This window comes from Zosterops lateralis, assembly GCF_965231275.1.
Source record: "Zosterops lateralis genome assembly, chromosome: 2".
In the NCBI taxonomy this organism is placed as follows: domain Eukaryota; kingdom Metazoa; phylum Chordata; class Aves; order Passeriformes; family Zosteropidae; genus Zosterops; species Zosterops lateralis.
The window spans coordinates 86,336,871-86,619,025 of NC_139763.1; the positions used below are offsets into that span (position 1 = coordinate 86,336,871).

Here is a 282,155-nt window from a genome sequence, read left to right on the forward strand (position 1 = left end):
CAAGAAAAGCGAGGAATGTCGAAGGCCTATGGTCCCTGAGAGAAGCCCAGGGCGACGGGAGAGTTGCTGAAGGTCCCTGAGAATCATCCCCAGACCGCGCTGCTGCTGAGGTGGTCCCAGAGATCAGTAGGATCCCTTACTCCTCCCACGGGGATCCTTTGTGTCCCAACACGGGATCCCTCTCGCGGCCACGGAGCATCCTTCTCCCACTCGCGGGGATCCCACCCCCACACGCCGCGTTAGGAGCCGACACCCCATAGGAGGAACTACATTTCCCAGGGCCGCTTGCGTCCGGGCGGCGGAAAAGGTGGGCTGAGTGGCGCATTCTGTTCCGATTGGCTGGCCGGGGGCACTCCGAGCGGCCATTGGCTGGGCGGGCGGTCAGGTGGGGCGGCGGGCGGTCGGCCGCCTCACGTGGGGCCGTGTGGGAGCGGCGCGGGAGCCGGGAACGGGCACCGGGAACGGGCCAGGGGTCGGGGGGAGCGGCCCCGCCAGGCCTGACCATGCTGGGCGCCCAGCGCGGGTGGCGGGCCCTCCGCCGCTGCTCCTCCCTGCCGCGGGCCGTGCGGCTGCGGGTGCGCCAGGCGCTGGGGGCGCGGGAGCCGGCGGAGGCGGTCAGAGTGCAGGTGTGTGCCCGGGGCCTGCCCGGCGGTGGCCCGGCCGCAGCCTGGGCGGACGGCGGGGCCTGCGGGACCTGGCCCACGGCCGTGCTGCGGGGAGGGAAACGCGGGAGCCCTGCAGAGCGTTTTGCTGAGCTCCCAGGTCTGCTCTGCGGTGGTGCAGAGCCTCTCGGTGTGTTCTCTCCCCCTGTGCGGGCTCAGCTCACTGCTGTCGCGGCCAGAGAAGCTTTGGAGTCCCTCGGCAGGTGCAGGGATGGGTTGTACTGAATGTCCTCCTACCTGTCCTGTTCCGGAGAGCGAGCCTGTGTGCTGTTGTTTTTAAAGCTTTTTCATAGGTCTTGAGCCACGGACATCCCAGTTTAGAGCCGTGTCAGTAGAACCATCGATAACACTTCCAGTGACGTTTGTATTTGGCTCCTCTTGTGAACTAAGATAGCCTAGTGAGCACTTTAGTTATGGAGCACTTCTCCTTGGCATCGGATTGTGTGTTCCCGTGTATTTTGGTGTTTCCAGCTGGCAGAGGGGTGGTTGCACACACGGAGTCCCTGTTTCAATGTAGAACTGTGCAGTTTTCAGTATTTCTGGATGAATGCGAAAGGGACTGGGGTACTTGGTGACAGTTTTAAACAAAACTGAAAGGGGATAGATTTAGATTTATAAGAAAGAAATTTCTCACTGTGGGGATGATGAGGCACTGGCACAGGTTGCCTAGAGAAGATCTAGCTGCCCCATCCCTGGAGGTGTTCAAGGCCAGGATGGGACTTGGAGAAACGTCGTGTAATGGAAGGTGTCCCTGCCCATGGCAGTGGAGTTAGAACTGCATAACCTTTAAAGTTCCTTCCAGTTCAGGCCTTTCTGTAAATCTACTGACCCAAAACCTGGTTTGTAGCATGATAGTGTTCCTGCTCACACATAGGTGAAGCCTGATAGGGTAAGAAGCTCGTCCAGTGCAGGTTCTTTTCAGATGTAGTTTGATGAACAATGCAAGCTAGAATAAACTGATGCTAGAATTTGCAGTACTGTCATTCATCCCCCTTTCCTGTCCTCCAGACCCTTGCTGCTTTGCTCTTGTCCTCTGCTGGCAAAATGTGGGGGTTTTGTATAAAAATTGGCTAGGAATCTGATCTGACTCAAATCCAGCCTTATTATGGCCAGGTTGTTGGAATGTGCAGTCTAGTCGTTACAGCCAGGATTGTCACTTTTATTGTACATTCATTCTGGTAAGGTGTGAAGTGGTCAAAACATTGCTGCTGCAGCCTCTGCTGCTCCAATACAACCCTCTGGGTATGCTCTTACTTCCTCTTGCATGATGCAAGATTCCTACTCTTATTTAATAGGTCCCAGAACAGCTTGATGAGGTGGCAAAAAAAGCTCTTGAGAATGTGTTTTTGCTCTTTTTTTTTTGGTGTGTTTTGTTAAGAAGTGTTTGGGGAAGGAAGCTGAGAAAAACATCTGCCATTATACATTAAATGTGCATCCAGTATAACGTACATGGTGTGTTCTGGGGGTTTGCTGGGATACAGAGGATAAGCACAACAGCTGCAGGCATGTTAGTGCATTAAATACCTTTTACTTTAACCATACAAATATGAGGGTGCTCAGATGATCTTGTTTCTTGCATTAGTTCTTCCTTCGAGTGGAACACTCTGCAGGGGTGGTTTGCCCTGTCTGACTCACTAGGTTCATGTCTTTAAAATCTTCCATGGTTCTTACATGGAACATGGAAAGCATGTTATACAAGCCTGTGTAATGCTTTGCCTGTGTTGGTAGTCGTTCTTAAAACTATAACATGCTCTACATCTGGTGCTGTTTAATTCTTGGTTTGTTCTGTCTGAGTGACAGAAGTAGATGGATTTGCACTGGTTTGCCTGGTACAAAATCCCTAAAGCACTTGCACAGTTTGAAGTCATTGGGACTATTTGGTCCCTTCCAGTTAAGAAAAAGATGAAACTCATTGGAAAAAAGGCAGTTTGGTAGTTTGATCAGCACTGGTTTTGGTTGTTCTCTACAATCTTGTTAGAAGGTGAGCTGGAAGGCCCCCAGCAGATAATTTTGCTTTAAAGGTCAGCTTTGTCTCAACTCTGGTGAGCTGAGGAGCAACTATGGGAGTTACATTTTGGATGCTATTACTATTGCTTGCTGTCTTGGTACTGACTTAACACTTCCCTTTAAAAAGTATCTGAAATTTGTATGTCATTAAAAAGCTCAAATTAAGACATAAGCCTGCTCTGTACATGGTCAGTTCTACTGTTTTGCTGTTACAAAGCATTTTTAACAATTCTTTTCATGAAACAAGACAAAGTATTTCTAATTTTTTTCTGTATATCTTCTTTTTTTTCCCATGGTCTCAGTGAAGCAGTCTTGATTTTGAGATGAAAGGAGAAACATCCAAGGCAATAATTTTTATTTTTGTTTTGCATGAGTAGGTTGTTTTTCATGGGCTATTGGCTGCATTGTTTTAGCAGTCCAGCAGTTTAGGACACATAAACCACTAGTGAACAGATTTGAAGATTTGAAAGATTGTACCCCTGTAGAAAGGTTCCAACAACAAAACCGATACTGAAAACCATCAGAATTTTCTAGAGTGTATTGTGATGAAGAATGGTGCATTACTGGTCTCTCCTGTTTTAGTAAGAAGAGTTTGGAAGGGACATCACTGGTAGGAATATGTACTTTGCCAAAAGTACATATTTACGACTTTACATCTTCAGAGCAGTTTGTTGCTTTCTGTATTCTCAGCTCCCCAAAGATGCAGGTATATCTTGTTAATCCTTGCTGTTCTCAAGAAGAGACTCTGCCTCAGAAGTGAGGCTCTTCTGAGCCTCAGAAGAATGTTCCTGCCTAAGGATTTGTTTCTCTCTGCTTTGAATTCAAAAGAAAAAATGACACTAACTTTTTTTCTCTTTTTTTTTGTTTTTTTTTTATTATTTTTTTTACCTCTAAAGAAACAGTTAGTTTGATTTCAGTAAGAACTGAAATTGACCTGAAGTGGTGTGTCCAGCTCAGCTGGAAGAAGAGCATGAGCACACAGCGTTCCTGCCAAAAAATAACAAATCTCTTTTTCTTTTACCTCTAGGGCTGGGTCCGATCTGTCCGATCCCAGAAGGAAGTTTTGTTCCTGCACATAAATGATGGGAGTTCTCTGGAAAGCCTCCAGGTGGTTGCTGATCCCAGCCTGGAAAAGAAGTAGGTCCATTTGAAATTACTGGAGAAATGTATGTGCTGAGCAGTGCTTGGAGGGGTCTGCTTAGGCTTCTTTCCCTGTGCCAGGGACTTGCTAACCATGTTTATCCCAACCAAGAGCCTCTTCTAATAAAAACCTGTCACTTTTCTCCCCACTTGTCCAACATTCCTGCGTTGCCCTAGATTGTTCTATAGCTTTGTGAATCTCTTCCCATTCCCACCTCTGCATTTAACGATTTTTCATTTCATCAGTTAAGCTCTATGGCTACAGCATCTCTTGTGAACTTAACTAGTCCAGCTAAATTAACAGAAATCTCTCTTCTGAGTGTAGTTGTATCAGCACCTAAGTTAAGCTGTTGTTTTTTCTTGCTTTCTTAGAGACCTGACTTTTGGAAGTGCAGTGGAAGTGCAAGGGAAGCTTGTCAAAAGTCCTCATAGGATGCAAAACATGGAGCTGAAAGCTGAAACCATTCATGTGGTGGGACCTTGTGATATTTGGGTATGTCACTGTAGCAGGAGGGGTAGAACTTCTGGAAATCAATTTTTAAAGGTCCAAGTATCCAGCAAAGCATGCTTGAAACTGTATTTTCTTTAAGTCTGGGTGATCCTGCAGACTTTGTTGGCAGTGTCTGTAGGGTGCATCAAAGGAGAAACATGAGATCACATGAAAGCTCATTTCTGGGGCAGAGCTATTTCTTCATGGAAAATGTGCACAGGCTGACAGTTTAGAGTTTGCCTTTGTACCACCCTGGAGCACTTAGCTGTGCAAGTGGTTTACCTGGTAAGTTTGGCTTGGATATCAATTGGAGAAACAGTGGAACTGGCAAGATGTTCCAGGTTGTGCAGCTGGAAGAACCATATCTGCCAGTGGCACATTCAGAACCAGCTTGCTCTTGCAAGGGGAACGGCTGGGTTTCAATGGGGCTCAACGTCCAAAAGGTGGAGCATTTTAGAGTGCTAATACCTCTTGTGTTCATGGCTCTTGCTCTGCTGCAAGCATTGTAAGATACTCAAAATAACCAGAAGCGATAGGCAAAACCATCTAGTTCTTCTGTGCTCTGTAATGGTGATTGAGTTTTAGCAGGGGGAGATGGCATTCCATGAATAACAATGAAACTGCATGGACTCCCAAGTTCTCGTCCTCTTACTTTGATTTCCTTGTTGTTTTCAGTCATTTCCCCTGAAGATGAAGGAGAGGCACCCACTGGAGTATGTCCGACAGTTCCCTCACCTGCGATGCAGGAACAACACCCTGGGCGCCCTCCTGCGAATCCGCAGTGAAGCCACTGCAGGCATCCACTCCTTCTTCCAGGTAGTCCCTGCTGTACTGAGCCTCAGGTGTAGAACACTCCACCCAGGCTGGCTTTAGGGGAGCAGGTTAGGAGGGAAGGAGCATGACATCTTGCCTGCAGGGTATGGATTTTTCACACAGTGGTTTTCTTTCCAGGCCTGGGCCTGACTGGGCCTTGGCCAGACTGTTGCTTATGCTCAGGTTAGTGCATCTGTGGGCTGTCAGTGTCCTTCCACCCATTTCCTGTTATTTATCCCTTTCACAGAGTTGCAGGGCAATTGCCTGAAAGTGTGTGGTCCGTGGAACACAACATAATATGGACTTGCTTAACCCATCCTCTGCAGTGACCTTACGGTCCTTGGGCAGAGACCTCCTCCCACATGGAAAAATCTGTGATACGGGAACACAGAGAAACTGACTCAGAGCTTCGTGTTATTCTCAGTTCTTGCCTCTTACTGCAATACAAGTCTGTGTGGATGCTGTTGGCTGACATTAGGAGGCTCCTGTTCTGATGTGTTTGAAAGTGATGAGTAGGAGCCACCTGTGTTTTCTGAATGTGTCACTCTTAAGCTGTGGGCACAGCACAGATTTTGTGCAGGCAGAGGGGGCAGTGAATTGGCTCTGATGCCAGATGTCACATAGAGACCATGTGTGACTAGAAAAAGAAAGGTAGCAAGTCCTCTAGCACACTTGAGCCTTTCTTTAAAGCTCTTCCTGGAAATGAACATGTTTTAGTTTAGATAAGCTGGCTTTAGACAGAGTAGATCATATTCAGAGCATTCCGATGACAAAATTCATATGTAATAATTAATGTGGCCTAAAGAACAGGTTAGAAATGTTGAGATGAATTTCTGATCCCACGTTTGCTGGTCTTTGTTTGCCTGCAGTGGTAAAAATGGTTTGCTTGCTCTAAGAACTGTCTGTGTGGAATTTCATGGCATTTGGATGGGTTTTATTTGGGTGCCAGGAGGTGTTTTGTGGGTTTTTTTAAGAGAAATCCCGTACTAGGTAAAGCTGTTGATTTCAGGGTTGTGCCTGCTCCTAAGACAGAAGGCAGCTCTGTTGGGAATCAGTCTGTGCCGGTGTGGAGCCACTAGATGGCATTGCCTACAACGGTTTGTGCTTCCACACCTGGGCACGGAAGGCAGCCGAGGTACAAAACTGTCTTATTCAGGCTTTGCTTCTCCAAATCAACTCCTGCTCAGGCTCTGACATGCCTTCCTCTTTACGGTGCTCAAGAGAAGAGCTCCCTTAAAAAATAGAATCTATCATCAATTTAGCTGCAGCAGGTACACTAAAGTTATTTTTAAAGGAATAAGGAGGATTTGGTCCCAGACCTGGTATTTATAAATGCTTGTGTGAGGACTTTCCTAGCACCAGGAATGTCTGTGATTTTATTCCATTCCTTGTGGAAGGAAGTCTTAAAATTGCCACTTGCATCATCCCAAGAATATTGCAATTTCCAACTTGACAATGTCAGAGCATACCATAGCTACAAAGTATAACTTGAGCGTTTTCACTAGGCAAAGCTGTAAGGAGCTTAATGGTGGAAGAAGATAAGGGGAGCTGTTTGAATACACAAAATTATCGAGACTCACTGTAACTTTAAAAACCTCTCTTTTTTAGCCTGTTCATTTCCAGGAATGAATAACTAGTGCCAAGTGCCTTTGATTTGGATGTTGAAAGCTAAAATGTCCTCTTTAAATCTTCTCCTGAGAATTGTGGTCCACGTGGGATAGGAACATTATTCTTAGGCACAGTAAGATAGTTGTATTGTGAAGGGCAACTTCAATTCTGCACATTAAGTTCCAGGTTTGTGAGAGCCAGTAATGCAACTTGAATTATTTTAGAAGCTTTTATAAGGGCAATTATCCAGGAGGTTTTTAGGGGATTCTCTTCTTTCAGATCTGTGCAGTTTGCATTACTTTCCAAAGCATGCAAGGGATCTTCTGTGTGAAATGTGTGTCTTTACAGCAACTGCTGTATGAGGAATTTAGGCATTTTTCAAACATCCCTTGTAGAGCTGGGAGGCCATGTAACCAGCAGGGCTCTGAATATACAGGGGACTGTGTCAGAGGCCTGCATTTTGTACAGGTAGACTGAAACTTCCTTCTCCAGACAAAGCAAGTAGTTCTGGATCCAAAACTTCCTTCTGTGCCATAACTGATCCCAGTGAGGAGCCAGGGTCTTTGCACCTGTAACCAAGGTAGCCTAGAGCTGACTGCAAGGACTTTGCTCCCTCTTGGTTTGTTGCTGTACTCCCACAAAATGCATTGCATGTCCATATGAGGTTTTTGTTCCAAATTAATTTTAGTTTGATTCTTAGAGTGGGCAGTTAATACTATTCCTGTCTTCTTAGCCCCTTAACAAGCTGGTGATAAGGACCAGGACCTCTCATGTGACTGAATTCTATTATTCTGGTAAAAGCTGTGAAGCTAAGATGTATCCATCCACTGAATATCGGGTTGCAGCTGTTTTAAAAGCTTATGGCTGCACTGCAGAGAAATCCAGAGAACAGGAGCTCTTTCTTCATTCACCCTTACTGGTTTCAGAGGCTTCTGCTGGATTTATGAACTATTACATGAATGTGTAATTCTGCAGGTACCTAGAACATAGTCAAGCCAGGGTATAACCCTCTCCCTTAAAATCAGTTTGACTTCAGTATCTTAGAAGATGCAGTGTAGGACTAACACTTTATTGGTGGTTGGGTGTTTTTAAGGTCTCTTTCATCCAGTGTGTGATTTCTGTCATCCAACGCATTTGATTTCTTCTCTTAATGCAGCACACAAAGAGTGTCCTTTGCCTAACCACTGCCTTCCAAAGAGCTGAAAGCATCTAAGTGGTGAGGTCATAGGGGTGAATTTGATCGAAAGTGTCCAAAAATATAAAAATGCTGGAGGAAGTGAGAAGAAAGGGGAATGATGTGGAAACAGGCCATTGCAAAAAAAACCCTCATAATAATGACATAAATCTCTTTTGGTTATGAAACCTGGAGGAAAATGCACAGGTAGTAAATACTGATTTGTAAATCATGGCAGCATTTAGTTTGTTATCTGTCCCTGTAAGGCAGAAGCTGCCCAAAACACTGCATTGTGCTGTCCTGGCTGGGGCCTGGTTACGTGTGCTGGTTGATGTCATCCTTCAGGGTGACGTTTGGTATCTTCAGCTCGGTATCTTTGCTGTTCTCTCTGTTCCAGGATAATGGATATGTGCACATTCATACCCCCATAATTACATCCAATGATTGTGAAGGTGCTGGAGAACTCTTTCAAATTGAGGTAAGTTGAGTTGCACAAAGTTTGTTTCGGTTTTGTTGTTGTTGTTTCTTTTTTTTGCAAAGCAATTCTTGAGTTATTAAAGGTTAGAGGAAATGTTTATCTTTATAAAATCCTTTTATGTATTTCTGTGATTTTTTTTTTAATGTAGTAATCCTTTGCTTCAATTAATAATTTAGACAGTCAAACAGATACATTATCTTTTATTTTATTGCTATTTAGTGTATTAATCAGTACCTTTTGTACTTATGAGGTTATTTTTTCCCTGGTGCTGTGGAAAAATTTACAAAGAGTAATGGAGGGAGGTGAACATCTTAGTAAATGGAGTGATGTGATCATAAGAGCCCAAGAGATGGGATGGGTCATTCAGAACAAACTACTACATTCAAATATTTCTTAGCTTTGAAACAAAGAATATAATTAACCATGAGAGAATCCTTAAAAAAAAAAGGTCAGCAATGCCTGAAACTCCTTTTCACCAGTGTGTACATACAGGTTCCTCCCTACAAACAACTCCTGTTGTGTGTGAGAATTCTCCACCAATATTGTCAAGCCCCTCCCCATAACCACCAAATTACTACCACAATCTATCATTATAAGGGTACTTCACATCATGGGTCAGAACCTCCTGTGAAACTGAAACACAGCCATAACCACTAAGATCTCCTCCACAGATTTCTCATGATTCCTGACCCCACAGTCATTAATCATACAGAATTCCATCTGCGTTTTCTACTTCTGTATCTGAAATTTACTCTTCTGTCTCAAACAACGCCGCCCATTGCCACTTAATGTGTATTGGCTCCAGCTTTGCTGGTGATTCATTTGTAAGCAAAAGAAAGATGGTTGAGGTGGCAGTTACTTGCTGTGGGATTGTGTCTTCCACTCTGCACAGCCTTGTGACAAAAAAAAGCTTCTGTCTACTTGTTCTCCAGGATCTCAAGGTCTAACCTGTGCTACTAGTGGTTCCCTTCCAGACCAGTACATGTGGCTCAGCTTTTTTGCTTGTTGGGACAATAGGGCTGATTAGCTAAACTAAATTGTTCCTGTTTAATTGAGACGCCTTAATGCTACCCAAGGTTCACTCCAGGCTGTTGCATGCAAATTAAGACATGAAAACAAGTGACACTTAATGATGGAAACATTATGCAGTTTGCAGCTGTACAGTGTATTGCGTCTTCGGTACAAATTGTATCCACTTGAAAGCTGTAGAGGATGCAGGACTACAGCGTAGGTGGCTGGTAGTGACAGAAGCCCTGATGCAAATGTTGAATGAGGTGCTAAATTGTGAGGCTGAAACTTGTATAAACTGGATCTTATCTAAATGCATAGTTCAAGGCAGATATTTTACTCCTCTCCAGTGGGATTGCTGAGGTATGAATAATACCTGTCTTGGAGAAATGTAACTAGGACTATGCTTGAAGGATGTGCCATAAGTGCCAAGTCAGACCCCATTAGCCTGTGCTTCCCCATAAAGGAAGGGTTTCACAAACCCACTTGCTGCTGGGAAGAGGGAAGTTCTCCCTGATTTCCTGTTTCTTCTTTGAGTACAGCTTCATTGTCTGACCTCGTTTAGGACTTAGTTTTGTTTCTGCAAAGCCTTGTTCACAATTGGTCCTGGCTAGCAGAGATCTAAGACCGCCTGCTATCTGCTGGTATCACTTCACTCACTGTAGCAGTGACACTGTTTTTTGACAGTGAAAACGTGGGGAAAATTAAGCCTGCCTTGGGCTGTGTGTGTGATGCTGTCAGACACAAAATAAGAGTGACAGAAGGGTGTCAGACATAATAAGGGTGTGGTATTTGCAGCAAAGCCCAGAACCTTCATGTGCTTTTAACCAAAGCAACTATCAAGGCATTCTAGTCTGCTGTATTCAGTCACTTTTTAAACTAGCCTTTGATTCACTGTTTGAACAGGACAAGGGAGGATATAAATCCATGTTCCTCTTATATTTGAGGAGGAGCTAAGATTTCTGGTGAAGGGAATTGATGAAAACAACCTTCAAATTAGATTCTTCAGGTTCAAAACATATTTTAATCCTGTTCCTTAAGTTTTAAGACCTATGTTCTAGCTGCAACCAGAATTGGTGTCCTATTGCTCCTGAATTTGTAGTAGTTACAATACATCTACTGTTAACAGGTTGGGGTTTTTCTATTTTTTGGGTTTGGGTGGGTTTTTTAGCTCCTTTGGACAGTGTATAGAACTAATAGTCTCACCAGTTTAGCTGACCTGCTGCAGGTGGAGTAAGTTGAAAACTTTAGTTGAATAGCCTTTAGGACCCCAGTAGAGGCTGCTTTTGCACCCACTGAACTATTGCCTTCAAATAGCTGTTTTCTCTTACTGGCACAATTTTAATCCCCTGACTAATGTCTGATGGCTGCTCAGGCCTGTGCATTCTTTTGAAGTGAGGGAAAGTGAAGAGAGTGGGAATATGTTTTTACATGTGAATTGAAGAGATGGGGAAAAATGTATCTGAAGTTAGAATGAAAAGGCTTTTTGAAATATGGTCTTTGATTCCTAAAGCTCTTAATCCTGTAGGATTTCTATTTGTTTATATGTTCAGCTTCCTCATTATCTTTGTTTGGTTTTGGATGTACTGATTAGTCTGCACATCTTTAGTTGGGATGCTCTCATGTTAGGACGTGGGATGGGGGAGAATTCATATTCCCTCTCTGCTGGGCAAATCAACTAAATGTTTTTAAAATGAAGAACTGTAACAGTGAAAAGAGTGCAGTAAGCAGAGGACATTTTAAAGAATAAGTAAGTCACAAGATGGTAGCAACTCCAGAGAAGTCTTCCACACATGGAAAGCGTAGGTTTGAGGAGAAACTGCCAGAAGTGCGAGGATGACTAGGCAGACCCTAACCCACCTGGAGAACATCAGCAGCACCAGCTTGTGACTTTCTGCACTGTTAAGTGTCTTCCTGTGGTGGGAACATGTAGGGGAAGAACAAACAAGCATCTTGTTTGTTCTTCTTTCTTTAAAGTAAATTATGTTGAAAATACTAGAAGAGCTTTGACTGTTGAAAGCAATGTTTTAGTATCACCCAAAGCAGGTTGAGGTAATGCTTGAAATAGGGAGAATGCGGATCAGCAGGGGCAGATAACTCTTATTCTTATTTTAATCTGAAAATAATTCCCCTATACCAGCAGTTTTAGCCATTCCACTTTAGCACAGATTCTTTCCTTTCTTTTTTTATTCCTTTTTTTTTTCTTTTTCTCTTTTATTTCTTCTGAAGTCTAAAATTCTTAGCAGCTTTATATGTTGCAAGGAACTTTACCCAGTCCTCTTCTGTGGCTGCATCCTAGGAAATCTGCCTTACTTTTGTCCTTGTGACCCAGCTGTGTGTCTGTTCCCTGCTATTTTCAGTAGCCTCCCACTCTGTCTGCAGTGTTGAAGATTCCCTGCTTTCTGAGTCTTTTGCTCTCTTTTCCACTTTGCTCCCTGGAAAATTTTCTTTGTATGGCCATTCTCAGTTGCTGTGGAGAAGGTGGAGGCTTCTCTGTGCTCTCTAAGAGCCTGTCTGGCCCAGGACACTCCAGCTGGTTCAATATGGATCTCCACAGCCACTTTCCCTGTTGCCCAGCTGCAGCCTTTTAAGAGAACTCAGCCTGCAGTGACTTCCAAAGCATAACAGCTGTATCATGCATTCACAGCTCCTTAAAGTTGATCTTGCATACAGTTTTTATTGCCTGTGGCTTAATTCCTTCCTGGGACCATGCAGAGTGATGTGCTGCAGGAGTGCTGCACCCTACCTGACAGCTGCAGCAGAGGTAAAATGTGCTCAGTGTGAGGCTTCTCTCTTCCCACACACACACCTCATGGCACCTGGATGGTGTTTGGCTGAACCCAGGGTCTGGTTCAGGCCATTTCATTACTTGAAAGGATATTTAACCTGAAGAACCATCCAGGTATAGTTCTTGTCTAAAATGCATCTGGAGATAGTACAGTGTTGGGCTTTAGGGTTTTTTTTCCCCCTTGCTCACAGGAGTGAATGTCAAAGTTTTTGGGTTCCTGAAGGTGCAAGTTTATGGCTTTGCCAGCTGTGTCACCAGCAATATGTGCCTGCTGCTGAGGATGCAGAAACTGACTACTACCATCCATTTGGTAGTATCCTTGTCAAGACCAAAGAAAGCTGAGATCTGCTGGGGGAGAATCACAGTTAAATGCAACAATACTGGTGTCTGTAAGGTGTTTTCCCTTTTAGAGATTGTGATGGTCTGGGAGGCAGCCAGTTCCTTGGAGACTGGTACTTCAGAGATGTGCTCTGCAGGGCTCAGGGTAAGCTGGACCTGAGCTGAGGGATGGCTTGCTTTTTCATGTTCTAGCTCTCCCAGTTTCTGCTCCTTTCTACCTGATTCATATCCGCCTGTCCAGTCCGTATTTATGAGATGTTATGCATTCCAGTACATATTTATGAGATGTGTGTCTCAGCAGAACCAGCTGCTATTCCTTACAGCAAGTCCAGCTGATCAGAATTAGGACTGGAACTGCAAAGAGAACTTCATGGAAATTCAGGATTTTGCAGGGGTTGTCTAAAAAGGAAAATCCAATCCTGTTTATAATGGGGTGTCACAGAGGGCAAATCTGGATTAAAGATGTGTTTCTGGGAAGCTGCAGCAGCGTGGTGGTGTGGGCCTGGGCTAGAGCTACAGCAATGATTTCTATGAGCTTTTCAAGTCTTCTCTGATCCCTTCATGCTTTTGGCTTGCATAGAATGTAAGACAGAATCAAACAGTTTGTACTCTCCTAAAGCTAATTGCCTCAAGGAGAAGTTAATACAAGACTGACATCAAAGGGAATAATTTTAAATTAAATCATTAGACATTTGAGGAGATGGAGAACAAAACAGGTACTAAATCCAGTTGTTCTTGTATTTAGGAGAATAAAAAGCCTTTTAAGTCAACGTCAAATACTAGTGTGTTTATAGCACATTTACTCTGAGACACCAAGATGTTTCATACAGATTCCCTCTCCTTTTCCCCCCATTGTAATTTAGGTAGCTTTTGACTCTGGGATGGAAAGAGCTTGAAAGGAAACCCATAGTTCCCCTCCTAATCTTCTATCAAGTCCGTGGTTTAGGCTTGGGAATTGGGAGAAGCATCCATCTAGTTTAAGTAAAAGCACCACAGTGTTGTTGCTTTGTTTTGCTAGTCATGGGCATGAAAACTGATCTCTGTCAGCAGTGGAGGGATAGTGTCCCCTACCATTTGCTTGTCTTGTACCAGTGGCTGTGGTTTCATATACTAAAGAAGCCATCTTGATCTGGGACACAGGTGGTTGGAAATACTGGTCTGTGCTCTAACGTGTAAAGTGGAGGAATCACTGATACTTGTACCTGTGAAATGTGCAGCTGCTAATTATGGAATCTCCCCTTGCTGAAAGTGTCCCTTCTGAACAAAAAGGGAGGCATTTAATTTCTCCTGCATAGAAAAGTTTTCTGCGTGAGCTGTGTTGCAGCTCACAATACCCATTGTATCAAGTATTGTGCCTTAGGATGAGAGAGAGCAAGTGAGCAGCTGTGCAGAGGGGAGGAGATCAGATGGTGAAGGGGGCAATAGAATTTTATCTAAATATTGCTGTGTTTACTCTTCACCTGCTGTCAGAAGCCATTTGGGAGGTGCGCACAATGCAGACATACATCTTGGGATCTCTCAGTGACCTCTTCAACAATCTGCAGATTTCCAGAAGCCCAGTTGAGTTGTTGATTGTCTCACTTTCTCCAGTCATTTACTGTATTTCTATTTTCCTTATGCCTCTCTGAGATCACATCTGATTTGGAGAATGAAAAATGACACAAAGTCATTATAAATAAACCAGGCCCCAGCTCCTGGAGACAGCTGTATCCTGTTTGTGGATTTGGTGGGAAGCATTGAGATTTTGTGGCTGATTTCTTGTTCTTTTCTTGCTTCCAGTTTTTCTCTTTCTCATTGTTTAGAAGTTGCATCCTACAGGATTAGGTAGGATTTTTCACTAGTGAAACAAGGAATGTCACTGAACTAATCTTGCAGGGAAAGAGAAATCAGAAACCTTGGCTCTTCTCTTTAGTGTTCTGGCCATGGTTCTGGGGCTGCAGCATGTGAATGCCTGATGTTTATTAATATCCTTATTGTTTTTGAGCTCTGAGTTTATTTGATGAAAACAGTAGGGGCCTGCTTCTGCACCCTTGGAGTTTGGTGTTTGGTTTTTTTAGAATCGCAAAACCTCTGAAACAAAGGAAGCAGTCCTGGGGTTACAGCCACAAATTGTCATATTTTCATTGATCTCTGTGGAACAAGGCAAGCTTGCTCTTTTCTTCAGTGTGATGCTGTGAAGAGATAAAACTGCCTTGTGATCTGAGCTTTTTGGAAGTCACTGTTTTATCTTTGTGATGAGCAGCAGAGCTTTTGGAGAACAAAAGCAACACCTTCATGCTTATTGAGAAAAATGGCACATTGTAGACTTTCAAAGGCTGGTGAACAAGGCTCCCTGTGACAGAGCAAGCTGGGGAATGGGCTAGCTGGAGGCAGTGGCCTACTTAGCTGAACTAGCAACACTTAGCATGACTTCTAGGAGCTACACCTTGAAAAGTGGGTATTTCAAACTTACTTCCGGAGAAAGTCTTTGTTTGGAAGTGAATGTAGATCAGCCAGACCTCTGATTAGCTTTGAAGTTCCGTTCTGTTTTTCTCCTGAACCTTTGGCTCCTCCAAAGTTTAGGGATGACATTGAAATATACAAGATGTTAAAACACAATATCATTTATCTTCATGTTTCTTTAAAAGTCATGGAGTTGTGACCTCTAGCAATCATCTAATCCATCTCACTGTGCTCAAACAGGGTCAGCTGGAGCAAGTTGCCCAGTTACTCTGCTGCTGAGTTTTTTATATCTCCCCAGATAGAGACTACAGCCTCTCTGGACAACCTGTTCTAGTGCTTGACACCCACAGTAAATATTAAAGGTTATTCTTGTTTTCAAATGATTTTTTGTGTGTCTTTTTTAAAATCTGTGCCTATTGTCTCTTGGCACTTCTTTTTTTTTTTTTTTTTGTTTTAGGTTTTTCACAGTGGAACACTGAACTTGCTAAATTTTCTATTACTTGTAGATTTTTATGCTTAAACTATCTGGTGACCTGAAAAAAACATGCAAAAGCTGAAATGAAACATAGTTTATTTTTCACTGCCTATATAATATGTAAGCTGTGATGTCTCCAAGTTAATATTGTTTCAGTTATGATATTTTTGAAGACTGAATAACAAATGTTAAGAGGATATTGCATTGCCTTTTTTTTTTTATTACTGTTTGCCTTTTTCTAGTGGAAATAAATTCATTTCCCCTTGAAAAGAAAATAACACGGTTTTTAAAGTTTTTTTCTGAAAGTCAGTGAGACTGACACAGAAAACACTCCTCAATTTTCTCATCAGGCTTGAAATTGAATTTTGAAGGCAATGCTGTATGAAGCTTCAGACTACAAATGATAGAGATTTTTCTCTTCCTCCTCTCTGTTCATCTTGGTAGGAAAGTGAAAATCAATGCTTTGAAAAGTGGGAAAATAAGCCAGGTGCTGTGTTTTTTATTTAAACACCAATGGTCTGACTTGTTGCTTGTTGTTACAGACACCAAGAGAGGCAAAGGAGTCTGCAGAAATGACCCATTTCTTCAATGTGCCTGCCTTCCTGACGGTTTCTGGCCAGCTCCATTTGGAAGTAATGGCAGGGTGAGCAAAATTAGAAGCTTTGTCTTTGTCTGTGGGATATTCCCAACTGGTAATTTTGGTACCCATTAGGTGTCTGCCATGGTTATCTGCCAGAATTGGACTGAGTGGCAGTGGCTGGATGATGGGCACGGTGAGAGGCCAGCCTAGACAGAGGGCTGGAGCACCTCTTGTATGGGCACAGGCTGAGAGAGCTGGGCTTGTTCAGCCTGGAGAAGAGGAGGCTTCGGGGAGACCTTAAAGCACTTTCCAGTACTTAAGGGGCTACAGGAGAACTGAGGAGGGATTTGGACAAGGGCATGGAGTGACAGGGCAAGAAGGGATGGCTTCAGATTGAAAGAGGAAAGGTTTAAATTAGATATTAGGAAGAAATTCTTTACGTGAGGGTGGGGCACAAATTTACCGGAGAAGCTGTGGATGCCCCATCCCTAGAGGTGTTCAAGGCCAGGTTGGATGGGGCTCTGAGCAACCTGGGGTAGAAGATGTCCCTGCCCATAGCTGGGGAGTTAGAGCAGCATTGTCTTTAGGGTCAATTCCAAAACCATTCAATGATTCTATGCTCTGGAGGGTCTCATAGCATCTAGAGAGTTAATGCTGTGTGATGTATCAGTGCAGTGCTTTTGCATCTAGAAGAGCTTCATATATTTTTGAAGACTGAAGGGATTCAATACCACTTGCACTGCAGGTCTCAAAAACTCAATGTACTTAAATAAAAATAAAAGGAGCAGGTTCCCAGAACAGCTATTCTCCATTATGAATAAACAGATCTAAATTTAGATGGCCCTGGATGCCTTCAAAAATGCCTATAAGAACAACACACTACCATAAAATAAGAACATGAAGCTGTAATGTACTGCATTCTGAAGAGGACTGATTTTTTAATTTATCTATCCTTAGAGAGCAAGGTGCATCTGAGTGATATCACTGGAAAAGTATTTACTAGACAGGTAATCTGCTGAGTTTAGCTTTCTGCTCTATCTTAGAGCAGGCTGTGTACCATTTAAGGGATACAGCCTGATGTAGTAGAGTGAGATTGTATTTCAGGTTGATCATTAGAATCCATGTTCTTTCTTTGGACTTATTTGAATTGTGGAATTACGTCTTTCAGTAAAGGTCACAATGCATGACAGTCAATTAAGTCTAACACAAACTCAAAGTCTAATACAAACTCATGTCATCCCATCTTCCAGGGACCAAAATCTCCCCCCTTAGTTAAACAAACCTCTTTCTCATTAACTTTCCCCAGCTAATATCTGAGATGACGCCAGTCTTTGGCTGCCAAGTGACCTGTGCTTTGGCCGCAGCAGACAGGGCACCAGGATGAGAAACATCCTGTCTGTCAAGAATGTCTAGCTTGGGTATTTCAGCATATCACAGACACTGAGCTGGTCTGAGAAGTGACTGTGTCTCTCAGGGAGAACAAACCAGGCAGAAAAGAGATTTCTGAAAAAATTTATATGTTTTGATTTGTATGCAAAAATTGCCCTTTGAACAATTTCACTGCAGCTATTTATCAGCAGCCAATTAAACTGTGTAACAGTGGTTAATTAAAAAAACTCCAGCACTGATTCTCAACATTGCATATGAGGCATGGGCAGCAAATACCATTAGAAATACAGGTCAGAACTCTCAGATGAAAAGGCCAATCTTTCAAGTTCACATTTTCCAAAGCTAGGATTTTATCCCTCCTGTTTTGAGAAGGTTTCCACTCCACAGTAACTGATCACTTTAAAAGTGTTCAGTTAAAGTCACTGTAAGTTCTTGATGAACCCCCTTGGCACGTGGCAAACAACTGCAGTGCTACCTGCCTGGGATCTGGTCTCTGCCAGGCTCTATCAGCAGTCCAGCTGGCCAGCAGTGATTTGGCTCAAGTACCATGTCTGAGGAGAATCCACATCGCAACTGCTCAGAAAAATGTGCCTTCAAATAAGGGTTATTGTGCTGATTTCATGCCAGCTATTCATAACTTAGTATACTAATTTAATTAATTTATTGGGAAAGTTCAGTGTAGGTGAAGACCAAACCCATTATGAAAGAGAGCTCTCTTTGATAGACTTGACACTTTCACCCTTAGTCTTAGAGTCATAAAAAGTGAGTCTTTCACCTCTAAAATGGAAATACTCGGGTCTTCCCAATAAACAAATCAAATAAAATAGTAATGGTTTATCTGTTTCAGATTTGGTTCCGTGAAATTTACCCTTTGTCTTAGCCAGACTAAATTTTTCATGTTTATAAATAACCTAGTCTTCAAAAATTAGCTTTAGCTTAAATATAATGTGGAGTATTGCAGTCTTAAGGCTCTCAAGAACGCTTTGTTCCTGAGAATTTGTAGGAGAAGACTGAGATAGAAATGCTGAGGAGAACCTTCCCCATCCAGTCTTGACCCATATTCTCTTAGGACTTGGGAGGGAGACAGATCCTGCAGAAGTCAATAAGAAAGCAGAGGTGGAGCAGGATAGGTATGAGAGGCAGGTAGAAATTTGTCCTTGGGGGATGTATGTAGAAGGGGAACAAAGGATCAAGTAAGCGGTCGTCTAATTTGGGGGTTAGCTTTTAGCATTTCAGAGCTCATGAGCAACCTCCAAGCTGTGGTTGGAAAAGGCTGGAAAGGGAGGTATGGAGAAGACTTAGCAGATGAGTCTGGAATCACATCTTCTGTGTCCTTGCAGAGAGTTCATCTGCAGACCACAGGATATCACCTGAATGCCCTTGCTTGTGTGTTGTCCAGGGCTCTGTTTCATGGCAGGGTTGCTTGGGATGCTATTCCTGATCACAGGAGAGAGCAGTGAGCCATTTATAGTTGTTTTTTTCTTTGAGGAAAAGTGGGAAGAGAGATGTTCCTGTGTTTATTGACGGTCTGCTGTGCTATGTGTGCTTGTTATTAAAGGCAAGGTCAGAGGAGTTCATCTTGTCTCTCAGTGAAACACAAACGGCCTACTTGGCACAACTTCTCATTTCATTGTGCCTCATCTTAGCAGTGACGGCATCTAGGTTGTCTGCTCAGTGTGTCTGAATCATTGTCAGCTGCTGTAAATCTATGGGCTTTTTAAGGTCTCCAGAAAAGTCTTTATTCAGTAGCACAGCTCTCCCCTTCAGTCTCCTCAGTCTCCGATGAGTCAGTAACCAGTGTGTGTGGTAGATGTGTTAGGGCTGTCTGTGTCCTGATATCTGGTTTTAAATGTCATTGGTTTATTGTGAAGTCCATGTGGTATTTCCTTTTCCCCTGATCCTCTGGTGGGGACAAAGGCCCCTTTGGGGACCTGAACCAGGCTGGAGGGTCTGTGACAGCTGAAGATGATTCAGAGGCTCAATGGAGACAGCCAAAGCCAATTGTTGTCAAGAAATACAGCTCACTAGCTGCAGGTTTTTTTCTTCTCCTTTCCCACAGGCTGTACCTGCTCCTGTCTTTTCAGCTCCTCTTGTTAATAGTTTAACATCAGTGGTTTTCCATTGTGCCACATTTCATCCCAGGCACTGTCTGTTCTGCCTTTTGCATGAGCTTAAATAAAATTGCTTTTCCTAAAACCTCTGGGAGCTATCCCCTCCCTAAATGGCAGCATAAGTTATCTCGTCATTCCTTGCCCTCCTTGCCTATCCCTAGCCCTGTTCCTTTTCTCTCTTATCAGACCTTCACTGGCTTTCTCCTCTCTTGTTCATCTCACATTCTCTTGAAGTTCCCTGCAAATGGTTTGAGGGGCAACCTAATAGCAGCCTGTTAGGGCCTGCAAGGAGGTTCTCCAAAGACAGGCCCACTCCTTACCGTGGTGAATGACAGGAGGACAAGAGACAATGGGGGTAAATTGAGAGAAGTGAAGTTCTCAGTGGACATAGGGAGGAAAATAATGGAGAAATCAGTCAAGCATTGAAAAAGATAGAGAAAAACTGTGTGCTCTTCAACAGAGAGGCAGCTAGGGGGAGCCTTGAGCTGGTCTGGCCTCCTTGCTGACCCTGCTTTGAACAGAAGACTGCGCCAATGCCTCCTGAGGTCCCTTCCAGCCCAAGTAATTTTCTTCTTCTAAGTCTTTTCTTGCCTTTGTTCTCCTTGTACTTGCTACCTATTTCAGGCAGAATACCAACTTGGTGAATTATTTCTCTAGCTCAATTTCAGTTCAACATCCCCAGGACTTGTGTTTTCTTGCTAATTTAAAATCTCAGCCTTTCATTCTGACTTCTGCCTGCTAACACCTACTTATCAAACTTGGTTTAGATGCAGCATAATTAATCCCTCTCTCCTCAAGCACATCCCCTTGACTGCTAAACAATCATGTATTCTGCTGCTCTTCTGCCTAATCCAGATATTCTCTGCAATCCTGCAACTGGTTTTGCAGGTTGCAGAGAGGGCCTAAAAAGTATTTCAGTCATCCAGACTATTTTGGCTGTGTCTGCCTGAGTTTGTAGAGAGTTGATCTCAGTGAATTTCCTGTTGTTTGCAGGAGGTACTAAAATCACACTGATTTCAGTTTTAAAATGCCAGTACTTCAGTGTTTTTCAAAGTATGGAGGATGGAGAATGAGAGAGAGAGCTGTCATTTTGATGTTCAAGAAAACACTGCAGAGCTCAAAAGAGGTGTTTGAGGCTGCCTTCCATAAAAGAGGCTTCATTCTCAGCAGTCTGGCAACACACACTCTTAAAATTTGATTCCAAAATGACTTGCTAATGATGAAACGGATTGCATTGTCTTTAAACAAATATTTGCTCTACACTGTACAGTTTTAAATGCTTCTGAATGCAGCTGCAGGAATGATGTCCAGTTGTATAACATTCCTGTTGCTAAGAAGTAACAAAAATAAGTGTAATTATTTATCTTGGATGTCTGAAAAAAATTTCTTACATTTCTTGCACAACATTTGTTTGAGTCTGAGTCATAATGCAGAGTCTTATAATTAGTGCACTAACTTCCATTAATTAGGCTGACACTTAATTGGATCTATAAAAAGCAACCGTGGCATGTCTGGTTTTAATCAATTACTGCATACTTCAGTCTGGTTCATGACTGCTGCAGTGATTGTTAATGACTTCGTATTACTGGGAGGCCAAATACATGAACTCTGTAGGTGCAACAGTGAGTCCAGAGTGGCTAGTTGGAGCTTTACAGTCCACATGGTTATCCTGTTAGTCTTTTTTTCCTCTCCACCTTTTTGAGAGGGTAAGCAGGTAATCTGCTTGCAAGCATGGTAAGTGTGTGCTGAGGATAGTTGCAGTTCAGCTGTGTTCTGGGATCCTCACATGAAAGGCTGAATGCAATTCCACCAGTCTTGGACTATGTCTTCTTTGTGTTACATCCTTGCTGTAACAATCAAGTGCATGTAGCAAGAAAATAATGAGTTTTATGCTCATCTGGTGAAAGGTGTCCTCAGCTGAAATTCTTGATCCTCATTTTACAAATAAGCTAAGTTGAACCGGTGTGTTTCTGTCCTGAATCCAGTGCATAGTCCCTTTTCCTTCTCTGAATAGCTAGTCATCCCTATTCCAGTCAGTGGTAGGTGCTGTAGGATCTGTGTCAGGAGAACCCAGCATCCATGTGTGTGTAGGGTCTTGCCAGCTCCACTTCATCTGTGTCCCAGACAACACTGTGAGAGCTGCAGGGGTTTAAGAAGCTGTGGCTTTGTGAGTGACAGTAAGCCTGTCACACACAGCCCTCTGCCCACATGTTCCTATGCCACAGTAGCCACATTCATGGTGACTTCTGCAAGCTTATTTTACTTTGTGACTGAGGCAAGCAAGAAACCTGCAGGCAGCTCAGCTGACCATCAGTGGCAAAACAACGCCATGGCAAACATGGTAGCTTATGAGAGCATGAACCTGTGTCCAAGCTGCAGCTCCTGCTTCTCAAGGAAACTCTGTACCTCAAGAAACGTGTCCAGGATGAGATGTGAAGTCAGGCTGCTTCATCCCTATTTGATTCCACAGCTTTCCTTAAAATAGATGCACAAATCCATTAGCACATGCCATGAAATTCTTCGATTTCCTGTCATTGTACTAAAGTGGAATAGAATATAGATACATGTTGTAGTCAGCTGAAACATGTTGCATTTAATATGGATTTTAGTAATTTTTTTGAATACAGTTGCTTACTTTGTTTAGGCTTTGGAGGTTTTAAATAGTTACACCCAAACTTTGGAATGTGGCCTAAACCATGACTCTCTTTGTTTAGTAATGCACCCACTGATGCTTTTTCATGTTGTGATTGATACTTACAGAGTTCATAAAACCAATGTTCATCTGAAAAATGAAAAAATTAAAATTAAGTATCCTCTTCCTGGCTGTTATAATGCAGTTTCTAAAGAACATGAGTTTTTTCCACTTTGAAAGAAAAAGGATTTAACCCAGTTGTTCCCCCCCAACATGTTGGTAATGTATTTTAATGCCTTAGAGTAGGAGTCAATGGGATGATTAAGTTTGAAAAAGATCTTAGCTACCTGCTTTATTTAAATCTTTGAAACGTTTTTTATCGTTCTTTTGTAGAATATCTCTGTTAGCTAGAGCATGGGAAATGATTATTTGAATAAATCATCAGCTACTCCGGTGGCTTTCATGAACCCAGCTTGAGTTTTCATTGCTAATCGGTCATTTTATTGACTTTAATTAGAAACAATAACATCAAAACTAGGACAAAGCAAGACTCCTCTGACAATGAAGTACAACACTGTTGCATAAAAGGGTGGAGGACCCAGGCTGATGAGGTCTTTGAGCCTGGAGCAGACGACTTGTATGGCTCTGAGTAACCCTTACGTCCTTTGTCTTGGTTTTCCCCTATTCTCCTGCCATCTGCAGACTAACAATCCAGTGTCTAGCTCTGCTGTGAAGTTTAATAAACAAACTTCTGGGTACTTTGCCAGATAGTTCGGGTATATGGGTCACTTTGTTTTTAATTACTCAAGTGTGCCTGGATCACATTCAAGCAGAGGGAGACGACCTGGGAAGGATTCTTGTCCCATCTTCTGTTTTGTGCTGCTGAAGCCAGAGCAGAGGCTGTGGCAAGGGGAGGGCAGGTCCTGGAGCATGGCAGGAGTGTGCTGTGCACATGCGACCTCGTGGGCATCGTGCATCCCTGCCCCTTGGAGGTTGCAGTGAGAGAAGCTGCTGCATTGCTTCAGTCTGACTGGCTGCAGAGGGAAGTTGGCACTTCCCAGTCCCTGTCTGGGAACTTAGACAGCTTTCTTTTTTTTTCTTTTGTTTTTTTTTAATTTATGCATTTATTTTTGGCTGCTTACAAAAGGAAGTACAGTCCCATCTCGTTGCAGCATGAGCTGAAACCTCCGCACACCAGCTCTGCTGCCCAGGCCTGAGCCTCACATAATGCTACAAAAGTCCTTGTCAAGATGCAGCTTTTCTCATCTGCATTTCCCCAGAGGGCAAGCAGAAATGGCCTATGAGGAGTCTTTCAAAACTCATTTTTCTGCATAAAATTCAGTCCCTTTTGCTGCCTTTTCAACAGAATGTGCATTTTCATTGGGCAGAATCCAAACCACCAGACAATAGTAATGGGAGTATTATTTTTACACTGGAGTTAAAACCCAGATATTTCTGTCCAACTCTGACAAGTATTTTTTGACACAGTCTACCCAGCTCAAGGATTTAAAATATTCTGCCTCTTCTCCACACCGCTGGGTATCTGTACCATGCTGTCATCATTAGGAGCCCTGGGCTTCCAGCTCCTCCAGAAGTTAGACCCAGCAAACATTGGGCTGATATTTTCAATAGTTGTCTGTGTGTGTGGTTTTGTGCACAGGGTCAGAACATCTTTCAACAGACAAATTTCAGCATCCCTGAACAATCCCATTCATGTTCAGGGCAAGCACTATAGCAAACTGGTGCATCCTGGCAGCTGAGCAAAGTCACCTGCTTATTTCAGTGGAGGTCCTCCATGCTCAAAATGAATATAATCATTCCAGAACAGAGTGGAATTAAATCAAATGTTTCAGTTTATTAACTTCTTCCCTTCCTGAGAGAAAGGACAATGAGTAGATAAAGCTAAACTCCTGGGCTTTAGGGTCACTTTGCTGAGGGTCTCTCCTCCTCTTACTGACATCATGTGTTGTTTTGTATTTGAGTTAGAAGTTATTGATTCTAGATTTTTTCTTGCAATCTAGATTTTAGTGTATGTATGGCAGGGAGGGGTTGGTGGATTATGGTGCAGGGGAACACACTATTGAAGGGTTACATGCTGTGTCCATTTAGCATGGCCAAAGATGAGATTTGGCACAAGTCACTGTTCAGCTGATCTTGTCCCTGCAGATCTTGCCAGAGTAATCAATATATTTATGTTTATATAGACGTGTGTTGTATTTTGGGGTGACAGCAAGGGCACAATGAAAATTAATTGTTCCCCCTCTGCCATGTTGGTAATGTATTTTTATGGCTTACACAGAAATCACTGGGGTGATGAAGTTTTGAAAAACATCTTTACTCCCTGTGTGTACTGGTGTGGTTTAGTGCTTAGCCCTGAGTCACAGGAACCAGCTTCTGCCTGCAGCTGTGTCACTACTGTGTGGTGTGACCTTGGCATTGGTTGTAAGCTGACTGTGCAGGGATTCCATCTTCTTGATTAATAGCCTTGTTCAGAGTTATATGCCCTTGGTTCAACAGCACAAATAAGTCTTTATTACCTAGGTAGCAGCGTGGTGTCCTGGCTCAGAAAAGGAGCACAATCCATTCCTGGCTTGGGAACCATCAGCACAATTAATTCTATTTGGATTGCACTGTAAAAGTTGCCAGCAAGGCAGAGACACTGAGGCCTACAAACATAGCATGAGTTTAATTAAAAGAATGATTTGAAGCAGCTTTGGGTACAGATACTTATTACTTCTCTATTGGTTCCTCTCGCTTCCTCTGTAATGAAATGTCAATGAACTCAAACGCAATGAGCTTTCATTCTGCGTGGCAGAAAGCTCCCAAAGGTGGCTGCTTCTGGAGACTGTTTTAGTAGTGTGTGAAATAAAGGTGAAAGGGGGGAAATTTCTCCCTTCCTGACTGTTCATAGGGTGGAGAATACCAGTGTAGCCTATGCAACAGTGAGCCTCCACTGTCCATGCAGAGGATGGCTGTGCCCCAGCAACACTTCCAGGTACTGCTTTGGTGTCCAAAGGGACACCTGGGAGCCTGCAGCTAAAAGCGGCTTCACTGGGGTGAGCAAGCTCAGCGTTTAGCAGGATGGGCCCTGGCTTTTGATGCATCTCAGTGTGTTGGAAGGAGTGCTGTGGATATTCTCTTGGCCTCCACATTAAGCTCTCAGATTTTCCCAGAGAACTGGGCAGAGCAAAATACAGTCACAGAAAGGGAGCAATTAATTAAGCGGCTCTGTGCCTTCTTGTGGTGTCGACCCCGGCAGTGCCTGTGAACTGCATAAATGCACTCGGGCTTGCTGTCCAGAGCTCTGATCTGGGCAAAGCTGTCTGCAAAAGGATTCGTTTCAAAGACTCTCTTGTATTCTTTGGTAGCACGTACAAGGACAGTGTTACAGACATTACTGCTCTGCCTGTAATGGCTAAGGAAAAAGGCTCAACAGATTAGTGGGCTTTTTTTTCCCTCTCCTGTGTGTATGCTTTTGTTGGAGATGAGGAATTAGCGCTACTGATTTTTTTTTAAAGACTCTTGAGTGCCCACAACCCAAACTGACCTAGGCACTTTTGGAGACTTAGACAGAATTTTCAAGTTATTTTTAAATGCTGGAGGACTTGCAGAGGTCTGGGAATGTTAAATGATTGATTATTTGCATCACAGAGCATAGGAGTCGCAGCCCTGCACTGAGGCTCCATTGTGCTAGGTGCTGAATGCACACAGAACAAAATGACTGGTTTCCTCTCAGTACCATGAAATCAGAGCAGAGTCAACTCCCATCCCTCTTTTCTGATATATCTGTACATGCTCAGTGTGATACAGCAGTGTATCAAATCACAGATATCTTTTTATAGCAGATGAAGTACAAATAAAAGCTTGATTTGTATAGTGGGCATTTGCTTAATATCTTGAATGGCAGGGCACAGTAAACAGTATATAAATGCCTGGATGGAAAACAATTGTTCACTCACAGAGCTGATAACAGTGACTATATGTATTTTTAGCTGTATTTCTCTGTTATGTCCAGGCCTCTGGTCAGTGCTACATTGCTGTTACCAGATGACTTGCATTTGCTGTGCTCCTTTGATCGCTTTGCCAGCATGACATCTGGCTAGTTTCCCTTTGCCAGAGTCCCAGGATCCTAGTGGAGTTCTCACAGTTACTTGTATCTGTCTTTTTCCTTTACAGCTAGCCTGAGAAATGACTGATTCCTCCCCTCCCTGCAGATGGGGAAGGGGGCTAGGGGGTGAGTGTTGTTTTTCGATTTTTCAAGGGTCAGACAAGTTTAGCCCAGTGATGTGAGGTTCTATGGGCTATCAAAAAGCCCTTACCCTGACTGTCACCTTGAGATAGTCCATAGAGTTGCAGTGCTAATGGTTTGTTTTGTAAACATAGGTGGTTTTCTGTGTACAAGTGCCTAGAGCTGAGGAAAGACAGAAATTGGTTCCTGTGGGAGTTCTGCACTTGCCCTCCCCAAAAGCTGTCTTGGGCACAGAGAGGCTTTATTCTTGCAATACAAAATTGATCTCTGACTATGAAGTGTTTGACCACGGCTGACATCTTAGAGCAATAAGAGGGTGGGGTGGTTTTTTTATATTATTTTTGATTGCTTTTAGGTATCTTGCAGTCAGGAAGCCCCTTGAAAGATAAGTGACTAGTCATCATGCTTGGGCTGCTGATCAATAGGAAATAAGTGCAGTTCCAAGTGCTCTTAGTAGCCTGCTGGAGACTGTCCTGCCACAGAAACTGAAGTGTCAGTGCTTGTGCATGGACAGCTGCTGAGAAATGTCTCTCCCTGAAGCCAGGCTATTGCTCTGTAGGAAGGGATCTCATGCTAGCCAGCTAGTGTCACACTTTAGTTTTCAATGTTGCTTTGGAGCCTTCATGTCAGTGAGAAATTAGAGACTTGCACATCTGCAGACCTGAATGAGTACTTCACCAACTGTAAGCTTTTTACAATATTTTCATCTTGTGTCTGATCCTGGCTCAATCACAAACTCAACTAGTGACTAAATTCATTTATTTAGGAAAAATTCTTTCTTTAACTGAAGGGCCTCAAATATTTTAGCAAAAGCCTGAAATGTGGGGGCAAGTAGAGCAAGAACCTGCCTCTAACTCCTGTTTCCCACTGCAGGCCAACCTCCACAATCTGACAAACAAAAGCTTTTGACCAGTTCTGCCTTAAAGATAAAATGATTTTGACTGTGTGACTCACTGTTTTGTATTTGTTGTTTGTATTGCTATAGCAGTTGAGGCTCTTAAACTTTGGACCCAAGACCTTGTTGTACCAGGTGCTGTTAGGAGCATGGGAAAAAAAAAAAAAAAAAACCAGCAAAAAGGCTATGTGAGTAAGAACATGAATTTCTGTATAACCCAAGACAACAGGTGGCTACAGATGGGGGAATCACAAGGAACTGATGATATAATAGTGAATGACCTGCACAGTGAGTAATAGTCTTGGTTACATCACTTATCTAAACATTGCTGAGGTTTTGTAGATGCTACAGCAAAGGGCAATTTGAAGGAGGATGACGGAGTGACAGAAGTTTACAGTAACATCTCAGCAAGTGAGAAAGGCAGCAGAAGGAAAAGTGGCATGCTGAAAATGGTGCCTAAAGGAAGATGTTTCCTGCAAAATCTAGTTAGTTGGTTGTAAATGCTGTGGTCATATATGAGAGAGTGCAGGTAAAAGAGCAAAGTGGAGACAGAAAGTGTTTTTTGGAGAAGGGTAAATAGAGCCATGGGGAAAAGAAACCTACAGGCAGGCTATGTATTCAGAGTCTTGACCTCAAACTTTCTTCTGGCATGTTTGCTACTAGCAACTCAAGGAAAAAGAAAGTGCTCTTTCTTTGGATCATAACCTTTAACCAACATGTGACAGGAGGGAACAGATGAGTGAAGCAGAATGTGTGTGTTCCTTTATTTGTAGCACAGATGTCTCCATAAGGGGCAAAGGAAAAATGCTGCTTTTTGTAGTGTTGTTTATTTAAACTTCAGTTTAACAAAATTAGCCTGTTCAGAAACTTCAGTGAACATCATTTTTAAGTTGAAAGCTTGCAGAGCAAGATGTCAGCCCCAGCAATTAGGACGCATCCTTTCATGAGTGTCAAACTGTGCTTAATCTCTACTGATCGGGTTCTTTTTCTCCTGCACTCTGTCTGCAGCTAAAAATAACATCAAATTAAAGATGTACCAAAGATAGCAGCTGCCCAGTTCGTGGTTTTTCTGAAGCAGCTTGCTCTCTTCCCCAGTCATGGTTTTCTTCCCATGCAGCATGAGAGGAAACACAGACGTCATGGCATGTATTTGCAAGGCTCTTACTGGCTTGAGGGTGTCCAGGAGCTCAAGTGCTCCTAGATCACAATGTAAAAGGGATTGCTTGCAGTGCAGCTTCCCACATAAAATCAAAACTTTTAAAGGCATGTTGGTGTTTGATAGGAAGGTTTCTCATGAAGGAAGTGGAAACACAGCATGACATGACTGCAGAACAAGAGAGGATGTATTTAAATAGGCTTCCCAGAAGGTGGCTGGAGAAATGGCTTCATAATAGGAAATGCATTGGTTGCTTCAGCATTTAACGCTCTCCCAGATGTGTTCTATGCAGTAGGGACCGCTTTCAGCTGAACCATTTCTAGCTGTGTGGAAGAGCCCAGTTCTTTGGCTCTCTGAGCAATGAACTTCAGTCTTACCAGTAGAGGGGGACTGCACGCCATACACTTCCCATCCTGCTGGGCTTCACTGGCCACCCCTCAGTGCCCACCAGCCCAGCAACTCCAGCAGCACAGCCCACTCTGCTCTGTTCAGCACTGGGGTCTCACAGCACCTGTGAAGGTCAGGCATTGCAGCCAAAGAAATGTAAAGGCACATGGATGAGGCCAGCATGATTGGTATAGTATCTGCATGCTTCTCTAGTTATGTGGTTCTGCAGAATGCTGGGTTTTATTCCCACACAGTTACAAAAAATGTCCTGAGCATGACTCGTGTTCAGAGAAAGCTGAAAAGTGTGTGTGTGCAATGTCTCTCAGTCACAAGATGTGAATAACCCTTCTCCATGCCTGGATAAAGGAACGTAACAGCAGCTTATTCAGCAGTGCCATTAAACTGCTGAAAGATGAAATGGAAGCATGATTGTTTCTAGGTGCTGGGAGAAAAGTGAGGAGGTCTTTAGGTATAACAGACCCAGTTGTGTGCTGGACCTGACCTGCCTGTTCCCTGCTGCCTTGCAGGGCTTTTACTCACGTGTTCACCTTTGGCCCGACGTTCCGAGCGGAAAACTCTCAGAGTCGCCGGCACCTGGCAGAGTTCTACATGGTGGAGGCTGAGCTGTCCTTCACTGAAAGCCTTCAGGACATCATGCAGGTGGGCACTCCAGATGTCTAAGCAGAACTGGTACCTGACTTTCTTCCTCCTCCCTGAGCTGTGCTCCTTGCCCTCAGCTGAGGTCACAGCACCTCTCACCCTGTGTGAGCCAAGTCAAGGTTGCACAGGTATTTCCCAAGGAGGAGGGTTTGCTCAGCAGAGATGAGGCCATAGAGGGGGATTTGGAAGGGAGGATAAAAGTGCACACAGCCCTTATCTGAATGGGAAGCTCCACAGTAGTTGTATTGCCAGGGAATGTAAACGTGCTTGACTAGTGGTAATGAGTGGCACTCTCCCTTTCAAAATGTTTAGCACCTTTCCACTGAGTGAGCAGTGTTTCAGCAGTGTATCTCTTGGTGTGCTCTGTAAAGGCCTCCTTGAAATCTGCATTGAAATCTGAAGAAGAAACAACAGTTTCTGGCATACACTGTGGCTTTAGCAGAAGACTGGAGGAAATCCTTAGTCAGCTGGCTTTTGATTTGCCAGGATTGACCTCTCAGTTACAGTTTAACCATGTGATGGATGCCTCTACACCTTACTAGTCTCACCATAAGCCACTTATACCCAGTAGGACTTGTGAGTAAACATACACACACACTCTCATTTATCAGATAAGCTCTGTGGAAAGTGATTGGAAAATAAAGAAAAATACTTGAAGGACTGGCTGCAGATTTATAAAATAACATCCAGGTGGTGGTTTCTTCAGCATGGGTCATAAACAGTGCTGAATCAGCATGGCCTGAGAGCAGAACTGACGTGCTCTGTATGCTGCTTGTGCATCTAGGCTGTCTGGATGGCCCTGGGCTGTGTGGACTAACCCATTGGGAGTCTGTGCTCCATCATGAATAGCATCCTGTTCTTTCTTTTGTCTCTCTTTTCTCCACGGCTTTGTATATTCGTAGAGCACAGCCTGTATATAAGTACACACCTTAATTCCTGAGCCCCCTGTTTCTCTAGGTAATCAGGAGTCAAGTGAAATCTTCACTATTTTTATCTAGTATAATAATCAGGGTCTTCTGTTAAGTGGTGTTTGAGCCCTTCAACACAGAATCAACATACCTTGTGCAGAAAACCCTAATTTCCAGGCTTTTGAAGTATAGACAGCCAGTTCAGACAATGCAGAAAATTAGACTTGAAAACTGTTCTGGAATTTGTATGGCTTTTATTTGTAGGGAAAGGAGGAACTTTCCCTCTCAATTTTGCCTTTGTTGTTGCTAAATATTTTGTGAAGTCTCAGTTTGTGCTCTCTTTTAAGCCTTCCTTCTGTCCCAAAGTCTTTGACAAGCACCTTTCCCTATAACAAAAAGTCTCCTAGCAGCCATTATTTTGCATTTTTCATAGTGAGTTTGTATTGCAACAGGTTTAATTTTGTGGTGTTCTTACTTGGGGAAGTGGAGTTCCCATTTGGTTTATTTTTAAATCATTGGGCAATCTCTCTTACAACAAAGCAAACAAAAAAACCCAATCAACAGAAAGCCCTGCTAGTTGCTCTAAAGCCTAAGTGTCTCTCCTGGTATAACTGACTTAAATTCAGCATTCTCTTATGTATCTGCCCATCGGGTATTTTGTCGGTTTGTTGTCATCTGCAAGTTCTTTATTTGGTGCAGAAAGCCTTCAGGGCTCTTGGCCAGAGTTATTATCTGAACTTTGTCCTCACATAAGGAGCTGGATTGTTAAAAATTTATTTTTAAAATTGCTATTCAACATTTGGACTAAGTATCTCTCACTCGAGCAAGTTACTGTGCTGGGAATGCTCAGCTTCTTCAGGGACATCTTGAACTATTTGCTTATATACCATTAAAGAGCCTTGCTACAAAGATGTGCATGTTTACCATTCACTGGTGAGGCTTGAGATCTTTCAGCCAAAGCTCCAAAAGAAACAAAGTTTACATTATGAAATAAAAGGGAAAAAGGAGATTTAATAACCAAGCTACATGTATTTGGGAACAAAGAGCCTGAAGTCTTAGAGCAGCGGCTTTTTTTCCTCCACTGTAATTGCACAGAGTAGGGCTCAGTTATTCCTAAATTAGTAGCACAGTTCTTGTGAAGTCTCATGTGTCTTAATCATGCAATCTAAATTTCTGTTCTGTGCCAAAATGTGTTTTAGTGCTATAAAGAGGCTTCAACTCTCACAGTACTGGTTTCACAATACTTTCTGTGGAAAGTCCCATGTGCTCAATGCAGTACTTTATGCTGCATGGCTGGGTGATAGTATTTCTGCTTTAGTGTACAGGGTACATGTAAGGGTATCTGAGGAGAGACCTCTTTTCATAAGTCAAGAAATTGGGCCAGGTTGCCCCAAGCCACTTTCCCTCCAAAATGGATGAGAAAGAGAAAGATGTAGAAAAAGGTCAGGTAGACAGTAGGAGAGGTCCAGTTGTGGAATTGCCTGGACTCCCTAGAGCCATCAGCCCACCCAGTACCTGAACTAGTGGTCTGAAGGCTCCAGTTTCATTTGTCCTCTGAGATGCCTGTTATCACTCTCTCCCTTCAATGCTGTGTGATATAGTTGTATTTGTAGGCCATTATCTTCAATTTTTCATTTCACTATATCAGCAGTGTAGTATATTTAAAGGATCCCACTTCACTCATGACACTAATGGAGTTTTGAAGAGGCCATATGATACAGTCATTATTGAATTTCATCAAAAGCACATACAAAGCCATGCTAAAAAAGACATTATTTAGTCTATAAAGTTAGGAAATGCAAGAAGGAACTTTTCCTGAGGGCATTGTCAGGAGTTTATGCATAGTGTTAATCTTCCTTAACAAGATTACATCCTAGCACTACTGTCTCTTTAAGGGCTGGAGAATATGTCTCTTTAAGATGGAGTATACAATTTAACACTCAGTATTTGAGCTGTGTCCTGAGGGCAGGAGTATTGTCTTCCACTAGTTATGTACTTTATCAAAATTAATTTGCTGTCATTACAGCCTAGTGACATGGAGCATTATTACCTCCATTTTACAGAAGGGAGTTCAGGCATGAAATGAAATCAGTAGCACCGATTCTGGGTGTCAGCTTTAGAGAGCTTGGATCTAAAACATGTATGTGATTTGATTTCCAGACTAGTTTGCACTCAGCATTCTGTCTTTAGTACCTAGGCTGAGGCACTTGGGCAGGTCTGACTGCAGTCTTGAGAGAGCAAACACTGGTAATCACATGGGAAAGGTTTGTTCTAAGAGTTTTGCACAACACTCTTTAGGGCCATTGGGGTATTTGCAGGACTGTAAGTTCCTTGTCTGAAGTGGCATCCAGCTGCCATAGCTCAGGCTTGTTCTCTTCCCTAACTTTTATCAGCATTCAGCTTCAATAGCCAGTGGAGTAGTGGTCTGGCAGACAAGTCTCCTTCCTTGCACAGCATCTCACCAAAATGGGGCCCGAGCTGTTGGTTGTGCTGCTGAGAGAGGAGATTTTATGACCAAGATCAGAAATTACATAATAAAGATGATTATTTGAGCCTTTCTTGGAGTGCAACAGCACCTTCAATTGCTGCTGCTGACTTCTACTGCTGTTTTATTGATGACTTGCTCTGTTTCAACTCTGGTCATAATTTTAGTCAGGAAGAGGATAAGTTGCAGTATCAAAAGATCCAGGATAAAATTAAGCAATACCCTTGGGAGCTGCTCCTAATCAAAATTGAACTTTTAACCATTAAACAAGAGAGCAATATTGGGGACTGCCAATGTTGATACTGTTGAAGTTTCAAATGGGAAAATCAAAAGAGAAAGGCTAAAAGGGTTGAGGGAAGGGAGAAAGCTTTAACCTCTGTCCTCTTTGCCTGGCCCCCTACCAGCACAGTTTCCACATCACTATTACTATTGTGAAACAACCATGTTATCGGGCTTTTGGGACATTTGGAGTCCCACCTCTGAGATGAGCTACTTGCTGTGATTCCAGTGCCCTTTTCCCTGTGTAAATCTCCTGTCAAACATGTTTCTTTAAGAATATGTTCAAACCAATCACTTCACCTTATCTCAAACTCATGTGTTCCCTTAAACCAGCAAGCCAGTGATTACACCTCTCCACTCATTTTCCTATAGCCTACTTTGCAGTTCTTCATTATACTATCTGCTTAGACATAAATTCTCAGTTTGAGAGATTTTTTCCCTCCTTTTCTTTTTTTTCATCAACTGTTTGTACCTAGTACTTGTTTGGAATAAATAAGAGCAGTGAGGAGGCCAGTGTATGACCCACGTGTCTGTCTTTTTTGCCAGGATAAAACCTCAGTCTCAAACCTGGAAATATTTCTCAGATTGTTTTTCCCATACCACCCACATCTTTTTTCCACAAGAGGAAGCTGCTTATGTTGAATGCTGTGGGAACCTAATTGTTACTTTATCGCACAGTGAAGAAAAAAAGTGCTAATTAAACAACATGCTTTTCCGAAACCAGATGATACTTTCATTTTCTAGAAAGAGGAAGCTTAATGTAAAATCCCTTCGTCTCTGCCTGGTGAAACCAGATGAATTGCTAAGAAGTTTTCTAATTTCATTTGCATAAGCCTTTTTCTAGCTACTTTGAAGAAAGTTCAAAGCTGACTGTTTGGTTATTTGCCACTCAGCAGCAGGAATGCTAGCTTTTCATTTCCTCTGTGTTTGAGTACCAGGAGGCGTAAAACTGTTCATCTGCATATGATAATGCTGTTCCCTTATTTGCATCTTCCCTTTTTTTAAAAGGAGAGCCCAGGTTGATGCAGGAGTCTTGAGTCTGAGTTTGGCTCCAGAGGAATCCAAATGGACTGTTTCACCAGCTTCACTAGACTTGTGGGATGCAGAGGTTGTTCACCTCAGCACAAAGCAGTGTTTCAGCAGCTTGGGGCAGGTGTGAAGGATGTTCATCTAAACACAAATTTGAACAATGTGCCTGAAATCTCATCTCGGCTATGTCAGTAAGCCCAGCTGCTTTGTTTCTGTGCCTTGTGTTCCTCTTACCCTGGAAGATCTGGTTCCTTGGTAAGGCATAGACTTACTGCATCTTCTGGAAATCTGCTGGCTGCGCAACAGGTTCATCTTTCCACAGTCACAGGCTTTGTGGTGTCTAGGGGCTGCTGCTCACCTAGATATCATTAGTGGAAACTTCACTTCTCTCAGCTCTGTAATTAATGAACCAGTTGTTACACTTGAAAAAAATAAACAAACAAACAAAAACCAAACCACAACCAACCAGGAATGTGCCAGAACTTTGAGATGTGCTTTGTTAGGAAAACCTTATCCCATCCTAGGCTGAGGTGACATGCAGCCCCAGCTGCATTGCTCTGTTTTTACAAAGAAACCGAGAATAGGAGGGTGATTTTGAAGAAGAGGTGGGATGATCATAAGTTGATACCCTAATTGTCAACTACCTGCTTTGTGCTGGTGTAAGACTACATGGAGCCATGGGAATTCTTAGTCTGCACAACAACAAGTGTCTTGGATGGTCTGCTTTGCTTAACCAAAAGAGAAAATGACTCTTAAAACAGGTTGATGAAAATGCAGCAGCATCCCATGGGGGGGCTTTTAATGGCATTTTAATTTCTTAATGAGTGAAGCCCGTTTTACTGGATAAGTATATCCAAATTGGATGATAATGTCATTTAGTTAATCCACATTAGTTTAGGGAAATGGAACCACATCTTTTTAGTTTCTCAAACATCCCTGCATTGATGTGTCCTCTGCTTTAGCTCTCTACTCATCTTGTATGTGTTCACTTTGCCCTTACTGCACACAGTCTCTCTAGCTGAGATCTGTTTTGACAGACTTGCTCTACACACTACATGTTTATTCTCTTTCCTTCAGTTTTGCCTTTTCTAACAGCAAAGCATAAATCTGGAATTGTTCTTTACAGGACAGGTGCCTCACTAAGAATTAATCTGAGACTGGACCTACAAATGGTCGTAATGTGTCTGTGGCTGGCCAGAGTTGCTGCTTGAGTATTTTAGCTATGACTTTTTCACTGGAGATACCTGACTGAAGATACTGAGGCCGTCAGCCAACATTGAAGGCCTAAACCCATGGCAAAAAAATAAAGGTTCCAGTCCTCTTCAGCTACTAATCAAGCCTGTTAATTAAGAGTATTAGTGAAGTGGTTCCCTCTTATGCAGTCTGGGCCATGCAGAAGGACAGAAACTCCTTCTGTATCCTTTGGCGGATGTGTACCATGTTTCATTGAGTCTTGGACACCGAAGCAATGTTCATTTTTCATGCATTTTTTTTCTCCATTAGGTTATGGAAGATCTTTTCAAGACAGTGACAAGCACTGTGCTCTCCAAATGTCCTCAGGATGTTGAGCTTTTTCATAAATACATAGCTCCTGCACAGAAGGTAATGCATGTGACAGGAAAGAAAGAACTGCAATCCTGTCTGTGTTTTGGGGGTTCTTGGCTATAGGAAGGCTTAATTTTTTTAATTTTGTTCTTAATTGTGTTGTCCTGTGTTAAAAAACTGAAAATATCAGCTTGAGCTTAAGTGATTGTTCAGGCCAACAGAGGACACACAACTTTCTGTAGCTGGTAGAAAGTGTGGTAGAGCTGTAGTTGTCACTTCATCTGGTAGGATCTGAATAATCAGCTTCAATAATTGGGTACCCTTTTTGCACTGAATAGCCAGGAATGGATTTTGACCCATATCTAGATCAAAATGCAGTTCTACAAATTACAATATAGAGGGAGGTCACTTTCCTGATTTTGCCCCTGAACCCTAAAGGGTAGCTTTACATGTTTATGTTTTTCTTGTTTTGACCAAGGGCAGGTTGGAACAAATACTGAAGCACAAATTTATGATGTAAGTACTATTTCAAAATGATCTTGCAGAGGGCTTTTGGGGAAAGAGTTCCTATTTTGCATATGTTCTTTTTCTTTCACAACTCAATGTCTTCTGGGTTAGCATAATATCTCCAAAAGAGCATGAGTTGCAGTTCCCTTTTACTGTTTGTCAGGTATACCCTTTCAGCTCTGCATGAGACTGACACCTGAATCTGCTGGCCTTTGGCTTTTGCTCCCCTGCACAAGATCCTCAATACTATTCTCCTTCCAGCATGTACCTGCACAGTGGTGGCTCACGCTCTTGCTTGGTTTTGGCTTTGATGTTCTGCTTTCGTTCACACTTTCATTCCAGTGATTCTCTTTTTATGAAAGTATTTTATGATACTTAACAATCCTGATTGGCTTTCTATTCCAAATTGATTCCGTAGGTCCTAATTCCAGTTCTTTTTTGTGCTAAAGAACTGAAGGGTTTGGGTTTCCCTCACTGGCCCCCAAGAACGCCACACCCTCCCTACTCCTGCTTGTCTCTTCAAATGGTGGAGCTCTCAGTTTATCTCACAGAACATTGTAGGGCTACTCATCCCAGCACTGGTTATCTTGTTAAGCAGCTACAGCCACACCTGGGCAACAGGATCCTGATGGATCTCCCTGTGCCTCTGCCTGCATGAGCACTGTGGGAGTCCTCAGTGAAGTTACCATCTCCCCATTTCAGCCCTCTCTTTGGACCTAACTGATACTCCTGAAAGGACAAATTTGCACTCAACTTCTCCTATGCTCCAAGGAAAAGGAGAGAGAGGCAGACCATCTCTTTCTCCCCCACCCCCCCGTCTCTTCATCAGCTGCTGGCAGGTCTGGGGCATTCCTGGCTTACACACATTGGTTACATGTGTTGAACTTGTGCCAGTGATCTGGCCTCATCTGGTCTGTGACCTCACATAACCCAAACATGTGGAGCAATATATTCCTTCTTGATGTATTTCATCCAGAAGCCTTCCCTGTTTTAGTGAAATCTTGTAATGGGGTGTAAAGAGATTGTGCTCCTTAGGGAATTTGAATTTTAATTTAATTAGCCAGTGATACAAAGATGAAAATATTGTGATCATATTACTATTTCTTCTCTCTGTCCACAACATTTGGCTTGGTATGTGGAAAACTTGGCTGCTACGTTGTCATCCATTGAGTCTTGATTTCCAATTACCAAACCTGGAGCATTGTTCATGGCACTGTTTCTGTTTGCTTTGCCATGATGCTGTTCTTTTGTGCTGGTGGAAATTGGTGGAGAATCTGCTCTCATATCTGCCAGAGAAATAGAGAAACATTGCTGTGCCTAAATCGCATGGTTTTTGCAAAGTAAAGTGGAAACATTTGAGCTACAAGCCCTTTGCACCCTGGGCTGTTATTTTTGCCTAACACACCCTGGATGAGAGCTATGTTGTTGTAGCTATGCTGATGAGGACATATTGTTTTCTTTAAAAAAATCCACAAATTTCTATGATGCAATTCCCTGCAGAGCTCACTTCTGACTAAAATGCAATATTGCAATAATGCAGAAGTGTTAAGAGCTTAGCACTTCCTGCCCTGCATGTAGCTGAAGCACAGGAAAACATAGGATTCTTGCCATATCAAATGCATTTTGGTTTCTGTCCAAAGAAGCATTACTGGGAAGTCTGACATTACACACAAGTTGGCATGGTGGTGGGGAAATGCCTCCTTAATTTTCCAGCATGGCGCTTAGCCAAAAAACTTTGTTATTCCTTTCATAGTTATCTTAAAGACTTTTTTCTTCCTCTTGCAGAATTTCCTACAGTGAAGCAGTGGAAATTTTGAAGCAAGCTCCTCAAACTTTCACTTTCAAGCCAGAGGTAGGTCATTGCCAGCTGGTTTGTCCCTGTGCAGAACTTGAACTTTGTAGAATTTCCTTTCTCTCTCTCTCTCTCTCTGATACCACAAGAGTTGTTACTTTTCACAGATTATCTGTCTCCTGGGGTGTTTTGTTTGCTGGGTTGTAAATCCGGTGTAACTTTTGCCCTTTGTACTTGAAGTGGGAGCAATAAAAAGAGTGGAATCTGTAGCAGGAGAACATGTAACACTTGCAGGGAAGGAAGTGATGAGATTGCAGCTGAAGGACCAAGGCTTTAGCAAAGGCACTTCTCTTTCCTGTATTTGAGTAGTGCTAAGAGTGTTGCAGATTCAGTAGTAATCATCTAAGAAGAGTTGCTGTAATAGTTCTCAAAAGAAAAAAGGAAGGATAAGAGGTTAGCACCAAAAGTTTGACAAGGATTAATAAACCAATACCATATGAAAATACCATGTAATCTAGATGTAGGTAAAGGGAATCCCTTGTCTTTCCAAAGCATAAATGTTGACTGGGAAAAAGAGTAAAGTGCTAATCTTTCTAAAGCTGTGAGATTATGGTTTTCTAAAAATCATATTTTGTCCAATTTCAAACAAACACACACACTCCATTATGGGACGGCATTTATGGTGGTGCTCATGTTATGTCTATGTTGTTTAATCATTATCTCATTATTATACTTTGAGGAAAATAACCCTCTGGCTGAAGCCACCCTCATAGCCAGTTGGGTAACTCCCATCTCTGTGCACAAGTGGGTGTAGAACCTCTTGTCTCTGTAGTATCTCAGACAGCAAACTTGGGATATTTTAGTATGAAGAGAGACTGGGGGAGTTCTGTTCCCCTCTTCCACTTCCATTCCCCCAATATTCTTTGCATGTCCTGTAAACAGACTGGGGGTCTCAAGTCAAAAACCACTGGATTTATAACATCCATGGATAAAGGGAAAGTGAAGGGCATTGCAAATGTCCAAGGCTTTTGATAACAAAAATTTGTACTAGGGTGCTGGGTTTTCTTAAGTGAGAATTAATGTAGCATGTAACAAGACACGGCAGTAAAGAGAGTAGTCAGCCTAGGAAAGCTGCTTTCTATAAACCAAAGGTAATTCTGAAATAAAGCTGGTTTGTTGGGTCAAGTGAACTGGCTTTGGAGGGGTGCCTGTTTTCCTTTAGATATGCAGAGTGTGGTTTGGGGTTTTTGAGGTTGGGATTTTTTTTGTTTGTTTGTTTTGTTTTGTTTTGTTTTGTTTTTTGTTTTTGTTTTTTTTTCCTGATTTGATACCAGATGCTTGGGCTTGATGCAGGGACAATCTGGCCCTATTCTGCTAGGTTAAATCATATTCTTTTACATGCTTTGCTTTGCCTGAAAACTTGTGAAACTGTCTACTTCCCAGTGGCCTGTATGAGAAGTTGCTTTGTGTGATTTCTTGTTATTCAAAGCAGCGCACCTCTCTATGTACAGGGATTTTTCTGGATCTCTTGCCATGGGCAAGAGGTACCAAAGCAGATTCTCAGGCCCTTTTTTGCTGTCCTTACAGTGGGGCCATGACCTCCAAACAGAACATGAGAAGTACCTGGTGAAGCACTGTGGGGACGTTCCTGTGTTTGTGGTTAACTACCCATATGACCTCAAACCTTTCTACATGCGGGACAATGAAGATGGACCTCAACACACAGTGAGTCCTGGGTCACACCTCCACCACTTTATTGTCTTGGCCTACTGATAGACATCATCTGTTGGGCCTGCCCTCAAGAAGTTCAAGATCAGATGTGACCATCAGGTGATCCTGTCCATTTTTTTTTCCCAGTTGTAGAAAAAATACCCAAAGCAGAAACAACAGGAAGAGGAAGACTTGAGAGTTGGGACAGGGTTAACTTTTTGCTTAATTGCCTTAAGACAAGTTTGCCACAGTTTATTTCTTTTCCTGGTAGACTTCTGTACTAGTAAAGTGAAAGGCCTAGAACTGGATGGCTTCAAGTAGTCTGTGATTCTCTTGTCATCCAAATGTAGCATCCATGTAATGCTCAAATAGCAGATGGGCACAAGAAATAAGCTCTTTATCAAGTCTCATGCTTTGAAATTGTGATTCCTCAACTGAATTGAGAAAACCTGAATCACTGCTTCTGCTAAAAAGAGCAACAACACCACCATGCACCACTGTGTCTTCAGTGGCTTTAATTTTAGCAACATTTCAGCTGTGGGATAAGAAAAATAACCCTAAAAGACAGACAGCCCAAACCTAACAGCCTAAGTAGTAACACTTGGATCCTAACACTTAGATCCAGCACATGAGTGCCATTGCTACCATATACATTAGAGCTGGCTCAAGGAATGGCGATAGGTAAGACTGAACACAAGCTATAGCAGAGGAGAGAATCAGGGCTTCAGAAAGCATGCCCATATATATGTCTTTGCTGTCTTCTGAGCTGCTGTTGGGTTCTTTATAACCCCACACAGGTTGTCACCAGAGGAACTTGGTGAGATTCAGTTCAAACCAGTTGCAGTAGATGTCCTCAGTCTGGGACATTGCTGATGTCATTTAGGTTTTCTGTAAATTACTGAAGTTTATCCTTGCAAAATTTCCTCTAAGTCTTCTCCTGTCAGAAAAAGACTTTTCAAGTATGTGCAAATCCTTACCTAAGTGTCCTGAACTTTGGAAGAATTACAGTAGGGTTTTACAAAAACCCATCAGTGTCAACTGTTCTGCAGATCAGTGTGTGGCTGTATGGCATGACTTCAATTAGTTTTCTTTCTTCGAAGGTTGCAGCTGTTGATCTCCTTGTACCAGGAGTAGGGGAGTTATGTGGAGGCAGCTTGAGAGAGGAGCGACTGCCCTTCCTTGAATCACGCTTGCAGAGGTATGGAAAATCCACAGATGCCAGGAGACTAGCCTGGGCAGGAGAGTGCTTCAGCAGCTCTCTGTGATTGGCAAGACAGAGGAGTGGAAGGGCAGCTAATAATATTTAAAAGAAACCTGTCTTTGTGGTATCTATTTATCTGAGTAGGTGACTGCAAACTGATGAAGAAGTTCTTGTGCTTCTGTCGTAGGTGTTTTAGCTCATCAGAGAAGAAAGGTTTTCATTATGCTAAGAGGTCAGGGCAATAGAATCCCTCAGCTCTGCTGCAACTGTCTGGAGCAGTGTCTGCTGTGGGACACTTCATCCTTTTCTTCAGTTTTTGTGGCTGAAAGTGGATTGTAAAGGTGGAAGTTGTCACGTATACAGAACTTAGATATCTCTTTGTCATCGTTTTATCTAACTGAGAAATTGCAGTTTTGGTCAGAAGCTTTGCCAGTTGTGATGCAGCTGGCCTCAGAGACTGGCCTGATTTCAGAGAATATGGCTCTTTGCTAATAGTTTCATGGGAAGCTTCACTGGAACTGCTCAAGACCTGTACTGTGTTGTGGGGGTTCCTCTTTCCCTGCTGCATCTTGTTACTTTTGGTAATTTTAGGCTAACTTTGATGTCAAAATATCAGAGCTGCTTTTTGATTAGTAATTGACATTATACATTGGGTAATTTTCCATAGACAATTGTTCTCTGGATCCTATTTCGTTGTTCAAAAGTTTTGTAGAATCAGAGAATGGTTTGGGTTGGAAGGTACCTTAAAGACCATCCATTTCCAACCCTGCTGCCATGGGCAGGGACACCTTCCATGAGATCAGGTTGTGCAAATCCCATCCAGCACTTGAATGCTTCCATTTGGGCCAGTCATACACTTGTGCAAAGCAATGCTGGAGGAAGGATAATCCCAGAGTAACACCATTTGCACATTGGGAATTAACCTGTTGCTTAAATCAGCCACATGCTCACACAGATATATCTAGTCAATGGAGAAGAGCAAAATCTATTTCAGCATAATGAATCCAAAAGGCACCAGGCAATTAAAACCACCAGATCATTAATTCTCAGTTCTTAGTGTAGGATTATGATATTCCCCGTGCTTCCTGCTACTCTCCCTGTAAGCTCTCGGAAGCAGGCATTCTTCAACTCATGTAAAGTACAGTGTTGCCTGCTGCACTTTTTCAGTCAAAACTTTTTGCCAGTATCTGAGTCCACAGTCCTCAGGAGGAGGAGAAGGGTCCATGTGGAGTTTGAAGCCAGACTTTCTTGTTTGTCAGGAAAGTCATAGAGAGGATTTCAAGGTGCAAATGGGGTGTGACTTCAGTAAATCACATCTCCTTTCACGAATTTTTTCTCAATTTTTAATCCTCAGGATCTGATCTAAAGCCCAAATACTTTAGACCTTTAAATTCTATTTCCTGCAGAACCAGCATAACCTTAGAGAGAAAAAACAGGATTCTTGTCTTCTTATGCATGCTTCATACAATAGTTCACCAGGCTTTCCCTTTTCTTGTAGCATGCTCTTCCAGGCAAGTGCTGCTTGTGCAGAATAACTCTGTTCCTTTACTTACATGGGATTTTCTTTTCATTTCACAGATTAGGACTCACAGATACCTATCAATGGTAAGATGCCACTTTGCTCTGCAAGCTCTTTTTCTTCTTTTGAGAGTATTTAAGAAACTGGGGGGTTTTGTTGGGTTTTATTTTTAATTTTGGTTCTGAGGGAACATTTTTTGGCCCTGTTGCCCTGCCATCACTGCCAGTCTAAATGAAATAGCCAGTTCATTTAAACAAAGGTTAATCTAATGCTATTTAATTTATGCCTCTGATTTGTCCACTCACGGCACAGGTCATTCCTCTCAGGATTGCGTGAGGTGGACTAATTTACCACCCATAATGATTTTTGATATTAAATCACTAGGCTGTGTTGAAACTTGGGTAGATTCTGACCACCATGCACGAGATAAACAGGTTACAGAACCACAGCAATTTGTGACATTTAAGAGGTCTATGAATAACTCTCTTTGCAATTGACAGGGCAATTGGGTTGAAAAATCTTCCCTAACAAAGCAGTTAAAGCAATTAAAACTGTCCTCCTAAGGAGACAGATCAACCTTTGAATTACCAGTTTAACCCATTAAAACGACAGAAGGTTCTTAGTGTTTCTTGGTATGTACTTCATCAGAGCTACTGAGAGAGTGTTAGTGCAGAGAATTTTAAATTTAGAAGAGTATTTTCAAATACTCTGCAGTATTTGTATTGATCATTAGGAAGGCTGCTTGAAAAAAAAGCAAAGTATAGGTTCTTCACTCTTCCCACAATATGAAATCTCTGAGGGACAGCCCAGTGTATGGCAGATCTTCACCTCATCCTTGTGCAAACAGGAGGAATTTAATTTCTTCCTCTGTTGTTGTATTTGTCGCCCAGAATACACCATATCCCTTTATCTGAGGGAAGGATTATCCTGAGCAAGGGTGATAAGTTGTGTGGTTAGATGCTGAGATACAGCCTGAGGAAGTCTGGTGTTGAATGGTAGAGCCTCCCAGCACTACTAAGATAGCTCAGCCCTCCTCATGCTTCCAACAAATAAAGATTAGGACATTGCCTGTCACCCATTTGCATTTTTGTGTGGTACGTAACAATCACATTCTGGAAACTTTTCCTGCTGTAATCTTGTTTTGGAGACTCTTTCCTCCTTTATTCCCTCCACTCCATCATAGACAATGTAACTTTCTGGAGAAGATTAAAGCTGTTGTTACCCCCTGCCACAGCAGAGTCTGGTGTCCTGGGAAGGTGCAGGATAGTAGTAATTCTGGATGCTTCTGGACTGCAGTCCAAAATCTGTCAGAACACAGGTAGGTGGCTTGCCAGCATCCATCTTTTCAGTGGAGGTGGCAGGAGAGACTAAAATTAATCTCCTCCAATTTAGTGATTGAATTGAGTCTCCAAAGCTGGCTCACAAACTCCTGGAAGAACAGTTGAGTCATTAGTTTTTAAATATAATGTTTGCTGACTTTTGAATGTCATCTCCTTTCAAGTTCCTTAACAATTGCCATATCTCTGATTCTACCTGTTTTCTTCTCTCCACTGAGCAAGAGGATATTGTGGGGTCTGACTGTTTCTAGGACAGTTTCAGGATTGCCTTGTTCGTGGGTGTATCATAAGGCAGAGGCAACTGATAATCTGAAATACTGCCCTGCTTCTTGCCATTCCTACCTTTTAGGAAGTTTTTCAAAAGATAGATAAAGTGATACGGTGAAACGCTATGAGTCTTCTTCAGTGCACTACATCTTTCCTATTATGCAAGTTTCCTTCCATATAGAATATGAGTTGGAGTAGTATTTGGCTTGATTTTGTAGTTATTTTATCTTATTTTCACACTTTGTCCATTGAATTGTAGATACAAAATAGCTCAGAGCTGTAGATGACGATCTGGCTAAACTGAGAGGTCTGTGGAAATGAGGTGGGAAAGTCAAGTGATGAGAGTACTATGGGAGTTCATTGATTTCTCTGTGACAAGGGAGTATTAAGTATATTGCCTTGTAAACAGAGGACTTGATCTTGTTTGCAACCTCCAAGTGCCATCTTAAAAGTAACAAAGCAGGCACTTTGTAATGAACAATGTGTTCCCACAACCATCAGCATGAGCAGCGTTTTGGACAGTCTTCCTATATGTAAGGCACTGCTTTCCTTACTCTGATTATCTTCATGTGCTTCAGTGGAGACAGTTGTCTCATACTGAACCCTTCACAGTCCAGGTACCTTTCTGATCTTCTGGTGTAACACCGGTGAAAGTACATAGTAGCAGAGCAGCTACTAAGACTTGAAGACTTGCTGTCTTCAAGTAGATGTTACTGTGTTGTTTTGGCCCTGCTCCTGCTCTGGATGAAGAAGATTGTGCTGTGTTGGGCTCTTTAAATTCCAATAATCTTTGAGGCTTGAATGTCAGTATTCTGTTGGGTGTTCCTGCGGCAGGGTGGAGGAGTTGGGCTCAGGGAAAAGTAGCACTGGTGAGCCACTTGCAGCCCATGGCCAGTGACTACACTCACCTCATCCTTTAACCGTCAGAGCCCAGTGAAAACAGGTAGCCCATCACTGTCCTTGGCAGCCACCTGGTCCTATTGCTCCTCTTTAGGGAAGAAACTGGAGTGCTGTGCTGGGCCAGATGGAGGCAGGCAGAAAGTCAGTGGGTTGTTCTTACATACACATACACACGCACACACCCAGTAGAATATTAAGTTTCATGAACTATAGTATCTTTGTTCTTTCAGCCTTAGCTTTTTCAAACTAGCCACAGAACCTTCAGCATAGCAAGGGGATTGCATAAAAGGTTGAGAATTTATTTGTTTTGAAAAGTGACTGAAAAGAACACATTCTGTTTATGAAAGATCATTGGAGTGCCTTGCTGTGTAACACACGGAGCTCACAATGATGATAAAATAATATGAATCTTTAAAAGGATGAGCAGAAATGTTCCTCTAACATGGCATATAACAAGCTCCTGGATTCATTGCTGGGAGATGTTGTTACAGCACACACTTCAGTAAGATCCAAATCTCTGAACACCTACCAGTGCTCAGGTCCAGAGCAGGAACACCTGGGCTAGTTGTGGTTGCAGAAATTTACTTCCCCTGTGGAATAATGCTGCACAGTCTACCAGTTGCCAATAGACTGCTCAGTTCCCCTCTTAAGTATGAGCAACTAGCAAAAACAGCTAGACTAGTTCATAACTCTTTTTGAGGTGAGAAACATTCAATGTCTGTAGACTGCTGAATGAAGGAAAACCTCAGGGAGCATTTTCCAGCCTAAAGGGATTTTTCTCTTCATCTGCAGGCAGTTACTTTTTCTTTCATCTGTGAAGAATGGAAAATTTCTCAATTCTTCTGCTTCTTCTGTGCACAGTCATCAGAAAGGATTCACATTCTTGATCCTCAGCACATTTAATTCAATGGACTTTTTCCATTAACTTTGATGGGTTTTGTTTCGCTCCTTTTGCCAAAATGGCTTCTCAAAGTGCTTTGAGATCTACCGATCAAAGTCCTGGATAAGCAAGGGTAGAATTTATTATTATTGTTCATCTGGAAGCAGCTGAGTTATTTCATCTTCTCACAATGACTTTATAAACTCTGTTGCCAGCAAAAAGGGAGAGAAGATGATGGGCTTAGTCTCAACTGCCTTTGCACAGGCTGATGCACTTTTAGACATCATCAGCTGTTAATTGTATTCCTGGTTACAGCTAAAGTAGTTACCAGCTGGTTTGGCAGTTATGCTCAGAACTCTGAGCTGGGTCAAACTGATCTGCCATGGCCAGCACCCATATCCCTCACATTTATGAGGTCTTTCCTGTTTTATGAGTCACCACCCTCAGCATCAGGTCTGCCCATCACCTTCATTGCAAACCCTTGTAAAGCTGCACAATGGAGCTGCCCAGGAGCAGTTCCAGGGTATTTGCAGAGACTCAAGTTCTTCTTAAGGCAGTCTGTAAAGTGGATAGAGATGAAGACCACCACTATGCTGTTGCACAGCCTATGCGTTCATATCCTCAGCATAATCCTCATCACAAGATGTGGGATGCATACACCAAGCCTTAGGGAGCCAAGCTAACTCCCAGCAGCACAGAGAGAAAAGCATGTGGGTCCCAGTCATCAGAAAACATGTCCCACTCTTCGGCCTGCTGTTCAAACTGCACTTTGTGTGTCAGTGCTACTAGGAAGAAGTAAGCTCTGCTTCTCTTTTTGCTATTTGGGCAGTGGAGGGGAGGGGAAAAATAGTGGAGAAGAAAAAACCTGAATATTAGACTGAGTGTAATAAACGGTTTCCCAAATTTTAATTACTGCTAATGAGCTGTAAGGAAAAATAATATTTTATGGTATGAAAGGCATACTGTCAAACTGAGTGACAGGGCAATCTTGCAGCTGTAGAAATTATGGGAGAGTACTTCTGTTTTGCAAGTAAGGGTGATCATGGGCATTACTTTGTCTTCACTCTGTTAAAATACAGTCTTCAAACCAAGAAATATCTGATGTCCAAGCAGCTACACTCAAATATACATAATGTATACTTTACATATTTATACATGTGTAAATATATATACACAGAAATATAATATTTCATTGCAGTTCATTAACAGTATGTAAAATTTGGGAAGCCACTTATTGCAATCAATCCAATCTTAATTTCTTTCACAGTGTTCTGCCCCCCTCTACTCCACTGCATGAGTAGTAAAACATATGCATTTATATTTAAGTGCACTTGATTTTTTTTTAACTGGGATGATGAAATATTCATACACCAAGATTAGAAGCAAGTAATACATCTGGAGTCACTCAATCCCCTACTAGTGCATTCATATAAAGAAAAATAACTTGGTGCCCTCAGCAAGCTCAGATGTGGCCCCAAAAATCAATAGAAGCACTGAGATGTTTTTCACTTCTATTAAAATAAAACCTTTAGCGACAATTTATAGCTGCAAGTACAGTATCACATCAGCCACAGTCCAGCTTGGAAGTGGTAACTACAGAAGAACCATCATAATCTTGTTGACACCCATATACTCAGAGTATCTGCTTCCAAACGTTTTCTGAGTTTTCTGTGCACAACAGGTGCTGTTCTGCAAAACAAAATGTCTTGTTCCAGATCTCATTTTTGGAGAAGATATGTTCAAGGGGTTTTTTTCTGGCTTACTATGGAAATAAATCAATCAGTCTGTAAGAGTGATTGGGGAAAAAGTAGCAAAAAGCCATCATAATTACATTAAAAGAAAAAAAATTAAGGAATGTTGAGCAGACAGACAGCAAGACCTATTTAAGTTTCTGAAGAAATTACTGGAAATGAAATTACTTAGGATATTGAAAAGCAAACAGAAATTGAAAGAATTTGCAGGACAGATTTCCACACTAACGTGGCAAGAGCTAGACAAGCCCAAGCAGAGAGCTTCACCTCCAGTAGTGGAAGTGCTTTGTGATTCAGTAGGAACCTGGGTTTGTGCCTCTGCTGGGAATATTTTAGGTACTAAAACCAGAAAGTTGTTTTCAATATGAGCAGATCTATGGTGCTCAAGCTTTTCTTCATACCCAAATATGTTCTTGCTCCCAAAAAACCATGTGTAGTGTATTGGCAAAACATAGCTATGCTGATTTAAATGGGTTTAAAGTTGGAGTTTCTGCTAATACAATTCTGTTTCTTCATGCCCCTGACCAACACAGAAATCACAGTCGTTAGGGTCAAAGGGAAGTAATTAAGATGGAAAGCAAAACCTTACATGAAAAGCTCACTTTAATGGCATCAGCATAACTGTACTGCAAATGTAACTGTCTGTTTAAATTACAGGTATCTAGACCTCCGAAAATTTGGATCAGTTCCTCATGGAGGCTTCGGAATGGGGTTTGAACGCTACCTGCAGTACATCTTGGGAGTTGACAATATCAAAGATGTTATTCCTTTCCCCAGATTTTCTCACTCCTGTCTCCTGTAACTCAGCAGTTGACTCATTGGAGAAAACCACTGGTGTAACTATATGTATATAACAAACCAGGATATGACTGAGTGTGTTTTAATGGGAAATCAAGATAATTTTTATATCAATTAAACTCTTGGTCAATTTAATACCAGGCTGTTGAAAATAATATATGTTCTGGTGAGATTATGGAAGGACACTGGCAGTTAATTTGATAGCTGCTCATGTCTTCAGTGCACTTCAGGAGTATTAATAAATCCCACTTAACTAAAGGGTTACGATTCTCATGAGACTGGTACAAGCCATGGAAGTACTGAACAAGCACTGAAGGTAGCAGGGGGTTTTATGTGAAATATTAATAAGGAAGTGTGACCTAAAATACTGTCATGGCTGTGATACACTTGCTACTGCTACAGTCAGGAAATGACTATTGTAAAGCATGATTCTCCCCACTCTGAGTTAAAAGCAAACATTGTTTACCTTGGAAAAATCAGCCAAGCCTAGCAAGGAACAATGTCATATTGGAATTGCTGGAGTGAGTTTGTTGAATGATGTTTGATTTTGTGAATCATCAATAAAGATGTACACTGGGTTGTTTTATAACTCTGTATGGTTTCTTCTTCTGTTATAAAACTGTAGCTCTCAGCATGAGAGAGTTTCCTTCAGTGTCTTTGGTAGAGGTTTCATTTTCTGTATAACGAAATTAGTTGCACAACTTCTGCAGTAAGTATCTGTTTTCTGTCTCCAAGAAAGCACATATTCATAGCAGACAGAGATGTTCAGTTAGATGAGAGTTTGCTCATCCATCCATCTCTCCAGAGCCAACTTGCAGTTCATGGTGGGGTTTTGTTGTTGTTTTGGTTTTCTGTTGTTGTTATTGAGAAAATCTCTCATGTGCTCATCGGACCAAGCAGTTTGGTATATTGCAAAACAACCAACAGATGCTCCCAAGCATTGCTATGTATTAAGTAATTGCTTATCACTATAGGATCTGAACTCCTTGGCAGTCTCTAATGGGTTTATGCTCTCAGCTTCTCTGCCAGGTAAAGAAATACTCATTTCTGTTTTGAAGACAGTATTATGAGAAGACCAAGTGACTTGCCTGAGGCAACTGGAAACCAGTAATTTATTTGGGACTTGAACTGAGGGTTTCCAACATCCTTTTTCCCTTCCAAATCAGAATCCAGCAACTGATCGTTTGCATAGTGCTTGCTACTCTGGAGCCCACTAAGGCTGGAGTATAAACAATGTGTATAAAGAGAAAAAGCAAGGTAGTAGCCTTACTGCTGATGAACCCCGCATACATTGGCAAATGCTACAAACAGCCCTGAAAATATTTCCAAGTAGATGGAAGAGATTGAAAAATAGTAATCAACTAGCATTGCACTGGTAATACTGCAGTCACAGTTCTCTCTGATAAGACTGTGTAGTACTGCACCTGCAGCATCTAAAAATACCTGTTTACATCATGCGGCACCTGCCATGTCTCGGTGTGCTCCATGGCTGGGGGTTTTTACCTGTTATGATCATGCAAGCAACATCACCATGAAGGTCATTACTTTGGGGAGTTTCTTGTGTGCACTGAGACATCTGCATATTAAGACTTCTTCATGTCTCCTTCATCCACTTGATTAGGCAGATGTTAATTGTCCGTTTGCTGGTTTGCATTTCCCAGTACAGCCCTGAGTTGGCAAGTCTGGTTCCACAAAACAGTTTGAGCACCTGCCTTCCCTTTGTAACCACAGAGAAGTTCCCACATCAGACACTCAAGTAGCTTCCTGCATTTGGGCCATCTCTCCTTTAGTATGTTGTCTTAAGTGTTATTGTTGGCCTTTATGTTTTGGAATTACTTCTCTGCAGAAAGATGTGGAAAGAGTACAGCTGCCAAACAGCCCCATCCATAGCATGTTCCCTGAGTTACTTGGAATGAGCAGGTGTCCTTATTGACATCCTTAGTCACTGATTCTGTCACAGTCACTGTAAAAGAGAGTGCCTGAACTGGAAGCCTATCAGAGTGGGGCAGAACATCTCCTGTCCACTCTGCTGTCAATCCCCAACAGCAACTCTGGCTGCCTGTGTTGGTTTTGACATCTGTGGGAGGTTGTTGATCCTGCTCTGAGATGCCAGATCTGATGGGCAAGGCGGGACTAAACAGTGACAGGTGAAAAACAAGATGTAAAAAAGAAGACAATGGAAGGTGCCAAAAAGTTCTAGGTTAATGTGGCATGAGTCACAAGTTACAGGGAAGGACACAACTGCTTCAAACAGGTTTGCAGGGTGGCTGTCAGGGTGACACGGCAAGAACAAAGAACTGGTCTAATCCACTTTTCATTCTTTGCCCTTTTCAGAGGTTGTTGCAGGACTGAAGGTAAAGGTTGAACCTTTGATTTGCAGATAAGTAGATTAAGTAAGAAAGAAGTAACAAGGACTCACTGTGAGTGGTTTTTTGTGTTTCCAACTAGGTGTCCATGAGGAGGAGTCTCCCCAGTCTTCTACATGTCCTGGTTCATTTCAAGGTGCTTGATGAGCAGGGTGTCCAGTGAGCTAAGGGGACATTGCCCTTGGGTCTGAAAGTTCAAGAAAGCTACCCCTGGTAATTTGGCAGATGAAGCAGGAGCTGAGGAGGGTTGTCCCAAGAGAGGTAACCAGATGGCTCAGAAGGGGAAGGAAAGGTTGTCTAGTCTTGGTAACAGCCTTGAACATGTGCTGGTTTTGCTAGTGGTGAGAGAAGAGGCTGAGGCCCTGTGCATTATGGTACTGCTCAGGGTTAATACTGAGATTGGCATTCTTATGAGAAACTTAATTTATGGGTAGCCAGCAAGGGTGGGAGCCACTGTTTCCCTCGAGGCTGGCATTGTTCACCTCGTGCTACATATATATAACATGGACTGGTATTGCCAAGGAATGTGACGTGTTTTTTCTGGGATTTCCATGTGGAATGTCATGTATTTCCTTTGAAGCTCCCTTCCTGGAATGAAACAGAAGTTAATCTGGAGGACAGGGAGTTAATTTTTCTTGGATGTGTAAGCAGTGAAATGCACCAAGATTTTCTTTATTTAAGCAGCTTTCCTTACTACATCTTCTCTTAGAGTCTGCACCCTGACAGTGACTGAAGCCAGATAAAAACTGTAACACTTCAAATAAAAACCTGTTACTCTTTGCACACAGGAATCACCTCTTAGGCTGACTGTGCAGTGCAGTAGCTGACACTGGGGTGTCCTTAGTGCCATAAGCAGTCAGCTCTCAAGCCCAGGTGACCAGCACTGTCTCTGCTGGCATCATTTTGCTAAGCATTTCTTGACGTTTCAATTCCTCAGCAGCCCCTGCTTGCTTCAAGTTTGTCCTCACTTTGAGCTTCAGAGGAAAGAATGAATGTCATTGATTACTGTGTTGGTAGCTTTGCAACATTAGAACAGAGTGATGGGAGATAAAAGAGCTACACAGTAAACTTTGCATAACTAAATGCCAGCCTCTCAGAAGAGTGTTTAGAGGAAAATGTCTGGTTTTTTCACTTCAAGAATATCAGATAAACCCTTCACTTAATTTTTTAATGCATAAGATCAAAGTATCCCAAAGTACTCTATTTTTAATTGAAAAAAATAATACCTACAGAACTAACACAGTTTCAGTCTTCTCATTTTTAAATTCACAGGAGAGCAAATGCACACTTGGAAGCTAGCAGTAGAGATTGTTCTCTCCCTTATGATTTATGTTGTGATACTGTGGCAGTGTTCAGATCCTGGACTGTTGTACCTTCTGTATAAGCAGAGACAAAAAGGTACATGGGCCAAAGGTTTAAAAGTCATCAGACCAGCACAGGGATTTTAGCTGAATTACCTGCATTCAGGCCCCCAGACCTGAGGGAGACACTGCAAGGTGCCCAGCTCAGCAGTGCTGTCTCTGGTTTATTTGGTAATAGTTGTCATTTATAAAGCATCACTTGTTTGAGGGAATGCCAAGACTTTGATGGGAAACGTAAAGTACAGTTTTGCTTGCTGGACTAATATTGATTGTTTTGGGAATAGCTTATAGATGTGTTTTTCCTCAGGGGGTGAAGGAGACTAATTTGCCAAGAAACACTTTTGTCATTGTTTCCATTAAATGTGTATATAGAGATAAACATGGCTTTGCTGTTGCTGAAACCAGTAACAACCATTATGGCTGTTGTTTTAGCCTTTACTTTACACTTAGAGACAAATGAGAGATGAGTCCAAAGGAGAAATAAGACTTTGTATAAAGATTGACAGAGTTCTAATTTCCTCAGATCTAACCAAAGCTGCCAAAGCCACAAAAACGGTGGTCTCGGGGGTGAATTTATTGTTTTGTCTTACTGTTTGTTGCAGAGCCATGACCTTCAGAAGGGTTGTAAAGTTTTATTTTATGATCCTGCTGATAAAGAGACATATGTAATTTACTATACAAGTTCTTACAGACTTGGCTAACAACAAGATTGACCCAGAGTTCAAAGAAATTATGCCTCCCGTTGTTTTATGGCCGCTGTGCCGCAGTGCCTGCTGCACAAGGTGTACAGAAAAGATGCTGTAAAGGGAGAGCTCTCACATAAAGGGCGAGAGAGGGACAAGACTATGGCCATTCACAAGTCACATACCAGCTACATCAGAAATTGTAGGCTCTATTGTGAGTGAAATATGGTTGAAATTACTTTAGAATCCATGTTGCTCTTATTGCTGACACTGTTTTACTGCGGGAAATTGAGGCACAGAGCAATTAATCTGTTTGCCCAAGGTTATGGAAGATGTGTGGCAGAAGCATGGAACAGACCCAAATCAACCAAATCCCTGCTTGGCGCCTGCTCATGAGACTTCCCTCTGTTTGCCTCTGGGTACACTGCCACACCAGAAGCAAGGCAGGATGTTTGCAACTGATCTGGTTTCAAATGCATTTTTGGCATTTCTCAGATCCTAGACTGTGCTTCAGTGATTTTTATCTATCCCTGTATGTCCTGGGGCCTTTCAGAGATAGCAATCCTGCTGTTTATTTTTATTACTCTTACAATTGATTTTTTTTCTGAATAATTTGAGGCAGCCAACAGAGTAGATTTTTAATTTTCTTTGCAAGGCTTGATCTTGCTCTTTGCTCTTCATTGATAACTGTGTATCTTACTGTCTTCAGCAGGTTGATGTACTGATACTTGCACTGAAAGAATGGAGTTCAGAGTTTTTAGAAGTCACTGATCATACAGGTTCCTGGCAAAAAAGTATGCAAACTGCCCAGGAAAAAAAATCAATGTGGTCTGGTAGGAGGCCTTGGTAATCATGTAAACATTTAAGTTTCAGTATGAGACTATTCACTGCTATCTACTACGGCTTCAAAAAGGCTAGATTTCCCATCACAGTGTATAATAATTATACTTCACTGACACAATGTTATAAGTAATACTTCTATAGTGTCTTTACCTTCAAAGTGATTTTTGAGCAATAATTCCAGTATCTTTGATGGCCCTTTGAAGATCCTGGGCTCTGTGTTCTCAGTTCTGTGGTTAAACTGTGTGAAGCAGGCATATGATCCGTATTTTTCTGAGACACAGGTCTCCCATTTTCTGCTTGTCCCCCTGCTTTGCTGCTGCTCTGTTGATGAATGTGTGGCCATGGGCTGCACATCCAAGCAGGAGACAGCTGGACTCCCACCACAGCCAACTCAAAGGCTGACTGACCTCTCAGTGTTCACACAGCTGGGATGTTCCAGGTCAGTTGAGAGATGAAGAGACTTGCCAGAGGCTGTGGAGGGAAGCAAGAGTCAGGATTAGGGTTTGATTTCCAGGCTGCCCTGTCAGAGTTGAGAACAGGTTTCTCCCATTTCTGCACGAAGTTAAAGAAACTCAGTGCTCAACTGGTAGCCAGTTTGCAGCTCCAGGAGCTCCAGCTGTGAACACTTACCTACTGCAGAGATTGTGTCATCACTGTAACTGAGGAGGTCTTTTGGCAGGTTGGGCTCACATGATGGCATCTCTGTGAAGCACTTGAAATGACCTTTGCAGTTGCTTGGTAAAATAAATCACCATGTGCTTTCAGGCTGGCTCAGCAGCGTGTATGTGGCGTCATAGCTGCTGAGATGGGGCTCTGCACAGCAGCTGGAGTTCTGGGAAAGGCGTGCTTTAGGTGCCTCTATGTAAACATGCATGGGTGGTGCTTTTTCAGATCACCCCACAGGGCTGAACTTAGCCACCTGCAAAACTCGAATAACCATACAAATCAAATCTGACGGCCTGGTTTATACAGTGGCTTCATACAGTCTTTCAAATTCCATTATTACTAATGGCATTAATAAATTATTAGTGTTCATGGTGATTTAGGAAGTATAAAGTTCAAGTATTTAACAAATTTCATGAGCCTATTTGTTAATGAACTTGATGGATGACTTGCCAGGCAGGATTATGTTGCCGTGTCCTTGGAGTACATGCTAAAACATGATGTTTTTAGCACTTTATTACTACAGTCCCTAATTGAGATCCAATGCCATCTGTAACAGTGCTGCTGTGGATAAAAGGAAGAAAGTTTGTGCTAAACCCTCTGAGATAGAACATTATGAAGTGTTCATTTCCCAGCTCATTAGAAACTTAAAATAGCCATCTGGCCAAAACCAGAGATGCATATGCCTGCAACTACAGCTTAACAGCATTCAGCTGGGAGGGTAGCTGCTGTGTAGCATTTGGGACTGGCAACTCAGAGCAGCTTTTGCTCTGATCTCAGTGAAGTCTCTTCACACTTTAGACTTCTAGGAGATGTCTGTTTAAAATGCAATCGACATCTCAGCCAGGAATATAATACACTCTAGATGGGCTAAAATGCTTTGAAACCACAAGGGTATATCCCCTCCACACACTTTTCCAGTGATTATTTTCAATGTTAAAAAAGTGCTGTATGTCAGTTTTTGTCTGCCTGGCCTCAGCATCTTTCAGGAGTATATCAGTGTGTCTTAACTGTCAATATTTGAGGGGCACTACAAAAGACAGCAGGCTTTTGAATTTGCAAAATTTGACCTAAAGCATGATGGCTTTCACATGCTTCTTCCATGACTTAACCTGGCAGCAGCTGGGGGTTCTGAAGATAAGGTCTTCGTCCTGCTGGCTTTGTTATATTTACCAGATGCCCCTCTCTCACCTATAGATTACCTGCAGTAGAGCTATAGGTCTGTTATGAACACAGCATTTTATATATTCCTTCTTCTCAGATGGTGGCTTAGAGTGGAAAATAGGACCTGAGGGAGTCCATCCTCATCAGGCACTCACTCCTGCTCATGGACTCAGCTTCCCTACTTGTATAGTTAGAATAATAAGATTTATAATTCTAAAAGCTCACGTGCATAGTAGGTCTGTGTTCCAGTAGTTTTAGCTCTAAGGTGTGCACAGTCAACAATTGTAAATAAATGTAGAGATACGTATTCTAAGTAATTTGCACATTGTAGAAGAGGCCTGGACATAATACAACAGCAATGACTTCCTTCTTCTAATAGAATTTTTAGTTCATTATATTGGCTGTACAGGGCAAGCTCATATCCTGGAGGGGTGTCACTGGAAGGAGGAGTAGGAGGAAAGCATCTGTTTTTATTCTGGCTTCTGTTTTGGCCAGCAGATATAATGGCACATGACCGTTGAGCCAACAGTAATCCAGTTACAAAAGTCTTCAGAGTTACTGCACCAACCAAATTAAACTTGATTACATCCAATTATGCTGAAAAGCCAGACAACAGCTCTTAGCTTGGGGTGAAGTAACTTCTTGCAATCGCATGTGGGGAGGCCTTTGCAGGGTGTCAGGAGGATAATTGCTCGTTTGCTCTACCACAGAGCACCATCTGCTCTTGAAGTAATGCCTAAGGATGTGAGAGTACACCGGGGTCGGGTAAGCAGGCAGGGGAAGATTTCTCCCTGCCTGTTTTATTATCATTTGTTTTATGGTTGCTTGCCCTGGGTCCAGCTGCGGTCAAAGCCCCATTGTGCCAAATAGTGTCCGTAGAGGGAGTCCTTCCCGTGCTGAGCTGCTGGTCTCATTGGGGAAAAACAAGGATGAAGTGGCCATTATGCTTATGTCAGAATAGTGTCTGTGTCTGGAGCATTGCCTGGTGCACTTTCCACCAAGCAGTTGTATAATGGTTTTCTGTTTTGAGGAGGTGAGAAAAGAAAAAAAAAAAAAAAAAAAAAAAAAAAAAAAAAAAAAAAAAAAAAAAAAAAAAAGGAAGCCTCCTAGTTTCCTTCCCTTCCACGGTAAATATAAGTAGGGGGGAGAAAAAGGTAAAGGTAGCTGCCAAAAATGTGTCTGGATCCAGGCAAGAGAGTTTGCATGAGGAGCTCATCCATCCTAGAAAGAATCACCAGGTGCAAAAAAACCCTCTACCTGGGTCCAGAACTGAGAAATGCATTAGTAGTGTTCTGTCTCAGCTCAGCTCCAGGCAAAGTTATTTCTAAGTGTCTAGTTTGGTGAAAGAAGTAGGGGCTTCAGTGTAGACTGAATAGGAATAGGAAGACTTCTTTAATAATCTTCAAGTGTGAAGACTGGAAGTGTCCTCCAGCTGCATCCACAGACACTATCCAGCTCAGCACTCCAGGCCCCTCCCTGCACTGCTCAGGGGGTCGGTCCTGTATCCATTCTGGATGGGATGTGCTGGTTCTGGCCAGGATCTCCAACAGAGAGAGGACAAAGTTGGACCCACACAAGCCTATGTGCCTTGAACACTGCTGACCTGCAAGTCATCTCTTCTCTGTTTCAAGCCTGTATTAAGGCATCAGAGCTCTGATGCCCCTGTCTTTGCCACAACACTGTACTGAAGATGCTTCAAACTGTCTCATTATCTGATCAAAGCACCTTGTGCTACTATTCCCTCTGCTCATGGAAAGCAGCCAGTGCTGCTGGAACTGCTGTCTGTCACAAGAAGGAAATGACTGTCTTGTGGTTTGGCTTCAATTGCAGCCGTTCTGGGGGGCTTGCTGTGCTCTTCTAGGGAGGGTGGAAAGCTTGAAAAGGCTCGAGTTCTTGAAAGAGGTGATTTATTTTTTTTTTTAACCTTGAAAATTCTTCATGAAATCAAAAAGCTGCTCCCATCTTGCTCTGCTGCAGGAACTGTTGCGTGAAGATAAAGTCAGGTCTTATTGTTGTGGAGCCGGATCTCGGGAGACTGAGCATTCGCTCAGAATTAAAAGCAGGCAAGGAGCACCAAGCAGCATGGCAGATTTTTTCAAGCCTTTTCTCCCCTCCCCTCCCCCGCCTGTTTCGGTTTATATTAACCACCGTATAGGGTATTTCCAAGGGATTTGTGCCTGGCTGGGGTAAGTAGCCCGAAGCGTTTCAGCCAGCTGGTCCCTAATCCATAGGAAATGCCCGGTGTCTCCATCCATCCCGACTGCTTGCACCGGCGACTGGGAGCGAGGCGGGGAATTGCTCCGCCTGCAGCTTTCCCGTCTGCCAGCAGATGGCATAGCTCATTTGAATAAATTTGGAGCAGGAAGGAGTAGCGGTGGACATTGTGGTTTCTTTCTTAGAAGTTCTGATTTTTCGTTTTCAGACATGAACAAGAAACCACACTGAAGGTTATGATTAAAAACCCCAGAGGTTTCTGCAGAAGAAAGTGTCACTTTGTTTTGCACGTTAAGGACAGTATAAGGGCTTTTTCTTAGAAAAATGTTTCTCTCTCAGCTTTACTCTTGTTCAAGAAATATTATTTCTTACGTGGCATCTCTTAATTTCTCCCTTGCTATGCCTGCTAATTCTGCTGTTCCTCCTTCAGTTGCTTCTGCTGGCAGAGATGGATTCTTGATGGCTTCGCACAACTCCCTCGTCAGGTTTTTCCAACACAAGGATGTGGTTTTCACACAGTTTTCCGCCAAGGCTGCTGGCTGTTAGCTCACACTCCAGAGATTTACGCAGTCAGCTGGGGCCAGCCTGAGTTCATTCTCCACTGCCGGTTGGAGGAACAGCTTGAAGTTGGTAAAAACTGTTACGAATGTGCAAGTGCTGCCAAATCGAGCTGTGCTCATGACAGACATTGTCTTTACTCCCAGGGGCACTGAGGGTAGTATTTGTGTATCTTCCTGGCCAAAAGCTTTAAGGAGGGCCAGCATTGTAAGGCGTTGTAATGTTACATGCATTGGATCATATGCAATCTGGCAGCCTGATGCCAGAATTAACTCACTGTTCCCATTCTGCTTACAGCCACAGTGGAATTGGGGAGGCACGTTCACGTGCAGCATCTTTGTTTGAAGCATTTTTCTGCACAGAGCTTGTATTACAGTTGGACTCGATGATCTTGGAGGCATTTACCAACTCTAATGATTCTGTGATTCTGTGTCACATCTGAGACAGCAACATATTTAAATGTACAGAAAATGCAACCCATTTCCCATCCAAAATTTCCAGCAAGCTGAGATACCTGTGTCAGGCATCACTAAAAGTATGGAGAAAAAAAGAGAATTCACAGGGGTACTTCATGTTTTGGACACTGTTCAGATATATCTTGTGATATAAGCAAGTCAGTAAATGTGATCCAGAATAGGGGATGAGCGGAAAGAAGGAATAGTACAGCAAGGGAGCAGGGTAATAAACCAAGGGCTGTCATAGAACATGTAGAATAATTCATTCCAATTCACACAATGATAATTATGGAGCATTTCTTTAAACATCCATCACCCAAATGAAGTGTTCCAACTCTGTGTGGTGGAAGTTGTTAACATAAAAATGCAGACAGGGCTCTCTGCAACTGGTATTCAAACTGATACCACTTTGCATTAGTGTCAGTATGAGTGAATTCCTAACCTGTGAATCATTAACATACACCGTGGAATAGTTTTGCATCCTACCTGTGTATTAATCATGATCATCTGTTCTTAATTGAGTCTTTCTAAATCCCCAATACTTCACCAGCCTCCCTGAAATTTCTGTGTGTTTTGGGAAGATCTCTCAAGTGCAGGTCCCCAGGACAGAGTTTTCTCCATGAATGCACAAAGTGCCTCTAACCCAGGAGAGTCTGCAGGTGAGGCTCTTGCTCTCATGCAGTGTAAATTGATATGGCTCCAGTGCACTGAATAAGGCAATGCTGGCTGAGGCCAGCACAGAACTGGGCTCTCCATCCTCCCCTGCTCTCAGGCCCATCACACACGCTGTGTTGGCAGAGGTGGGCAAGCTAATCTGAGCATAGCCTCTCTCTGCAGAGATTGCCCAGCACTGGAATAGGATCACTACTTCCTTTGGGTAGTGAGCAGGTAGAAGAATCTTCCTATTTAGCCTTTGCATTTCACTGGAAGAAAAACAAAGCTGTTTAGAAAATACATTCCTAACAAATTACTGACTTGTTCTGTGAGGGGTTATTCCCTTACTTTATGTATTCACAAAGATGATAAACAACATACGGCTTAACTGTGCTGTCCCCATCTTGAAAAGAGGTGTTGTTCCTATCTCCCAGAGGCACTGCAACTTGCAATTACTGCTCTGAAGTGATGCAAGATCCCTGCTTGAGTGGTGTTATATAAAGGTTGTTGTTGTGTGACATACAGTAGCACATCCAGCCAGCATGGAGTTGTTATTGCACCAGCTACGGCACAAACACGTAAGGAGGGACCATCCCTGCCCACAGAGGTTTGGACAGGAAGGGAAGCTGAGGCAGGGATGACTGAATGTGCCCGAGCAGGTTTGGGGCAGAGCTGTTGTATAAAGACAGGTCTTAGAAATCCATCCCTAGCAAATGGGTTGTGTTTTCCACGTGAACATGGGCTAAGAGGACTCAGCTTTTATGGGTGCCATGCCCAAGTTTTGCTTTAAAGGGTGAAAAGAAGGTTAGAGAATAACCCAACTCAAAGAGCTGTAGAGAGACATTTTATTACTGCCTGAGCTGGGGGGGAGAGGATCAGGCTTTGAAATGTACAGTGTTTCTAGATCTGAAAGTTGATAGTGAATCTCAGCCAGGGTATAATACACTGTAATACAAAACCTGGCTTGTCTGCATGAGACTCCAATGGCAGTCAAACCCCCTTTCAGTGGCCACTGCTCCATTACTTAAAAATCAATAATAAAATACGAAGCTTTTATTGATTCCCCTCGTGGTTTTTTATTGCTATTTTTTTTCTCCAGGAGGGTTTTTGGCATCACTCGCGTTTGGCTGTTTCTTGCTCAACCTCTTTGTTTTCCTATGGCACCTTCATCTCAGGCACAAGCCCCTGAGCACAGGGAGGGTAAAGCCAGCCTCGCCTTTCCGAGGTGAGAAGGACCTATTCCATCAAGAGAGTGGAAGAGTCCTGGGTTAATGAAACCTTATGAGGGAGAGGCTTGGGGGGGAGCTGTACTTTTTAATTAAGGAAAGGTTGCGCTGTTAGAGATCACCTGCTGCAGGACGCATAAAGTTTCTCCATAGGCACTGTATGAGCGTGGGGGGGCCAGGGACGAACGGCAGCCCCTCGGGGGCGGCGTGGGGCCGGCCAGCCCCTCTCCCCGCGGGGTTTGTGTCTTTAACAGGGCTGGCGGGGCGCCGGGCGGGCGGAGGCGTGGTGAGCCGGGAAGGAGCCAGTTTCCTGCTTCCCCGCTCGCAGCCGAGCGGCGGCGGGGGGAGGCGCTCGCCGTCCCCCCCAACCATCCTTCCACATCCCTCCCTCCCTTTTTCCCTCCCTCCCTCCACCCACCCATCCATCCATCCGTCCCTCACCCACCCAGCCACCCCCGCCCGCCCTCCATGGGCCGGCGCGGCCGGCGCTGAGCGCCGGGAGGCAGCGCCCGGCGGCCGCGATGAGCGGCGGGGAGGTGGTGTGCTCGGGCTGGCTCCGAAAGTCACCGCCGGAGAAGAAGTTACGGAGATACGTAAGTCTCAGCCCACCCCATCTCATCCTTACCCCGGCCCCGGGAAAGCCGGGATCCATCTCCCCCGCCTCCATCCCCGCTCCCCCGCCGCCGGCCCGGGTGCACCTGCCGCCGCCTCTCTCGGCAGAGGAGGCTGGGCAGGGCTGGGCAGGGCGGGGATGCCCCTTGCCCGGGCGGGGAACGGCCGCTCGGGGAAGGCGGGTGGGAGCATCTCGGAGCCCCCCCGGCGTGTTCCCTGCCCCGGGGCGCTGGGTGGGCGGTGACGGCGCGGCCGGAGCGGACTCGGCGCCGGGGCCGTTCTGGCTGCGCCCCGCGGTGGCCGCGCTCGCCCGGGACCTGCCGCGGTCACACCCCCGCCTTTGAAGCCTGTTTTAGGGGAGCCCGGGAGTGCCTCGGTCCCAAAGAGTAAAGGTACTAACGCATCTTGGATCCCCCCCCAGCGTTCCCATAATAGTCGCCCTCCCTAGTCCCGTGCAGGGTTCCCTATTAATCATTGAACGTCCGAAGCCTTTGAAGATAGCACCGGTAGCGCTTCGATAGCCTTTGTGTCGTTAGCGGCTGAGATCAAACACTTGAAAGAAGTTGTGGAAAGAGGGTCCAAACGCCAGCTCTGTCACATTCCCCACTCGCTGAAAGAAATAACTGTTCTTTGCGTCCCCTGCCTGACGGTCCTGCCGTGTGCCACGAGCATCAGCGCTCGGAAACGCGCTGCCGTCCTGTGACTCGGCACATCGCTACCCCGGGTTTCAGGGGTCCCACTCCCTGACACCAATGACCAGCCTCAGCCAGCCTTCAGAGGACTGGAATGCAGCCTCTGGGAGGGAGCTGGATGCTGTCCCTTCCTGGGGGGACACCAGCCAGATCATCCTTTGGTCCTGTTGCTTTTGCCTGTGTGCATTTCGGGAATGGCAGGCGGAACAAGTGCGGCTGGTGTCTCCCCAGTGCTTGCTATTGATTGATGGAAGCATCACTGCCTACCCTTGGGAGGGAGATGGATGTCTGTAGTCCCGTACTGCAGGCTAGAGCAGGACTGGGGTTGGGTCTGATATGTGATAGACTGTTATTAGCCTTGCCCAAAATGGGTTCAGCCCTGTAGACATCAGTGATACCACATCCCTTTGCATTAGATTGTGTGTCCAGTTGCTCTTGGCAGTCTTTTCCTTGTGTCCTTTCCTGCTCTTCCAGGGAATACCAAGTTGGCACAGGGCTGTGGGATGGAACTGCTAGGGAATCCAGTAAGGTAAACCTGAGTGTTTATGTGGGAAGTATCAACCCCCTAATGAACGTAGGCAGGCTTTGTGGGAGGTGGACAGAATGACTTTGTGCACGCTGAACTGGAGGATGCTTTTAGCTTAATGGAGCAAAGCACCTTCCTCCCGCAGAAATCAACTAATTGCTGATCCTGAGTCACCAATGGCCTTAACTCATCAAACATCATTAGCTCCCCAGCATCTGCCCCATGAAAGGGCGCTCACGTCACTGTCTGAATATCCAGCTTGTGCTCTGGCATTCCAGCAAGAGCTGAATAAATCTGCTAAATGCTCTACACGGAGGGTGTGACACGCCGGTGGTTAGTGCTAATTATCGATGTGCATAAGAGTGCTTTTCATCCACACACATCCCAAAGTGCTTTGCAAGCCACCTATGTTTTCAAAACATCCTCATTCTCCCAAGAGGAAATGCAGCCATGGCGAGATGTGCCCGGCCATCCCACGCAGGCTCCGCGGGGCAGGAAGCGATGCTTGGCAGATGTCACTCAAGGGGATCTCTGCTGGAGCGGTCCCGGCGCTGTGGTCAGTGGGACTTCCCTTCCAGTCACACCAGTTGCACCAGCTTCCTGCATCGGTGGCTGGATTTGAAAGTGTTTGCCTTCAGCTTGGATTGTGTCTCACTCGGTGGTGCTCCGTCCCTTTGCTTTTTAATGCATTATTAGTGATACTGTATTTATGTAGCTGTGGTGTGCATTCAGGGTGTTGGTGTGTGGATCAGGTTCTCCTCAAGAGTAGTTCAGAGCAGCTTGCTGGTCCAGAGCCTGAGGATGATGGCTTTCCTCCCATAGAACCTACCTTTGTGCACAATATACCCACGATTGGACTTCGGTTTTCGTGCACAAAAGGCAGTTTACATCACCTTTTGTACGGCCTCAAAGGGAAGGTGCTGAATCGCTGGCTTTGCCACTTTCCTTATACCTTCAGTTTATATTCTGCTTTGAGACCTCAAAGGAGAAATCTCAGTCTGCAGGATGCTGCTAATGGGGTTTGAAGTTCCTGCTCTGGCTGTATTGACACAGGGTAGAGGATAGATTTATTTTTTCTTTGACAAGTGCATTTCAAATGTATGTGTCTGCACATGGGCGTGTTGCTAACACTGTCCTTGAAGTGCTGTGCTTTTATAAGCCTGGTTTTGTTTTGCTTTTATTTTTCAAGGAAATCTATGGCAAGAGAAGAAAGTACTATATTTTTTCTCTAACTTCCACCCAGGGTGGTTGGTAAAGGGAACTCTTCTCCACACCTAATCTGTGCAGCATTAATCTGCATTTACAGCAATACCTGCTCCATTTACAGCAATACCTGCACTGTTTATGTGAGATTGTGGGACCTATTTGTACAACGCTCTGGGAAATATCAGTGTTGTGAGTTTCTCCTCTGTTGAGGAACATTCAAATGATCAAACGATGACTGCTTAAAGGTTGAGACAAAGTGTACCTTTTTTCAGTCTCATAACTACAGACAGGAGTTCATGTAGACTCTGGGCAGTTTGGCTGTAAATGCTACTGTAATATTGATAATAAAAGCTAAGCAAACAATTGAAGGTCAAAAGTAATTGAGTATCAAAATGTCTCTTTCCCCCTCTGTTCTGCTTGGAACATCAAGCTCCCTAATCCTCTTGCTTAATTGCTTTTTTTCAGACAAACACTTTTTGCACCTTCATAGAATGGTTTGGGTTAGAGGAGATGTTTAAAACTCGTCTATCCCGATCCCCTGGCAATGAGCAGGGACATCTTCAACTAGACCAGGTTCTTTAGAGCCCTGTCCAGCCTGGCCTTGTATGTTTCTAGGGATGGAGTATTCACCACCTCTCTGGGCAAGCCAGTGCTTCACCACCCCCATTTTTAAAAATTTTCTTCCTCATATCTGGTCTGAATCTACCCTCTTTCAGTTTAAAACCATTGTCCCATGTCCTGTTGCTACAGACCCTATTAAAAAGCCTGTCCCTATCTTTTGCCTTTCTGACTTTCATGCATGAAAGGGTCTCCTTGTACACAGCCACAAAGCACAGAACTGTCTTTTAATTCTCCTCCTGGCTCCTCCTTAAAACACACGTGAAAAAAAAAAAATAAAAAAAACCCAATCCCTAAACAAAACCCTGGGCTTTAGTTGTGTGACCAATGAGCCGAGACCAGAGCATGTTATGCTGGTCCTGTACTGACTCACTGTCTCCTGGTCCTCTCCTGCTGGACGTGCCTGTCTGTTGTCTCCTGTGTTAGACGTGGGTTTAGAGCAGTGTTTTGTGTCTGTCCGCTGCCCGCCACGATGGGCTCGGGGGTGGACTGTCTGGCAGGGAAGCACTGTGAAAAATAAGTGCTGTCATAGAGCAGCTCAGCTCCCTATCGTTGGATCAGGGTGCTCTGCCTGCTCATTTATGTACCATGAAGTCAGAGTGTTTTCTGTCTGGCTGAGATGTATGTCTGCAGTTCTGACTAAAACAAAAGCTTCTCGTCGTGTACTGGTTTTAACAGTCCTTTAATACTTTGGGTAGTTTTGTTTTGTTTTTTTCTTCCCAGCTGGTTTATCTGGGTTTGGCTTTGTGAATCAATGTCATTCTTACATCAAGCAAAAGCAGTCTAATCAAGGTCGTTGGAAGAGCTGCTCCTCTCTGATGGGACAAGCAAAAAGAGGTTAAAGGGCTGATTTACTGATTGCAGCCCTATTTCTAGGGGCATTCCTTGATGAGGGGCTTATTTTGGTTCCTGAAGTAGATCCTTCATATCCCACCTGAAAATGCATTGTAAGGATGTCCTCCTTAAATGAGAATGTGGGATGTGGACTGAAGAAGGACCATTAGTGCAGAGATATCATAGGCTGTCAAGTGGTGGGGATGCCAGGAGGAGTTTGGCACAGTGCTGATTGGGATGAAATTTTATAGGAGGGAGAAGCAAGAGCATCTCTTTATTCTGCAGCAAAGTACAGAAGATAGGTATTGTGCAAAATTATCTCCTTTTTTTTTTTTTCCCTCTTCTCTTTAAGGAGTTTTAATTGGCCACGCCCATGCTCAGCTGTGTCATGCCTCATTCAGGATGCTCTACCCACTAACAAAAGTAGGAAATAGTTGCAGACACGCCAGAGAAAAGCATCAAAAATTGAGCAGAAATATAGACAGCAGAAAGACTGAAGGAAATGGGGTTGTTTGGGGATGAGAGGGCTGAGAAGACAAATAAGAGTCCTCGAGTATGCCAAAGGTAGCTGTGAAGGGGAAGGGGGTAAACTGTTCTCCATGGCTGGTGGTTGGAGGCCAAGAAGTGCTGAGCTTGAACTGCAGTAAGGGAAACAAGTGTAGGAAAAGCTTCCTAACCTCTGATTGCCAGAGGAGTGGAACAGTGGAACAGATGGTTTGGGATGGGCTTGGAGTCTCCATCGTGGCAGTTCTGAAGTGCGGGTTGGCCAAACTCCACTTCAGAGAGCTGAATCTGTTTTCAGGCAGTGGAATAAATTTGACAAGTTCTCCAAAAGTACCTTCCAATGCTGGTTTAGGTGAATTTATGGATTTTGACCCTGAATGCAGGGAGGGATAGCTACGAGGCTTAAGAGCACCAATTATATCACCTGGATCTCCTGATGGGACTCAGGGAAGTCCTCTGAAAAGTTTTTTGTAGGAAGTTTTGGCTGCACTGAACCCCATGAGTTTGCACTTATTCCATCTGTCAGACTACCTTGCTGCACCCTGCTCCTCCCCTGTAATCTCCCAGCTTGATTCCAAAAGACCATCATATATTTTACCTATTGTGATCTGCTGCATGATTCAGAAGAGGGATGAACTCTTGCTCCACCAGAGGTTTTTCAGGTCAGGGGGTGCATTTTGCTTGCAAAGGCAATGCCTGCCAGCACTCCTGCTACACCAGCTCTCTTGTGCAATGCTGCGCAAAGGTCCCGCTCTCTAACTTGTTTCTCTGCTGCATCATTGCTGATGAGTCAAAATGACCTCTTCCCTACAACCTCCTTTTGGGGTCTGGTCTTTTTTTGAGTGTGGGGCTGCATTACTTTGCCCACTGCAGCATTTTCTGCAAACAGGTGGTGATGTATTGTCATCATGATAATTGTGATCTAGTAACAGGCAGATACTTGAAGGATGGTTGTGGGAATGATGGAGTCAAATTCTTCGTGATTGTAGAAGGTGACAAAATAAGGAGCAACAACCACCATCCAGCTTAGTAGGTTCAGGTTGGGTCTTAGGAAAGCGCCTCCAGTAAGAGGGTGATGGTGTAAAGGAATGGGTATCCACAGAGGCTGCAGGGTCTCAGTCTTTGGAGGTTTTCAAGACTTGGCTAGAGAAAATTCCAGCTGACCTGATCTAGTGACACCTCAAATGCAAGGCTGGACTAGAAACCTCAAAGGTGCCTGTAACCCAACATTTCTTACACCTCTGTAAGGTACAACATGGAGCCATGAATCTCAGAAGCAGCAGAGCTGTTGTATCCCAGCTTGCTGTGAAGGTGGACAGTCTTTGTTTTGTTTGCTGCCAGCACACTTGCTGGGGCAGCTCTTCAGCTGCTGAAACCAAAACAGGTTCGGTCAGGACTAACCCATGCATGTTCTGAGGCATTGCATCAATTGAGGTGGACATGCCCACAGAGGTAAGGAGTCCATGTGTTGTGTGGGGAGTGAACCTGGTGTATTTTCCTGGTACTTTGGCTTTGCTAAGACAGCTTGAGTGAATCCTCAACTATCTGTCATGACTTCAGAGTTGGCTGATTGTCCTGGCAGCCCACAGTGGGTGTAAAAGATTGATGGTGGCAATGCACAGGTTGAACTTAAGAAAGACAAACAATACTTAAGGAAAGTGTGCGAGGAGACTGGCTTTGTTTCTCTTTGAAAGAGAGCAGAAGTGATACTGAAACAATTTTTTTTCCTTTTTCTTTTAGCAACTATCAGATGGAAGACATGATGCAAAAGTGTTTACCAGACCGAAGCACATAATTTATAGTAGTGACTCAAAGGCAGAACAAAAATTATTTATCTGTATTACAGTAGCAGCTGAGGCAACTGGGGCTCCACGTGCTGTGTCTGGGGAGATCTGCCCTGAAAGGTCTGGTCTGATGGGGAAACCAAGGCATAGAGCAAGTCAGTGATTTGGCTGCACTTGTGTTCAGGGTCATTCCCACAGCTGGAAACTCACCTTGGCTTTATGGTTTCTACCTGAGCCAGGGGCTTCCGAGCTGCTCGCAAGCTGCTGAGGATGTGAGAAGCTGTGGAAACAGATTGCAGCTGGTCCAGGGAAGTACATACTGCATCTATCAGGGATTTGGATGATGAGGGTGCCAAGGTCGTCAAAGGTCTCTCCGAGATGAGTTGATCCAAAAGGTTTGGAAATTACTGCTTTTAGTATAAATAGCTCTTCCTTTCAGTATTCCTTTGAAATCTTTAAAGTCTCACTTTCCTATCATAATGCTTAGGTGGGTCTTTCAGCACCTTACAGTGGTGACAAAATGTATCTTGGGAGGTGGAAGAAATAAGAGAGAATTTTTTATTTACTTCAGGGTGCCTCTAGAGCAGCAGTAGAGCTGAAAGATATTTGTTACCATTCTGCATAGCTTCTCCACCTTGCTGCCAAGTGAAACCAGCTTTGTGGTTATCATGTGGTTATCATGGGTTAAACCACAGCAAATTGGCAGTGAGCGTGGGAGGCTCTATAGATGGAGCCAGTGTAGAGCATGGCTGGTGACTGATCTTTTGTGGGGTTCTGCAAGACTCAGTCTTAGGGCCAGTGGTCTTCAACATCTTAAAAAATTACTTGCATGCAGGACTCAAAGGGATACTAAAGGAGTTTGTTGATGATATTAAGTTGGGAGGAGCTGTTGACTCCCTCCAAGGCAGAGAGGCCCTACAGGGAGATCTGAACAAATTAGAAGTCTGGGCAATCACCAGCCATATGAAGTTTAACAAGAGAAAGCATTAGATTCTGCACCTGTCATGGGGCAACCCTGGATGTACGGACAGCCAGAGGAATGAGATTCTGGAGATCAGTGCCACAGAAAGGGACCTGGGGGTCCAGGTGGACAGGTAGTTGAATGTGAGTCAGTGCCCAGGCAGCCAGGAGGGGCAACTGTGTCATGGGGTGCATGAGACACAGCATTCTGATGCCTAGCCAGGCAAGGAAAGGGATTGTCCTGCTCTGCTCTGCATTGGGGCAGCCTCACCTTCAGGACTGGGGGCTGTTTTGGGTGCCACAGTGTATGAAAGATACTAAGCTGTTAGAGAGCATCCAGAGGAGGGCCACAAAAATGGTGAAGGCCCTGAAAGGGAAACCTTAAAAGGAGCAGGTGAGGGCACTTGGTCTGTTCATCCTGGAGAACAGACTGAGGGGAAACCTCATTGTGGTCTGCAACTACTATGGAAGCAGAGGGGTGGGTTCTGATCTCTTCTCTATGGTGACCACAGGACCGAGTGAATGGCATGAAGCCGTGTCAGGGAAAATTTAGGCTGGGTATTAGGAAAGGGTTCTTCACCCAGAGGGTGGTTGGGCACTGGAACAGGCTCCCCAGGGAAGCGGTCACAGCACCAAGCTTATCAGAGTTCAAGAAGCACTTGGATGATGCTCTTGGGCACATGGTTTGAGTCTTGGGGTGTCCTCTGCAGAGCCAGGAGCTGGATTTCAGTGATCCCTGTGGGTCCCTTTCAGCTCAGGATCTTCTGTGATTCTGTGATCACTTTCCTTTCTTATTTGTGATTAGCGACAGAAAAAGCAAATATTCATTGTGTGGATTTACAAAAAACAGACCTGAGACCTTAAGAAGAGATTCAAACCATTTGCATGCTGCCAGGCAAACATACACAGTTGCACCAAGGCGTGCCTGCCACAACCTTGCAGTGCATAAAGAGGATTTCCTCAAGGTCAGCATGCAAGCCTGCACAGTGCCATCGTACATATGTCATCAATCATATCTAGTCATACCTCAGTTTAAATACGTGATATGTTTAAACAGAAAAAATTTAAAGATATTTAAAAAGCAGCTTTGGTCAAAAAAAATGTTCTTAGCTGTCTTTAGCCTGCAAGCTGTGCCTTTAAAGGACAGGAGGAAAATCTGAGTGCTGGAAGCATATGTTTCTTGCTGTGTAAGATAGCCAGCGGTGCCTGTTTCTCCAATGAATCTGGACTAAATCCAGCAACCTGGGGAGGAAAGGGGGAAGCTGATTTTATCTCTGGATTTGCGTTTTCATATTTGGTTTCTATTTTTTTTCTGAGTTCTTGTGCACTTTTCCTGGAGAAGGTTCTGATCTGGGAAATCTTGCATCAGTCTGATTGTCTGCATTACACTAATACCTAGAAATTAACTTCTCCATCCAAATGTGAATATTCTCACCCCAAAATGATGTGTGTTCAGGGTAGGATGTTCTCTCTTGGGCCAGAAATGGGACATTTTTATTTATAGTTTAACTCTGGTTTTGAGGCAGGATTAGTTGGGAACAACTCTTAGGCATTTCTGTTTTAAGTGTTCAGATTGCTTCTTCTTTTCTGTTGCTTCAAAAGCTTTTTTGTCTCTGCCTACTCCAGACTCCACATGGCCTTTGAATTTTTGAATGCTATATGTTTGTTCTCTCTGTTACAGAAATAATAATCTATTGACAGAAATGGAAATCTGTTGACTGAATGATCTTGTTGGGGTTTTTTTTAAATTATTATTTATTCTTTCTTTTGCTTCCCCACGCCTTTTGGACACATCCAAACTATTTCCATCATGTCTTCTGGATTGAAGATACTGTCCTAATAGCATTTCAGTACTTGTTATGCATCTTATTCCATTTAAACCTAGTATTTTCCAAAGGCGTTTGCTTTGGAAGGCATTTAGACATTTCTTTGGTGAAGTTCCAGGTCCCGCATCCATATGGTAAGATGGAAATAACATTTTGAGTCAAAGATTTGCGATCTCCGGAATTTCATGGATTTTCAGTGTTTAAGTTTTGCTGATGATCCCAGCTGCTGCCTAGCCCATTCATTCAGTGGTTCCTCACTGACCTTCAGAACAAGCCAGTGGACTTTCATGTGGCTGCCAAAAGTTGCAAGTTGACTCGCTAAATCCACTTTCTGGCCACTTAACATGATATCCAGCTAGGGATTATGTCTCATTTCCAAAAGTGACTAGTAAGCTTTAATTTCTCTCCTCTCTATTGGTGGCACTGGGGTGTCTTTTAAACTTTCAACTTTGAAGAACTGTGTTGCAGGTACATGGAAGCTTTGGTACCGTGTGCTGCTATTGAACTGGGCAGTGCTTTCATTTGTCTGCATTTTTTTAATCTCATAATAATCACAGTAATGATGCTTAATGGGGTTATTAGTCATTGCTACCAATCTGTTCTTCAGATCTTCATCTACATAGCTATTTAAGGTACTTTTGGTTTTGGGGTTTTTTTTGCTTATTTGTAGGGGGAAATATGTGATTTTACTGCTCACTGGATGTTCTTGCCTCAAAACTGTACCCCATGGAAAAGGGCAGGTTGGCTATGCAATTCAGCTCAGGGTTTTGGTAGTTGCCTCTCCATTTAAAAGTCTCCATTACCACTCCTGTAGAGGTCACGACAGCAACTCCAGATCTCCTTTCTTCTCACACTGCTTGCCCACAGGTGCTGTGTTTGAGAGCCGTCCAGCACAGGAAGGGGCAAGCACAATAAACCACAGAATCATGGAATCGCAGTGGTTTGGGCTGGAAGCAACCTTAAAGATTACCTAGTCCCAACCCCCTGCCATGGGCAGGGACACCTTCCACTAGACCAGGTTGCTCAGAGCTCATCCAGCTTGGTCTTGAACATTTCCAAAGATGGAGCCATCCACAGCTTCTCTGAGCAACCTGTTCCAGTGCCCCACCACTCTCACAGTAAAGAATGTCTTCCTAACATCTAATCTAAATCTCTCCTCTTTTAGTTTGAAACTCTTCCTGCTTTTCCTATCTCTGTCTGTCTGTGTAAAAACAAACTCTTCTTTTTTATAAGCTCCCTTTAAATACTGGAAGGCCACAATGAGGTCTCCCCAGAGCCTTTTCTTCTCCATGCCCCTTCCATAAATGCCCCTCTGAAAATGCCCCTTCTGGCTGATTGACAGCATAAAACAACTGCTCTGCTTCCATGCCATCAACACTGCACACAGCTCCTTTGATTCTGGGTCACAATGTTGTTCCTAAATAGCTCCCTCCAGATAGGAAGCTCCCAGAAAATCCTCATTTGCTTTGACCCAAGAAGAATCGATGACTTGAGGCTTGTGTTCTCCCCCGTCTCTCCTTCCCTGCCTGCCTCGCCCACTGACCACCACACGTAATGTCAGGCTGGAGTTTCCAGCAGACTGTGGGGAATAGAAGAGCTCATTGTTTTGGGGGTCAGGGCACAGGGCCAGTGTGGCAGGAGAGAGGGGCGCAGAGCTGGCAGCTGAGCCCCACTGCTACCTCCAGCATGGCCTCATGTTATCCATAGGGGAAGCCACGCAGACAGTGGGCACTCTGTGATTGTGGCTCCTTAAAGCCTTTGAGGGAAGGGAATAAATAAATAATAGAACTGAAAGGAAAAAAAAGAAGAGATGCAGAAGATATGGGGTTTACAGACTGACAGGGGTCCTTTTAGCTGTCCTGACCAGAAGGAGATGCTGAGAAAAGTAGGCTGGTCCCTGCTCAAGCCTTCAAAATTGTCAGTTGAGGTTTTAAGTGAGCTTTATCTGTTCAGGTCCTTCTCTGAGCCTTCTGTGCGCATGGAGTGAGGCAGGACAGAGAGCAGGAAGTTTTTCTGCCAGCGATCAGGACTTTATCCCGAAGCAATGTGTGTGTGGGTGGACCCCTGACACCAGCGTCTTTGGAGAAGGGTGATGAGAGTGATTAGGAGCCTGGGAAAGCTTTACACAACAGGCCTCCAAAGCAGCAAAGGGACAGCCACCTTCCAAGGAAAGTGAACGACAAAGTGCTCTGATAAAAATCCTCAGGGCTGCTGCCCGTGCAGATGGGGGACAGCATTTCAGCTTGGCTTGTGGGACTTCTTACATGAGCACCCCAGGGTCCTTCTTTGGGAAGTGGTCCTAAGCATTTGGCACATCACCAAAGAGAGCAATGTGCCATCCCATCTTGGAACCCACTCTTGGAGAGGCAAGATCTGTGCTTGGGAGAGGTGACCAGATGTGTCTGACCCTTTGGCATCAAATGCAGAAGGGGAGCAGGTCCCAGGTGTTAAAGCTTGTAAGATCTTTTTGTTTGTTCATCCTTCAGCAAGTTCTGCCTCTGCTGTTGATGTGTGAGGGGGAAGAAGCAGCCTCCTCCTACCAACTCTGAGTTTGCGCCTTATAAAGTAGATGAGATATGCGTAATGTGAATATCTGCAATTTTAGAAGTTATCAGCATGAAGAAAACACTGGAAAGGAACAAAATTGTTGTTTTGAGGTTTAAAGCAGTCAAACAGTTGAGGATGGATCTTTCCAAGAGATCAAGCTGTTTCCTTTTCAGAGAGTTTGCACCTGTAATGGGGTGTGCACTGGTCCAAGATTAGCTAGATCCAGCACCATAGCCATAGAGTTGCTCCTAAAGCCATTTTCAGCCACTGCCTTACACTCCCTTCAAAGTCAACCCAAGGGAGGGAGGGCCTGAAGGGATCAGGCCATTGTCTCAAACACTTGCAAAACATGTTGGCTGAGGCTTTGACCGGTAATCAATCAGTACACTATTTTGGCATCAAATCAGTACAGCCAGCTGGCATGCAGATAGGCTGATGTGCCATGTGCTGTCACAAGGAGGTGCATTGAGGAGCAAGATTTGAAGACAGTCATGTGTAGAGAAAAGGTTACCTGCAAGGTTTATTTGTTTGGGGTTTTTTTTCGATACTGAAGGCACCTCACATGCAGCAGAAGGCAGAGTGTGTTACAGATTGGTGTCATGGACAGTTGCTTCACAAAATATTCTATGCTCAGGAGTGTGTGCTAGATGTTCACAGGGAGCTGACAATGAGTGTTTGTCTTGGGCCTCATGCATTGCTCTGGGCTGGGACTGAGAAAGGGGCATAAAGCAAATCCTGACCTGTGCAATGTATAGGTTGTTCATGAGGCTTTTTTATGAGTTCTTGGTTAAATAGGGTGTTTCATGACGATGTTCTGTTGATGGTTTTTCTCTGTGCATCCTGCTTCTTGGGAGAGTCTGCCATGGCCAACTCAGTGCTGTTAAATGTTGTCATTAAGGCTTGTGGAGTGAAGTGTGGACCTGCTGCTCTGACACACTTGGAATTTCAGATAGAATTGAGTTGTTGAATACCACTTGGGAAGGACAGGCTTCAAGATTTGCATCTGTAATTAAGCAGAGCTTTTAAAGCCAGTTCTTTGCATTTCTTTGTACCTGGAGCCTCCCACTAACCAACCGTAGCTCAGGTTATGGAGGAAGGTGAGAAGCCAGAATGACATGTTTGGGGTTTATGTGTTCTCCTCTGCTGTGCATATTGCTGCCAAATCAGCTGTAATTTAGGCATGGTTCAACTCTTTGTCAGTGTGAAGGTGCCTGGTCAAAACCTTGGATTTCTTTCCTTCAAAGCATGGGAGACTTTTGACTTGTTATATATATTTAAAAATAAAAAAACATGCAAACCAAACCAACCAACCAAACAAACAAACAAAAAACAAAACAAAAAACCACAACAAAATACTGATTTGATGGAAAACAAGACACCAAAGCACAATCAGAAATGGCTGTGATGCTCTTCAAGTTGTAACTCAGATATTCATCCCTGGTCAGTATATATTCCTGGGTATTATCATATCTGCTTCTTCCATTTTCCCACCTTTGTCCTTTTTGTCCCCAAAGCCCAGTGGTGTGGCCTGGGCTTGGGTTCATTTTCTTTCTCCCAAGCTTTGGTCCTTGCACTTTGAACTCTCACTAATACCATGCACCTACCCTGAATATTCCTGTGTCTTGGCATTGTAACACTGAGATAGTTTGTAAACAAAAATTATATTTTAGATTTGCACATCCCAACAGAGCAAAGAGTTGGTACAAGGGGTTGGATGCTAAGTGAGTTTCCAACCTTTCCAGCCCTAGGCTACCAGGTTGTTTACTGGACTATTGGATCTTAATTGGCCCTGCCATTTTTACTGGCCCTGCGTTATAAGGAAATAGGAAATTACAGTGTACAGGGACTTAGCGGAAATTTCAGGGCTTTCAACAAGTCTGTCACAGAGCTGGGAACCAGACACCAACATCCTTCAGTCTCATCTTCATCTTCTCATTTCTAAGCTGTATCCCAGCACGCTCAGTCCCTGCAGTCTCGTGCTGAGGAATTCCAAGTTTCCTGAGCCAAGTTTGCTCACACGTGCCTTGCCTTGAAGTTCCTCGGATAGGGTTAGGACTGAATTCAGCCTGTTTAAAAACTCAGTCCAGCTGCCAGACAGGAAAACCTGATGAACAGAAAGTCAGTCAGACGTGGGAAAGGAGGGGGAAAAGGTGAGTGGTTGTTGTGTGCTGGGCAGGGCGTTTGTGCCAGAATCAGTGGATTTACTCTGTTTTGGGACTACACACATGGCAGGGCACATGTGTGTGCTGGTGGGTGAGCTCAGTTGGGTAATAAGAGTAAATCTGCTCTGCTTGTGAGAGGCTGGGAGTGAAACATGGTGTAATAGCGATGTGTATAATTTTGTACGGTGAGACAGTAATTTACTGTGCTGTTTCGGCCATCAGCACAACAGCTAGAGGCTGTTAAGATAATTTAGTGGAGGTTTGTGGTTATAAATACATTTCCATCATGACTAAGGATTCTAATAGAAATTAAATTCAGCCAAGGGGGTTTTAGTATTTTATTTTTTTGTTGCCTACTCCCCAGTGTTTCTGTTTTGATTTATTAATCTTAAGGAATAAGCTGAGAGATGGCTATTAAATGTTTTTTAACATATAAATTTGGAGTTGTAAAAGGAAAAAAACCACCAACACTGGATGCTGCAATTAATTTAGTGTAATCTAGTTGTTCAGCAGGGGGGCTCTGGGTTGTCCTGCTCTTGGCTGCTGATTCTACAGATATGTTGGATAATGTGAAAAGCTATTGTAATGCAATTCTTTATTATATAAATGTTTTTCACTTGGAGTGTTTTGGGCAAAAGAGAAAATAGTCTTCTCCATCCGTCTTGTCTTCACACAGGATAAGTTGTTCAGAATTAAGAACTGTTCTTTGAAATTTAAGCACAACTGCATTCAAATGTCCAGGTGCCCACCTGGTGCCTGAGCTGGTATCAGCTCAGGACCTCAACAAACCCCCAGGACCTTAGCCCTGGACATCCAGGCATGTCCTGCATCCATACAAAACCCCCCTTCCACCATTGAGAACAAGGAGCGTGAGCAATGTGATCTGTGGGAATGCCTCAGCTCTCCCACTCTGCTGTCTTAATCCAGATAATAACAACAGAAAGTTTGAAGGCTTAGTTTGGAATTGGATAGCTCTCCAAAAATAGGCCCTCCCTGAAGATATCTCCTACTTCCTGCTGGGCTGGAAAAGCTGTGCTGGCAGCCTATGCACTTGGATATTTAGGCATCTTCTGGAGCCTAAAGCATGAAGGAATGCAAAATAATAGAGGAAATCAGTCGAACTTGTTAAATTTCAGAACAGCATTTGGTTTGTGCTTAGAAAAGTGTTCTCCCCCACGCTCTTCCTGCATAAAAAGGCTCTTGAGCCAAACCCCAATATTTACAAATACTTCTGAGATCTTCCAGGTGCTGCAGCTCAAAAGTATTTGACTTCTTCCAGGCTAGACCCTCTTTCTCTGAATAACAGATCTTGGCTTAAATGTGTCTGAAAACTGTGGACCTCAAACAGGTCCCTGTGCATGCAGAGCGGTGTTGGCTCCAGCTCTGTCTTCATGTGCTCAGGACACACAGTTAAGTTTAAAAAGTCCCCTAGAACAACAAACTTTTGTTGTTTTGTTACATTGAAAGGCCTCTGAACATCTCAGGGCATAGCTGATACCATCTGGTGTATTTTAGGAGCTCGTCATCAGGAGCTTCATCTCCAGTCACCTTTGGGACAGTGGGCTGAACATGGAGGTGGCAGGCACAGAGGTTTCCTCTGCACAGCTCTCTGCAAGGCTATGTGTTTTAGTACCCTCATCTGTCCATTTTATTTTAGTCTTCCTTTCTCCTTTTCGTGTAATGTGTAACCTTTAAGGGGTTGTCAGCAGGAACACAGTTTTCCCAGCACGTGACTTGTCTTTTGGTCACTGAGCACCTGGTTTTATGGCACTGAGTGGAGCTGCCTCCGTAAGTCCATCTTAAGACAAGTAGGAATGAGCACAGAAAGGCTGGCATGGCCATGTGCTCCGTCCCCGTGTGCTGCAGAGAATCCCAGAAACCCAGCCTCAATCTCTGCCTGAACAGAGCCATGCTGGGAGGAGCAAATCCCATTCCAAGCAGGACTCCACAAAACCAAGGCTAAAATTTTAAAAAGCAGTATTATTAACTTGACTCCACATGTGGTGAGCCTGTGCTTAGGAAGTAGGAAAAATCTACATTTCCAAAGTTGTTGAATAGGAATTGTAGTGTAAAACTCTTTCCTGCATCCTCCTTCTTATGAGGTTTCCACAGGGACTACTGGGATGATGCAGACAGCTGGTAATTCACCCCGCTGTCTCCCCAGCCACACCAGCACCAGCTCTAAAAACCGTGTTGGGAACAGAAGTTTAGAAACACAGTCTCAACCTTTCCCGGCTTGTTTTTCCCATCTGTTTTTAACAGCATGTTCTTGCCACTTGGACCTTTCTGGGCTTGATCTTGTGATCCCTGATGTAGTATGACATTTCCAGTTTATTAGGAATGCTTTTGTTTATTTGCTGGGTGGGTTTTTTTTCTTTATTTCTTTCTTTCATTTTTTTTTCCTTTTCCCTGGGTTGTGTGGAGGCTTTCTGCCTCTGCTGCCAATGCAAACGTCCCCTCCCGTGCTGGGAGGTGCCACCCACACCCGTCCCCTGTGAAATCAGGACGTTTATCTCACTGGTTTCTAGTACTTTCAGTGGTTTGGGGACCGTTATTAAACAAAAAGGAAGACTGATTGTGTTTTTATATTTTTCTGTCCTTTTCTAACATTTCATAATAAAAAGCCAGGTCCTAGAGCACTGAAGCAAGTGAGGTTTTAAAATTCAGTTGTTGTTTTTAAACTTAAGACCAGCAAGAAGAGCCTCAGGGCTGCAGTTTGCTTGCTGGTGGCATTTTCAGTTTACACAGCCTATTTTTTCTTAGCATATTGAGTTTATTGCCTGTTGCATGCAAGAGTGAGTTTGCTTCTAAGCTGAAAATAGCTCAACCAGCCTTTAAGTTGCTCTATCTTTCCATTTTGCGTAAAATTCACCACACTTCCCTCCAGTGCTGGACAAATATTGTCAACAGGTGAGTGTCAGTGCCAGGGCAATATTGGGATTGTGGTCCTGCTCTGCCCGTAGTGTGCCGCTCTCCATAACCTATGTGTCCTCTATAATTTCCTTTGTTCTCCTTGAAATAAATCAAGTGATAACTTTTGGAGACCAGTTCTCAGTTCCTGGCTGACATAAATCCCACTGCCAAACTTCAGAAATGCTTAATTGCTGTTTTCAAATACTTTCAGCTGTTCTGTAGCAGCCAGTGGAGCATGTGGTAGTGTGGGAAGCTGCAGTCTGTGTGGTGTTTTGTAGGGGTCTCAGTCTAAAAAGTCCATTTTAAATGGGTAGGAGTCCTGTGATCATCCATGGAATGGATGGGGCACATGGACATGGTTTATGGTGGTGTGGGCTCTCAGGGACTTTGCTGGAGCTTCCAGCTGCATCACGAGGAGCAGGTACTCTCAGTCATTTTCTTGGCCTGGGGATAACAAGGACATGGAGGACAGATCACTCCATCAAGCTTATATTTACTAAACTGAACCAAATCTCTACTGTCAGGAGAGTAAATCTAGCAAGTGCCACATGGCTGCAGCTGCTGGGAGTAGAGATGAGGCAGATTTCGCTTGGGCCAGTTCAGCCTGCTCCTCAGCAAAGCTTCAGGTCCAAGTCTTTAATTGCTGTGATCTGTGAATGATCCTTTGAAAAAGTGAAGGTGGTGGTCTTGTGGTCCTTTACGAACACAAGCTGCAGTTGCAATCATGTGTGGTAAATCTTGTTCTTTGCCACAATGATCAGAATTTGGGTCTGCAACCATAAAGGTTTGCAACCAAAAATTGTTTATGTTGCAGTACCCAAAAAAGCTCAGAAAGTCCCGGGGAGCTCAGAACTGCTGTGCCTGCTTTTTAATTTCTTAAACACTGGTCTTCCCAGGAAAGCAGAGATGCCTCCAGAGACCCCACAACTCTGATTGCTTCCAGCCAAGCAGCAGTGGCATTTTTCTGTCCAGTGAGTCTGGTTTCTGCATCAGCTTTCCCAGAGTCCAGCCTTCACGTTGTCTGGTCTTTTCACTTTGTGTAGAAATCACCACACGTACCTCCAGTGCTGGAATATCATCAAGAGATGAGTATTGATGTCAGAGCAATACTTTATGGTATCATAGAATCACAGAATGGCTTTGGTCGGAAGGAACCTTAAACATCATCTAGTTCCAGCTCCCGGCTGTGGCCAGGGACACCTTCCACTGCACCAGGTTGCTGAGAGCCTATCCAGCCTTGCCTTGATTGCTTGCTCTAAGGCAAAAAGAGCTTCTCAATATCTTGTCCAAATGAATTGGAGATTCTGCCTGCTCCTGGGGATTCCTTGGGACATGCTTTGGGCAGCATCAGCCCGAGGGTGCTCCCAAAGACTCACCTCCTCCTGTGCAATCTAAGATTTGCTGGTTCACAGCACTAAACAAAATTGAGGTGAACCTCATCTTCCTGTTGCATTAATGAGGCTTGTTTGATGACAGACACCATAAAAATAAAAGGAACCAGCTATAAGGAGCACTGCAGATGCTTTGGAGCAAGGTCAGGATGGCAATCTGCATGTGGCAGGTGGTCCTCAACTGCATGCCTTGTCCAACTTCAGGACTGAGGGATACAGAGGATGAAACACCAGGCAGTACTGGTCCTCTTGGATGGATTCATCTGACTTGTTGGGACATGCTGAATTAGCCTTTATGGGTTTATTTTCAGCAGTGGGGAAGGCCTCGTCTGCTGGAAGTAAAAGTGGTCAACACATGATTGAGGTCCTCATTTGGTTTGAAATGGCTCCAAGGTGCCTCTGTGTTGCAGGGTCTTTGACCACCACTGTTCCCAGGCACTTGGGGAGGGAGCTGTGGGGAGAAGAGGACTGGGCAGATGCTGTGGAGCCTGAGTGGAATTTGGCCTCTGGGAATGCAGGGTTTTCATGTGTGCTCAGGACCCTCTTTCCTCCTGCAGCAGGATTTTGAAAAATAGGGTTTTTTATTCTTGTGGCCAGTTTATGAACCGGCTTCTACCAATGTCCCCATTTTCCTAGGGGAAATGGCTGCTAATTTTTTTCTTCACTTGTTAGACTTGCTGTGTGTTTCCCTGCTGGAGTATTATGAAGAAGGTTTTCAATATTCATACACTTAACTAGGTTGTGAAAAAAGGGCCATTAGTTCCTCCAGTTTGATCTCAGATCATTAACTCCATGCTACTGCTTTCCTTTGCCATCTTTTATTCTCCTTGTCCTTCCTAAGTGTTGTTTGTTTTTTATTGGTCTGCGTATCCTTTCAGCAATAGTGCTAGCATATTTATTATTATTAGTTGGCATATGTGCAACAAATGCCACACAAGGATCACAGGAGCCGTTGCCTTGGAGAAATTGGTGTATTTATCCCACATGGGGAATCAGAGGCACCAAAGGAACCAGATGGGCATCAGCTGCAGGCATGCCCCGACAGAGCTGCCCGTGATTTCTTCCTGAGAGGCAGTATGGACCTTGAAATCTTTGCCACATGCTTGCTTTGAACTACTTCAACTGTACCCTGGAAACCAGGTACTACCAGATCTTTATTCCAGCAAACCTGACAACTTTCCTGCCACCTTCAATCTCGCAGCCATTCCTATTATGCTATCCAAAACCCCCAGCCTGCTGTGGGCTGGAGCAGTGCGGCAAGGCAAAGAAGGGAAAAATAATAGTAATAATAGGAGAGACCTGTTCCTGGAGATGATAATGATAATAATTTTCTCAAGGTGTCATTTCAGAGCTGCCTGTCTAGGTTTAAAAGCAAGGCAGGCAGAAGGACCAATGCCGGGGCTTTATGCAGACTTGAGAGTAAGAGTACAGCCAAGAGGACGAAAAGGAAGGCTGAAATTCCACTTGATTATATTTTTATCCCACCGAGCTGCCTCAGTTTTGACGGGGGACAATAGGCACTTGTTCCCAGTAAATGCCTCCCAGCTGACAGCCTGTGCTGCAGAGAGGGCTGGGAAGGGGCTCCCAGGGGTTTGCCCGTGGCCATGAGCCCCCAGGACACGGCTCAGCCTGGCCACCCGCCTGCATCCCACCACGCCAGGGGAGTTTATTTTTCCAGTGCTCCCACTCAGAAACATTTGGCGAAAGGAAAAATTGTGGAGGAGGTTTAGCTCAAGTGAGCACAAAAACATGTGTCCATGTAGTGTGTTGCTTGCTCAGTGGCGGTTTGGGAGTTTTTTTTTCTTTACTGTTTTTAAGCATGACTGAGAGCTTGGGAATCATGTGAGGAGGATAGGGGTGACACCTTTCAGATGGACACAGGACTGAGTAAATACAAGACAGGAAAATCTTCTCTGCTGATGCAAATTCTCATCCTACTTTGGATGAATGAGTGTAAAGGTGGCAAAGTCTTAAGGAGCCTTTCAAATCCTCATGTAAAACCCATATCTTAAGCTGCCATTGTCACCAGCATGAGCATCCATCCTCTCTTCTCATGACCCCCTCAAAGTCCCTGAATGAGGAAAGCGGCTACACTATCACACTATGTCCTCTTTGCTTGCCCCATGACTTGGTTACTGCAGGGGAGAAAGGGATGAGAGGCAAGAAAAGTTAGCTCCTGGACTGTAAAACTGGGGAGCAGAGAGCTGTCCTCCTCCCCCTGTCCCAAATTTATTCTTGCAAACAGGCTCCTTTCTCTTACCCTCCACAAACGAAACATTGCTTCATCCAGAGATGAAATGCTGAGCAAACAAATTGCAGGTCAAAGTCTCCCACTCCTTCCCCTGCCACGTTCCCATCTGCACATTTTTGTGCGCCATCCCCGCTGCCTTTTCCCATGCCCTTTGGGGGGAGCAGGGTGGGTATGTTGGCTGTCAGCACAGCAAATGCAGCTTTGCAGATGCGAGCTGCCTTTGGCAGGCAAAAGGGAAGGGAGTTGTTTGGGGAACAGTTTAGAAGTCTGGGCAGATGATTTTCACCCTTCTTCGTGAACTGAGATCGGCAGAATTGTTCTTGAAGAGAAAACAATGGTACAGCACATTTTGGTGAAGCTGGTTGCAGGCACTGAAGTCCAAGTCAAATCTGTGCTAAGCCCTTTCTTGTATTTGTGCAGGGAAAACAGAGTGAGAATTAAATCCCCTTTCACCCCACAGAGATGTGTACAAAGAGTAATGCATATGAATTTGTCTACCCTGGGATGGTGCATCCCAAGGAGGAGCTGTGAAGCTTGGCTGGCAGCAAGATGGGGGTTGTCAAAATATGTTAGATGAAACTCCTGAGCATGCTGAGACAGCTGCCACGAAGGAGGACTGTGGGGAAAAAGAGGGAACCACAGGATTTAGCAATTTTGGAGAAAAACAGAGTATTATGAGTGCCCTGGTGTGGGACAGTGGGTTTGCAGAGTGGAAGGTGGTTGCCTTCTGGCTTTTTTTTTTTTTTTTTTTTTTTTCCCTATAACATGGAGACTATTTGCTGATCAAACCATCTTGTGAAGTTGAACCTGTGCCATCCAGGAGCCTGGAGGGTTCCTGCTTACGTCTCCAGAAGCTGTGGTGGACCTGAGTGAAGTGAGCTGCAGGGTAGTGCTCTGGAAGATAGTGATATAGAACCATCTGCTAGTCCCTGACATCTGTACAGCCTTGGCCAAAAAATCCGTGACCTAGATGAAGATGGAGACAAGGGTTGCAAGCTGGCATATTGCACTGAGTTTCAAGCACCTGCTGTAGCCAGCTGAATTCTCCTTGGGCTCTTTCTCTAGACAGTTATTTTCAGCTGACTGGGAGCTGATACAAAGGTACTAAATGAGAATTTAATAGTGAACTGACTCATCTCAACTTGATCACACTACAGGCATGCAACTCACATCTCTGTCTGGACGGCTCTGTCCACAAGACTGCTGTGATACCCACATGTGGGAGAGGAGAGCCAGGGCCTTTACGTGCACAAGCCGTGCCCAGAATAGGACATCCCATGAGCTGGTTTATAGCCACTCCAGCTGTGTCCTGGGAACAATTTCTCTTGTTCCTTCTGTTGAACTGGCCCGAGGTAGTTGGGTAACCCTGGGGTAAAAAAAGTCTCACATGAATCTGGGGTCTCATGTGAATCCATGGTCCACAGGAATTCAGGAGGGAGGCAGTTGGAGTACTGGAGAGAGAACCAGTTTACCTCTTCCTCCTTCAGGTTGGTAAGCTCATTTTGTCCATTAGGGAATAACACTGCTTCAGTGTGTGCTTCTCCCCACATCTGTGTTCTACAGGGTGGGAGAGGATGCTTGCAGGACATATGTTTAATCTCAAACTCTACTGGATCCTGAACTCAGCCACAAATGCTATTCCATAAAATAGTACAGAAACTGACATATGAAAAGATCTGGTTGGATGCCCTGACTTTTTGTGACAGACTGTATCCATGTAGAGTGTCAGTGTGGTTCCTGCAATGAAGATTTGTCTCCTCCAGGTGATAGACATCTATGCTGGTCTGCTGGACTCAGGGATACAGGGGCAAGGGTGCCAAGTTTTTTGAAAACTAATTATTTAGTTTTATAGTGTGATTATCTGATTATCTTTGTGTTCATCCTCTCTGTCATTTTTGATGGTGCTGAAAAGGACCATCTGTGAGGCATCTTCCCAGAAAGCATCGTTAGATGTCTAATTTGGTCCTTGGGGTTTTTTGTTTAAGTGTTAGGGAACTCAGTCTTCTAGAGTACACAGCCCCTCTAGGGTAAAAGGGACTAACTTGAATGTAAGCATGAAGACCTAACAGGACATGGTCCACTCTAATCTCAGTGGCTGCAAGATGTTATCTTGGAGTATAATGAGTTTAGACTGATTTTCAAATGGATCTCTGTGGATGGATGGGAAATCCAGCAGAAGTTGGGCATCCAAATCCGTTATGCTCATCCAGAAAATCATTCAGGAGCAACAGTTTGTCTCTGGCAGCTCCCTGCCAATGAGGTCCTTATCAGCTACTCATCCATTGGCTTAGCCTAACCTCCTTTCTTGGGCATCCAGAGACTGTGTATTCCAGAGAACTGCTGGGTTTCTCTATCTTACAAAGCCTGAAAGCCAGGCATGTTTTACATCAAGTACTAATGGTGTAAAATCTTGAATAGAGCTGTCAGCACGAGCTGCTGGACTATCTCAGCTGATGAGGAGAAAGGGATATTACTTCTCATATCCCTACCTTGCCACTTCCGACTTTTCCTGCATGGCTCAGTCAAACTCTTTCTCCAAGAGTACACATAGTGGAAATCTGACAATTTGGCTTCTTCCTGCAGTTTCTGTTGCTTCATTGGGTCCGAACCGTTGCCTCAGCAGTCTTTCTTCACGTGATTCCCTCCAAATAGCTTCCCCCAGGCAGATGGCATGTGGATGGGACAGCCTCAGTGTCACAACTTCTCTTTGAGAAGCTGCCGTAGTGGCGGCTTCCTCTAGGCTGATTCTGCTCTCTACAAGGTTTTTAACTTCTCCTAAAAGCATATAGGGGAAAATCTTCTTCAGCAGTGTTTTTACTTAAAGGAGGGCAGCTCTTGTGAGTGACTTGGAGACACAGCTGACAGCCTTGTGTGCCGCATGTCATCTGGGTCTTGAAAGCATTTTTGAAATCTTGGATGAAAGGTTGCTCCTCATGAAGCACCTCTCCTTCTTCCTGTTGGACACAGTGCCAGCAGAAACCCTGACACTGGATATGAGCTCGTGCACCACCTCTTATAATACTGTTAAAACCTTTCTAATTTAGACATCTCTTGCCTTTTAGGGTTCCTTTTTTGGAACAAACCCAAGGTTTTCCTGCCAGAGCCCAGGGTGGTTGTCTGGAGGAGCAGGGAGAAGTGATTGCTGCTGATGTTGGTCTTTGGGATGACCCTGCAGCCCTTTGCTTGCAGCTCTCTCAGTGCTCTGGCCCCTCTCTGAACGCTCCACACACCCCGGGTGCCAGCTAGCATCACTGTCTAAGAATGAGAAGTAATTTAGTTCCTAAGCAACCTCTCGCCTGGCCTCTTGCTAAAGAGTGACTTAGCATTTTCCAAAGGAAAAAAGAGACTGTGGATAGGGATGTGTTGAGGCAGGTTCATCTAATGTGCTTAACCCTCCAGATGCTGGATTAATGAGCATCTCTGAGTGTTGATGAGCTGAGTCACTGCCAGTGGGGTCAGGATTCTGTGGGAAGCCAAGTTTAACCTTTCTGAGTGAGTTTGAATAAAGATTAAAATCTGTAGCTGTTAGGAGTGTTTCTAGGATTGTGAGGACTGTTTTTTTCTTGTTTGTTCTCACTGCTTTCATTTTCCTCCTGACCTTAAGATATTTTGCTGTCTGTCAGTTTGTTTCATTGCCCCTCCCACATCTTCAAAAACCCAGTAAAGAAAATGTCATTCTCTGGAGTGTTTCTGCTGTGGTGACTACAGGTTTTATCTCAAGTCCAGCAATGCTTGAAAAACGAATGAGCAGGTCACATTCCTGTCCTAGCCATCTCTGTCTGAGATATATTTCTACCACCTCCTTTAGTGTTGTGCCTCAGTAAATCAAGATCTTTATTGTTTTTATCCTTCCCACATCCCTGTAAGGCAAAGCTTCAGGTAAACCATGATTATCCCAGGTTATTATTATGGAGAAGCCAGAGCCAAAGCATCAGGCTCAATTTGTACTTTCAGGATACCTGGCTTTCACAAAGGACATGCTGTTTGGATTTGGTTCCTCCCAGACCTGACCCGTTGAGGGTCTCAACTCTTCTGTTGAGCTGGGGGGTTGGAGGATGAGAGGGTATTGAGCTTTGAGATGCAGTTGGGAGGATGAGAGAGTGTTGAGCAGCTGCACAGAAGAGACAAGCAGCTCAGTGGAAGATGTGGGATATGAGAGAGAGGGAATCATCCACTGGAGCCCAGAATCAGTGAGGCTGGAAGGGACCTCTGGAAGTCACTTCATTTAAACCCCTTTCCCAAAGCAGGATCACCAAGTGCAGATTGCTTAGGATCTCCACTATCTCTTTGAGCAGCCTGCTCCATTGTTTGACCATCCTCACTGTCAAAAACCATTATGATCTTTATGTTTAAATGGTGTTTCCTGGTGGTGTTTTAAATTTGTGTCTTGCCCCAGTGAGACCCACCTCCCTGCACAGTTACCTAGCACATACTTCACCAGTTTGTGTAAGAGGACCTTATGGGGGATGCTTTGAAAGAAAGCATTATTAACATCCCAGTAAGAAGCACCCCCTATTCTGACTGAGCCAGTCATCTCCCCATAGAGGGCTGTTGTGTTGGTCAACAGTGATTTAGGGGTCTTACTGCAGAATCACATGGGGTCAGAGGGGATTGTAGAAGGTCAAGATATGATTTAGTGGTAACTGGAACAGATATTTCAGTTTTTGTGGAGCATTTCAGCCATGATAGTGTAATTAAATTAAATGCTGTAGTAACATCTAGCAGCAGGGGAGGTGTTGGCTGGGCAGGCACAGGGCTTCTTTGTGGAGCTCAACAACACACATGGGTTTGTCATTCAGGATTTGCCCCCATGGCTGCCCCTGTAATGGGTGTACTGACGCCAGCATGTCTCTCCTGATCCACTCACATCCCTGTCTCTGCCAGGGGAAAGGGTGTCCTCTCTCCATGCCGTTGTATGTAAAGCCCCCCACTCCTCTCTGTCCTCTCTGAAATACAACGTGCAACTCAGTTGATAAATGCAGTGAAGAGGAATTAATTTTTTTCTTTATTTTCCCCTACTTCCATCACTTTTGCAGAGCTGAGAGAAATAAGAGCGACAGCTCAGTACACTGGTGAAGCCAACAGCCAAGAGGGGGCTCTGCCTGAGGAGCAGTTCTGCCAAGTAAAGTAACACTTTCTAACTCAGCTGATTGAAGCAGAAGACATGAGTGTGTCCTTACACTATGCAAGAGCCTTAACAGCTCTTGAGGATCAGGTTCAAGCCAGAAAGAGCTGATGGCGGATTTGGGAGTAGGACCCAAGCATGATCCAATGATTGTGGATGACCCACTTAGCTGCAGTACTTGCCTATATATACTAGGAAAGCAACTATTAATTTTTATTCCCCTTTATTTACAAAAAATAAACTGGTCTGGCAGAGTTAGAATGTAAGGAATGGGCAGGCACACTGCCTTGTTTGTTGTAATGGCTGACAGATTAAATTAAGGTTTTAAAAAAATTTTAAATTAGGTGGAGAGAGAGAGAACAAGTGTTTTCTATTGGCAGAGTTCATTCACAAGTCACTCATTTCTCTTGCTCTTCAGGGAGTGATACAAGACAATTAGCTAATTGGTTTGGGGAGGTGACCTGTCAGTGACTCGAGGAGGAAATGTCTACTGTGCTATCTGACATAAAGAATATATTTTCAGCCCGTTATGACAGCTGCAAGCACCCCCCATTAAAATCAAGGATGTAATGGCTGTAATAACAGCAAGCTTGGAATCCATCACAGTGAGGGAGAAGTAATGAAAAACCTGATAACACGCACTAAATTGCAGCCAGAGCTGATATGTTATGTTGTCAGGTTGAAAAATTTCTAAATTATCTTATCATTAGCACTGTGTAAGCACCCAAAGCCTTTCTGAGGTTGAAATGTGTCCCCAATTACCTTTATAGTTCCTTTAGCTCTACAGCTCATCTGCCTTCAGAGCTGGGTACCTGCGTGTCTTTCTGATGGAGCCAATGATTGTGTGTGAAGCTGGGAGGACTTGAAATCTGGGATTGTAGCCCAAGTCTTTGGAAACAGTGCTGCTCAATTTTAAAAGAGGTTGTGCATGTCTCACATTTTTCTGTAAGTTCTCAGGACCTGTTCTCAGAGTTGAAGGAATAACTTCCTGTGTTGGGAGGCATTCTGGGTAGGACCTGGGCTGAGATCTTTGAAATATCCTCTTCACCCTTTTGCCCTTAATTTTGTGTGTTTTGGCAAAAGCAGTAGGCTGTGGGGAGGCAATGAGAAGGAAAAGGTTTGGCAAAGAAGGCAGCATTGCCCTCATGCCCTCAGACTCATGCCTCTGCACCCCTCCACCCATCTCACTGATGTTTGAGCAAAACCCAAAATACTGAAGTGAGCATGTTACAAAGAGACAGCAGTCATGAGATAATAAGATGAAGAAAAGCAGGAAGTCTTCTTCAGCCCAAGTAATGTAATTTTTCCACAAACAAAACTTCATTCATATGAATGTTTCAAAGAAAAAAAGAATAAGAAAAGCAGAAATGCAAGGAGGGCAACTGCAGCTTTTAGTTGCCCGTGGTTGTAAGGAGTAGCAGGTCTCAAGGTGGTGCAAGGTGGTTTTCCTTAGGGAGATGATTGGTCCTTTCTGAATATCAGATGCCTGAAATAAATAAATTATTATTATTATTATTATTATTATTATTATCGACAACAACATCATCATAATTATTAAAGTTTTGGAAATTTTGGCTAGCAAAGCAAGTTTCCATCCCTTCCCACAGTCCAACCATTTGATCTTATTTCCTTGTGCTGTGCTCCATGCTCATGTGAGACTGGTACAACATTTGTGCAGCAGGAATGGCTTTCCTCGTGTTGGTGGGTCTGCATTTCCCTGCTGACAATGACAAGGATCAGCCCTGGGGACAGGTTCAGCAGAAAGAAGAGATAGATTGAATAAGCACACCACGTCTGGGAGGCTTCTGGCACAACTGCAGACATCCTCCCCAACCCTGCTCTGCAAATCCTTATGGGAAAAGATGCAGCTGGGTCTCCTGCATGAATGGGCTGGACTTGGTGGGGGGATCCGGAAGCACTATGTCAGTCCAAGACCTGTTGGTTTGATGAGTTTAGGCCGACAGTGTTTATGTGATGAGTTAGGAAGGGTGATGTTTTCCATCTTGGTGGTGTGTCTGTGTTGATGTCAGATGGTTTCACTGCAGCACAAACAGGAGATGGTTGCTATTTTAATCATTGCTACACAAGACTTTCTCGTAAAGGTCATAAAATCAAAATAAACCTTGATGGACTGACCCATCATTAGTGGTAAAACCAGCTATGCAACACTCAGGCATGTCCCACAGTAGGGCAACAAGATGTAGGCATGGTGTTTACTCACACAAAAAAACCCTGACATTTTTCAAATCCATTTATTTTTTATTTGTGTTGCAGAAAATTTCTAGAATACCTAGTTTGCTAGGTATCAAACCTTGTCGAAGTGTATGGACAGCTCTGACTCCCTGGTGCTCATCCCTAAAGATTGCAAGAGAGAAAGAGTGGCAGAGCTGCGCCGTGTGGATCTCACAGGGTCTGGATTGGGTTGAGAGGGAAATGGAGGCAAATGAAATAATTGCAATCACATCAAGCAATTAAAAGGGAGGGTTTATCAGCATCCAGAAGAGCTTATTGCTCAGCCACCACTTTATCTCTTCACACAAGCAGTGTTGAAGGCTGTGATATGAATACCAAAAGGGTGAAGCTCTGATTTAGCTAATGACCTCATGAGATGTTTGGGGTTGAAATTCCCAAATCCCTAAATTTTCTTAAGGGCTGATTTTCTTAAAAGTTTTTTCTTGGCACCCTGAAGCCAGGTACCTTTACTGGTACCCGGGCCTGGAAGAGGGGCTTTTCTTGAGGAGCTGTGCATTAGGAATTATGCATTAACCCAAATGAAGGGCTGAGATCTTAATTGTATTAACAGACTGAGGTGAGAAATTCTGGATAAACCATTTTTGGGGGTCAGAAAAATTTTAAATTATTTTTAAAAATTTTAAAACTTTGCTTTTCTTTACTCAGTAGGAAAATTCAGTGGAAGTGGAGAATAAAAACTCCTTTCTGGCCAGACCTGGGCACCATCTCCCTGGATTCAGGGCATCCCATGTATGGAGAGCTCCCCATAGGGATCCCTCCAAATACTCATCACTGTATTTAGTAGGGAACTCTGCCTGATTTTGGCAAGGATGGGATGGAGTTTTTACATTTGTCTTTGGCTCTTTCCCTGGGGCTGGCTCTTGTCTGCTCCAAGAGAACTAACATTGGTCCAGCTGTTTGCTGGGAGGTGTTTACTGAAATCTCTGCATCAGGAGGTTTCTATACATACCTCACTCTGGGCTCACTGCAAACATCCTGCCGGGAAGAGGAAACATTTCCTCTGCCCTAGGATAACCTGCCTTCCTATAGAAAGAGAATTGATGTTTCCGGATGGAGCATATGGATGTGGAAGACGAGCCTGCACGTGCTGCTGCTGTGTCCCAAGGGTCAATTCCAGCACTGGCCAGAGTCAGTGGGACAGCTTCACATGTTGAATGGCATTTGGAGTAGGACTTGCATGAGGGTGGTCCGTGAAGCATTTTCCAGGTGCCAGAAGTAGCTGGGGGCATTGGATTCCTCCCATGCAGCAGTTGTGAGTGCAGTGGTCTATGGTCCATCCAAGGATTGGAGCTGGATGTAGAGGGAAAGCTGCTGAGTGTCATGCCCTAGAAACAAATACTAAAAAACATGGAAAATGGAAAGAAAGAAGTGAGGCAGAGAGGAAGACTCCAGGAAATGAGGTGATTTTTTTGTTGTTTTGTGCTCTTTTTTTTTAAGTAAAACATCCAGTAAAAGATTTCCTGCTGCATGAAATTGACAACACAGGAGGGGAAGCTCTTCCTAAATATAACAAGAGCTGTCTGGCCTCACTAGACAGCTCCTCCATGGGGACCCTTGGGTTTGATACAGGATGGATCAGCCAATTCCTAAGGGCATGTCTACTGCAGCCCTCTCCTTCTCATTCAATGGCAGTGGATTGAAACAAAGAAGAACTGGCTCTTCCTCTCTCTCCTTTCCCGCAGTACCAAAAATATCTGAAGTCTATCACGGAAGGCAATGGGAATGGAGGGAGGGAGGCATTGGCAAAAGGGAAGGGCTGGGAAAAACCCTGTGTCTCTCGCACAAGCCTGGCAAGAGGTGAGAAATAAAGAGGATGAGATGGGATGTCTTGCAGAGTCTGAGGGTGTATCTGAGAGCGGGATGTGACTCCACAGGCACCATGCTGTAAAGCTGGATCAGCTGTAGGGCAGCATCTCAGGGAAGGCAACCAGCAGGTGAAGGAATGTCATAATTGGGAGTTTGACAGTGTTGATACTCTAGCATGGGCAAGTGGGACTATGTGGCAGCACCTGGCTACCTGCTTGTCTTAGTGCTGCTGCAGTCCATCAGGAGAAAGGGGAGCAAGGTGAGATCTGAGTGCAGAAGTCAAGAATTGAGTTTTTCTTCTTGTCTCTCCCTGCCATGCCTGGTGCTCATCCAAAAGGGCACTTTTTATAACCGACGTCTTCATGTCCTCAGAGAGCTGGCAAATAAGAAACACAAAAGGCAAAATAACAGCAGGCAAAGAGCTATGGATGATTCCCAGCTTCATCTGCTGCAGTAGGCATTTCTTGCAAAAGAAGGAAAAATAGTAATAATGGTAAAAAAATTACTGTTAAGTTTCTAAAATACTCATAATGAAGCAGAAAAACAAAAGGAGAAGAAAATTACTTACTTGTCCTTCCTGCTGGGATTGCATGGCACCAGCACAAGAGAGGTCACCACATTCTAAAATGTGACTCACAGATTTCTATGGGCACAGCTCCATTGCTGCAACTCAGCCCCATCTCTGAAGACCCTAGATTGAGTTTCCAGAATGTCACATTTTGTGACAACTCCTAGTTCAGTACAGAACCAGCCTTTGGATTGCTCTGGCTCAACAGAGCAGCCAAAAAGTTCCCAAAGGAAGCCAATGCTTTTATGGAGCAGGAGATTATCCACTTTTTAATGGCATTAAAATATAGACAAAAAGCTTTGGGAGCACTGTTATCTGATTCGTTTCTCTGCATTGGCCACAGCTGCAGCTAGGGGGTTGCTAAGCCCTGCTGTGTACGTGTCCTGTGCTGCCTGGATTAGGGGGATGCCGTTCCCACAATCAAGTGATTTCAAAGTTTTAGGGATTTCTACACCTTTCCCAGGACATGAGATAGCAGCTGCACTTTAGGGATAAAAAAGAGGCTGGAGGGCCTTTGGCCATTACCCAGGTTCATAGGTGCCAGGTGGTCCTTGGGGAGACATACTGACCACTGAGTGTTCAGCATCCCCAAGACAAAACTTCCCCTATCTGAGCAGGTTTTCAGATCCTCCTTTGGAAAACCAAGGGAATTTACCCAGCTGGTGGATGGGAGATTGCTGCTGTGAAGCCACAGCTTTCTTGTATTCAGCACTTATATTTGAGCCAAGTTGCAGGGAAGTTGTGGCACCTGGAGGAATGCCAAGGGGCTGCAGCTTTCAGTGGCTGTGGTAGTTCTTGCAGATGTAAATCCAGCAGAGGTTAAAACCAGTGGAGGCTGTCTGTATGTTAACCTGAGTGTCTGAGGTGGGGATCCAGCCCTAAATCTGTATTTCTGCTGAAGCGATGGTTTGGGCCAGGCTGAAGCAGGTTTGGCTGTTGAAATCACACCTTATTCCATATAAAACCTACATCTTCTTCCTGTTGTTTTCAACACCTTCATTAGTGCATTGCTATCCTGTTGCCCCTTCCCTCCCCCATCCTAGGATCCAGAGCTCTCTGAGAGCAGTCACATCCTCCTAGCTTCACTTTTAATTTCTTTAGTTAAATGATTTCCTTTCTTGGAAGAGACATAAAAGAAAAAAGAAAAACAATTTCCTTAAATTCCTTCAAACTGCTTAAAACATTTGAACATATGAGAGGCTGCGACACGTGGCGAGTGGTTGCTGGACCTGGCCTGAACTAAGCCCAGAAGAGTCTTGTTCTGAAAAAAGCTCATCAGTTCTTGCTCATATGTGGCATCCTAGACAAGCTTTTCATCCAGCCTTGATCAGCAAAGCCACAAGCACTTTATTCATCCTGTGAGGCTGTGCATAGGAAACACAAACAGATCCTTCCTGAGGTGCAGTTCCTATGTGCTCTTCTGGTATAACCTTGGGTGGTTCCTGGATGCTCTGCATGGTGCCACGTGATGAAGAATGATTGTAATCATTGGTATTTTCACCTTTTTGCCCAAATAACTCCAGGACTCTATGGAGGAACTTCCCAGCTGCTGTAGGAACCTGCTTGGGGGGCACACAAGGGTGCTGAGATATGCAGAGTGGGAAAAGGCAGCTTTTGTACAGTCAGCATCATGTTGTGAGAGGTCATAGGAGTGAACAGGGCAGTTTGTGCAAGAAATGGGTTTGAAATGGGGGTTTGTTGCACGTCACAAACATAGGTCATATGTCTTGCTTTGTAGTCCTAAATGAGATTAGTGTACCATACTAGAACCACTCGGCATTTCTGTGAGCCTACAGAGGGCAAAATCTCTTCCACCACAATGTAAAAATTGTCTCCAATGTCAGGAACATGGATTCCTGGAGCCACTGGTAGCCATTGGGCCAAGCCCAAAGCCATCTTATGCCTCCCAGGTTTTACAGCCAATGCAAGCTGGGGTTTTCTCAGCCAGAGGGTGGGTTCAGGGTTTGGTTATGAAACAAAAGCTCTGGATTGATGCCGTGATGTTCAGCTTTCCCACCGCTGCTTGGAAATGCATTGGAAATCCAAGGGGGTAGTTAAATCACGGAAGCAATTTACTGTAGTTCTTTTCCACGCAGCTCTGAGATGGCTGATGGTAAATACAAGAATATCAATATTGCAGAGTGGCCACAGGTTTGGAGGTCAGTGACACAGCAAGCGTGAGGCATTTTAATGCTGTGGGGGAGAGGAGGGAGGGATGAGGTGCCAAAGACATGCTGTTTGCAGGTAGCAGCATGAGAACGAGCAAGTGTTGGAGCCTCATCAGCTCCTGAGGCAAATCACAGTGTTCGGAGGGTTTCAAATCTCTGTGCCATCATGGAGCAGGTGGCATCTCTGCAGAGACTCCAGGAGCATAAGTGTCCCAGGCTGCACAACAGCACCTTGGTGAACCTGGTACTACCTCTCTGTTTTAGGAAAGCATCTCTGTGGCACCCTAATTTTGGTAAATTAAGGCAGAAGCAACTGCTGAGAGTTGGAAGCCTGGCTCTAGGCATCCAACAGGTCCATGTTGTCATAGCTCCTTGGGAGATGTCCCACTGTGGCCAGCAGGCAGCCGGCCCACAGCAGGGCAGTGAGGTTCTTCCAGCAGCTCTGCCTTTAAGCAAGAGCTAAGAGCCAGGTCTGGGAGGATGCAGGGTGGTGGGATGTCTAAACTCCCTCTGCTGAGGTAAAAAATGCTGGTTGAATTCTTCCCAGAGCACTGTGTGAGTAACAAAAAGCCATGGAAAGGGTTGTAATCACACCTGGAACATCCATGTTTATTCCTGATAAATTCAAGGGAGGGAGCAGTGGTTCCTTGGGAGTCGTGAGTGGATGTGCTTGGTTCTCTTCAGCCCCTTGCCACAAGCTGGGTCTTATACAGCCTATTTACCCCCATGGTTATCCATTCTTCACATCCAGCACTGCTAAGACTGCCATGGCCTGGGATGGTTCAACATTCTCTAATAAAGCAAGAGGTCAAGACTGGATGAGTAATGCAGAAACTTGCTCCTTTGGGGAATTTGAAAGATTCTCCTTCTCGTAGTAAATCTCTGTGATTCCAGATGCTTTTTTCCCCCATGCAGCTTTCGCTTGTCTTTCTGTAGCTGGATAGAAGAGCTGAAATGGGGAATTGTCCCGGGTAGATGCAGCTTCACACAACTGTCAGACACAATGACATCCATCAGCCCATCAGAAACAGGCACAAGAGTATGCCAGGCAGACCTCAGCAAGTGTGAGTCTGTTCTAATGGAAGACAATAGAGGATGAGGCACAAAGATAGCCCTCAGTCCTGAGCATGAGCAGGAGAAACAGGTCTCTGGCTGGCCAGTGGGAGCCCAGCCCTGCTAAAACTGAGACTGGGCTTACTCACCTTTCACCCTCCCTGCCCCATCATCCTCGTGGCATGTCCAGACTGATAATAAATTCAGGTGTGTTAAGTGAAACAGCTGTGGATTAGCAAAGAAGCTGAATTCAGGTGTTTTCCAGGGAAAGCACTGCCCATGGACAAGTCTGGGTTTGCAAGCTCAGTGCTTGGAAGGATGGAGGCATTGGGTTTGCACCATCTCCAGGCATCCCTTGGGAAGCCCAATATCCCACCCCGAAATCCTTTCCAAGCTGGAAATAAGTGAAACCTGTTTAGTTCTTACAGGCAGGATTTAATCACCTTAAATTATTCTAAGTGGATGGGGAAGCATCCTGTGATCTCCAAGCCAAGCAGGTCACCTTTAATTTCCTTTTCCTTCCCTCAGTAATGCTGGTGGATGGGTGTTTGATTTATTAAGCACTGAATAACAGGGTTTTCATGTGTATTGCTGTCAGAGAGATAAATAGGCGCCTTTGAAGGCAAGTTTCAGGGAGGTGGCCGTGGCTTTTTGAATATATCTGTCCATAAAGCAATTCAGCCCACCCCCTCTTTGGACATCCACGATCTTTCAGACTGTACACGGCTCTCCCCCATCCGCCCTGGGCTCCATAACGTGCTCAGAGTGATGATCCCCACTGTGCCCTGCTGGGAGGATGATTAATGCCTGCAAAGTGCTTTGAGAACATCAGATTAGTAGGACAGAGCCTCATTATTATATTAGCAATCACCGGATCCTTGGCCTTTTTCACTCTCAGCGCACTTAGAGCTGCATCTAAAAGCCAAATGCTGTTTACTAGCAAACCTCTCTGCGTTTGGAGACTTTGGGGAGGGCTTTCTGTGTTGTTCACAGGTTTATTTTTAATGATGCACCTGTGGTCCAGACTCCTCCAGGGTCCCCACAAACCACTACCCTGCTTTTCAGGCAAACACTGTGCAGATTAAAAATAAAGACCACTGGGTACTCGCTGTTATAACTATAGAAACCAAATATTTGCTTCAACTATAAAAGGCAGGAGTGTTTATGAGTACAAGGCAAAAAGGCATTTCCAGCCGAACTGGAATGTATTTTAGTTCTGCAGACTATTTATAGATAGGCAGCCACTCTAAATTTGAATCTTCCCTTCCGTAAGCAATTTTTTGTGCCTACTGGGATATATCCTCGTCTGGGGTTTAGCAACGTCACTCCAGGGTGTCCAAACAGTTCGGAGTCACCTTATGAGACATGAGACATGGTGACTTGTTTTGGGGGATTTCTCTGGCAGTTCTGTGAAGCCACAGAAGTTAGCTTGAAAGATGATGAATAAGTATTTTCTTTGACTGTAAATTAAATATTTTGATTGAGAGCAATTGTTTTAACCCTTCCAGTTTGAAAGTAAGTGTGACTTTGAACTGAAAAATCCAAACATTGTTATGAAACACTAAAATTAATTGTTTCAGGAGCTTGAAAGGGAAATTAAAGGATGTTTTTGTCCAACCAAGCCAAATTATGAATTAACAAAACATTTCTTGCCATCTCTGTCCTAAGATTTCAGCTAAAAATTAGCCCTCACCCCTGTGCTTTAGATTTGAAACTGGTAGAGAAAGAAGAGAAACACAGGGTGTGGGTGGAGTAGTGTGCTCAAACAGTTTGAAGGCCTGCTTGGAGCAGGGCTGTGTTCCACCACTTGCCCTTGCCTTGGTGAGCACCAGCATCCAAGAACCTTCTCCTTGTTGGCATCTGGAGGTATAAAACCCGATGTAAGGGTTGCATCTGCTTCTCTGAGTCCCATCATGACACAACAGGTGCTACAGAGACCTGGAGAGCAGCTGTAAGGTGAGGGAGCTTCAGCAGATTGACATGGAGAGACCCAAGCCCCAGTTAGCAATGGTGGTGAGTGAGTGCCTATATTCCTGCTCAGCCTATTCTGTAAAACTCCCTCAGTGATTTCTCTCTTGTCCTTGGTGTTTACACCCTTCAAATATTTGCAGACAGTTGAGTTGCCAAGCCCCTGCTAAGCTGCCGTTAAGCCAAGCTAAACACATGAGCTCAGAAAGTCAGTCTCTCTGGCTCCATGATAATAGTTTGCTTTTTCTTCTCTGAATTTCCTGCAGTTTATTGATATTTTCCTGGGATCCTGGCACCTGAACCTGATGGTGATACAGGAGATGCCATCCTAGAAGAAAATCAAATGATGAGTAGGGAATCCAGGTGCCTGTGGCATATGAAGCCAGAAGGAATGCTGGGTTTCATAGGGTCTAGGTGCTTCCTGGTCTTGTTTGACTAAGTGCAGACAGGAGGTGGCCCCAAGGCCCCTTGGCTGAACCCAGGGACCAGCTAATCGAGGCCAGCTGTTAACCCAGCTCCACCCTGTTCACTGTTAATACAGGACCAATCTTTGTGGAGGTCAGTGGGTGCCTGTCTCGTGCTTCTTCCTTGGGCTCGCCCCTCCTGTCTTCTCCTTAGTGAAGTCATCTGAAACTGAGTTTTGCCAGACTCAAACCCCTCTGAAGACCTGCAGCATCAAGGGGATCTTCAGAGCTTCTCTCCCAACTCACCTGTGTGTGAGGGGGCTGCTTTCTCTTGTTAAAAAAACACCCTACCTACTAAGCCTTATCTCCAGACATAATCAGACAACTTTTGAAACACAGATTGGTCTTACTGGAGATCTTCTGAGTCTCCATTCTTCCTTGCTCCTGCTGTTATAATCTCTGACTTGGTTTTGCTGGGTGTAGCAAGGAGACATCCTTGGCTTGGTGTTGGACTTTCTTCTGCATCCCGGGATGCTGAGAGTGGTTATCAGGAGTGCTTGGGTTACACATGGAGCCCACCCTTGCTGTGAAGAACAGCTGGTCTACAGTGTTTGCTCAGGGTGGAGAACCCAGCAGGGTCTTCATTGCTCATCCTTGCTGGTGGGAGGGTGAGGAGGCCCTGTGTAGACAGGTCAGGGATGCATCATGGGCTTCACTCCTGTTTACACAGCTGCAGAAACCACTTGAGCTCACAAAAGGCATAGAGTCAACACAAACCATGTGCAGCAGGGCTGCTGCAGCTTTGTGGGGTGGCATCAGGCTGGACTGGGATGCATGGGATGTTCAGGAAGTTCACAGAAAATGCAAAGCATGGGATCCCCTGCACATCAGGAGGTGATGTAATAAGGAGTGCCTTCTCTCTGACTCTTGCAGAGCACAGGGAATATCCTTGGAAAAACATATCCTTGGAAACACCCAGCCAGGGAATCTGAGGTATCAGATACCAGTGTAGACTCTCCATCTTTCTTTCCCAAATCCAACAGCCTATGCAAGTTGGGGCAGAAAAGCCATGTACTCCATGCATTCTCCAGCACAGCCAGAGGAGTCCCATATTTTATTAATGTTGCTTTCTTAAGATGAAATGCCTCCAAAGGAGTTTGTAAATGGGAGCCTGTGCTGCACGGTGACTCTTTTATCACCTGTAGGTGTAATTCCTGATCATGTATGCCTGCATGCCTGTGCCCACACCTTGGTCCTCTGCTCTCTGCTGTGAGCCAGAGATAACTACACTGAAATACAGAGGGTTATGCTGGTGGGAGAGACACACCAGTGTGTCAGATAAGCAGGAAAATTTGAATTGAGCAATGCTGGGATGGAGGTGCAGCACCCTAAAACAGAGGTGAAAACATCTTTCAACTTCACCGCGCACAGACCTGAGTCACCAGATCACCAAGCTCACCCTGCCCTGCCAAAGAATTTGGGGACAAGGGCTCACAATGAGAGCTGGACCTGTTTTTCCCTGGCAGTCCATGCAAGACAGTCCTTACAGCTTCTGAGCAAATCACTCAGAGAAACTCCATGCTCCCTGTGGAAAGTATCTATGGTGTTCCATGACCCCAGATTGCTTGAGGGACACCTCTGAAGGCCACACTTGGCTCAGTATGTCAGGTCCTTCATGAAGGTTGGCCACAAAGAACATTTTCTTCTGGCCCGCCTGGTCCAGACACGGTGTTCCTGTTCCAGGATGGATCCCAGATGTGTGTTAGCATTACAAATACATCTCAAATCCCAGCTGCCAAGTCCTCCACCCCCATCCCAGTCCATCGTCTAGAGGGATGATTAACACATCCTGCAATAAAACTAATCAGTTACTGCTCTTTCCACTCCTTCTTGCTGCAGGTTCAGGTTCCCATGTGTTGTTTTCTACCTCTTGGTTTGCAGAACTGGTGCAGGGAGAGAAATTACTCCTCAGCCATCATATAACTACACTTTCCACCCCCAAAGTATTTTTGCAGATGGCAGTTCAGTCATTTTTTTGTAACATACTTCTGACTTTGAGTCTTTATTTGATGCTAGGAAAAAAGGTGGCACAACAGAGTAAAACCTCCTTTCTCCAGGGGTTTTTGACAGATTAATGGCAGCTGCAGAACTGGATCTTGCAAACTCCTACCTCCCAATCTTGCATTCAGCCTTCTGCTGCAATTTATTCTGTTCACTTGTATTCCGTGTATTTCAGCTCGTCTAAAACCCAGGATATGTGAGCTTCATGAAACTAAGAATAAGCAGAGGTTAATGTGTTGCATGTCTGTCTCCAATGCCCTTCTTCCAGGTCATTTCTTTAGGGGTGAAATTTTGGATACTTTTTAGGTGTCCTCATGAACCTTTTTTTGCTTACTCCCTTAGTATCAAAGTTATTTGGCAGTCCCTTTGCTTGAGATAAAGAGCACCACATGAGAGTGAGCCACAAAAAAGCATTTGAGCTTTAATATGCTCCCTAGCAGGAACCTGGTGTGATAGTCAGGGCTGTGAGCAGGGCACAGGATGGAGTTCCCAATCCCTGCCAGGTTTGAAGGTATCTTGTGGTGTCTTTTTGTCATCACTGCACTTTCCAGGTGCTTTCTCGGTGATGAAAGCAAATGGACCTTTTGTGTCCTCTCTAATAACCTGGGAGTCCTGTAGAGTCTGAGCACTTTGCCTTTCTGGGAGGAGAGCAGCTTTATCTTTATGACACTAATGGAAAAACAAGGCCTAATGACAGCTAATCCTGCTCGTTTCACTTACAGGGCTTTTGGTGCTGAGTGGTGTTTGCACTGTCAGTTTGGCTTTTGCTCAGCAGTGCCCTGCTCTTCCACATTCCATACCAGTTAGTTTGAATCAGGGATTTCTGTGGAGCAAATCTAGTGATTCTCTTGCTAGAGAAACACAGGGGCAGGTAAGAGGAGAGTCTGGGACAGGTGAGAGGAGAATCTGAGTGTAGGTCTGGATGCCTTTGACTGGAGGGTGGCCAGGATGCACCTTTGCCACCTCATGAGCAAATCCCACCACATGTGAATGGGTTCATCCACCACCCTTCATCTCATTTTCTGTTTAGGTTGTTAGAGGAGGCAACATGGAGAGAAATCAAGGTTTCTTTCCCAAACCCACAGGTTCAGGGAGAGATGAGCACTGCCTAGGAAGCGGGACCAGGAAGCCTTGTTTCTCTGGCTTTGTCCACTTGGCGTAGGGGCTGAATGTTTCCTTTGTGGTTTGGTCTGTGAAGGCTTGTGTCTAGCCCTTTGCTCTCGTGCCAGGGAGTCCCAGCACTTCCATCCTGGAGCTGTCTCACTGAGACAAAGGACATCAGTCTGTGCACAACTTCCCCAGCTCTCCCTTTCTCCCTTCTGACGGTTTTCTGTTGGAGTGGAGCATGTTTAAGTGGGTCAACAAAGAGGTCATTTTTCCCAGTACAAAGTATCCTAATAAATTAACCAGTGAGAATTTTAATAATGCATGAAAGGAAAGAGGTTTGCTGCTTTTGGAAAGGCTTTTCAGCTATTGACAGGGTCAACAGCTGGGTCAGTGGCCGTGGGGATTCATTCCAGTGGAGGGAGAGGTGGTGGGCATCATCCTCTACCGATGACCATATCCATGCCATCGGGACAAAACAGAGCTACCCCTGTTTCAGCCCACTGATGCAAGTGTTGTTATCGGGTTTTGAACACACATTAACAGGCAGATGGAGGAGCTGCTATGGAGTGCTGGTAATGTGGAATTAGTGCCCACCCTGCTGTCCACTTCTTTGAAGCCTGAGGCACATGGGCTTCAAGCTGGGCTTCCAGCTGGGTTTTCAAAATGAAGAGAGTTGTGTGATCAGTCAGGAGAAACTGTAGACTACCTCAGTTGTGTCTAGCTGCAGCCACTTTTAATGGAATCATTTAAATTTAAGGAGAAAAGACTAATCCACAGAAGCCACACAAAACCATCCTGTTGATCTAGTAGATCCTTGGCTGTTTTGAGATGTTTTTCAGCACTTCAGCTGATTTACTTCCCTTTGGCTTCCTTGATTTTGAAGAAGTCATTAAATAAGGCAATCTGTCGCCACGATCCCAGGTTATTTTTCTGCCCTGGCCAGCCAGATGTGTGGCCATTCTTCAGGTCAGAGTCAGAATATTTAGTGTTCTCACTGTGTTGGTAAGACGTGAAACAGGAATGACCAGAAACCCTGTGGCATCCCAAATACACAATTGCAAGGGCTTCTATAAGTTCTAGTTTTTAGAAGATAATAGTGATATGACCATTCATTAGGAGTAGGTTGTCTTTGAATGGGCCAACTTCTCATCCATTTCATCTTCTCATCCATGTTGACTAAACCATATTACTGCTTATCAGGTGACCTATTATGCACTTGAGTTCCCAGAACCAAATAGAGTATTTGAGCTCAGGAATATCTTCCCTGGGCTTTGTTTGCTTGCAAAAGGCAAGGCTGGGGCAGACACGTGGTTAATCAAGTGCCTCACACTGTGTTGACTGCTGTTCCTGAAGGCCATGATAGACTCTGCCAATGCCCAGTAATCTCCTCTTACAGTACCCATTAAACCCTGGTTGTCTGCCTTTGAGGTGCCATCTTTTGGGGAAGGTCTTTCCTCCTTCAAGGAAGCCAAGGGCTTTCCTTGCTCTTTTCCAGATTCTTTGTGGATGGTCTCTGGAGACTGCATCTCTTAAAGCCTTCTGCTGCAACCCAAACTCTCAATGGCCAACTCTCAATCTTCCCTTGATTTTTGTAAGGGTTTCCATCACTGAAGGGCCATGGAGAGGTTTGAAAATCTGGCATTTGAGGAAAAGATGAGCAGAGCAATATGAAAAGCACATGGAGGTCCAGGAAACAGTGGTCTTCTCACCTTTCCACCAAAGCGTGGAAAAAGAAGACAACAGCTTTCCAGGTATGGGGAAAAACAGATTAGGTTAATCCTGATTAAGGGATTTACTTCCAACCTAGAAGGCAGAAGAAATGTTCAGAAGGGACTCCTTAGGCAGCAGTAGGTCAATGCCCAGCATCAGTCCTGGGCCAAATGGTGGAGCCCACAGTCTGCTGATGTCAGGCGAGCTGTCGGGTAATGAGGGCATAGTCCATATAGCCCCAAGCACCTGGCAAGTGAATTAAAACCTGGCAGATCCCAGGAAGATGTCACTCACAAATGGGGCTCCTCTTCATGCCATTTCTTGGGGATTAATACTAAGTCTCAGCATTTCCCTAAGTGAAGCAGATCTAATGGCTCCTGTGGGGAGAAGCTGCCAGTGGCACAAAGGGTAATGAAACGGTAAATGTTGAAGACAAATTCATCAGACAGGGCAGTCTGGATCACTTGGCAAGCAGAGCACATTTGAAAAAAATATGTTAGAAGACAGCCCAATGCAAAATTGAACATCAAAGGAGAGAGAAATAAGATTGTTCCTACAGAAAGGGGCAGTGAATCACCAAATGCAGGGTTTTCTGGGTTTAGTGGAAAGAAACTGCATGAGCAGCTCCTGATACGAGTTGAGGCTGCAGTAGAAACAGCTACAGTGACCTTTGATTTCTAAATGAAGGGGTAGGAGGTGCATTTATTTTTCCTTATCTGCAGCAACACCAAAATGTGTTGGAGTAGCTGACTGCTAATGTTGGTGCTGAAGAAGAAGAAAGGAAACATGACAGTATTGCAGAAATGGTGTTTAGCACAGAAATTCTTAGACTGGCAGCTGCTTAGATTCCTGGAAGAGATGGGGGGTTGGAATAGCCAGGTGATTGTGATATTTTCTCTGTGAACATGCTAAGGGAGCTCCAGTCTAGTGGAAAAGGGCATCGTGAGAGCCCTTTGCAAGATGTCAAATCCACAAAGTGACAGATTGGAAGCAACTCCCTGCTTGTTTTTATTTTCTGGAGGTGGTGGCTAAATATGAGGACAAATGAATGGTTAATGGGGTCCATATGGACATAAATGTGCATTTAATTAAAAGATTGTGATATAAAAGAAACCAGTTTACAATGAGAATAATTCAGGTTGGAAGGGACCTTAGGAGTCCTGAACTGCCTAAATCTGTGACTCTCATAGGTGTGGGGGATCTTGCAGAAAATTTCTTTTTGTAGGCACGGGGTTGTGGAACTGGAAGTGTTATGAGGACTCAACACATACCTTAATCAAGTGTTGTCACTGACAGATGTTTTTGCTATTGGGCACATCTGGAAATATGTACTTCACTGTAGCAGGCTTGAAACCAGCAATCTGCATCTTTTAGCTGCTTTTAGTTGCATCCTCAACCAGCTGTGCAACAGGTAAGATCTGGACCCTTGCATGGTGCAGATTTAGGGTTGTCCCCATGTGTACCCTCAATTATCCCCCACTGCCCTCCAAGCCGTTAGCCTGGCTGCCTGAGCAGGGTGCTTGTCAGCAGAGCAGTGGGCAGGGCTGTGAGCTGGCAGGGCTGAGGGAGAGCCTCAGGGAGTGTCTGTGTGTGCATGTGCTTTCTGTGAGTGTCTCCTGGAAACTAGTAACACCCCTCACAGCTTTCAGAGGGGCTTGACAGAAGGATGAGATAATTAAGTCTCCATGAGTTTCATCCAAAAGGGTGAGCTGGAAGAGGAGAGAAATCATTTTTAACTAAGGAAAGGCTTTCACATGAGCTTAGATGTTATGAAGCACCAGGGAATCCACTCATTCAAGTGCCCTTTTAAGCTGCAGGAATGAACCTGAGGCCCTAAAATCAACTGAACCATGAGAATCCAGCTGACGGGTGAGTGCCATTGGTGCTGATCTCCCCAGAGCTGTCTTTCTCATAGCAGCTTTTGGCTCCCGTTCTCATTTTTGCCCACATTTAATGTGTTTGGCTTCACAACCTCCTGCCTCTCTGTCTTGCCAAAAGGGAAACACCCACGTTTCCCAGAGCAAAGCAAGGGCACCATGCGAAGCCATGAAGGTTGAGCTCTGCTGTGAAAGTTGGTGTGCACAGTGCTGCCTCCCTTGCCCCTTCCAAGCCTGGCACATTTGAACATCTTTAGAGGGTCACTCCCAAGTCCTTTGAGTGTGGAGTGTTGCACAGTGGTCAGTGAGCCATGTCTAGGCTGGCAAGACTCCCTTCTCTTCCTCGTCATAGTATTTTCCCTGTTGTTAACAGTTTTCATTGTAGACATCCATCGTCACACACAGTGGAACTCAGTGACCTTGGGGGGGGATTTTGTTTCTCTGACCTTGTTCAGTCTCCAGTTAGGGCCAGCTAAACTTGAATCCTCCTGAGCATCCTTCAGCAAGGTCATTACTGTGTTGTCCAAAGGGAAGTCTCCTTTTGTGTACCCAAGCTTGACTCCTGTTACTTTCCTGTGATATCCTGTCATTCTTGTCTTAGGCAAGAGTGAGTAGGTCATCTCCATCACCTTCTGCCTGCCACTGATGGTTTCCTCAGCATCTCTCCTATGCTGACCCTTTTCCAGACCTGTCTCACTAGTTCTTTGTAGAGAAGCCATTACAGCCCTTTGACCTTCCTTGTTGCCCCCTTCGTACCAGCAACTGTGATGTTGGCTCAGCTACCATGGGGAGGGTTGCAAAGGGTTGTCTAGCAGACTGTGAGTTCAACATGAGCCAAATCAGGCTAATTTCTCCCGTTGCAGGGGTTAGTTGAGCTGGAAGTAGTTACAGACAATGAGACAGCTCATTAAAGTGGCTGAAAATTAACAAGCCTCAGAGCTTTTCTAAAATTAGAAATTATTCCTGGAAAGGCAAGCCTATCCCAAATATCCTGCTACAAGCCAGACTCGTTTAGATGACAGGAAAAACATCCTCACACTTTACTATCAGCTTCACCCCCATGATACCTCCAGCTCATCCTATCAAACCAAATTGGGTGTTGGTTTTTTCTGAGCATAGAGCCTGTTGATCTCAGAGGATCTCAGTATCACCTTGTAAGGCACTTTTTCTGCAGCCTTTTAAGCAAAGGAAGTGGCATGCCAAGGGAAGGGGAAAGCATCCTGACACACCTCTCATTCCTGATATCCAGTTCTAAGTCCATCTGTATTTCCATCCACCTTCACCTGAGAGAATGAGGGCAGAGCAGGATTCGCTGCTAGAGCTGACATAGGTGGATATTTCCAACTGATTAAAACTAAATCTCAATTTGGCTTTTTCGGATTCTTTTCTGTGTTCAAAAGCACTGCTTTAGTTCAGCCTTACTTTGAAACACAAGCAGTGTTTAGAGCTTGGAAAGGGTTCACTGATAGGGAGTAGAGAGCAGCCCCTTTCCTGATTCCCTCTGGGTCTCATGGATGCTCATGGATATGGGAAAAAAGAAACCCCAAAATGCAATGTCCTGCCTGGAAATTTTCTCTCAGCCAAGCCCAAGCATGGTGAAAGTAAACCTTGTCCTCTCTTGAGCATTTTCCTGGGTGCCAGAGGACACAGAGTGGGAGAGCAGCCACAACCTTCAGGAGAAGGCAGAGGGGGCATGTGCAGTGCTGTTGTGTCTTGTGACCCCCCATCACTGGGCACTCATGGGGTGACTCATCTGTGCAATGAGCTTTTTGTGAGCAGAGACTGGGGTACATTTGCCAAGGAATCCTGGGGCAGGAACTGTGGCTCCTGGCAACACAGAATGGGTGCTTTTGGAGCACATCCCTGTTCATAGAATCATAGAATGCTTTGGGTTGGAAGGGACCTTAAAGACCACCTAGTTCCAACCTCTCTGCCACAGGCAGGGACATCTTCACTTCACCATGTTGCTCTAAACCTCATCCAAACTGACCTGGAACACTTCCAGGGATGGAGCATGCACAGGTTCTCTGGGCAATGAGGATAGGGTTTCAAGGTAGCCCAAAGCTAGGGCTGAGGGAATGGAAATTGCTGACAGTGCTGTGGAATTTATTTTGCTCTTGCAGAGGCCAGAAAGCTAGAAAAACTCAGTTATCAAAATGCTTTGCTCCAAGTCATTTATTCATGCTGTGTTCCCATGTCCAGCCCTGCTTGTGTAACGGCCGGGAAAGCTCTTATCAGAGACTGATACCAGAGTCTCAGGAGGGAAGAAAAATCTCTGAGCAGTTTGCTTTTGCTCCCAGAAACCCAAAGTTGAAAAAGCAAACTAAACTCTGCTCTTTCTCTTGGTGTGCTCACATGGCACGGGCTGGCTTGGTCAGCTCTTGAGCACGGGGTTGAGTGTAGCTAGTGGTGGCAGTGGGTTTTGCAAACAGACTTGGAGAGCAGCAGCCTTGATGTGCATTGTGTAAAATATGTATGGCCATAGTATCATATTATGTATGACAATATGTATCACATCCTGTGTGATCCTGTGCTGCTGGGATATCCTGTTTGGTTGTTGCAGCCCCATGTCCTGTCAGCCTTTGAAGAAGCCACAAAGTACAAGCCTGGGTATCCTGTAGATTTCCAGGGAGCCACTGGCTCTGAGTATCCCACACCCACCCACCTGCCTGCACCTCCTCTGGGTGTTGCTCCAGTGCCCCACAAAGGATATGCCACAGCAGGGCAGTGGGAGAGATTTCAGCTAGGAATAACAGAGTGGAATACAGAACGGGGCTGAATAGCAGGAAATAATTCCAGATAACGAAATCCATGCACAGCAGCAGGAATGCACCAGAGGCTCTGCACATGGACTATTCGCAGCCAGCCTCGAGGCAAGAGCTGGGCTCCAGGTTCTTCCTGTGAACCCCTTGCTCTTCTAGCACCTTCCCACTTGCAAAGGTGCCGTCCAGCTTTCAGCAGAAGGAATTAGCCAGAAAAGGTTGCTTTGGTCAACAAGAGTTGAAAAATGCCAGTGCTGCCCATTCCCATGTGGAATGCTGTGGGTGGATGTGCAATGGGTGGCTGCCCTAGTCCCACATCAGGACTCAGAGTCTGAGTGGTCTCATCAGGTCTCCTTATGACAAGTTCAACACTCTTCACCAGGAGTGGACCTGATTACGGAAAAGTAATTTAGATTTGGAGATAGCTGAGGTCAGAAGAGACCTTTGGAGATCTCTGAACCAACTACCACTCAAGGCAGGTCTAGCTTGAAGTTAAGGCCAAGTCTGGAGGTAAAACTTGTTACTCCTGGTCTTGTCTAAGCAGGTTCTGAATATCTCCAAAGATGGACATCACCCAATCTGGGTTTTTTGTTGTTCTGCCCCTTATTGTAAAGCCTTTTCCTTACATTTAATGAGACTTTTTCATTGTGTCTCATGCTATCCCCATGCTTCTCCAATAGATTTGGGTCCATCCTTTCTACACCCTCCACACAGGAGCACTCCTGGACCTCTCAGGGTTTCCTGTGTCCTTTGTTCTCAGACAGTCACAGCTTGTCTGGTGGCGTAAGTATAGCCTCACTATTTGGTATTTTGTTTTTCCATCCCATCCTTAATCAGGAGCTCCAGCATCCCATCAGAAATGCTGTCAGTGCCCTCACATCCCAGAGAGAAATCTTTATTTTCCTAAGATTGACCATGCAGCACAAAGCCACTGAAATCTTTCCAAGCGGAGAACTCCCGTAAAATAAATACAAAGGGAAATGTTTTCCTCATTGTGTCACTGCTGTGTTGCTCATCCCATTCACAGAGGGTGGAGGTGGGGAGTGGGTCCTCCAGCTCACACCAGTGTACCTGTAACTCCAAGCCATACCACACCCTTCCTTCCCTGGCAGCAAACATCTCTGATGGCAGGAGCTGTTTTACGAAGCTTATGTTTTTTTTAAAGGATCTTAAAAATAAATAGGCTTTAGCCTGTGTTCGTGCCTCCCCTCCTTGAAACCCCCTCTCACCCAGCTGTGAGTGATGCTCAGTGCAGGACGTCTCCTGCTGGCTTTGCTGCCCTTGGGTGGATGTCACATGGAGTGATTCCGTGTGTGCTCTGAAGCCTAATTACACCTCCAGGAGTGGGAAAAAAGAATCCTGGGAGGAGAGGTCAGTTTGACAGCCTGAGATATGCACTGGGTTGGGGTTTTTTTTGCATCACCTTCCTTCTATTCCTCAGCAAGGAAGAACCTCTTTGTACCCCAGCAAGGTTCCCTGTGCCCCGCAGGGTGTTGCAGCTGCAGCGTGGTGTTATTAGCGCTGCCAATCACGGCTCCCCAGAGCGGTGCTGATAATGAACCCACCGTGAACTCGGCCACGGCTGGAGTGGGATTAGCAGGGAGCAGCCTCCATCCCTTTGAAGGGTGCAGGGAGTGGGGTTGGGACCTGCCTGTTCCCAGCATCGTGTGGAAAGGTGCTGTGAGCAGGCAGTGGGCAAGGAGAACTACGGGGGGATCTGGAGGGGCTGGAGTGTGGCTCAGGGAGTTCCTGTTTGCTCTGGGAACTAGGGACACTGAGACTGTGTGAGGGCAATCAGCCAGCACAAACATTACCTGTGCAGACAGAGGGGGCTTTCTTGCTGCTTACAAATCTACTTCCAAGCCACATTTCCTTTGAGTTAGCACTAACACAGGGAGGGGAGAGGTGTTCTTGCATGAATAATAAAACCAGCATCCTCGTGTCCATCAGACAAGATAAAAAGCCCCCAGGGACACAGGGGAAGACAACATTATTATACAGGTCACCAGTAGGTTATTCTACAATCCTCCTGTATGGGACTTGACTCACTGATGCTGGTAGCACCAGCCACAATAGGGGACTGTGTTCCTGCTGCAGGGCTGTGGGGAGGGGTGGGCAGGGCAGGATCTGCCCCAGTGCTGGGTTACACTGTTCAACAGCTGTAATTGTTGCAGGTGGCAAAAACAGTAGCACCACTGAAGGACCCAAGCCACACGAAACATGCTTTCAGCATATCCCTGTCATCTCCCTCCCCCTTTCCCAGGGGTGATCTTGCCAGGATGGCTAAAGTGGTGGCAGCCTGGAGGGGACATCAAGGTGGCACAGTGACTGGGAAGAGCAGTCAGACCTTTCCAGGTGTTGTGGTCTTTCTCACGTGCTCCTGAAGTGTGAACTCCTCTCTGCCACACCAGATGTGCCAGGAGCCAGAGGGAGAACGTGCTCGATGGGGTGCAAGACTAATCTGCATTGCAGAGTGAAAACTGTGGCTGGGACAGACTCATGGCTTTCTGTGGATATGGTGGCATCCCCATTGGCAGCTGGTGGCTGCAGGGGCAATGACAGGAGCCATCCTGCACCCAGGACCTTTCTGGTTCTGGGCAAATCTGAGACACAAGCACCTGCTTGCCCTGCTGTGGGCTTTCCTGCTTGAATCCCTCAGTTCCCAGCTTCATCTTGGTGTGAGAAATTTGCCTGATGTCATGGCTAGGTCACTTATCCTGCCTGCCAGCTTGGATTAGATCCTGTGATTTGTGTCAGATCAGATTTTGGAAGATATATTTCACACTGCTGGTGTGCAGTGCTGGTGGGCACAAAGTTGGTGTGAGGGGGAGAAGGAACAGGACAGAGAGATTTCCTGGGTTTTATACAGCTTCTCTTCTCTTCTCTTCTCTTCTCTTCTCTTCTCTTCTCTTCTCTTCTCTTCTCTTCTCTTCTCTTCTTTCTCCTTGTATGTGCTATAAGGGTGTGGTGGTAAAAATATTAGTATTTCAGATTTGAGGGATGTGGCTCAGAAGTTGATCCAATTTGAAACAACATCCCTTTCAACCCAAAGCTAACAGTCTCAGACTGTTTCAAACCTCTCACTTCAGAACTAAGATAATAGTGGGTGGGCCACTCCTACAGGCCCCACCAAGACACATCTCTCCGTGTTGTCACTATTTGATTCCTTCTCATGATTGTGGCACTTGGCAAGTTCCCCAGGGATGGATACCTGGCTTTAGTGACACTTAAACTGTTATTTTCCTCACCTCTTTTCTTTTTCTCTGAAAAAGCATATAGGCTGGATCTCTGTGTTCACTGTGCAGATAACAGGGGAGCAGAGAGGAAGATACTGTCTGAATGTTCCTCACTATGACCATAGTTACTAAAGCCTCTCTCTGGGATGTCAGTCAAAGCATTTGGATTGTTAAGCACTTAGAGGCCCCAGATTCTCTGAGCTCTCTGCCCTGATGCCACCAGCTCTGCTACAGCATTGCACTATCAGGACAGCCACAGGGGACATGAGGGACCTCACTCCTGGAGTGGTGGGGTGGTATTTCCTACGACCCATGGTGGTATCTCAGTTGCTCACAAGCAGCCATGTTTGGTTTGGTTCTTCTGGTTCCTCACCCAGCAGATGGAACAGGAAAGGTCCCAACCACTGCCTGAGCCCACCAAACATCCTTGCTGAGTACACTCAGCCAGTGCACCCAGCAGCACTGCCTCCCCTCTGCCAACCCAGACATAAAACAACCAGATCCAGGCAGCATCCAGCTGGAAAGAGCTCCATTTTGTAAAATTGAACTTTGCCACAGCACTATTGAGGTGGAAAAAAATTGAGCAGCAACCACGTGGTTCTCAGAGCCCAGAGAGGATTCACATCACCATAGGAGCATGATGGGCACTTTTTTAAACGAACAGGTCTTTAAAAGAAGTCCTTGCCAAGTGTCAAAATATTTCTCAGTGATATTAAGGGCCTTTGGCAGCCGTAATTTAACCGTGAAGGAACCTGATGCCGGCAAAGGACCGCACAGCTGGAAATTTGTGCTGCAAAGCACCATTTTATGGCTGTTAAGCTGTTGGCCTCTCAACGTTGTAAAGCTGTTAAACAAACACAGCCCTTGGCTCACAACACATGTCAGGGAGGCATAGTGTTTTGGCAGGAGCAGACTGGTGGCAACAGGGGCTTCAAAAGAGCTGTGAAGAGGTAGAAATAAGCAAAGGAGGAAAATTCAGGTGGAGGGTGACATGCCTGTTGGCCATAACAGCCTCATGCCGAGAGAAGGTGGTCTTGGATAGAGTGTGTAGGCTCACATGGAGTTGCATCTTCCCCTGGTTTGGCATCAGATAAGATTGCCACACGCATATGGATCCCATACATCTTACCACTGTCATAGTTGCTGGTCAGTAGACCCTTAAATCACTCTCTTGCAGGAAGGTGATATCCTAGGGAAGCCTAAATGTAGAAAATTTGGATGGTACTGGTAGCTTTGAATGGGGAAATAGGTGTCCCAGGAGGATGAACCATATGCTGCAAACTACACATCCTTTGCTGCATATAGTGACATGTTGAAGCAAGCTGCATTAGTGCCAAAAGATGCCCCAAGAGCAGCCACAGCCTGGAAAACCCAAGCTGACCCCTGGTCCCAATAAAGGCATAGCAAATCCACAGAGAAGAAATACACTTGCTGAGCCCAGCACTCAAAAATTCAGAGAAAATGTCCACAAAAATAAGGAGGTTCCTGTCTGTTTCTTTACTGTTTACTCCCATTCTCTTCTAGCAATCATTGTTTATTCCTTTGGCTTGGAAGCTGATCTTAGGAGGCAGGAACAGCTGGTCCTGCTGTGGGGAAGTGTGGTGGGAGATGCCTCCAGCTGTGCTGCCTGCAGCCACCTGTCTAGTACAGGCACTCCTTAGACTGCTGCCACGAGCTCTTTTTCTGGGTCAGAAGCTGTATTAGAAGAACACCAGTGACTTTTTATCATCAAGAGGGCACCATACAGAGATGGACAGGGTGGTCTTCCCGGGCTTACAGGACTCCTTCCCTGTCCAGCGGTCCCACCCTCCAGTGATGCTCCAACTCCTGAAGTTTTCCAAGAAATGTGTCTGCAAGACCCATTCTTTCACAACCAGCCTGTGTTAAAACTTATCCAAAACAACCAGACTGTGTGTGGTACACTGTTTTCTCTGCCAGATCTTGACTGTGTGATATCTTTCATTGCTACCAGACAGACCAAAGAGAACTGCAGGAGTTGTGGTTCTCACACTGCTGATTAAAAGAGAGGTCATGGTAGCATCGTTTGTCTTGCTTGCAGCATTTCCTCCTGTTTTTTCCATGAAAACTCTAAATTCTGGAGTCTAGTTTCTGAACTTCGTGGGTTTTGTAATGCAATGTCTCAGCCATGAAGGGGAGGCTGCAAGACTGGACTCTAGATGGTTGGAAAGCAACAAGCTAAGCAGCAAGAACTGGTGCTGGATGTGTGCATTCAGGTGCTGGTTCATGTGGTTGCACACCTCCATCTTCTTGCAGTCCCTTCATTGATGTGTGCCCATGTCTTAGTCCTGCCAGGTGGCTGCAAAGAAATGACTCAGTGCTAAGAGGAAAAAGCTAATGGGACATTTACCATTTAGAACTAGGAAAAAAATGTTTGTGGGTTTGTTTCCCAGTGACTTGGGTAATCCATTTTGAGGAGATGGACTAGCAAATTATTGCTGCTGCCTGGTGAAATTGTTTTTTTCCCTCCCTGATGGACACAGCTCCACTCTGTCTATTTTGTCACTCAAAAGCAGCCATTTTGATGAGAAGTGGGTGAGATTAAGCCAAAATCTGCTAGCCTTGCACGTCCTCTTGCTAAGCAATTTGCTGCTTCGCTGCCTGTGGAAGATTGCACTGAAGTTGCTTTCCTGGCACCAGGAGCCGTTTTGAGAATTAGTGCAAAACTAATTTGATTACAAATCTCAAAGACATCAACAAAAGCTATTTTTAAGTTTTTGAGAAGTATGGTCTGAATCAGACTGTTCAGGGAAACACCACAGGAGTTTCTTACCATTATTTCAGCCACAAAATTATCCAAAATTGTGGAATCCTGGTGCAGTTGGCTGGCTGAGATCTGGCATGTGCCCATCACCAATATGTAAAGCTTGTGGTCAGCACCTGGGGAGCATCATAAGAGACCAGCACACTGCTTACCTTGGTGCCTCTCTTGGGTTACTAAAGGTGTTTGTTCTTCCTTCTTAGAAATATTGTGTGCTTCCTCATAAACCAACCTCTTATAATCATCAGAACTCCAAAGCTGGTTATATATAAAAATATAAATAAGGTTTAAAAAAAGCACCACTGTCCAGAGCCAGAGCAGGATGGTGGGGATCACATCCTTCCCTTGACATCCTCTGGTACAAACTGAGATCTGTGTCAGGTAATGCAGGAGCACTGGTCATAATTCACATCATGCTTATTCACATGCACCTCTCAAACCTTCGCTGCCTTCAAAGAGAGCCTGAACAAGCTGTTTTAAGGACTATGCTTAGGTGTTATCCTTCCCTAGGCCATGGGAGCTGAGGCCTCTGCAAGGGAGCATAGCTCTGCAAAGGAAAGCGGCTCAAGGTGGTCCCTCAATCCCATTCATCCCACATGCAGGGGCCATGATCTTCCCTCTGAGCACACCCCAAAGAAACACTGCTCACCTCATGGGATGGGAGGTTACACCTGTACAATTCGCCCTGTAATTTCAGTTTTAGCCTTTAACACATTATCCATGTCGCTATTCCCTCTCCTGTGGGCTCCTAACTGTGTCTGGTGTGGGGAGGGCAGCAGGGCTCAGCTCTCAGGGCCAGGGCTGATGGCTGACATTTGTTTTGCTCGTTTGCTTCAAACTCTACAGCCCCTTGAGTGTATTCTGCAGGTAGTTTGGCCAGGAGCTGCTGTCAGCAGTGCTTGGAAGAATCAATGATAACCTTTTCCTTTCCTAAGGAGTTACCTACGTGCCAGGGAGCAGAGGATGCTGAAAAACAAATGAAGCTGGGATTCTCCATGGGTCTCCCTGGCATTATTCCTGATATTTAAAAAAACAAACCAGTTCTCCTCTGGTATTATTAGTCTTTCTGTCTTGGCATTTAAACAGAGATTGGCATGGTCAGTATCTGCAGACACATCCTGTGATGCTCTCAGGGGTTTCTCTGAAGGTTAGGACACCAAGGGTGCTGCATCCAAAGTGCCTCAGTTCCTCCATGCTGAAGGCATTTTGGCATTGTGACACCCAGTAATGTCACTGCACAAGAGACCCAGTAAACCCACATCATGGACACAAAGGGTATTTGGGTCCTGGGAGCATGTCTGGGTGGTAGGGTAGGAGCAAGATTCCTCTGAGCCTCAAGACTGGCACTTTTTGGGGTCATCTCATGCTATAATGCTGTTTCAGTATTTAATTCTCCTGGATTTTATCTTCTTTTATCTTCAGTATCAAACTGAAGAACTGAGCTGAGTCTGTGCACCTCTTGCAGGTATGCCTGAGCAGCAGCATCCCAGAGCACCCCATGGTGAAGTGTCATGTCCCTCTGTGTCACCCTGTGCCTAGCAGCAGTTTTTCACTCTCACAGATTCAGCCACGGGGTTCATGCTTATTCTTGTCTTCATTTCAGGCATGGAAGAAACGCTGGTTTGTCCTGCGCAGCGGTCGGATGAGTGGCGACCCCGATGTCCTGGAGTACTACAAAAATGACCACTCCAAGAAACCCTTGCGTGTCATCAACCTCAATTTCTGTGAGCAAGTGGATGCGGGCCTCACCTTCAACAAGAAGGAGCTGCAAGACAGCTACATCTTCGACATCAAGACGAGTGACAGGACCTTCTACCTGGTGGCTGAGACTGAGGATGACATGAACAAATGGGTTCGCAGCATCTGCCAGATCTGTGGCTTCAACCAGTCCGAGGAGAACACAGGTACCATGACAGACAGGTCCATGGCTGAGAGCACCTTCTCTCCTGTCCTCCCAATGGGCCCAGGTCCTCTTTCAGATCAGACCTGTAGGAGGGGAGTGCAGCCTGCCACAAGGCTGGGGGTGCTGAAGTGGGAAATGGATGGGCATGTGGGAAACTTTCATGAGGCTTTTCTGCCTTTGACATCTAAAGAGCTGTCTTGGCTACTGTGAGAGCAAATAATTTTTACCCTCCATAAATGTAGACCTTTCAGTCTCTTGCAAGAAGTTGTGGTGTTTGGGGATTTTTTTAGCTGCAGCCTTTGTGCCTATCCATCACTAAAATCCCTTTGAGAGTGGTGGGAACCAGCAGTGAAAATACCCCTTGCTCAGAGGTTTCAATCCCTTGATGGAATAGGGGGAGAAGCTTTACTAGAACGATTTTCCTCTCCACTGCAGTTGTCCCCACTGCTGACAGGCTCTCATGTGGAGGACAGACATACTTCCTACACCTGCATCTACATCTCTTCCTGGGACCCTCAGGAAAAGCATTGGGCAGGGGGAAGGAAAACTCCAGGTAGTTTACGTGCAGTGAGGGGACCTATTGTCTGAGTTGTGCTCCACCATCCAAACTCAGTTGCATTTGGGCAAGGCTCTGCATTAAGCACCAGTGAGCTGCCTCTGCTTTCCCAGCACCGTGAGGGCACACATAAATCCCAAGTGAGATGGGATGGGGGAGTGAGCCTGGGGTGCAGCTCTGCAGTCACTTGCCCGTCCCATTATACGTGGTAGCACCTCTGGGTATCTTTGCTTCACCTCATCTGGTCCAGTCTCATCCAAGGGACTGTAGCCCTGTGCTCTGTCTACATGAAATTCCTTATAATAATGTCCAGGTTGAATCTGTTTTGGTCCCTTGTGGAGCAGCTGCCATCCGCAGGAGTTGAAACCCTGCCAAGAGCTTGTCAGGCAGGACAGCAAACAAAGCGTCGCAGCAGCGCGGATGCGATCTTCGCTGACTGACGCATGGAACAGGATGTCACCTTGGCAATGGGTGCACAAGTGGCAGAAAGGATCCTTGATAACGTCGCCAGCCAGGTCTGTCAGGGAAAGGTCAGGCTAAATAAATTACATACCGTTCCAATGTCAGCAGCGCAGCCCTCGAGGTTCGGCAAAATTGTTCAGGCCCCTTTTTTAAGAGCTGTTTCATTGCAGGATTTTCCATTTTGCGTGCATTCAGCTGGGGGAACTGTTTTTCTTCTCATTTAGTAAAATGAGCTTTCAGCCCAGCGGCAGCAGGATCGATACGGGACTTCAGTGAAATATAAATCTGGGCAGCAAAAGGAAAAACAATCTCCCGCTTGCAAGTACATCTGTCCCAGAGGGCACACAGGGATCATCAGGCTGCAGAGATCCAAGCACTATTCCCTGCAGGATCATGGAGTGACATCAGCAAAAGAGGAACAAAAATCCCTATTTGTAACAGAATCACAGCTCGTTAATGCTGTAGGGAAAGTACCCACTTGAAACAGTACCCAGCTGCCAAAGTGTGATTTTCTGAGTAAGCCAAGAAAAAGCCTGCAATGGCAGATGCAGCAGATGTGTCCAGATGCTGCAGCAGAGAGGGAGCATGAATTATTTAGGGCTGGCGCTTCGCTTCGGTCGTTGCCAAAGCAGTGACCCCATGCTCACCTTTCCTTCACCATCCCTGCTAAGTAATGGCAAATAGATCATCCATTTCCCAAGGTGGGTAATGTTCATTTGAAGAACCCATGGCCTGAGGCTGGGCGGAGAAGTTGAGGGATCATTGGAGCATGACGAGTGTTGAGAGTCTTGTCCATCTTGACATATATAAGCTCATCATGTATACTTCGTGAGGTGTCATCTGGAGGGGTAATGAAACAGTTGTAGCAGTGTTTGTAACTGTGCCATGCTGTACTCTCTCTTCATCACCTCCTTGAGGTCAAGGGTGAATGGATGGGAGAGGATCAAAAATTTGTGCAAGATTAAGATAGTTCCTGAGTAGAAACAAAGCTTGGGACACTTGGCATTTTGTTCTTGGACCTTCCTCCCCTCACCCTCGAGCTTCTCTGTGCATTGTTGTGGCCTCTGCTTTGGAGAATGAATGAGTCGGTAATTGGATGAGCCAAACAGAGGGAGGAAAAGGTAACCATCATGGGCAGGAATAGCTTCATGCTAATTGTAGCAATTAATTAACTAAACCTCCTTTCTCCCAGCAGACAGGCAGCGTGGTGGAACAAGATCAGAAACTGTCAGGGAAGCCACTGTGCACATTTTTCTGGTTGTACTTGTTCCTGGGTGTGTAACTTCTTTATACTGACCCAAAAGCCTTGCAGAGTCTGGCCCCACAGTCAGGCTGTTCCCAGCTGGGCTGTACTCACATCCCAGCTAGGGGAACACTCCATAACTGGCAAACACATTTACTGCAGTTGCCATCATATGCTGAATTACTGCCTCCTCGAAGGGACACCCCAAATCAGCTGAGCCCCAGCCACCAATCGGTAGTATGCTTATAACCCAGTGATGATGGAGGACAAATTCATTAGCTTTTGGGGCAGTTTGGGTAAAAGCCTGTTCCACCAGCTCCCCGTGACACTGGGGAAAAGGCAGAGTAAAAAGGCTTTTTAGCATGATGTAGTAAGCAAATGGGCAGCCTGGAAGCAGTGATACAAACTGGCTGCAAACCCTCGGCACCAGTGTGGGACCAGTGTGCTTATGCGCTGCCCATGCTCCCAAAAGGCAAAACAATTAAAAGGCAAACAGATTTACACCCTTTGATGCTTCTTTCCATTTGCAGCTCAATGGGAGAGTGTAAATTTTCTGTCACTTGGTTTTCACATTAGTCCTTCAAGTCCTGTCTAGACAGGGGGACTCTCAGGATTAAGAAGGAGGCTAGACTTCAGGGCAGTTTAATGTCTTGCTATGGCTCACTGCTGGTTTGCTGATCTCCAGCTGCATTTTACATCTGGTTCAGCGGAAGGAAGCTCGTTTCAGCCTCGGGGTCTGAGTGTCAGTGAAGCAGAGGGTCCTGCTGGCTGTCCCAAGGAGCAGCCGCTCAGCAGAGTCACCCTAGTGGCTTTGTTCCCTGCCTTGACCTGAAAATAATTGCAGAGCAGCACGATTACATCTGCCAGGAGAAGGGAAATTAAATTGATTCTAAAGTGTTTACCCAGACTGTGGCAAAGCTCTTTGTTTCTGTTAACACCTATTTACTTTGAGAGCTAATTACTATTTTTGAACAAGCAGAACCTCACAGGATCCCAGCTCCTCTGCGTGTCTGAGGAAGCCAACCATGCTCGAGTGGGTTTGCTCCTGTCTCAGTGCTGCCTTTACACTGCAGTTTGCCCTGCTACCACCTTGAGTGATCCAAATACAACACGGGGAGGCCAGGCAGGGACCCTGGGCCACAGGCTACATGAGAAAGGCCAGTGCGTGGGTATCTCAAACCGTCTGCATTTTCCCTGCCCTAGTGGGCAGGCAGCCAGGGCTCAGCTGTGAACTGGATTTTCTCATATGCTTTGTTTGTTGAAGTTAAAAAAAAATGCCAAATCCCACTAAACATATCTCATGTGCCATTAACCCTTTCTGAAGCTGATGCTTCAGCCAAAGCCCCTCCTTGTCCCATCCCCAGTATGACAGAGGTGCAGCTACAGCAGCCTGTAGTTTCATTTCTCATGAACCGATGTGTGCCCATGCAGTGAGCATGTCCTTGAAGGGGCCCTGTGGAAGGATTAGTTATTTTGAAGGATTCAGTAACTTTATTAACTTTCTGTCAGTTTAGTGTGCCACCCCCAGCGCCTCCCTGGAGCTCCACTTCTACCTCCTCCATGGAAAAGAGGCTCTTTCAGGGGCTTGGATTTGTGGGTGCTGACCAAGCATGGGTGGGATTTTAAAAGCTTATTCATGCACATTATTTATGCCCCTGTGCTAGAGGTTTAACCCAGACATGAAACCAGGGAAGGGAATATTTTTGGGTAAGTAGAAGTCCTTGTTCTGAGCTGTAAGCTCCTTCCACTTGGAGTGGGTGAGGAAGGCGTGGGAAAAGGATGGCACTGGGCTCCTGCCCTGATGAGTTGTGTCTGGCAGCAGTAGCCTCTCCCACCCAGTCCAGGCAGTCCAGGCATGTTGTCTTTTTTTTTTTTTTTTTTTTTTTTTTTTTTTTTTTTTTTTTTTTTTTTTCTTTCATTCCCCATCTGGGACTTAATTTCTTTTATTGCTTTCTGTCAGGGGGTTGCTCCAGGGCAGTTCAGAGTTCTGGCTAACTCCCCACTCTATCTCCAAGGCTTGGCATTGGTACTTTACATCATGACAGGGATCAATCCCCAGCAATCCCAGCACTGTCTCGCTGAACATAGGTCAGGGCTGAGCATTAAAGTTTAATGGAAATGTGTCTCTCCTTCCTCCTTCAACTCAGACATGCTCATTCTAGCAGTTTAGTGGATCAGCCTCTGGATACCAGTCACTGTCTGCTCACACTGCTAAGACCTGCACCTCACATGTGTGGGTCTCTTTGGCTTGGTTCTGCCCCCCGTCCTCCACCAGTTGCCCTATTCCAACCAGTTGCTCTCCCAAGTGAGAGCAAATTTATTGCTCTCGCTTGACTTGCTTTGGTTGGGGTCCCATATGGACCACAGGCTGGTTGCCCCCCAGCCTGCTGCCTGCTAGTCTGTGTTATGATCCATCTGGCTGCTCTTGCACCCTCTTCGCTTCTCTCCCAAAAACATGTTTGTCCTAGCAACAAGCCAGTGATACCTCCAGCCTCATCAATTCCTTGCAGCAGCCAGGTTTGCCTGGGTGTTTGCCCAACAAAGGGACCTCAAGATGGACCAGAGAAGAAAACAACAGAGATACCCCTGAAGACTTGTTGGGAGGACAGGAGCTGCCCAAAAAACTAAGTGAAGAGGCTTTGGGCTGCAAGACTGGAGTAAAACCAGGTTTCAACATTGTATACCACTCATCTCTCCCAAACACTCCCAAGTCAACAGTGTTCTCTATCCCTGCGTGCAGGAGCAGGACACTAGGGAGCTCATGCAAGGTGACAGTTCCTGCATTCCTGCCACCACTGCCTCTCTCATAGCCAGGAAGAACCAAAGCAGAGGTGAAATACACAAGACCAGATACTTCCTTGCTATCGTGCCTCGCACGTGCCTCCTTCCTTCCCTACTTGTGCCTTGGAGGAGTTACAAGCCCAGAGCCCAGCCAGGGAGTGTGCAGAGGCTGAGGAATATGGAATGAGAATTGGGGGGCAAGGAGGGATATGTGGGGGTGTCTTTGTGTCCCTGTCAGCACCTGGGCCCTGCTGTGTGTTGTTTTGGGATCTGCAGACAGCACTGCCACCTAAGGGCAGTGGAGCAGGCAGCCCCTTGTGGAGCCTTGTGCCCTCAAGTGGGCCAGGACTTCCTAGGATCACAGAATGCTTTGGGTTGGAGGGCACCTTAAAGATCATCCAGTTCCAATCCCTCACCATGGACAGGGACACCTTCCACTAGACCAGGTTCCTCAAAGCCCCATCCAACCTGGCCTTGAACACTTGTAGGGATTGGGGCATGCACAACTTCTCTGGGCAACCTGTGCCAGTGCCTCACCCCCTTCACAGGAATATAATTTGAACCTTCCCCTTGTCAGTTTAATTTATTCCCCCTTGTACCACTTGACTTTTTAGCTTCTGTTGACACAAGTCAGTTGGTCTTGACTCCATATTTAAGCCCTGGTATGACTTGTACTTGGATATCAGCTCACATGGAGGCCAGTCTGTACCCTGGCAGACAGTACAACAAGCAATGGACAAGGGTACATTTGAGTTGAGCTTGACCCAAGGGATGGACAGGGCATATCTGATTGGATTTTCTCCAGATATCTCACCTTCCCATGTTTGTTCACCTACCCAAAGACCTAATATCCCCTGCCCCATTTGGGACTTGGAGGTAGCTTGTGTTGGGACAGGAATGTTTATCCTTGAGCCCTGTACTCTGACCTGCTGTCCCACCATACATGCAGATGCAGCTTTTTCCTCAGTGTTCCCATCAGTACTTTCAGCACTCAGTGTTAAGGAGCTCCTTCTTTTAAAGCATATATGTCACATTGAGATCTAGTGCCCACATCAAGGGCATCTGGATCAGATCCCCCCTCATCCTTTTCTTCCATGATCTGAGTGTTTCTAACAAGGGAAACAGCTATGGCTGCAGATTACTCCAGAGGACAAATGCAGATGTCATATCTTGGCCCTAGGTTTGGCCCAGCCTCACTGGAATAGGTGGGGGAGATCTGGTGGCCCAAACTCACTTTGCACCAAGGTCATGGTCAAACTTCAGGTGCATGCAAGCACCTTCTTGACAAAGTCACAGTTCATTCCTTAGCCTTCCTGCCACTTTAAATTTGTTCCAAACTTCCCTGACCCTGGTTTTCCTGCTCCACAAACAGCAAGTTATTTTAAGATCTGACACTGTTCAGCTTTTATTTCTGTGTAAACAATACCGGAGATGGAGTGGTATTGGCACAAAGGAGCATCTTGAGAGCAGTTAACTGCCTGCTGCCTTTTTCCCTCTTTTTTCCATCTTTCCCTCTGGAGATAATCTAGCTGAGGTACTGATGAGTCTGCTGAAGAGCAGAGTGCCACTAATGACCTGGAATTTGCTTCCTAGAACACAGAAACGGGGCTGATCTCTACCAGCTGGTCAGGGTGTCCTTGTTGTGATTTCCCCAGCAGTTTGGAGAGGGAATTGATGCTGCTAAAAGTGAGACATGTTTGGATGCTTGTAGTCTGTCCAGTTCTAGGGAGAAAATCAAAAAATATAAAATACATCTAGAATGAGGCTAAATCATGTACACCCTGAAAGTGGCCATTTCTTTCCCTTGGTTCTCCAAGGAACTAGGACTGATGAGCTCAGGTGTCCACTTTCTCCTAAAACTCATCCTACCTGTCTCAGGATTGCTATCAAGGCCTTTGCTATCAAGCTGGATCTTCAATGATTTAATTTCCATAATTTCATTTACATTTCAGACAACGATCAACCCTTGCTATCCTTCCATACCTTATTCCTCTCACTGTACTCTGCTCTTCAGCATGCTGGATTCCTAGAAACATTGCAGGACCAGAGTCAACACTGCACAACTGTGGTGGTCGCTGTCCTTGATGCCAAGAGGAAGTTTCCTGCCCATAAAGGTGCCAAGAAAAGGACTGAGGCAAGAATGCAGAGAGTTTTAGCAAGGGAAAAGATCTTAAGGTATCTACATGATTAAAAAACCAAGCCTCTGAGTTCAGAGCACATGATGTAATCAAATCTCTGACATTTGCAATGCTTGGGCCAAGACTTTCTTAACAGTTTGGGGTTTGGAAATTGAGGAATTTTTAGGATTTCCTTAATTAGATGCTTTTATTGTGACTGTGGACATTTTAAGGAGGTAGAACAGAAAAAATCCAGAAGACATGTGAGCCTTGTGTTTGCAAACCCATAACTCTGCCATCCCAGAGAATCCATTGGAACTTAAGTGTTCATTGAGCCTCCTTTGACCATACCCAGCACTGATGGGAACTGGCAGAGGATGCAGCTGTTTGTGGGAGCACAAGGTTTATAGGCAAAAAAAGTGCTCTTATCTCACTGCAAATAATAAAACCATCAACCAGCAAAAAAGAAAATTTATGCTCAGCTTTCAAAATGGACCAACAGCCAAATACTCCAGCTCTTCTTGACTGTTTCCCAGCTGGCTCTCAGCTTTAGGGTATCCAACTGGCCTCTTCTGAAGATAAATAAAGAGCTGGAGAACTGGGGCCTTTGGGGAAAATCCTGCCCTTTCCTGGCCGAAGTCCCACTGGGTTAGCTGAGCCGAGGCTGGGATTTGAGCTGGGAGAGAAAGAAGAAATGTTAAGTTCAAGAGATTTGAGGGGTTTTTAGAGCTAAAAGCATTGTCCAACCTTTCCAGCACAGGTTTTGTAGCAGAGATTGACAAGCTGAGTTCACATCTCAACCCTGGCCAGGTCTGTCTCCTGGCCTGGCACCCAGAATCAGAAACCCATTTAACATAATTCTTTGTTTTGTAATTGGCTTTTATGGCCATGAGCCCTGTCAGATGAGCTCTGTTAGTTTAATGGGCACGGAGGAATTTTTAGGGTGACTTACTGACCGTGGAAAAATGAGCGCGGCAGACGGTATCAGCAGTGCAACAAAAAACAAAACCATGCAAAGCCCTTGGAAACAAAAACAGCTGATGGACTTGGAGTGAAATGACACTGTCTGAGCAGAACCAAGGGAGAGAGAGAGAGAGAGAGAGGCATTTTTGGGTGTCAGCCAACTGAGAAGAAACTCACAGTCAGATTTGCCTGCATTTATATTTCCCAGAGGGGTCTTGGGACTGTTGTAGCCCATGTGCCCCAGTCATGCGTTTTGGGATTCATAGAGGTGCCATGAATCTGTGTCTGAAGAGTTTCTCAGGCATCAGGGTGGGACACAGATCTGCAGATGATGCCCAACACATAGGAACCAGGCTGGGGAATGCAATGGACAGAGAACCCCAAAATGCAAGTGCAAGCAGGTTGGGCAAAGGGAAAAACTCATCTTTGCAAAGGATGATTTTCTGGCAGTTTTTCACAGTGCAACATTTTCCCCCCCCCCAAGTAAATGTATTTCCCCCATTTCTTCCCTCCATATATTTCCCATTGTTCTCTCGAAAGCTTTGAGAGGAACATGGTTTTATAAGCCCTGCACACTGCTTTGTAAAGCCTGATAAAAGCCAGGATAGATTTAGACTCTCATTTCCCAGACCCCAATGCTTGTTTGTTTACTGGTTTGTATTGCTTTATATTTCCAATTAAAACCAAGCCTGAGCAAAGAGAAAGCTTTCTAAAGCCTTTAAAGCCTCCAAGTGAAGGCACATGGAGCAGGAAGGAGACATGAAGCTGTCGATTCCTGTGAACTTTCCATGACACCAGTCAGGGTTTGTTTCCAGACTGATTCTTATTTATGAATGCAGTAGCATTTATTACTGATTTTATCTGTAAAGATAGCATTTCTTCCCTAGATGGTTTCTATGCCTCAGTTATAATTACTGCCTGCTCCTCAAACATGCTTTTGGTTTATTTATTGTGGTACAATACCAGAGCTGTAATATTGGCAATTACTTAGGGCTGTGGGGCTTACACCTGATCCACGGATGCCCTCCTTCCATGTCCCAGCTCACTCCAGGAAGGCTGAGAACATCTCTAAGGGTCCATCACAGTGTCAGTGTGGCCAAGAAATATATGCCATGCATTGCCATGTGCTGCACAAGCACTGAGCAGAAAGGCAGCCTCTGCTTGAAAGGATTCACCACTAAGGCACAGTACAGATGTGTCAGTGCATCTTTTCTCCTGCCTGTAGCCATTTGCTGCCAGAGGCACATCAGCAATGATGCCTGTTCTCTCCAACCTAGGAATGGTCTTTAAAGGGACACTTGGGCACAACTCCTGAAAAACCTATTTAAAAATGAGACTGTCCAGAAAAATTAGATGTCATGTATCTCTTCTCTTCCCCACCTGCCCACAGTCAGCTGCTTCTCTGTGGGATTCAGACATAGAAGTGAGTTACTGTTTCCACCAGGCATCGAAGGACCATCTTTGCCATTTTTCCATGCTTACAGTCACTTCAAGCCACAGAGGCTGAAGCAAATACTTAAAAGATGTGTGGAAAAAAAATTTCAGCCCCCCAGAAAAGCCAGCAAAACCCACTAACCTGAATCTTTATCCTTGGATATACTCAAAACCTGGCTGGACACGGTCCTGACCTGCTGTAGCTGCCCCTGCACCCCTCTGGGTAAAAAGCCTTTTCCTAATATCCAACCTAAACCTCATGTCAGCACTTAGTGGAGATGTAGCTTCCTTTCATACTTACTGGGTTGTTGTCACATGCCAAGGAATGTGACTCGTTTGCACCTTTGATTGATTGCCACCCTTTATATCTGTTTATTAAAATGGAAAATAACATTTCACCTCAAAAATTTCATCATGTGCTCTCTCAGTTCCACATGACCTAATCCCATCCCGGCCAGCACAGCTGCTTGTGCCAAGTTTTGGTATGATTACCTTCCATCATTTCACTGCCAAACTATCCCTGTGCTCATACGCCATTGCTTTTGAAAGTAAGCTGGAGTGGAGTGACTCATTGCAATTGCTATTTTATTTTTTTTTTTTTTCATAACTGACAATGAATCCTTTTTGAAGTGTTGGGCAAGTGTCTGGGCACTTGCAAATACTTCATCACCTGTGAAAGTGTAGTGAACAACTGTTGTGCTGCCTGTGGCTCCATCCTCACCTTCAGCTCATGGCCGATCACCTGCCCTGTCAAGCACCACCTTGTTTGACATTGCTGCATGTGTAAACCCTCCCCTCAAGCCTGCATGTGCTCTGCACAGACTAAACCTTGATGTAAAGCCTTTACGATGATAATTATTTTTGCTGGCTTGCCATGATGGTTCATATTGCTCTCCAGTGAGTCATGATGAAGTCTTTCAAATACCCACTTGAAATTCATAAATTCTGTGATTAATCTTTCTGCTACTTGATGGTTGCTTTGATGATTAGTGTTAGGGTCAAAACCTGGTCAACACATCGTCTTCCAACTGAAAACAAGAAGAGAGCTTATAATAAAAAGGAAGAGTGACTTTTTACGTGGGCAGATAGGGATAGGACAAGGGGGAACAGTTTTAAACTAAAAGAGGTGAGAGATAGATTATATGTTATGAGGAAATTCTTTGCTTGAGGGTGGTGAGGCACTGGCACAGGTTCCCTGGAGAAGCTGTGGATGCCCAGATGGGGCAGTGTTTGAGGCCGGGTTGAATGAGGCTCTGAGCAACCTGGTCTGGTGAAAGGTGTCCCTGCTCATGTTGTGGAGTTGGAATTAGGTGGTCTTTAAGATCCCTTCCAACTCAAGGCATTCTATGATCCTATGAAAATGCTGCCTTCGTCTCTTGAGATTTGTCTGAAAAATACTCTTGATAGAGTAGAAGACTGTTTTTCCCAGAAAGCACTGTGGTAACTCTTAAGTCTTTGTTGTTGCTGTTGTTGTTTTTAAGTATCTCAATCCCAGTTTATTGACTCTTGTGGCTTTTCCTCATCCCCATGATTCTAAGAAAAGGAGACGTACTTGTGATTATCATTTGAAGCTCATTCATGCTTTTACAGGTTTGTTACAGTTTTTAAATACAGTTATATCTCCTCTTTGGCATCATCATAACTCCTTCTGAGCATCTGAGATCCTGTTGATTTTTCTGTTATGCTCCAGAAACTCACTCCCACCATTCCTCTACCTCTAAGGAGAACTCAAGAGTACAGACTCAGAAATGCTTTGAGTTTCTTTGGCCCGATGTTGGAAGGCCCACCCTGTCCTCTTCCCACCAGTAACATTTTTATGGAGATAAATCCATGCTAAATCCACTCATATCTCAGTGATGAAAACTCATGCTACTGGTTCAGTGTCCTGTGGTGCCATCTGAAGGGAAGGCCAATCCTGTGTTCCTAAACCTTTATGACACAGTGGTTTGAAGTTTTACAGATCAAGCAGCTCAAAGAATTAGTACTGCCATGACTGCAAGAATGCCCTCATATTAGTCATATTAGATAAGTTAAAATACTTGCTTTAATAAGGTGTATGGGTGATGAGGTGACACACAAATGGGTTTTCCCTGCAGATGCATTGCTGCATGAGTGATCCCCGTGAAGTTCTCAGCTGCCTCCAGAGCAGTCGGAGTTAGGAAGTTGGAGTAGGCTGGCTTCTAGTCCGGTCTGGTCCCAGTAGTCCCTGCATGCCCATGGTTGTAGCCAAAAGCTATTATACCCTGGCTTATTCTTCCCATCATCTCTGGAGAGAAATGGGTCTAATGTACTGTGTATTTGTCACCATCCCACTTTTCATCCCATAGATGAAGAATGAAGGTGGATCTCACCCAGATCTGTCTCAGCAGCCAAATACACGAAGGTCAAACATGTGTCAGTAATTAAAATCAGCAATTAAATAAATCCCATTCCTGTGAGGAAGGAGGAGTGCTCAGGAGTTGCCTATTTGGAGTCAGAGCAATCTGAGGAAATGCTGTCCTTGCAGCAAGTGGAGCAGGTGACATGCCCAAAACAAACTCCCTTTGAAAGGCAGTGAAAATTCAGCATCTTCGTTTTCACTCCTTCTGGTATTCATTTTTCATACTCTTTCAGAGCCGATTTTGATTCACACCTTTTCATTCTGAATTTGAATGAATTTCAGGAAAAAACAAGAATTGCACTTTCGCATCTAAAAAGCACATGATGATGATGATTTTCAGTCAAAGAGGGGCAATCTGCCCCCCAAAAATGATCCACTCTGATGAGAATGGATTGAAATACCTTGACCTTCCGCCTTTTTACTTAAAATTCACTTCTATCCTCTGAAGGTTTCTTGCAATTTCTGGCTTCAAACAATCCCTTGGCAAGCTCCTATTTTGATTAAATGGCGTTTTCCAGCTGGAGGATGTCAGAAGATTTTCAGCTGGCCCTAAGCCAAGCGTGAAGCACTGGGCAAGGCACTGGGCAAGAAGATGTGGATTTTGCTCTGGATGCTGGTTCCAATTGTGGTGGGTGCAAGGGTGGGTGAGCTGCAGGGGCGGGGAGATGTCATCTGGTGCTTCTGGCTTTAAGAATGGGCTCACCACACTGTGAGCTGGTTTGAACAAGGGAGAGGAGGGTGAGGAAATGCTGAGTAAGCCCACGGAATGGTTCCCAGCCTCTGAGCAAGAATCAGAGTAGGAATGGTTTGCTCTGGTCTTTGGATGCCAGTGGATGTTTTATACTTGAGTCAGGCGATGGATGCCAAAATCCGAAACTGTAACCATGAAGAAGATTGTGATAAATCTGCCTTACCTGAGTCTCCTGAGGACCAAGATCTACATTACACTGCATTGCTTCACTAAACGCAGCTCTACTGCTGCTGTGTGTTAAAAATAACCACAAAGCCAGCCCGTGCTTTAGTGCACAGGGCTCAAACAGCAACATCCATGCTGGGAGTTTGCTCTGCTTCTTGGTGCAGAAATATCCAGTGGGGAGAGACTTGCTTGTGCATGACCAGATGTGACAGGGAGATGGAGGGTGTCCAGGTGGAAACACTCATGCACAGGGAAAAGAAAAACAAGAACATAAGATGGAGCTGAACTGAGTGACCAAAGTCTATCAGATCTTAAGCCCAGTGGGATTGAGGACTCCAGCCCACTCTGTGTCTCCTTTAGTCACTCTCAGCTCTTTCTCGGAGTGGTCCCATGGGGGCAGAAGCCATGGTGGATGGGTAATGTGGGGACAGGGACACTGTTGGAACTGACCCTAACACAAAATCGCTTGTGGGAGGAGCTGCCAGCCCTGCGTTTCTGAGTGCAAATCCACTCCAAAGTATTGCACTGCTTTCAACCCACGCCAGTTCTTGCCTTTGGCACAAGCCGCGCTCCCCACTCCCTGCCAAACCAGTACAGATGTTTTAACACCCACCAGAACCCAGATAATTACAAACAGAATCGAAAGACTGGTCAGGGTTGTTTTCTTTTAATTGCCTGAACTCTCAGCTGTTCTCAAGCGAGATGCTTCCCACTTTCTGACATTGCTTTCAAAGACATTTTTGTGGGGCACATTGCTAATACTCATTTTATGATTAGGGGAATGTCTAGAACCCCTAACCAGAATGAGGATCACACCATGCCTGCTGGTGTAATAGTTACCACAGAGTGAAACAAGTGCAGGGAAGATGAGTACAGCAGCTGGGAAAACACTTTCATGGGAAATTAGAGCTAATTTCTAACCAGCAGCTTTTCAGCCATGGCATTGCAAAGCTCAGCTCATTTTCAGATGGGTTTGAGGAGTGTTTTCAATGGGACAGAACCATGTGATCAGCTGGTAGGCACAGGTCAGAGAATGCTGCAGGTCCTTCACATTCTAGGTCCTCGTGGGAGACAGTGCTTACCATGGAGAGATTGTGAGCAGCTGAGATAAAGGAAGCAGCAGCATTTCCTGTTGTAACAGAGGGAAGCCAGTAACAAACACTTTGTTCCTGGTCTGTGCTTGTACAACCCTGAGATACAGGAGTGTGGCCCGTGATGAGAATCGTGGTTCTCTCCAACCAGTTGCAAACAGCCAGGTTTAACAGACCAGAACTGATTCAGCATCAATGAAAACAGTTGTCATACGTGTCTGCCCTGAGGTCACTTAGAAAGCATCTGTGGGAAGGAAGACCAAGAACATCTCAGGCTTCACTCTACATGAGCCACATCATGTCTTCTCATCTCTTTTCCATCAGCATGCCTTGAGATTCTCCTGGACATAGAGGTGAATTTTGTCCTTGCATTTGTCATCATTGACTGTTTGGGAAGGAGCTGACCAGCACAAGCTCACCAGCTCTGGTGGCATCAGACTGTCTTCATGGCTCTCCCCTCAATCCCTGATGCAAAATTCCTTGTCTGCCATGCCCAGACATGAAAAATTCTATCTGACATTGGATTCCAGTTCATTTCTGGTTGCTGTGGAGACCAATTTAAATGAAACTCTAGTATTTTGAAAGAGAATATGAGTCTAAGTCATTTGCCATGCAAGGTCCCATGCTAATAGCATTAGCATATTATTTGATTATGGCGATGTGTAGGGAATAAATTCCAAGTCCTTTTGCCATCATTGCATCTTAAAAGAAGAGGAAGAGAAAAACCTCTGGGCTTTAACTGATACTGAAGACCTCTACTGCATGTGAACTCCTGATTTCTGAATGCATAAAGCTTTGGGGGTCACAGGCATTTTTAACCTCGTGGCAATGTGAATAGCTTGCTGGAAAGGACCTTTTCTTTCTCTGGTTCCACTGAGCACTGTAAATAGACTGTCTAATGGGCAGGACTCGGGTTTTTTAATGATGGGCAGAAAAACCTAGGATGGCTTTGTGAGCTTTTTGCATTATTCCTGGAGTGCTGGTGTTGCAGAACCCGTCAAGAGAACAGCTGGGCAAGGTGCAATCCTCCCATTGCTTATACAGGATTTGCTTCTTGCATTTTGCCCTCTAATATTGTAAGAATGGCATTGTCTTCAGGATTTCTTCAGATGATCCCAGTATGTGGACAGGGTATGCCCATGCCCCTAAATGAAAAAAAGCCCAGAACAAGAAAGCAAAGAAAGAAACAAAAAAACACATGCAAAACCATTGCAGATAGACTTGTTTTGAGAGAAAAGGCTGCAGAGATGAAAAAGGGAAGGTTACTTCCAGACAGAAAAAAAAAAAAAAAAAAAAAAAAAACAAAAACAAGTCAGTCTCCACCTCTACAAGCATGTTTTCTGGAGCTGGACTGACTCTTGCTTGCACTGACTTCCAGGCTGCTTTGTCACTGGTTCAGGGATACAATATTTTGTCCATGAGGGTTAATAACTTCCTCTGTCTCCTCTCTGGATTTTTGCAGGGCTGAGCATGACAGGCTCACCTGAAGCTGTGTGAGAAATGTGGAGTTCTACTGCAGCCACCTGTTCCCATCTTCACCCCTTACCCCTGCACCACAGCTCCCACCTCCTTTTCCTTTTAACTCATCAACTAAAATAACACTCACGGAGCAAAAATAACATTATTCTTACATAGATGAGAGAAAAACAAAGTCAAACTTCTGCAGTTAGGTCCCATGCATAAATGCAAATGCACCCATGAAGAAGGGGATTCTGAAGGGAGAAATTTGGGGGTGTTCTTTTTTCCCAAGCATTGCCTTGCTGAGCAATGGTAAAGCAGACCCATAACAATGCTGCTGTTTTATTGACTCCCGACAAACTAGGAGTTACAATGTTTCTTCCCCCAAGGTAAGGTGAGATTGAAATAAATTACTTCTGTAAAGAGCCAGGAATGGCAGTTCTTCTATAATACAAAGTGCAAATATTTGGGCCTCTTGTGCGCTGCCTTGAATAGAAATGGTCCTAAATCATGCATAAGTAAAATGGGTTCACATTTTCTCCCGGTGAAAGTTTTTCTCTGCTCTCCTGGAACATTAAAGACCTCTGCTCCCACTGTCTATAAAAAGGGGTATAAAATTTAAAGCGAGCTGTTAAGAAGCCCTGTCAGGGATTAGACCAGGATTCATTTTTTCTGCTTCATCCCTGCTAAGTGAGGCGTGCACTCATGTTTGCTCAGGCAAGGAGAGGTTCCTACATACTGCTTGCACTGAATGATAATAGGACAAGGAAAAATTTGTTCAGGACCTAAAAGCAAGTTTTTCCTGGGCTGGGGGAAGACAGTGATGCACCAGCTTCTGGACATTTTCATGATGTGTTGGACCGCAGCCCTTGGGTGAGACTGTTCTAGTGTTGTTCCAAGGGAAAACTGGGTTAGGAGGTGCTAAAAACATTAGTCATCATCATCATCATAACTAGTAATAACCAATTATAATAACTAATAATAATATCCAGTGCAGTCCTCTGAAACAGGATGCCAGTGCTTCACGTCATACAGTAAGAGAGCAGGTTTGATCCTGGGCCATCATGAGTCTGCCTCTGGGAAAAAGAAAACCCTTTTCTCATATAAATGTGTCATGTCTTTCTATAGCACTTCATTTTCATCAGCTTCAACCCTGTCCTGCAGCACTGGCCTCCACAGACTGTTTGTACCTGCAGACAGACTTGCTGAAGATGCCCCTGGCATCTGCCAGAATCACACGTGCCACTCACAGACAGAAAGCAGCTACTTCTACACATCCCCATTGCCTTGGTTTTGCCACCTTCTATACTTAGCCTGACAAAGGCAGGAATACCCACCCTGAGACCGTTTTGGTTTTTTTTACAGTTACACCACATCATCTTTGCCCTTTCCCTCTGTTCTAGCCTTTTCTTTATCCCATTTAATCAGATGGGGTTTGCATCCCCTCAACAGATTGGTTTTGCGATACCAGAAATGATGATGAAGCAGAGTGAGATGAGGTTAGTTCCATGCAGCATACAAGGCCCAGCCCAGCCCATGCTGCCACCCTCGGACTTCATCCTTCATCCCTAGCTGTGGGTCACTGTCCCACTCCAGGACTCTCAGATAAGGGTGTCCCACGTGGGATGCTTGAGGGCACGCATAAGCCATGTTTGTGAGCATCCAACTTCATATGCTTTTATCTCCAAGCACTGAAGCCCTTATGAAAAAAAATGGGTGCATCCTAGTGTGGCTAAATGTTGGACTTCCAAACATTGACACGAGTGTCGAGCTCCACAATCAAGTTGCAGATTTGCGCTTCAGATGGTAACTGCCATGTCCAGGACATGTTTATATGAAACAGAGATGGGTCCCCATCACCAAGGAGTATTTCCCCAGGCAGGGAAGGGATTTGGGGCACACCCCCATCTTGCAGAAGCAAACCTGTGTTCTCTAGGGAGAAGCATTGCATTGTTTCTGTTGGAGTCTCTCTCTCTTCTGCTCCTTTGTCCTTCAAAGAATTGATTACTGTTAAAGTAAGTGAGATATATAATGCTTTGAGGTCAGGACTTGGTTCCTTTCCCTCTCTTCTTGCTCACTCTCCAGAACTATGATTTTTTTTTTTATATCCTGTTTCTCGTGCTCCTCCAAAGCAAATGCTTTCTTACTTTGCCTCTATTTTTCAGTTGTTTCATACAAATGCAAGCACAGCACTGGCACTAATGGAGAAAGATGATGCTATTTATTGTCATCCTTTTCTCACTGTCTCTCCCATAACTCTTTCTTGGGTAATTCTCCCTGTCCTGTGTCAAATACTTAAATAATTGGGTGACATCACTGTTCTCCATAGAGAAAACTAAGGAAACTAGCATAGGCTAAGTATCATTTAGATGACTGAAACTGTATAACTGAAACCACGCCCTCAGCCCTCTGTGCAGCAAGTCTGTAAAGGGTGATTCTCCTCCTTTCCCTTGGCCAGTCTGTCCTGACCAGTTTCCCAAAGCAAATTGAAATGAGCATCAGAAACTGGAAAGGAAAAGCACAAAACCCCTATGTCACTGTTGTCTTTCTACTCTTCAGCTCTTCTGCAGTCAGGGATGAAGCTGTGTCCTGTCCTTGCTTTTGGGAAGCTCAACTGCCCGTGCTTTGCACCCAAAATTCAATCAGTGATAAGAATTGGGGTGCCTGTGTCCATGCACACAGCTCTCTGTTTTGAAGGAAAGGGGAAATTATCCAGATCAGATGCTGTGTCCCACTAACCTGCTGGAGAAAACCTTTAGTGATCTGCCAAGGCATCCTCAGACTGGCAACAGCTTTTCCAAATGCCATCCAACTTGGAGGTGATAGGGAAAGCTCAGTAAATAAACCTTCCTCGGGTGCCATGCTCATCCTCATGGCATTCCAGGGCCTCTTGGCAGCACTGTGATGTGTTGACTCATCCACTGGACATGTTGTTTGTTCTCTTCTGCCAGGAGAAGCATGTGGATGGCTTGTTTTGGTGGGGTTGTTTGTCTTGTTTTAATTATTTATTGGTATTTGTGCTTGAGGAGAAAGCTGGCAGCAAAAGCAGGGGTACAGGGATATTCTCATGAAGAAGGTTCCCCCTCTTCTTGCTAATAAATGATAGGACTGTTTCAAAGAGTGAGGATGACAATAGTGCATGAGCGAGATCTGCTCTGTGCCATCCTAGGGATTATTTCTAGTAAATTTCTGCTATTCCCTCGATAAAGAAAGTCTTATTTGCCACAAGTTTTAACCAGCACAAAGGCAGTGGTGCGGTCCAAGGCACTTGGTGGCCAGAACACATCTGAGGAGCTTTTATATGTGAAGGTCTTGGACCAGTCCTTGCTAGTTTGGTATTGGGGATCCTGGGAATGTTGTGCCACTCAGGGATGCCAAGCAAGCCTGGCACCTTTGCTGCAATCAGCAGGAGCACAGGAATTTATCCACAACATCATTTGAAGATACAAGGAGTTGCAGTCCCAGCCTCTGCCTTCAGGCGGGGAAAGCTGACGTTGCGGCTCCGGTGGAAAAGGACGTTCAGAGCAACAATTTCCAAAGGAGGCTGAGTTATTATTTTGCTCAGATAAGCCCAGGAACACTGTGTGAAGTTATGTGCACACAGCAATAGTCGAGTGCTCTAAGCAAGGGAATTCAGAACTGTCAACAAGGAGGGAATTACCGCTTTGGGAGATTGAAAACATTCATAAAAAATTCCTGGCTCCCAGCCTAGTCCATCCCATTGCTGGCTGTGCTCATAGTTGTGGATTTTTGCTTTGAGGATGGATTTTTTCCCTGGCTTTGCTGTAACACATGGACAAAAAGGTATATCTTAACCTGGACTAGTGAGTTCCAAACCTTCAGCCAAAGACCACTGACAGAATGGGGTTTTGTAGGGCTATGCTGGTTTGTCCCCACAGAGCTGCTAGCTCACTTTCTTGCAGGGACCAGTGCAACAGCTGTAGCCTGAGCCCAGCAAGATGTATGTGTGTAAATTGTGCTGCTGACATTGAATTTTAACTTGTGGGCGTCCAACACTGCCTTTTCCAGACCGTGAGAGTCCAATTCCCAAAACTCAGAGGAGAACTGGCCAGGAAACGTGGGGTTAAGATGACACTTCCCATATGGCCCCACTACGTAACTTTAACTCTGCTCCCCCCCGGGAATGGCAGTAGGAACTGCGCAGGATCTTATCCCTCCTTGGCTGTACTTGATACATTCCCTCAACATAAACTCAAGATATCAACATCAAGCCAAAGGATTAGAGGGTTATGTCTACACTGTTAAATGAAGGAGGGCCCTGGGTTATCCGTGGCCCCAAGGTGGATGGCTGTGAGGGATTGAGAATCATGGTTCATTTTGGCTTGTGGAGAGATTGACTTGAGTATCTCTGGTTATGCTGCGGGTGGGACCAATGTCTGGAGGCATCCAGATGGGATCCCATGGAGATTATTCTCTAAGAGCACTGCATGTATGTGGGAAAGGAGTGTTTGTCCTCGTTGCCTGGCACTAGGCGCTGCAGGATGGCAAGTTGAAATGGCTTTGGGGTCTCTGGCTCATATTCATTCTCTGTACCTTGCCCTCATGGGGATCTGTCTGCGTTTCAAGTTGATGTGATGTCCTGATTTTTCCCTTAGCGTGTGCTAGTCTTCAAATGCTATTTTTCTGCCATGATTTCTTTTCTTGCCTCCTTGCCTGCCCTCCAGCAGGACCCGCTGTCAGCGTGTGACCTGGACACATAAGCTGTCCTTTATTCTAGTGCCAAAAAACCCCACAACATAAAAAATCCAGACCAATCTTGGCAGTCTCCTTCCACAGGATTTATCTTCCCAGCCCTTGCAATACTCTTCCAGCCTTGCAAAGCAATCCATCTCTCACCTACTATTATGGAGTTCATCTCACAGACCTAATGGAGTACGTGAGTCCTGAATTGGCTCCCACTAATGCTCTTGGTGGCCAGGTCGCTGTGGGAAGCGAGCTGGGAATTCATTTTGAAAATCAATGAGGATGCCAATAGAGCGGCTTTCCCCAGGGAAGTGACATGCTTTTACCAGGCATTGCCTTCTGGCCCTCTTCATCCCCCATTTTCATTTATGTGGTTGGAGTAACTGTGGAGTAATTAATCCCAATTTCAGTGAGTGCATCTTTTGTGCTGCATTCTCCAGTTTCCCCAAATCAGAGTGATTTTTTGGGAAAGATTAAGGTCTCCTGACAGTGCAGAATGCCAGGGCTCCCTGAAGTGTTATGATTTGGAGTTGCTGTGCCCTGGGGGTTTGCTGGGGACTGTCTCCTCTGTGCAGCCCCATCTCTTCCCTCAGGCTGTGTTAGCACAAATAAATCAGTGTTATTACCAACTCCTGGGTGTATTTTGCCTTGCCATGACATTTTGATGCAATGGCAAGTGCAGAGCCTGCAGGGATAGTGTGAGAGGACAGCTCAGAGCTATTGAAAGGACCCTAATGCAGCACGGTTCATAGTTGTCCCCATACGTGACCTTCATGCTGGGATGGGAGCACACCACCAACCTGTCCTCCTCACCATGCCCAAAGAGCCTTGGCCAAAGCACAGTGCCATGGGCAGTGCTTGGTGGGGATTCAGGAGCTGGCAGGATTGGGACCCTGAGAGGCATTTTGGGTGCAGCACCCCTTTTTTTGATGGCAGTATGGGTTTGGGATCTCTCACCCTGGTTGATCTCAAAGCACTCGATTTGGAATTTTCATAGCTCTCAAGACTCCTTTTCCAAAGGGGATCATTCTGCACTGCTGTGGGATAAATATTTAATGAGGGTCAAGACACTGTTTTGTCCGAGGACACCGAGATGGCCATTTACTCCCATGAAGAGCCCCAGGGGATTTTTAATGCCCATGCAAAAAAGACAGGAATCAGAGTTTTAGGCTGTCATCCCCCACCATTAATGTCAATGTTAAATATTGATCCTTTCTGTGTTTAGCACAACCAAACAACACAGTCAAGCCAGGCTCTTTGGCTTTTATTAATGTACCTTTTGTGCACCGGGTGAAGTTTGCAGTAACACAAGGGAAAAAATGTAGCAGCAGTGAATGAGCAGCAGACAGATTGATTTTGTTTCTTGACATGATTCAGAAGTTGGTGAAAAATCACCCTGTGTGGAACTTCTTCTTGTCCAAGCCACGACAGCCGCTTTGCAGAGAACTCTGTAGCAAAAAGGAGTCAGGTACAAAATTTCTGGTAGGATTTGGAATTTGAGGGAAGGAATATTAAAATAGAGGTTGATAATCTATAAAAAGCCCCTCATCCTCGTGTTGGAGCATGGGTGTCTGAAGTCAAATTGTAAGAGCTGCTGAACATCATGTCAGGGAAACATGATATCAATTCCAAAATTCGTGGTGGCTAAAAAATGCATGGATTTCCCCTTTTTGTTGGGGTCTGATTTTTTGTCCGTGTTTTGTATCAGCACCAAATAAATGTGAATCACACTTGCTATATGAAGTGTGACTTCTGCAAACCATTTTCACATGTCAGAAGTGCATGGATGATCTTTTGCAACCAGAGGTGGATCAGTGTTTCCAAAATATTCTGTGGCTTGTGTGTTTTCTGGATGTTTTGGTTTTGTTTTGGCTTTTTGGGGGTTTTTTGGATTTTTTTAATTGGGGATTTACAGCTTGGCTGTAAAAATTCATCTGTGGTTTGAATTCATGAAGCACACTTATAAGAGGACTGGAATAGCTGTCTGATTATTCCTGACCTCTGGGATATTCTCCATTGAAATTAATTTAATATTTTAAAGTCTGTTTCTCCTTGAGCAGGGGAGTAGCCACTAAGGGTCACGCCTTGGGTCTGCATCCCTTTTTATTCACAGAAAACAGCAGCAACTCTCTTGAGGTCACAAAATCAATACAGAATTTGGAAACATGAGAATATTTTTCATCTTTGCTGTTACTATGTCCATCCAGATTCCCACCCTATTCCTCAGTTAACCCAAGTGTAAAGGGATAGCAGTCATGTCCTTGCACAGAGGGATGGAGGTGACTTAAATCACATCTCACTGCAGTGTGAAAGCTTCTCTCTTTTAAATCAGGTTTTAACAACCCACTGAGCTCCTCATGAAATAGGCTGACATTCTGCAGACATCTGAGCAAGCTACTAAGCATGTGACAAAATATTGTAAAATTATGAAACATTGTTTATGATAAAATATGATAACTATTTATTTCCATGCATGGTACCTATGTGCTCTGAGTAGAGAAGCTGAGAGAATCACTTGGAGCCATTAGCAAACTACACTGATCTCTGTAAAATGCCAGAGCATTCACATAAGGAAAACCCTGGGAAGAGGGGCTGTGGGGTAGCTCTGTCTCACACTGACAGGTGTGTTTTCTCTCTGCACAGACACCCTGAGGAGCATGGCCTCCATGAACCACGCCCCGCGCTCCTCCCCGGCAGAGCTCAGCAGTGCCAGCCACCACCTGCTGCGGGAGCGCAAGTCCTCAGCGCCCTCCCACTCCAGCCAGCCCACCCTGTTCACCTTCGACTCACCTGCCAGCCACCTGCAGAGCACCCTGTCTGCCAGTGCCCCCCAGGACTACCTTTTCCTCCACCAGTGTATGAGCAGAAAGTCAGAAAACGCAAGGTAATGTAGCCCACCCACTCGGGGACAGCTGAGGGGAGGGAGGGCTGGCTGTGAGTGGCTCCGTCCTTGGAGGTCTGCAAAACCCATCTGGAGAAAGTCCTGAGTGATGGTCTCATCTCATTGTGTTTGGGAGGAGGAGAAGGTCAGAGTGGTGACCTCACAATCTCCCAGCTTTTCAGGTGTTGCTAAAAACTGGCTGAATGGCCAGACCCAGAGGATGGTGGTCAGTGGCATGAAGTCTAGTTGGAAGCCTGTTACTAGCAGTATCCCTGGAGTCAATACAGGGTCCGGTTCAAAGGGACATGAAGTTGCTGAAGGGCCTAGAGCATCTTTCTTAAATGGAAAAGTTGAGAGAGCTGAAACTGTTCAGCTGGCACTTGAGAAGGCTCAGAGGGATCTCCCCTGCAGGGAGGGTGCAAAGGGGACAGAGCCAGGCTCTTGTCAGTGATGCCCAGTGCCAGGGATCAGAGGCCATGGGCACAAACTGAAACACAGGAGAGCCCCTCTGAACATCAGGAAACATTTTTTTTAACTGTATGACTCAACACTAGCACAGGTAGCCCAGAGAAGTTCAGGAGTCTCTTTGAAGATATTCAGAAGCTGTCTGGGCACAGTCCTGCCACAGTTCTAGATTGCCCTGGTTTAGACCAGATGACTTCTACAGGTCCCTTCCAACCTCACCCACTTGGTGATCCTGCAGGCAGGGCCTGCCTTTAACCAGATTAAACAAAGGGATGGGCAGGGTGTGCACCACTCTGCCATTCACCCCTTGCAGAGCTCACTGGGCTTCGTGGCAGCTGGTGGTGCACGGTGTGGGATTTCTGAGCCAGCGACAATTCCCCGCCTCCAGACCCAGCCGGTTGCCTTAAATAGCTAGGAGCTTTTTTGACGTGAGGAGTTTTGGCTCGCAGGAGAGGGCGAGGAGGGAGGGAGGGAGAGACAGTCGGAACCCAGCTGGCGTGGAGTGAGAGCAGAGCTCAGGCTGCAGCCTCCACTGGGCTTTCCTGCTGCAGCTGACTTTCCCTACTCGGAAAACAACAGCAGAAAAAGGTTCATAAAAATTAACTTCAGATGGAGTTAATGGAACAGCGTTTAAAAAAAAATGGTCCTCTCACACTCCAGCTGTGAGGATACCTAAAAGCCACCCTCTGAGGACCTGAGGGGGCTGGGACCTGGAGAAGGGAGCAAGCAGCAATTCTTTGGTGAGCAGAAACAAACTGGCCAGTGGTAGCTTCTGCAACTGGGCCAGAAATGATCATCTGATCAATGCCCAGTGCATAGGGCCGGGCTGCAGGACTGCTGGGAATTCCTGCCCTTTCTGCTCTGGAGCTCTTACTTTACTCATCCATTAAATGAGGGTAATAGTAGCTAATTGGCAGGCAATGCAGAATAATTAACCCATGAGATGTTTCAAGTCCTCGACTGAAAATACCCTGACAGAACCCAAACCATTTCTGAGTGGGCTGAGGTCCAAAGGTGTCAGGGATTCATTTGTCTTACCACAGCATCACTTGCTTTTTCCCCCACATAAGCCCTATTTCTGAGCGCCATCTCGTGCTGGCTCCATGAAACAGAGTCTCTGTTGTCCCTGCAGAGCATCAACCACATCGGATTAGTGTAAACCAGCATCTCCCAGCTTTTCCCACAGGACTGGCACTTTCCCAGGGATTTGCCACAATTGGAAACTCTCCCCATAACCATTTCACTTTTTCTCACCACAATGATTGATACAGGGCAGAACTTTCTTCTGTGGAGTCCCCAAAAGCCTGACCCATGTAAGGAACAAAATAGGGATAAAGCAAAGATAGAACAGGAGATAAAGTACTTTGAGGGGAATCAGCAGAGGAGTAGTGGCTAACCAGCAGTTGTTAGAGGCCTGAGATTCTCCATGCACAACTCCTGTTCTGAGTGTCCCCAGGCATGACTGCATGTAAATCGAGGAATCATTACCAAGGCATGAATCTAGTGACCACACTGCTCTGCTCACCCTGGAAGACTCAAGGGCTTTTACAAATTTGAAATTAGCTCTGAGGTTCCTTCCTCCCCCCATGCACATCAGGGCTGAAAACCCCAGATCCCAGCTGGGGACTTCTATTACCTCCCCAGTGCTTGTCCTGCAAGAGGGCAGGATGATGACATGGCTGGAGACTTTGAAATAATCCCCTTCAGGAATTTTTTTCAGGCCTTCTCAAACACTATGCAAGGCAGAGGGGAGATGGAAGTCTCCCTCCTCTACTGCCGATGAGCAGTCGAGGCACTATGGCAATGCTGGCAGATTGGCATTTTGCAGCTGTGCCCTGGGACGTTGTCAGCTGGTGTGAAAATTGCCCTTTTGGAGCAGTTTTTGTCTGGACAAAAGGCTTTTTCTTATCTATGGCTGTGTCATGGAGCTGGGTGCATGTACCTCTCACCTATGACAGAAGCATTTTGGCAGTGTTTCAGGATTAAGTGGCTTGTGGGCATGTTTGGAGGGGTCTGAGGTGTTCTCATTGCTCTGGGGTTGAGCAGTGCAGGTCAGTAAGGTGACAAACAGAGAGAGCAGAGCTCTCTGCACTCATTACTCTTCCTCCACTTCAACCCCTTTCTCCCCTCCCTCTGCAGGAGTGCCAGCTTCTCCCAAGCCACAAGGTCTGCCTTCTTCATGCGGAGCGACACGGCGGTGCAGAAGCTCTCGCAGGGCAACGGGCACTGCATGAACGGCGTGGGTGGGCAGCTCCACGGCTTTTACAGCCTGCCAAAACCCAGCCGGCACAACTCAGAGTTCAGGGACAGTGCCTACGACCTCCCGCGCTCCTTTGGCTCCTACACCCACCCCAAGTCGAGCCTCACCAGCTCCGAAACTGATAATGAGGAGGTCTACACCTACAAGACTCCCAACAACACCCTATGCAAGGAGTTTGGGGAGCTCTCCACGGACTCCTATGACATCCCTGCCACCCCACTCTCCATCTACCAGATCCCCAGGACATTTACACTGGACAAGAACCACAACGCTCTGGCTGTGGCCGCCAGCGACTCACCCGCTGCACCACCCCCGCGGCCCCCAAAACCTGGGCAAGCAGAGCCACGGTGGGGCAGTCCCCCCCAGCGGCCCCAGCCTGGTGAAAATGTAGGTCTCACCCCCATGGCAGCCACAATTCCTCGGAGAAACACGCTGCCAGCAGTGGAGAACAGCAGACTGCACCGAGGTGAATTTGGGATGGGGACCTGGGGGTGGCTTTGTGTTATCCAGCAGCCTTGAGTGGATCAGTCCCACTGGGTTGGAGTAGGACTGGGGTGCAGGTGGCATCAGCCAGGGGGTTGAAAACAGAGAAGCTCTCCTCAGCCAGGATCTGGCCCTGTTTTTTTTATTCAGTAGGCATGGAGAGGCATCTGTAGAGTTCTGCCCACTAGAGCTGCTCAGCTGGCTCTTGGCTGTGTTTTACCAAAACCCCTTGCTTATGTAGCCCTTCACCAGATTTTTGTGATTTCAGCCATTTTTAGCTTACCTTCAATTCGTAACCAGATTTATCAGAACATACTTCAGCCTGGAGCAGCCTTGGTTTTGTTCACCAAGGCAAGTGAGCAAAACCTTGGTTTTGCTTATCTCCAAAACCCAAACATCCGCAGGTGCAGCAGAGCCACGATTGCCACTGGCCATGGGTGGGCTGTAGTCTACATGCCCTTTACAAACCTTGTGCGTAAGATGAGATAGTTGCAAAGTAACTTAGAAAAGGTGACTGGAGAGAAAATACACTGTAAATCATACACACAGCTCTATGAAATGCTTCTTCCATCTCCTCCTACCTAAATGCCCACACTTGGGCTGAGATCACATCTATGCTCAGCAGTAAACAGACTGGTCTAAGAGCTTAGCACCCATCCTCCCCTTACTGGAGGCTGCCAGCCTTTACATTTACTGAGCAAGCTGTAACAGAGCTCCCCCTTAACCCAGTTTTGTCACCATGATCTGCCTTATCTGACATCTTTACCCCTGGGATGTTACGGCACTTCGACAGAGCAGGGTTAGGTCTGCACAGCAAATTGTGCAGTTGTGCTGATGTGTCAGAGAAATGCTAATTGGGAAGGAGCATAGCAGAGAGCCAGTGACAAGCTAAAGACCATGTCTTCTCATCAGCATCTCAATCAACAAGAACAGATACTGCCCTACCAATGCCTGAATTTTGTTTTCAGGGACCCCTTTTTATTGGCAGTTGTGGTGGGACACATGCATTTGTGGTTGTGTTGCAGCTTCTTCTTGTGAGACGTACGAGTACCCCCAGCACGGGGGCGGCAGTGCTGTGCAGTCGGTCGAGTCCATGAACGATGGCTACAACTCCTACCTGGTGAGTTATCTTTGGTGTGGGCCACCAGACTGCAGGCACCACTTGCACCTTACACATTCAGAGACAGGTTGGTTCCAAGTTGGCCCTCACAGCCCAGTCCTGCAGAGCTAAGTCAAGGAGGGGTCTGTTAATGGTTTCAGTTAAAACCATGTTGACCTGCAGAGAAAAGATGGAGTGACAACCACCTAGCCCAGCATCATGTGCAGAGCTGTGCTTCCACACAGTGTGTCTGCTTGCAGCTTTGGTCCAAAAAAAGTTTGCCTTCTTCCTGAAAGCCTGGGATGCTGCTGAGCTAAATTTTGACATGTTGCCAGAACAGCCTCTTTTGTGCACTTTCTAAGATTTCCTGAGCTGGAAATGACATTAAAGCAGCGTTTCATATTGCATTTTAGTCATGGACAGAGCCTAGGGAAGAAAGACTTTCCAGGTTAAGCGTGCTTCTCCAGCTCACTCTGATCATGAGAAGATGCTCAGGTCTGGGTGATAAAGACCTTTCTGAAAACTCAGGATGTTGCAGTGTCTTGGAAACAAAGGAGGTAGACCCTCTCAGTGCAAACTGATGGCCAGGGAGGGGACAGATGATTCCCTCCCTCTGTGCTTAGATTTTAAAGTGAATCTCCCCTCAGATGCTGTTTGGATATGATGAAATGAAGGGTTTGTAGTGGATGGGGTTGAGCAGTGCCTGATGCTCACAGTACACTCTCTTCTTTGTCCCCCAGCAGGCCAAGGCAGCGGTGGCCCGCTCCCACAGCACCGACTCTGAGGACAACTACGTCCCCATGAACCCTGGGTCCTCGCCCCTAATCCACACCGAGAAAGCCAATGACAATGCCCAAAATCTCTACATCCCCATGAGCCCTGGGCCGCATCACTTTGACCTGGTGGGGTTGTCCTCAGCCACCCTTCCCGTCCATAAAGGAGGAGCCGTGGCTCAGTGCCACAGACGGCTGAGTGAAATCCAGCCGCCACCAGTCAACCGCAACCTCAAACCCGACCGGAAAGGTAAGAACTGATGGTTGTGCACAAATCTTTCCAGGAATCCCTCTCTTCTCTTCCTACTTCACACAACATCTGTGAAGTTTTGTCCAGTCCTAGGTGGAGTGTGCTTTGGTACTGCCAGTACAGTCAGACCTTCAGATGTCCTCCATCCCCTTCCTCTTTCAGGAGATCCATAGTGCAGATGTAGCTTTCATGGTGCTTGAACAGTCCATCTCAAACCCTTCCAGGCCTTTGCAGGAGATGCATGTCACAGTCAGGATTTCACCCCCTTGGCCTGCACCTCTCCCTGTGCTCCTCCCCAAAATCTCAATGTTGTATTCAGATGACACAAATTTTTCCTACCCTTTCCTACTGGCTGGTTCCAGGCAGTTCTTCCTTCAGGGCTTTGCTGACATTCTCCAAATCTCTCCCTAATCCATTGTCTGACATGTGGCCAAGGAGATCCTGAGGAGGAAGGCTCCCATCTCTACAGTGTCAACACCTAATATTCTGCTCAAGGGCTGGGGTTGAAGCATAGCACTCTTCCACCTAATGAACCATCCATGATGAGAAGAGCTTTCATGCTACCCTGCAGATGTCCTTTTCCATTCCTTGTGGGGAAACACTCCACACAGAGGCAGTCCAGGCCTGTCAGAGCCTGGTCTTGTCCCCATCTAATGCATTAGTTACCACAGATATCTAATAGATGGTTTTAGGGTTTGGGCATTTTTAGCGTTCTCCATTCCCTGGAAGGCACATCCCCCTTTTGGGACCACCCATCCACTTTGGCGCTGTGGAGCAGAGGGAGAAATTCACTGTTTTCTCACAGTTCTGGCATAAATGAGTTACAGGGGCTTTAGTTTGGAGTTCTTGTCATCTACAGGGAGGGCTGCAGGGCTGATCAGTAGAATGGGAAGTAATCAACCATCTGTTGGGGATGCCCTCATGCCAGTCAAGGATGTTGGATTATGGGAACATGCTGCCTCTGAATAAAGGCTTTTCCCCTCCCCAGCAAAGCCATCACCGCTGGACCTGAGGAACAACACTGTCATCGATGAACTTCCCTTCAAATCACCAGTCACAAAATCCTGGTCCAGGCCAACGTGAGTAATGGCTGGGGGATGAATTCTTGCTTTGCTCCAACAGCAGCTCTCTGGTCTCATTCTCTCTGGTGGCTACATGTAGCCATGCTGTCACCTCTGCCAGGGATTAAACATTCCCCACATCACAGCTGGTGGCAGGAAGATAAATTCATTTAGGTTGGGATTTCTCATGAAAGCCCAAGCTAATTAAGATCCCTTGAAGATATTTCCTGTTTCTGGGATCTGACAACTACTGGAGAGCCGTGGCTCTGACCTGAGACCTGTGGTCCACCACGAGTCATGATGCAGCTGAGCCAACTGAGCCATGCTGTGTGGGGGGCATGATTTCACATCCAAGCTATCCCCCACAAAGCCCCACCGTCATCTGAAAGCACAGGGTGACTCTCAGGGTCTGACCAAACTGTGTTTTGATTGCCTTGAAAGCAAAGCTTAGCCTGAAGGAAGTCTGCAAAATTAAACCAAAGCACTTCAGAGCTATGTCTGCCAGCCAAAAATAACAGGATTCGCACAATTCCAGCTCTGCTACTAATTCATGGTCTGATGTTGTCCTGTAAAAGGCAGAAGCAAGGCTTGGCTGCTTTGACTCCTCTAATAAATTGGATTGTGTGGAGACTGACTGCAGGGCATGAGTGCTGTGTGCTGAAATCACTGCACTGGGAAGCAACGAGCAGGGTTTGATTGACAAGAGATTTGACCCCGGAGAAGCTAATGGATTTTTCCCTTATCAGCTAATCATATGACCCTGCTTTACTGAAAGGCAGCAAATAGCTTTTTGAGACACACGCTTTAATGACAGAAGCTGATTTCGTTATTTTGTTTGGTATAATTAGATTTGGCCAATTGAAAGCAAGACAATTCCTCAGGGGATTTGTTTTCCGGCAAAAGATTTGGATAGGTCCTCTAGTAAACAAATCCTGTAGCTGTGATGAGGCTGAAGGTGAAAGGCTTCACCAAGACTGCCTCTCCATCCTCCACAATTAAATGTTTCCTGTGAGATGAAAGAGTTCATGGAATCTGATTTGTGTAGATGAGAAGCAGGAGAGTTACGGGTACATAGTAAGCAAGGGCTTGCTAAAAAAATCTGGAAAGAAAAAATTGAGGAGACAAAACTCAGGGATTTCTGACCCATGGAAAGGACAGGCTGGAGAACCTCAATGCCACCAGCTCTTCTTCATGCCCAGACTGGATCACAGTGATGGCTGCAGGCATCAGGAGCTGCCCTCTCTCATGCCTCCTTGGCAAAGGACAAGCAGGACCTGCAGCCACCAATAACACATCAACCCTTGTTGTTGCAGCCAGAGCTTCAACGCCGGCTCTCTGCAGTACTGTCGCCCTGTCTCCTCCCAGAGCATCACCAGCACTGACTCGGGAGACAGCGAGGAGAACTACGTGGCAATGGTAAGACAGCTAAGACAGATGGTCCTGGCAGGACATGTACTTTCCCCAGCTCTGCAGATGCATTCCTAGCTCATGACAGGGAAGTGCTGAGATAGTACTGTGTGGAGTACATCCTTATGTGCATCCCTAAGTGCACAAAACAGGGTGTTTCCTTCTGAAAACGACATGTCTCTTTGGAGTTTTCAATGTGTATGAGAGCAGAAACATGTATCGCCTACTTTGCCAGGAATTAAGAAGGGATAAAAATTTATACGGACTGTCAGGGTGTATTTTCCTAATTAAAGTTGCCTTTTTCCAATTTTATTTTTCCGTAATAGCTGCTGACATCATGTTTCTGTGGGAGCAGGGGCTATCAGAGCAGCAGCAGGGAGCGGCACTGCATACAGGGAGGGGATTTTGTCTCTCTTGGTGAAGCTACTGAGTTGAAGCATATTTTTGAGGCTATGTAACTAATGGGGTAAAGGAAATCTCTGCTCTGTGTAACATGGTTGTGATTAGCAAAGATCTCAGAGTTGGCCTGGCCTGGCTGAGGTGTGGTTACTGACACATGCTAAAGCCCACATCTGCTGTCAGGCATGTGAATAAAATCAGCACAAAAGCAGCAGAGCAGCTCTGAAACATGAAATCAAGAGCATGAGCTTGAAATATTTGTTAGCACAATATACAGCATTTATAGTATCCCAGCAGTTCTTGCACATCCTTGTCCCAGAGGCATGGGAGCAAATACCCAGGCTCTTTTAAAGGTGCCTCCAATGTGTTTCATTTCTCAATTTGTGTTAATTTCCTTTTTTCTTTCTTCCTTCCCATTTTAATCCTCATTATCTCTCCTGTCTCTTCCCTGCATTAGCAAAACCCCATTTCTGCTTCTCCTGTTCCTAGTGGTACCAACAGCCCAGCGCCTAAAAAGAGTTCGGGGAGTGTGGATTACCTGGCCCTGGACTTCCAGCCAAGCTCACCAGGGCCACACAGGAAGGTATGGGAGATTTTATAAACTTCTGATTGTTTTTAAGGGATTCTGTGCACATTGGCAACTGCATGGTCCAAAGCCCCAGACTGTGGTCTCAAGAATCTCTGATGCTAAGAGGGCTGGAGCACCTCTACTATGGAGACAGGTTGACACAGGTGGGATTGTAAAAGGCTCCAGGGAGATTTTAGAGCACCTTCCAGTGCCTAAATGGGCTACAAGAGAGCTGGAGAGGGACTTTTTACAAGGGCATGGAGTGACACTTCAAGGAGTAATGCCTTCAAACTGTCAGAGGACAGGTTTAGATTAGATATTAGAAAGAAATTCTTTACTATGAAGGTAGTGAAGCACTTGAACAGACTGCTCAAAGAAGCTTTAGCTGCCACATCCCTGGAAGTCTTCAAGGGCATGTTGGATGGGGCTTAGAGCAACCTGGTCTAGTGGAAGGTATTTCTGCCTATGCCATGGCTGAAATGAGATGATCTTTAAGGTCTCTTCCAACCAAACCATTCTTTGACCCGCTGATATATTTACTCTAGGTCAAACTCAGTCTCTCTTGCATGCCTGCAGCTTTGCTGGAAGTGCAAAGCAGAAGCATGGATGTGCAGGGTTCAGGGATGCTGATGGGACCACAAATTCAGCTGGAGACTATATATTAAAAGCTGTCAGGAGGTATCCCAAGAAGTATCAGGATTGTTTTTTTCCTCTTTCAAAACAAGAGGTCCTCCAAGATCAGACTTGGATTTTGTACCTGAAAAGTGAAGGACAAAGGTTGTATAAATCTTTGTGGCAACAACTTGTGAGTTGGCCTCACTTTCTCAAACACCACCTTGTTTCTTAGGCAAAGCATCCCACTGCTTAGGTCCTTTTATTATTTGACAGTTGTCCTTTGATGGTTTTTTCTGCCCACCAATATTTCTGCAAGTATAACCCATTTAATTTATATCCCATTCTGGAAAAGTGATTTTAGACAACTAAAAAGCACTGTCTGGCTCCAGTTACAAGGAGATGGAGGTCTTCTGAAATGTTTGTAGAGTCATAAAAAACTCCAGGACTCCAGAAGCCATGGTAAAAAGTATCTCCTTGTTCTCAACACATCTCTTGGGTGACCCTGCAAACATATCTATTGTTTTGGAGATGAAAATGAGCTAGTGCTGTAGGTGGGTAGAGTCAACACAGCTAAAAGATAGGCAGCTGTTATTTTTATGTGTATCTTTAAGAGTTCAGGAGTTCTTTACAGGAAAATGAGCAAGATGCAAGGCTGAACTCACAAAATCAGCAGTTAGAGAACACAATTACAACCAAACATCCACATCCCAAAGTTTGTGACAAGGTAGAGATACACATGCTGTTTCTGCCCTCCCATTGCACTGCAGTCTCATGCCAGCAAGAGGCAGAGCAGATTGAAATCCTTCATCCAGGTGTCCTTGGGAAGTTAGACAGAGGGTGACAAGCTGTGGTGTCTTCAAGAAAGCAGTGATGGTGCTGGTGGACTTGTGGCACCTGCGGTGCTGCTGCTGCAGAAAGGAGTGAGAGGGAAGAGCAGGGAGCTGATGAGTGACCAGACGGTGCCCTGTTTCTCCTCCCCACAGCCCTCCACCTCGTCGGTCGCCTCAGACGAGAAGGTTGATTACGTGCAAGTGGACAAGGAGAAGACGCAGGCGCTGCAGAGCACCATGCAGGAGTGGACGGACGTGCGGCAGTCCTCAGAGCCTGCCAAGAGCACGAAGCAGTAGTGCCTGCGGCAGGCAGCGAAACAGGCAAATGTCCTGTTGGTTTTCCCCAGCTGTGGCCCTGCTGGGCTGCCAGATCCACTTGGGCTGGATTTCTAAGACTTGTCTGTGGAGGGGAGGGGGTGTCATGGGGTTTTTTTTCTCTTAAAACAAAACAAAACTTAATTTCAGGGGAAGACTTGGCGGATACTGTTTGCCAGTGATAAAGACCAACTATGTTCGGTGGCTAGGTTTGTGCTTTAGCTGCTGGATGCACTATCCAGGAACTTTGACTTAGCAATACTAGGTTTCACCCTACACATCTTTTCCTTACAGCTATTAAAGCCACCTTGTATGTGCTAACACTGCATCATCTCTCCCCGTCTTCTTCCATACCGTACCCTAAACCACGCCGCACAGGTTTGCAGCATCTCCCCTGGGATATCAGTCCCCAGCTCTGATTCTCCACTCCTTATGGTTGTCCTCTTCTCTGCCTCCTCCCAGTCTCAAAACTGAGCAAGGACCATTGCTTTTGAAATCACTTTTGTTGTCCTGTCTCTTGTAAATAATATGCTCAAAACCTCTGAGGGCTGTTCTCCTCCTGGTTGGACAGCCCCCAAGGTTTTGGTTGAGGCTGTTAACCTTCAGGAACTTGCTCCTTCAGGTGCATCCACACCATCCTGTTGAGGTGACTTAGGAGCCCAGGACTTGCCCCATAATACACAGACATACATGCCAGCACATGCTCACATGAGTTTGTTGGGGTGTCTACTTTTTATATTTACCATCATCTCTCAGTCAGTGGACTGGAGAGATTGGCTTTGGAAGGGGCTGGAGGGATTGGCTTTGGAAGGTAGAATTTAAACACTGACCCACTGCCTGTCTGAAACCAATTCCTGTGAATCTGAACCCTAGAAATGAAAATTTGCCTTTTGTGGCACCAAAATAAACCCATAGAAGGAGAGTCCTACATCATGGCCATCATGAGAAGCTCTGTGGTTGAGTATGAGGGGGGCAGGGAGGCTCTGGAGACTTTGTGTATGTGGACTGACACAAGGATGAGTGACAAGAAGGGAGTGGAAGGCTGCTATGAGGACTGGGAGAAGGCAGGTGCTGTACTGCAGAGGTTGGTCCTGGCTGAGGAGGTCTGGTGGAATGTTTCTTGGAAGAAGGAAGAAGAGTAATTGAAATGTTGGTTGATGGTGAGGTCATAGGCTCGGGAAGAGGCTGGTCAGGAGAGTCAGGGCAGGATGTTTCAGTATGAGCTTTAACAGGGCATTGTGGTTAGTTTGTGGAGAGTGCAAAAGGCTGAACTGTTTCCCCCTCATCTTCAGCAATGTTTCTTCAACACAAAAGTGGGGCTTGCTGACATTAATGACTCTAGGCTCTAATTATGGGTGGGAGTCTGCTGTTGTCCCTTGCCAGCATCCTTAACACATCCAGGCTTTGGGATCGCTCGCCAGGCAGCTGCTGAGCACAGAGAGAAGAGAAGGACGAGACAGTTTAATGCAGAGATAATAATTCATGATCTCATGAAAACAGGAAGAACTAATGATTGCCATGGAGCAGCCTGATTGCCAGACAGCAAGCGCTGACACGAATAAACAGGCTGACCGCAAACCAAGAGCCAAATGAAGGAGACATTAGAAAGATAAGTAATAATATTTATTAAAGAGCTGGAGCTATTCTTTCTGCAAGCTGAACCCCTCCTAGTGCTGTGGGCTCTTTGTTCCACCAACACCAAGTTGTATTGATTATTAATGCTTAACACATTTGCTTAATCTTGGTCTGAGCTTGGAAAGGGCCAGACGTGACCCACATGGAGATAGGATACCAGTCCCTTAAGGGCTTTGTGCTGCTGTGTGCTGGTAAAACAAGTCTTGAACTTCCAACACCATTTTATATTTTCTTCTTACATGCCATGAAAGGGAAGGATATTAATGGCAAAGCTCTGACAACCTCCTTAAAACATTGAAGTGTTGGATTTATATAGAAACAATGAAGCTAACATCCTAATTTTTATGCTAAAAATAATAATTACTAGAAGGGAAAAAACCCTAAGTCCCAAAGGGGAAAATGTAGCACAGTCAGAGGCTTTCTGATTGTCAGGGGGTGTTACAGCCTGCAAGGGCCATTGCCCCTTGCTGGGGGCTTGCACACTTGCCTGGTGAGATGACAAAATGAAGACTAGAATGCAATACTTCATATTTCTATTGCCCCTTTCATCTCTGCATTTCAGTGGAGACTAAACATTGGGTCTGATCCAGAGCCCACTGAGTGTGTGTTCACCCATCTGGGAGAGGGCTCCCCATCCCCACCAAAAAGAATGTCACTCTGCTGGGAAGCTGATTTTTTTCCTATTTCTTCTTCTAAGTTGTTAGCTTTAGTGACTCAAGAGGGAACACAGTGGGTTTGAATGCAATTTGCTGACTGGGTGCCCTGTGCTTCTGCACTGGGACTAGGTGCATCCAGTGTCCACTCCCACATTTAATCTAAGGCATTAATTTGGACTGGAAGAGCCTTTTGTGGTACTGGAGAAACTAGTCCTTTTTCTCCACATTTCACAAATGTCTTTGTTCATGGGGAAACCATTGGCATAGGATAGCTCTTTTCCCAGGCTCAGACACTGTGTTTTGATAATTTGCTCTCATGAGTATTCTCAGTAACTGGTCCATTGCATTCAGCAGACTACAGACCAAAACAACCCAAAAGTAGCTACTTAACAACTGCTGGCTGCTGGCCCCTCTCAGCTTTGCAGTGAAGTCTGTGTTTTCATTGGAACAGATACATTCCTCTATCCTTTCCCCTGCAAAGCACCAAGCAAACAGCACCACCAAAATCAGCAGAAGCCCACAGACTCTGTGCCATACAGACGTGGCTGTATCAACCCCACCTGAAAGCAGTAAGTAATCGATGGCTTCAGTGGGAATAGTCACCCATGACAATTGCCGAGCTGATTACAGCAGTCCCTGGTGATTAATGTTTGTGCAGTATTTAGTCTTAAACCATATTGAAAAGCAGCTGCTTTAATTACACTAACTGCCAAGAACTTTGTCCTGAAGGCATTGAGTTTATCACATCCACTTTATACTTGGATTCTCGAGTATGACAGGCTCCTTTGTTAGAAATAGGTATTTAAGGAAACTGAGAACATTGCAAATTATTCATTTTAATTGAAATTAAACTGGCTTGAGCCTTCACGTCAGAGCCTGCTCTACAGCTCTGTGGTTCCATTTAGAAATGGGATGTGCTTGCATGTGTGTGTGCTCATGGAGAAGGGTTGTTTGTGGGACAAGTATCATGACCTCAGTATTTGGTTTTATGAAGCACCAGGTCCATGGCTCAAAGCTTTCCCCAAGCAGGTGGCTTTAAAGGCGGAAGTCTCCAAAAGTGTGTATCCCTTGCTGTGAGTGTGCAAATGCTGCTCACCATTCCTCTGTCTGCTGAGATGTGTGACCTACCTTGGTGCTGATTTGCTCTGAACTGGCGTTTGAGTGTTCAGTGGGAAATACATTTCCAGCTCTAAATGGATGCCAGGGTTAGGCTTAGGCTCTAGATGGCAAAAGAAAATAATGTGTGAGTGCAGCCTGTGCCAGGGCAAAGCTGAGATTCTGGCAAATAGGGCCAAATACAGCATTGGAAACCGAAGGTGGGGAAGACTTGGCTTGTCTGGGAGCTAACTGGGATGGATTTGAACTTTGGGCCACCAGCCACTGGCAAGGGCAAGATATGAGAGAACACGAGGTTGAGACAAGAGAAGGCAAGGGAGTTTGCCAGTAAGGTTTGGGTTTTGGTCCTTACCATGTGCTCCTTTGGCCTGAGTCTTGAGTCAGATATGCAGAGATATGTGGGTTGTGGAATGCTCAGTAAAAGCCATGCACTGATGGGAGGGGAGCTTCCACCACTCTTTGGCATTTCACTCTCAAGGGAGTCATCCTGCCAATGTGATGCCTGTGCTCTGGCATTCAGGAATGCTTGGTCCATTCACCCAGCTCTGAGCTGGGCAGGAGAAACCCTACAAGAAATGTGTGGGGACCAGGACATGCTGGGAGACACCTTGCTGAGGGGTTCCTGTGAGCTGTTGATGGGGTAGCAGTGCTATGGTTTCATAGGGTTGTCCCTTGAGGTGTCATCTTCATCCTTGGGGCTTTTCAAGACCAGTCTAGGTTAACCCCATAGCTGACCCTGCTTGGAGCATCTCCTCTACCCTGAGACCCTGTGCTACTGGAGTTGTGTGGAGACACCTCCATGTGAGGGAAGGGGCTCAAGGGATTGCTTAGAGACCTGTAACTTCCAAAACATGGACAGGGCCACTTCTCTGACCATGAAGCCGAGTGGCAAAGCACACAGCTCAACCCCTAAGGCCATACTTGCCAGTGAGAGGACCTAATCCATCCCTTGCACTTGGAAGAGGCCTGGCTGGCCCAATCATCCAGGACATGGACATGCAGTTCTAGCAACTGGGAGACAGCTTTAACCTGTAAATTTGCTAGGCTAGATCCAGAGCTCTCAGCAAACCCATGCCACCTCCACACCCTGACATACCAGGAACAGTTGGCTTTTTCTGGCTATCCAATGAGCATGGCTCCTTGGGTGGGGAGGGGGGTACAGCCATGTCCAGGTCTTATGGAAGGTGTTAAAATAATTCCCAGGTCCCGTCTGATCTTTCTGGCCTAGGAGGCAAGTAAAAGGATGGTTTTCTCAAGTCGTGCTTGCATTGTGTTGGTATTTTCCCACCTGGTGATGCAAAAGTTCATTCCATGTAAAAGCTGACACCCACACTGTGTGTCCCATTGGAGGGATGCTGTGTAGATGAGGTGGATGCAGTGGAGCTGTGATTATGGTGAAGGCCTAGTTCTACAGAAAGGGGAATGAACAAAGCTTAACCCTGGCACCAGCCAGAGAATACACATGGCTGTGAAAGAGCCATCAAGAAAATCAGAGGGACCAGTCCAGCATCAAATCACAAGGGCCAATAAGCCAATTTAGGGCCTCTGATGAGTCTGAGTGCCTCTTCTCTGCCCAGCCTTCCCACATATACACAATGATCTTGCAGCTGTTAATGAGGCTCTTGGAGGTGAAGATGTGCACTTTTTGATCATGATTCCTCCTTGGCCTGGAGCAGTTCATCCCTCTATCAGCCTGTCCCTGGTGTCTCATCGTTGTAGTCACAATTTTATCTCCTTGTTCACAACTCCTAGTGTTGTACTGTTGATTTAGTGTCTACTCTTGAGAAAAGTTGATATGTAGCAAGGTGTCACAATACAGCTGTCCCCTTCCAGCCCACGGCCAGCTGGTCCTGGCACGTGGTGTTCAAGGTTCAACACCAGCCAGTAACATCTGAAACAGAAGCTGGGCCACATGGCTCCATCTCTTTAGCTAAAAAAGCCTCTCAACAGACTTGCTCCCAGTCAGCAGGCTCTTAATTTTTGATGTAGCCCATTGGTAACATGTAACAGGTTGATTTGTAGGCCAGTGGGTTGTCTGTATGGGAGAGGTTTGCCCCAAGACCAGGAGATAAGAAACCATTATTTTTTTGTCATTCTCTGGGTGACACCACACTGTATCTTCATGTAGGATGAGAGGGTTCATGTAAACTCTGTATCCTGCTTTTTCTCCGGCTTGTAAAATGAAGGTTTCTAGTACTTATTTCCCCACCTCAGAGATGTGTCATGAGGGGTAATTGATTGACATCTAGTAATGCAAAGAGCTGTTTTGAGTCTGCAGGCAATGGTTGGGCAGCATCTGGTGCTACCCTGTTGTCATGCCCAGCATCATACACAGCACTGACACATCCCGCTCTGCGAAACTCATTAAAAACCCCTTCATCCATAATTACCAAGGTGAGAAAAAAACTTGGCAGGATTTTCTTCTGAGTGAGGGGGGTGGGGGAATGCCATTTGCACAGTTTTCAGCATTCTGCTGCCACACTGACCGTGAAAATACCATGATTTGAGAGCAGTTTGGACGTGGTGGTTGAACCACGTTGCAGAGAGGGGAAGGGAGCAGGACCCTGGGCTCCACAGGGAGCCTGTCGATGAATCCCCTAGGGTTAGGACCAAACCTTTAGAGTAGTTATATCCCACTCAACCCAGCCCTTAGCAAAGTCAACATGTCCCCACTGACTTTGGGCATCATTGTGTGGGAACATTCCCAGTCAAATTAGGGTAGTTTTCTCCATTTGTTTCTTAACCTGCTGCGAGGAAGGGTTGGAGCCCTGGCTGTGAAGCTGTTGCATCAGCAGCCGATTCGCAGGGATGTTTTGTGTGTTTCAAAGCCTATGACTGTTCTTAAAGAGGAGTATTTCTAATTTTTTGATTTCCATTTGTAGAAGGAAGGACAAGAGTAATCTGTGGCAAACTGTACAGTATGTGTCTTCTTGTGGTGTCACTGTTTGAATGGTTATTAAGTTTTCAAATCACTGTGGACAGCTAATCACTTAAGTTATTAATTTATTCTTTGGGGGTCGTTGTTTGTTTGGTTTTTTTTTAAAGTAATTTGAAACAATTATTTATCCTGTAAATCAGTCTTGAGTGAAGCCTAGATAATACTTTTTTTGCTGTTAATAAACATGGTACATGCCTGACGTGAAGGTGATCTCATTTTTAAGTACTGTATATGCAACGGAAAAGCAACAGGAAAATAAAAGAATGATAATAAAAAAAAAAAATCTCTCCCTGGTGATTCCCAGCATGGATTCAGAGCAGGAAAAGAAAGGAGAAACTAATAAGCAGATCAAGTTTGGTTATGTAGCACCTTTAAAGCTTCCAGAGCATCTTCTCAGCATGTTGCCAAGTGTCTCCTACAGCTTCAAGTGTTCTGTATGGGTGATGAGGGTCTTTAGGATGTAACTAGGGTTTTTCCTGATACCAGAACCCAAGCCATGTATTTTTAAGCTGCTAAATTGAATTTCATACTGTATATCTGCTCTGTTGTGTGCAGTGTGAGGACAAATGCTGCCTTCCTCATCTATCAGCAGCTCAGCACCTGTGAGCTTCAGCTCAGCACACCAAATCACCCAGAGAACCTCAGCAAAAGGACAAATCTTTTTCTCCAGAGTTAAAAGTTCAACCCTACCTTTAAGACTTCCTTAAAAAAAAAATAAAAAATAAGACAACTGGGAAAACACACCTCCCTAAGCACAGCTCCTGTAACATTTCTTTTAGACAAGAGTAGCATCATCACACATCTGCAGCACATGTGAAATCGCAAACTAAGAGCTGAGGACTCCCCTGCAGGCTCTCCTTGACCATAAGGCACATGTGACAGACAAAACGAGCCATACTATCCCATATACCACAGCATATACTTTATCAATATGCCATATGCCAAAATGACTGGCATTACTAACACCAGTATCAATATAGCATATACTATAATTGGTGAGGCATAGATAGTAATACACCATGCTATATTAGACTTCTGTAAGGCCTTTAATATGGTCCCTTATAACATTCTTAGCTCTTACTTGAAGAGTTTGACTGATGGATGGACCATTAGATGGATAAGGAATTGGTTGGATGGCCACATTGGAAGAGCTACAGTCAGTGACTCAGTGTCCAAACCAGCAATGAGTAGTGTTCCTCAGAGACCTGTACTGGGACCAATATCATTTCATATCTTCTTCAAAGACATAGTAGGATTGGCTGAGTCCAAAAGGGAAGTCCAATGTTAATAATTAGAGGAAATTAAGAGGGGCTAAACCAGTCAACCTCATTACACCACTGACACTCCCCAGGCTGCCATCCATACTGAGAACTGCATGCTGTTTGCTTCTGTTCATCTCGGAAAATCTTGGGGAAAAAACAAAACATATTCAGGAAAGAGCCTAGCTATGATACAGCCTCTCCATTTTCCATGTTGGTTTAACTATCTATCTTCATTACTTAGTTTATTATTTCATCAAGTTAAAGACAAATCTCCTACAAAAGCACCTTAAGTAAACAGCATAGAAAATGCCAACAGGTGATACTCCAGAATAAAGAAAAGAGCTAGCATGACAGCAAGAGGAAAACTTTTGGCAACCTCTTTGAACAGGAAATAAGTAGAAGTCTAGTAATAAACCAGGAAACACTATACTTTCTTTGACACTTCAGCTTTGGGTCTTCATTTATTTCCTCTCAGCACCTGAGTTAAAAACTATAAACACACTCCACTGCTCATCTACAAGGCTCCACTATTAGCATTGTTATCTTCTTCTGGAAGGCACATAGCTCTGCACTGAGGTTCCCATTCCTCCTCTGCCTGATCCCCTCTTCCAAGCCACCACTTGTGCATCCACGAGTCCCATGTACTCGAGGATGGATGCCTCAGCTTTCCCATCTCTTTTTTGACCCATCAGCCCAATATCTATGAATACAGCAATAAGACACTAAGTCTGTATGTTGAATTAATTTCCTTTATTTATATATAGGAAAGGCAATAAAAGAATATGATAGTATCCACCAGATACTTGACCCCAGATGTTTTCTCTGGCAGACTTTCTGCTCACATTATCCATGGCAATATCTGTGCTTTGCCTTTTCCTCCACAAAAACACAATACTCCTAACCCTATACTTCATGGTCAGGATTAAGCCCTGCACTTAGGACCTAAGGCACAAGTTTCTGCCACTTGAGCCAGAGAAATCTCTACTACAGGTGTGAGGGAGGAGCAGGCAGGAGAAAATAGTTGGGGAGGGACATGGGAAGGAGCTGTGGTCCTGTGGATGTGCTGCCTGGGACCTGAGTTGGCCATCTGCCATCAAAATCAGCCCCTGTCCCATTATTAATTTATAGAATACATTGGTTTACATTGTATATATTGATATTGGATTGATGTAACATATCTGGTTGGGCTACTCACCTTGCAAATCAGCATTAAAAAAAAAAAAATAGAACATGAGTTTAGGGGGGGCTCTGTCATCTGCTGCTCAGTTTAGGGTATCCCAAGGGAAAATCCAAATTTTAAAGGGCAGATCCAGCCCAGAAAGCCATAAAATGACAACAGCAGAAAGAGACTAAATGAGTCCTAAAGACACATCTGGAAAAACAGCTGTGTGTCTTGGCCTGCCATGCACACTAACAGCATCCAGAAGTCATCAGTAACACAATCACTGGAGCCCAGAAACCCCAACTGGATCAGGTCAGTCTGTCTTGGCTGGAGGGGTTTGTGCCCCTCAGTCTCCTGGGTGTCTTGCAATGCAGCATAAACTCCCTCTGGCTGTCCTACCACCGCTTGTCTTACAAGCTCACTGCCTTACAGACCAGCACTGCTACATTTTGGCATTTTTCAGACTTTTTTCTACCTTCAGAGTTTTTCATGGTGGGTTCCCAAGCCACATTAAAAAGAAATATAACAACTGAGCAGAGGTCACCCGAGAACCAACTTAGCACCACGGGAAGGGCTGCAAACAAGATGTGCATGGGACATCTCCATCCCTGAGGCCCTGCTGGGTTCATCTTCCTGCCCATGCTTGTCCCCATCACCTCCCCAGGCTGGTGGCATGGCTCACAGCAGGCAAGACATGGCTATGTTGAAGCAAAAGGGCACTTCTCTGAGCTGTCAGCAGCTGCTCATCTCCGCGTTAGCTTAGGTACATTAAGGCATGAAGACCAAGTGCATAGGAAGCAGCGAGACCCTCCAGGTGCCTCCAAATCAGCCCCTGAGACCTTTTCCACTGAAATGCTTCTCAAATCCTCCAAGATGCTCATTGTCATCGGGGTGAGGAAGAGAAGCCTCTGGCTTTGGGTTGGCCCCATGGACACTGCTTATCTGGTTTAAGCTGTTGGCTAAAAGACGAGTCCGTGGAAGGAGCCGGATCCGCCCCCGCCCGCTGCTGGGCTGCAGCCCCCAGAGGAGCTGTCATCATCCTTGTCCCTGTCCAAGTCTCTCCACCACAGCGGGGATTTCGGCAAGGCAGAAATGTAGGCCGCTCTGTTCCTCGCTTCTTTTTCCTGCTCCTGGGAGAAGGAAAGGGGAAAGAGAGCACAAGGATATCAGCAGATAAAAGACTCAGGAAAGGGGATGCTCCCACCATCCCTAAGGAGCCAAGAGCCTGTAAGGTTCCTTCTGGGAGCTTCCTTCAAATTAAACTGGGGTGTGAAGGCCATGTGCTCTAGAGTGTAGCAGGAGGGATGCAGCAGAACATTGCAGCTCTTCAGTGACCAAACCCAGCCCTCCCATGTCACCTGTGGGAGAGGAGGGACCCCTCAAATCGCCTCACGTGCAGGTCATGTCATATGACACACTGTTGTTTGGAAAGCATTGAACTCCATCAGCTGAATGAAATCTGTTCTAGTTTGTATTCCCAGATCACCCATCTGCCCAGGGAAACTGTGGATGCCTCATTACTGGAAGTATTCAAAGCCAGGTCGGATGGGGCTTTGAGCAACCAGGTCATGGCAGAGGGGTTGGAAGTGGATGATCTGTAAGTCCCTTCCAACCCAAACTATTCTATGACCCCATGATAAGAAGAGAAAAAAAAAAAAAAAAAAAAAAAAAAAAGACTTTGCTTGCAATGTTCAGGTGAATGTCAGAGGTGGTAGGAAGGAACAGCTAGTTTCCAGTGAGTGAAGGTGGGAAGAAGAGGAAAGGGTAGAATGTAAGGAACAAGTGCTTTACAATGAAGGTGGCAAGGCACTGGCACAGGTTTCCCAGAGAGGCAGTAGATGCTCCATCCCTGGGAACATTCAAGGTCAGGCCAGGTGGGGCTCTAAGCACCTGAGCTGAAGATGTCCCTGCTCATCCTGCAGGGGAGGTGGACTGGACAGCCTTTAAAGGTTCCTTCCAATCCAAACTATTCCATCATCCTGTCTTTCCCAAGCACTCCTAAGAAAATTTCAGGCTGAGCTTCCAGGAGCAGACAGGAGCAAGTCAACCCCAAGCACAACGACAAGGGGTCTTGTACCAGTCTCAGCACCCAGTCTCATCAGGAAACTATAACATGTTTATATCTGGGTGCTAAAAACAAAAAGGGATTTGGCTTCAGGGAGTGGGTGGGGATCTGCAGGATTTTAACCACAGGACAGGATCCCACTGCTGCCTGGATGGGTGGGAATGTGGCCCATGAGCCGGACAGCTGCAGGACCGCACCCTGCCATGCACAGCAGTGGGAGTTACCTGCAAGAAGAGGATGTTATCTTTGGAAATGGCTTCCATCAAGTCCTTGTGGAGGGAGGGTTCACCACGCAGGCAGCCAGCCTCAGCCAGAGCCTTATGCAGCAGGCAGCTCTGCCGGCCCGGCCGCTGCCGGTAGAAGAGGACATAGGCAGTGTCTTTGGGGAAGAACGAGGTGACGTTGCTGACCGATTCAAAGGAGGAGAAGGAAACTCTGGTGTCATTGAAGAGGTACCACTGGATTTCAAAGTCCAACTGTTTGTCAGAGGCTGGTTTTGGCACCCCATCCCGGGGCTGCCCATGGGGGCCGGTGTCAGTGCACTCCCTGGAGTAGCAGTAGTAGTGGCCACTCTCAGAGGAGATGCCGGAGTGCACCACCACGCTGCAGAGGTCATACACAACAGTCATGAAGCCACTCCCTGGGACAGCACCATCCTTCCCACGCTGGCAAACCTCCTCGGTTTCCTCTGGAGCAACAAGGATGGGTAGCTTGAGCACTACAGGGATGGAGACATTGTCTAAAATCTTCTTCCTCTTCATAGTCCGTGGGTCGAAGGAAAACCGCAGCAGTGTGAGGATGAGGTAGTGTGGACCCTCTGTCAGCTCTGCCACCTTCTCAGCATCCTGCAAGGATGCACATTTCTCACAGTGGTATTTATTCTCTGCTGTCAGTCTCTCCGGGGATAGAAAATAGTTGATTAAATCTGGGACAGATCTGGAGTCCTTAGGAGCACAGGCCTGCTCCCCAAAAGTCGAGAGAGGATCTTTGGCTGCATCCACCCCAACACCATTGCCACGTATGGGATTTGCTGCTTCTCCTGATTCCTGGAAACCTAATGTTTCCACTGACACTGATGGGGCTGCATGGTCACTGGCTATGGGGCCCTTCCTCTGGATCCAGGGAGAGCCCATATGCTGGCCTGCATTTTCTGGAGGCTCAATGAACTGTGGGCCAATTTCTTCCACTGGTAGAATAGATGTGCTCCCACGCACGTTCCTGTCCGATGGAGGAAAAGCCAGGGACAGGTCTGTGAAGGCTTCTTCTCGGGAGGAAACATTCAGGCACTTCAAGCAGCGGATCTTTGTCATCATTTTACCCCCAAACATCTTCTCGATCAATGTCTTGTTTAAGTAATGATGCTCCACTGCCTGAGACATCAAGCTGGACTCCTTGAGCTTCTGGTAGATCCTTTTTCCAGTTTTCTCTTCTTCATGCAATCTTTGGCAGGGGAGAAAAAGGCTGTGTTATGCATCACATCAACATTAGTGTTGTATTGATACATAACATTAATGTTATGCATCAATACAACACCAAGAGTAGTTTCTAAAGTAGGGCTCCTGTTCTTCACTGCAAGTAGTTAATCTCATTTAACCTGCCTGTACTCAGGGGTCTGATGCTGTGGAAAAAAGGTGGGAAGGAGTCAGACAAGATTTGGGAACCTGAAGTCTTCATGTGCCACTGACCCCACACTTCTAGAGGGACCACTGGGACACCAGAGATTTGATATTTCTAGGTAAAATGCAAAAATCAACATTTTACAGAGTAGGCTGAGTGGCTTGTCAGGTGAATCCCTAAGGTTGGTACAACTTTTGATTAGGTATCAGGAAAAATCTCTTCACTGAAAGGGTGAAGGGTGGTCAGATGTTGGAACAGACTGACTAAGGAAGTGGTGAAATCACTGTTCCTAGAAGTGTTAAAAAATGTAGATGTGGCATTTAGGGTCATGATTTAGTGGTGCACTTGGCGGTGCTGGGTTAATGGTTGGACTCAATGATCATAAGGATCTTTTCCAACCTTAATGACTCTGTAATTCTATGAATTCCTTGTGTCCTCAGAGCAAAAGCAGAAATTTCAAGTTGAACTAAGTTCTGACGTTACCCCTAAAATTGTCCAAACAGGGTTTTATTAAGGAGCCTCAGACCAGTCTCACTATCCCAACCCTCCACTCTCCCAACTCCTCTGGGGTCTCAGCCACGTGCCCTGTTTGCAGCATTAGACATCACACTGGGGTTTAGGGACACCATTGTCACCAGGCTCCGAGATCACAGCACTCGTCACGTACCGGTCCAGCAAATACTTGAGGTACTCTGAGCAGTCCTGCTGAGCTCCAGGGGTGAACCAGGGTGGCCAGGAGGCAGAGAGGAAGCTCTCAGGGGAGATGGCAGGTCGCTGGCAGCAACACAGAAGAAATGCATTTAATCCTAGAATTTTTTCCTCAATTCACACAGGGGGACAGAGAGGGGAGAGGTTTTTTTGGCTGGTTCACTGGGAGCACAGTGTTCTGTGTCTGAGAAAGTCCCTTTTTATCCCTTACAAAGGCTAATCCCAGTGCACAGGAAGACTTTCTTGGTTTGCTGCAAGCCAGGATGGCAAGGATGAATTTCAGTCATTATTTTACATGTACTTCTATAAAATATCTGTGTGTTTATCATTCAATTTTTAAATGGTTTATTGGCCTGATCCAGATAATTCTACTTAATTCAGCCTGAATTTAATTTGCTGCTCCATTTAATTTGATCAGGATCTCTCTCACCAAATCCTTTCATAAAAAAAAAAATAAAGCAAAAAAAATCCACTAAACTTCCATCCAACATTCTGATCATTGCAGGCAGGTAATCTGTGTTACCAGATAATATAATTGTTGCCATTAGGAAGCAGATGTCTAATTAACATGGAAAAAGACCCATCTTCAGCAAAAAAGTAACTTCAAGGATAACCCAAAGAAGAAAAATAACCAAAAGGAAATTAACATCAGCAACACAACAAGCAAACATGCTTCTGTACTTGCTCATCACTGAACACAGACACCCTAACCTGCCATCAAAACCTAGCCTCTTCTATGACCAAATATTAAATTTAAAAGAAATTTAAATTTCCCCCCCAGGTCATCTGTAGTGACATAATACCACAATGCCATCAGCCAGCTTTGCCAATCAAGGCTTGGGAAATGGAGAAGCCTGGATGACTTGGTATCCAGCAAGGGAAAATTGACTGGCTTTCCAAAATCCTGTCTTTCTAGGGACAGAAAAATATATTTTCTAGAGAGGAATTAGATATGACCTAGCTGTATCTCCAAGAGTCACTCTATTAAATTGCACGTTTGTCATGGAAATATTTACAATTATTTTAAGGCTTGTTATTTTTATTTTACTTTCCCTCACATACAGAGGATTCAAATATCTGGAATCTAAGGGGGGTTTTATAATTATCATTTTAACAAAACCACTTTTAAAGCAATTTTCACCAATTTGGTAGTGCTTTGCTGGGCAGCAGTGGGACAAGTGAGCTGCTCCAGTCTTCTCCCTTGCTGCACGGCAAGAAACAAAATCTCTGCTTCACACCAACAGGCTTCTCAGCTGACCACAGATGTAAACTATTACCTAATGGACTTCATTGTCAAAACCATTAGCTATTACATCAGCCCAGCCCAAGAAGACCGCAAGTTAAAGACAGTGAACTGGTGTGAACATAGCCCACTTTCATAGGTGATAGGAGTTTCCCTCCACCTCTCCCAAAATTAGCCTCCTTCATATAAACAAAATTTGTCCCATTACAAAAATCCACCAAGATCCACAGCTCCTTATCAGCATGTTAGAGTCGGCAGGAAGCAACTTGGAGACGAGCCTTTCCGCAGCCGACAGTCCAAACAAATAACTAGAACATGAAATAATTACCTGACTGTGCTCCAAAAATGCAAAGAGCCACTGGAGCTTTGTCATCAGGGGCTGGGAGTTGCCCTCAGTTAAATTCAACACTGAATGCCGAAAGCTGTGAAAGAAAAGCAGAGATGCAATCTGTGAGATGGAAAATCAGTGTGGGACAAGGCTGGAGTGACGGGCAACCCCTGGAGCAGTCTTGAACAGGAGCAAGGGAGGCAAAACTCACTCTGAAGCCATGAAAAGAGATTGTATGATGCTGTTCATGTAGCAGGTGTTTCCCAAGTTAATTAACCCAATCTTTCCCGTCTCTGATTTAGATGCCAGGCGTGGGTAGAAGCTGGCCAGCTCATTCTTCTGGGAGGTCCAAGCATTTTGTCCCAAAAGATGCTTAATCCGGTCTTCATTTGGAATCGGGAGAGCCTTGGAAAGAGAGATCTGTGTTAGAAATCATTATCTGTCCTCACAAGGGGAAGCTGAGGGGAAGGCACCGATCTCTTCTCTCTGGTGACCAGTGACAGGCCACAAGAAAATAGCATGAAGCTGTGTTAGGATTTAGTCTGGATATTTGGAGGTTTAGTTTGGATATTAGGAAAAGTGTCCAGCACAGGGTGGCTGGACACTGGAACAGGTTTCCCAGGGAAGTTGTCGTGGCACCAAGCCAAGAAGCATTTGGACAATGCTCTCAGGCACATGATGTGATTCCTGGGGTTGTCCTGTGCAGGGTCAGGAGTTGAACTCGATAATCCTTGTGGGTCCCTTCCAATTCAAAATATTCTATGATCCTATGACTGATCTTTTCCCATGAAGAATTAGTAATGGGCAACTGCAAAACTCCTCTGCTAGAGGCATTCACACAACTCATTTTGCCTGCTCTTCACATGAACCTGCCTCCATGCAAGGAAGAGTTTACCTGTTTATATTAGTCCTTTAGAGGCATTTGAAAATAACATTATAGCTAAAACCTACAGGCACCATCAGGACTTCTGCAGGCCCACCATTAGAGAAGTAACTTCCTTCAACCTGCCTATGCAGTGCTCAGACTCAGAATTTTAATCCCCTTTCTTCTACCACCATCTGAGGTGTTGAGGACAGGACATCTCTACCAGTGGGACAGTCCCTCTATTCTAGCTACTGACAAAGATGCCATTTCCATATGGAAAGCAGTAAAATGACTGAGAAGGGCATGACCTACTTTAACTGCTTCCAGGACTGGTTCATAGAGGTCTGGGAATCCTGAGAAGCGGAAGAACATGCAATGGATGAGCTCGGCCAGCTGCTCCAGGGAGCTGGTTGCAGAATTAGAGTCCTCCTTCTTCAAAGTAGCCACCAGCCTGGGGATGTGAGGGAGTAGCTGGAAAAGAAAAATTCCCTACAAAAATTATTCCACATTTTTCACAGAATTTTAATACATTTAGGGGAATGAAATTCACCTGCAGGCAGAAAAGACAGTGAACAGGAGTTGACTTCAGTGCCAATTCTAGACTTCATTCTTCACCCTTTGAACTCAACAGCAGCTCTCATTGATTTTTGCAGCCTTAGAAAGGATTTGCAGCCTTAGACAGTGTCGCATGACACCTGCAGGTTTGTGCTGCTGCTTTGCTGAGCTGCAATTGCCATTCTTTAGTCTCTCCTAAATCCCACACCCACAGTGGAAAGGATATGCTGACTGCCAAGTGCAGGGATTCAAACCTGCAAAGTAGATGGGATTAACCTAAAAGAAATGTTGTCTGTTGTGCTCTATGTTATTTTATACTGAATACACTGAACTGAAATTGGTATGGCTGGATAGATGGCAACAGGCATATAAACAGCACATTCTTTATTTTGCTTTCGTCTCCAAAATGTAAAAATGCAAGAGCAGATGGAAATGCAAATGATCCGTTGCTCACGGGCACCCTCTGCTGACCCTGCAGCTGCACACGGAATTAATTAATAACTTATTTCCAGCCCTGCAGATGTGCTAGAGTGACCCAGGCACTTACACAACCTTTTTCATATTTATATTTTAAGTTATTTTTAGCCCAGTGTAATCCTGAAGTAAAGTATCAGGACTCCAGTCCAGCCATTTCCTGGTCCTCTCTTCCTCCCTTGGTCTTCCCCTCCTCTTTTTCTTTCCCTTCAAAATGCTGAGATTTTAACTATTTCCCTTCCAACAGGAAAGGTTGTTGGGGAAGTAAATCCATTGCATACATCAGAATTTTGCCAAGCTGCGATGGGAACTATTCTCAAAACCCTTTCAAAGTACCAGGGCAAACACAAATATACATGGTTTGGCCCTATTGGGTTTTGGGTTTTTTTTTTAATAAAGGAGGAAATTTATGCATATGGGTTACAGATGGAAACTTCAAGCCAAGAGCAACTCACGGCTTTTGGAGTGTTTCAAAATTTGATGCCCAACTGAAAACAACACAATGGAATGACTCTATTTTTAGAAACCAAAGAGTTTCTCAAGAAATTCAGGTTCCTTCAAAGTATCTCCAGCTGAGGAATGAAAAAGCATCAGTTGAAAATGTTGGCTAGCTTTGCTTTCTTCTAGCCTTATCTATTTATCCTGTGAACTTTAGGTGAAAAGCCGTATATAAGGGGTTTAATGAGAAAGTACCAAATCAAACATTAATAGGAGTAATTTTTCATTACTGCTTTTATCAGTTCAATCACTACAAGCATGTTTTTGCCTTCAGCCTCACTTTTTAAATTCAGCATTCCAGAGGCAACACAAGCAGGAAGCAGAGCCATGCCTTACTGCCAACAGCAAACAAACTATAAAATATCACTGTGGAACTGAAAAGTGGATATTCAAATGTTGCCAAAAGTTGTTTTTGCTTTTAACAGAGAATTTGTGTAGTGAAGTGTTCTGATCCAGTCTTCTGGTCTTGCTGCACTGATGCTGTACAAACCTTTCAAAGATGAGCCACCACTTAAAGAAATGGGTGCCACATGTTGGTGACAATTCAAAGTCACATGTGGGATAGGGCCCATTGAGTCCAACAATGAGGTACCTGCTTAGGAAATCAAGGGCTGTTTAATAATGTATTTTCTGTCCTCCACAGGGAGAGCCCTCCAAGATGTTCTCAATGCAAAGCTCCACCAAGTGCACTCCAAAGCTAGAGTGGCAACATCTGCCACACCTTCAGTCCCCCCTATCCCTGCTGCCCTACAGCAAGGTTACACTCAGGACAATGCTCTCATTCAAGTGCCAGACCCAGCCTTACCAAGTGAAATGCCTCGTGGGAGTGCTGGAAACTCAGCAGCATGTACTGCAGGACAGACAAAGCCCCCTCCCTCACAATGGGGTACAGCAGCTTGGAGAAGACCTGGTGGAGGAGAAAAAAAAAAGTAAATGAGAAGACAGGATAGCACTGCAACCAGCAGGAGAAGGGAACAGCAGGAAACAGAGGCACTGAGCATCTACCATGGCTGCTGGATGTTGAAGCAAGCACCCTGGAACTAGGTCTCCAGAGTCATCTCCTGTCCAGTGTATTGGCTCAGGGTAACCTTAAAAATACTGTGTGCATTATCCTCACCATTTCAGGCTTGTGTAATGCCTCTTTGATAGTGCTGCATCTCCATATCTCCTCATAAAAAAGTCATGCAAGCACAGCAGAATGTTAGATTTTCTAGAATGTGCCTCTTAATTTATTCAGATATTTGGAACTTTATCACTAACCTTTCAAAGAGAGATAAAAAGCAAGTATCTTTTTCAAAGGCTACATAATGATATTTATTCCACTTTACAAAAAATGCCTGTATACCCTCTACTGCAGTCAGATTGTACTTCCAAGGGTTTCCAAAAATCACAGGTTATTTTATGGCCTGTGTCCCTTTCCTATGTATTAACAATGAAAGGAAAGAACAAAAAGCCAGAGATGCTTGACTACTGTACCACTGCTCAATGCACTTGAGGGATCACAAAGACAAATGCAGTTACTGATAATGTTCCAATACTGGTAAGTATAGAATGACAGTATCATTCAAGTGAGAAAATACTTATAAAATCATTGAGCCCAGCGGTTAACCCAGCACTGCCAAGCCCACCATGAAACCATGTCCCGAAGAACATAGTCTTAGCAGCTTCTCTAGTGACTTCTTCTGGTGGCTCAGCCAGGCATTATCCCCATTATTTGAAGGAGGGAAGAGTAGGACCACAGCATGGAAAAGTTCTGAAGTAGTGACCAGTTTCAGTGCTTGATCACAGTTTTCAGAGAGAGCAGGTACTCACTGCTGAAACAGGTGATGACAACGGCAGTGGGGGCTTCATTTACATGAATAAAAGAACTAAGCCAGGGCACAGGCTTTAGAACTGACCTGTGACTGTGTAGACTATTCATATGCTCACTGATATAGATTTTGCCTATGCCAGCCAGCAATGACCCAGGCATGGTCAAAGGAGAGCGTGTCACATTCCCAAAAGCAAATTTTACATGAGCTTCATAGTTTGGGAAGGAGAGTGTTCAACTGGTTTGAAAATTCTTGGCTACTTTATTTCATAACCTTTAAGATATCAGTACCTCTGCAGACCACAACCTACAGAATCCCAGGTTGTACTGGAGAACATCATTCATAGATGCAAAATTAGTATCCCTTGGGACAGCAAACTCATTTTTCTCTATACATCTCATCATTTGAAAGGCAAGGTGATATTTCTGGTGCCAGATGGTATTTCTGTGGTTCACATTCACATTTAAAAGAGCCAACTGACCTTTTCTATTTTCGAAAGAGTGACTTCAATCAAGATGCTGAACTTTTTCACTGCAGCCAAACCCTTCAGCAGAGCAATGATCCACTTGTCTATGTTCTTTCCCAGGGGCCAGGACACCCAGTCAATCATCCTGAAATGAAGCACAAACTCTTAAATAAATTTAATGCACATATTGTAAAAGTCAAGCTCCACTCTGGGTCAAACCTCCTCCAAACTGGTGTCCAGTCACTGGGATGAGACAGGCTCTTCACAAGGCATTTCACATGTTATTCAAAGCACAACAGAGCCTAAAGAAGAAATACCCCAATGTCACCATCACACTGTGGTTCATCAGAGGACCAGGCCCAAATCCATCAAATGGAGTGGGAATTTTTTCCACAAACTTCAGTCTAGTTCAGGTTTTTAAAATTGGTGCAGTGCTCTATATACTACTCATGTAGATTGAGGTCTCTGCATTGTCATCATTAGAAAATAAATTATACTGGTTTGATCTCTTCATTGTTACTGGTAAGGAAAAAATACTGAGATTCATATCTTTTAGTTCTCTGTTTGGGAAACATTGATTTCCAAAAACATATTTAAAAAATTCTACATGGAAACTCTAGTAGAAGCCAATTATTCCTGAATGTCACAGGTAAAAAATTTCATTCTACGCATTCAACCAACATGTTGTCAAGTTTCTGCAAGAAATAATGCTTTACAGAAGTTTCTCATAAAACAATAACCTAAGACTAAGTGATGACACATTGTGTCTGTTTAAATTTAACATTAAATAACTGACAAGTAAGTAAGACTTTGGATCTCCAAGTATCAAACTTTGCTGACCATTTCAGTACCTTCGATTTGAAGATACCCCAGACCTTCAGGCTACACCTCAGTCCAGCTACCTTACCCAGTCAGTTCCTTTTGCTTATCAATCTGTATCTCATACAAAATAAAAGAAAGGAAGACAGATAACTAACCATCGCAAGGCAAAGAGCAGAAATTAGTGAAGTTTACAAGGAACTGGAAAAATTAAAGTCTAGTCAGTAAAAAAAAACTTGAAAAGCAGAATATGTTGGGATGTTGAAAAAATATAAAAGTCAAGCCAAGTTGGATAATAATGCAAATGCCAGAGAAGCTTGCACAGACATTTGCACCAGAGGAGAACAAGGAAAGTCATGCAATCACTGTATGTGAAGATGCACAGCTGTCAGGGATCATCCACACAAGAGGAAGATCAAGGAGTCACAAGGAAGACCCTGAAGAGTAGGAATGTAGAACTGGAAGGAAATGTATTGATTCAAAAGGCATGCTAGGCACTAGAAATGGAGGCTACAGTAACTCATCTGCTTGGAGACAAGCAGGCAGATACCAGGTGACTACAAGTTTCCAGTGTAACAGCAGCCATGGAAAACACCAGCACCATCTGTGGTGCAGAAGGAAAGCCTGTTCTATAGCAAAACAATGACACCTCAGGCTGTGGTCAGGCTGCCATGATGAACATGGTGCACCAACACCACCATCTGTGCCCAAGACCAATGAACTGTGTTGAAGAAACCTGCTGAGGTGGTAAGGGGAAATGAAGAACACTTCCTGCAAGAAAAGCTTAAAATAACCATGCTTGTTTAGCACAGCCATGAGAAAGCAGAGATGGGAAGGGACTGCTCTTCCTGCACATATTGAAGGAATAAACACCAGGGAGGCAAAAGATATTTCAGCTATTTCTGTTGGCATAAGATCAAATGAACTGTAAGATGGCCAGAAATACATACAGACTGGCTGTTAGAAGTGAGATTTGACCCACTAAAGCAACCCAGTGCTGTAAGAGCTGTGAAAAAACAGCAGCGGGAGCACTGTCCTGCTTTGAGGAGCAGAGTTAACATACATGAAAGGGGTCTGTAATGTCAGCGCTGTAATGTCAGTACTATCCAGAGATTCAAAGGTCCTTTTTCTCCCTACCTTCTTTAAACAGACATAAAATAACCTCATTTGCTTGAAGCTATACTTTGCCAGCACTGGTGGCTAAGTTACAGTGCTGCTCGTGTTACTACAGTAGGAAGAAATTACATTTTAAATTCACATTGCATGATCTACAAATATTTTAGTAGTGATGACTCTAATTAGACAAAGGAGTCATTGATTTGATATGCTAAACTTTTAAAAGCCCAGATCCTGATCTCCAGAGGTAGTGATTGCCTGCCAAGCTCTGTGACAGCAGATGCCTTCTGCATCTGGACCTGGGTTCTTTGGAACAGATACATCCCCAGGAAAAAAAAATAAAACCCAAATCTGTGACAACCTCTGATGCCACAGATGCACAATAATAGAGTTTATCTAAAAACAGACAAACTCTGCAAAAGAGACTGTGGTGTACACTTATGCCAGCAGGTGACAGCCTTGCTTCTTTTTACCACTACTTGTTCTTTACATTCTTGACCAAAAGCTCCACCCTAAGTCCAGTTTATTCCTCTGCTACTCCCAAGCCCAAACTTCAGAAAAAGACACTTCTGCATGCAAGCAGGTTGTCAAGGATACTAAGCTAAAAGATCCTTCAATTTTTACATTTTCCCTTGATTTTCTAGGCATGGGGCACACACTTTGAACAGCCTTTGGTCACACTGTTTTTGGGGCACCCATCTGCCATAAATATGCTGCCAAAATGTGAATATTTCTCCTAAATGATCTTAATTACATTTTTCAGGCTCTGACTAATTATTTACTCATCCTTCTGCATGACAAAGAATGTTTTAAGGAATGGTACAATTGATCTGGCAACCTCTGTATTTAGACACTGGCACTCTTAGAAGATTCATCATCTGGAGCTTGTAGCAGCAGGTGTCCAGAAGGAGAAAAAGATGGAGAAGTGGGTTAGGAACTGAACTGATAACCTGATCTTTTGTCTTGGGTTACTTTGGACTCTGGGAAAAGCATTCTCCAGCAAGCCAAAGAGAAGTAATCCTTTTCTGCATGTATAAACTTCCCATCAGGAATAATGTGTTTCTGTCATGTAACCTTATTGGGAGGGACACACAAATCCTGTAATAAAAAGAGAAAAAAAAAATGCCTCCAGTGAGATAAAGTCAGAGCAGTTCCCTTGTGTTAAGTGCACACACCACTGCATGTGAATATTATCTATTTAAATTGAGACCTCTAAAGAAAGCATGGGTTAAAGATAGAATCATGGAATAATTTAGGCTGGAAAATACCCTTAAGGTCATTGAAGATACACCTAAGTAAGTGTAGAGCAAGGCATCAGAGCATAGAAGAGCTGTAGGACCTAAGATCTGCTGATGCCAAAGAGGGCACTGGTGCTGCAAAGACCAGGTCTGGCATGTCAGGTAGTGTTTCACCCTCTACTCTTCATCATGCTTTGACAAGGTCTCCACTGACTCTGCCTAACCAGGTGCAGCACATCCACCTGACAGAGGCCAAGGTGGGACCTGGAAACAGTTGGGCATTCCTCCCTCACATGTCTTTAGCTATGACTGGGGCTTAAGATGATGTCCTTCTGAAGGGAGACAGAGATCATCATGAAATCATGAAAAGGAGATTTCTGGGAAGAAAAAGCCCTCACCAGCTTCATGGGACCAAAAAAAAAAAAAAAAAAAAAAAAAAAAAAAAAAAAAAAAAAAAAAAAAAATCAAACCTCTTCAAGACAGCCTATACTGGACATCCCATAATACAACTTATTTCGAAGAAAATAAACTAGATTAAACCAAATACAATAATAGTCATAATCATATTCTAGTTCTCTAGGACCTCAGGGCTAGAAGAAATGATACAGAAGTTTTCTTTCTCCCTACACACTCCTCTCACCAGGCAGCCAAGCTGCTTGAGATAAAAGCACACAGAGCATTTCTCCAAAGTGAGTGAAAGCTTTCCCTCCCACAGCCTCTCCTACCTGCCAATGGCCATCATCATTTGCACATCAGTGATGCTGTCATCATTGGTGAGGTTTCTTATTACACCATCCATGATCTCCAGAGGGACAAACTGAACCACGCTGGCCAAGGCATTGGAGGGTGCTTCCTGTTCCTCTGCAAGACAGGGATGAGCCCCAGCAATGAAGATGTTAGTTGACAGGAAAACCAGGGACACTAGGTCATTTCTTGTCCTAAAAACCAAATAATTTCTGTCCACAAAAATAGAACCATAGAACTGTTTTGGTTGGAAAAGCTTTCTAAGATTGAGTCCAACCCTTAACCCAGCACTGCCAAGTCCACCACTAAACCACATCCCCATGTGCCACATCCACACATCATGGAGCAGATACTGAGCTGTTGCCAATGAGCAGTGTAGATGCCACTGGTGGCTGTGCTAGGAGGACAATTCCCCAAATCCCAGTGCAGCACATAATGAAGCTGGATCTTAGCAGATGGCTGTTCCCTGAAGCCATATGTAGCCCAAAGGGAGGAAGAGATCACAGGCACGTGTTTGGCCCAACTCAGGTACCAAGTTTCCTATGCTTGCCCTCTTTTTACAAAATACTGCAAATAATTGCAAAATACTGCCTGGAAATGGGCCTTGTTCCAATGGATGAGGCCATCATACCGAAAAACCCATCTCCTGTGGCCTTAGGAATAGCTAAAGCAGGAGCTCACCAGCCTTTCATGGCATTGGTACCTCCAAAAACCTTCTGAAACCCTCCACAATAATCTAAAGGTCCCAGAAGTTGGATAAATATTGTCTGTCTCACCTTACAAGGCAACCACTCTTCAGACAGTCAGTAGGGCTTCATACCTCTAGGTCAGTGAGAAATAACTGCTTAGCTTTATCCCTAGTCTCTGGCAGGAAGCACCCTGTGGGGCACCACCAAGTCAGCTGTAAGAGAGTGGCATTTCTAAAAGCTCTCAAGTTCCACTCTAACAGGCTGCAGATAAGATACTTTCCCTTAAGCCCAGCTGATGCTGGAAAGTGCTGAACACAAACTTGTGCTGCAAAAGCTTCAATCCTGTTAACAGCTCCTGTCTTTCTGGTTTCAGGGCGATATTGTTTTCCCAGCTCAGAGTCATGGTAACTTTCAGAGATGCTTGTCTATTACATTTCATCTGTGGCTGCATTTCTGTAGTGGAATGAAAACCCTGCAAGATGTCAAACTAATTGAGTTTGACTTCATCAGAGCCAACATTTACATTCCCAGCCTTTTTTAATTATGATTTTTAAATTACCTGTTGAAGAAATGATAGTGAACAGTTCTTTCAAAGAGGGCAGGATGGCTGAGGTCTGAGTCCTCCAGATCCTCTGCAGCAGACCACTCACTTTGTTCACCTGCTCCAAAAACTCCATGATCTCCTCTTCCCCCTCGGAGACGCACTGGAACTGCCCGATGCACCGGATCAGCTGCTGGCAGAACAAGAGCTGGTGTTTTCCCGTGGGAATGCACTGGGGATGCTGCGTTAAGAGCTTGCAGATCTTGGCACACTGCTTGGGGCTGGGCCTCTCGCAGACTTTCCGGAGCACCTCGATCCTCAGTAAGCTGAAGATGCTGTTTGCTGATGGGCTTTCCAGGACAAACTGCAGTCCTAGCTGGATATAATCAAGTACATAATGGCTTCTCTTTCCCAGAGGTCCATAGCCTTCCTGGAGAAGGCTCAGCAGGAAGCGGACATTGAAGAACTCCTCAAATTCCTCTGGGTGATAGTGGCCATAGACCTCCAAAACCTCTTTCCCAATCTCTCTTTTATACTTGGTGTCTCCAGTGAGATAAAGCTTGGTAGACAGCTCCAGCATGGACCAGCACTGCTCGCTGTCCATGGGCTGCTTCGCTGCCTCGATGACGCGCCTCACAAGCCCTTGCTTCACGTTGTTGGGGTAAGAGGACATCACCACAGCTTCCAGTATCTTATCCATCTCTGCTCCCTGCTCCTAAAAGAGAAGGACAGAGCAGCAGGTTAGTTCAAGGAGGGTCTGCTGAGCTTTCAAGCCCAGGTTGGAGCAAGGGAGGTCAAAAAACCAGAGCTATCTGGAACCACTCTGAAGAGGATAATTCTTGTGGCCTTTTCATGTACCATTTAAAAAAGTTTCCACTCTGGTGATGTTTGACTGAGACTAAAACCCCCAAACTGAATCGATACACAAAGATACAAAACTTCTTCTGATTAATCACACATTTGAGCATTTTTGTCTTGCAAACAACCAACTACAGACCCACAGAAGGGCCAAGTGGGGAATTAAGGGAGCCAAGGTCTTACACTGCTGTCTGCTGGCTCAGGTGTCCTCAAGAGGCAAAGATGGTCCTGATGATTATCTTCACATTCAGGGAAGGAGGGAAAAGCCCTGGGAAGCAGAGGTGGGATTGCAGCCTCTCTGTGCAATGGTAGGGGTGTTTGCTTAACATTTACACCGTGCTGCCAGCCACTCCATCCAAGTGGTGCAGTCTTGGCTGCTCCCCAGGGACCTGCCGCATTTGTATGCAGGACCAAAGCAAGCAGGGAGAGAAACTGCAGAGTCAGGCAAAGTTTCCCATTTGTCACAGCCTGAATTCACCAGCAATAAAGCATTAGAGAAGAGTTTAAAAAAGCCAAGGAATTCCCAAGGAAAAGCTGAGAATAACATCTATAACCAGGTGTTGGATACATTAATGCACAATTAAAAAAAAAAAAAAGAGAGAGAGAGAGAGAGAAAAATAACAACAAATCCCAAACAATTACAGAGTGATAAAATTAGAAAGTCAGGATTTCTTATAATGTATTTACAGGGACTAAAAATGTTCATCCACAGCTGGTCCCCAGCACAATGCACTGCACAAATACACTTGTGGAGAAGGTCCTTCCAGCCTATAGCCTAAAATGTGTCACACTCATGTATCTGACCAGAATAATAATCCCCTCCTTTCTGTTCCTCAGCTCCCCAATCTGTGAAATGAGAACAACATGCACCAGTTCCTAGTGGGGTTGGTTGAAAGATTCTTCATGAGTACTTGGGAAGCATTTGAAGTTTTTCAAGTGGACAGAGTTATGAAAAATATAAATGCAGATGGCATGTACCCCAAGTATGGTTTTCACAGATGACATCCAGAAGAGACCTCAGCAGATGCCATCTAAGGACCATGCCATCCCTGGAATGAGCCAGAGAGTATCTTTTTGTCTGGTAGACAGCTGCTTGAGTATGGAGAAGTAAAACCATGCCAGACACAAACATCAAGATCTGACTCACAGCTGCTTGGCTGGGAAACCTTCCCATTTCAGCAAATATCACCTCTTCCCATCATTGCTTCCTCACAATCTCACAAGATTAAAAAAATCCATTATTGATAAATATATATACACATACATATATAGCCACCTCCAATCCAGTGATGACCACAGGCTACATTACAATGTCTCTCCAACAACCACCTTGTCCTTTCTGGCCTCTGCCTGCTGACTCATACATTCCTCTGCTCATGTGCTGGATTTATTTTTCCCCATCAAGCATTACTGCTGCCTACACTGCAACAAGCTATGGCAGAGCTAATGCTCTCCATCACACTATTTTCCCATGATAGAATATATAAGCAGGACTCCTGAGGGACCAGCCTGCATTAAACCAGTGGTAAACGAGGACAAGATAAAAGGAGAAGACAAAATCCCACAGATAATGTCTTTTCACCTCACACAGAAAGTACCACAGTGTCAGCAAAGGCTAAAAGCCAACCTAGAGAGCAGACAGTCCAAAACCAGGAGCATTTGTCCTTGCTGTAGCTCAGTGGTTGCCTTGGCCAGACACAAACTGGCACATACCTGCAGTCAAGCTGGTACCCCTCTCACCTCCTCTCTGCATGTTCCCAGCCTGAGCCCAGACACCCTGGTCATCTGGCACATAGATAAGGGGCCAGGAGGAGATAGAAAGACTTACAGTGCTCACTATTAATTCCCTGGAGCAATCCATGCTGAGCCTCGCACAGTCACACAGGCGGGACGGTCAAACAATGGCTACAGTTCTTTTAGACTTAACCCCATAAACCACCACAGTCCTCTGGTGTATGTGGTGTTGGATGCTCTCACTGTCCCTCTCAGATGTGATGGCTCCCCACCACTGCCCCCACCATGACTGTGCTTTTAGCTACTTTAGCATCACCAAACTTCACCCAAATTTTCGATGTAGAGTCTAATTCCATCTGAATTTTGAGATGAATTTGTATCTCCTAAAAGGGCTTGGTTCTACCTCAGGCTGATCACAGAAAGGGCCAGGAGGATGGGCTTCCTTAATATTGCTGTGTGGAGAGCAACTGGGTCATGTCTGACATTGTGTAGTAGGACAAGGCTGAAACAAACTCCCTCCACAGTCAATAGGCAAACAAGTCCCAAAGCACCATCTTCCTCAGCAGGAAACATCATAATGACTTATATGGACATTAAGACCTTGAAGACACTCAGGGAGAACCACCTGAGTTGACTTTGTGGTGAAGGGTCCATGCTCTCCTCACCAATGAAGCGCTTTACAGGACAAGGCTGGGCTCTAGGTAATACAGCCCCACCTGCACCTCTCCAATCATCTTGGTGCCAGCAAGAGGGGACAAACAAGCCCATGGTTCTGCTGTGCATCAGGGTAGACCAAACTGCTCTCTGGGTGTGGGCCAGACAAGGCCAGGATGGAGGATGCTAGCCAGGCCATATCTTACCAACTTACAACTACATTAAAGCAACATTTAAGTGGCTTTGTAACATGCAGTAATAAATATTACAATCTTAAAACTACACTAAAAAAGCATTCTATACTAAAAGATTATTCACATGTCAAAGGCCAGGAATTAAGATGGCTAATTCAAGACAAGTAAGCACAGCTCCAAATGCTTTCAGAGCAATATTCGTTTAAGCATCTAATATTAATTTTTTTTCTCCCCAAGATCTCCCTGGAAAGTGAATCAGGGTTTGCAGCGGAGGAGTAAAGTGATTTGGAGTGTTGTCTGTAAGATCACTGCCTCATTTGTTGTAGAAATTGAAAGTGTGTCATAAATAACCCAGGGAACTGCAGGAGAGGGAAGGACAGTTCATTGTCAGGCAGCTGAATGCTGCCTTGGAGATCCGGTCCCTGGTTCTCCTCTGTTTAATACTGAAATAAAGAGACTAAATATTCATACAATCAGGCTTCTATAATGAGTGTTCCTGAAGTAGAACAACCTTTCTGCACTCCTTCCTTACCAGCATAAACAACACTGAAGAGCTGGGAGGATTGGCTCATTCCTGCTGGTGAACAGAACTGAGTTCTTGGAGCACACGTGGATGAAGTAGAAGGTCAAAGAGTTAATTATTAAACTGAAGAGTCACATTGAGGCTCCCATCTGTTTTGTAGCTCACATAAAACAGAGAGTACACAATATGAGCTTTGCAGGGAAAAAGAAAAAAATCCCATGAAATGGCAAAACTGTTCTGCTACCCCAGTGAATGACTGGCAGAAACAACACAGGCAAAATCACAGAATGGGGAGAAAAATAACTTTGGGAGGTCTCTAGCCCAAACCCTGTCCACAGCTGAAATTAACCCCAGCTGCTCAGGGTTTTAGCCATCAAGGTCTAGAAAAGATTCCTGGCTGGAAATCATACAACAACCCTGGGCAACCTGCTTCTGTTCTAATTAGCTCATAGTGAGAAGGTTTTCCCTATTTGCAGGAGGAAGCTCTTGTTTCAATTTATGTCTGGTTTTTCTCATTCACCTGCCTTGTACTCCTGTAAAAAGCCTGTATTCATCTCCTGAATAACCTCCTTGTAGGCACTGGGGAGCTGCTATCATTCAGTCCCCAGTCTTCAACAGTTTAAGGGGTTAGTCCATCCCAAAATACTTTGCATTTGTCCTTGTTGAATTCCATGAGGTTCATGTCAGCCACAGCAGGTCTGGCCCCTCTGTATGGCAGCCCTGCCCCAAGCATAATGACTATTCTTCAACTCTGGCCTCACTCACAAATTTGATAAAATTAATTTCATCTTCTCCTCCGCATCATTTATAAAAAATATTAAAAAGGAAAAGTCCTAGGATAGTTCCAGCCTGCTTCCTACCCAATTAGCAGTCCACACATGTCTTTGATACAAGGATGCTGCAGGGCATCATCTCAAAAGCTAGTGACTTTAAAGATGCCTGCTGACCACAAGATGGGTCTCTGCAAGGGCATCCAAACATGCTCTAGAAACCAGAGAGGGAAAAGGAATTTAAGCAAAGAGCAGCATCAGCCAGCTTAGCATCACTCTCCAAACTGGGAAAAAAAATAAAAAGGCAACCTAAAACCCAGCCTCAGGATAAAAATCACCTTTGACTTTGCTTGGGTCTAGTCTCCATCCTCTGTACTGTTTCGAGCTGTACTTATAGTTCTTCTCTGCCTATTCTTTAATTAGGATTCATTTCAATTGAAATCTATCCAATTACTTCTAAATCAATTCATTCCTTTATCCCTGCCAGCAGCAGATTTCCAGTAAATTCTCCTTAGTACTTTTTGCAGAATGTGGTACCAGTTCCCACACCCTAGGTCTTAACAAAGCTCTGAAAACATAGATGCAAAATGCACCTTACCTTTAGGGAACCTTACTGATAAACTCAGCACATTTCCTACAATGGCATCATAGAGACTTTGATAAATACCACTAAAGAACAAAAAATAATTCCCACCATCCAAACGTAGAGTGATACATTAAGTGGTTTGCTTCTGACTTACAAAGAAGAAAAATATCTGCTTCCCTGAACTCCTTGGAGGTCTGGAAGTACAGAAATGAGACTCACCTTTTATTGTCCTTAACTCCTGCCAAAATGGTTTCTTTTATGTCAGCCAGGACATTACTGCTATTCCTGCTGCATCCTCCAGGCAGCTAGGCAATTAGGGCTCAATCCTGCAGCATGCTGAGCTGCTGCAGGATAAAAGGGAGCTCACATAGTGCCTTGCCAGAGCACAAAAAATACCAAAATTTGCCATGACTTGGTATACAACTTGTTACAAGGACCAGCCCTGTTGTCACCTCTCTGGGTCTGTTTTCCAGAAATAACAAAATAATTGTCTTCTAATGACTTTTTTTGCAGGCAATAAATGTCCAATAGATTCACAGGCAAAAAAAAAAAATTTTTTCCAAAGTACATCTCTGTTCATCCAGCTAAGAAGGGGAAACCACAGCCCACACATCACTACCACATCTAATAGATACTCATGTTGTTGTAGCAATATGAAAACTGAGGCACATCTAGACCATAGAATCATAGAATGGTTGGAAGGGGCCTTAAAAACTATCTAGATCAAAGCATTTGCTCAAGGAGATGGAATAGGTTCTGACAGAGCCAGCAGCCAAACCTCTCCAGATCTGCAAATACATTAACAGTGATGCTTCACTATACTTTGCTTTCAGCTGCTGAGTTGAACTCCATAAAGTGCCATGGCAGAGCAGAGCACCAGGTTAATTTTTATGAGAAATAAACAGAAAATCAGAGCTAATAACTGCAGAAAAATCGCATTAAATAGCCCTTTATAAAGAGAAGTGAGACTACCCATTTGCAGCCATAACAGGGAAAAATTGCCAGCACAGAAGCCTGGCTGAATTTTTTGCATATGATTATTATCTGCCATTCTAAATTCACCTTCTCTTTTCAAGGAGATCACATATTCCTTGCTTCCCATCCCAGACTGTTTTCCAGTGGCAGATTGCACTCGTTTTGTGTGTCTCCTACTCACTAGAGTTAATTACTTTTGGTTGCTGAGGCTCTTCATGCTTTTCTCTCTGTGGAATCAGAACCGCCCTTTAGTACAGCACTGATAAAGACATTGCCCTGCACCACAGGCAGCAGCAGATTCGGAGGAGGAGGTTGTCCCTGTGCTGTGCAGAACAGTAACTTTCAGTTTTCTCCAGAAAGCTCAGTAGCTTTCTGTTCTCTCCAGAGAGAGAAGGTTTATTTAAGGCATTTTTACCCAACTGGACTGCTGGCATTTTGCATGGCTTTGCTGTACATCAGGAGCTCCACCTTGGGAACAATGAGTTCCTCTCTTGTGGTCACATTCTTTTAGGTCTCAAAAAAGTAACCAACCAGAAGATATCTGTTTACAATTAGCCTAAGTTTATCATATAGTAGTCTCTACCTTCTTTAAAATTTGTTAATACTTTAGATCCACAGACCACTGTGGACCCTTTTCCTTCTTTCTGCAGTACCACATATTCAGTTGTTCTTTTTTCCTCTAAAATATCATAAATATGTTTGACCATATCATAAATTCTATCAGCCCTCTCCAAGTGACAACAGTGCTGGCTGGGCAGGCTCCCCTACCTCAACCCATCTATCATACTTACTTTACCCTGCCCTCTTATTTCTCCAGAGCGTCTTCTTTGATCTCTTTGGTGCACACAGATCCCCAAGTTCCTTCTCTTGCTCTGTTTTTTGCTGTTAGGCACTCAGTCATCAAATTAAAAAAAGGCTTTGGGTGGACATCAAAGCAATAGGTGCACTACCAAATACAGCCTAAGGCTCTAGCATTTCATCCTCTCTTTCTCCAGACTCCTGCCAGCTCCATTCCTCCCTTTCAGTCAACAGCCACATCCACACACCTCTAGTACCTACTGGTATCCTTTTCTAATAAGGCATCTCAAAACCATCACTAGCATATTATCAACTATCCTGGTACAGATATAAAAAGCAAGACACAAGGAATTAAGTTCCTCTCTCCCTTGAAAACCAGCAGAGAGAAAGGCACGTGAGGCAAGGCTTGCTCTAACCACCAGACCAGCAGTGACAAACCACTGGCTCTGCGGCTGAGCCCAGCACCAACTCCAGACAAAAATAACCCACCCCAGATGCTTTTGATTTCTCTGAATTTATTTCGCACTGGATGCCCAAAAGCTCTGTCCTGCCTACAATAGGTAAGTTTTTCCCAGTTTTCTTCCTTACATCCTCCAGTTGAAGATGTCTTCTTTTTCTTTCCCTTAAAGACTTCTGCTTTCCTGCTTAGCTAGAGCTCTCAGCCTGGGCTGTGACACCCTGCTTCCATAAGGCTTTATACTGGGAGTGCCCAGATCCTGCACTGACCTTCAGGCCAACGTCCTTTCTATCACTGCCCCTGGAGAAAGTAAAAACATCTATTCCGGAAAGCTGGTTGTTTTCCTGAAGGTATTTATAGCATTTAAATTGCTCTTCTTTCTTCAGGTTTCTGTCTGCTTTTGTCTCTGTATAGAAATTAAAACCCTGGATACAACCCAAGGAAAAACCACGTCCTGTTCACCAAAGCATATCAGACTGAGGGCGGATACTGCCAACACTGCCTGGGATTCATCAGACACTGATTCACTATTTGGAGACAGATCTCCAATTCTTGGTGGTGCCTTCAGGAAAGGAGAAATGGGGTATGATGCCCATTTGAGACCTCAGTTTCCCTCCAGCCCCCAATATATTTGACTTTGCATCAGTCAATTCAGAAAGTAGGAATGCAAAGTGAGACCATGGCAAACTTTATGGACTCCATCACAAAGATGCTCCAAGCATTTTGAGACCCCTCCTCAGGTGAAAGCTCAGTTGCATCCTTTCAGCCTTTTCCTGCCACCACATGCAGCAGGGCATAGTTGAGCTCTCAAAGTGCTGTGAAAGACTCATAGCAGTGCAAATATTCCAACATCTGCTTTTATTCTTCAGTAACACCTGAAAAGTCCAAGCTGGGGCAAATCTAACCTGAAATTGGATTGGATCTCAACTAATCTGAATTTGATGCTCACTTTTAGAGTCTTTGGCTCCCTATGGATGGGAACATCCATAGGAGTCTCTCCCCGGGTCAGCTTCCCTTAGAAAAATCTGAATCTCTCTTGGCCAGTTTGTTATAACAAGATGCTGCTGCCTTGTAAACAGGTTTGCAAAGCCCTGCAGGCACTGGGGGAATGTACATGCCCCCATTTTCCAATGTTGCTCCTGTATTTCTCCCTCCAAGCATCCACCTATAGCCTGATTCCCAAAAAGCCAAATGCTCCACCACCCCTCCTCCACCATTCCCTTCTGCACCCTGACCACAGAGCGTCCCTCTGTCCAAGCATCTCTCTGGGAATCCCAAAACCTGGTCCTTTCCCCCCAACTCCTCTCTATAAACATCCCTCTCCCGAGCATCCTTCTTGCATCTCAGCCTTTTGAGTAGTTCTCACTCCAGCCATCTCTCCTGCATACCTCCCTCCAAGCCCTATGCTACATTCCAACCCTAGAGCATCCCTCTGATACCCCTTCCATGCACCCCCACCCTTACCCTGAGTATCCCTCCCTTGGAGCATCCCAGTTCCTGAGAAAGCCACCTCTATCCTGACCCTCAAGCAGTCCTTACTTCCAGCTCCTTCCTGCATTCCAACCCCTGAAAAACCTTCTGTATCCCGACTGCCAAGCATTCTTGCCTTTGAGCATCCCTCCTGCAACACTTTCCAGCAGCATTCCTCCTGCACCACTTCCCTCGAGCAGCCTACCTGCATCCCTCACTCAGAGGGTCCCTCATTCCATGCCTCCCTCCAGCATCCCTCACTCCAAGCATGCCTCCAGCATCCCAACCCCCCCAGCATCCCTTTCCCTGACCAACCCTCCTGCATCTCTTCTCCTGAGCACCCTTCCTATATGCTTCTCACTGAGTATTCCTCCTGAATCCCTCACCCTGGACATTCATCACCCCAAGCACTCCTCCTGTACCTCTTACCTCGAGCACTTCTGCATCCCTCACCTTAAGTATCCCTCCAGGACTCCTATTCCCAACTACTCCTTCTGCACCCCATCCCCTGAGCACCCCTCCTACCCCCTTTGCCCCGATTATTCCTCCTGAACGCCTCACCCCAAGCGCACCTCCCGTACCTCTCACCGGAGCATCCCTCCTGCATCCCTCAACCCGAGCGCTCCTCCTGCATCTCTCACGCCGAGCATCCCTCACGCACCTCCTTCCCGGACTACTCCTCCTGCATCCCTTCCCCTGAGCATCCCTCCTACATCCCCAGACCTCCGTTGCTGCACCACTTCCCCAGCATTGGGCCCAACCCTGGCAGCGATCACCCCCGGCCCTTTCCCTCCCGCCCGCCCCGCGTTACCTGCAGCCGGCTGCGAGCCGCAGTCCCGGGGCAGCGCTGGGCAGGGCCGAGGGCGGCGGCGAAACTACATCTCCCAGCGGGCCGGGCCGAGCCGTGCCGGGCCGTGCCGGGAGCGCCGCGCCCCCGCTTCCTCCGCCTCCCTCCGCCTCCCGGCCAGCGGCGGAGCTCGGCGGCTGGAGGGGGCGCAGGTGGGTCCCCGGCGGGGCTGGGGGGCGTGAGGAGGGCCGGGGGCACCCCCAGAGGAATTCCCCGAGGGGGAGTTAGGGGGGGAAGCCGAGGCACGGGGAGGAAGCGGCCGGGAGCAGCTGGTCCGCTGTGAGATGCGGGAAGGACGGGCGAGCCCCTTCTGAAGGGGAATTTGGAGTTATTTTTTTCGCATTTTAAGCTAATTCAGTAGTGTGAGCGCCTGGCTGTATAGGGAGGAGCCATACCTACGACTGTCCGTAACACGGTCGGGTTCGGCGTCATTCTGCAAACTTTGCACATTCCCCTGCCCCCTTCCAATGGAACAGCTCTGAAATGTGACTATTGACAGCGAATCCAAGCCCTGTGTGCCCACACCTGAGACATGCAGCCAGCTGGGTCCAGCCAGGCGATGGACGTGATATGTGCCCTCCAGAGAGTGTAATTCTGGTGGTGCCTGCCTTGTTAGCTTGATTTCTGAGTGGGGTTTGCTGTGGTGCAGCAGCATCAGCACTGGGAATTAGCAGCCCTCTGTTTGCAGGGATGCTCTGGAAGCAGTGGTGTCAGTGGGAGATGAGGTGCAAACTGGATCATTGAACCCCCCCGTGTGTCCATCAAGCAGGTGGTGGTGGGCGACCATGTGTGCCATGAACTTGTCCAGGGACAAAATAAAGTGGTCCGTGAAGGAAATAAAGAGTAGCTGGAAGATACTCCAGTCGTGCCAAGTGATACTTAAATGGGTGCTGGGACAGGGCGTTGAAAGTCAGTGAAAACTTTGGCCAGAACTGGCATTAAAGGGGTATATTGGACTGTACAAAGGGTTCCATCAGCTTGGAGGGAAAAGTGATTCTCCCACTGCCTTGAGACCCCAGGCAGGCTCCTTTCTGGCAGGCGGCGGCAGTGCCCTCCTGACCATCTGCACTGCCCACCCGGCAGCCCCTGAGCTGGGTGCAGAAGGTCCCAGCAGGAGAGCACTGAGCACTGCAGCACTTTGGCTTTTATCCTCCAGACCTGGCTGCAGCCGCATCCCTGTGGCTCTGCACTCCCTCTCCCGCTCCATCTTGTCGCCAGCTGTTCTTTCAGCAGCCCTTCACCTTCTTTTCGTTCTCCTGCTGCCTGCTGTGTGCTGCTGCTGTTGTTCCTCCACTCCCAGGAGGAGCCTGACCTTTGCTTTATATCGCTCCTTGCTTTCACTAACTGGGCAACAGCCCTATTTCCCTGCCTCTCCTCCCTGCCCCTTCTCTTTATGCGTAAATTCGGCATCTGCAGAGAGCCTACGTGAACCCTCCTGCATTCAGCTGCATCCCTAAGCGAGCAGCCCGGGAGATGCTCCAGGGCATGGAGGGGCAGGTTGGGAAAGGGATGAACACACACCACCATGGTACCCACAGCAAACCGGGGCTGTTCCGAATCTTCCATTCACGCTTTCCCATCCCTCATTCGGCTCGCTGGCAGAACAGCGTTTCTGTGCATAACAGAGCAAGGTCGGAAAATTAAATACAAATGAAATATTAAAAAACGGGAAGGAAAGCAGCCGCGCCCCGAAGGTGTGTAGCCAGTCAGGCAGTCAGTCTGTCAGTCTGTCTCCCGGCATTGCAGCCGCCGGCAGTTCCACAGCAATAAAAGGGAAGGGTGACCCGTCGTTTCCTGCCTCTCGCCTGCTGGGAATTTGAGTCCCTTCCCAGAGCTCGTCCCCACGTTCCCCGTGCCAGCCTCGGGGTGAGCGGCCTTTTCCCAAACGCCTGCTGGAAATTTCCAGAGGCACCACAGCAGCAGTCCCGAAACGAAAAGCTGCTGTGCCTCCCCGCAGGCCCTTCATTTTGGGATCTATTGCTCCTGGCAGGCTCACCATGCTCTGCTTCACCGACTGAATTTAAGGCTCTCTTAACGTGCTGCTCAGTTGGAGGGGCTCATATTAAGTAAGTGTCCAAAATCAGGTGGGTCCGTTCTGGAGCGATGGGAAAACATAGAATTTCCTCTCTAAGATTGCCATAAATAACCATATAGGGTGCAGAGACTGTATTGTGAATGTTTAATCTTCTCTAGTAAAGGATGAGCTGAGCTAAGTAAATGTGCATCAGGGATATATGTAGGGAGGGGTGAGTCTATCATTGCAAAGGATTTTGTCCAAAATTTTTCCTAAAACTCAGCTCTCATTGGTCCCTACTGTCTGCTGCAAGTTGGGTAAGTGGTCAGCTGAGGTGTGGTTTGTTTGGGTTTTTTAAACCCTTAAATACTATTTTTTTTCTTGTTTCCGCCCTCCCCCTTTAGATTATTATTATTATTACTATTATTATTGTTATTTTTATTTTTATCTTGTCTTTCATGAGGTGACTTCTAGGCTTCAAACTGCCTTGTTTGCAGCCCCCATAACACAGAAAGGCATGAGCTTGTAGAGTTTGGATTTCCTCCACAAGGTTGGCCCCTTGAGAAGGGACAAGGCACAGAACTGTTCTCAGGTTGAGTTACAAGTGCCATGGGCTTGGCTGTGTCCAGGTCTGGAGTTCCCAACTTTATGAGGGTAGGTTTGTTTGTTTGTTTCCTCAGGGCTCAGGTGTTTTGTAGAAACTGGAATTTTTTACCTCAAACCAAAACCTGTATTTCAGTAAGACACGGTGGAGCAAAGTGACACATGGCAGGTGCGAGCACAGACCAAAGCAGAACAAGCTTCACACAGGAAGGAGCATCTTTGCCTGATTGTGTGTTCACAGTTAATATGCTCTAATGGAGCAGACTGCAGCCCCATCCTGCAACAACCATCTTTTGCTGAATCCCATTTAAAGTCTCCAGCAGCCATACAGGTGCCCAGCTATTTCTTTTTTCATACTTCCTTTTGAGCTGAAATCAATCCTGCCCCTCCTGAGGCAGAATTACTTCCTATAAAGCACTACCTGATCTGTCTCTTGTAACATTTGTCTACTCGATGTGGCTTTCACCAGCTCTCTTGGGCAATACTCAAAAAGCCAGAGAGGTTTTTAGTCTGGCTCCTCTTCCTGACGCTTAGCAGAAATGGTCCCTGGTTTGCTCTAATTCTGTTGCCACTTAGGCATCATTCATTGCATCAGCCTAAATAATTAATTTCTTCTTTTTTTTTTTTTTAATTTTTCTTTTCTTGTTCCTGTGTGCCTATTTTGTGGTTCAGTGTTAGTCCTCAACTATTTCCTACAGCAGTTGCACATATTTCACTGTCTTAAATACAGATTTTCCAAGTTTTGGTTGTGGAGGGATATTTCACAGGTGAGGTATTGAAGGCTATTGAAGGATAAAATTAATCAGCCAAGCAATACTTTAGACATAAGATTAGGAGGCACTGGTACAGGCTACACAGAGAATCTGTGGCTGCCCTATCCCCCTGGCAGTGTTCAAGGCCAGGCTGGCTAGGACTTTGAGCAGCCTTGTCTAGTGAAAAGTGTCCCTGCCCATGAGGCGTGGGTTGGAAAAGATAATCTTTAGGGTCCCTTCCAACCCAAGCCATTCTATAATTGTGTGATTCCATGAAATTAAAACCATTAAAAACAATGACTTTGTAAATGACCATGTAATGCTACATCTTGCAGCAAAAACTCTATTTCTGTAACAGCATATGTTAACTCATATTTCAGGGGATGCTACAATTTTAATGCTTTTAATACCATGTGCAAGGGCTTCAGAGGCCCTAAGCAGCCTGTGAGATGGACTTTGGAAACCTTAACAACTCAACATGATCTTCTTCAACCAAATTACAGATTGCTCTTGCTTTGCTGTTCTGTGTTTAATTAATCTCAATAATTAAATCTCCTGAATGACACCAGGATCAGCCAGTTATCCAAATCTTGGGTGCTGCCTCTGAAATCCAGAAAGATTGATTCATTTTCCTTCCCTGAAATTTTTAAAGTGAAATGTGTGTTGGCAATCAATTTCTTTTCCCAATTAAAATCCTGTTTAAAATTGTCTTTATATATATATATACAGTATATATAGAGAGAGCTATAGCTATCTTTCAACAACCATATAAACATACCTCTAACTTTAGACTTTCTATTAAACTGCATTCTTTTTTCTAAAAAGGATAGATTACAGCTGTATGCATTTTTAGCGATTAAAAACATAGTAATATTTGTGCCATTTGTTTACATTTTACTTACTTTGGCAAATCATGACTGATGAGGGTTTTTTTGTTTTGCTTTGATGATTACTGTACACTTGTGGGTTTTTGCCAAGTTGGGTGAAACAGGCACTCAGTTAAATTATGTATACAGAATTTTATTTATTAACTAATTAAAGTGCTCCTAAATGTGATGAATACAGGAGAGGAGAAATAGGCTTATCCAAAGCTGTTCTACATTCAAAATTATTATGAAACCAAGTGGTATGATAATGATGGTTCTAAATATGTGAAGGCATTGATCAGTGAAAACAGTTAGCCTTTGTTATTTTGCATACTTGCATACCTTCTTGATGTGTCAACCTCCATTATTCTCCCAGCTTCAAACCAGTTATCTGCTGAACTAAACTCATGGGGTAGAGATGATCAGACAACAGCTTCTGTTCAGGAGTTTGACTTTTTCATAAAGCTGAACTGATGGTTTCTCTCAATTTACATCATGTGATAAGATCATGACTTTAAATCAAATAGACTTTCCCCCGCTCCATGATATTAAGAGGTATTTAAATACAGGTTGCTCTTAGAAACACAAAATAAATCTTGTGTTCTTCAGCTGTCAAATTAGATCTTTAGCTGACCTAATTTGAGTGAATTTTAAATGCTACTTGGGGAGGAGCTACACAAAAGACTTTACTGTAATTCTCTGCTTCCAAGAACCGTACCCCAGTTTGTACTTTTCCTTGGTGACTGCAAGTTATGAGATCATAGAATGGTTTGGGTTGGAAGGGACCATAAAGATCGTCTAGTTCCAAGCCACCCCCTCCCATGGACAGGGACACCTTCCACTAGACCAGTAGCCTCCCATGTCCAAGATCAGATGTTCTTGGTACCTCCTCTTTGTGGAATTCTCACTAAGAAGAAGTGATTTTCATGCTGCATTCTTGGACAACCTTTATATTGCATTAGGAAAGCACTCAGACTTGAAAAAACATGCTGGGGGCTGCAAATGGTGGTTGAATGATTAAAGAGAGGAAACTTAGAACCCATTTCATTTCAATTTTTACAGGTTTATGGAAAACAGTTTTTCATAAACAAGTTTTTAGAGAAAAAAAAGCAGCAAAGCCTGACTTTCCCCAGCTACTGTTAAGTATGTTGGTTGGTCAACGCATTAAGTCCAGGTTGATGATAAATCCAGTAGACATTCATGCTCATTTGTACTCAGGTTTTTGGGTCTTCTGAGTTTCCCAGACTATCAGATTCATCTTCACACTGTGAGGATATAAACCTCTAAGAAATGAGATGAATTAGTCAAAAGAAGACCATTAGGAAAGAGAGTTGAGGAATAGTTATCCTCCAGTTTTATTTATGGGCAAGATGTTTGCATCATTAAATGTTTAAAAATTGACATTTTGCAGGTTCAAATGGGCAGGTTCAAAATCAGAGCAGGCTGGTATCCTAGGAGAGTGAAATCCAGTCTGTATGGGTCTTCAGAATGCAGAATAGCCATAAGCAGAATGGGCTGTCCAGGGCATGTGTCTTGAGCAATGCCCAGAGGTGGGAGAGGAGCAGAGCCCACACGCTGGGCTGAGAGAGGCTGCCAATCTCTGTGCTGCTTTTCCAGCTCCAGAGCTAAGGCTTGGTTCAATTTCTGATGCTGTTGCTGCCAGCATAGATAGTCTTCAGCTTCAGAGAGCTCATGTTACTGCCATATTTTGTTGGCAACCTCATTGTTGGACTGCTGATAAGAAAACAGTTACATGTGATTTAAATGTTATCCATTCAGGTTGGACCGAGTCCTCTGCCTCTCGTTCAGGCTATCAGTGAGGTGTGGGATCAGACTAAACCTAGGATGGATGATGAGTTTCAAATGAAGACCTATATCTTTGGGCTTCATGCTGGTATTTGGGTTGTGACTTTTGACCAGGAGCTCTGCCAAGTGAAGCTTTGACATAGACACATCAAGGGAAACATCTTGCTCTGTGTCTGGTTAATGCTGGCAAAAAGCATGAGAAAAAAACTCTGATGATGTAGATAAGCAGGCTTGGGCTCAAAAATCCAAAAACTTCACCTATGAAGGAAGAACAGGTTGTTTAGTCTACAGCAACTTGAAGGGTAGCAGATGTAGGAAGCAATAGACATGGCTTTTGGACTCCATCAGTCCTGCTTCTACCAGCTGTGTTATTTGGAGAGAGGTATGGGGAAGCTTCTGTTTGATGAAATGTGAAAAAAAGTAAAATCCATTTTAGGCTGCTTTTATGAATGCTTGTTTGTTCTTGTAGCAATGCTTTTGCAGATATATTGCAAACCCTTGGGGGAAAAAAAATCCATGGCATCCACTTGTGCTACAGAATTAGATGTTGAAGCCTCCACATGATCAGGTTTAAACAGCTCTTGACTCTAAATTGGGTTGAAGTCTTCGAGAGTGGGAAGTATGCTGAGACTACAGTGTCAAGGGGAGTTGAGCACTGGAAGTGATAGTTTTTTCGGGAGAATATTTATCTGAGGTTAGTCACAAGGATGGTCTGTGGCCATCAATGCACGTGTTGTTGTGTTGGCCTACACATGCATCTTTATTTGCCAGTTTTGCTGGATGCATGGGACTAAGGGATATACAGGGAAAGCACTCTAGATTTAGAGATCTGCATCTTTCCATTATTTTGCAGTGGGATACAGGCTGTGTGCCAAGGGCTAAAGAACAAAGTGGAATGTTAGTCTTAAACAACAAGTTAAAGGCAGGCTCTCCTTTGACCTGTTAATTAACTGCCTTAGGTTGGGCCAGTTTTTCTTAGCAAAATGTGCTGCTGTCTAGAGATGTATTTGTTTTAGAATGCCATTAGCACTATTATCTGGGTTTTAGTAGTCATAAAAAAAATTATAGTCCAGCACAGATGACCTTCTCCCTTTATGCATTTTGCTGTGACTCCAGGGCTGATAATAGTGGGTAGTGTCTATGATTATTCCATTATTAGTTCGGAAAATGCCTGCACTTAATTCAATTTTAAGGGAGCTGTTTGGCAGCTTTCTGTTGAATGGCTGTAGTTACTGCAGCAAGAGCTGCCTCCTGCCTCTGGAAGCAAAAACACTGGTGGGTTTCCTGCTGAACTGTTGATTGATTTAGATTCTGCAAACAAGGAAAAACAGATTTGCAGGTCCTCAGGTAGCAGGAATGATGGCCCACCTGCACAAGACAGCTGAGCTGAACTGCAGTGGAGAGAACTGCACGGCTCCTTTCTTTTCCCTTGGCCCTGCCCGGGCATTGGTCCAGTTCCAACATACAGCAAAGCATGCTGAATAGAAAATGTTGGGCTTTCTCCCTAAACTGACTCACTGTGGGATCAGATGAGTGCCAGAGGGGGCATAAGGGAGGAGGATGGTATGGTGGAGGGCAAGGGGAGGTCATGCATGCCCCTTCCTAAGGCTTAACTGCACCTTAAAATTGCATCCTTAGTTCATGTCAGCTGATGGCAGAAGCTCTGCATGGAAACAATGAACTGGAATATGGCCCCAAATAATTAGAAAATGTTTTCTAGGATAAAGCACATTGGAAGGAGAAAGTCTGGTGGTTTTTTTAATGAAAGGAACCACAGATTGTCATGTGCTTACAGCAGCAACTGCTGTCTGGCTCCCTGCTATGCTGACTGCACTCAGACATACATCAGGGGATTATGCTGAACTGCTTTGTTACTTTAATCATATCTTCAAACACTGGAAGATGTTGGGCCATGTCCAGTTCTTGTCCTGTCCTTCTCTGCCCCCTCTAAATTCTCTGTTTGTGAGGGAAATGAGATCATAAAAGCCCAGAACACTACTTTGAAGTCAGCCCTCATTGTAGATATTGGTGGGAGACATTGACTTTTAGCATAATTGTAAAGTTTTGGAAGACTCATGATTTCTGGCACTAAACTGAATTAAACAAAGTCTGTTCAAATCTGTTAGGAGAAAAAAATATCCTTATGCTTGTTCTCAAGATACAACCTCAAAAAAAATTTCTCATTTCTAATTTCTATGGTGAATTCTTGCCACGTGGTTACCCTTATATATTTAGGACTATTTTTCTCTATAGTTTAACCTTTTAAAAGGCTTAATGCAACTAAATGTGTGGTGTTGGATTATTTTTTTTTTTTTAGAATTAGTCCCAGCACTGTGACTTTTCCATCATGTCAGAACCTATCACGCTCAATGTTGGAGGAAAACTCTATACCACCTCTCTATCCACTCTGACTAGCTTTCCAGACTCCATGCTGGGGGCCATGTTTAGTGGGAAGATCCCAACCAAGAAGGACAGCCAAGGTAACTGCTTTATTGACAGAGATGGCAAAATCTTCCGCTATATCCTGAACTTCTTACGAACTTCTCACTTGGACCTCCCCGAAGATTTTCAGGAAATGGGCTTACTGCGGCGGGAAGTAGATTTTTATCAAATCCAGCCCCTGATTGAGGCCTTGCAGGAGAAGGAGGTAGAGCTTTCTAAAGCAGAGAAAAATGCCATGCTCAACATCACCCTCGATCAGAAGACCCAGACTGTTCACTTCACTGTCCGAGAAGCACCCCAGATTTACAGCCTGTCTTCCTCCAACATGGAAGTGTTTAGTGCTCGTATCTTCTCCACGTCGTGCCTGTTCCTGAAGCTTCTTGGTTCCAAACTGTACTACTGTTTCAATGGAAACCTTTCCTCAATATCCAGTTACCTGCAGGACCCCAACCACTTGACCTTAGATTGGGTTGCAAGTGTGGACGGTCTTCCCGAAGAGGAGTACACCAGGCAGAACTTGAAGAGACTCTGGGTGGTGCCAGATAATAAGCAAATCAATAGTTTCCAGGTGTTTGTGGAAGAAGTGCTGAAAATAGCCATGAGTGATGGTTTCTGCATAGATTCTGCTCATCCACATACTTCAGATTTCATGAATAATAAGATTATTCGCCTAATTCGGTACAAGTAGGAATGAATGGCTGTTGTGGTGCCAGCATGGAGATAACACAGGTTAAGTGTTTCCCTTTAAAACACACTTACAGCCTAATTCAGAATCATGCTTATCTGGATTAAGAGTCATTAACAAGGAGATGATTTTCCTTTAATGTACTTACCAATACAACCTTTCAGAATGTGTCTATATTCCAGACAGAAGCAATATTGTCTAGTACCTGAATTAAGGACTGGCTCTGTCTCTGCCTCTGCCTCTGACCTGCTGTACAGTTCTGGAGGAAATCACTTAACTTCTGTCCTCTTTAGGTTTTCCAGTTGGAAAATGAGTGATCCTTAACCTGCATTGCCAGGGGATGCGAGAGTTTGGTAACCATGGCTTGGGATGTATCTGGAGAACAGATGGAGTGAAAGATACCATGGAGCTGCAGTGCAGCAGACAGCCCTAGGAGCACATTTGCCATGTCTTGCTGTATCACCTGTGCAGAGAATTCAAGAAGCTTGTTTGGATCTGCAGAGAAGAAGGCTTCCCACATGCACTCAATACAGCTGTAAAGGATGGTGCAAGTTGCAAATGAGTAAGGGATCCCATTTCTTTGGAATCAGCAAAGCATTTCTGTCACCCTGCAAAGCTGACTTGGGTTTTTTTCTGAACCCTGTGAGGAAGCCTCTGCTTTGTTGTGCTTTGAGGGAAGCTGTGTTAGAATAATGGGACTGACAAGGAAGCCTTAGAAGAGAGAATGGCGTTATAAAGCAAGAAGATTAAACCTTTAATTTTACATTCCAAATGCATCCAAGACAACTAGTCCTTTTCTTTCTCTTACAATGTTAATATTTGTCTGGAGGATGCTGCTGAAACTTTCTAAGGTGAAAATGGATTTTGGGGCAGAGGCCCTCAAAGGTCTTCTAAACATTTGAGCCTCTTTTGGGCATATCTCCTTTCAGCAGTGCCTGGAATGCATGTGATGCTTTCTGTGTAGGATGGATTTCATTTGAAAAGACAACGTTCTCACCAGTTTATACCTAATATTTTTCATTGCAAAAAGAGAGGGTCATTTTTCCTATCCTGATTCACTGAGCCTTTTTTTGTTTAATATCTTCGTTAAATGGTCTGGTAAACTAAAAGAATTTTACCCGCTTGCTTGGCTTCAGTGTCAGCTTGCCAGAGGGAAGGCACTGGAAAACCAGAGGTCAAACTCTTCCCTACACACCTGGTCTGTGCTGTAATGAAGATCATAACTCACTAGCTGCATGTTGTCTCTAAACATCATTTGTGCCACATTCAAGATGGTTCTTTCTCAGCTAATTATGTTTAAAAGTATCTTAACTGTATTTCCCTGACCAGATTGCTGTGAGTGCATGAGAGGCCCTCTGGAACACTTTCAGGTATCTTTAATGAGATAGAAGGGAAAATGCAATAACTAAGTTTTGCATTTAGAGTTTTAGTGCTTCCAAGGGGCCGCAAAGCTCAGTACTGCGCATGGTCTTGTTTCCCAAAGTAACTACTCTGTTGTTACATTAACCTGACCTGTCAACAAGATTAAAGAAGGTGTTTGTTTTTTTTCTTGTAAAAAACCAGTGTGATCAATATATTTCTACTGTCCCAAACTGCGGCTGCATGAAAACACAAATCTGCATGCTGATTTGTGCACATTCTGCAGTTCTTATAAACCACTGCCCTTTGTCTGACTTGGTGCTAAACCAGCATGATATATGTGGGACCATGTTGTCAAAAAGCACTGATTGGGCTTGAAGCCCTCAGAACCACTAAGCGTGGCAACTTTTGTGTATTTTGAGGATTGTAAACAGGATTTTGTGACCAAATTCCACTTTGAGTCACCATGTTCTATATTTAGTTGCATTAGAAAGAACTTTTTTTTTCCATCCCAGTCCTGAATTACAAAGCACGAGTTGGCCAGTCAGCTGGACACTGACAGGGATGATCTGTGCTAGTTATATGATTATGATCTGTAAAATGAACCCTCTTTGATCAAATCTGTGACTTGAAACCAATATGCTGTTGCTGACTTTATGGTAACAGAGATTTTGGGGACTTTCAACAGTATTTCTTTTTAACCTATACCCTTGAGAGTAGATTTTAAATGATCTGGAGCTCTTGTATGTCATGACTAAAATAATACTCACCAGTAGGAATTTGTTTCCTGTCAGCTTGAGTTTATTCAAAGGTAAGAGCATGGGCTTAGATCTCATTTGGAAGGGTGGAGGAGGCAAAGTGTAACCTACACCCTTGAAGAAGAGCTCGGAATCAGTACTGCTCCATTCTGGTTCAGCAAAATAAAATATTCCATGAGACAGTTGAATCATTACTGCTTTTTTTTTTTTTTTTTTTTTTTTTTTTTTTTTTTTTTTTTTTTTGGTGAAAGGCAAGTAATAGGAGTCTTTAAAAGGAGAGAACTGGACTCAGATCTTCACCTGGAGTGCTTTAACCCATCAGTCTGTTATGCAAAAGATGAGTAAATTGAATACACTTTTATTTGTACTCATGCAGCCAAGTCAGTAAAAGGTACAGCTGGCCCCAAATCTCTGTCATTTATTAATAGACACTGAGATGCAAAATATCCTCTCTTTTGTATATGTAGATAGATGCAGAATTTCCAACCAGTATAAAGACATGAGTGAAGCCATGATTTGGGAGGAAAAGAAAACTTGAGGTACCTCAAACTTGCTAAGCACCATAAACATCCTTAAGCATGAGGTCCTATTTATACTGGAAATGGGTGGTTAAGTGAATCACTTGTGATTGCAGTCAAACATATGTTCTACAAACGCAGCTGCTATTTCAAACTCCACACTAAGCTCAATTTATAGCTGCTCCCGAATTCTGCAGTCTGTGAGTTACAATATAATGACTGTTTATAGGGATGTTCTCTCTCCAGAGCATTTGTTTGCATTTTATCTGAATAGCTGTTTTTTGTTTACCTTCTTCTTCTGAGCCCTGGAGGTGTAACTTGCTTTTGTTTACCAGTCAACAGCACTGATAATGATTCTTCTCAAGAGTTTTCTTGAATTAAAGAGAAGCAAACACACACAAAGCCATACTAAGTATAGCACAACCCCATTTCTAGTCATGAAAAGCACTTGGCATTTATTAGCAGTACCATCTAAAAATTATTTCACTGTTGAGTAGAATATTCACTATCAGAACAAACATTTTTATTCCTGGAAAGGATCTAGTGACATTTTCTTCCCTTAAAGTTTTGTGTCTGTTTTCTTCTACATCTTGGGGCATGACTCCTGATTCTGCCATATGCCTGTGTCCCTCAATACCTTAGTGTACAAAATGAAGCCAAGCCCTGCAATTTTTTTTTTAATGGCCTTATTTTTTTTTCCCCTAAATGACTACTGGATAGAGTGTTCAGTACTGTTAGAGGAGAAGGATACCAGAGTTAGGGCAGATTTTAGCTGTAGTCTAATGGCATTCTCAGATCTGGACATGTGCATAGCACAGTGATATTTCTTACATGGCAAAAAGACTATTATGAAACATTTTAATGGACTCCAGAAAGAATCACTCGTGGTTTTCTTTATCTGTTTTTAGGCTTGATATCTCTTAAATATCTAACAATGTCCAGTTACAATGATGAGACTGTAACTGTATATAAATAATATGAGATACTTTTTATACAGTTTATACAGCTGTTAAAGGCTGGGAGGAGTTGATGGGAGGAGTGTTTGTTTCTGCAGAGAGTGGTAAAGAAATAAAAGAAGTAGCTGTAAAAAGTTAGATCGGAAAGAAATCACATTAACAAGAAATCCAGGATTTAGAAGGGAGAGAATAAACATATCTTGATGTGTTCAGGGAAAAAAAAAAAAAAAAACAGCAAGGTAACAATGGAGACAAAGATTTTGCTACAAGAGTCTGATTAGAATGATTCAATGGTCCTTTCCAGTTTTATTCTCCTATTTTGCACTTTAAATATGGGTCATGCCAAGACTTAGGCTATTAGCTTCTCCGGAACAGGCAGCTCTGCTTCTGTTTGCCTGTGCTTCAAATCACCAAACATTTGCACTGTTGTACTTAGAACTTTATAACTGGGTTGTGGAGTATAAATTGCTCCTCAAGTTCACTGGCAGCAAATATCTGCAGTCAATCAGATTTATTCCCAGGAGTAAAAGGCGAGGTGGAAAGGCTGGTGGAGTCTGTATATAATGTTGGTGGTACTGATAAATACTTCCTTCAGCCACAGACTGTGGGAAATAAGTCTAGGATCTTCTGATACTTCACAGATTAATGGAGAAGTTATGAAGAAGACTCCTCTGGGCAGTTTTGGTTTTACCCCATCCTGTAGAATTCGGTGCCACTGCTCAGAATTTCAATGTATTTTGAAACATTCTGCGTCCACATGCTGATGGACACAAACATGCAGGGTACAAGCAATTCTAATATGGGGCCTTCCCAGTAACAGCCTCACATGTGAATTAGTACAGGCAGTCACAGATAGTCTGTTCAAGAAGGGCTGATTGTGTCTAAATATCCCAGTCAAGCTCACAGGTCCACTTGGGAGTAACACAAGGAATGCTTTCCCTGTGAATTCAGGAAAAAGAAAAGGAGCTATAGGGGAGGGCTACATCTAATAATTTCTCCTCATTCTTTTGGCATTCATCTCACTATTTTCATACTCCAGCTCCTAATTGTAGGATTTTCCCATTGATCAGAATTTGGACCCCAACTCACTAAAAGTCATGCTTTTGAATCAAGTGTTTGAAAAGTGTGAAAATACGGTCTTTATTGCTTATCTTCACAGAGGGCCCTGTAGGGCTATCACATTTAAAAATCTGATTGCATTCCTCTGCTTGTAACTCCTTCTGTGAACTGTTACTAATATGTATTTTAGAAAGCAGTAAATAAAATGTGAATGAAGCAGGAAATGCTGTGCCTGACATACTTCTTGAGAAAAAAGCATGAGTGATGCTTGCTGCACCTGTAGCTTTCCCTTTCTCTAACCACTGCCTCCTGGTAATGCTTACCTCCACCTCTCAGTGGCTGGGAATTGCAAGAAACTCCCCAGGAATTAGTGCAGTTGCAGCAAACTTGGATAAGCAAGCCTTTGTAAATAATCAAAACCATTAAAAATGCATTAGCTCATTCATGTTTCAAACATTTATAAACAGTGGATTCATTTTTCCAGTGAGACCCCTTATTGAACCCTGATGTTTTACTGCTGTTAGACTTGTCTCTCGTTCCTGAGCTTGAGCAAACCATAACAGATTGCTGCTGTAGAGGAAGATAAACATTGAACATGCTAACTGTATGATTCCATGCAGCTCCTACAAGATACTATTCTAAGACAGGTGACGGTTTGCTATAAAGGAAGCTGAAAAGGCATCAGCTTTGTATGCTTCCACCCTCCAGGAAGGTATTAAAAAAAAATGAGCTTGTTCCTCTGACAGAGCACTTTGTACCTGGAAGCTGAGTGGGACAAGAGCAACACAGGCCGGAGCAGGCACCTCCCTGGAGCAGAGCACAGCCGGTGAACTTCAGAGCAGCTCCTGCCCAGGGAGGTTGGGCAGCCTCAGCACCAATTCCTGGCTCCCCCACTCTCACTGCCAGACATGTTTCCCTCTCCTTCGGCCTCAGCCCGAGCTTCCCTGCAGCACTCTCGGGTGCTGGATTTCTAAGAGTAAATAGCGATAGCCTGGTACAGCAGCAGGTCAGCTCAAGCTGGGTGACTGCACAGGGGGACTCTCAACAAAGTCCCTGAGCTTTTATACCCTCAGTCCGTTCTTCTCGCGCCCCTTGATCCAGTGGTGATTTTGGGTCTCAGGTGTTCTCTTACTGGGTTCTTTATCGGTGTTCGTGCGGGCTAATCATTAACTGTGTCCTGTGCCAGTGCCCGACACCTTCACAGCAGAGAATTTTTGATGCCCAGCCCACATTTCCCCTCCTCCTGCTGCTCCTCCCTGTTCCCGCTCCAGCCCCTGGCGGAGCCCCGCCCGTCCCGCGCATGCGCGGCCCTCGCTCCCGACGCCGCCAGCGGCCGGGCCTGGCGCGCGCGCTTCAAACCCGCGCGGCGGGGGCGGCGCATGCGCGGGGAGGGGCGGCGGGGGGGCGCGCGCGCCATGGCGGCGGGCGGCCGCGGTTGGTTCCGCGCGCTGGCGCTCGGCGTGTCCTTCCTCAAGTGCCTCCTCATCCCCGCATAGTAAGGAGCTGCTTCCCGGCGGGACGGGGCGGGACGGGGGCGGGTGGCGTGGGGCCGCCGCGAACCCCCGAGGGCGGCCGGCCGGCGGGCAGCGTGGCAGCGAGGCCCTGAGTCCGTGTGATTCCCGCGTTGGTGAGGGAAGCGCTGCCCCCGCCGCGGGCACAGCCTCGCTTCCTTCTTCGGAACCCCTTCTGGCCCGTCCCGGCTGCTCGGGAAGGCCGTCAAGTGTGCTTAAACATTAATGCTTTGTGATTTAAAAGTTCTTATACTGGAAAAAATACCCGAACAAGTTGCTGTTAAACTTCAGATAGAAAAAGCCAAGCTATAAATGGTTCTTGCCCTATAAGCATCTGTATTAGTGGCTTTTTACGTGATCAGTCATAAGGCAAGGAGGAATGGTTTTAAATTAAATAAAATGGGAGATTTAGATCAGAGGTCAGGAAAAAAAAAATCTTTACTGTGAGGTTGGTGGGACACTGGCACAGGCTGCCCAGAGAAGCTGAGCATACCCTGTCCCTGGAAGTGTTCTGGGCCAGGTTGGATGGGGCTTGGAGAAACCTGCTCTAGTGGAAGGTGTCCCTGCCCATGGCAGGATGGTTGGAATGAGATGGTCTTTAGGGTCTTTCCCAACCCAAACCATTCTATGATACATCTGCAGCACAAAGTTCTTGAGCAACATCGTTGTTACTGTTTCAGTTACTTGATGGCAGGAATGTCCTAGAGCTGAGCGAAGCTCCCTTTTTACCTCTGTGTGCTGACATGCTCTGAAATTTTTCCCTTTTAAGTGCATACAGGTATGTGATACTTAACATGCGCCTTCTGTAGTTACTCCACAGATTTCGAAGTCCATAGGAACTGGCTTGCCATCACCCACAACCTGCCCCTCTCTCAGTGGTACTACGAGGTAAGGACATGTTTGGGGTGTTTTTTAGCTGTGTATAAATTACAAGCACATTGGGTGTGACAGACCTTGTGAATGCTGGAAGAGATGGTTGGTGACTGCCAATGTAGTGGGACAAAGAGGTGCTGGTCACAATTTGCTGAACCTGTATAGCATTTAGCTAAAAAATGAAAATCAGTTGGGGAAGCTGCAAGAACTTATGGGGGCACAATGGGAAAAGCAATTAAGACACGTGGGTTCTTGGAAAGGCTTTAAAGCACCAGAGCAAGTTGCATCCTACCCTTAAATTGCTGGTGTCTGTGCTCTTGTCATTGGTAAAACACAGTTACCAGAATAAAGAGTGAATCATGCTGATGGGTGTGTACATCTATCCACTGTGAAATCAATCCCTGTATTAAAGTCCTGAGCCTTTGCTGGTGTGCAAAGATAGCGTGCATTGATTTTTATCGGGACAAATCACTTAGAGGTCTGTCATAGACTCAGCCGACCTAACTGGGTTTTAATGTGTCTCCTGGTATCTGCTGGAGCACAGGGATGGATACTGTAGTGTCTAACACTCCACATAAGCATCTAGAAGTAAATGATTTGTGCAGGTCAGAACTTTGTAGGACTCATCCAAGGACTGTTACAAACAAATTTTTATAATGCCAGCATTAACCCCATGCCAGAGCATAGAATGCCTTTCATCAATACAACATAAGCATTTGGGAACATGCTCACTGAAAAATATACCCTATCCCAACCTGCTCTGTTCATCCCTCCTCCTCTGCTGTTTCCCCAGCCAAGGAGTTAATTCTTGGTGAGGGGATAACAACTGTCCTTATGGGAAGAGATCACATAATGAATGCCATTTGATCCTGAGGTGGTTGTGTGAGAGTTAAGACTTGATAACTGATCAGTGAAACAAATTTTGAGGCTGGAGCAAGGCCGATTGTGTTGGTGATCACTCTAATATACACAAATATTGGCTCTAAGCTATTCTACTGAGATTTTGTAGATTGGCCCTTTTACTATAAGTTGATTTATAGATAGCAAACCAGTTATATACTGGTTAGGTGCAAAATGCTCTTTAATCTTTTCCTGCTAATCAGGAGATGTCCCGTCTCTACCAGTACTGCAGGAGAATAGCCTAAAGCACCACAGAGCTGGCCACTGATTGGGGAGTGGTTTGAGTTACAGAGGTTACTGAGAGGAGATGCATCTGCTGGTTTGCTGCAGTGAGCTGAAGGACTGCAAACAGCATGGTTTGTTATAACCTATTTAATCTTATTTTGTCTGTAGGCAACCTCAGAATGGACCCTGGATTATCCACCATTTTTTGCTTGGTTTGAATACGCACTTTCTCACATTGCCAAGTACTTTGACCCCCAGATGTTGGTTGTTGAAAACTTGAATTACGCCAGTCGTGAGACCGTCTTCTTCCAAAGGCTTTCTGTCATCTGTACAGATACCCTCTTCATATATGCAGTTCATGAGTAAGTCTTAATGTTCCAATTTTAGGGACAGTGGATAGTCCTTCATGTGTGGGCTTGTTCTGTAGTCACAACAAATGACTGTACAAATAAGCTTGTAAATGAAGGGAGATGCCAAGGTTGCTTGAATCTGTTCAAGGAGAATCTTGGAATATGCTGCTAAACACAAGATAACGTGTTCTTCTTGGAGATACAATTGCACTACATGTGATGGATTTGCAGGCACTCAGACACGAGCTGCTGTTTCACATGTTATACTTGGGTTTGCTTCTGTCAGTGGACTCATTTTGTAGGAGTTGCAGGACAACTGGTGTGCTCAGAACAGGTTTTTTCCTGTTATTTTTCTTATTACTCTGTTCTAGCATAGAAGCATAAGGGAAATCTGTCACAAAATGGCAGTATCATCAAATACGCCAAGTTGCTCCAGTGTATTTGATGATAAACTGATTATTCCAAGTCTGATGTAATTAGGATTGGATGCTTTCAGTGTGGCCTGACTTTGTGAAGAATTATTTACCTTATCCCTAAAGGTAAATAGGGAATTGTTCTGAGAAATACGTTGCCTACCTTAATGATTAGGCTATAAGAGTCTTCCGTCATTTTACTCTTTCTGCTCAAAACCTGGGTAGGTAATTCTCTGTTTGGAGCGCTGCCTAAGCTCCTTTATTTGCTTTCTTTATTTGAAACAGGCTAGCTTTGCATTGTGACTTCTTTTCCTTTCACTGTTTTGACTCACACATGTATGAATGTGAGGCTGAAGGCTCAGGGCTGGTGTTTGCACAGGGTCATTTTGCCAAGAGAGGTGCTGTATGCCCTCTGCCTGGAAAAATGCACGGCCAGGTTGGATGGGGATTTGAGCAAGCCAGTCTAGTGCAAGGTGTTCTGCTCATGGCAGGGAGGTTGCACTAATAGTATTTCAACACAGATCATCTGTAATTCTTTAATGTGATTTAAGATTGCTTTCAGAAGTCACATGAATCATATTGCTTCACACTGAGAAGTAGTAAGTTACTTTTAACCAACAGAAATAATATGGCAAGGGGCAACTTTAGCCAGGGAGAGGTTCATGTCCAGCTGAGGACCTTAAATAGAGCTCTCTATGTTGTCTCCAAAACTAACAATACACTGCTCATGGTGGCAAGCAGGCTATGACAGCTTTACACTTACTGAATGGAAGACTTGAACCTGAGGCTGTTATGTAATGTAAGCTTTAACATGTGGAGCACACCACAGCTATTGAAATTCCTTTTTTTACTAAACTTTGTTCATGTTCATGATATTGTCTGCCTTTGATGAATTTAGCAAGAATTTTATCATTGTCTTTCATCCTGGTGAAATAGCTAACTTCAGAGTAAGTGCTGTTCTTAACTCCTAAAACCGACAATGTTTTTTGGTTGTATCTTTCAATTAAAGCTTCTGTTTCTTCTGCTCTTGCTTAGGTGCTGCAGATGTATAAATGGAAAACGGGCTGCTAAGGATATCCTGGAAAAACCAACATTTATTCTTGCCGTTCTGCTCTTGTGGAATTTTGGGTTGTTAATTGTGGATCGTATCCTTTCAAACCATCGTGGGTTGTTTGTGGTTTGTTTGGGTTTTTAACGACCTGTTACACTGTGTGGCACAATCCTACATCATTATTGCTGCCATGGCAAGTAACAGTGCTGGGTTTGTTTCTGGGGTTAGTTAAATAACTTTGTTTTCATTAGAATTACTGTTTGGCAAAATGGAAGTTAGTTCTTGGTCTCATTTGCCAGGAGTGGAGGAGGACCAACCAGTCTGGCAGCAATGTACCTGTTCCTGCTGGCTGTTGCTCCTTTGCCTACCTACAGGAGTATTGGCAGGGAGGCCAATGTGTTCTGGGTGTGGTTCCAGGTTTGTCCCGTGGCAAGGAAAATCTTCAAAGTGCTTTAAGATTCAGACTGTATTCAATTGGTTAACATATGGGAATTAGGAAATCTTTCTGAAGAAGTTATCAGAGAGTGGATTGGGAAGGGACCTTAAAGATCATTTAGTTCCAGCCCCCTGCCTTAGGCAAGGACACCTTCCATTAGATGAGGTTGCTCAAAGCTTCATCCAGCATGACCTTGAACTCTTCAAGGGATAAGGCACCCACAGTTTCTCTGGGCATCCTGTGCCATTCTGTCATCACTCACAATAAAGAATTTCTTCCTAATATCCAATCTAAATCTCCCTTCTTTTAGTTTAAAACTCTTCCCCCTTGCCCTGTCACTCCATGCCCTTATCAAAAGTCCCTGTCCATCTCTCAAAACATCTTCTAAAGAGGCTACAAGTTATCCCCACCATCTTCCCTTTTTCAGGCTGAAATAACCCCAACTCTCTCAGCCTGTCTCCATAGCAGAGGTGCTCCAGCCTCTGAGCATCTTCATGGCTTTCTCTGAATGCCCTCCAACAGGTCCATATCCTATATAAAAATAACTCTGGAAATTGAAATTACTGCAAGTCAGTCTTGGCACAATGTGCATTTAAGGGAAGGATTTAATTTTCTCTGTCAAAGTTCTTGTGTGTGTTGCCTGCTTACAAGTGGTAGAAAAATGAGGGCTACTGTCACCATCCATTAACCAGTGTGTGGCAGAAACTAATAACTTACAAATTAAAGTGGAGATTGAACTTTTTTGGGTTTGTGTTACAGAAGTTGTACGATGTTTACATAAATTGTTGTGTTTCATTTCATCAAGGTAATATGCCAGCATGAGTGTATTTTTTGTCTAACAGTACTTACAGGTAAGGTTAAAAATGACTTGTGTCTGTGTGGTGTGGATTTAAGGTTGCTTTCTCAATTTAAATTCCATTTTAATTTTAATTTATCCCTCATAACTTTAAGTCTTCTCCAGAAAACATAGTATTAAAGAAGCTTGCTGTATTCCTTGACTCAAGTTCAGATATTCACTTCCAGTACAATGGTTTCCTCTTTGGGCTGATGCTTCTTTCTGTTGCTCGGCTGTGTCAGGTAAACCCAAGTGACTCTTGTCTGTTTGTTGCCATGTGTATTTTGGGTGCATTAATTCACTTCATAGGGCTGCTCATGTTGTGGGCAGTGGTAGTGGCTTTCTGTTGAGCTGTGTGGAGCTGGATGCCTAATTAATTGTTGAGTTTGTGGCGAAGAGAAAAACTGGAAACTCACCATGATTGCTTGCTGATACTGCAGCATTGCAGTTCCCCATAAGAAAGCTATATTCAGTGTTACTCCTGAGCAATGTGGCATCATTTCTTGGCATTTTTATCTTCTTCCAGATCACCAGTCTTTAGAAAATGTACTTCTGAAGCTGTGAAGAGGTGATTGTATGACAGGATAGTTTCCTTGTCCATACTTGTTACACATAACACTACTGAATTTGTAATTTGAAGTAAATACTCTTTCTAATACTTGTAATAAATGTCCCATCACCTGAGGAGTACAACAAGGAACCATTAAAAGTGACGACAAAGGGAAGAGCTTGGGGTTTGTTTTGTTTTCTTTCAGAAAAGGTATTTGGAGGGTGCTCTTCTTTTTGCTGTTCTTCTGCATTTCAAGCACATCTATATGTATGTGGCTCCAGCATATGGCGTTTATTTGTTACGATCCTACTGCTTTACTGCAAATAATGCAGGTAAGGTGGGGTTTTCCTTGCTGGCTTTTGGGGGGAGTTGTGTTAATCAGTGGAACTAAGGGAGCACTCAAGACCTGCAGATACAATTGGAACAAAAAGCTTCAGACAAAAATCCTGCTTGAGAGCAGAATTAGTAGGATCTTAAAGGATCTTTGAAATAGATTTGGTTTGTACAATTCCTGTTTCTTTAAGAGTTCTTCGTTAATAAAAATTAACATGAACAAGCTGCAGGTGGCACTTGGAAGCCATAAGAATTACTCTGGATATGGGACAATTGGACGGTATCAGAAGATATTTCAAAGACCTTCTTTGAGTTCCTTCCCACTTTTTAGCACTGAAACTTAAAATGCCTGATACTCCTCATGTGAACAGGGAAGGTAAATTTGGGAAATACTGAAAGCTTATATAATGCAGGAGCTGCAATGTGGGCAAAAGAAATGCCAGCTGTTGAAGGAAGGAACTGAATATATTGAATAAAAGGCTGTGTACCCCTTTTAGATAGATGTTAGCAATTTCTTGTCAGTGGGGAATGCTTTGTCTCCCTTTTCACTTCCCACAGCAACTGTTTCCTTAATCTTTGTTTCTCGTAGATGGATCCCTGAAGTGGAGAAGTTTCAGCTTTCTTCATGTAACTCTTCTGGGACTGATTGTCTGTCTTGTTTCTGCTCTTTCACTGGGACCCTTCCTAGTATTGGTAATAACCCTTTTTTCATATGTTATTTCCTTGAACAGTTAGAAAATTTTGTTACAAAAATATAAACCATGTCTCACCTAAGGAGGCCGTTTCTTTGGTGTTCTTGTTCTCTGTAGGGCCAGCTGCCTCAAGTCATTGCCCGACTCTTCCCTTTCAAGCGAGGTCTCTGCCATGCCTATTGGGCCCCCAACTTCTGGGCTTTGTATAATGCCATGGATAAAGCACTGACAATTCTTGGTTAGTATGTTAATCTTGCTTTTTGGTGCCTGGATAGAGCTCTCTGGATTTTAGTCTTCTCCATTTGAAATATAGGCAGTAAATTATATTTTCAGATTGCCATAAATTGTATGGTTGTCCACATAATCTGGTGTGTAAGTTATCAGCAGTAGGTCAGAGATCAATTGCTTCTCTCTGCCATCCTTTAAAAAAAGAAAAGACTTGGTCATGTACTTAGTTCAGCTTCATTTTTTTATGAGCATTTATCAGTTTGTGTTGTTGTATTTTTTGTTTTTAGGGTTAAAGTGCAATTTTCTTGATGGTAATAAAATCCCTAAAGCCTCCATGACAGGAGGGCTGGTTCAAGAGTTTCAGCACACTGTCCTCCCTTCAGTGACTCCACTGGCAACATTAATCTGTACTTTCATAGCTATTTTGGTAAGAACAACTAATATTTTCTAAAATTTGATGTGTTTTGACCCTAGGAGGTTTTCACTGATAGTATCTACTTCACATTAATTTTAATTCAAGGGCAAAAAATACTTTGTTACTAATATGATGTGACTGATAAAATCAGTTTAGAGACTTAGATTGGAAGACAATTTTTGCATGCAGCACAATTAGCAGAGAGTTGACTGTGGTCTTTCAGTCTACTATTCCCTCCTGATACTCCCTCCTGATCCTTCAGGCTCTACTCATATATTCAAATAAATTTATTTCCTCCAGTGCTATATAATGTGTGTGGCACACAAGCACAACAACCTGGGTGCAGTGGTGTTTAGTAACATTGACATATCTCTTTGGACAATGGCTTGTCTTCAGGATTGCTAAGCTTTTCACTGAAGTCCTGTTTTTGCCTATTGTTTCTAGCCCTCTGTTTTCTGTCTTTGGTTTAAACCTCAAGGGCCCAGAGGCTTTCTGCAGTGCCTTGTTCTTTGTGCGTTGAGCTCCTTCATGTTTGGCTGGCACGTGCATGAGAAAGCAATACTCCTTGCTATTCTGCCTTTAAGGTGAGTGAATTTTGTACAAAATAGTTGGCCAAATTGAAGCTGCAGCCACTTGTTGAGGAATCCTCAAAGGGGATCACTTTATTTTCAGTATATTTCAGAAGAGGAACTCTTTTATAGAATGCCTTAAGCTGTAACAGTGTAGTGCACTTAATTAATTTTGGGCACAGTTCAAACCTTGACAAGTGCTGTGGTTCATGTTTTAAAATGCTGGATAGATTGCTCAGGAGGCAGCTGAGCAGTGTGCTTGACCAGAACAATACACAGTTTCTATCAAAAAAGCTTCATGCCTGCCTAGAGTAGAAGTGAAGCTGTAGTCCATAAGATCCCTGACCAGTATTGCTACAAACTGTATTTTCCTTCCTCAGAGATTTACGTTTAAACTCTTGTTTTGTGCTGGGCCTTGCTGATAGTTTTGTTCCCTGGGTGTGTGGTTTTCTGAGGGAGGGTTTCCTGGCTGATTTTTCTCCTGTGTTTTTATCTCTGAGGCCATATGGTTTGGAAGCAGGAGACTTCACCACAGGTCCAGTGTTAGCAGGGACAGGGGTACTAGGAAACTGTCTGGCTTGTTCTTCAGTCTTCATTGAATTGCATAGAGTTCTGCTGAAATTAGGTTTCTTTGCTAAAAGATAAAACCATAACAAATTATTGCTGTTTTTAGCTTATTATCTATTCAGAGAGCCAAGGATGCTGGCATCTACTTGATTCTGGCAACAACAGGGCATTTCTCACTTTTTCCATTGTTGTTCACACCACCAGGTAAAATGTTCTTCTATTAGTTAATTTTTATCTAGTTTGCAGCATAGAGCTCAATAGTCTTGATTTGGTTGTTAGTTTTGCTTTAGTCACTTCCCAGTTGTTTGTGATTTCTTTAGAAAAAGAAAATCTTATTTGTAGTGCTACCTCAAATAGTAATTATAATTGATGTGTTCAGTATGTTTGGAGATAATTGAAGTAAGTGTATTGCAAATGCTTGGCATTTGCTTTAGTAAATATTTATGCTTATTTTTAAACATCCTAAGCAGTAAAACGTGTAGGTCTGGAGAAAATAAAGCCTGATAATGCACATGTCATTAATAAGACTTAAAGATTCTATGATATATATATATGACAAAAGCTTTTCATAATTGATTTTAAAAGTACATAATGTTTTTTGTTTTTCAGAACTTCCAATTAAAATATTGCTTATGCTGCTGTTTACTGTTTATAGCTTCTCTTCATTGAAATCTCTGTTCAGGTAATTAAAGAAATTTGATCTCAATGCCGGGAACAACAATGCTTCTTCTTGTGTGGGGAACAGCCATTGTCATAAGGGACAAACAGCACAGAAAAGTGATGCTGAAGAGTCAATTTAAGGTGTTACTAGTCAAAAGATGCTGCTGCCTCTGTTCTCAGGAGGCAACGCTTAAATTAGAATTATGGCAGCACATCCTGGTTATTGTGACAGCTGCCCAGCTAGTCCCAGGAGGCTGTGGCTGTTGGATCCCCACCTGCCTCATGCTCTGTTAAAGTGTGGAGTTGTCATGCTGTAACCTCTGAGGATTTAATTCAGTATTTCTAGCATTTACTACAGTGATTTGTCTGCAGATTGTTTATCTTACTGTGGATTTTTGCAGTAGTACTTAGTATTTTAATGTGTGGAAGGAACAGGTTGTAAATAACATTCATTGCAAGCTGTAATTATCAACAAAACCACAAGTACTTGGTTGGCAGAACATAAGAGTTGCCAAAGTCACCCTGTGTAGTTTCACAGCCTGTGGATCTCTTACCACTTGGCCAAAGGTAGTGCTTATCCTTATAACCCCTGCAGTCCCCATTTCCTATTTCCCAAACTTTTCAGGGCAAGCCCAAGCTGTAATGAAGGGTTTGTAATGAAATTCTGTAAATGTGTATTCAGTGCTTCAGGCACCTCCTTTTTGTAGGTGATTTTCTTTGTTTAAGAATTCAGTCATTCTGTCTCAAGAGCTCTAGCTAAAAATCTCCATAGGACCTTAGTTTTTGTTAAGAGAGGGAGCTTTTGTATCTTGTTCTTAACTTGCCAAAACATGAAATTCCCTTTAAACTACCTGCAGTAAACTCCTGCCATCAGTGTCCTTTGCATAAGAGATCAGCTCACAGAAAAGTCCATCCTACAGAAAGCTTGGGGGAAGAGGTTAAAAAAATCTAACATTTCCAGTCTTTGGTAGAACAACTTTGGTGGAACAAGCCTTTGTATGAAGGGCTGCTCATTTCACTCAGGTAGAGTGAGGTGAAGCAGAGCAATTGATGAGGTTTCTTCTTAAGCTTCAAAGGCATCCTGGAACTTGATAAGGACATTGAGCTGTACTCTTGGTTATCACACTGTGGTTTTTTCCTACTGAAACTCTTTGACTTGTTACTTAAAACATTATTGTGATCTAATGGGAGAGTCTCTTTGCACTGGGATAGCTGAAAAACAGAATAGTTATTTTTAGTTAACACATATTTTAACACTACCTCTTTTTTAATTTCTCTGACAGGAGAGAGAAACCTCTACTTAACTGGCTTGAAACAATCTACCTCATCCAACTAGTGCCCTTGGAAATCTTCTGTGAAATCGTATTTCCCCTGACCCCCTGGAAACAGCACTTCCCTTTTGTCCCCCTGTTGCTGACCTCTGTGTACTGTGCTCTGGGAGTCACATACGCTTGGCTGAAACTCTACATCTCTGTCTTGACTGAGAGAGTTTCTGTCAGACAAAAGGCTGAGTAAAGCCACAGCGCTGGGACCAGTCCCAGGGTACCCTTGGAGGGGATTCCTGGCACGGTGAGGGGTTGTCACAAAGCCATCCATGATGGCACAGTGTACATGTGCCATCACACACAGGAGCTCTCCTTCCAACACTCCTGTACTGCCCAACGCGGATACCTCTGATCAGAAACACTGTCACAGTGACAGGGAGGGCTGTGGGTAAACTGTGAAGTTTAACAAGGTCCAGACTTCTGTCCTGAGGAAAACCTGCCTGATTTTCCCATTTTGGTTTGTATTTGAATTGAAGTTGCTGTGGCAGATTACGAGGGATGATTGCTGTGTAGGAGAGCGTTGAAACTGTGTTCTATGGAATTTGTAAATTAAAAACTTGCTATTTTTGGTTTGAGCATTTCTTGCATTATTTCAGCTCCTGTCTAAACCTTGCTTTTGAGGGACACCCACACAACTAAGGACGTAATGTGTAGCTGGAAACTTGTCCTGAGATGTTCGTCAAACTCTTGCACATTCAAATATCAAATTTTAATCTCTCCATGTCCTGTTGATCTCTTTGTTTCATAGATACTTTGCAAATAGGTTTTAATATTCTTCTAGTTGCTCTTTTTTTGTAGACCAGATGACCAAATTGAGGCATGCTACTCAAATGAAGAAGTATTTTAACACTATTAAATGTACCAGATAAAGTAGCTGCATAGCTGTATTTGTAGTTCATGTAAAATTCTACAACTCGACAAAAGACCAAATGTCCACAGTTCCTGTAAGGACTTAAGGAAAAAGTGGATTGTTTTCTGCCTCTATGAAATCATGTTCCCTAAAGGATAGCAGTTCTTTCTGCAATGAATAATTACATCTTTTAAACCCTGCGTAACAATCCCTAGAAGATGCTGCTCTGAGGTTGAGGTCTGGTTTGGATTCCAGTGCTGACATAAAATGGAGGAGAGAGGGATGGATTTTTTTATTATTATTCTTATTATTTTTGACAGTAGTTTTTGAGCTTTCTTCCATGTTAGCTGAAAAATGAGACCCCTTCATCAAAGACAGCCAAGGGGATAGTTACGCTTTTTGAGTTCTTTGAATATTTGAGTTGTTAAAAAATGGAGTGGCTCTTGTTAGGGCAGCAGGTAGATTAATCACTGTCGATGTTTCTTTAACCAAATACTTTGTACATTTAAAGTTTTCACTGCCAGTGAGTTCATATTCAAGACATTCTCACTCTGGTTTTCATGACTTTCTCATAGTTTCTGCTTTTTTTACACCATCAAGGGCTTTTTAATCAGCTGCTTTTTAATCAGCTGCTTTTTAATCAGCTGCTGTGGCTGCCAGTGGTGCCACAATGCTTCTTGCAACTGTATTGTATCTCAGCTCCAAGCCTCAAAACTCTCCTCAGGGTGAGGCATCCACAATGCTTGTGTTTATCTGTCTACTGTCCTGTCCTGTGTAGGAAAATGGTAATATGCAAAAAAAAACCCCTACAGACACCCCTCTTGGCTCCTCCAGCTGTGCCTTTGCACATTGTGAAATCTTCCAAGAAGAGGCCATGCAGCAAAGCTGTGGGTGTGCCATCCCAGGAAGTGTTTAAAGCTGGGTTAGATAGAGCAACCTGGTCTAGTGGAAGTTCCCCCTGCCTGTGGCAGCGTGTTGGAAGTAGATGATCATTTAGGTCCCTTCCAAGCCAAACCATCCTGTGAGGATAAACCCAGGGCATGACTGGAAGTGGCCGTGCATCACCATTGTACAATCCCCGGTTCAACTGAAGCATCTCCTCCTGCGTGGATGTCAGGAAAATCCACAACGCCAGAGGTTTATGTCCAAAAAGGAGGCAGGGGAGTCCTTCACCTTTATTTGAATAAAGGGCACACACCCACAGGGTTTCCTCTCTCGAGGTTTCAGAGGGCACAGCCTTTTATCCTCAACTCCCAGCCACAGGTTACTCTCTTCCTTTCCTCATTGCTGAGGTACAGGGAAGGTACAGCCTTCCCAAACCTACCACATATTCCCCCTGAACCTACTATTTTATCCCAAAGCTCAGAAGTTGAGACTTGTGCAGACCCCTGTCTGTTTCAGGAGCCAAGCTCTCTGGGCCCTGCAACAAACCTGCTGCCTTAAGTCTGCAGAGACATTAAGACCCATTTCAAAGGCTTAACACCCATATCTTCACCCATAAAACTGTTTATAAAGACATTAGCTTTCCTCTCAATGGACACGGGATAAATACTACATTTTTAGGAAGGAGGCTGAGTAGCCTTTAGGACCTGGGATGTGTTTTGTTAGTGCAGGTTTCTTTAGCTGTTCCATCAATCCTGCTACAATGGCAACCGATTTAATGTGATTTCGTACTAATTTAAACCGAAAAAACTAACACTATGGTTTAGGTTTCAGTCCTTAATCTGAGCTCTGAAAATTGATTGGATTCGATTTTAGTGCTTAATTAACCCCCTAATTTACTTCCCGAGCGGCCTCGCTGGCCCAGCAGCGGGGCCGCCTCACCCAGTGGGGTTGGGGCTGCAGGAACCCCCTCCCCGAGGCGGCTCAGCCGGGGAGTTTGGGGCAGCGGGTCGTTTGTGGGGTGGGGAATTGGATTCTGGGGTGGGATTTTTAGGAAAGTAACCACAAAGGGGGAAGGCAGCGGAACGCGGGAGCGCGGCGCGGGCCGGGGGGGAAGGCGCAGCCGGCGCACCGCTCCCCCGGTCACCTTCGGCGGGCGGCAGCCATGGCGTTCCTGCCCGACGAGTCCCGGTCGCTGCCGCCGCCGCCGCTCCTCAACAAGGGCTCCGTGTGGCTCGGCTTCGTGGGGTGGCTGTCGGCGCTGGCGGACAACGCCTTTAACCAGCGCCCCGTCCTCCGAGCCGGTGCGGGGGAACGGGGGGAGTCTGAGGGGAGCGGGAACGGAGCGGGGTGCGCGGGCCGGGCTGGCTGAGGGGAACAGCCGGGGAGGGCTGTGGGGGGTTTGGGGACACTGAGGGATAAATGAAGGGGAGAAAAGGGGAAACAAGATAGGAATGAAGGGCTAGAGGGGACATGGGGGCGGGAGGGCGGATTTGGGGTGACCTTGAGGGTTACGGGGGCTGGGGATGGGGAGGAAGCCCCGAGATCCGAGGGCAGGGGCGGTAAAGGGAGTATGTGGGCCTGGGAAAAGGGGGGAGTGGGGTTTGGAGTCACTCCGAAGGATAAACAAAGGGGAGAGAAGGGGAAACAGCCAGGAGTGAGGGGCTAGAGGAGGTTTGGAGGCTGCAGGAAGGAGTGTATGGGATTTGGGGTGTCCATGAGGGATGTTGGGGCTGGGGAAAGAGAGGGAGCGCTGAGGTAAAGGAATGGGAGAGGGAGGGAGTGTGTGGGGCTTGGGGTCACTGAGGGATAAATGGAGCGGGGAGGGGAAGAGGGGGAGCCCTCTTGGAGAGGAAGGGAGTTCTCAGTGTGATTGTGGGGATGGAGGTCAAGGGGTGGGAGCCCTGAAGTGAGGGATTTGCTGGCACGGGGGGATTGGAGGCGATTGGAAGAGGCGAGGAAAGGGACATCGTTTGGAGGCAGAGGAGATCTGAGGTGCCTCCCTGAGAGGTGCGGATGGCGGGAAGGGGAAGGAGCCCTAAGGAAAGCGGGGGCTGGCAGGGGCCGCGGGAGGGGTGAAGCAGAGAGAGGGGAATGTCTGGGGGGCCTGGGGAAAGCCCGAGGCCCCCGGGGAGCTGGGAGAGGTGGGGACAATTCCTCTCTCCTCCTGCTGCAGGTGTTCACCGGCAGGTCCTGCTCGCTAGCCTGGGCTTCTTCATTGGCTACCAGCTGGTGAAACGGGCCGAGTACGTGCACGCCAAGGTGGACAGAGAGCTGTTCGAGTACATCAGGCACCACCCAGTGGACTTCCAGTCACCCACAGGTACTCTGCTGGTATTTTAAGTGAGACCTCAGCCTGCCATGACCTGTGTGTAAAGATGTGGCTGGGCTAAGGCTTCTCCATTCCTTCACAATCTAAATTGCAGCAGTCTAAAGGATTTTCTGATGTGTTAATAGATACTGTTATTGTGCTGTTGATATGCATTGATGACTGCCTCTTCCTCCTAAAAGCTCATTTTAGTACAAAAGCAGCAGAGCCAAAAGAAATAAAAATAAGGATAGACCAAACTTGTACCACTGAAGGAGAAATAATGGAAATTAGAAATCACAGGTTTTATTCTTGTAACTTCACAATTGTACTGTCTATTCCTGCAGAATGCCTGTTGCATGTAGATTCAGAAATCTCATGATGAATATTCAGAAAACAGGCAGAACAGGTGAAAAATAATAAATAGGAATGGCAAAAAACTTGAAGTGGTGTTGGCTTAGAGCAATGGTGAAGAACAGGGTTTTTTTTACTAAATGCAGTCATCAAGCCTGGTGATGCAATGGCAAATTTGGGTGGAAACAGTCCATTTTATAGCACAACACAGTTGAGTGTCTGGCTGTTGGATTGTGGTCTGCATCAGGCCATGTTGGAAGGAGGATGCACAAATGAAAAACAGTTACTACTGAGATTCCTCCACAGGGACCTGTGGAGAGCCATATGGGAAAAAAAAAAAAGAAGTTGTGCATTTAGTTACAAAAGCAAGCTAATGGTTTGCTGTGGGTGGCAAAAATCAGATTTCTGGTGGCTTTGTTAACATGAAAGATTTAATATGAAACATCTTCTGAATTGCTCTCAAATGCTGATTAGGTCTTCCCACCTCTTGCAGAAAAGAAAAGAATAGGGCAGCTCCTGGAGGATTTCCAGCCCATTCGCTGAGGATTTCTCCAGTGGTGACACGTCACAGGATGAATTCCTGCCATCCTGAGAACTTTGGCAAGGTGGCTGCAACTATTGAACCGTCCATGGCTTAAAAGATGAAACTTTACTCACTTTCATGTAATAAAAGCTTGACTAAATAGTTAGTGTTTAATGATTTTCTCTTCTGTTCCTTTATGGTTTGTTAATAATATGTGGATGACTGACAGTTGTAACAAAATAATAACTTAATGTTATTAATGTTTTTTTAAGTTGTTTTAATTGCAAGAGTTCAAAGTTGTTCACACGACATATATTGTATAAAACCCAGAGAGCAGTTCTGTAAGTTTCTCTTTTCTGTTTCTCAGTGGCATTTCTCCTGACCCTTGAACATGTTCTTGGCCACCCCCTGTAGATGCTGTACCCAAAGTCATTCTGTGAAATTCAGTATGAACAGCTAGCAAAATACATGCTCTCCCTAATTAATGCCATCTCTATGTTTTTTATTACTATGTTGCTTTTTCTTTGCTGATAATAAGGAGCCAACCTTTCTGCTTTCTCACTTGATTGCTGGCTCCTGAATCCAAACACTGGAGAGGAAGAGGTTTTGTTGATGTGAGATTTGGGGATTATTATTCATTTAGCATTTTGGGTCAAAACAGGGCTTTATCTCTTGTCTTAACGCTGAGCCCTGTGCCCGCTCACTGTGCTCTGCTGGACATGGATGGCCCTAAACAGATTTAAGAGAAATGCTTCCACCCTGATTTGCTTGAACAGTCTGGAAGAAGATCTTTCCCCATGGTGCCTGGCAACAGTGTGGGTGCCCTGAGAGCCTGTCCAAGGCAGCACAGAGTCAGCAGCCCCTGACACGCCACAGAAGCTGATTTGTCCTGTCTACCAACATCCCACTGGGACCACTGCTGGTTTATCCCAGGACAAAGACCTTTCCTGTGATTATCTAACATCTCTTATCTGCAGGGGCCAGCAGCAGTGGCCAGCAGCAGGGCACTGTCAGGGCTTGACGCATCCCTGGGGCAGCGTGATGCAAGGCCCTGCAATCACAGCAGGCAGAAAGCTCCTGTGACACACCGGGCTCGGAGCCAGCTGGAGGGACAGCGGCTCTCAGAGAGACACCCCACGGGTCCTGGGGGATGCAAACAGCCCACAAGACGTCAGCAAGTGCTTCCAGCTGTCCCAGGTCACAGGCCCTTGGGCACATCCTGCGTCTCCCACTGTCTTGTTCAACAGCCGTGGTCAGTGCCCTGCTGGGACAGCAGCAGTGTCCTGCAGCTTCACCTGTGTCCTGCTGTGACACCTCCCTGGGGCACCACGAGCCTCTCCACCTGCTGAGCGCTGCCCGAGCCCAAAGCCACCGCTACAGGTGACTGCAGGTGTCCCTTGCTGGGATACCAGTGGGGTTTGACCCCAGCCAGACACCAAGGCCCACGCAGACACTCACTCACTGCCCCACCAATGGGACCAGAGAGAGAATCAAGGGCAACAAGAAGTAGAAAATACGTGGGACAAAATAAAACAAATTTAATAGGGAAAGCAAAAGCCATGCATGCAAACAGAGCAGAACAAGGAATTCATTCACCACTTCCCACAAGCAGGTGGGTGTTCAGCAATCCCCAGGACTGCAGGGCTCCATCAAAGGTAACAGAGACCTGGGAAGACAAAGTCTATCAGTCCAAGTGTTGCTCACTTCTTTCCTCTTTCCTCCACTTTATATATTGAAGTCATATGGTCTGGAATATCCCTTGGGTCAGTTGGGATCAGTTATCCATCCCACCAGTATCTCCTCCCAAGTGTCCGTGTACCACAGGCCCCTCACCACAGTGGCAGTACAGAAAAAAAAAAAGAAAATCATCGCTACTGCAGCCTAAACCAGCCCAGCCAACCCTGTTCTCCAGGGGACACAGATGCCACCCTTGAGCTCCAGCCAGGTAAACCACCAGAGGGATTCCTCCTGTGGTCCTCTCCTCACCTGGCACCAGTCTCCATCCCTTCCTTATGGTTCAACACCTGCCTCTGCAATCAGTGTGGAGGCAGAAGAGCTCCTAAGGCATAGCTCCATCATGGCCCAGCCAGAGGTGCTACTGCAATGAGAATGGCCCAGGTCTCTCCCAGTGTATCCCTCATGCTCCATTTCCTCTGGGTAAGACCAGGCTGAGGAGGGACACAGAGAGCAGATCAGCTCTGAAAACCTCACTCTGGCTGGAGGGAATTGTGTTTGCCCTCATTCTGGGAATTTGCTGATTGGCAGCTGCTTTCCTAGAAAAGCAGAACTTCTGGGTGCTGGTGCAATGAGCTCCTTGGGTCTCTGTGGCCACAGGGCTGGTGTTTGGGCAAGCCTGCCCTGCAGCTCACCATCCTCCTGGGTGGCCCCTCCCAAGCCTTCCCAAGGAGGGGGAAATGTCACTTCATGGATCTCCAAGTGACCCCATGACATGCCCAGGACCTCCTGCTGTCACATCTCCCATAACTCTGATTGCCCCAAAGCCCTCAGACCTGCCCTTGTCCTCCCCTGAACCTAACCAGGACCCTTTCAGACGTGGGGCACCTCTGGGTCTGGCTTCAGCTGCCCCCTCCAGAGGCCCAGTCCCCTCAGCTGCTCACTCAACCACAGCTGGCTGGAGACCCTGTCCCTGCTGCCCATGCTTGGGCAGGACAAGCCAAAGCCAGAGTGGTCTCAGCAGCTGAGAGAAATGGCCTGATCAGGAACGAGGAGATGGGAATCTCCAAGGGATCCCAAAGCTGGGATGTCTGGATATGAGGCTGGGGTCTTGAGGGAGGTTACTGTCCAAAGATGCTGAGACCTACAGTCCTGTTGCCCCTCCCTGTTGCATGACTGGGGTGAGTGTTGGGCAGATTCACTTTTTTTCTACACAGAAATCAGGCATCAGCTTTTGTGGTGGTGTTGTCAACATAAGCAGGAAACTTTTCAGCCTTAGGCTGGTGACACAGGGGACCAGGCTGCCCAGTGAGTTTGCACAGGCCCTGTGGATGGACACAGCTCTGAGCCACCAGGTCTGGTGCAAGATGTCCCAATACAGAACAGGGCACTGCATTAGAATCAGGTCTCTGAAGATCCCTACCAACCCAAACCAGCCCGTGACTTGGGCATTAGTTGTCCTTTTTTAATTCTCCAGCATTGTCCTGGAAAGTTCCCTCCCCATAGAGCCAGTGTCCCCCTGCCCCTCACTGGGGCATTCCAGGAGTGAAAGCACCACACAGACAATGGCTTCACAGGGATCCTTTTATTAGCAAAAATAAGGGGAAAATGCCCTTGGAGTCCAGGAACCAGCTGGAAAAGGGCTGGGCAGCCTCAAGGGACTGGGGGAGGTCGGGGCCACCTCACAACACTCCCAGCTTCGTGCCGCTCTTTGAAAATAAAGAGGAGGGCACGAGCCTGCAGCTCTTCCAATGGACTTCCAGGCACAGCCAGATGCTTCTTCCTATGAGGATAAGGCACCATCTGGTTCTCCAGGGGTCACAACCATCTCCGGTGTCAGCACCAGTGCCGGGAGATCAGATGAGCTGCCACGGAGTGGGGAATGGGAGCGTGGCTGGGAAGAGCCGGCGATGGTCAGCGATGGGGACGTCTTGTGCTTCCAGACACCAGCACCTGTCCTGCAACACCAGCATTCCTTAAGTCCAAGGATCATCCCAGGGGACACACACTCCCTCAACCCTGAGTCCACGGACTCTGAAGCCCTGCAGTCTCTGCACAGGGCAAAGGGATGGGTTCCTGCCTCCAGCCTGGAGAGGGATATCCACCCCTAGCTGAGGGGGCAGCCCCCATTTCCAGGCCCTTCCCAGCAGGTCCCCAGCCCTGCACTGTTGGGCACCTCTCCAGGGAGGCCACCCAGTGTCCCGCTGCCCCTGGACTCTGCTTCCCCCCAGCTCTTACCTGGTGGCCAGGAGAGGGTCACCAGCTGGGCTGGCCCTCGCTGAGGTTGATCTGCTCCAGGATCTGGCTGTACCTCCGGGTCAGGGCGTTGGTGTCCCTGGTGAGGTGGGTGAGGACCTCCTGCAGGCCATTCAGGTGGTGGGACAGGCGCTCCTCCAGCTGGGCATCCTCGGCCTCGCTGCCCTCCGAGGAGGCGTCCCCGTCGGTGTCGGCGTCGCTGGGGCTCTGGTCACCCACGGAGGCCAGGCCTTTCTCCACCATGGGCTTGATGGCCTTGAGCAGCTGGTAGCGCTCGTAGAGGTCCGTGCGGCTCTCGGCGGCCGGGGCTGCCCCGTCCTGCTGCGGGAAGACCCCTCGGAGCAGGCTGGGGAACATCACCTCCTGCTCCATCTTCTGCGTGGCTGAGAAGTACTGCTCCATGGCCCTTCTCCTACGGCTCTGCCACTGCTGCTCTGACACCTGCTGAGACTGTCGCCTGCTCCCTGTCCCTGCTGGGGCTTTTTATGCGGTGCCGGGGCACAGCCCCCCTCTGCTGTTCTCCCCTGGTTGGGCTGGATGGCCTTGGGGACGGGCTTGGCTCCAGCCCAGCTGGGGCTGGGCCATGCTGTGTCCCTGGCTCTGTGCAATCTCTCCTGGCCCAGCCTCCCCGGGGCCTTCGCCCGAGCTGGCCGGGGGTCCCGCTGCCCCCCTGTGCAGGAACTATGGGGGGTAGCAAGGAGGAGAGGTGTCCAGGGTGTCTCCCACCCTGTCCTATATTATCTCAATCCCCCAACACCTTCACTTCTGGCGCCCTGTGGCTGTGGACCCAGCTCCTGTCCCCCAGTGTGGCCGGGCTGCAGGGGACAGTCACCTCCCCTCGTTCCTGCTGCCATGCGCTCAGGACGTGAGCACTGCAGGGACATTGAGCAACCCCTTTTGCACACCGCTGGAAATCTCACTGCAAACACCCTGGAGGATGGCTCTCTGAGGACAATGGAGCCTGCTGCTATTCGGAGACTGGGGTCCCCAGAAGCATCCTCTTCCCACAGCCTCTCCCTGCGTTCAGCAGGGATGTGCACAGGGACAGGGACCTGACTCCATGATGCAACTGCTGTGGCAGCAGCACAGAGGCATTGCAGCCCCCAGGGAATTGCCCCAGACATGGGTACCCTGCCAGGTCCCAATTCTGGGAGGGCAAAAGCCACAGCTGGGGCACCAGCCAACATTGCCTGTCTTTGCATGTCCCCGTGGAGTGTGGCAATCAGGGTGAATGATTCTATTTTGGGGCAAGGCTGTGGGGTACCGTGTTCATTTTGGTACTGGCAGCTCTCCCTGTGTCTCCAGGAGTCCCAGCCAGGTGCCTGCACTGCCAGGCCCCCTTTCCCCACCAGACCTGTCCTCACCACCCCTCTTGTCCCTCCCCTTGAGTCCTGACATCTCTTGGTGCCCTGCCATGGAGCCCAATGAGGCACCAAGGTGTGTGGGTGCTGCTGGCACCGTGCAGGTGCCACACAGAGGCTTGGCCACATCAGGGCACCTGGGCCACTGCAGAGCTTCCTGGAGGTGCAGGTGCATCACAGGGCTCTGGGGACAGAGGGACACAGGGGATGCTTTGTCCTCCAGCTCCCCCCACCTCTTCCCGAGCTGCTCACGTTGAGCATGGCAGGGCGTTCGGGGTGACATGGGCTCAGCAGAACCCAACTGCTGCTCCTCAGCTCCCCATCCTTGGGACATGAATAATTGACAAAAACTGTCATTAGCCACAAATGGGCCCCCACATTCCCCACATCCTGCTGGGAGAGACTGGGGAGAGCTGGGCAGCTGCCACTGCCAGCAGGGATGGCAGGTGCAGGACAAGGACTGCTGCTGGAGCACAGCACAGCCACCACAGGGGTGCAGCATGGCTGGCTTTGGGCTGAGCTGAACTGGAGTGCCCAGCCCTGGTTTGGGGCACCCTGGGAGGCTGCTCAGGGCATCAGGAGCTGCAGAACTCAGTGCTGCACTCAGCACCCAGGGTGGCCAGGAGCACTGAGAAAGGGAGAAGAAGAGCATTGGGTTCAGTCTTGGTTTTCTCCTGTCATCACCCCCGCTACTCCCACCATCGAGCAGAGGCCATGGCTGGTCAATGGCCACTCTTGCCCCCACTTATCTTACAGTGTCTGGCAATGGGAGGAAATGGTTCTATTTTGGGAAAGGCCTTGTGGTCCTTCATCCCTTTTGCAATCCTGAGTGTTGGCAGCTCTCCAGCTGTCTCCTCATGTCGCAGCCAGGTTTGGGGCCCTGGGAGGCTGCTCAGGGCCCCCAGGAGCTGCACTGAGATCCTCACGACTCTGCTGACACAGACCCCCCAGATTTGGGCAAGCTTGGTCCTGACCTCTTACCCTCCTGGGGAGCCCAGCCCCAGCCTCAGCTCCAAGGGCCTGCAGATGCTGCCACCACATGTGTCCCCCAGGGTCCCTGTATCATCCCTGGCACATCCTCCTGTCTTTCTCCCCGTGTGGCACCAGGGGAAAGGAGTGTGCCACCATGCTCAGTGTATGAAGTGTGGATAAGGAAAAGAAGCACACTCCGAGTGATAGCTTTCATCTTGCCAGGTGACCATGACTTGCAATGGAGCCCTGCTCTCCTGCCAGTGGCTGAACCCCTGAGTGCCTATGGGAAAGTGGTGAAGGGATTCCTTCAATTGCTTTGCTTACTTGTGCAGCTCTGAAGCTCCAGGTTCAGGGTAGATGTTTTGCACCCAAAAGCCACCCTGGGGGAACACTATGATGCCCCTGGATGTGCAGGAACCTCCATGGTGGCCCAAAACTCCTTAGAGCAGGGGGCTGGCAGTGTGTGCACAACTCAGTGCTGCCCTCAGCACCCGGGGTGGGCAGGAGCATCGAGAAAAGGAGAAGAGGAGCAGTTGGTTCAGTCCTGGTTTCCTCCTGTCATCACCCCCACTACTCCCATCATGGAGCAGAGGCCATGGTTGGTCAAGGGCCACTCTTGCCCCCACTTATCTTGCTGTGTGTGGCAATAGGAGGAAATTGTTCTATTTTGGGAAAGGCCTTGGGGTCTTTTATCCCTTTTGCAATCCTGACTGTTGGCAGTTCTCCCGCTGTCCCCTCATATCCCAGCCAGGTGTCCATTGTGCCACCTGCCCTCTTCCCCTCAGACCTGAACCCACTGCTCCTCTTCTCCCTTTCTTGGTGCTTCTGGCCACCCTGGGTGCTGAGTGCAGCACTGAGTTCTGCAGCTCCTGATGCCCTGAGCAGCCTCCCAGGGTGCCCCAAACCAGGGCTGGGCACTCCAGTTCAGCTCAGCCCAAAGCCAGCCATGCTGCACCCCTGTGGTGGCTGTGCTGTGCTCCAGCAGCAGTCCTTGTCTTGCACCTGCCATCCCTGCTGGCAGTGGCAGCTGCCCAGCTCTCCCCAGTCTCTCCCAGCAGGATGTGGGGTATGTGGGGGCCCATTTGTGGCTAATGACAGTTTTTTGCAATTATTCATGTCCCAAGGATGGGGAGCTGAGGAGCAGCAGTTGGGTTCTGCTGAGCCCGTGTCACCCCGAACGCCCTGCCATGCTCAACGTGAGCAGCTCGGGAAGAGGTGCGGGGAGCTGGAGGACAAAGCATCCCCTGTGTCCCTCTGTCCCCAGAGCCCTGTGATGCACCTGCACCTCCAGGAAGCTCTGCAGTGGCCCAGGTGCCCTGATGTGGCCAAGCCTCTGTGTGGCACCTGCACGGTGCCAGCAGCACCCACACACCTTGGTGCCTCATTTGGCTCAATGGCAGGACACCAAGAGATGTCAGGACACAAGGGAAGGGACAAGAGGGGTGGTGAGGACAGGTCTGGTGGGGAAAGGGGGCCTGGCAGTGCAAGCACCTGGCTGGGACTCCTGGGGACACAGGGAGAGCTGCCAGTACCAAAATGAACACGGTACCCCACAGCCTTGCCCCAAAATAGAATCATTCACCCTGATTGCCACACTCCACTGGGACATGCAAGGACAGGCAATGCTGGCTGGTGCCCCGGCTGTGGCTTTTGCCCTCCCAGAATTGGGACCTGGCAGGGTACCCATGTCTGGGGCAATTCCCTGGGGGCTGCAATGCCTCTGTGCTGCTGCCACAGCAGTTGCATCATGGAGTCAGGTCCCTGTCCCTGTGCACATCCCTGCTGAACTCAGGGAGAGGCTGTGGGAAGAGGATGCTTCTGGGGACCCCAGTCTCCGAATAGCAGCAGGCTCCATTGTCCCCAAAGAGCCATCCTCCAGGGTGTTTGCAGTGAGATTTCCAGCGGTGTGCAAAAGGGGTTGCTCAATGTCCCTGCAGTGCTCACGTCCTGAGCGCATGGCAGCAGGAACGAGGGGAGGTGACTGTCCCCTGCAGCCCGGCCACACTGGGGGACAGGAGCTGGGTCCACAGCCACAGGGCGCCAGAAGTGAAGGTGTTGGGGGATTGAGATAATATAGGACAGGGTGGGAGACACCCTGGACACCTCTCCTCCTTGCTACCCCCCATAGTTCCTGCACAGGGGGGCAGCGGGACCCCCGGCCAGCTCGGGCGAAGGCCCCGGGGAGGCTGGGCCAGGAGAGATTGCACAGAGCCAGGGACACAGCATGGCCCAGCCCCAGCTGGGCTGGAGCCAAGCCCGTCCCCAAGGCCATCCAGCCCAACCAGGGGAGAACAGCAGAGGGGGGCTGTGCCCCGGCACCGCATAAAAAGCCCCAGCAGGGACAGGGAGCAGGCGACAGTCTCAGCAGGTGTCAGAGCAGCAGTGGCAGAGCCGTAGGAGAAGGGCCATGGAGCAGTACTTCTCAGCCACGCAGAAGATGGAGCAGGAGGTGATGTTCCCCAGCCTGCTCCGAGGGGTCTTCCCGCAGCAGGACGGGGCAGCCCCGGCCGCCGAGAGCCGCACGGACCTCTACGAGCGCTACCAGCTGCTCAAGGCCATCAAGCCCATGGTGGAGAAAGGCCTGGCCTCCGTGGGTGACCAGAGCCCCAGCGACGCCGACACCGACGGGGACGCCTCCTCGGAGGGCAGCGAGGCCGAGGATGCCCAGCTGGAGGAGCGCCTGTCCCACCACCTGAATGGCCTGCAGGAGGTCCTCACCCACCTCACCAGGGACACCAACGCCCTGACCCGGAGGTACAGCCAGATCCTGGAGCAGATCAACCTCAGCGAGGGCCAGCCCAGCTGGTGACCCTCTCCTGGCCACCAGGTAAGAGCTGGGGGGAAGCAGAGTCCAGGGGCAGCGGGACACTGGGTGGCCTCCCTGGAGAGGTGCCCAACAGTGCAGGGCTGGGGACCTGCTGGGAAGGGCCTGGAAATGGGGGCTGCCCCCTCAGCTAGGGGTGGATATCCCTCTCCAGGCTGGAGGCAGGAACCCATCCCTTTGCCCTGTGCAGAGACTGCAGGGCTTCAGAGTCCGTGGACTCAGGGTTGAGGGAGTGTGTGTGCCCTGGGATGATCCTTGGACTTAAGGAATGCTGGTGTTGCAGGACAGGTGCTGGTGTCTGGAAGCACAAGACGTCCCCATCGCTGACCATCGCCGGCTCTTTCCAGCCACGCTCCCATTCCCCACTCCGTGGCAGCTCATCTGATCTCCCGGCACTGGCGCTGACACCAGAGATGGTTGTGACCCCTGGAGAACCAGATGGTGCCTTATCCTCATAGGAAGAAGCATCTGGCTGTGCCTGGAAGTCCATTGGAAGAGCTGCAGGCTCGTGCCCTCCTCTTTATTTTCAAAGAGTGGCACGAAGCTGGGAGTGTTGTGAGGTGGCCCCAACCTCCCCCAGTCCCTTGAGGCTGCCAAGCCCTTTTCCAGCTGGTTCCTGGACTCCAAGGGCATTTTCCCCTTATTTTTGTTAATAAAAGAATCCCTGTGAAGCCATTGTCTGTGTGGTGCTTTCACTCCTGGAGTGTGGTGTTGTGTCATTTAGGAGTGGAGATGGAGCCTGGATCCCAATAAGCCTCTCTGGTGGAAAGGCCGCTTGGGGAAACTCAGGCAAAGCAGTCAAGCTCCCACATCCACACACACCACGTGGCTAGCTCAGCTAGGAGAGGCAGAAGGCCTTGACACCAGGTCAGTCCTGGCAGGTTTATTTCCAGGAGCTGAAGGGAAACCCAGAGTGAAGAGCGGGATCATCTGCTTGTCCCTGCCTAAGTACAGGGATGAGCAGCCAGTGACCTTGAGGTCTGGGGGCAGAGCCAGGGACAGGTATGGTCAGTATTCCATAGCGGAGACAGGGCCAGTCAACAGGCCTGGTAGCCCTGTTATGGCCTGAGATATTCTGGTTTTCTGAAATTCCTTTTCCCAGCATTTTTCTGTAAACAAGAGAAATGCTTTTGTAATGGCAAATTTGTTTACATCCTTTCCCTAGGAGGGACTTCTCCTTGATGTCCCTCTCATCTGACCAATGTGATTGAAGAGGTTTGTCTTTGTTTCACCAATGGAATTAGTCTGTGTAGAAAAGTACAAAAAGGGAGACACATTCCAAAAATCAAGCAGTCACTTTTCAGCCTTCTGAAGTCACAGTCTTTCTGTCACTGTGGTGCACAACAGCCTCAGGGTCCCACAGCCAATGGAAAGACACTGAGGAGAGGAGAAAGCAAGAACCAGGGACATTAGGGGCAGGGAGGAACTGGGGCAAACCATGCAAATAGAGCACCATTGGGAAGTCCTCCTGTCAGGCTGGGCAGGTATCACAGAATGACAGAATGTGTAGGTTGGAAGATACCTTAAAGATCATCGAGTCCAACCCAGCCTTAACACCTCAACTAGGTCATGGTAACTGTGGCTTGTCCTGCCAAGGCCAGACCCTGGGTATTAAGCTGAGGGGCTGCAGGGATTACACTCTGGAGTGCCCCAGTGAAATGCAGGGGGACACTGGCTCTACAGGGACAAGGATGGGAGTAGTGGGGGTGATGCAGGGGGACACTGAAGCCAGGCCAGGCAAAGGCCACAGAGAGGCTGGGCAGGAGCCAGGGGTGGCAATGAGGAGAGGTGCCTGAGCTCTCTCCCATCCTTTCCTATACTGCCTCAGCCTTCAAACGTGTTCTGTTTTGGGCTCCTGTGGCACTGGGTCCGTCTCCTGCTCCCTGCTGTGGCCAGGCTTCACGCAGCAGTGCTGCTGGGGGCCATCACCTCTCCCCCTCCTTGCTGCCAGGTGCTCAGGATGTGAACACTCCAGGGACATGGAGCAGTCTCTGTCCATGACTGCCAGCCTGATCATGGCAGCAGACCCCGGTGTGGAACATCTCACTGGGAGTGCTCTGTGCATGGAATCCCACATGGGGCATGAGGACGTGCAGTGGGGACAGAGCTGGGACCAAATGTCACCAGAACTGCATCCATGGGATGGAGCTGTCATTGCCCACAGGGGAGCACAGATGGTGCCACCTTCACCACCACTGCTCCCATGGTGGAGCAGAGGCCATGGCTGGTCAATGGCCACTCTTGCCCCCATTTATCTCGCTGTGTGTGGAATGGGAGGGAATGGTTCTATTTTGGGAAAGGCCTTGTGATCCTTCATCCCTTTTGCAATCCTGAGTGTTGGCAGCTCTCCTGCTGTCCCCTCATATCCCAGCCAGGTGTCCATTGTGCCACCTGCCCTCTTCCCTTCACACCTGAACCCACTGCTCCTCTTCTCCCTTTCTCAGTGCTCCTGGTCACCCCGGGTGCTGAGTGCAGCACTGAGGTGTGCACACACTGCCAGCCCCCTGCTCTAAGGAGTTTTGGGCCACCATGGAGCTTCCTGCACATCCAGGGGCACCATAGTGTCCCCCAGTGTGGCCAGGAGGCACAAAACATCTACCCTGAGGCTGGAGCTTTGCTGTGGATCTCATGGTTTGATCCTTGCTGGCAATGCAGCCCTGCTGAGCTGCTCTGTCACTCCCCCCAGGTGGGATGGGAGAGAGAATTGGGAGGGGAAAAGTGAGAAAACTTGTGGGTAGAAATGAAGACAACTTCATTGGAAAAGCAAGAGCTGCACACGTAAGCAAAGCAATGGAAGGAATTCCTTCCCCACTTCCCATAGGCACTCAGGTGTTCAGCCACCTGCAGGAGAGCAGGGCTCCATTGCAAGTCATGGTCACCTGGCAAGACAAATGTGATCACTTCGAGTGTGCTTCTCTTCCTTCTTCTCCCAGCTCCATACACTGAGCATGGTGGCACACTCCTTTCCCCTGGTGCCACACGGGGAGAAAGACAGGAGGATGTGCCAGGGATGATACAGGGAATTTGGGGCACACATGTGGTGGCAGCATCTGCAGGCCCTTGGAGCTGAGGCTGGGGCTGGGCTCCCCAGGAGGGTAAGAGGTCAGGACCAAGCTTGCCCAAATCTGGGGGTTCTGTGTCAGCAGAGTCGTGAGGATCTCAGTGCAGCTCCTGGGGGCCCTGAGCAGCCTCCCAGGGCCCCAAACCTGGCTGCGACATGAGGAGACAGCTGGAGAGCTGCCAACACTCAGGATTGCAAAAGGGATGAAGGACCACAAGGCATTTCCCAAAATAGAACCGTTTCCTCCCATTGCCAGACACTGCAAGTTAAGTGTGGGCAAGAGTGGCCATTGACCAGCCATGGCCTCTGCTCGATGGTGGGAGTAGCGGGGGTGATGACAGGAGAAAACCAAGACTGAACCCAATGCTCTTCTTCTCCCTTTCTCAGTGCTCCTGGCCACCCTGGGTGCTGAGTGCAGCACTGAGTTCTGCAGCTCCTGATGCCCTGAGCAGCCTCCCAGGGTGCCCCAAACCAGGGCTGGGCACTCCAGTTCAGCTCAGCCCAAAGCCAGCCATGCTGCACCCCTGTGGTGGCTGTGCTGTGCTCCAGCAGCAGTCCTTGTCCTCCTGCTCCTGCCATCCCTGCTGGCAGTGGCAGCTGCCCAGCTCTCCCCAGTCTCTCCCAGCAGGATGTGGGGTATGTGGGGGCCCATTTGTGGCTAATGACAGTTTTTTGCAATTATTCATGTCCCAAGGATGGGGAGCTGAGGAGCAGCAGTTGGGTTCTGCTGAGCCCATGTCACCCCGAACGCCCTGCCATGCTCAACGTGAGCAGCTCGGGAAGAGGTGGGGGGAGCTGGAGGACAAAGCATCCCCTGTGTCCCTCTGTCCCCAGAGCCCTGTGATGCACCTGCACCTCCAGGAAGCTCTGCAGTGGCCCAGGTGCCCTGATGTGGCCAAGCCTCTGTGTGGCACCTGCACGGTGCCAGCAGCACCCACACACCTTGGTGCCTCATTGGGCTCCATGGCAGGGCACCAAGAGATGTCAGGACTCAAGGGGAGGGACAAGAGGGGTGGTGAGGACAGGTCTGGTGGGGAAAGGGTGCCTGGCAGTGCAAGCACCTGGCTGGGACTCCTGGGGACACAGGGAGAGCTGCCAGTACCAAAATGAACACGGTACCCCACAGCCTTGCCCCAAAATAGAATCATTCACCCTGATTGCCACACTCCACAGAGACATGCAAGGACAGGCAATGCTGGCTGGTGCCCCGGCTGTGGCTTTTGCCCTCCCAGAATTGGGACCTGGCAGGGTACCCATGTCTGGGGCAATTCCCTGGGGGCTGCAATGCCTCTGTGCTGCTGCCACAGCAGTTGCATCATGGAGTCAGGTCCCTGTCCCTGTGCACATCCCTGCTGAACTCAGGGAGAGGCTGTGGGAAGAGGATGCTTCTGGGGACCCCAGTCTCCGAATAGCAGCAGGCTCCATTGTCCCCAGAGAGCCATCCTCCAGGGTGTTTGCAGTGAGATTTCCAGCGGTGTGCAAAAGAGGTTGCTCAATGTCCCTGCAGTGCTCACGTCCTGAGCGCATGGCAGCAGGAACGAGGGGAGGTGACTGTCCCCTGCAGCCCGGCCACACTGGGGGACAGGAGCTGGGTCCACAGCCACAGGGCGCCAGAAGTGAAGGTGTTGGGGGATTGAGATAATATAGGACAGGGTGGGAGACACCCTGGGCACCTCTCCTCCTTGCTACCCCCCATAGTTCCTGCACAGGGGGGCAGCGGGACCCCCGGCCAGCTCGGGCGAAGGCCCCGGGGAGGCTGGGCCAGGAGAGATTGCACAGAGCCAGGGACACAGCATGGCCCAGCCCCAGCTGGGCTGGAGCCAAGCCCGTCCCCAAGGCCATCCAGCCCAACCAGGGGAGAACAGCAGAGGGGGGCTGTGCCCCGGCACCGCATAAAAAGCCCCAGCAGGGACAGGGAGCAGGCGACAGTCTCAGCAGGTGTCAGAGCAGCAGTGGCAGAGCCGTAGGAGAAGGGCCATGGAGCAGTACTTCTCAGCCACGCAGAAGATGGAGCAGGAGGTGATGTTCCCCAGCCTGCTCCGAGGGGTCTTCCCGCAGCAGGACGGGGCAGCCCCGGCCGCCGAGAGCCGCACGGACCTCTACGAGCGCTACCAGCTGCTCAAGGCCATCAAGCCCATGGTGGAGAAAGGCCTGGCCTCCGTGGGTGACCAGAGCCCCAGCGACGCCGACACCGACGGGGACGCCTCCTCGGAGGGCAGCGAGGCCGAGGATGCCCAGCTGGAGGAGCGCCTGTCCCACCACCTGAATGGCCTGCAGGAGGTCCTCACCCACCTCACCAGGGACACCAACGCCCTGACCCGGAGGTACAGCCAGATCCTGGAGCAGATCAACCTCAGCGAGGGCCAGCCCAGCTGGTGACCCTCTCCTGGCCACCAGGTAAGAGCTGGGGGGAAGCAGAGTCCAGGGGCAGCGGGACACTGGGTGGCCTCCCTGGAGAGGTGCCCAACAGTGCAGGGCTGGGGACCTGCTGGGAAGGGCCTGGAAATGGGGGCTGCCCCCTCAGCTAGGGGTGGATATCCCTCTCCAGGCTGGAGGCAGGAACCCATCCCTTTGCCCTGTGCAGAGACTGCAGGGCTTCAGAGTCCGTGGACTCAGGGTTGAGGGAGTGTGTGTGCCCTGGGATGATCCTTGGACTTAAGGAATGCTGGTGTTGCAGGACAGGTGCTGGTGTCTGGAAGCACAAGACGTCCCCATCGCTGACCATCGCCGGCTCTTTCCAGCCACGCTCCCATTCCCCACTCCGTGGCAGCTCATCTGATCTCCCGGCACTGGCGCTGACACCAGAGATGGTTGTGACCCCTGGAGAACCAGATGGTGCCTTATCCTCATAGGAAGAAGCATCTGGCTGTGCCTGGAAGTCCATTGGAAGAGCTGCAGGCTCGTGCCCTCCTCTTTATTTTCAAAGAGTGGCACGAAGCTGGGAGTGTTGTGAGGTGGCCCCAACCTCCCCCAGTCCCTTGAGGCTGCCAAGCCCTTTTCCAGCTGGTTCCTGGACTCCAAGGGCATTTTCCCCTTATTTTTGTTAATAAAAGAATCCCTGTGAAGCCATTGTCTGTGTGGTGCTTTCACTCCTGGAGTGTGGTGTTGTGTCATTTAGGAGTGGAGATGGAGCCTGGATCCCAATAAGCCTCTCTGGTGGAAAGGCCGCTTGGGGAAACTCAGGCAAAGCAGTCAAGCTCCCACATCCACACACACCACGTGGCTAGCTCAGCTAGGAGAGGCAGAAGGCCTTGACACCAGGTCAGTCCTGGCAGGTTTATTTCCAGGAGCTGAAGGGAAACCCAGAGTGAAGAGCGGGATCATCTGCTTGTCCCTGCCTAAGTACAGGGATGAGCAGCCAGTGACCTTGAGGTCTGGGGGCAGAGCCAGGGACAGGTATGGTCAGTATTCCATAGCGGAGACAGGGCCAGTCAACAGGCCTGGTAGCCCTGTTATGGCCTGAGATATTCTGGTTTTCTGAAATTCCTTTTCCCAGCATTTTTCTGTAAACAAGAGAAATGCTTTTGTAATGGCAAATTTGTTTACATCCTTTCCCTAGGAGGGACTTCTCCTTGATGTCCCTCTCATCTGACCAATGTGATTGAAGAGGTTTGTCTTTGTTTCACCAATGGAATTAGTCTGTGTAGAAAAGTACAAAAAGGGAGACACATTCCAAAAATCAAGCAGTCACTTTTCAGCCTTCTGAAGTCACAGTCTTTCTGTCACTGTGGTGCACAACAGCCTCAGGGTCCCACAGCCAATGGAAAGACACTGAGGAGAGGAGAAAGCAAGAACCAGGGACATTAGGGGCAGGGAGGAACTGGGGCAAACCATGCAAATAGAGCACCATTGGGAAGTCCTCCTGTCAGGCTGGGCAGGTATCACAGAATGACAGAATGTGTAGGTTGGAAGATACCTTAAAGATCATCGAGTCCAACCCAGCCTTAACACCTCAACTAGGTCATGGTAACTGTGGCTTGTCCTGCCAAGGCCAGACCCTGGGTATTAAGCTGAGGGGCTGCAGGGATTACACTCTGGAGTGCCCCAGTGAAATGCAGGGGGACACTGGCTCTACAGGGACAAGGATGGGAGTAGTGGGGGTGATGCAGGGGGACACTGAAGCCAGGCCAGGCAAAGGCCACAGAGAGGCTGGGCAGGAGCCAGGGGTGGCAATGAGGAGAGGTGCCTGAGCTCTCTCCCATCCTTTCCTATACTGCCTCAGCCTTCAAACGTGTTCTGTTTTGGGCTCCTGTGGCACTGGGTCCGTCTCCTGCTCCCTGCTGTGGCCAGGCTTCACGCAGCAGTGCTGCTGGGGGCCATCACCTCTCCCCCTCCTTGCTGCCAGGTGCTCAGGATGTGAACACTCCAGGGACATGGAGCAGTCTCTGTCCATGACTGCCAGCCTGATCATGGCAGCAGACCCCGGTGTGGAACATCTCACTGGGAGTGCTCTGTGCATGGAATCCCACATGGGGCATGAGGACGTGCAGTGGGGACAGAGCTGGGACCAAATGTCACCAGAACTGCATCCATGGGATGGAGCTGTCATTGCCCACAGGGGAGCACAGATGGTGCCACCTTCACCACCACTGCTCCCATGGTGGAGCAGAGGCCATGGCTGGTCAATGGCCACTCTTGCCCCCATTTATCTCGCTGTGTGTGGAATGGGAGGGAATGGTTCTATTTTGGGAAAGGCCTTGTGATCCTTCATCCCTTTTGCAATCCTGAGTGTTGGCAGCTCTCCTGCTGTCCCCTCATATCCCAGCCAGGTGTCCATTGTGCCACCTGCCCTCTTCCCTTCACACCTGAACCCACTGCTCCTCTTCTCCCTTTCTCAGTGCTCCTGGTCACCCCGGGTGCTGAGTGCAGCACTGAGGTGTGCACACACTGCCAGCCCCCTGCTCTAAGGAGTTTTGGGCCACCATGGAGCTTCCTGCACATCCAGGGGCACCATAGTGTCCCCCAGTGTGGCCAGGAGGCACAAAACATCTACCCTGAGGCTGGAGCTTTGCTGTGGATCTCATGGTTTGATCCTTGCTGGCAATGCAGCCCTGCTGAGCTGCTCTGTCACTCCCCCCAGGTGGGATGGGAGAGAGAATTGGGAGGGGAAAAGTGAGAAAACTTGTGGGTAGAAATGAAGACAACTTCATTGGAAAAGCAAGAGCTGCACACATAAGCAAAGCAATGGAAGGAATTCCTTCCCCACTTCCCATAGGCACTCAGGTGTTCAGCCACCTGCAGGAGAGCAGGGCTCCATTGCAAGTCATGGTCACCTGGCAAGACAAATGTGATCACTTCGAGTGTGCTTCTCTTCCTTCTTCTCCCAGCTCCATACACTGAGCATGGTGGCACACTCCTTTCCCCTGGTGCCACACGGGGAGAAAGACAGGAGGATGTGCCAGGGATGATACAGGGAATTTGGGGCACACATGTGGTGGCAGCATCTGCAGGCCCTTGGAGCTGAGGCTGGGGCTGGGCTCCCCAGGAGGGTAAGAGGTCAGGACCAAGCTTGCCCAAATCTGGGGGGTCTGTGTCAGCAGAGTCGTGAGGATCTCAGTGCAGCTCCTGGGGGCCCTGAGCAGCCTCCCAGGGCCCCAAACCTGGCTGCGACATGAGGAGACAGCTGGAGAGCTGCCAACACTCAGGATTGCAAAAGGGATGAAGGACCACAAGGCATTTCCCAAAATAGAACCGTTTCCTCCCATTGCCAGACACTGCAAGTTAAGTGTGGGCAAGAGTGGCCATTGACCAGCCATGGCCTCTGCTCGATGGTGGGAGTAGCGGGGGTGATGACAGGAGAAAACCAAGACTGAACCCAATGCTCTTCTTCTCCCTTTCTCAGTGCTCCTGGCCACCCTGGGTGCTGAGTGCAGCACTGAGTTCTGCAGCTCCTGATGCCCTGAGCAGCCTCCCAGGGTGCCCCAAACCAGGGCTGGGCACTCCAGTTCAGCTCAGCCCAAAGCCAGCCATGCTGCACCCCTGTGGTGGCTGTGCTGTGCTCCAGCAGCAGTCCTTGTCCTCCTGCTCCTGCCATCCCTGCTGGCAGTGGCAGCTGCCCAGCTCTCCCCAGTCTCTCCCAGCAGGATGTGGGGTATGTGGGGGCCCATTTGTGGCTAATGACAGTTTTTTGCAATTATTCATGTCCCAAGGATGGGGAGCTGAGGAGCAGCAGTTGGGTTCTGCTGAGCCCATGTCACCCCGAACGCCCTGCCATGCTCAACGTGAGCAGCTCGGGAAGAGGTGGGGGGAGCTGGAGGACAAAGCATCCCCTGTGTCCCTCTGTCCCCAGAGCCCTGTGATGCACCTGCACCTCCAGGAAGCTCTGCAGTGGCCCAGGTGCCCTGATGTGGCCAAGCCTCTGTGTGGCACCTGCACGGTGCCAGCAGCACCCACACACCTTGGTGCCTCATTGGGCTCCATGGCAGGGCACCAAGAGATGTCAGGACTCAAGGGGAGGGACAAGAGGGGTGGTGAGGACAGGTCTGGTGGGGAAAGGGTGCCTGGCAGTGCAAGCACCTGGCTGGGACTCCTGGGGACACAGGGAGAGCTGCCAGTACCAAAATGAACACGGTACCCCACAGCCTTGCCCCAAAATAGAATCATTCACCCTGATTGCCACACTCCACAGAGACATGCAAGGACAGGCAATGCTGGCTGGTGCCCCGGCTGTGGCTTTTGCCCTCCCAGAATTGGGACCTGGCAGGGTACCCATGTCTGGGGCAATTCCCTGGGGGCTGCAATGCCTCTGTGCTGCTGCCACAGCAGTTGCATCATGGAGTCAGGTCCCTGTCCCTGTGCACATCCCTGCTGAACTCAGGGAGAGGCTGTGGGAAGAGGATGCTTCTGGGGACCCCAGTCTCCGAATAGCAGCAGGCTCCATTGTCCCCAGAGAGCCATCCTCCAGGGTGTTTGCAGTGAGATTTCCAGCGGTGTGCAAAAGAGGTTGCTCAATGTCCCTGCAGTGCTCACGTCCTGAGCGCATGGCAGCAGGAACGAGGGGAGGTGACTGTCCCCTGCAGCCCGGCCACACTGGGGGACAGGAGCTGGGTCCACAGCCACAGGGCGCCAGAAGTGAAGGTGTTGGGGGATTGAGATAATATAGGACAGGGTGGGAGACACCCTGGGCACCTCTCCTCCTTGCTACCCCCCATAGTTCCTGCACAGGGGGGCAGCGGGACCCCCGGCCAGCTCGGGCGAAGGCCCCGGGGAGGCTGGGCCAGGAGAGATTGCACAGAGCCAGGGACACAGCATGGCCCAGCCCCAGCTGGGCTGGAGCCAAGCCCGTCCCCAAGGCCATCCAGCCCAACCAGGGGAGAACAGCAGAGGGGGGCTGTGCCCCGGCACCGCATAAAAAGCCCCAGCAGGGACAGGGAGCAGGCGACAGTCTCAGCAGGTGTCAGAGCAGCAGTGGCAGAGCCGTAGGAGAAGGGCCATGGAGCAGTACTTCTCAGCCACGCAGAAGATGGAGCAGGAGGTGATGTTCCCCAGCCTGCTCCGAGGGGTCTTCCCGCAGCAGGACGGGGCAGCCCCGGCCGCCGAGAGCCGCACGGACCTCTACGAGCGCTACCAGCTGCTCAAGGCCATCAAGCCCATGGTGGAGAAAGGCCTGGCCTCCGTGGGTGACCAGAGCCCCAGCGACGCCGACACCGACGGGGACGCCTCCTCGGAGGGCAGCGAGGCCGAGGATGCCCAGCTGGAGGAGCGCCTGTCCCACCACCTGAATGGCCTGCAGGAGGTCCTCACCCACCTCACCAGGGACACCAACGCCCTGACCCGGAGGTACAGCCAGATCCTGGAGCAGATCAACCTCAGCGAGGGCCAGCCCAGCTGGTGACCCTCTCCTGGCCACCAGGTAAGAGCTGGGGGGAAGCAGAGTCCAGGGGCAGCGGGACACTGGGTGGCCTCCCTGGAGAGGTGCCCAACAGTGCAGGGCTGGGGACCTGCTGGGAAGGGCCTGGAAATGGGGGCTGCCCCCTCAGCTAGGGGTGGATATCCCTCTCCAGGCTGGAGGCAGGAACCCATCCCTTTGCCCTGTGCAGAGACTGCAGGGCTTCAGAGTCCGTGGACTCAGGGTTGAGGGAGTGTGTGTGCCCTGGGATGATCCTTGGACTTAAGGAATGCTGGTGTTGCAGGACAGGTGCTGGTGTCTGGAAGCACAAGACGTCCCCATCGCTGACCATCGCCGGCTCTTCCCAGCCACGCTCCCATTCCCCACTCCGTGGCAGCTGATTTGATCTCCCGGCACTGGCGCTGACACCGGAGATGGTTGTGACCCCTGGAGAACCAGATGGTGCCTTATCCTCATAGGAAGAAGCATCTGGCTGTGCCTGGAAGTCCATTGGAAGAGCTGCAGGCTCGTGCCCTCCTCTTTATTTTCAAAGAGCGGCACGAAGCTGGGAGTGTTGTGAGGTGGCCCCAACCTCCCCCAGTCCCTTGAGGCTGCCCAGCCCTTTTCCAGCTGGTTCCTGGACTCCAAGGGCATTTTCCCCTTATTTTTGCTAATAAAAGGATCCCTGTGAAGCCATTGTCTGTGTGGTGCTTTCACTCCTGGAATGCCCCAGTGAGGGGCAGGGGGACACTGGCTCTATGGGGAGGGAACTTTCCAGGACAATGCTGGAGAATTAAAAAAGGACAACTAATGCCCAAGTCGCGGGGTGGTTTGGGTTGGTAGGGATCTTCAGAGACCTGATTCTAATGCAGTGCCCTGTTCTGTATTGGGACATCTTGCACCAGACCTGGTGGCTCAGAGCTGTGTCCATCCACAGGGCCTGTGCAAACTCACTGGGCAGCCTGTTTCCTTGTGTCACCAGCCTCAGGCTGAAAAGTTTCCTGCTTATGTTTACAACACCACCACAGAAGCTGATGCCTGATTTCTGTGTAGAAAAAAAGTGAATCTGCCCAACACTCACCCCAGTCATGCAACAGTGAGGGGCAACAGGACTGTAGGTCTCAGCATCTTTGGACAGTAACCTCCCTCAAGACCCCAGCCTCGTATCCAGACATCCCAGCTTTGGGATCCCTTGGAGATTCCCATCTCCTCGTTCCTGATCAGGCCATTTCTCAGCTGCTGAGACCACTCTGGCTTTGGCTTGTCCTGCCCAAGCATGGGCAGCAGGGACAGGGTCTCCAGCCAGCTGTGGTTGAGTGAGCAGCTGAGGGGACTGGGCCTCTGGAGGGGGCAGCTGAAGCCAGACCCAGAGGTGCCCCACGTCTGAAAGGGTCCTGGTTAGGTTCAGGGGAGGACAAGGACAGGTCTGAGGGCTTTGGGGCAATCAGAGTTATGGGAGATGTGACAGCAGGAGGTCCTGGGCATGTCATGGGGTCACTTGGAGATCCATGAAGTGACATTTCCCCCTCCTTGGGAAGGCTTGGGAGGGGCCACCCAGGAGGATGGTGAGCTGCAGGGCAGGCTTGCCCAAACACCAGCCCTGTGGCCACAGAGACCCAAGGAGCTCATTGCACCAGCACCCAGAAGTTCTGCTTTTCTAGGAAAGCAGCTGCCAATCAGCAAATTCCCAGAATGAGGGCAAACACAATTCCCTCCAGCCAGAGTGAGGTTTTCAGAGCTGATCTGCTCTCTGTGTCCCTCCTCAGCCTGGTCTTACCCAGAGGAAATGGAGCATGAGGGATACACTGGGAGAGACCTGGGCCATTCTCATTGCAGTAGCACCTCTGGCTGGGCCATGATGGAGCTATGCCTTAGGAGCTCTTCTGCCTCCACACTGATTGCAGAGGCAGGTGTTGAACCATAAGGAAGGGATGGAGACTGGTGCCAGGTGAGGAGAGGACCACAGGAGGAATCCCTCTGGTGGTTTACCTGGCTGGAGCTCAAGGGTGGCATCTGTGTCCCCTGGAGAACAGGGTTGGCTGGGCTGGTTTAGGCTGCAGTAGCGATGATTTTCTTTTTTTTTTTCTGTACTGCCACTGTGGTGAGGGGCCTGTGGTACACAGACACTTGGGAGGAGATACTGGTGGGATGGATAACTGATCCCAACTGACCTGAGTTATAATCCAGACCATATGACTTCAATATATAAAGTGAAGGAAAGAGGAAAGAAGTGAGCAACACTTGGACTGATAGACTTTGTCTTCCCAGGTCTCTGTTACCTTTGATGGAGCCCTGCAGTCCTGGGGATTGCTGAACACCCACCTGCCTGTGGGAAGTGGTGAATGAATTCCTTGTTTTGCTCTGTTTGCATGCATGGCTTTTGCTTTCCCTATTAAATTGGTTTTATTTTGTCCCACATATTTTCTACTTCTTGTTGCCCTTGATTCTCTCTCTGGTCCCATTGGTGGGGCAGTGAGTGAGTGTCTGTGTGGGCCTTGGTGTCTGGCTGGGGTCAAACCCCACTGGTATCCCAGCAAGGGACACCTGCAGTCACCTGTAGCGGTGGCTTTGGGCTCGGGCAGCGCTCAGCAGGTGGAGAGGCTCGTGGTGCCCCAGGGAGGTGTCACAGCAGGACACAGGTGAAGCTGCAGGACACTGCTGCTGTCCCAGCAGGGCACTGACCACGGCTGTTGAACAAGACAGTGGGAGACGCAGGATGTGCCCAAGGGCCTGTGACCTGGGACAGCTGGAAGCACTTGCTGACGTCTTGTGGGCTGTTTGCATCCCCCAGGACCCGTGGGGTGTCTCTCTGAGAGCCGCTGTCCCTCCAGCTGGCTCCGAGCCCGGTGTGTCACAGGAGCTTTCTGCCTGCTGTGATTGCAGGGCCTTGCATCACGCTGCCCCAGGGATGCGTCAAGCCCTGACAGTGCCCTGCTGCTGGCCACTGCTGCTGGCCCCTGCAGATAAGAGATGTTAGATAATCACAGGAAAGGTCTTTGTCCTGGGATAAACCAGCAGTGGTCCCAGTGGGATGTTGGTAGACAGGACAAATCAGCTTCTGTGGCGTGTCAGGGGCTGCTGACTCTGTGCTGCCTTGGACAGGCTCTCAGGGCACCCACACTGTTGCCAGGCACCATGGGGAAAGATCTTCTTCTTCCAGACTGTTCAAGCAAATCAGAGTGGCAGCACTTCTTTTAAATCTGTTCAGACACCAAATCCATCAGAGACCTGTCACCTGGCACAGGGCTCAGTGTTAAGAAGACAAGAAGTAAAGCACAATATGATCCAAAATATTGAATGAGTCAGAAACCCCAAATTCTCTTCTCCAACCAATTCCAGATATCCTAATCACACAACCACCCCACCCCCAACAACAGGGGCTGCCAATTTCCCTCCCTCCCCACAGGGCAGGTTCCCTGTCAGTACACCCCTGCCTTTCCAATTTTGGGGTGCTCTGGCCTTATCTTTACCCCTTGCTGCTTCCTACCACCTTCCTGGGCAGATGCTGGGGGGAAGCACCCCACAGATTCACACCCACTCAGCCCTGGTCTGGCGATGTGGTCAGGCAATCTGGCTGTGAGCAAGCAAGGTGTGCTCAGGGCAAAGGCAGTGGAGGGAGGGGATCCTTCCCTTCTGCTCAGTCCTAATGAGGCCTCACCTGGAGCGCCTTGTCCAGTTCTGGTCTTTCTGGTATGAGAGACATGGACATACTGGAGAGAGTCCAGTAAAGGGCCATAAAGGTGATAGAAGAGCAGGAGCGTCTTCCATATGAGGAAAGGCGGAGAGAGCTGGTGATGTCCAGACTTGGAAAGAGAAGGCGGAGAAAGATCTGATCACTGTTTGTAAAGATGTGATGCAGGTCAAGAGGTGAGTCACCCACTGGTGTTCAGTGACAGGACAGGAAAAGAGTGACAGTCACAAACTGAAACACAACAAAAATACCATCTATATATGAGAAATCCTTTAATTTTTTCCAAAAACTGAGGGTTCTCAAACACTGCCACAGGCTACCCAGAAAGGGGGTGGAATCTCCATTCGCAGAGATATCCAATATCCATGGTCCCATTGTTGGCCTTGCTTGAGCAGTTGTTGAAGCAGATTGTCTCCAGAGGTGCTTTCCAGCCTCTTCAGCACTGACTCTGTCTCTGCCTCATGCCCCCTGTGCTATCAGCCCAGGAGCTGGCTGCAGGCTGCTCACAGCACTTGACCAGGAGGATGCTCTGCCAGGCCGGCGTGGAGGTTGGAATACTGGCAGGGCTGCTTTGGGCTGAGTCCCATTGCCCCTCCAGGGACCCTCCTTCAGACTTGTAACTTTCATGTTTCTCATCAGGCTGACAACTTCTGAATATTGAAAGTACCTTTTCTCTTTCCCTAGTCGCTTTTAAATCCTGCTGCTGGTCATATAAACTCCTTTAATAAGCAGTTTGGGACAAGCACCCTTCAGACAAGTATCATCTGTTCCTTATCACCTTCTTTTAGTAGGGATTGCTCTTGAGGCCAGCTGCCATAGTTGAGCTTGGTGACTCTCCCAGACCAGCACAGAAAAAGGTGAGTTTTCAGGAAGAGCACATGGGAAATTTGCCCTCTCTGGATAAACCCATCCCTAGTTTTCCTTCTCCGCTCCTCAAAATTGCCCAGATCAAGGCAGCTTTCCCATGGTGCTGCCTGCAACCTGTCTGCCCTGGGGGATTGGGCTGGACTCACCATCCTGGGCCTCCAGCAGTGGTAAGGACAGTGATAACAGGGGAGGATGGCAAAGAACCTGACAGACCTCAGGCACCTCCTCACCACAAGTCAGAGCACGTGGATGCAGTGGGACTTCTGGGCAGCTCAGGCGAAGGCCACGGGGAGGCTCAGGAGAGATTGCACAGAGCCAGGGACATGGTGTAGCCCAGCTCCAGCTGGGCTGGAGCCAAGCCCGTCCCCAAGGCCATCCAGCCCAACCAGGGGAGAACAGCAGAGGGGGGCTGTGCCCCGGCACCGCATAAAAAGCCCCAGCAGGGACAGGGAGCAGGCGACAGTGTCAGCAGGTGTCAGAGCAGCAGTGGCAGAGCCGTAGGAGAAGGGCCATGGAGCAGTACTTCTCAGCCACGCAGAAGATGGAGCAGGAGGTGATGTTCCCCAGCCTGCTCCGAGGGGTCTTCCCGCAGCAGGAGGGGGCAGCCCCGGCCGCCGAGAGCCGCACGGACCTCTACGAGCGCTACCAGCTGCTCAAGGCCATCAAGCCCATGGTGGAGAAAGGCCTGGCCTCCGTGGGTGACCAGAGCCCCAGCGACGCCGACACCAACGCCGACACCGACACAGCGGTAGATGAGGGTGCAGACAGCAATCTGGAAGAGCGCCTCAGCCATCATGTCAATGGCTTGCAGCAAGTTCTGACAGACCTCACCAAAAACACCAAAGCCCTGACCCGGAGGTACAGCCAGATCCTGGAGGAGATCCACCTTAATGAAGATCAGTCCAGCTCTTGAGCCTGCACTTTCCGTCTCTGAGGTAAGAGCTGGGGGGACACGCAGTGGCAAGGAAGAGCTGGTTGAGGGCTAGCATACTTTGTCCTCATGCCCCATCAGCTGTGTGGTGTTATAATGTTTGCATCATTCGCCCCCTCACCCTCTCACTCCCTCACTGAAATCCCAGGAGTTCTGAGTCTGCACTTCATTGCTCAACATAAACATCCTCCTGGATTTGTCTTTCTATTGCCACTGGTTCAAGCTGTGTCAGTGAACAAAGGCAACTCTGTGAGCTTCACGCTGTCCCCAAGACTCCCCATCTTGCAGCATAGGCAATGTCTTCCTGCTGCTGGCCAGACACAAAAGATCCCAGGACAAAAAGGGATGGGTGGTTGAAATACCATGATTGGACTCCAGGAGCTGCCAGACACTGGTGCTCCAGTTATTTATCTTTTTTCTCTGATGGAAAATGCAGCAGTCATTTTTAGGGAGGAGTTTGGCACTTTCAGGTTTCTAAATATCTAACTTTGGCACACCACTTGCAAACAACTCAGACACTTGAATCTTCCCCTAGCCTGAAAAGCAAACCCATTCTCCATGCTGGTGGGACTTTCATCCCTGAGACCCCTTGGGGAGACATCCTCATGATCCATCAGAGATGGGGTCCTTATAGTGAAATGGAGAGTGTAGAAAAATGATAGCAACAACAGAGGGCATTAACAGGATTTTACTCTTATTTAGGAAGACACCCAGACAGGAATGAGGACATCCTGATCATGTGTGTTATCCTCACAGGGTCTGTTGTCGAAGCCCAGTGGCACCACTTCTCCTGCGCCAAGTCCCACTGAGGAGTGTCCGTTGTGAGCAGTGCAGAGCTTGGCCATGTGCCTGCACCATCCAACTCATCTCATGGCCAATCCTGCTGGCAAGCTTCCTGCTTCATTTCAGTCCTGTCCTAGGAGGATTTCTGTGGGGCAGAAAAGAGTGGTTTGTTGTAGTTGCTTTGTATAAAATGCCTGTAACTTTGAAGTGATGCTTTTTTCTGTGTGTGCCTAAACACCTTCAAACTGTTCTCTTTGGTAATGTAAATAAAATACAAAGCCTTGCCCAGATGTGTTTTGTGTTTCCTACCATCTGTAACTTCTGTAGAACTACTGTCCCCCAGCATGTGAGGGTGAAGGACCTTGGCCACCAAGGCCAGGCTTCAGTGCAGGGAGATGAGCTGCTCATCCCCTAGCTCTCTGTCTCTCTCACCTTGCAAAACCTCAGTGTAATCCTGCCACCATTCTGAGCTTGATGCTGGATCCCAATCTGCTCCCCAGCATCATTCCTACCCTCTCACAACATCCCCTTCTCTCCTGGATTCCCAGCTTCACAGCATCCCAACCCCATCAGGACCTGCACATCCCATTCCTTGTCCTACACTCACCCAGCCCTTCACACCTAGCACCGTGTCCTCTCCTGTAAAAAACCTGTTGGAATCTTCACAAGCCCCAGCAAAAGATGGGAGGCAGTTCTGCTCCTCCCTGCTTGGCCATGACACCCTCCAGAGCTGGGAACAGAGGAGGAGGTGGGGAAGCTCAGCTGGGGTAGGAAGGCAGGACCTTGCTCACCTCTGGTCTCTGTGAGCTGTGAGGAAACCAGGGGCAAAGCCCTCACTGGGTGGGTGGGCAGGAGCTGCAAGCTCTTCACAGGCAGGTTGGAGCCTTCAGGAGAGGTTGGGTCCCACTTCCAGGTGACTCATTCCCTCCCAGACACACCACCCTTGGGATTTCCTACTGAGCTAGGGAAGTGTCCCCTTGCCTGTCCAGGACGTTTTAAAATAACCTCAGCTGTTGAAATAGCGCTCCTTTGGCTGAACACTGGTTCTCCATCAACTTTCCACTTTTGATTGCAAAACTGAAGATCTCTGAGCATCTGTGGTGAGAGGAGGATTGTCACCATGCCCTGTGCTGCAGGCTCTGTGTTGTTCATGTTGCTACAGGTGCTTTCTGAATCTGCTGTATCACAAAAGTGGAATAACATCCTTCAGACCAAAATCAGAGAGTCATCAGCTCCAAAAGCCTCCCTCTAAAATGAACAGATGTTCTGCAGGTGGTATCCCTGTTTCCTCCAGGCAGCTCCATGCCTTCGTTATGTACTCATGCTGACCCCTTTAGTGGGGTCCTGATTGCTAGGCAGCAATCCACAGCACTGTAAAAGGAAGACAAGAGCAGGAACTTCCTGCCTTGCTTTTATTTTAGTGAAACTCTAATTGCAGAGAAAATAAAAGAAAAAAATAGTTGTGCTGTTTAGCAGTGGAATGTACTGTGGCAGCTCAGATCTCAGATAGAAGCCTTCAGCCATGCTGAAGAAGGTGGGTGGAGCTGATAAATGGCTAGAAGGCACCAGTTAGGAATGCTGACAGTGTTTGCACAGCACATGGTGTTTGATTTAGGAGTGGTTCTTGAATTGCTGAGTCTCTTAAACAGAGGCTGCTAATTCAGTATATTATGGAAATAAATCTTGTATAAATACTTTTATGGTTAGTACTATTTTCCAAACTGGTACGCAGTCACAGAATCATAGAGTCGTTTAGGTTGGAAGGGACCTTAAAGATCTCCGAGTTCCAAACCCCCCTGCTATGGGCAGGGATGCCACCTACTGGATCAGTTTCATTAGGGCCCCGTCCAACCTAATCTTCAACACTTACAGGGGTGGGGCAGCCACAACTTCTCCGGGCAACCTGTGCCAGTGTCTCGTCACTCTCTGAGTAAATGTATGTATCAGCACAGAGATGTTCTAGCTCACTGTTATATACATATTTTAAAATTTTCTTTAAAACACATATTTATTCCCCACAAAGTCACTGTTATCAAGTTATTCTTTAGTAACCCCAAATTTCTAAGCACTAATGTGATTATTCCTATGATTCATATTGTGATTGTTCATCCAAGGTCCAGGCACAGGCCAATTCTTTCATGAAAAAACAGGCTAAGAATGGTCCCTGCCTGAAAGAGTTTACAGGCTTGGAAATATCCCTTTTACATCAAATAAAAACCGTGGGCAGAAGAACCAGACCAGTATGTTAATCACACTGAAGGACCAGCAGTGGTTACTGTAGCAGTAGAAGAGTTGTGGACACGAGCTGGCAACTATTCCTTTCGCTAAAGTGGTAAGATTCCTGTTGTTGCATTGAAGGTTTAGCCTCAAATTCCATTAGGCACCCTTGATTCTGATTTGGGAAAATCTCCCAGATGAGCAAGGTAAAATCATCTACTGCCCTTCACCCTGCCCTAGTGAAAAGTTTGTGTGAGCAGAGAGGTGACGGTCCACCCGTCTTTCCAGTTCTGCAGCTGCAGAAGGAAAGGTTGTCACCAACAGCATCGAAGACATGGTGGATGTGAACTCTGTCAGCTATATCCAGGATATTATCTGAAACACCTACATAAGCCAGCCCAAAGAATAGGATTTGCAGCACTTAGAGGTCTGGAACATGCAGATCTTCCAGGTCTCCCTGTTTTCCAGTAAGCATTATTATTTTAAAATTTATTTAAGTCACAAAACCTGGGGTCCCAAACAGACCTCACTGGTGCATCCAGCACTACCAATTCTGCTGGTCTGGCAAAGGGAAAATTTAAGCATTTTTATTCAAAGCAGCAGAGATAGCTCAGACAGAGGTTATCATTGAGGATCCCTGAGGATGCTTCAGAGAACCAAAAGCAAAATGTAAGATGGGTTCAATGACAGGTTTACACAAATGCACAGAGCATTCAAGAGAGTCTGGGCCCAGCTTTGATGGAGCCTTTCATGAGGACAGGCTTCAAGGGAAGTGAATCAGTCTAAATTCCAACTGTTTCTCCTTCTGTGCCTCAAGCTCCTGCTCAGATCAATGCTGTCTTCTGAGAGGATACAGACCCAGCAAAATCCCTGGAGTATTCAAAAGCAACAAAGCTGGTGTCCATGAGAACAAGGCATATTTTGTGTAAATTATTTCCTTATATACCATGCTGTTAATTTTCATCATTAATATCTCCCCCAGGAAGATTTTTAGGAAGCACTGTCTTTGTCTGAGATTTTTCCTTTGGTTGCTGGTACAGGGAAGCAGCTTGAAACAAAAGAGAGTGAGGCAAGGTTGGTAGAGGGGCTAACACCTTCTATTAGACCAACAGAAACTGGGAAAAAATGGGAAAAAAAACCCAAGCAAGCTGAAGCAGAATCTGACATGGGAATACCTCCGTGCCCTAAAACATGGATAGTTTTATCCATCTGTATCACTGATCTAATAAAAGATATTGTCTCTCATTACAAACACTAAGTTACATCTCTGGACAATCATGCCCATGGCAATTTTGCCACTATAATGAAACAAAGACACAGAAGTGATGAGTGGTCTGAAGACAAATTTGAAAGCAACAGTGCACTTAGAATCACCTAGAATGAAATAAAGGAGACCCTGCAGGGCAGTGGTCTGGCTCTGGAGAGGTTATTTAGGCTAGCTATGATGTAATATTCTGCATTTAATAAATTAACACAGACAGAGAATCATCATAGAATTGCAGATTGGTTTGGATTGGGAAGGAAGCTCAAATATGATCTAGTTCCAACGCCCCCTCTGTCATGACTAGGGACATCTTCCACTACAGCAGGTTGCTCAAAGCTCCATCCAACCAGGCCTGGAACATTTCCAGGGATGGGGCATCCACAGCTTTCTCAACCTGTGCCAGTGTCTCATCACTCTCACAGTGAAGAATTTCTTCTTATATCTAATCTAAATCTCTCCTCTTTTATCTTCAAGCTGTTCCCCCTTGTCCTGTCACTATGTGCTCAGGCAAAAATTCACTCTCCTTTTTTATAAGCCCCCCTTTAAGTACTTTCAAGTTCACCTTCACTGCATCCTTGTGAGTGTTTTGATTTTGTGATAGTCTTACAACCACTAAGTGCCTGTGGTGCTGTCCACATTCTGTATTTGGTGGATACAGGATATTAGAAAACAATGTCATGCAAAGATAATAATCAAATATTTATGGCCTATTGAAAAGAAGAATTTATGCTCAAGCAGAGATTCGGGTTTGGCTTTATTTACCTTGCACAAATTACTCAGTGCCCAGAGATTGTATGGGCAAGGAAGAAAATGCCACCACCTCAGACAGGTAGACACCCCATAGATCTGTCATCAGTGTGAGTGACAAATGGGATCAATGAAATTGTTTGGGATAAACTGTGCTTTAAAGCAGCAGTGCATGGAGGCCAAAAAGCTGTGAAAATGTTTACTGGTTTTGATACAAGCAGCTGTCAAGGCAGAAGTGGACACACAGGCACACCTCACGGGGTTGATTGGAGGTGCCCTGGGCACTGGGCCTCCCTTGGAAGGGATTATTCCGCCCTTAGTCACCACTCAGGGAGCAGAGCATGAGGTGTGTGCTGGCAGCCAAGTCCACCCTGCACCTTGCTGCTTGCCAGAAAACTAATGAGCAAATACTTCCGCTTTCAGGCTGTCCCCTCCCCTCTCCCTACACCTGCAACTAGAACCAGGACTCTGCCTGGGACAAACTGGAGCCTCCGTGGCAGCAGCTGGGCTGGGAGCAGGGGAAAGCTGAGCCCACCAAGAAAGACCAAGTGAAAGAGGATTGGAGCACAGCTGGGAGCCATCCTGCCCGTGGGGTTGGACACCAGCACTGAGCAGCAAGTTCTCCCAAACAGCTGAGTCCTCAGCTCCGGGGGAAGATGAGTATTTCTTCGGAGCACAAGCCCCTTGGGAAGCAGGTCACCGGCAGCCTGCATATGGTGAGTAAGGTATGTGCTCAAGGGCACAATTCCCTCATGTGGGATCAAAGCACCTCTGCTGGGCTACATTTGAGTGGAGTTTTTTCCCCCATATGCTAATCTGAAGACAAATATATCTCTAAGAATATTCTATTTAAAAAGCCGTGTCTGACTCTGGCCTGTTTGCACCTGTTGTGTTACAGGAGGGCCAGGTCTCTCACAGGCATGCGAGATCTGACAACAGCAAATAACCACAGTGGTTCTTCTGCTTTAGCAAGAAATGGAATTCAATTATTGTGAAATTCAGTTGGTCAGATCCCCAAATAAAAGCCTGTTGCAGGTTTTGGGGGTTTTCAACGAGTCTTATGAGTCTCTAATGATGCCAAAGCTGCCCTGTGTTGTTGACATGCAGGATCATCAGGTGGGAGCAGTAGTTTTTGTAGCTGTAAGGAAAATTAATGGCTATCTCAGACAAGCAGCATTTTACTAGGCAGAAATCAGTGACAAGATTATTTCTTTTTACTCTCCTCTACCCTCAGTCTATTGCTAACCAGTTTGTCTTCTTGGCTAAAACTGAACAATCTCCTCTCCAGACCTCTCTGTATTAAGAAAACCCAATCTTCCTATGTTGCACTTTTCACCTGTAATTTGCAAAATGCTTTCCTTTGGAAGTAACTGTTTCACAGATTAGTAAACTGGGGCACAAATAGACAGAATGACTTTTCTGAGTGTCACCTTGCTGGCTAATTATAGAACTGGGAATCAGCTGGTGCCAGTACTTCCAGTCCGCTGGGAACCACTTTGATGCCAGGCTTAAACAATGAATCAAGATGCAAGAACATGGAGTTAGTTGGGCTACTGTATTAAGGAATAACATGTTATCCATTTGTATTAGTGACAAACAGCATGAAACATCTGACCTGCCATCTGAAAATGGAGCAAAGGCTCAAGAGTCTGAGACTCTCCTGCAAATGCTCCCTGGTGGGGAGTGCTGTTGGTATCTCCTGGACGAATGGCAAATCTCCTGGGGAGAGACTTGACTACAGAAATAGCTTTGAGTTGTGTTTTTCAGTGGGTGGAAATCACAAGATAGTCTCAGACAGAATAGTGCTTGTCTTCTTGACCCAAAAGTAAATGATTGCTCTTGAGTTGAAACTACCCACACTAGAGCAAAGCAATATTCCAGCAGGGTCTTTGCCCTGAATCATCTGTTGCTTCCCTGGCTTGCTTAGGGTGTGAGCAAATTTCTGCTAAATCTGATAGTTTACTCCTGTTTAAAGGGAAGTCTCCTCCTGCACCAGGCTGTCTGTTCCTAGTCCCGTCCTTTTGCCAGCTCTGTGCTCGTTAAATCCTCTGTTAGCCAATACAGCTCACTCAGATGAAAGAGAAGCAGAGCTGGCATGAGGTGAGCAAGAGAGCACGTAGGTAGGTACAAGAACAGGACAGAGAGAGGGCACAGGAGCCCCCCCTTCTCTTGGTGGCTCACGTCATCCCCTGTGTCTGTACCCGTGTGATCCAGCCAAGCACTTAAGTACACGCTTCACCTGAGGCATGTGACCAGCAGCACTGAGGCAGCTCCTTTCGTGATCACATCCAAGAAAGTGCAGGTGAGCTCCTGGAAAATAGCATTGTTTATTGACTCACGCCTTCCCAATGGCAGGTGTGGTCCTGGCCGGGCCTGGCTTGTGACTTGCATTACAGCAGTGTTGGCAAGAGGGAAAAGAACTGTCTTCTTTCTTTCTTCCCTCTTCTTTTCATCTGCTGAGTACTACATAAAATTACCAAGTGCAAAGGGAAGCTAGTAAGTTTTTCAGAACTGAACATACAGGAAGGTCAATTTAAAAAGTCCAGCTCTCCAGATATTCAGGCCTCCTCCTCCAATTCAGATAATGATGTTAATACAGAGCGTTAAAAAAATGCAAACAAACCCACAATCTTTACATTTTTCCCTCTTAAGTCCATGTCAGTTGCATGAAATATTTCTTTTACTTCCTAACTAAAGCCATAATACATTTTTAGGTGCTTTGCTAAACAGCTTCTGTCCTGCACCTCTGAGATGATGGATTTTTGTGTCTTACTTCAGTATTTGTAGCTGAACCCCTGGATGACTGGAAGCCAATGCCACCAATTTATTAGGTTTATAAAGAGCTTTAGTTTCTCCTTTGAAGAGAAAAGAACTGTTCAGATGACAAAAATGAAGTGGCACAGCTTTGGGCTCTATCTTTGACCCTCTGCATATGTGGTGGGTGAGAGCTCATGTACTGCTCTTGCTGTAGGTGGCCCACAGGGACGATGCCTGTGAGTGATCTAGGAGATCAATGTTGGATCGTGTAGTCATTCATAGCTTCCCTAGGTGGCTTCTTTTGTCTCTTTCCCACCAGGGAAATGATGCTTTCCTACATCCCAGAAATGAGGCGAGGACTTAGCCATTTAGAAATGTCCAAGTCTCTGTTGCTCTGGTTGCAAGAACTGTATAAGCATCCTTCATCTGCTTTTTTGCAATAAATCAGGTAGAGGTTCCCATCTGATACCCACAAAATGGGAGCTCATACTGCATTTCACATCATCATTCCAACCACAATCGTGTCTTTTCCTTGACACTTCCATGTTGATGGCCTCAGACTGATAATGCACATGGCTTTTTGTCACCTTTTCTTTTTTTTTTTTTCCTTTTTTTTTTTCAGTTGTCACCAATTGTGGAGTTAAACGTTGGTGGGGAGATGTACACGACAACGCTGAGCACCTTGAAGAAACACCCTGGCTCCAAGCTGGCAGAGATGTTCACCGGCCAGCCCAAACTCAGGACTGACTCTGAAGGGAGGTTCTTCATTGACAGGCCAGGCACCTACTTCAAATACATCTTGGAGTACCTGCGCAGTAACCAAGTGCCCACCCAATGCATCCAGGACGTCTACAAGGAGGCACTGTTCTATGACATAGAGCCTTTGATCAAGCAGCTGGAGGACTCCCCACAGATCTTTGGGGAGCTTGTGGCAAGGAGGCAGTTTCTGGCTCGTGTGCCCAACTACAGTGAGAACATCGAGCTGATGATCCGCATTGCGAGGGCGGAGGCGGTCGCCTCCCGACAGTCCAGTGTCATCGTGTGCGTGGTCAGAACCGAGGAGGACGCAGCCAGGTGTCGGGATGCCTTGAACAGTTTGGACATGGATAAAAAGTCCGTGGTGAAGTTTGGCCCTTGGAAGGCTGTGCCAAGTATTTCTGATCTGCTGGACTGTATACAAATGGATGTAGAAGCCAAAGGGTATAAAATATCCTTTCAGCCTCATGTTGCTGAAAAAGGTTTTCGCTTCAAATCGCACGACTTCTTCTACAAGTTCCTGTTCACCTGGTGGTAGCAAAGTGCTACCATTGATAGGGAACATTGGAAAGCAATTACTGGAGCAAATTGACCTGGACTGTGGAGACTAAACCATGGGCTACCAGAGGGACAGGAAGAAATGCACAGGCCAACAAAAGGATCTCCTTTGTCTGTTTGCCATATCAAAGAGCACTTTAGAGCCACTTTACTTGGCCTTTAGGGGATAACTTCTTAGGGGATTTAAAAGGCTCCAGAAAAAGGAGGAATTTTACTTACTATTCATTCAGTTCAAAGAGATGGATCTATGAACTGAGCCAACCTCATTCAACCTAAGGGAAATGAATAATCCCAAATATGTCTCGTGGACATGTAGAGTTGCTCTCTCAGTGCAAATGGGAACAGGCCACATATGTGCAAATCCTGACTGAAACAGTGACATCACCACATACTCAAATTAAATTTGGTTTCTTAATGGGATGGCAAAAGCTATTCTTCTCCCTCCGTTCTATACTAGAATCTGGGTTAAGAGGAAAGGATTCAGTGTCCTAGGATCTCCTCTTATTCCTCCAGTAGACAGCCTACCCTCTAGTCAATGTATTTATTACCATTATTTATTACTTGTTCTGAAGAGAAGACAGAGAAACTCAGCTATGGTCCAGGATCAACAAAAGGCAAAGTACCATCACTGATGTGAGGAGTTTATAATCTAAGGACACACACTCCTCTTTAAAACCACACAATCTTAATCTCTTTCTTATGATACTCATTACTATGATGATGCTATTTTTAACTACATAAGCTCCTGGAAGAATTAAGAAAACCTGCCATGATTTGGTGGGAAGGAAGTGGTACTGAAGCAACAGCCTGCAAATTCTCTTTTACAGGACAGAAGTTGCATTCTACAATGTATTTTAAAAAATCTTAGGATTTGAAAGTTTATTTTTATACTAGAGATGGCTTGGGTTTAATCACTCTGAGAATCATAATGGCTGATTTGATAAAGATCATATTTCCTTTACTTCTCAGAAGATGGATTTCTTCCAGTCAAGGACAAAACCGATAGAATTGTGGAATGGTCCCTGGAATTTCAAATAAATAACTTTTTAAATTTTTTTGAATGATGCAGAAGTGCTTTATTTACTGACATTTTCCCCTCAAGGTCTCCAAATCCTAAAGACCAGGAGTTTTGTCTTTAGGTAACAGATTTTAATCACTCCTAATTAAGCTGTGTTTCAGATGTGCTTATCCTAGCATGGACCTCTCCCCAGTGAGTCATTCCAGCGACTGCAGGGCAGTTCTGTGTAGGTGTGAAGGGACTCTGACATCTCTCACATTCATAACCTTGGTAAAAATGGACGCAGTCAGTGTCTGAGAGGACAAAAAGGTTTAGGAAATAGGCTCTTTTATCATAACCAAGTGGTTGGTGGTGCTCAGCCTGGAAGAGAGATTGAGGAGGCTTCCCAGTAGACAAAAGGCTGATTTAAAGAGATCTGTTAGACTTCATACATACTTAAGGGTGGGGAAACTGGTTTAAGTCACAACAACAGAGACGAAAATTAGATATTAGGAGAAAACAATCTCAGTATAGAATAGTTAAAGCCTCACACCAACCAACCTGCCAAGCCTATAGGACTGCTGCCATGAGAAACTTTAATTGGCACACACTCAAATCCTGTGTTCAGTTTGGGACCCTTCACTCCAAGAAGGACATTGAGGCCCTGGAGTGTCCTGGAGAAGGGCAGCAGAGCTGAGGAAGGGCTCCAGCACCAGCGATGAGGAATGGCTGGGGGAGCTGGGGTGTTCAGCCTGCAGATAAGGAGGCTCAGAGAAGACCTTATCACTCTCTACAACTGTCTGAAAGGAGGCTGTCCCAGGGGAGTGACAAGAGAAATACCATCAAGCTGTGCCAAGAAAAACCTATTCACTGAAAGGGTGATCAGACATTGGAACAGGCTGCCCAAGGAATTGGTGGAGTCGCCATCCCTGGAAGTGCTCAGAAAATCACTGTGGATGTGGCACTTGGGGACAGAGTTTAGTGGTGGGCTGGGCACTGCTGGGTTAGTGGTTGAACTCGATGATCTTAGAAATTCTTTCTGACTTCAGTGATTCTGATGGAAATAAATTTTCTAATTATTTTTAATTAATTGTTTTAATTAATCATAAGCAGTGTATTATTCATTAGCATTGTATTAGTCTTAAGTCACTTCCAGCCAGCACATGCACAAGTTTCTTTACACAAACTGTTATTGATAGAGTTTGGGAAAACCACGGAAACTTTTAAGTTTTGCTAAACTAACCCTGGTATGCTTTGATGAACAAAACTTTTGAGGGAAAGATGTATTTCTGAAAGTGAACACAAAAAATGCAGAGTTTATAGACTACAAGCGTATTTTGCAGAAACCAGAAGATAACATGAGACTAACAAAGACTCTTCAGTATTTGCTGCAAAGCTGCCTACCTGGGAAAAAGATAACAAAAAGACTGAGAAATGGGGACTGATTAACATGAGAAGAATAAATAACCAATAAAGGACAGAACACTAATTAACGAACTATATAATTTAGAACCAACGAACATTCGTTTCTTTGTTCGCTAAAAAAGCAGAAATAGGTGGGAAAGTCGGCTTAAAATCGAAGCCTGGATGTACTTTTGGGGGAGACATGCCCTGGCCTGGGTGCGGAGCCGGGTCTGGCCGGGCCGTGGCCGCCATGTTGGGCCCCCGTCCCCAGGGCAACGGGAGGCCGCCGGACCATCGAGTGCGGCCTCCGGGCGGACAGAGCGGCCGCCCCTCCGGCCCCTCCCCGCCGCAGCTCTATGGCTCCTCTTCCGGGTTCCGGTCCGGCGTCATGGCGGCGCACCTCAAGAAGCGGGTGTATGAGGAGTTCACCAAGGTGGTCCAGGTAACGCGTGCCCCCTGCGCCAGGATGGACGGCTCCGGGCTCTGCCGTGCGGCGGGAGGCGCCGGCGGGTGAGGTGGAGCTGTGGGGAAACCCGCCGGCCCAGCCCGGCGCCGGATCTGAGAGCGCCGCTCGCCCGCCGGGCGTCGGGGTAGGGGAGCAGCGGGACGGGTCAGCTCCGAGTTTAAGAAGGCTGGGGCTGCAGGAGGGGAGAAATATGAAAGAAGGGACTACCTGGGCAGGGCAGTCACAGCCACAGCGGTCTGAGATTGTGTTTCTTCCTGGGACAGATGGAGAGTCTAGTGACTGCCTTGGGACATGGGAGCTTCCTTAGGCCTCCCCATGTTCAGTCTGGGAAGGAGCGGGTCTGGGTGTGCTGTATTTCTGAGCCGTGTCCCTCTGCCCGCAGCAGCAGCATGAGGACCTGTCCACTAAGAAGCTGCGGCTGACCAAGCCCAGCAAGTCGGCAGCGCTGCACGTGGACCTGTGCAAAGCCACCTCACCTGCAGATGCCTTGCAGTACCTGCTCCAGTTTGCCAGGAAGCCCGTGGAAGTGGAGAGCGTGGAAGGGGTTGTCAGGATCCTGCTGGAACATTATTACAAGGTGGTGAAGCTGGGAGCCAAAGATGCTTGCTCCCTTTGTTCCTGTTTGCTTGGTGTGGGAGGTTGAACAGGGGCTCACAGGCTTCTGTGTTTCAGACTCAGTTGCCAACAGCCCGGGCTGAGAGGGAACAGCTGTAGCCCTTGACCCAGGTGATTTCTGGTTGTGTTACTTGCTCCCTGTGCTGATGGTTCCAGGGGGCTGTGACAAGGGTGGGGCAGTGTCATCCCTGTACCTGGCCTGTGTGGAAATAACTTGGCAAGAGACAAAAGACATGTCAAATCTTCCAGGGAGCCTGGCTGTCCAGAGCTGTTTCAGCTTTATCTAACTCTTTCCTGACTGATGTGTCCTTACCTTGTTCTTTATTTTCTCTAGCAGGGGAGAAAACTTTTAGCTATTGCTTAGGTGGTAAAAAATGGCACTTTTAAAATCACAGAATCATGGAATGGTTTGGGTTGGAAGGGACATTGGAGATCATCCACTTCTGACCCCTCTGCTAGGGCAGGGACACCTTCTGCTGGACCAGGTTGCCCAAAGCTCCATCTGGCTTTGAACACTTCCAGGGATGAGGCAGCTTCCCTGGGCAACCTCCTCTGGGTCAGTACCTCACCCTCCTCTCAGGAATCAATTTCTTCCTAATATCAAATCTATGGAAAAACCTGTCTGGGACTGATCTCTTCACCAATTCGCAAGCAGTAGAACAAGGAAATGGTCCCACACTGCTCCAAGGAAGTTTAGATTGGATATTTGGAAAATTTTCCACACTGAAAAGATTATCAAGCCCTGGAAAAGGCTGCCCAGGGCAATGGTTGAGTCACTGTCCCTGAAGGTGTTTCAAAGATGTGTAGATGTGGCACTTGGAGACATTGTTTAGTGGTAGACTTGTCAGTGCTGGTGTAAGTGTTGGACTTGATGATCTTAGAGGTCTTTTCCAACATAAATGATTCTCTGATTCTACGAAATACAGAGTTCCTGGTCAAATAATACAGATTATTTGTGCTTGAAGTTTGTTTTGTAGGCTGTATTAGAAGAGAGACTCATGAACCTGCAGACAAGATCAAACTGGCAAGAGCACAGCCTGTTACAGAATCCAGCTTTTAAAAATACTGCTTTCAAAACTATCACAGCTGACATTATTTTACTTATAGACAAAATTTTCACAAGAACTTAATACTCCATAACACTTGCACTTTTCCTGATCGTCCAGAAACCTGACCCCAAAAGCTGTAGCTGCAGTGGAAGTTATGTGATGATTTGTTTGTTTTTATTGTCGTTGTTTGGTTTGAGGTGGTCCTGTAGCCTTCTGCTCCTTCATCCCTTTATATTTTGGTAGAATAGTCCCCATACAGTCCTGGTGACAGTATCCATTGTTCAAACACATAACTTCAACCCTAAAATAAAAAATGCTTGATGACTTTTTGCCTTTCTACTCTGCTTTGGATATCCTTGGCAACACAATGAAAGAAAAACCATCCAGTTATGACCAGAAGTCTTGTGTGCATGAGTCTGTAGAAGCCTCAAAATAATTATTTAAAAGCATTAACTTTTGAAATTAATTTTAGAGGAATATTTATTGATGAGGCTTACTTATGTAATTGTCACCTGTGACAGCATTGCTGTTTCTTAAATGAGTAGATATATGTAGGTAGTATATAATGTTCTCTTTTTGTCTTTAACCTTGCTGTGTTGGGGATTTTTCGGGGTCTTGTTTCCTTGCAGGAGAATGATGCCTCTGTGAGACTGAAGATTGCATCCTTGCTGGGGCTGTTGTCAAAGACTGCAGGATTTTCCCCAGACTGCATTATGGATGATGCCATTAACACACTTCAGAATGAGAGTAAGTCTCACTTCTGATGTGGTGCTTGAGGTCAAGATGGAATTGTGCTGTCAGAGCATTTGGGACAGTGGCAAGGCCTTACATCTCAGGTGCTGGTTAGAGTACTTATTTTCTGGTTTTGTGAATGATGACACATAACACCATGTTCTGAAGAGAAGAATGTTCCTCTGACCTGCCTGCTCTATATCTTTGTTCTAAAGGAGTGCAAAATTTGCTTTTGCATCTACATCTGAGAGCTGTTGCTTCTGAAGTTCTCTCTTCTACAAGACAATTTTGCTTAAAATGGAAATGCGTTTGAAGAGGAGTTTTTTTTATATCACGTCAGAGGCTGGCTCATCAAGCTGTATCAACAGGAGTGTAGCCTGCAGGTCAAGGGAGAGTATTACACCCTTTTACTCAGCACTGGTTAGGCCACATCTGGAATACTTTATCCAGTTTTGGGTTCCCTGGTGCCAGATTAGTGCTGGCAAGGTTGGGTGAGTTCAGCAGAACCACTGGGGTGGTAGAGGACTGGAGTGTGTGATGTACAAGGCATAGCTTAGGGAGCTGGGCTAGTTCAGGCCTTGAAAAGAGGTTTCAGGGTGGCTTTCCAATGTGGATCAGTCTGTAGCTGGTAGGAGTTCAGCAAAGCAGTGTGTAGCCTTTCACTCTTGTGTTTTGCAGAGTCTCACCAAGTCCTTGCTCAGCTGTTGGACACCCTGTTAGTGATTGGCACAAAACTCCCAGAGAATCCATCTGTCAGGATGAGGCTGGTGGAGGTAGCCTGCAAGGTAAGGAGGCCTCCCTGAGCCAGGGAATTTTTGTTACTGCCACAAGAAAAATAGAAAGATACTCAGTATTTAAATTATTTCAGTTTTTCTCAACAAACTGTTACAGTACTAACATTAATAACTACCAGAAAACATAACACAATGTTTCAGCTACATCTGCTTGTGTCTTGCTCCACAGCATCTGACAGATTCTTCTCATGGTGTAAGGAATAAGTGTCTTCAGCTAATTGGCTGTCTTGGCCCAGTGGAAAAAGGTGTTGCAAAAGAGGCTGAAAGCCAGGCAGCCAAAGATGTCCAGAAGATAATAGGAGATCATTTTAATGATCAGGACCCTCGAGTTAGGACTGCAGCTATAAAAGCAATGGTAAGTGTAGCTGGTACCATGGAAGAAATGGCTTATGCTTGTATAAGAAAGCTGAGATAGGGCTGCAAACAAATGCAAAGAGGTTTGGTTTAGAGATTGTTTTAATTAACTTAGTAAAAGCATATTTCGTGTATCAAAATTACCTGGAAAAATAAGCTAGGTCTTGAAATATTAGAGTAACATGAGATCTCAAAGGGCATTTGAGTGATTTGTAACTTCAGTTTCAGCTATAGCTGAAAGAAGCTTTTCAACTTGTTCATTCTTTTGTGTGTATGTAGGTTCTTTCTTTTAGTGACAAATCTATTTCTTGATTTAGTATTGATTACTGGCAGTACAATAAAGCACTAGTGCTCCAAAATGCAGCAGGTATCTGCTTATGATAGGAGACCTGTATGATAAGTCCAGAAAGAAGTTCTTTTGTTTGTTTGAAAGCAAACATTTAAGTTTTGCCTCATGGTTACAGTCATTAGCATTCTCTTAACTGTTCATGAGATATACTGTATACTGGGGGTTTTTTTTGTGTAGGGACCCTTCAGAAGCTTCTAGCTTTGCAGAAATGCAAGCAAAAACCATGCATTTCAAACTATTGCTTAGTGTGAGTTCCCTGTGAGTGTGTGGGGATACAGAAGTTTCTCTGGTACCCTTAAAGTTTATAACAATATTCCATCTAACGTGATGGTCAACAAGGATCTTTGAATTAATGCTCTTAAACTCCAAAGAAAGAAGGAAGATGCATTTGAGGAGATCAGATTGCACTTGAATCTCTCTCTGAAATCTCCTTCCCCTGGACGATGTACTTACTCATCCTTTTAAAAAGAAACACTTTGCTCTCCCTGTGGTTCAGTAATGGGAAGATTTAGATGCCATGAAAACTTACTGGCAATGCTACTTTTGGATCCATGTTTCAGGAATGGTAGTAAAATAATTATATGTTTTAATTGTGGTTGAATATGGCTAACACTAAAATTTTTTTGAAGGGTGGGAGAATGAACAGGCAGTGTGCTTGTATAAATTGTTTTTCCCTAATTTAAGTATGAATGACTGTGAAGCTAAAAAATTACATTGAACTCAAGGATATTATTTAAAATACTGATGGTCAAGATAATGCAATTTTTAAAATATAGGAGCAATCAAGAAATGCAAGCAGCTCAAATGGAAAAACAGTGGTGAAAGCTTAGTCTGTGTCCCTTAAACCTGTACTTACACTTTCTTGCATTGTTTTTTTTTTCCCTATGTAGCTACAGCTTCATGAAAGAGGATTAAAGTTACAGCAAGCTATTTATAGTCAGGTAAACACTTATATTTGTTTTGTACTTGTTTGTATATCTTTCTTTTTGAATTCTCTGGCAATGTGTTTTGTGAGGAGGAGGACACTGAGCAGAGGAGGAGTATTTCACTTAAGTGCTGATATTCCTTGTTGTTGTATGACACTGGAAATAAAAGGGTATTTTGTGCTTAAATGCAGTAAAGCATATGGTTTATTATATATTGTTTGCTGGGGAGGTGATCATGGGAAGGGCAAGGCCTGATGAAGTCATTCCTGTCATCTGGCAGTCATAGTCTGGAAGTTTCAGACCCTTGTTCATTGGAAAGTACCCATGAAGCCTGTATTTGTTATATCAGTAAAGCTCTGCAGCTGCAGCCTGTATCAAATCAGTTCTATTGCAGAGTCACACTTTGTCCTTATTGCATAGTACAAGCAATTCTAGAGTTTGTAACATGTGTCTGATTCACTTGATTATTTGTCTGCCTGATCAAACTTGGAAATACTAGGGAGTAGCAGGGAAGACTGGATTCATCTTGATTTTTTTATCTGTCCTGTCTCATGGTGAGGGATGCTGACTACACTGTGGGAAGTGAATGGCAGCTCAGGTGGGGATGTTCCAGGTGTATTGCACTATGAATGTTCTTTCAGGCCTGCAAGCTGTTGGCAGATGATTACGAGCAAGTGCGCAGTGCTGCAGTCCAGCTGATTTGGGTCCTCAGTCAGCTTTACCCAGAAAGGTAGGTCCTGCATGCACTGTCCTCACAGTACTGGACAAGTTATCATCCTAATCCTGAGAGTTTCGTGCTGGTAGGGCTGAGGAGGAGCCGCTAGGAAGCTGATGTGTACAAAGGGCTGATGCCTGATGAGAATGCACTGGTACAGTGAAGTTTTGGTTCCTGGTATTTGTTGCACATTCATAGGAATTCAGCATAGTTGTTTCTTCTTGGTGCCATCCAGTATGGAATACAACCCACAAATTGATTTCTCTCTGTCAGCATCGTCCCGATTCCTTCTTCTAATGAAGAAATTCGCTTGGTTGATGATGCTTTTGGAAAAATTTGCCATATGGTTAGTGATGGTTCCTGGGTTGTAAGAGTACAAGCTGCAAAGTTATTGGTAAGTTGCATTCTTTTCTTCTCTAGCAGAGATTCTTTCTCTTAAGTTACTTGACTTTTCATATATATTAAAAAAAAAAGAATGGGAGGATGTTTAAAACTGTGTAGGTAAAATTCTTTCAAAATTCTGAGGCGAAAGAAATGAAGGAGGTTGAGGAAACCCAACAGTTTTTCAGCTCAGCTGTGCAGTGATTCTTTCCTTGAGAAGGAAAGAATGGTTGAACACTAAAGAAAAACCAAATCCCTGTCATAATTCCCTGCCCCTATTTCTCTACCACAGGACATGTGAACCAATGAACTCAAGAAAAGCCAAATTAGCCTCAGTGGGAAAATAAGATGTTCTGACTCTTTAAGTTCACTTTTTTAGACTCTGACATAAAAGTGTCAGGCTTTGCATAAAGCTATTAGAATGAGTGGATAAGATTGGATACCATATTGAGATAAGTCAGTGCAGTTTAGAATAATCCTGTTTCTTCCTTTTGATTATTTTTTTTCTTTAGGGTTCTATGCAACAAGTTAGCTCCCATTTCTTGGAGCAGACCCTTGACAAGAAGCTCATGTCAGATCTGAGGGTATGTAAATGTTTGGGTTTGTTTTCCTGTGTGTAGGTACTAAAATCACACAAGAGGGATGGTAATATTGAGTGTGCTTGTTCACCTTGTCCTTGCCTGAGGGTTGCTGAGAGTTAATTGATGATGACAGGTTTTGTTTTAGATTAAAGTCAATGGAGCAATTGCTAGTTTTAGATTTCATAAACCAAGCATGTAAGAAACAGCTCTAGGCTATTCAGGTTTTGCAACAACTGAGAGGTAACAGTTTGTGGTGTTCTGATGGTTTTTTGGCTAAAAGCTTTGCTTTTTGTGTATGGAAAGATTGCATCCTAGTTCTAGGAGCAAGCTCTTGGAAACATCCTGCAAGATCTGATCAAAAAACATCAACATTTCAAGAAACATGAGTAGCTAAAGGCTACTCAGCCCTATGAGCAATTCTTTCCTTAAGCAACATGCCCAAGGTTATGTAAATTTTTTTCTGTCTATAAAAGAATGGTGAAAAGTTGCTGGTTTTTGTGTGCTGCTTTGGAAAGGCTGTTAAAGAAGGTGCTGTGCAGGTTCATTTACAGTGTGTGGGGAGAGGAGGCAGACTAGCAAGCACCCTGAATGAATATTTCATTTTACACATTGCTGGACTCTGAATAGTATTGATAGCATTAAAGTATTGCAGTTTAACAAATTGAACTGCGAAGTGATAGCATTTTTGCAGATCACTTATTGGCTTCTTAACTAGGTGGAGCTTTGTTCTGACCCAGTTTGGCTGTTTTCACAACAAATGTCTAAGAATATGTTAATTAAAATGCATTTGTTATTATCCTTTCCCTACATCAAAACTGCAAAGAGTTAGTGGCAGTTAGAAATAGCCATAGAAGAGTAGGTATTGTTTGCTTTTCTTAGCACTTGCAGGTGTGTCAATGTCTAAGCCTCCATCTGTTTTCAGATCCAGTTTAGTATTTTGTTCAGTCACCTTTTGAAGTTAACATGGTCATAACTGAGATGTTTGTTTGGACAGAGGAAGCGCACCGCACACGAGCGAGCCAAAGAGCTCTACAGCTCTGGGGAGTTTTCAAGTGGCAGAAAGTGGGGAGATGATGCTCCCAAGGAGGAGATTGATACTGGTGCTGTGAACTTGATTGAATCAGGAGCTTGTGGGGCTTTTGTTCATGGCCTGGAAGACGAGATGTACGGTAAGTGTTAGCTTGCCATGGGATTAGCTATGAGGGGAGATGTGTGTTGGCTAATAAGCATCATAGTGATCTCTATGGCAGTTGTTTCAAAGGTACTGTTGTGCAGAATTTTGGATAGAAATGTTTAGTTGAGTGGCCAAAAGCAAATAGCTTCCTATAAATGGTAAAGTTTTAGTAACAGATACAGTAATAAATGGTTTGCTTCTGGTTTGCAGAAACCCACTGGGATTATTTTTTGTTATTGTTGACTTAAATTTAACAGTTGTATGTATACCTCTAAGACCATCAAGTCCCAATATTAACCCAGCACTACCAAGTCCACTAGTAAACCATGTCCCTAAGTGCCACATCCAGATGATTTCTGACCACTTCCAAGGATGGTGATTCCACCACTTCCCTGTGTAGTCTGTTCCAATGGTTGGCAACCCAAATGTTTTCCCTAATATCCCATCTAAACCTCCCCTGGTACAGCATGAGGCTGGTATTTGCATAAACCATGACAATTCCAAGCTCTGAATGTTATTTTTGAATTTGCCTTTAATGTTACTGGAAGGATGAATGTTAAATTAAAACATACAAAACCACCATAACAAAAATATTATTGTAGATCGTGTATTAAAAGTGGGTTTATTGTTCCATGAGTCCTACAAATAAATGCATGTTTCCCAGTAGCTAAACTTTCCCTGAAGCTTGAAAGTGCACCTTTTTTTTTTTCCTGACTAACAATAAAAAATGTTTCAGCGGTTCAGCCCCTTGGCCTGATGAAACGTGTTCTCCAGTTTCTTGTGCCACAGGTCTTAGGTCAGTATGATGCTGTTGAGGAATGTGGATAAAATGAACAACTTTGAAATATACACAGATCTCTCTCTCCACTGCAGCATTTTTAAATACCTGCTGAGCTCTCCCTGACTGGCAATACTGCTTCATGTCTTAAATCCTGTGTTGTAACATAAATCTTAATTAGTGTGTCATCTTATGAGAGCAATATCAGCAAAATGTTTCTCTTCTCTTAATACCTGGGTCTTAATGGCCATGGAGACTCAGAGATGTGGCAAAAGCTTCATTACTAAACAAGCAGGGGTCTTGCTGTCTGTGCATTTTTGTACTTGATCAGAATCCTGAGGAGTCAGATGTCTTCTTTTAACAATAGGCCTGAAAGCTCCACACAAGTTCAAGTAAATGTTCTCAAGATTAGCTAATTTGATTGGAAACTAGAAATATGTTTAAAACAACAGTGTTTGCAAGACATCAGATTAATTATCATTTTTATGATCCTAGAACATAAATGTTAGGGAAGCTAATGAGGATGATTATAGGGAAGAGAATCTCATCTCTGCCTAACCTTGTTATATTTGGGTATTCTTCAAATTCCTGCAATGTTTTACAGCATAAGTACACTAAGGATGCTTTCTGATGATTTTTAAACTTTAATTCAAATAATTTTAGTATTTAGGGGGTGCCTTTTTTCCTTTGTTTTGAGGAATCTGAAGTCAGAAAGCAGAAGACTTTTCATTCTGTTAGCTGCCAAAACGTTGATTCTCTGGGGCTTTTCAGCAATTCGTAAAGTGCTAGGTAGCAAGTTAAAAATGCAGTCAAAGCTCCAAGCAATTAAAATGTCAGGAAGAATAAAACAACCACAGTTTAATTAACTAAATTAGTTTGCTTAAGATACCAGTGTTAATGCTATGCTTGCAAAACACACTGTGAAATACACAGTATTTATTGGTGGGTTGGAGACCTGTTTTTCACCTGCAGGTCCCTTTTGCAGATGCTTATGGCAGCAGCAGGGGCTGTATCAGAAATGAGCCTTGATTTGAGGATTTGCCTGTGAAAAGGTCCCCAGTGGGTCCCTGCTTAGGCTCTGTTGCCCTCAGCATTTCCTCAGCCCAGCCCTTGGATAGTACAAGACCTCACTTTTGGGTGCTTTTAAACCAGACAATTTTAATTAATTTACAGTTAATTCCCTGCTCCTCGTTTAACAGAGGTTCGAATTGCTGCGGTTGAGGCCCTGTGTATGTTGGCTCAGTCCTCGCCTTCTTTTGCGGAGAAATGCCTGGATTTTTTGGTCGACATGTTTAATGATGAAATTGAGGAGGTCAGATTGCAGTCAATACACACAATGAGAAAAATTTCCCACAATATCACACTGCGGGAGGACCAGCTGGATACTGTGTTAGCTGTCTTGGAGGTAAGGAATTCTTGAGGAGGGCAAGAAACGCTCTCCTGCCTACTTCGGGGTCCTTAATTATGTACTGCTGATCAGTCCCTTCCTCTGAAAGCAAACCCACCTTTTTTCTGGTTTTTTTTGACTCTGAACACTGCCAGTTGTTCCTAGAATCTGGTAGCCTGTAAGCACCAGGACAGCAGAATACTTCTGAAATAGATACATTTTAGATAAAAACTCTTCCTTTGATCACTGTGCTGTTGCCTCCATGTGTTTTTTTCTGTCTTGTGTTGTGGTCCAGCCTTCTATGCACTTAATGTTGAAAACAGCTTCATTTTCTTTCTACTTCCTTGACTCAGCTGCTTTGGCTACACCTTTGCTCACCAAGCAGAGCTGGCCATGGGCCTGAGGTCTCTTGTCTGTTTAGAGTGTTTGGCCTTATTTTGAGTTTTCCCAACCAGCGTTATCCCAGTCAGTGTTCAGCCAGGATTCAGAGAATAGCACGAGTCAGCTGCTCTTCCTGGTTGATGAGGTTGATTGAGGAAAAGATTTTGGCTGTATGAATGGTACTGTATCAAACTGCTTCCTCTCAGACCTGATTTATTTGCTGAGCTATAGCCCCTGAGGCAATTTTTTTACATCGCTGCTTGTGGTAGGCAAATTCCTGCTTCTTTTGGGAAGTGCCTTGGGAGGTGCTGCAAATCCGCTGTTTCAGTCTCTTCACCTTTTATTTCCTTGACCCAGGGCAGCAATTGCTACTCTTAGTTGTGCCTCAGGAAGTAGCAAACTAATTAAACCTATTTTATCAGTCTGTAACAAATGCTGTGGCATATGATCTGACTTTGCAAATGCATCAATGAGCTTTAGGTGCCTCACATTTTTGTCATTATTTACATTTGTTTAAGCTGGGGATGTGTCCATTGAAGGATAAAAATGTCCTCGTTAGGCTGGGCTCTTCTGTGCTAACTTATCGTGTATGATAAACCCTATCTGTATTGTCGTTTATATTATGATAATTTTTATCAGGCATTGGGATAGCTTAAGTGCAGAATTATTAACATTTTAATGGATTTATCTGATTCTGAAAGATGCTTGGTGCTTTTCTGTAAAATCCATCTTCGAGTACAAAAATAAAGGATGGGAAAAATACCATTAACTTTGGTGCCTAATTTGGTTCCAACAGCATAAATATGGAACACTGGGGTGTTGAGGGTGTTGTCTGTTTTCACCCCACTGCTTTCACTTTATCAGAATAATTGTACCAGGTACTTCTTGCTTTTCTGACCAAACTTTGGAATTTGCTTTCCCTGTTGTCCTGGATCTCAGTTTCTGTTGAGTTGTGCTCATCTCTGTCCCTTCATGGTCTTCTCCCTTCTTTGTCTCTGTACCACATTTCTGGTGGGTTTTATTAGTGGTCTGGAGTATTTTATGTCTGTGGTCATTCCAGTCCTTAGATTTTGGCTTCTCTGTGGTCATAGTCTGTCTTTGACCAACAAAACCCCTTTGATCATTTGAATGTGTTGGCTATCATTTAGAGCCTTTAGAAGAGGATTGCTCTTTCTTCTTTTGTGTAAGACTGTGATGAATAAGCTGTTGATACTTAGCAAATTATAATTTAGAAGAGGTAAAATCCACCATTGAAAAGCATCCAGTTCTTGTGTCCTATCAAATTTTCACCATGTGTCCCGCAGCACCAGGCAAATGCTGATAGCAAGGAATGTGGTGATACATGGATATGGAATGTCAAGGTGGTTTTTGGCAGAAGGATTGTAATTAATTCAGCTGAATATTCTAGTCTGTCCAGCCATTGACATGTCCTCAGTGCTTACTCAGACCCTCTGGAGGCTGGTGACTGGGCTGAAAGCCTGTGGAATTCAGCTCCCTGGGTTGAAAACAATAAAAGGCTGCTGTGAAAATGCTAAAACAATCTTTGGTGATTGTTTTACTGAGTTGCCCAATGCTTTCCTTTTCTGTTACTGCAAAGATACATCACCCAAACCAGGAAGTGGTTTTTGCTCTGCTTGAACAGTGAAGCAGTTCCCATTCATTCCAGTAAAGGAAGCACATAGAGGGATGAAACCAGGAATCCCTGCAGCACTTGCCTGCTCTGTCACTTCATCTGTGCTTAGCTCTGGTAACTAGAAGCAGGCACTGCTGTTCACAGATCTCTTTTATTAACTCAGCCAAGGAGCAGAGGCTGTCACCTTTAAGTAAATGTGTGTGCAGGCATGTTTCACTCAGGGGGTGTCTGGCTTGGGTTTTTATTTTAGGATTCTTCAAGAGACATTCGGGAAGCACTTCATGAACTGTTGTGTTGCACCAATGTTTCAACTAAAGAAGGCATCCATCTTGCACTGGTGGAGCTGCTGAAAAACCTGACCAAGTATCCCACAGACAGAGAATCTATATGGAAGTGAGTGTGTTCAGTGTCCTTGTGTGTCTACTTACTTTCCTCTTCTTTTTAGTAAGCAAGATGCTGGGAAATACTGAGCTTGCTAAGGAGGTAACAGGTATTGCAGGTGTACAGTCCTGTTACTCTGTAAATATGTACTTATTCTTGACTGGTGTGGAAACTCAGTGTTGTTCTTGCTTGTCAATACTTGCACTGGGAATCCAGAATTGATGGCCACTCCAGGAAATGTCCCCCTGTTCCAGGCACTCAGTGCATTCACAGAAAAGATGAATTCAGTTTTCAGTTTAAAATCTCATCTCTTCTATGCAAGTGTTTTTGCTCACTTGGCATTGTGTTAAATAGTAATATTTACCAGCAGTTGACTGTATCAGGTGTGATAACTGGATTGGCCATGTGGCATTGGGCTGTCAGAGGAGTTTATCTGTCTGAGTAAAAAGAAGGAACTTTTGCATCAGATTTTTTGGTTGTTTAATGGAAGCAATAAAGGGAATGGTGCTCCACACACGTGGATTGAGATGGAATTCTTAGATATTACTGGAAACACTTATGTTAGCCTGCTTTGACTTCCAGTGTACTTTTACATTGTTTTTGGAGTTATGAGAGGTTTGGGGTTTTACCTCCTATCTTCCTTATTTCTGAAGAAAAAGAAATGCACTTTAGTATAAAAGCTTCCTGGACTGTATAACTCCCAAGTGTTAACTATTTTGTGAACAGTTCAAAAGAAAAAAAAAAAGTTATTACATCTTGTTCTTTCAGTTTTCTTGGATTCTATAAAATATTAATGCAAATGGTCAGTTGTAAAGAAACAGTGAGCTTGGACAGCAGGATTTTATTGCCGACTGTCTAAAAGTGTTGCTGCAAACATAAAGCAGTAATGCTTTAGAATGTTGTACTTTGAAATGTGCCTGCTTACTACCAGATATATTTCAATCTGTGTATTTCCAGATGCTTGAAGTTCCTGGGAAGCAGGCATCCCACTTTGGTGCTTCCATTAGTCCCAGAGCTGCTGAGCACACATCCGTTCTTTGACACTCCAGAGCCAGACATGGATGACCCAGCCTGTATCTTTATTCATGAAGCCAGTTGATAATTTTGACTGTAGCAGATTTTATTCATGATTTCCTGACTCTCACATTTCTTCAACCATTTCTCACTGTAGCAGACAAACAATCCTGCACCTACTTCTGAATCCCTTTGCACTTAGTTTGTGATTCAGCGAGTGATGGAAAAACTGTGAGCTGGAACCATCTTCATAAATATCAGTGGACTATGATTTGCCTTCTTTTCATGCTGTGATGAATATTCAAGCAATTTGTCAAGGTTTGGGCTTTGCAGATGAGCCCTTTGATGTCAAAACATTTGTTTAGTTTGCATTAATTTTGAAGATACTTTAGCTTTTAAATAAGAGGAGTGTTTTTTACATGTCTGTTTTCGTTTTAGGTAAAACTTCGGCTATGCTCACTGCTCTGCAGTTTATGAAACAGCACCATCTCTAAGTACAGCAGTGCCTGAATCCCCATAATGCTTTGAATTTTTCATCTTTATGAAATAATTCAATGTCAGAAATTCTTATATTAATGTTAGCTCTCCAGTGCTTTAGAATACAAAGGATTATTGATACACCGTTCTCTTCAACAAGAGGAGATGCCTTGGAAATGCATTTTTCCATTGTAAATCCCCTTGCTTCCCTTCTGTGCAATGGCAGAACATAATGTTATTTCTGATGCATACTGAGACATGTTAGACTGGAACCTTCCTCTAGAAGCTGCCCCTTATTTTTCTCACCAGTCACAAGCCGTTGACCAGAAATTCTGTACGGGTTAAATGAATGCCCAGTGAGAACTGAAATGGGTTAGAATCAGGTGGAGAGAAATGAATCTGTAATTACATGGTTTAGTAATAATTTGAGTAAGTTGTCCTGTGAGTTGAGAATTAAAGGAACATTTCAGGAGGAAGAATGCTGTTGTTTAACTCAGTGCAGCTTCCTGCCAGGAAAGAGTATTATGTTAGATTATTAGTATTATGTTAGTATAGAGAGTATTATGTTAGAGAATATTTTGGAAGTAACTTGCCCCCAAAATTTACAGAGGCATGTTATGTGAAGACAGGCCTGTGAGCCAGAAGCTGAGGTAAACCTGAATAGTATGTTTCCAGTGTAAACTGATAGTTAAAAACATGGTTTTGTTTGCTTCAAAGCACTTAGGAAATTTGAATCAGAGCTTATGCTTGGGATCAGCCCTTTTGCAGGTGTCAGCCTTTGGGCTAACTTTGAAAGCCTTTGGCTGCTCCTTTTTTCTGTAGGTCTCAGACTGTGAAACTGTGTTTCCTATTTCAGAATTATCTTTCCATGTTTGATTCTTTGGGTTGCCTAAAGTCTGTGTAGAGTGATTTTTTCAGAGCATCTTAGGTAATGCAGCAATTTTCAAAGACTTGGCAGTAAATGTATAATTTTGGTTGCTGTTAAGGCACCAAAAAACTTGAGCAACCTGGTCTAGTGAGAGGTGTCCCTGCCCATGGCAGAGTGGGGTTCAAACTAGTGGTCTGTAAGGTCCCTTCCAACCAAACCACTCTGTTATTCTGTGGTGCAAACTGGTGAGCACAGTGTAAGCTGTGAGGAAGAGTGAAGCTCCACCTAATTCACGTGTTCTGTATATGAGATCCCTGGCTCTTTTCCTTTGTGTTGCCTCTGAGCCATCCAATCTTGGCAGGAACATCCTTTCTTCAGTATGGCTCACCCTGTAATGTTTGCACTTTGTGCTTGGTTTTCATCTGCTCAGACAGCTGTTTCTTTGGGTTTTGCTCAGTATTTTCCAGCTATAAAGAACTCCTAGACAAATCCTGACCAAAGAAAGGGCTGTTGACTTGTTGTTTTAACTTCCCATCCCCAACAACATCTTGCTGTTATTTTTCTTTAACAATCCATTTGCAATAGACATTGCTGTTCTGGTTCTGATTTTTAATGCTGCTAAAAGCTGCCCAACAATGCCTGCCCTGTTCTCTGACCACACGTTCCGACATTACGCCTATCTTCGGGACAGTCTCTCTCACCTGGTCCCTCCATTAAGAGTAAGTTGAACCACTCTGGTTTGGACTTTTAACACCCTGCTGGTCTCTTCCATGCCTGTCTGTATGTAACACTTAGATTCCAAAAGGTTTTTCTCCTATGCGCCACGGGAATTAATACTGAAACGTGCACTAAGGCACTAGAGACAAATGTTATTGTTACAATATAGAATTAGTAATATTTTGGGGAGGATAGTAACATTATTGCTCTCAGGTGAGAATAGTACATGGTTTGCTGGTTAGGTAAGAATACTGAGAGGGCAGTATTCCTGGGAGTTCTCTGTAGCTCTGACTGTGTGTGGGGGAAAGGCCTTTGTAGATCTTCCAACATTTCACTTGTGTCCTACCTGAACAGTTTATTCATGGGTGAAATGTGTTCCATTCTGCTTTGCAATATGTTTTTCCTGCATGGAAGTATAGGTGGGATGGATGTTGGCTGTAAGTCTTACCACAGCTCATAAAACAAGTGGTGGTTTGTGTGGTCTTGGACTTCCCTTGATTTCAGTGTCTAAGTTAATAGATGAGGAAGATGTTTCCCTCAAAAAGATGTTGAAGTTTAACCTGAGGATCTCTAGTGCAGTGAATTGTAAAGTGGGGAGGATTAACTAACAGAGATGCAGATTTGAAAGCCGTGGTATAAATTTTGTATTTGAGAAATGAATTGGAGCTCTGAGTTTCTTGTTAAATAGATGTCAGCATTTTGCAGCATTATTCCTTGTGTAAATACAAGACTTTTCTCTTATTTATTTTTTTAATGTGTATTCCTTCTTGCTTAGTTGCCAGGTAGAAAGCTGGTGTCCTCTGCTGTCTCTCCCAGTATTACCCCACATGAAGATCCTTCCCAGCAGTTCCTGCATCAGAGCCTGGAGAGGGTTTACAACTTTCAGCACCTCGACCCACGGGGCATTCAGGAGCTGCTGGAATTTACCATCCGGTAAGGCCTTGAGCTGCTGCCCTGTTTATGGAAAGATGTGTTAGGATGCTTGTTACTCTGATGCAGGTGCTTTGCTTCTGAATATTAGTGTTGTAATTTGCTGTCCAACAAATTTAACTTGCTGGACATTACATTTAACTTGAGCCTTCCTTTAGAGACTGTTGTGATTAAAAAGTGTTCATGACCTGTTTAAAATCAAATTGATGGTCTCAGGTCTGGCACAGCCCCCCAGAATAACCAGTGTGCGTTTTGGGCAGGGGGCATTTTTACAGAGCATGGTAAGAGTTAGGTAAGAGTGTTTTTCTTGGACTGTTCACTTATGCTAAAATATATTCTCAGTTTTTATGGGTGACAGCCTTGTATCTCATTCTCAGTTTTGTGTCCTTGTAATTTTGATCACGTTATTTGTAATGTACATGGACAAGGTTTTTTTGTTTTGTTTTTGTTGGGGCAAAGGTGTTGTCCCCTTTGCTCTTGCTTTTTCTGGGTCCTGTGGCCTTTTATTCAACAGGAAAGGACAAGCTTCTGGTGGTTTGGGTTCTCACTGCCAGTCCCACTTACAAAGGACTTGGGCATTCCTCATCAGTTTTCAAATCAGAGAGCTTTTCCAGGAATAGAAAACATTCCTGCATGCTGCTGTCTGCTGCTGTATAGATAAGGGTGTGTGGTGTTGCTTCTCAGGGAGGGTTTTATGCTGCCTCTTGCATTTCATCTCTAGGCTGATTTACACAAATAAAACACTTGAAAAGGATCCTTTCAATATGATTCCTCTGCTTGGAAAGAGCGAAAGAGCCTTATTTTAAGACTAATCGAAAACAATCCAAAATTTCTTTGGAATGTGGAATTATAAAAAAGAGGCTTGATTCTTTTTATTCTCTCAAAATAGCTGCCTTCTGTTGTGTGTATGTTGCTGTGAATCACTGTCACACCCATCTGCAGCAGAGAGTAAACAGTGTGCTCTTCACTGAAAACCCAGCTGTGGGAACTGTGAGGTTTGTCCTCAGCTGTTTTGCAGCTGCTGTGTGCCAGCCTAAAATACAGCCTCAAAGCATTTAATGCACTAAACACTTGAAACAGGTAATCTCCAGGCCAAGCACCCAGAACCTCTCAGGCCATCATTATTTTCAGCTTTTGAGTTGATGGACATTATTGGCTCAGCTTTTTCCTCATGAGATTGCCCCCCTGGAAATCATACTAAACCAGCTGCTCTTTCCCATCCTTAAGACAAAGAGAGGATTTGGACAAAGCCAAAAAAGTGTTAAAGGTTATTTTGCAGAAGGCAAGATATCCCTGCACCAGCAATGTGGTTGCTGAGAGCAGAGGGATAGAACTAGCTCACAGCAGTGGATTTTGTCATAGAATATAACTCCCTCCTCCTTTATCATTGTCATCCACAGAAATAACAGCCCTTATGGAGTTTGTGTCTACTTGGGACTCAGAGTTTTGGCTGCAGAGCCTGGGGGGGAGCATCAGTCTGCAATGTGGTTAGAAATGTAAGACAGGCTGTTAAGCAAATCTGTCTGTGGTTTAGTTTCTCTAAGAAAATTTATACAAGAATATCTTTTTTTCTTACAGGGATGTTGAAATGTGTTTAAGATTTGTAATGAAATAGAATTAGTGGCATTGGGAACAGTGTAAGACTGGGAAATGGAGTATCTGCCTAGTTAGTTGAGAGATGACATCCTGTTCCCCATTAGTGTGTTGTGATGGATTGTGACATGGGAATTAAGCACCCAGGAGCCTCCTCTTCACTCTGCTCTCTGGAAAAAGATGAAATGGAATCTCTGTGTGAGGTTGAGGCTGACTTGGCTGTTGGTGCACTGTTGGAGGAGGAAAGCACAAACCCCTCACTATGAGAGACACTGAGGGGCTGGAACATGCCCAGGGAAGGGCAACAGAGTGGGAAGAGCTGGAGCACAAGTCTGGTGAGGAGTGGCTGAGAGAGCTGGGGGTGTTCAGCCTGGAGAAAAGGAGGCTCAGGGGAAATTTACCTCTCTACAAGCGCCTGAAAGGAGGCTGTAGCCAGCTGGGGACTGGTCTCTTTTCCTGAGTGACAAGGAAAAGGATAGGAGGAAGCAGCCACAAGTTGTGCCAAGGGAGGTTTAGATTGGATAGTAGGAAAATGTCTTCGTGGAAAGGGTTGTCAAGCACTGGAAAGGGCTGCCCAAGGAAGTGGTGTATTCACCATTCCAGGAGGGATTTGAAAGACACGTAGATGTGGCACTTGTGGTGGCCTTGGCAGTGCTGGCTTTTAATGGTGGGACTGGATGGTCTTAGAGGTCTGTTCTAATATAAATGATTCTATGATTCTCTGCTTAGGAAAGTTTTTCTTTGGCTGCATATTATACAGATAATCTCATGGATTTTTGTTAATGTCTCAGCTCAGCAACTCTCTGGTTTGGCAGAGCCATAGTTTCAGAATTGCATCCTAAATGCAAAGATAAATCTAAAATAAACAAAAGAAAATGATCGTTTGAAAAAAAATTAATAATGCAGTAGGAAATGTGGAAGTAAATTGACATTTTTAATAGACTTTGAATCAAAGCAAAGTGTAGAGAAGAAAAAACACAAGTTGAAACCACATCATCCAACCTATTTTCAGTTCTGTAAGAAAAATTAATTTTGTTTTTTTAGTGCACACTTTAAGAAAACATGCCTAGTGATAGAGAACTAAAGCTTTTTTGGTTCCATTAACTGACAATTTTTTTCTAGAATATTAAAAGCTGCTTATATTGCTGTATGATTTACAAGAAATACCAGGCAACACACACTATCTAGTTGGGCAAATATCAGTACACCAGATTCTAGCTTGGCTTAGAAGGGCATCTCTGTTTCAGATACAGGTGGTTGCATGAGCCTGACACGTTCCAAACAACCTTTCTCAGCCAACATGAATAGTTTGATTTCCCAGCAGTGTAACACAAATGGGTCATTAGCTGCTGTAGAAGGCTGGAGTGTTTTCAGTTAAATCTGGAGCTGCCACTCTGTGTGGTTCCCATGGGGCTGCAGAGTAATGTGGGTTGACAGACTTACTGCTTCCACTGCTGTGCTGGTGTCAGCTTCCCTGAAGAAGGGACATGCCGAGTCCCAAGGTGCAGACTGGTTTGTAGTGTGTGTTTTGCTGCTGTTTCTGGTGCTTGCATTAATAAAACCAAGCAGCAGGAGTAGCTGGCTTTATTGTCACTGCCTTCTGAGTGTGTTTGGATTAAACTGTTCTCTGTCTCAACATTATTTTCTCTCTCTTTTTTTTTTTTTTTTTTTCACTTCAGTGATCTTCAGAGGCTTGGAGAGCTGCAGTCAGAACTGGCAGGGATGGCAGATTTCACTGCAACTTACCTTCAGTGTCAGCTGCTCCTCATCAAGGTTTGAATTCATTTGGGCTTTTTTGAGTTGTTCTTCAAAAATGCCCCCAGTCCATCACAGTGGCATGCTTTCATGTTTTGATGTTCATGCTGAAAAGTGATGTGTGATGAAAGAGCAGGTTCTGTGGATTTCTGATAATCCTGCTTCCCTCCTGTGGCAAATAATTTATGCAGTAACTTTGCCAATGCAGCCCTGCTCTACCTAGGGCTTATGTTGGTTCACGAGCATTTTGTCAGTGCAGAGTTTATTATCTGACAGAAATCACACTGAGGGCAACTATGTTAGGAGAGTAACTTTTCCCTGCTGGTGTCTGCTGGAATGTTTTTTGTTAGACTGCTGCCACGAGTGCCATTTTTATAGATGGTGATTTGCAGATAGTTTTATTGGCACCAGTGCCAAAGGAGTTCTTAAGACTTGATTGAGCTAAATATCAGCCATGCTTTTTTATCATGCTGAAATGATCTATTTAGTATTACCAGGTCAAGTGGCTACTTAGACACCATTGCAGCAACCCTTTGCAAAAGCCCCTTTTCAAAGTCAGTTTCTTGCTGTAAACAGGAACTGATTTTTTACTTCATAGAAAATCTTGACTTGGAAGAGACCCTGCAGTTCCAACACCCCTGCTGTTGGGGTGGGATTCCACTGGATCAGATTGCTCAGGGCTGGAAGCTGCAGTAGTGTTTAAGTTGGTCTCTTGGCATTCTTTGGTGTTTGAGTGTAATGTACATACATATAAAACAAGAACTAAAGCAGGCAGCAAACAGGTTTCCAGAAGGGTCTCAATGAAAGCATTGTTATGTAAAACCAAGGAGGGATTTTGGTTGCTTTGCTAATGCATAGTTGCCAGTTGGCATATCTCATGGCAGGCCTCAAATCCTTGGAATATATTTACCACCCAAAGGTATTTCAGATGAGCAGTGGTACACAGTTCAGTACAATCCAGCTAAATCCAAAGTGAAATGTGCTGTGCAGGCTGAGGACTAGCATTTGGAGATAGCTTTGTTGCCCTTCTCCAGGTTTGACTGGCATGAACCAGATGGTTTTTGCATCTGGCAGAGGTGTGCTCTGTTTGGAAGAAGGGTAAAGGCTGCATCAGCCATTCTTGGCTTGAGCTGTAGAACAGTCAATAGATCAGTGATGCAGAGGAGTCAGTAATGTGAATGGAATGAAAAGTAACTGATAATATCAGGAATCACAGAATATCTTGGATTGGGATTTTAGAAGGGATTTTGAGAATCATTTAATTCCAGACCTTTTCTTACAGGCAGGGACACCCTCCACTCATACAATACAATTAGAAATTCTGATACTGCAGAGAACCTGAATGTCCAAATAGCTCTTTTCAGTAGATTTTTTTTTCAGTTGCTTCTTTTTCCAACAGAAAAAAAAGCTGCTGGGGGAAAAAAGTATCTTCATTTCCCAGCCTCTCAAGGCTCAAAAGGTTTCATACCTTTAAAGGCTGTACATACCTTGTGATTTTAGGATTAGTTAACTGGGATTCTCTGCCAGCCTGGATGGAGGATACAGTGTGTATGTTCTTGAGATTTGGCTACAGCCAGCCTTGTGCATAGCTGTGTCTAAGGAAGCTTCAAAAAGAAATGATATAAATCATCCAGTCAAGTTTTCTACATTTTTTTAAAACATAAGGCAAAAAGCAAACAAGGTGTGGTAGGCAGTTGAGTTTTGTTTAATACCAATGTCAGCAGCTGAATTAGACACAATATTCATAGTAACTCCAGGATGTTTGGTGGAGCTGAGGAAAGCTCAGAAATGTGGCTGTGGAAGTAAGTGTGTTTCTGGGGACAGTTGTTATTGTTTCCACTTTTTGCCTGCTCTCTGAGATTGCCCTGATCTTGGTCTCAGAGGGTTGATAACACGTGGGCTATTGATTTTTTTTTTTTTAGGAAGTAGAAGGAGTTTGGCTTGATGAGTCTCTCATTCACAGCTTTGTTAATATTACTCTCAACTTCCTTTATATTTTCTAGTTGTATAGGTATCTCTGTTTCTTTATAAAGCAATGTATATTCTGGAGGCCTTGGTTCCCTGTGTTGTATTTAAAAGCACAAAAGAAAGCTTTGACATGCTTTTTCAACCAACTCTTTAGACTGAATTGGATATTTATCATCATTTCATGTTTTTTCTTGTAGGCCCTGCAGGAGAAGTTGTGGAATGTGGCAGCTCCCCTGTACCTGAAACAGAATGCATTGGCATCTGCTGCAGCAAAACAGGTGAGGTGGAAGCAGCTGAGCCTGCACAGAGGCCAGTCCTTGGGTAGGAGTCTTTTGTTGGCCACAGAACAATGATAACACTTCTGACCTTCCACTGCCATAATCTGTCCGAGTCAATCTTAGTCCCCCAAACTGGGTCATTTCTCTTCTCTTCATAAGATGGGTGGTGAGGGAGGGAAGTTTACCACTGCAAAAAGGCAAATATCACACTCATCTTTCAGAAGAGTCAAAAAGAAGATCCAGAAAACTGGGCTGCTTGTCCTTGCCTCTTTCTGTGGGAGGTTATGCACCAAATACTTACAAAAGCTGTTCCTAGACAAGATCAATAAAGCTACTTGGAGCAGCCAAAATGAATTTCTCAAGAACAAATTATGGCTGATCACCATCACTGCTCTGTGGGGAGGGGACTGGTGCTGTGAACAAGGGGAGGGTAGTGGAAGTTGCAAAGCTTGGATACAGTCTCACATCATTTCTTTCACCAAACTTGCAGGATTGTGGCTGAATAAATAGGTGGTAGGAGTCCTGAAAATTGGGGAATCAGTTGATATAGTGGAAGGCATGACTGCTAGTCTGGACAGACTGGGGAACTGGGATGATGGGAACCTCATTGTGTTAAGTACATTGAATATGTGGCACTGCAGGAGGCCAGCTGCACCTGGGATGGCTTGGTTTGGGAAATTATCCAGCTCTGGCAAGATGCCATCTGGTGGGCCGTGTTGTGTGTTGGCCTCCCCAGTAGAAGGAAGATGCTGACAAACTGCGCCAGTTCAGCAGAGGGCCACCAATGTGGTCAGGGGCTGGAGCACATTACCCTCAAGGAAAGGCAGAGGGAGCTGGAATTGTCCAGCCTGGAGAAGAGCAGGCTTCAGGATGGATTTACTTCTGATAGAGGATTTATATCCTGTATCATTACAGGATATGAGTGAGACAGAGCCAGACTACTCTGAACAAGAGGCAATTGGCAAATGATGAGAAATTTTGATCAGCTATTAAGGGAAAATTTCCTGAAAGAATGGTTAAATACTATTGCCCAGAGATGTGGGGGGAATCTGTCCTTGGAAGCATTCACAGTTTGATGTGGCCCTGAGTTACTGGATCTAATGAGACTTGCTCTGGGCAGGGAACCAGGCTAGATGACCTCCAGAGGTACCATCCAATCTGAGTTATTCTGATCCTGTGATGTATAAATGTATGAATGATCAGATCCTGGAAAAACTGAAGCTAAGCCCTAAGAAAAGGTAAAGAAGCCAGCAAGCTGTTCAACAGTCTGATAGTGAATCTAGGCTAAAAGCAAGTTCATGGATCTGTTGGGGAAACTGCTCATATTTTGAGTCTTCAGGTAATTAAGATGTAATAGACAGGTACTGCTGTGCATCAAAGCCTTCTTTGCTGCTGATGAGTAGAAACAAAAGCCATCCAGCTTTTGAAATATTCTCTGATTGAAATGTTTGTCTTGGGTGCCCTCTTGAGTAGCATGTGAACCCCCTGGAAAGTGTTTTCTGTTGTGATGGTGAACGTTGGTCACTTGCTGTCAATGCAAGGGGAAGGGAGTATTCTGCATTAAATAACTTGAAAGTTCTTGGCATCTGCACAGTCATACTGAGCTCAACTGTAATAATTTGAGCACTTCCTCTTGCTTTATATTTTCCTTGGTATGAGATAAAAATACCAGAATCTGGTGATCATGGTTGTACCAGGGCTTAACAGTCTGATGTTTTTTTTTTATCCCTGTGATGTCTGTCTGGCAGATCTTGGAAGAAACTTACAAAATGGAGTTCATGTACAGCGGAGTGGAGAGCAGACAAGTGGTCATTATTCATCACATGAGGCTGCAGGCGAAGGCCTTGCAGCTGATAGTGACTGCCCGCACCACCCGAGGGTAAGGATGGCCTGCTCTGAGGGTCTCCTGGGGTTAGCTCTAAAATTACTGTCCTTAAGCTTTGTTTAAAAAACCAGCAAGGATAAATTAGACACATAACAGGGCAGCATGCCAATAACTATTTCCTAGAGTAATTCAGAACAAAGAACCTTCTTTTGCCTTTGATACAGCTGTATAGGGACATAATCCTGAATTAGATGACAAAACTATTGGGAAGATGAGTTTTGGGAGTTGAGTTCTCTCATTTATGAGCATATTTACAGGTTAAAAACATTGTAGAGTTCATATTTGGGACCTGTTTAAATGAGGAAAAGCCATGTATTAAAAGAATGCACCAAACATGTTTACTTCATGAAGTATTCATTGCTGAATTTTTAGCATCAGGAAGGTATTGTCCTCCTGACTGATCTGCAGCTGCTGTGTGTGACTCAGACAGAAACTGCTCCTGTGCAGGTTTAGGTACACGAGAGGCTCTGAGTGGTTTGTTTTGGCTGCTGAAGTTAAAGAGGTGACACATGGTTGTAGAATGAGAAATCCAGCTGGTGGAATTAGAGCAAATTAGTTACTGTCCTAGTTTACTTCTGTTTCAGGTTTGTTGCCATCAACTTACTGTGTTACCATGGAGGTCCATAATGTATTTGCCTTTTAACCTCTTGTTTTATAGGTGGGAAATTAGTATTTTCTAACAGTGGCCTAGGGAACTTAATTATGCAAATGGGGAGTTTTTTTGTGAGGGGGATATAGATAAGTGAGGAACACGTTTTTGGTTGAAAAATTGTAAGATTTTCCTGTTTATAGGAGGTTTAATGGAATTCCAAACCCCCTAAATATGTATGGCCATAGAGCCATTTTTCTTTCTTTAAAAGTAAACCAAGAAATACTATTTTCATTACAGAGTGGAACCTCTTTTTGGGATGTGTGAAAAATTCCTCCAGGAAGTGGATTCCTTTCAGAGGTGACAAACTCCATTGTTTCTTCACTTTATGTTAGGAAGTCCCACCACCATTGTCATTGGGGACATTCACTTTGTTTTTCATCTCTTCACATCTCCCTTCCCTCCTGTCCTACATTGGGAACTGTCATGGGATAATAATAAAGCAAGAAAAACCTTTGTAGTTGGAGTCCTTAACATCAGGATGTTATGCTGGCACTTCAGAAACATGTGCTCTGAATTAATTTTTTATAGAATAGCTGATTTTTTTTCTTGTATTTATAAGGATTTATCTACTTTGAGTGGATGCTGTTTTCATAAATAGTTAATTTTTTTGTTCTTGTTATTTTGTCTCCTGGAGTCCTGAGAGTGTTTTGACCTTTCAAAGATTAATAAAAAAGCAGATTACCCTTAATGTACTCATCATGTAGCAATAAGTCAGACAAGAATTCTGCAGTATCTTTCCTGGCCCTGTCTACTGCTTTTGCCATCCCCTAAGTAGTCAACTTTACTCACAGGGAGAATAGATGTACTAAGTGTCAATTTGCAGGATCAGATTGATTCTAATGAAAGATATCCCTGCTCATAGGTGATTTTTAAGGTCCCTGCCAACCCAAACCATTCTGTGTTTCTGATTCTGTGGAACAGTGATGAGTTCTGCTGATCCTGAGACTCAGTGTGAGGAAAAGATACACAGGAAATGAACAGTTCTATCCTCCAGCTCCAGCTGGGCATTAGGGTAGGGCAGATCTGGTCCCATTTTCTTATCAGCCAGCCACAACTGCCAAGCTTATAATAAATGCGAATTTAGCCAGTACTAGAAATAAAATTCTGCTCAGCCATCTAAGGATATCTGTATCTCTGGACTAACTATCCAATTCCCTGCTGAGTCACAGAATCACAGAATGGTTTAGGTTAGAAGGGATATTAAAGACCATCTTGTTCCAACTCCCTGCCGTGGGCAGGGACACCTTCCAGACCAGAGCTCAATCCAGCCTTGCCTTCAATGTTTCCAGGAATGGGGCATCCACAGCTTCTCTGGACAACCTGTGCCAGTGCCTCACCACCTCACAGTGAGGACTTTCCTCCTAACATCTAATTTAAATCTTTCCTCTTGTAGTTGGAAACCACTGCCATTTGTCCTCTCATGATCTACCTGTGTAAAAAGTTAGTTTCCCTCTTCTTTATAAGCCCCTCTAAGTACTGAAAATTTGAGTGAGGTCTCCCTGGAGCTTTCTCTTCTCCAGCCTGAGCAACCCCAACTCTCTCAGCCTGTCCTCATAACAGAGGTGCTCCAGCCCTCTGAGCATGTTCATGGCCTCCTCTGTCCCTCTTACACTGGGAACTCCAGAACTGGGCCCAGTACTCCCAGTGGGATCTCATGAGGGCAAAGAAGAGGGGGAGAATCCTCTCCTTTGACCTGCTGCCCACACCACATAGCCCTTGATGGTGTCAGTTTGAGCACAAGGCATGGTCCCAAAACAAGTAGCCAAAGTCATCTCTTATGTATGAGACACATCAGAAGAGGAATGCAGGTATCTCATTCTGTCATTATAACTAAATAGAAGGATTAAGTAGCTTGACTGAAAATAGCAATACTATGGAAGAAGTTGAAAAAAGTATTTGATTTTTAATCTATTCTTGACACAGATGTTTCATCTCTGAGCTCCCACATATGCAAGGCAGTTTTGTAGATAAATTGTTGGACTTAATGCCCAGACTTGTGACATCCAAGCCTTTAGAAGTGGTAAAGATTCTTCAGACAACACTGCGGCAAAGTACCTTCCTCCACCTTCCTCTTCCAGAGCAGGTTGGTTTAACAGAAAATTAAAATGCAATATCCTTGTGGACTGTCTTCGCATCTGACTACTTTGTAACATACCATGAAGCTTTTAGAATTCAGGGTCTTGGTCAGACACAAGTGTTATTTATTTCTTCTTTGTATTTTTATCTAGCATCCTCAGGAATACTGCTAAAAACATGAAAAACTTAGTAATTCCTGGCTATATTAAAAAAAAATCCAAAGTTTATGCACATCTCTGTTAAGAACAATAGTAATTAGAATTTTTTTTCTTTCCTCTTTTGCCCACCTTCTGGTTTTTTGCCAATTACTTTGCCTGTAACAGCTTCATAGAGCCACTGCAAATATCATTGAGCCTACTGGTGAATCTGATAATCCCCTGAGGTTTACATCAGGATTGGTTGTGGCACTCGATGTTGATGCAACTCTGGAACACGTGCAGGATCCCCAAGGAACTGTTAAAGTTCAGGTAAGAAGTCATTTGACATAAATGCAAACAAGATTATGTCTTGTGGGGAGCTTCTTTAAGCTTGTCAATGCTTTTAGACTGCAAATAATGATACACTTTATTAGTAACAGTGCTGGATTTCTGTTTTGACCAGTCATTCAGAAATTGGTTTGTCTGTAGTATGCTGAGAGTTGACTTGGGTGCAGTTCTGAGAGATTGCTTTGAGCTCTTGGATGTCATTCAGTGCTTCCATGTGCATTGTGCATGTTTTGGACATGAACACCAATAAATTCTGGTGAGCTTCCAGCTGGTCTAGTGGGAGGAGGAGGAGCAAAAGAAGTTGTTCCGAGTGGCACAAAAATACGCAGGCTCTTGGCTCTCTGTATTTCTCAGGTTTTCTTCCTGCTGCTGAATCACTAGTTTCAGATGCAGCTGAGGAGGTAGGAGTGGTATGATCCCAGTAAAATATGCAGCATCACTGCTTAACAAAGAAACAAAATCTTCAGTTACAATGCAGAGGAAGAAGCTGATGTCAGTGTGGCCTTTTTTCCACCTGTGCTGTGGGTTTGAATGGCAGCATGTGGCTGTTACATCCAGGGCAACTGAACTCCTGGCTCCAAGCTAAAGCCTGCTTGTCCTACCTTCCTAACTGAAACAGAAGACAGTCAAGTTATGCACTGTTCCATTGTGCAGATCCCCAGTGCAGTTGTCATTCCTTTGTTGTTTTCTTCTTTTTCTTTTTTTTGTTCTCCTCTAGGTGTTGTATCCAGATGGACAAGCACAGCTAATCCATCCTAAACCAGCTGACTTCCGAAATCCCGGCCCTGGGAGGCACAGGCTGATCACTCACGTTTACCTCTCACACACAGCCTGGACAGGTAATGTTAATGATACACGTTAACGTGGCTGCACTTGCAGTAGACACAAGTTACACACCCACACTCTGGGGGGCTCTGAGGATCCTGGGATCTGCAGCTGTGGTTGGTGCTGCCCTTGGTGTCGATCAGGCCTTTGAGTAGTTACAGCTCCCTGTTTACCAGGCACTTGTGCTCTGTAGGGAAGTAGAGGGGCTGCTGTCTTGAGAAAGCCCTTGGAGCCTTCACATGAGAGCTCTGTTCGAGGTGAGGTCACCCACTTGTGTGCAGAGCAAAGTCAACTCTGGGAGCCAGATCTGCATCTTCAGGTAAAGGCAAAGGATCATGGTAAACTGACTCCTTGTAGGTCATTGTTTTGGGTCTCACAGGTATCTGAGCATGGCAGAGAACAGTACAGCAGTACAATTCCATTTCTGATTCGACTTACAACCCTTTTAATGCCCTAAAACCCCACCCTTTAGCTCTGATGATGATGTGACTCCAACATTTGCCTTCAGTCTCAGCTGCTGTTCACACTTCCCATGGAAGCACTTCAGTAATTGGCTTGTGAACTTCAAACAGCAAAAGCAGAGTGTATTTCATTCACAGCTCCCATTGTCCTGTTTTCTTTTAATCCCTTCACCTTTATTCAAATGTGGGGATTTCCTCTGAGAGGTTTTTTTCCGAGCAATTTTTCATTGGATTTGTTGATTTATTTTTTTTAACCAACAGAATTTTGTTTATTGCTGTGTTCCTTCACATACCCTTCTTTTAATATGGTACTTCCATGGTGTAATCACTCATCCTGCTGTCTTTGTTTTGTTTTGGAGAAGAAAACATAGTCCCTTTTTTAGGACTGGAAGTATCTGGGTTTAAGGGTTGATCCTGTTACTTCACCAGAGAGAGCTGAAGTCCTTATTTGTACTTTTGCAGTGTTCACTGGAAGGGCATTTTAAGCATGGCCCTGAGGGACTATGTTCTGGTGTCTCCTCTAGGCATTATTTTAATCATTGACTTTGACATGGGCACTAAGGCATATAAAACAGGGGGAAGACACTCAGCTGGGAGGGGCTCAGAAAACAGAGTCAGAATTCAAAGTAGAGAAATTGCCTTAATTCAAGACCATGAAACTCACTAAAAGCCAGCAGAAAGAGTGTGCTTGGGAAGGAGAATGTCCAAGTGCAAAGCACTGATGAACTGCCAGGTGTAGAGCAGAAATGAAAGAGGTGACTGCAGGCTGCAAGTAAGAGTTGGTGGAGTGACAAAAAGGTGAGCTCAGGGAGGTGTTGGCTGAAGTGTGGAGTAACTGTACAAAAGGGTTATTTCCTGTGCTCTGTTTGGTCCTGATGATGTCTTAGCTGGAGACCCCCTGCAGCTCTGGATGTGGCATCTTAAAATCCTGTGGGTTGCAGCAGGTGTCCCTGAGATTTCATTATTGTGGTCCTGTTATGGGTTATCCCTGGTACACGGTTAAGCCCCGCACACCACCTGGTGCTCACTCCCCAGTGGGACAGGTAGAGGATCAGAAGGGCAATGTGAGAAAACTTCTGGGTATTACACTGTGCAGCAATAGCTACAACATCCCATGTAATCGACACTGTTTTGGTCACAAATCCAAAACAGGGCATCATGTGAGCTACTGTGAAGGAAAATTAACTTTATCCCAGCCCAAACCAGTACAGTCAATAAAGGAAACCTAAACAAATCTGGTTTTTCAGTCTAGAAAGGAGAATTTTGTTGGGTATACAAGTCCAGTGGTAAGTTCAGGGTAATACTGTGTATACTGAAACCCCAGTTCTGTTATGACCACTGTGAGAAGAGTAAAGTGAAATCATCCTATGGGCAGTATTAGGAACCTTGCTCTGCCCAGCTGCATAGTTGGTGAAAGAGAGGAAGAGGCGGTCTGGCGTGAGAAAACTTCCAACCAAGGAGAATCTTCAAGTAATCTCCTGTGCCAGAAGTCTTAGCAGATATCATCTGGATTCATCCTGACATCAATACAGTGAGCAGGGCCTGCTAGTTCTGGAGGAGGGGGGGTGGGGTTTAATGATTGTTATTATTTCATTGGAGTTACTTTCCAACAGGTATTTTTGAGAGTTGCAAGTTAGTGGTAAGATTTTTTTAAGTGATGACAAACAGAGAGGGGAATAAACCTAGAACAGTCTGTAGTTCTGCTGTGTTGAATGTAATGCCAAAGGCTTGTTTTCAGACTGTAGACTGGATTCTGGTCACTCCAGAACAGCTCTGTGCATACCCAGCATGCATGAAATTAAAATTCATTTGATGTTGATTGCTCACTGTGCAATGACAATCACGTTTGAATTGTTCTGATTTTTTTCTCTGCAGAGCCATGTCAGATTGAAGTGCGACTGCTGCTGGCTTACAATTCCAACAGGAGCAAAGCATCTACCAGAATTCCTAAATCTATCTGGAATGAGAGCTTGGAGTCTCTCCCACCCTCTGAAAATGGCATAGAGGGGACCATCCCCTTCAGCAAGCCTGTCAAGGTGTATATAATGCCCAAACCTGCCAGGCGGTGAAGGCTGGCGCTTAAAAACCTGTCTCTGGGCTTTGTTGAGTTATATGAAAACAAGATGCTGTGTCCAAGATAGCAAACCAAGCCAAAACAGCCTTTGCATGCATAAAGGGAGTCAGATGTCAAAATAAAGCTACTGAAGAACAGTTGGTCTCTTAAGCAGCAGGCAAATACAGGAGTTACTCAGCTAGTTAGGAGTGGTTTCAAGAAAATGCAGGTTTTTCTGTATTGACTCAGCAGAAACAGGACAGTTCTCAATCAGCATTCCAGTAGTAATTTCACTGGGCTGTACCTTCAGTTTTTACCTATTAAGTCTTTCTCCAAGGCCTCTAGGTTTTCTGCTACGTATTTACTATGTAAATGCTTGGGCACATAAATCAATGTTATTTTTAGAGCACTCTGAAGTGAAGCTGAGGAGTTCGGCATTTTGTGGGGGGTTGTTGGTTTGTTTCTGAGGTTTTTTGGGTTTGGTATTTTTTGGTTTTGGTGTTTTGGGTTTGTTATTTTTTTGAATGTCTAAAACTTGCATTTGTGCATTGGTACCTAATTTCTTAACAGAAAAAATAATAAGTACTATTGTTCTTGTGTAGGAACAGCACCTAGGAAGGAGATTGCCAATTGCTGTTCCACATCCTCTACAGCTGTACTGAAGCTGGTCCAGCTCTGGGGAGGGCACAGGTTGTTCATGGTGCAGGGGCAGGAGGAACCTGTTCATGCAGGTGGCAGAACTTTGGTCAGCAGGACATGGAGTTTAACTGAGCTACAGCAACAAAGCAGTTTGTCTCCTGTTGCACCTTTGTGCAGCTCGAGGAGCAATGTGATTAAGTACCAGTTGGAAAATTCCTGACCACAACCCACTAAGTTTTACAGGATCTGTTTCTGTGGGATGATCCTGGCCTGAACCAGTCTTAGTGGGATGTGACAATCTGATTTTCAATTCAGCAGCGCTTTTGGCACTCAGAGTCTTTCTTGTCAGTTGAAGTAGCCAAAAACACTCTGTTCAGCAGAGTTGAGCAGCTTGTCAGTGTTCCCCTCTGGAGGTGAGCTGGGAGAACAGAGGACCAAGAATTTAGTTAAAACATGGTACATCTGGAATTCCTTTTGGCACACGTGCTTTCCTTCTGTGTGCCAGGCTTATCGGACTGAGGAACCTCCTATGATTTGTAGCAATCCTTTGGCATGATTTTTTAGGAGGACCTAGTATGTGAAACGTTCTAGTGCAGAGGCCAAATGTTGCCTGTGTTCATCCATCAGTTGAGATTTTTTTCTTTTTAAAAAGAGGTGTATTTTTAGCAAGTGAACAAAACAGTGAAGAAATACTTTGCAATTGTATTTAGTGTAAATAACTCCATACGTGCTTTCCTACAATAAAATTGGAAAACTCATGCTATTCTGTTTCTTTTTTATAATATGAGGGAACATGGATGCCTGCATGGTCCTTGACTATGAAGATCACTGCATGGTTTTTTGTGGTTATAATTTTTTAGCACTGGTAAGTTGTAGCCCAAAGGCTCATAACCATAAAGCTTTGCTGCTGCTTTAGGTATTCTTGAATTAAATTTACTTTCTTAGTGCTTCTGCTTTTACAAACTGTTTTTTGGTGTTTCACCTTTAGGGCACTACTTTGAAATTCTCCTGCCCTTCTGACAGCTGAGTTGTTATTGTGTGACTTGTCTTTGGCATCCTC

General features: G+C 45.6%; 13 protein-coding genes across 23 annotated transcripts; 11 read left to right on the forward strand and 2 right to left on the reverse strand.

Annotated features, from left to right (window-relative positions):
- Window positions 1-503: 503 nt before the first annotated feature.
- On the forward strand, window positions 504-48,963 carry NARS2 (asparaginyl-tRNA synthetase 2, mitochondrial; the record flags this gene model as incomplete). The annotated part of the gene is made up of 14 exons (XM_083854873.1): window positions 504-626; window positions 3,697-3,806; window positions 4,182-4,302; window positions 4,975-5,115; window positions 8,292-8,372; window positions 15,967-16,067; window positions 29,351-29,483; window positions 35,688-35,786; window positions 36,208-36,245; window positions 38,022-38,088; window positions 39,616-39,753; window positions 40,839-40,936; window positions 42,518-42,544; window positions 48,251-48,963. The coding sequence occupies 14 exons, from the start codon at window positions 504-506 to the stop codon at window positions 48,393-48,395; spliced, it is 1,422 nt and encodes a 473-aa protein (XP_083710999.1). The 3' UTR covers window positions 48,396-48,963.
- Window positions 48,964-61,070: 12,107 nt separating this feature from the next.
- Window positions 61,071-151,007, forward strand: GAB2 (GRB2 associated binding protein 2). 3 transcript variants are annotated; one of them, XR_014589399.1, is made up of 10 exons: window positions 61,071-61,171; window positions 113,885-114,185; window positions 136,933-137,173; window positions 139,775-140,361; window positions 141,404-141,498; window positions 142,218-142,500; window positions 143,489-143,579; window positions 144,875-144,977; window positions 145,857-145,950; window positions 147,534-147,644. XR_014589399.1 is itself a non-coding variant. In XM_083855714.1 (10 exons), the coding sequence occupies exons 1-10, from the start codon at window positions 61,100-61,102 to the stop codon at window positions 147,675-147,677; spliced, it is 2,043 nt and encodes a 680-aa protein (XP_083711840.1). In that variant the 5' UTR covers window positions 61,071-61,099; the 3' UTR covers window positions 147,678-151,007. The 3 variants fall into 3 exon arrangements, 2 of the variants coding, with proteins under 2 accessions (XP_083711840.1, XP_083711841.1); XM_083855714.1 differs by having other exon boundaries at window positions 145,825-145,950; window positions 147,534-151,007; XM_083855715.1 differs by having other exon boundaries at window positions 142,221-142,500; window positions 145,825-145,950; window positions 147,534-151,007.
- Window positions 151,008-156,170: 5,163 nt separating this feature from the next.
- On the reverse strand, window positions 156,171-182,117 carry USP35 (ubiquitin specific peptidase 35). The gene is made up of 11 exons (XM_083855782.1): window positions 182,072-182,117; window positions 172,260-172,956; window positions 170,993-171,128; window positions 167,110-167,239; window positions 165,623-165,724; window positions 163,603-163,761; window positions 162,637-162,830; window positions 162,426-162,519; window positions 160,814-160,920; window positions 158,754-159,969; window positions 156,171-157,594 (listed from the first exon to the last, which is right to left on the reverse strand). The coding sequence occupies exons 2-11, from the start codon at window positions 172,939-172,941 to the stop codon at window positions 157,424-157,426; spliced, it is 2,991 nt and encodes a 996-aa protein (XP_083711908.1). The 5' UTR covers window positions 172,942-172,956; window positions 182,072-182,117; the 3' UTR covers window positions 156,171-157,423.
- An 87-nt stretch (window positions 182,118-182,204) lies between these two features.
- On the forward strand, window positions 182,205-196,140 carry KCTD21 (potassium channel tetramerization domain containing 21). Of its 4 annotated transcripts, none has more exons than XM_083854847.1 (2): window positions 182,205-182,259; window positions 190,466-196,140. In XM_083854847.1, the coding sequence occupies exon 2, from the start codon at window positions 190,496-190,498 to the stop codon at window positions 191,276-191,278; it is 783 nt and encodes a 260-aa protein (XP_083710973.1). In that variant the 5' UTR covers window positions 182,205-182,259; window positions 190,466-190,495; the 3' UTR covers window positions 191,279-196,140. The 4 variants fall into 4 exon arrangements, with proteins under 4 accessions (XP_083710973.1, XP_083710976.1, XP_083710975.1 ...); XM_083854850.1 differs by lacking the exon at window positions 182,205-182,259 and adding an exon at window positions 183,955-184,191; XM_083854849.1 differs by lacking the exon at window positions 182,205-182,259 and adding an exon at window positions 184,274-184,775.
- Window positions 196,141-197,340: 1,200 nt separating this feature from the next.
- ALG8 (ALG8 alpha-1,3-glucosyltransferase) lies at window positions 197,341-208,433 on the forward strand (the record flags this gene model as incomplete). The annotated part of the gene is made up of 13 exons (XM_083855474.1): window positions 197,341-197,420; window positions 198,246-198,324; window positions 199,603-199,796; window positions 201,233-201,342; window positions 202,694-202,761; window positions 203,275-203,401; window positions 203,992-204,095; window positions 204,212-204,332; window positions 204,610-204,749; window positions 205,182-205,321; window positions 205,980-206,077; window positions 206,483-206,555; window positions 207,817-208,433. 13 exons carry the CDS (start codon window positions 197,341-197,343, stop codon window positions 208,046-208,048), a joined length of 1,566 nt encoding a protein of 521 aa, XP_083711600.1. The 3' UTR covers window positions 208,049-208,433.
- Window positions 208,434-210,728: 2,295 nt separating this feature from the next.
- On the forward strand, window positions 210,729-213,260 carry NDUFC2 (NADH:ubiquinone oxidoreductase subunit C2). The gene is made up of 3 exons (XM_083855794.1): window positions 210,729-210,894; window positions 211,767-211,913; window positions 212,746-213,260. Exons 1-3 carry the CDS (start codon window positions 210,756-210,758, stop codon window positions 212,793-212,795), a joined length of 336 nt encoding a protein of 111 aa, XP_083711920.1. The 5' UTR covers window positions 210,729-210,755; the 3' UTR covers window positions 212,796-213,260.
- A 2,759-nt stretch (window positions 213,261-216,019) lies between these two features.
- Window positions 216,020-217,176, reverse strand: LOC310923890 (thyroid hormone-inducible hepatic protein-like). 2 transcript variants are annotated; one of them, XM_083884750.1, is made up of 2 exons: window positions 216,688-217,176; window positions 216,020-216,402 (listed from the first exon to the last, which is right to left on the reverse strand). In XM_083884750.1, the coding sequence occupies exon 1, from the start codon at window positions 217,105-217,107 to the stop codon at window positions 216,706-216,708; it is 402 nt and encodes a 133-aa protein (XP_083740876.1). In that variant the 5' UTR covers window positions 217,108-217,176; the 3' UTR covers window positions 216,020-216,402; window positions 216,688-216,705. The 2 variants fall into 2 exon arrangements, with proteins under 2 accessions (XP_083740876.1, XP_083740875.1); XM_083884749.1 differs by having other exon boundaries at window positions 216,020-216,407.
- Window positions 217,177-221,376: 4,200 nt separating this feature from the next.
- On the forward strand, window positions 221,377-222,533 carry LOC310906482 (thyroid hormone-inducible hepatic protein-like). Of its 2 annotated transcripts, none has more exons than XM_083855798.1 (2): window positions 221,377-221,865; window positions 222,146-222,533. In XM_083855798.1, exon 1 carries the CDS (start codon window positions 221,446-221,448, stop codon window positions 221,845-221,847), a length of 402 nt encoding a protein of 133 aa, XP_083711924.1. In that variant the 5' UTR covers window positions 221,377-221,445; the 3' UTR covers window positions 221,848-221,865; window positions 222,146-222,533. The 2 variants fall into 2 exon arrangements, with proteins under 2 accessions (XP_083711924.1, XP_083711925.1); XM_083855799.1 differs by having other exon boundaries at window positions 222,151-222,533.
- Window positions 222,534-226,831: 4,298 nt separating this feature from the next.
- LOC310906390 (thyroid hormone-inducible hepatic protein-like) lies at window positions 226,832-227,988 on the forward strand. 2 transcript variants are annotated; one of them, XM_083855597.1, is made up of 2 exons: window positions 226,832-227,320; window positions 227,601-227,988. In XM_083855597.1, the coding sequence occupies exon 1, from the start codon at window positions 226,901-226,903 to the stop codon at window positions 227,300-227,302; it is 402 nt and encodes a 133-aa protein (XP_083711723.1). In that variant the 5' UTR covers window positions 226,832-226,900; the 3' UTR covers window positions 227,303-227,320; window positions 227,601-227,988. The 2 variants fall into 2 exon arrangements, with proteins under 2 accessions (XP_083711723.1, XP_083711724.1); XM_083855598.1 differs by having other exon boundaries at window positions 227,606-227,988.
- Window positions 227,989-232,286: 4,298 nt separating this feature from the next.
- LOC310906367 (thyroid hormone-inducible hepatic protein-like) lies at window positions 232,287-233,443 on the forward strand. Of its 2 annotated transcripts, none has more exons than XM_083855566.1 (2): window positions 232,287-232,775; window positions 233,056-233,443. In XM_083855566.1, the coding sequence occupies exon 1, from the start codon at window positions 232,356-232,358 to the stop codon at window positions 232,755-232,757; it is 402 nt and encodes a 133-aa protein (XP_083711692.1). In that variant the 5' UTR covers window positions 232,287-232,355; the 3' UTR covers window positions 232,758-232,775; window positions 233,056-233,443. The 2 variants fall into 2 exon arrangements, with proteins under 2 accessions (XP_083711692.1, XP_083711693.1); XM_083855567.1 differs by having other exon boundaries at window positions 233,061-233,443.
- A 4,334-nt stretch (window positions 233,444-237,777) lies between these two features.
- Window positions 237,778-239,313, forward strand: LOC310906369 (mid1-interacting protein 1A-like). Its single transcript, XM_083855569.1, has 2 exons — window positions 237,778-238,244; window positions 238,997-239,313. Exon 1 carries the CDS (start codon window positions 237,821-237,823, stop codon window positions 238,220-238,222), a length of 402 nt encoding a protein of 133 aa, XP_083711695.1. The 5' UTR covers window positions 237,778-237,820; the 3' UTR covers window positions 238,223-238,244; window positions 238,997-239,313.
- A 4,375-nt stretch (window positions 239,314-243,688) lies between these two features.
- KCTD14 (potassium channel tetramerization domain containing 14) lies at window positions 243,689-248,351 on the forward strand. Of its 2 annotated transcripts, none has more exons than XM_083854970.1 (2): window positions 243,689-243,976; window positions 246,631-248,351. In XM_083854970.1, exons 1-2 carry the CDS (start codon window positions 243,908-243,910, stop codon window positions 247,300-247,302), a joined length of 741 nt encoding a protein of 246 aa, XP_083711096.1. In that variant the 5' UTR covers window positions 243,689-243,907; the 3' UTR covers window positions 247,303-248,351. The 2 variants fall into 2 exon arrangements, with proteins under 2 accessions (XP_083711096.1, XP_083711097.1); XM_083854971.1 differs by having other exon boundaries at window positions 243,689-243,967.
- A 1,732-nt stretch (window positions 248,352-250,083) lies between these two features.
- On the forward strand, window positions 250,084-282,046 carry INTS4 (integrator complex subunit 4). The gene is made up of 23 exons (XM_083855118.1): window positions 250,084-250,165; window positions 250,572-250,766; window positions 252,483-252,600; window positions 253,264-253,370; window positions 253,549-253,734; window positions 254,973-255,023; window positions 255,650-255,738; window positions 255,997-256,117; window positions 256,617-256,688; window positions 257,680-257,854; window positions 259,837-260,042; window positions 262,289-262,431; window positions 263,377-263,492; window positions 265,364-265,497; window positions 266,271-266,428; window positions 269,698-269,791; window positions 271,939-272,019; window positions 273,768-273,898; window positions 274,794-274,853; window positions 276,480-276,639; window positions 276,956-277,099; window positions 277,836-277,956; window positions 280,279-282,046. Exons 1-23 carry the CDS (start codon window positions 250,112-250,114, stop codon window positions 280,470-280,472), a joined length of 2,910 nt encoding a protein of 969 aa, XP_083711244.1. The 5' UTR covers window positions 250,084-250,111; the 3' UTR covers window positions 280,473-282,046.
- The last annotated feature ends 109 nt before the right edge of the window (window positions 282,047-282,155 follow it).

Bases quoted from the DNA above. Each gene is read 5' to 3' on its own strand.
- LOC310906482 (XM_083855798.1), top strand. From the start codon at position 221,446: ATGGAGCAGTACTTCTCAGCCACGCAGAAGATGGAGCAGGAGGTGATG.
- LOC310906367 (XM_083855566.1), top strand. From the start codon at position 232,356: ATGGAGCAGTACTTCTCAGCCACGCAGAAGATGGAGCAGGAGGTGATG.
- KCTD21 (XM_083854847.1), top strand. From the start codon at position 190,496: ATGTCAGAACCTATCACGCTCAATGTTGGAGGAAAACTCTATACCACC.
- LOC310906369 (XM_083855569.1), top strand. From the start codon at position 237,821: ATGGAGCAGTACTTCTCAGCCACGCAGAAGATGGAGCAGGAGGTGATG.
- GAB2 (XM_083855714.1), top strand. From the start codon at position 61,100: ATGAGCGGCGGGGAGGTGGTGTGCTCGGGCTGGCTCCGAAAGTCACCG. The intron at 137,174-139,774 runs GTAATGTAGCCC...CTCCCTCTGCAG, and splicing joins AGAAAGTCAGAAAACGCAAG to GAGTGCCAGCTTCTCCCAAG. The intron at 140,362-141,403 runs GTGAATTTGGGA...GTTGTGTTGCAG, and splicing joins GAACAGCAGACTGCACCGAG to CTTCTTCTTGTGAGACGTAC.
- USP35 (XM_083855782.1), bottom strand. From the start codon at position 172,941: ATGGATAAGATACTGGAAGCTGTGGTGATGTCCTCTTACCCCAACAAC. The intron at 171,129-172,259 runs GTAATTTAAAAA...CCTGTCTTGCAG, and splicing joins CACTATCATTTCTTCAACAG to AGGAACAGGAAGCACCCTCC. The intron at 157,595-158,753 runs GTAACTCCCACT...TCCTTCTCCCAG, and splicing joins ATAACATCCTCTTCTTGCAG to GAGCAGGAAAAAGAAGCGAG.
- LOC310906390 (XM_083855597.1), top strand. From the start codon at position 226,901: ATGGAGCAGTACTTCTCAGCCACGCAGAAGATGGAGCAGGAGGTGATG.
- INTS4 (XM_083855118.1), top strand. From the start codon at position 250,112: ATGGCGGCGCACCTCAAGAAGCGGGTGTATGAGGAGTTCACCAAGGTG. The intron at 263,493-265,363 runs GTATCTTTATTC...CATTTGCAATAG, and splicing joins AGACATGGATGACCCAGCCT to ACATTGCTGTTCTGGTTCTG. The intron at 273,899-274,793 runs GTAAGGATGGCC...TTTTCATTACAG, and splicing joins ACTGCCCGCACCACCCGAGG to AGTGGAACCTCTTTTTGGGA.
- LOC310923890 (XM_083884750.1), bottom strand. From the start codon at position 217,107: ATGGAGCAGTACTTCTCAGCCACGCAGAAGATGGAGCAGGAGGTGATG.
- NDUFC2 (XM_083855794.1), top strand. From the start codon at position 210,756: ATGGCGTTCCTGCCCGACGAGTCCCGGTCGCTGCCGCCGCCGCCGCTC. The intron at 210,895-211,766 runs GTGCGGGGGAAC...CTCCTGCTGCAG, and splicing joins GCGCCCCGTCCTCCGAGCCG to GTGTTCACCGGCAGGTCCTG. The intron at 211,914-212,745 runs GTACTCTGCTGG...CACCTCTTGCAG, and splicing joins GGACTTCCAGTCACCCACAG to AAAAGAAAAGAATAGGGCAG.
- KCTD14 (XM_083854970.1), top strand. From the start codon at position 243,908: ATGAGTATTTCTTCGGAGCACAAGCCCCTTGGGAAGCAGGTCACCGGC. The intron at 243,977-246,630 runs GTATGTGCTCAA...TTTTTTTTTCAG, and splicing joins GCCTGCATATGGTGAGTAAG to TTGTCACCAATTGTGGAGTT.